This window comes from Sus scrofa, chromosome 5 (genome assembly GCF_054392235.1).
Source record: "Sus scrofa isolate SSC_HxYL_T2T_F1_AM1 chromosome 5, Sscrofa_HxYL_maternal_Yorkshire_Landrace_v2.0, whole genome shotgun sequence".
Classification (NCBI taxonomy): Eukaryota; Metazoa; Chordata; class Mammalia; order Artiodactyla; family Suidae; genus Sus; species Sus scrofa.
Window position 1 is genome coordinate 69373579 of NC_139387.1, and position 288358 is coordinate 69661936.

A 288358-nucleotide genomic window follows, 5' to 3' on the forward strand; every position below is an offset into this window, starting at 1 on the left:
CTCTCCCTCCCTCCCGCGCGTCCCTCGTTTCCTGCCGGCGCCCGTTGCCATGACGACGCCGCTGCCGGGCCTCTGTACTCTAGGCCCCGGGGTTTTTTTTCCCCTTCTCTCGCTCTCTCTTTCTCCTATTTTTTCCCCTCTTTCTCTCCGAGTTCTGCTCGCCGGTGGGAGGGACGAAACGGAAAAAGTGCTGGCCTCTAGTGGGGAACTCACCTCTCACCGAGAAGGAGAGGGAGATGGGAGAAGGGAGGGAAGTGACGTGAAAAAGGGGAAAAAAGAAGGTATTTTCTGGAGCTTCTGGGAATAAGGGATAGAAAGAAAGGATCAAAGGGACCAACAGGCTGAGCAAGAGAAAGGCAAGCGATGACCCTAGAGGGACGGCAGACGACAGACGGGGAAAGGAAATAAAGCCGATAAAAATTTTTTAAAGATTGAGGAAAAGGAGAGAGCGCGTTGATTGTTTAATTCCTCACCTTAACTCGGAGAAGGCGGGAAAGCTGTACCGAAACAGTGAACCCATTAGAGCTGACGTTCCTTTCAAAGCGGCAGCCTAATATAACTTGCTTTGAATAACACATTTAAGTCTGTTTTGTCAGGGGGTTGGTGTGCGTGTGTTCTTAGATTTAAATGTGTATGGAAAAGAGAGAGTCTGAACGGCAAAAACAAGGGAGAAGGCAGGGGGATGGAGTAGAACAATGGGGCTGTGTTTGGGAATGCTGAACATTTGATGAAGCCTTGGTCTTTGTCATTTTTATCAGTTTTTCGTCCTCTTGCTCTTTGAACTTTCAGCAACTATCTCTAAAGCACCTACTACGTGCAGCCCGGCTTTTGGAGGCGTGGATTAACATCAGTGCACCGAACAAAGATTATTGTCCTCATTAACCTTTACAGATGGGGCGAGGGACTGCCCCGTAGTTAAAGAACTAAGGTTGATGTGTTTCTGCTGTTTATCTTAGTTCAGTAACTCTTTTTTACTTCACATCGTCTCCCAGCCTCTGTTCCAGTCAGTTCTTTTCTGTCAACCCAGTCTTCATTCTCTCCTTTAAAAGCTAGTGCATGATTTATTTTTAGAAGGCAGGTAGAAGTATCCTCTTTGTTTATAAATTAGATCCCTTTAGATTTGCATGGAGAGAGGTGTGTTTGGGCTCTGGGCCCTTAATTTGTGGTAGCCAGATTTATGTCAGAAAAATCTCAGCCAGGCTTCTAGGAACCAGTCAGACAAGTTTGTGAGGGAAGAAATAGGAGGGCAGCCAAAGGGCTGGAAAAGCAAAGACATGAGATGTGGGGAGGTGAAAGTGTATGTTGCCAGGATGGATGACAGGCTTTGGCTGAGGATGAATTGAAAAGATTCTGGCCGCGAGAACTTGTGGTAAAAACTAGGTAAAGCGTTAGTCATTTAATTCAGACCTAGATTTTTGGCATGTCAAAGAAGTTTAAAGCTTTCTCGCAGACTTAGAATGGATGTATTGAACCCAAACTGAATTTTCTGGCACCAATGAAAAAGTTCTGTGTATAGACAGTTTTTAGATGATATGCCATTCAGGTCAAGAAACAGTATTCATGTGTCCATGGGAGAATTATCACTGTGAAGTGTTTAAAGAAGATCTATAATATATCCCAAAGATAAGGAATCCAGATGCCAGAGTGTAAGTACTCATTTAGGATATCATACCTACAGGGTACATGGCCATTTCAGCCCCATTAGAAGTGAAACAGAATCACTACAAATGCATATAATTTTATCCCATCTCTAAAGATTTTTTGTATTTCCTGGGTTCATGGACCCTTACATCTACTGAAAGTTATCCATTTAGATGATGGGAGGAGATAAGATAGTGACGATGTGTAACTTTGTGGAATGTCTGATATAAATCTAGACAAATACCCTGTCGCAGAGCATGCCTTATTGATTATGGGCCATTAGTTTAATTTTCGTATTCTAAAAGCTTGTATCACGTATTTCACAGTAATTCTTTTCAAGTTCATTTCTCACCAAGACAGACCAGATTTCCAGGGTCATAAGTCTAACCAATTCTCCAAACGAAAATTCAGTTGAAAAAGGAAATGTTTCAACAGCAAATTATTAGGAAAACCTCCACCCCTAAGAAAATCATTGTCAAAGACTGAATCAGCTTGAGGACAGGTATTGAGAAGCTGAGCCTAAACAGAGCAATTTGTGATCCCTTGAAAATCCTCAACTGACCTTTCCTTCTTTCTTTGAATTTTTGCTAAAACTTTCTCATTTTCATTTAATTATTCTGCTGGAATTAGCCTTTGCTTTTTCAAACCGAATAGTCCTCTGAAGAAAGGCCAAATAATTTCTTTACTCTGCATAACACTGAAAGCCATTAGCCTAAATAGGTGAAAAGGAAATGCATTCTATCTGGAGTGTAGAAATTGAATTCCCCCCCCCCCCCCCGCCCCGCAACTTATCTGAATAAAGAAAGATCAGGATTTAAGGAAAATCAAATGTTGGGCAGCAACTAAAGCAGAGTAGAAAGTAAACCTAATGTAATTTTGAACATTAACTGAAGATTGAATAAGCATTCTTCAAGCTTCGCTTTTAAGCCCAGCAATGTGCAATGAATTGCGAAGGAAGAGAGGAGTTAGTGTCATTGGAATGTATTTACAAATAGCCAAGTGAGTAAACACGTGTGATCCCATTTTTATGCAAATGTGGGTGGAAGTAGGGGGAAAAAATCATAATCTTTAATCAATTGTGGATGAGAAACACCATAAACACCCTGCCCCTATCCCACCACAATTCTAATGCCTCTTCAAGGTCTAGTTGGGGGAAAGTGGAAAGATTAAGAAGGTTTACAGACTCCTGGATTTTTAAAGGAAAAAAGAAACTTTAATATTATGCAAGCCTCTCCATGTTAAGTGAAGAAAATTGAAGGCTAAAAAGATGAATATAGCAGAGGGACCTTTCATAATCCCTGGTGAATAGAGACTATCCAATAAATATTAGTTAACTGAATCAATTTTCTAGATGCTTTTCCTTCTCTCAACTGAAAAAAAAAAAATAAATATATATATATATATGATTAAAAGATATAAGAAAAGCTCTCACTCCTCACCACTCATACCTTTGATGGAGTTCAGGACACACTACCCCCAGAATAGAGAATCTTGGCATATTGGGTATCTTAAGCTGAAGCAATGTGGGAAAATGGCAGAAGCAGGAAAGTCACTCTGACCTCCTCTTTCCCTCTCCCTTCTTCCCAGAAACAGATCCTAAAACCATTCTGTGAAAAGCAGCATCCTTATCTCTGAGGACAAAAGGACACAAAAAAGTATCCTAACAAACAGGCCTTGCTGAGTTTCCCTGTTACTACCTGGCACTCCTTACCCTATGGTAGCCCTCTATGCCTGTCCACGCTTCAGCACACCCAGCCTAAAAATATATATCTAAATGTTTCTTGGAGTCTTCATTTCTTTAGCAAGGCTCCCATGTCACATCAAAATTATACTAAATAAATTTTGTCGAAGTAAATTTCTGGGCCCAAGACAGAGCTGCTCTCCATAATCTTTGCTGGTAGCTGTTAATCCTTCATTTACAGATGAGGGAAGTAGAGCTAGGAAGGTCTGGTAAATTGCTCAAAGTTCATAAGAGTAGAAAATAAGAGAACTTAAATTCAGGTCTGTCTGACTCCAAAACACAAATACATTGCATCTTTCAGTGTTAAAATAGAATAGGGCCAAAGGTCTATTTAAAATGCTGAGCACAGGAGTTCCTGTCGTGGTGCAGTGGAAACAATCTGACTAGGAACCACAAGGTTTCGGGTTCGATCCCTGGCCTCAGTGGGTTAAGGATCTGGTGTTGCCATGAGCTATGGTGTAGCTTGCAGATGCGGCTCAGATCTGGCATTGTTGTGGCTGTGGTGTAGGCTGGCAGCTGTAGCTCCACTTAGACCCCTAGCCTGGGAACCTTCCATATGCCTCGGGTGCAGCCCTAAAAAGTAAAAAATAATAATAATGAAATAAAATGCTGGGCACACGCAAAAACGATTGAACAAAGATGCTTGCCGTTTGCCATTATAAATACCTGCAAGAGAAGGCCCACACTGCCTTTGTTAATAAAGGAAATAAATCTAGTTATCAATCTACACAGATACTGGGGAGAAGTCACAGCAAAAAATAAAGAAGAGGGAGTTCCCGTTGTGGCTCAGTTCCTCACAAGGTGTCAGTGATGATGTGGGTTCAATCCCTGGCCTTGCTCAGTGGGTTAAGGATCCAGTGTGGCCATGGCTGTGGCATAGGCCAGCAGCTGCCACTCCAATTCAATCCGTAGTCTAGGAACTTCCATAGGCACAGGTGTAGCCGTAGAAAGAAAAAAATAAAAATAAAAAAATAAGAGATATAGGGGTACCCTGGTGGCCCAGCAGGTTAAGAATCTGGTGTTGTCACTGCTGTGACGTGGGTTAGATACCTGGCCTAGGAACTTACACATGCCGAGGAAGAAGAAAAGAAGAGAGATGTATATATTATTTACTTAAATTCTCTATTTTCTCCCTTGTCAGCTTATATACTATAAGCACATAATGGTCTCCAAGATGCCCTCATCCATGAAGCCTATGACTGCGTTATGGTGTGGCAAGGGGGAGTTCAAGCTGCAGATGGAATTAAGATCGTGTGAAAGGAAAATCAAAATGGCATTGGTATTGCTAAGAGAACTCTAAAATAGAGGGGGCAAGCATTAAGTATGTGTAGCTTATGCCCATCTCTGCCAGGATGGAATTTGATCCTTTGACCTGATGAAGCCAGCCAATACATCTACCAGAAACTCAAGATATTTGTAAGACCCTCACCCTAAAATAACTCGTGACAATCTGTCTACTTGGACCCCTGCTCTAAAACAATTCTCCATGATTCCTTAAGAATAGTTATTTTCTGGAGTTCCCATCGTGGCACAGTGGTTAATGAATCCGACTAAGAATGATGAGGTTGCGTGTTCGATCCCTGGCCTTGCTCAGTGGGTTAAGGATCTGGCATTGCCGTGAGCTGTAGTGCAGGTTGCAGACACAGCTCGGATCCCATGTTGCTGTGGTTCTGGTGTGGGCCAGCGGCTACAGCTCCGATTGGACCCCTAGCCTGGGAACCTTCATATGCCACAGAAGCGGGCCTAGAAATGGCAAAAAATGACAAAAAAAAGAAAAGAAAAAAAAGAATATTTTCTGACGTATCACAGTCCAACACAGTTCTCACCAGGCAACTGTTAGCAATTTCACGGCTTTTTGTCTTTATAAGCCCCTGACTCTTTCTCTTCCTTGGAACATTCTTTGGAGATTACCTGTATCTCCTGAATTGCAATTCTCAAGACCCTGAATAAACTCTTTTCTTATTTGCAGCCCCCTGCATTATTTTATTGGTTGACAGTTGCTAATCACCTCTCCTGAACATAGGGAGATTATCCTAGATTATCTGGATGAGGCCAGTATAATTACAAGAATCCTTTAAAATGTTAAGCGGGAGGCAGAAAAGACAGGCTGAGAGCTGTGATGTGATGGGAGAAGAATGCTTTCTACGGTTGCTGGCTTTGAAGATGGAAGGGGACCACATGCTGAGTGATGTAGGAAGCCTCTAGAAGCTGGAAAAATAAAGAAATAAATGCTAAAATAAAGAAAGAAAGCAGAGTTCCCATCATAATGCAGTGGAAATGAATCTGACTAGGAACCGTGAAGTTGTGGGTTCGATCCTTGGCCCCACTCAGTGTGGTTAAGGATCCAGCATTGCCATGAGCTGTGGTGTGGGTTGCAGACGTGGCTTGGATCTGCTGTGGCTGTGGCTGTGGTTGTGGCTGTGGCTGTGGCAGAGGCCAGTGGCTACAGCTCTGATTCACCTGGAAACCTCCATGTGCCTCAGGTGCAGCCCTAAAAAGCCAAAAAAAAAAAAAAAAAAAAAAAAAAAAAGAGAGAGAAGGAAGAGATTCTTTGCTAGAGCATCCAAAAAAGCCTCCTGATAACACCTTGGTTTTCACCCAGTGAGATGCATATCAGACTTCTGACCTACATAACTGTTAAGATAATAAATTTTTGTTGTTTTAAACCACTAAGCTTGGGAGTTCCCGTCGTGGCTCAGCGGTAATGAACCCAACTAGCATCCATGAGGACATGGGTTCAATCCTTGGCCTCACTCTGTGGGTTAAGGATCCAAAGTTGCCATAAACTGTGATGTAGGTCACAGACACAGCTTGGGTCCCCCATAGCTGAGGCTGTGGCGTAGGCCAGTAGCTATAGCTCCAATTCAACCCCTAGCCTGGGAACTTCCATATGCCTCAGGTGCGGCCCTAAAAAGACAAAATAAATAAATAAACAAACAAAGCACAAAGCTTGTGGCAAATTATGACAGCAGTAATAGAAAGTGAACACACAAACTAACTGGTATTTTAAGACACAGAAGCTAATCTTAGAGCTTTTCTGCTGCCTAAAGTGCAGCCAGTTGCCAACCTCATTACTCCTTTGTTTGCTAACAACTGGGGAATTTATTGTATCACATACTTTGGCTAGTTGATAAGTAAGTGCATAGGACTCATTCTTTTTTTTTTTTTTTTTTTTTTGCTAGGGATCAAATGGGAGCTACAGCCACAGCAACATGGGATCCAAGCCTCATCTTCGACCTTCACCACAGCTCACAGCAATGCCAGATTCTTAACCCAGTGATTGAGGCCAGGGATCGAACCCGCATCCTCATGGGTATTAGTCAGGTTCGTTGCTACTGAACCACCACGATGGGAACTCCCACAGGACTCATTCTGAGTGGCAGCTTTTCACTTCTGTGAAAATGCTGTTAAAGTATCATTTTCAAAGAGGTCGAATCATAGCTCTTATACGAAAATGAAATGAACATGTGTCAAAGATTTTATATATCTTGCTAATTAATGAAAGAACCAGTAAGAGATTAAAATCAGTTCCAAGTGCCTTTGAGAAGCTGGATGTTTGGCGGTAATGTTAGAGAAGATGGCTGGGTTGGATCAAGTTGAATCACAAAATTGGATAATGTCCTATTGGACCAAGAACCATAACCTTAAGGATGATCTTTTCCACTACTGGACAAGAACTCTTTGCAGATTTGAGTTAACCTCTGCCTCTTCAGGGTTGTGAAGTAACTCAGTCAATAGGAAATCAATCAAAGGTAGAAGCCCAGCACTGCACCAAAAGAACACCTGGTAACCTCTAACTTCTATTTCTAATTTTCAGATCTTTTTTGTTTTTTTGTGCGGTTTTTTTTTTTTTTTTTTTTTTTGTCTTTTGTCCTTTTTAGGGCCGCACCCGAGGCATATGAAGGTTCCCAGACTAGGGGTCGAATCAGAGCTACTGCCGCCAGCCACAGCCACAGCCACAGTAACGCAGGATCCGAGCCGCATCTGCAACCTACACCACAGCTCACGGCAAGGCTGGATCCTTAACCCACTGAGCAAGGCCAGGGATCAAACCTGCAACCTCACGGTTCCCAGTCAGATTTGTTAACCACTGCGCCACGACGGGAACTCCTTCTCATACACTTTCATCATGTTCCATCACAAGTGATTGGACAAAATTCCCTGTGCTCTACAGCAGGACCGCAAGGTCTATCCACTCTAAATGTAGCAGTTTGTATCTCTTAACCCTGAAGAGAGGTGATCTCCCTCTATTGGAGGAAAGGAACGTCCTTACCTCTGAAGACAGGGATGTGTGCCAAACGAACAGGCCTTGCCGAGTTTCCCCTACTCTTCGCCTCAAACTCTTTGACCTGTCAGATTTCTCCTTGGCTGTCCTCACTCCATGAAACCGAGCAGAAAACACTTGGGTTAAACCATTTCCACAGGTCTCCACTTCCTTATTAAGGCACCCTGGTCGCCTAAAAATTATAAATAGTATGTGTGCTTTTCTTCTGTGAATCTGTCCTTGTCAGTTCAACTTTTAGACCCAATCAGAGATTTCAAGAAGGTCAAGGAAAATTTTCCTCCCCTACAGGCACAGCAAACATGGTGTGTCCGGACCGGAGTGAGACAGGAAGAGAGAAGTGGGAGAAGAGGTCAGAGGGGTAAAGAGGTGTGGGGGTGCCGGGGAAGGAGGGGAGGAGGAGGAAGGAAGCAAATAAGGATTCTAAAACCTGACCCTAAAAGCTTGTACCCTGGCTGAGAAATATGGGAAGGATTTGAGTAGAGGAGTAATATGATATGATTTACATTTTTAACAGGCTTGCTGGCGTGTTAAATGATAGGAATGAACATAGAGGAGTTCCCGTTGTGGCTCAGTGGTTAACAAATCTGACTAGGAACCATGAGGTTGCAGGTTCGATCCCTGGCCTTGCTCAGTGGGTTAGGGATCCAGCGTTGCCATGAGCTGTGGTGTAGGTCGCAGATGCTGCTCAGATCCCACGTTGCTGTGGCTGTGGTGTAGGCCGACAGCTACAGCTCCGATTAGACCCCTAGCCTGGGAACTTCCATATGCCGCCGGTGGGGCCCTAGAAAAGGCAGAAAGACAAAAAAAAAAAAAAAAAAAAAAGAATGGACATAGAGACAAGGATGGAGACCAGTCAGGAGGCATTTGCAGCAAACCACTGTGGTCACAGTGGCCATGGGGAGAAGTGGTTAGGGACTGGATACACTTTGAAGCTAGGGCCAGTAGAATTGACTGACATAATGCATGTTGGGTATGAGGAAAAGAAAGTAAACAGGACTTCCCTCGTGGCTCAACAGGTTAAGGACCCTGCATTATCACTGGTACGGCTCACATCACTGCGGTGGCATAGGTTTGATCCCTGGCCCGAGAACTTCCACATGCTGAGGGTGCAAAACAAAGGTACCTCCAAGGTTTGGAGCCTAAGAATAGACCTTAGAGGTTATTCTGTAAGAAACTGTGTAGAGCAACCATGTTCATTTTCGCAATTGAATAGTGTTCCCTTGTATAGCTATGTTGAATGGACATTTTTGTTATTAGATAATATAGATACATTTTGATAAACATTTTTGTTATTTGTAATACTTTATAGCCACTTTTTTTTTTTTTTTTTTTTTTTTTTAGGGCCACACTTGCATATGGAGTTTCCCTGGGCTAGGGGTCGAATCAGAGCTACAACTGCTGGCCTACACCAGAGCCACAGCAACTCTGGATCCAGGCCATGTCTATGACCTACCCCATGGCTCACATCAATGCTGGATCCTTAACCCACTGAGTGAGGCCAGGGACTGAACCCACAACCTCATGGATACTAGTCGGATTCATTTCTGCTGAGCCACAAGGGGAACTCCTAGCCATAATATTCTTAAACATGTGTCAGTACACGTATGCAAGCACAACTGTAAAATGAATTCCTTAAAGTGTAACTTGAGGTCAAAATACGTGTTTGTTTTAGTTTCAGTAACTATTACAAAATTGCTATCCATAAGGTTGTACTCTTATATTTTGTTAAGTGGGTAAATTTATGCTGGAAGCCAGAATTAGCCACAATCTTGGGTCTCCTTATAGAGATGAGTCAGGGTGGGGATGGCGTGTGAAACTGTTTTCTCTTATTCATGTTATAGTAGAAAAATGATTAAAAACCTCCACGGTCAGAATTTCCATCGTTGCTCAGCGGAAACAAAACTGACTGGCGTCCATGAGGACTCAGTTCGATCTCTGGCCTCACTCATTGGGTTAAGGATCCGGTGTTGCTCTGAGCTATGGTGTAGGTTGCAGACACGGTACTCGGATCTGGCATTGCTGTGACTGTGGCGTAGGCCAGTGTAGTTTGATTTCTTTGAATACCTGGGGACCAAAAAAAAACTTTAGTCTACCCTCTTAAGTTCTGTAGCTGGGACCAGCACATTAGGCTAACAAAAGACAGATTAACAAGAAAAAATGTTTATCTCATATGCACATGGCAGGTGGGATTTCCAGAAAAGAACTGAAAATCCCAAAAAACAGTTAAACCTAGGAGTTTATATACCATTTTAACAAAGGGCAATGGATTTATGGAGAAATAAGACAAAGAGGTTTGGGCTTCTAGAGGCAGTAAATTGTAAAAAGGTAACATACTGGAGAAACCAATGGTGATTAAGATCTGTTCTCTTCTTCCTGGTGTGGGAGAAGGAAGTGGGACACCCTCACAGAGGGACATTTATGCCCTGATTTTAGACAGAGAAGGAGAGTGGTAGAGAGTTTATCTTACATCTGCTGTTTCTCAGTTGCCTTTAGCTCAAAATAATCCTTATGGCAAAGTAGCATATTTTGCAGTGACATAGTCTAATAACCTTCAAATGTATCGCTTATAAAACCTGAATTCAAAGAAAAAAAAAACCCTGAATTTATTCACCTGAATCTATAATTATTTGCACAAATATCATACCCTTTAGAGAATTAGTAAATATTTCCTTGGGATTTACTTGTTTACTTTGTTCAGGGTATTGTACTAGGCATTATGGACATACCAAGATGAACAAGAATATTCATTTATTTCAAGCAACCTAATGTAATTAGGAAGCAAAGTCAGATATATATATAGAGAGAGAGAGAGAAAAGAGCACGAGTTTGAGATCTCGGTTTGGATCCTGCTCTGCTACTTACTAGTTCTGCCACTTACATGGTCCTGGGCATGTATTATAACCTCTGTAATTCTCGTTTGCCTCTTCTGTAAAGTGAGGGCTCTACCTACCTTTCAGGGTTGTTGTGAAGATTAAGTGAGTGATACCTGGAATTCGTTTAGCCCATTGATTGTCCTCAGTAAACAGTCAAAAAAGATCGATCATTATTATTTTTATTATTAACTACTATTAGAGTGTAAGCAGATTGTGGTTAGGATTCTATAAGAAGACTACACAGGAGGTTCCTACTGTGGCACAAGGAGATCATCTGCTTCTCTGTAGGGATGCGAGGTCAATCCCTGGCCTGGTGGCACAGTGGGTTAAGGATTCAGCATTGCCGCAATCACAGTGAACGTCATAACTCTGGCTCAGATGCAGTCCTTGGCCTGGAACAGCATATGCCCCAGTGCAGTGGGGAGAAGCAAACAAACAAAAAAACTCCACTATACATACTCAAAGATACCAAGGTCCTACCTCATCTTCGAAAGAGTTGCCTTTCCTACAAAAATGAGAAAAATAATATTTGGAGTAGGTTTGGGTCAGAATATAAAGGTATCAGAAGGAACATCTTTAAGAATCTTATCTCTTGATGAGTTCCCGTTGTGTCGCAGCAGAAATAAATCCAACTAGAAACCGTGAGGTTGCAGCTTTGATCCCTGGCCTCGCTCAGTGGGTTAAGGATCCAGTGTTGCCGTGAGCTGTGGTGTAGTTTGCAGATGCGGCTTGGATCTGATGTTGCTGTGCCTGTGGCATAAGCCGGCAGCTGTAGCTTTGATTCGACCCCGAGCTTGGGAACCTCCATATGCCGTGGGTAGAGCCCTGAAAAGCAAACAAAAACACAAAAAACGAATCTCACTAGTATCAATGAGGATGCATGTTCAATCCCTGGTGTTGCCATGAGCTGTGGTATAGGTCACATACATGGCTTGGATCCCGAGTTGCTGTGGCTGTGGTGTAAGCTGTAGCTGCAATTTGACCTCTAGCCTGGGAACTTCCACATGCCACAGGTACGGCCTTAAAAAGAAAAAAAGGAAAAAAGAAAAAATCTTATCTCTTTGAGTTCCCCCATGCCATAGAGGGTTAAGGATTCAGCCTTGTCACTGCAGGAGCTTGGGTTGCTGCTGTGGCCCAGGTTCAGTTCCTGGCTCAGGAACTTCCACGTGCCCTTTGAAGTGGCCAAAAAAAAAAAAAAAAAAAAGGAAAAGAAAATGCCTAAGAATCTTATCTCTTGATCAAACTGGCCAAATAACAATCTCAACAGTCATTTGTATTACCTAACTATGCTAGATGATTTTTATTTGTTATCCATTTAATCTTCACATGATTCTGAGAGATCATCATTACAGGGTTATAAAAAATTAATAAACAGAAACCTCAAACAGAATTGGGAGGCCAGCAGGGGGAGCTCTCATGCCCTGAGACCACAGCAAAGCCCAGCAGGGAGAAGAAAGACTCCTCGTCTTTCCTGGCAAGGACTCCAACAATGAAAACCCATGGACTTTTGTTGACTGAAACCCTCCCAACTTTGTTTTCCTCTCATATAAAGGTGTTCTCCTTCCCTTGCTATGCAGGGACTTGCACTTGGCTGGCCATGGTTGCAGACCCTGAAATGCAATTCTGGGCTGATCCAGAATAAATCCATCTTTGCTGGGGAAATATCCGACATTCTATTTGTTTCAGGTCAACAGTGTCTTGTCTAGATTTGGGGGTTATTAATGAGCCTGCACACAAACCTGTCTCTGGTCTGGCTTCCTGGAGAAGAGCCAGGCCCAGAGGAACCACTGCAAATAAGCAGCACGTTATCGACTTACCAGCTGTCCTTCTGCTTAGAAACCACAGCCCAAATCATGTCAGTGATTTCCTGGGTTGTAAGCCTCTAGGGTTGCTTATGACAAAGGGTGAACTGTAGGGCAAACTAATGAAATCTCTCCTGATTTCTAGTCTTTCACTGTAAATGAATATCACATGTCCTTTGGGTCACCATGATATTTTCAGTTGGAAAATGCTGTACAACAAAAGCTGCAAGTTCTAGGAGAGGAAATTGAAATCTGTTGAAAGCTTCATATGAGAGTTAACCCATTGAAAAACAGGTAAACAAACATTGATGAAAGAAATTAAAGAAGACACACGTAAATGGAAAGACATCCCACGTTCACAGATTAGAATAAATAGTATTGTTAAAATGTCCAGCCTACACCCCGCCCACCCCCCAAAGAGAGAGAGTTAACCCAGTCCTGTAGAAGTAAGACACTTTTCAGGAGAAAATAATAATAATATATATATATATGTGGTCCAAATTTTCCACACTGTGCTGGTCAGTGTAAGAGATACAGAGCTGTAGAACACTGCCCCCTTCTCAAAAGCTTGTGCTATGGTAGGGTAGAAGAAAATTACTCATGTAAGTTGCAGCGGCCAACCAACACATATATGTTTTTCTTTACTGAATATACTAGAACCATATGCTACTGATAGGAACAGAATAGAATAGTTACACAGGTAGCTGTGGAAGTCCCAACAGGGGACCATAAGACAGGGAGGGAAACCCAGGGAACTTTGGGAGGCCACTGTAAGTTAATCATTGCTCAAGAAAGCCATCAGAATGAGGCAGGCTTACTTGACTAATGGAGGCACAAGATATGCTTCAAGGTCATTGGGTGGGGGATGGGGTGAGGCCTGCATTCTGGTTCAGACCAAAAGGACAAGAGTTTAAGGACAACCCTTCTGCTGATTTGAATAAGCACTATGACCGTCTTAGTTTGACCTTATTGGGTCAAATACTCTTCCAGGAGCTACTACTGGAAGAAAGAGGAAAAGGTAATCTTTTCCCACCCCTACTCCCCTTGGATTATAAAACTGACCCTTGGGGCAGAGCCTTCTTGCCTGCTCACTTGCATCTCATAAGCGTCCTATCTTAACAAATCTATTTCCTGCCTAGCACTTTGTCTCTTGCTGAATTCTTTCTGAATTCTTTCTGTGCTGAGGCACAAAGAACCTGAACCTCAGTAAGTCCAGGCCCCGGGTGAGTGAAAAACTATGGGTTCAAGTCCCAGTCTGGGTTTAGGCTGGGTTCAAGCCTTTAGAGCTGTCAGTTTCAGTACGATATCTCCATACAGTGAATGGAAGAAAAGAAGGAAACTAATAGGCTAAGTGATTTTGCATGTGATGTCTTGAGAGGAGAGTTGAATTAACAATTGTTTTCTCCATTTTTATAGAAGTTACCCAAACTGATATGCTAAATAACTTGCCCATGGGAACAAAAATATCAGAAGAGGGACTAACACTCATATATCACATTCTAAATCTCTTATGTTTTCACCATATTGAAGCAGCCTTGAAGACTTGTCACAAATGTTCCAGATCTTTCTCCTTTTGGATATATGATAGGATTGTACTTCCCTGCCCACGGCAGTTAGGCGTGACCATGAGACTTGCTCTGGCCAGAGAGATGTGAGTGGATGTGATATGCATCACTTCTGGGCAGATGCCTTAAAAACCAGTGCACACAGCTAACTGTATCCTCTCCTTTCTTCTGCTACAACAGAGCAATAATTCAATATAGCAGCTGTTCTGTCACCTTGGGTCCCAGAATAAAGACAACCTGGAGCCGAGGCCCTATCCAACCTTCCATGGATGTATAGAATGGGGAGTAAATGCTTTGACTTGAAGCACTAAGCTTTGAGGTTGTTTCTTTTGACAACTTAACCTCAGCAATCCCAAGTCATCCGTACTGGAAATTAAGTGATGTTCTGATTCCTAAAATGTGTAACTTTGGCTTAAGGACCAGTCAACAGGTGAAGAGAGTTATTGGAGATGGAAAGTCTGGAAAAATATGATATTATTTTGTCTATCACAACATAAAGCCAGACAATGAGTTTGCTGATTTTATAGCTCCAGAAGAAGTTGGAAAACTGCATATCAGTAGTGTATCTTGGTTACCGCATTTGATAGAATTTGACAAGGTACAACAAGAGCTGACCATAGTAAAGTGGCCACTTTTCAATCAGGAATGAAAGAGAAAAGAGTACAGAAATGTGAAGACTTGGATCTCCTGCCATGGCTCAGCACTAAAGAACCTAACTAGTATCCATGAGGACTCGGATTTGATCCCTGGCCTCACTCAGTGGGTTAAGGGTTCAGCATTGTGTGCGCTGTGGTGTAGGTCACTGATGCGGCTCTGATCCGGAGTTGCTGTGGCTGTGGCAAAGGCCAGCAGCTGCAGATCCGATTGGACCTCTAGCCCGGGAACTTCCATATGCCACGGGTGCAGCCCTAAAAAGACAAAAAAGAAAGAAAGAAGGAAGGAAAGGAAGGAAGGAAGGAAGGAAGGAAGGAAGAAAAAAAGGTGAAGACAAGGGTTTGGAAGAGGCAGTTGTTTTGAAAAGCTTTTGAACAATAAAGCTCAGACCTCAGCTTTGGGGCAAAGATCAAATCAAGGTGTGTTTGTCACTTTAGTTTTCAAAACCTCAGAGTGTTATTGATGTACTGCTTGCAGCAAGTGCTTACAGTAGAAACATGACAGGATTAAGCCATTAGATAAAATTCATTAAGACATTAGAACAAAATGGCTCAGGGTATAACTCTCCCAACCAAAGCTTTTTTTTTTTTTTTTTTGTCTTTTGTCTTTTTGTCTGTTGTTGTTGTTGTTGCTGTTGTTGCTATTTCTTGGGCCGCTCCCGCGGCATATGGAGGTTCCCAGGCTAGGGGCTGAATCGGAGCTGTAGCCACCGGCCTACGCCAGAGCCACAGCAACGCGGGATCCGAGCCGCGACTGCGACCTACACCACAGCTCACGGCAACGCCGGATCGTTAACCCACTGAGCAAGGGCAGGGACCGAACCCGCAACCTCATGGTTCCTAGTCGGATTTGTTAACCACTGCGCCAAGACCGGAACTCCGCAACCAAAGCTTAATAGCCCTAAAGTACCCACAATTAAATGAGAAAGAGGTAAGTCTTGAAAGAAAGAAACGGGAGATCCCGTTCTGCCTCAGTAGCTTAAGAACCTGACTAGTATCCATGAGGATGCGGGTTTGATCTCCGACCTCGCTCAGCGAGCATTGCTGCAAGCTGCGGCTTAGGCCTTCGGTGTGGCTCGATCCTGTGTTCCTGTGGCTCTGGCGTAAGCCAGTGGCTGCAGCTCCAATTCGACCCCTAGCCCAGGAACTTCCATATGCTGCAGGTGCGGCCCTAAAAAAAAAAAAAAGAAAAGAAAAAGGAAGAAAAAAGAAATACAGATATGGCTGCTAATACATGAAGCTGGAAAGTATAAAAAGGATAGAGGCCAACTAAATTTTGAAACCATGAACCTAGATTAAGAAATCTGTGACTAGGAGTTTCTGCCGTGGTACAACAGGATTGGCGGCATCTCTGCAGCATCACATCACAGGCCTGATATCAGCCTGGCACAGTGGGTTAAAGGATCTGGCGTTGCCACAGCTCTGGCATAGGTCACAAACTGTGGCTCAGGTCTGATCCTGGGCCCAGGAACTCCATATGTCATGGGGTGGCCAAAAATGAAACAGAAAAAAAAAAAGACATCTGTGACTATTTGAGACTGAAAAATGACTCCTGGACTTAAACTTCTGCAGATGAGGAGCAAGGTGTAAAGCCTGTTCAGAGGTCCAGTGCCCTCTTCACCCAAGGCCAAGGAGGCAGTCAGCAAAGACAGATCTCCCAGAGGATGGAGCCATAGCCACGGAGAATGTGAACTGGTGAGCCCTTCCCAGGGAACAAAATTGAGACCTAACTTAGGAAATTTCTCATCCTTATGGTAAGAGACCCTCTGAACAGGTGTCTAGAATTTCTCCAGAGTAACCATTTTTCTGGTTTAACAGAAAAAGAAGAGGAGCCTAGATATCTTTTTTTTTTAATTTTTAAATTTTTATTTGCTTTTTAGGGCCGCACCCAAAGCATATGGAAGTTCCCAGGCTAGGGGTCTAATCGGAGCTGGAGCTGCCAGCCTGCACCACAGCCGCAGCAACACCAGATCTGAGTCTGTGACCTATCCCACAGCTCATGGCAACTCTGGGTCCTTAACCCACTGAGTGAGGCTAGGGATCAAACCCCCACCCTCATGGATCCTAGTTAGTTTAGTTACCACTGAGCCACGACTGGGACTCCCTTGATATATTTTGTTTTCTTTTTTCTTTTTTCCTTTTGGCCGCCCTGCAGCATATGGCATTCCCAGGCCAGGGATCAGATCTGAGCCATAGTTGTAACCTAAGCGAAGCTAGAGCAACACCAGATCCTTAACCCACTGTGCCAGGCCAGGGATCAAACCTGCGTCCCAGCACGCTCCCAAGACGCCTCGGATCCCGCTACACCACAGTGAGAACTACCCTCTTTTTTTTTTTTTTTGGCTTTTTAGGGCCACGCCTGCAGCATATGAAGTTCCCAGGCTAGGGGCTGGATCAGAGCTACAGCTGCTGGCCTACACCACAGCCATAGAAACACTGGATCCTTAACCCCCTGAGCGAGGCAGTGGATCAAACCTTCGTCCTCATATATACTAGTTGGGTTCGTTACCGCTGAGCCAAAATGGGAACTCTGAGAACCCCTCTTATCCTTTATTTTAAATTGTCTCCACTTCCCACACACTGCAGAAGGCAAGTTGCTGGGGAGACATCAGATTTCCTGAGAGATTACAACCTGTTCAGTTTCCATGGGCTTCGGTTCTCCTGTGCAGCTTGCCTCAGACGTCATAAAGAACTCTGTCCTTTGGGTCTGTTTCCTCATTTTTCAGTTGAAGAAACCATACTAGGTAATTTCTAAAGACACTTTCAATGCTTTAAAAAAAATTATAATTCTATCTTCTGCCAAAGGTGGGCAGTTCTTGAATCCAGAAAAATAATCTTCATTGCATCTCTTAAAAACTAAAAAACAGGAGTTCCCTTAGTAGCTCAGTGGCTAACAAACCTGACTAGGATCCATGAGGATTCGGGTTTGATCCCTGGCCTCGCTCAGTGGGTTAAGGATCCAGTGTTGCCCGGGGCTGTGGTGTAGGTCGAACACGCGGCTCGGATCTGGCGTTGCTGTGGCTGTGGTGTGGGCCAGTGGCTACAGCTCCGATTCGACCCCTAGCCTGGGAACCTCCATATGCCGTGGGAGCAGCCCTAAAATAGCAAAAAAAAAACCTGAAAAATAGTTCAGGGTTGTCTTGCTCAGGATCTCTGACAGGAGAGGCTTGTGCTGATAAGGAATGTTCTCACAGGCTAGATACTTATGTTTTCAGGATGATGACTTTGAATTGGGATATTCCATGTTTCCATTCATATTCAAAACATTTGGAAAGGATACCACAAGATGCATAGAACAAACAACTGGACACGGAAAACAGGAAAATGGAGAAAAATAATCTCAGTTTCCAGAGAAGGCATAAGCTATTTCCTCTCTCTGGAGCATTCCTCCCACGAGTCACCCCTGTACTTATATCATTTCTGCTTAGCCTTCAGCTTGCAGCACAAGCATCACTTCTGGGAATCCTTATGTGGTCCCAAGATTATGTTAGGTCCCCATAACTCCTACCCTTTGTTATATTCAGTTCTTTATAACTATACCCTTAGTGTTTATTTTCTTCAATAGGCTCTAAGCCTTATAAGGGTCAAGAGTATACTTGTCATGTTTTTTGTTTGTTTGTTTGTTTGTTTTGTCTTTGTTTTGCCACACCCTCGGCAGATGGAGGTTCCCAGCCTATAAGGGTGGAATTGGAGCTGCAGCTGCTAGCCTACACCACAACCAACCAACTTGGGATCCAAGCCGCATCTGCAATTTACACTACAGCTCACAGCAACACCGGATCCCTAACCCACTGAGCAAGGCCAGGGATCGAACCTGTGTCCTCATGGATGCTAGTTGGGTTCATTAACCACGGAGCCACAATGGGCACTCCATAGTTGTCATGTTTATCCTGTGCCCAGCACCGTACCTGGCACTCAGTAGGTGAAGGCCTCTCCAATCGCCTTCATTTTCAGTGTTATGGGGAGTTCCCTGGTGGCTTGGCATGTTAAGGATCCACTGAGCCACGACGAGAACTCCACACATTGGTTTTCTATTGCTGCTACAACGAATCATCACAAATTTGGTAGCTTAAATCAATACTCATTTATTTCCTCTAGATTCTGTACATCGGAAGTCTGAGCAGGGCTCACCTAAGTGCTACTGCTCCAGTGAAATAGCAGGCTTGCTTCTAACTCTGTGTCTTTCACAGGTAGCTCACTTTGCCCGGAACTTGCTACCTCTTTTTCTGGGTTGTGGCTTCTCCAGCTCAGGCACCATCGCTCCATCACCTCAGTCTAGGGAGGTGCCTCCCCTATGTACCCCCATAGCTTTGTGAACTTCTTTTTTTTTGGTCTTTTTAGGGCCGCACTTGTGACATATGGAAGTTCCCAGGCTAGGGGTTGAATCCGAGCTGCAGTTGCCAGCCTACATCACAGCCAGGGCAATGGCAACATCAGATCTGAGCTGCCTCTGTGACCTACGCCACAACGCCTGATTCTTTAACCCAATGAGTGAAACCAGGTCTCAAACCCACATCCTCATGGATACTCGTCAGGTTCTTAATCTACTGAGCTACAATAGGAACTCCCTGTGTACTTTTTCAGTCATTATTTCTTGTCCCACTGCATTGTGATTGTTAACTTGTTTGTTTTCTCCCTCCACTAGTCTGTGAACTCCTTGAGGATAGAAACCTCATTTTATTATCTTTGTATTCCCAGGCCTGGTAAAGTACCTGTCATAGAATAAATGTATATATTGAGCACTTAATAAATACTAGAATACTAAGTGTCACTTTAAGCTAAATGCCACTTAATCCTTAAAATCAGCTTGCTTCTCAAATATTCACAAATGTTTATATTTCACCAAGTTGAACAATGGGGATTTTTTTCATTAACATCCCTTTATTCAGAATAGATGATAATTTTAAATCATGAGATACTCTTTCAGCTCAAAAGATACAAGAATAGGTTTTTGTTTTGTTTGTTTGTTTGTTTTGTCTTTTTGTCTTTTTGCCTTCTCTAGGGCCGCTCCCGAGGCATATGGAGGTTCGTTCCCAGGCTAGGGGTCAAATCAGAGCTGTATCCATGGGCCTACGCCAGAGCCACAGCAACGCGGGATCCGAGCCGAGTCTGCGACCTACACCACAGCTCATGGCAACACTGGAACCTTAACCCACTGAGCAAGGCCAGGGGTCAAACCCGAAACCTCATGGTTCCTAGTCGGATTCGTTAACCACTGAGCCACAACGGGAACTCCCAAGAATAGTTTTTGTAAACACTTGAAATTTTTTTTTTTTAATCCTCAGATATAACTTCTTAAGTCTTGAGATTCAGCGTCTCCCACCATTGCAAAAAAGGGGAAGTTTTGGCAGGAGCTACACACTCAAATATACAGGTGGGTGGAGCTTTCACTGAGTGTGAGTGTGTGTGTGCGGGGGGGCATTCTTTTTAGTTATATTTATATATATATATTTATTATTATTATTATTTTGTCTTTTTAGGGCCCCACCGGCAACATATGGAGGTTCCAGGCTAGGGGTCTAATCAGAGCTACAGCTGCCTGCCACAGCCACAGCAATTTGGAATCTGAGCCACATCTGCCACCTACACCACAGCTCATGGCAATGTTGGATCCTTAACCCACTGAGCAAGGCCAAGAATTGAACCTGCATCCTCATGGATGCTAGTCAGATTCGTTTCCACTAAGCCACAATGGGAACTCTGGGAGGAGTGTCACTGACTGCCCTCTTTTCTGTAGCGTTCTCTGTTCTCTTCCCATGATAGAGAAGGGTAAGGCAGGCTTAAGGATGGCCTCCTTTGAGCATGTTCCCCATCTTCTCTCACTTTAGGAACTCTTGGGAAGAGCAAGGCAGGGTCCAGGGTGGAGGAGAAAAGGAACAAATACTTTATGCAAGTGCAGCCTTGGGTTTAGGGAAATATCTCTACATCATGGACTTGCTTTTCCCTGACACTTTTGGTCAGAAATTCTTTTTCTTTTTTTTGGCTGCACTTAAGGCATGTGGAAGTTCCAGGGCCAAGGATTGAACCTGTGCCACAGCAGCAATAACACTGGGTCCTTGACCCACTGAGCCACTAGGGAACTCTAAGAGCTTCTAACCTAGAGGAGCAAAATCAGAATACCCAGGGGTAATTACCCAGAGAATCTTCTCTATTTAAATATCACTTATCTCCCCCCTACCCCCAGCCCATTGCCTCCAAACTTGTTTCCAAAACAAACATTGCCCCAAGGAAAAGTTTACCCAATGATAAATATCCCGAGTGGGAAAAGGCTGAGGGAATCAGGCTGGAGAAAAGCCGAGATAGAGAATCCCGGCCAGCTACTTTCCTTGTTATCACTGTTTGCCCTGCAAAGACAGTCTGGTTGAATTGTCCCTTAATTAGGATTCTCTCTCCGACCCCCTCTGAATACTTAGCATGACTGTTTGCGAAGTCTGGGTCTAGAGGTTTAAGGAAGACGCCAAAATGGCGAGTATTTAATTATTAAAGAATAAGCATCATCTTTAAACAGGACTTTTGGTATCCACAGAAATATGCACAGATTTTTTTTCAAAGAAAAGAAAAAAAATCTTTTTAGTCTAGTCTCAAAGCCCTAAATTATATCTTCCCTTAGATTTTAATCTGCAGGAAGATATCTTTTGTGTGTGTGTGTGTCTTTTTAGGCTCCCACCTGCGGAATATGGAGGTTCCCAGGGCAGGGGTCAAATCGGAGCTATAGCCACTGGCCTACGCCACAGTCACAGCAATGCCAGGTCTGACCCTCATCTGCAACCTACACACAGCTCATGGCAACGCCTGATCCTTAACCCACTGAGCAAGGCCAGGGATTGAACCTGCATCCTCATGGATCTAGTCAGATTCGTTACCACTGAGCCACGACGGGAACTCGGAAGACTTTTTTGTTTTTAGAGCCCCACCTGCAGTATGTGGACCTTACCAGGCAGGGATCCAATCAGAACTGCATCTACCGGCCCAGGCCACAGCCACAGCAATGCCAGATCTAAGCCTCGTCTGTGACCCACACTGCAGCTTAAGGCAATGCCAGGTCCTTAACCCACTGAGCGAGGCCAGGGATTGAACTTGCATCCTCATGAATACTAATCAGATTCATTCCTAGAACTCCCTCCAGGAAGATATCTTTATTGTCCCTGGACCACCTTACTTTCTGCCACCATCTTCTCTCTGGAGAGTCCCTAAATGACTACACAGAAGGACTAAACCCATGCTCCAACCCCAAGGAGCTTTCCCATATAATTCCTCCATTGTGTAATTATTCCTATCCCCTCTGCCCTGGCCCTTTAGTCGGGCACCTATGCATCTGTGAAGCAGTAAAAATTAACTGAAGTTCAGGCCTGCTCATCTGTTACCCACTCAGGAGTCAATCAGTGTTAAAAGAGAAAAACCACAGACCCCAAATGGTGTCACTTGTGCTAAAGCCCATGGTTCCAAACCTAGACTGGATGCCTGACCTAATCGCAGTTTCGACATTCCCCTAGAAATGCAATCTTAATCCAGGAGGCTGGAATTTTCTGATCAGCACCTGTGAGGTCATCTCCCTCCCGCAAGGTGGAAGAGGCACCCTAGGGGATACAACCCTTGCCATTCCCTCCCCCACAATCCCCTCCAAAAACCTGGCCTAAAAATAATTCTTTCTTTTCTAGCTAATAGCTCCCTGCTCTACCCTTCTTCCTATAGAAATCTTCTGTTTTGTACCACCCCTTGGAGTGCCCTCCTAGTCGCTGGACGGGATGGTCCCCAATGCACGAATCATCTAATAGAGCCAACTTGACCTTCAAATTTAATTGGTTGTATTTTGTTTTTCAGCAAGAGAGGTCACATTGTTTGACTGAATGAGTTCTGCTTAAAGAGGCAGAAGAATGTTGTCCAGTAATGTCGTGGAGGATTAATTTAGTCTCTTTCCGTCTTCTATCCTGAGGGAAAAAAACAAAGACAGAAGACATCATGATACTCAGAAAGTCTTCACAGAGTTCCCATCGCGGTGCAGTGGAAACGAATCCGACTAAGAACCATGAGGTGGTGGGTTCGATCCCTGGCCTCGCTCAGTGGGTGAAGGATCCGGTGTTGCCGTGAGCTGTGGTGTAGGTCACAGATGCAGCTCGGATCCTGCGTTGCTGTGGCTGTGGCGTAGGCCGGCAGCTGTAGCTCTGATTAGATGCCTAGCCTGGGAACCTCCATATGCTTTGGGGGCGGCCTAAAAAGCAAAAAAAAAAAAAAGCCTTCACAATGATAGAGGAGATTTTTCCTATCAAAACACAGAATGGGATTCTTATTAAAAGCATTACCTCAGGGAAGTAGAATCAGGTAATTTTCCTTTTTTTTTTATGGCCATACCTCAGCATATGGAAGTTTCCGGGCCAAGGGTCAAATAAGAGCTGTAGCTGCTGGCCTAAACCACGGCCACAGCAGTACAGGATCTAAGCCTCAGCTTGCAGCAATGGCAAATCCTTAACCCACTGAATGAGGCCAGGTATCAAACCCTCATCCTCACAGAGATAATGTCATATCCTTAACCCACGGAGCCACCATGGGAACTCTAGAATCAGGTAATTATTACTTTGTCTTAATATTTTTATATAAAAAGATATATCATGTAATGATTATGAACATTTTCAGCCAGGAAAAAAAAAGTACTATTTTAAAAAATCACCTGGAATCCCTCATACAAATGCTTCTGATGTATTAACTTCTGATGTGAACTATGGAGATTATTATTCTCCATTAAGAGTTTAGGACAGGGAGTTCCTTGGTGGCCTACCAGGTTCCTTGGTGTTGTCACTGCAGTGGCTCAGGTTGCTGCTGTGGCTTGGGTTTGATACCTGGCCTGGGAATTTCCATCAACACAGCCAAAAAGAAAAAAAAAAAAATTTAAAAAAGGAAAAAAGGATGGAGTTCCCATAGTGATGCAGCGGAAACGAATCCGACCAGGAACCATGAGGTTGCGGGTTCGATCCCTGGCCTTGCTCAATGGACTAAGGATCTGGCATTGCCATAAGCTGTGGTGTAGGTCGAAGACGAGGCTTGGATCTGGCACTGCCGTGGCTGTGGTGTAGCCCAGCAGAAACAGCTCCGATTGGACCCCTAGCCTGGTAACCTCCATATGCTGCAGGTGCGGCCCTAAAAGGACAAAAGACAAAAGACAAAAAAAAAAAAAAAAAAAAAACCACACAGGAAAAAAGGAAAGTTGACTTTATCAAAAATAAGCTTCCAAGGAGTTCCCACTGTGGCTCAGTGAGTTAAGGACTTGATGTAGTCTCCATGAGGATATGGATTTGATCCCTTGCTTCACTCAGTGGGTTAAGGATCCAGCAATGCTGTGAGCTGTAGTGTAGGCCAGCAGCTACAGCTCTGATTCAACCCCTAGCAGGGGAACTTCCATATGCCACGGGTGCAGCCCTAAAAAGAAAAAGCAAAAACAAAAGTAAGCTTCCAAAGACTATACCAGTAACTCAGAAGGTCTCCTTAACTTCGGAATAATGCCATCTTATGCCAAAAGCCCACCCATCCCTCTTCTGAGCTTACCTCATTCACAAGGATCAGAATACTGAATTGTTGCCTGTTCATCTGTAAAATGAAATGACATATTATTATACTGCAGGCCTCATACATTCAGAGCGAAAATACTACATAAAAGCTACTGCTATAACACTCTTCATAAGATTTCCACAGGCTATATATTCAGAATTACTACAAATTTCTAATCACTGATATGTGCATGCTTATCATAAATTATTAATTTTTTAAGAATACTATATTATTCTTAAAATATTAATAATAGTCATTAGAAAATATTGGTTTTTTGGTCTATGAACCACATTACGTAAAATATGTCTAGTGCAAAAGACTTTTTTCTTTTCTTTTTTTTTTTTTAGGGCCACATCTGTGGCATATGGAAGTTCCCAGGCTAGGGGTCAAATCAGAGCTATAGCTGGGGGCCTACACTACAGCCTCAACAATGCAGGATCCAAGCTGAATCTGCAACCTGTTTGCAGCAATGCCAGGTCCTTAACCCACTGATTGAGGTCGGGGATTGAACTCCCATCTTCATGGAGACTAGTCAGGTTCTTAACCCACTGAGCCACAGTGGGAACTCCCAGAGGACTTTTTAAAATGGCATATCATTGATGGAATTCCCGTCGTGGCTCAGCAGTTAACAAATCTGACTAGCATCCATGAGGATGCAAGTTTAATCCCTGGCCTTGCTCAGTGGGTTAAGGATCCAGCATTGCTGTGAGCTGTGGTGTAGGTTGCACACACAGCTCAGATTTTGTGTTGCTGTGGCTGTGCTGTAGGCTATCAGCTGCAGTTCTGATTCAGCCCCTAGACTGGGAACCTCCATATGCCACGGGTGTGGTCCTAAAAAGCAAAATGAAATAAAATAAAATAGCCTATCATTGAATTAAAATGTTTTAGGCGATCAAGTAACATAAATATGTGCACTTGGCTTGAAAAGGAGTATTCGTAAATTAAGAGAGAGATCATGAAGAATAAGGCAGAAATATGTTGGGAGATTCGGGTAAACCTCAGCCCTCACCTGGAAGGTAGTAGTCATAGACTCTGATGATTGCTGGTTTGAGGTTGGTGACCAACACACTTTGGCTGATGGTGAAGGTATAGGTCTGAGTCTCCTTACTGAGCTGTGGAGAAGACAGACAAAACACCACATTGGAACGAAAGTCAGAATAACACTGTATGTAATGTGGAGGTTAAAAGACTGTTGCTGTCTTTTTTTTTTTTTTTTAGGGCTGCACCTGCGGCATATGGAAGTTCCCAGACTAGGGGTCGAATATCTGTGGCTAGCCAAGGATACTAGTCAGGTTAACGAACCCAACTAGTACCCATGAGGATGCGAGTTTGATCCCTGGCCTTGCTCAGCTGTGGCTGTGGAGCAGGCCAGCAGCTGTACCTACGATTAGACCCCTAACCTGGGAACCTCCATATGCTGCGGGTGTGGCCCTAAAAAGACAAATAAATAAATAATAAAATACAGTGAGTTTATTATTGTTTTTAAATGACTTGTGTTTCATCTTTTTTTTTTAGGGCTGCACTCACGGCATATGGAAGTTTCCAGGCGAGGGGTCAAATCGGAGCTGCAGCTGCCGGCTATACCACAGCCACAGCAACTCAGGATCCAAGCCACATCTCCAACCTACACCACAGCTCATGGCAACACCAGATCCCTAACCCAGTGAGTGAGGCCAAGGATTGAACCATCATCCTCACGAAGACTAGTAGGGTTCTTAACCCACTGAGCCACAGTGGGAACTCCTAAATGACTTGAGTATTTTAATATTTTTCTCAGTTTTAGTTTCCAATAAGATAAATGTCAATAGATTAACCCATTTCAACATAAGCTCCTTGAGGTCCTTTAAGAGTATATAGGGGTCCTAAAAATATCTTTGGAATGATTGTTCTTGTCAATCATTTAGTTACCATAAAGATTTAAAGTAAATGACTAACATAAACCAAAAGAAAGCTGCGATTGTAGCCTTAATATCTGACCAAATAGAATCTAGGCCAAAAAAAAAAAAAAAGTATATGTGTATAGAAATCTGAGGCAAAGAAATATATATATATATACACATATATATACACACACATATGTAATTAGTGTAAAATAAGGACAGTATAATGCTAGTAAAAGGGAAATTGAATAAGATATGTTCATAGAATACATGCCCTTAATTATGCAATTGAAAAATATCAAGAAAAAACAGAACTGCAGAACTGCATAGATAAATGGTAAAGGACAAATCAACAACTGTAATCAGAAATTTTGGCAAGCTTCTTTCAAAAACTGATAGATTTAGCAGAAAAAATGAGCGGAAATAACAGACATGAACAACAGAAATAATGATCCTGGACTTTTAGACCTAGATCCAATCCATACCCAAGAGAGAGGGAATGGACATTCTTCTGGAGAACACATGAACATTTCCCCCAAAAAAGACCATATAGTAGGTCAGAAAAGAAAGTTCAATGCATTTCCAAGGCTTACTATCATGATCTCATACCATAATGCAATAAAATTTAAAATTAGTAACAGAAGGATGGCTTCAAATATCCCATGAATTTAAGAAAAAAGATATATTGGAGTTCCCGTCATGGTGCAGTGGTTAATGAATCCGACTAGGAACCATGAGGTTGCGGGTTCGGTCCCTGCCCTTGCTCAGTGGGTTAACGATCCAGCCTTGCCATGAGCTGTGGTGTAGGTTGCAGATGCAGCTCTGATCTGGCGTTGCTGTGGCTCTGGCGTAGGCCAGTGCCTACAGCTCCAATTAGATCCCTAGCCTGGGAACCTCCACATGCCATGGGAGCGGCCCTAGAAAAGACAAAAAAAAAAAAAAAAAAAAAGAACAAAATGGTAATAAAAACAACACTTGTCACAATTTGAGGACAAAGCTAGAATATCCTCAGAAGGGAGTTCCCATCATGGCACAGTGGAAACGAATCCAACTAAGGTTAAGGATGCCGCTTGGACCTGGCGTTGCTAAGGCTGTAGCTCTGATTAGACCCCTAGCTGTGGGTGCAGCCCTAAAAAGCACACACACACACAAAGAATATACTTAGAGGGACATTTATGTTTCAAATTCATCAGAAAATAAGACTAAAAGTAAACAAATTCAGCATTCAATTTAAGAAGTTAGAAAAAGAATAACAGAAAATATCCTTTCCTCCTCCCTTCAGCCCAAAATTAAGAAGAAAGGAAATAATAAAGGAAGAAATTAATGAAACAGAGCACCCAAACCAAGCCAGCAAATTACAGAAAAGCAACAGAGAAAAGGAATAATACCAAAAGTTCCTTTTGTTAAATGTGAATAAGATTGTCTTCTAGTGAATCTGATTAAGGGAAAAGAGAAAAGATACACAGGAGAAAAAAAATCACATGTAATCCAATTGGCTTTATCTTTTTTTTTTTTTTTTTTTTTGTCTTTTTGCCATTTCTTGGGCCGCTCCCGCAGTATATGGGAGGTTCCCAGGCCAGGGGTCCAATTGGAGCTGTAGGCACCGGCCTATGCCAGAGCCATAGCAACATGGGATCCGAGCCGCGTCTGCAACCTACACCACAGCTCATGGCAACGCCGGATCGTTAACCCACTGAGCAAGGGCAGGGACCGAACCCGCAACCTCATGGTTCCTACTCGGATTCGTTAACCACTGTGCCACGACGGGAACTCCCTGGCTTTATCTTTTTCTTTTTTTTTTCCTTGGCTGCACCCACTGAATGCCGAAGATCCCAGGCCAGGGATTGAATCTGAGCCTCAGCTGCAGCCTATGCTGCAGCTACGGCAACATTAGATTGTATAAACCACTGGGCCGGGCCAAACCTGCACCTCCGCAGCAACCCGAGCACGCAGTTGGATCTTTAGCCCACTGAGCCATCAGAGAACGCCCACTCCTAGAAATTTTTATTATTTTTATTTATTTATTTATTTATTTTGCTTTTTAGGGCTGCGCTTGCAGCATATGGAGGTTCCCAGGCTAGGGGTCTAATCAGAGCTACAGCTGCTGGCCTATGCCACAGCCACAGCAACACCAGATTCGAGCCACATCTGTTACCTACACCACAGCTCATGGCAACGCCAGATCCTTAACCCACGGAGCCAGGCCAGGGATCGAATCCGAAACCTCATGGTTCCCAGTAGGATTCGTTTCCACCGCGCCACGGAGGAACTCCCTAGAAATTTTTAAATGACATTGATGGCTCCATTTTGCATCTGTTAGACAGTACTGCCCTGGAGATGCACAAGAGTATTTTATGGCACACCAGCATTGGTAAGATTCATCCCATGGTTGTGAACTCATTCTCTCACTTTCTTCATCTTCGTGTATGGGACACTAGTAGATATAGATTAGAAGGGAAGTCGCAAAGATACAGCACAAAGCAATCAACCTCTTTTGTTTAGTCCCCGATACCTACCTCTTCCAGGTAGATGTTGAGTATGTCATTTCCAGATTCAACCTTCCTCACCAGTGGTTGCTGGAGAAGCTGAATAAGAAAGGTGGAAAAAAAGGAGATTAAGAGCCTGAGACTTCACTATTCCCTAGGGTAAACTTCCAAAGCTCTGCCATGATCAAGGAAACAATACATACTCTGGAAAAAGTAAGAAAAAGGAACCAAGACTGTAAGAGGTTCCATGTCATATGTCTGCTGCATCTCTGTAGCCCATTTAGATAAGATAAGCATGAGTTCTAGATATAAACCATGAGGCCAACCAGGTTTTCTTGTTTTTTTTCCTAGGGCCACATGTGGCAGATGGAGGTTCCCAGGCTAAGGGCTGACTCGGAGCAGCAGCTGCTGACCTACACCAGAGTCACAGCAACGCAGGATCTTTAACCCATTGAGCGAGGCCAGGGATCAAACTCGCATCCTGATGGATACTAGTTACCACTGAGCCAAAGCGGGAACTCCCCAACCAGCTTTTTATTTTTTTTTATTTCTTATTTATTTATTTATTTATTTTTTGTCTTTTTTGCTATTTCTTGGGCCGCTCCCGCAGCATATGGAGGTTCCCAGGCTAGGGTTGAATCGGAGCTGTAGCCGCCGGCCTACGCCAGAGCCACAGCAACTCGGGATCCGAGCCGCGTCTGCGACCTACACCACAGCTCACGGCAACGCCGGATCTTTAACCCACTGAACAAGGGCAGGGATCAAACCCGCAACCTCATGGTTCCCAGTGGGATTCGTTAACCACTGAGCCATGACGGGAACTCCCCCAAACAGCTTTTTAAAAGATAATGCTGGCCCCCCCCCTCAGAGCTGGTTAAATGAAGAAGATAAAAACAACTTACTAACAGATTGGTCCCTTCCTTGGGACTGAACCCCGAAAGCATATTTACTTCCACGATGGCCATATTGGAAGAGCTGCGGCTCCCCACATAACTGAGAGCAAAAAAAGCTGTGTGAGCCATTATCTCCCCCCCCAGCACACTCTGGGTCTGCTTCACACACACACACACACACACACACACACACACACACACACACACACACACACAAACAACACAAGCACTCCAGCTCAGCTACTATGACCTAGGCACCCCCGCCCCACCTCCACTGTCCTCACCTGGTGTGGACCGTCAGAGCCAAGGATCGAGGTGACGTTTGCTGCTTGCATTGATCTTTCCCTATTTCCACACTAAGCCTAAAGGCCTCCACACTTTTAGGAGGGAGAATATTATATCTCAGCACCATCTAGCAGGAGGAAGCAGATAATCAGATCAGAGTTGGGAAGCATTTAAAAGATTGTACAGTTCAAATGGCTTTCCTTACATCTAAGACGGAGAGAAGGTTCTAAGGGAGGCAGAGGTGCCCTCAGCCTCTCTTTTCCAACGCACATGAGTCCTCCTGGACCTCTGCTCACCTGCACATAGACACAGCCCAAGCCTGAGGCCTCCACGGTATACACTCCAGGGATCTTGGGCAGAGACTCCTGCTGAAACACCAACCGGTTGGCGGCGTGAACAGTGAAAGTGCGCTGGAAATTCGGAGTGGATTTTACTGCCAGGGTGACCTCCTCAGATGGCTCGTAGGCAGTAGTGGCGTATTTGGCAAGAGCTTGCAGAGCAACTACAGTATCCTGAGGAAAACAATCGGGCACATGCTTACCATTTTGTGAGCCACCAGAACTAACCCCCAGCAACCCTATAATCCACACACCTGGTTGTTGTTCGCTAGCTTGGATGTTACCTCCTCTCAGTATCTAAGAACCACATTCATCAGTGTTGGGGAAGCTGACATAGAAACCATAATATCTTCCTGTCTAGAAAATCACCATCAAATAACTAGGTCCTACTGTATAGCACAGGGAACTATAGTCAATATCCTCTGATAAACCATAATGGAAAAGAATATGAAAAAGAATGTATGTGAGAGTTCCCCAAGAGGTTGTGGGTTCAATCCCTGGCCTCACTCAGTGGGTTAAGGATCTGGCATTGCCGTGAGCTATGGTGCAGGTGGAAGATGCGGCTCGGATCTGGCATTGCTGTGGCTCTGGCGCAGGCTGGTGGCTACAGCTCCGATTCAACCCCTAGCCTGGGAACCTCCATGTGCTGCAGGTGCGGCCCTAAAAAGACAAAAGACAAAAGACAAAAAAAAAAAAAAAAAGAATGTCTGTATACGTATAACTGAATCACTTTGCTGTACCTCAGAAATTAACAAAATTTATATAAACTAAAGCCAAGGGAAAGAAAAAAAAAAGAATGAGGTATTCAAAATGGTCACATGTCACTCTGTGATAAGAATATCTACAGGCTCAAAACTTTGTAGACTATCTACAGCAGAATAAAGGAACCCCACTTCTCCTATCCCAAATGAAAAAGAATAGTTGTATTTATTTTTATTCTCTTATTTTTATTTTTTTGGCCATGCCCACAGCAGACAGAAGTTCCTGGGCGAGGAATCAAACCCAGGCCACAGCAGTGACAATGCTGGATCCTTAATCCACTAGGCCACCAGAGGACTCCATAACAGTCATATTTAGGCATCACACTCATATAAAGTTAGGAAGATAGGTCACCAACCTAGAGGAAGCTGCAAACAAGTTAATCTGTGCAGCTTGACCATCTACAAATATATGTTTGCCTGCTCTCTGTGAAGTGGAGCTAAGGAGAGCTTTATTGCCTGGGAATGTGGAAACAATTCAAGAAATGGGATCTTACCATTGTCTGAAAACCAAAGTGGGTGATATGTGACCTCGGTAATAGCCAAGGATTTTATTAAAAAGCAGCTCTGACATATATCTGTCACTGAGAGTTCTAAACATTTCATCCACTGCTTTCTAAAATTATATATTATAATTATTTAGGGCTCAGCAAGAAGAAGGAAGTCTTTCCTGATCTTTGGCCAAGAATTTCCCTGAAATCAGGATGCATAGTACCATATAATTTTTTAAAAATCCAATTAAGTCATTACCATTTTCAAGGTCGGTGCTCTTAAACATCTTCATCAGATACTCTATCTATTAAAATCTGTTCATTCTTCCAGGTCTAATTTACATGTTATGTCCTCAGTGAAACTGTCCCTAATTTCAACAAGTCAGACTATAGTCACTATGAGAACAAAAAATATGTTTTCTTTTCTTTTTTTTTTCTTTTGTCTTTTTAGGGCCACACCCAACGGCATATGGAGGTTCCCAGGCTAGGGGTCTAATCAGAGCTGTATCTGCTGGCCGACACCAGAGCCACAGCAACGCCAGATCAGAACCGAATCTGCAACCTACACCAGAGCTCACGGCAACACCGGATCCTTAACCCACTGAGTAAGGCCAGGGATCGAACCCACAACCTTATGGTTCCTAGTCGGATTCGTTTCCACTGTGCCATGACGGGAACTCCAAAATTATGTTTTCTTGTTTACTTCTGTATTATCAGTGATGTGGAAAGAGTAGATATTTATGAATTAAAGCCTACTCTCTTTGTGATCTTCTAACATGATTTTTATGATGTTATTTGAATTTGTCACACAATTCCACCCTTCCACTTCCACTCCACTAATCCTATTTCTCCTTACCCCTAACCTAGATAAATGATATACTCTCCTGATCTCCTCAAATCCAGTGTCTCCCTCCTCTAAACCACTCCATACGCCAAGTGACAGGTTAATCTTTCTGAAACAAAGTTTAAAAAATTAAGAGCTCTTCGGAATTATACAGAAACTGAGTCTGATATGCAAGGCCCTTCATACTATGAAGCTACCCTGCCTTTCCAGTTGAGTCCCATAATGTTCTAGATTAACCTGTTTTCCCAATAGCTATTCTAAAGTCTTGCAAATGAGTATCTCTACTCACACCATGCTGTCTTCCTTTCCATAGCTGCCTACTGCAATTTTTTTTTTTTTTGTCTTTTTAGGGCTGCACCCGAGGTATATGGAGGTTCCCAGGCTAAGGGTCTAATCAGAGCTACAGCTCCTGGCCTATGCTACAGCTGCAGCCACAGCCACTCAGAATCCAAGCCACGTCTTTGGCCTACACCACAGCTCACGGCAACACCAGATCCTTAACCCACCGAGCAGGGCCAGGGATTGAACCTGCAACCTCATGGTTTCTAGTCAGATTTGTTTCCACTGAGGGACAACAAGAACTCCTGCCTACCCAAATTTTACATGTCCTTTAAGTGCTTCCTCTAATGCAATTCCCTTCTGGAGACTTTTCTTTTCTTTTCTTTTCTTTTTTCTTTTTTGTCTTTTCTAGGGCCGCTCCCATGGCATATGGAGGTTCCCAGGCTAGGGGTCGAATCAGAGCTGTAGCCACTGGCCTACGCCACAGCCACAGCCATAGCAATGCAGGATCCAAGCCATGTCTTTGACCTACACCACAGCTCACGGCAACACCGGATCCTTAACCCACTGAGCGAGGCCAGGGATCGAACCTGCAAACTCATGGTTCCTAGTCGGATTTGTTAACCACTGAGCCACGACACGAACTCCTGGAGACTTTTCTTATCCCTCAAGCTCATGAGGGCTCTCTCTCCCTCTTCAATTTTTTGAAGGTACAAAAATCCAATATTTCGTACCTTTTGTATCTTAGTTCTATAACCAGATTTTGCTTTGTAAAATATACAAGTTTTCCTAGCTTTCCTTCTAGATGGGAAACTTTTTAAAGTAGAGACTATATCATACCAGCTTTCCAAGACCTGAAATAGAAGGAGGTATGCCCAAAAAATCTTGCTTTCATGAAGCTTACAGACCCCATAATTGGCTCTCTCATTTGTGACTGTGTAAATTTAGCCATATTTATTTATACATGTTCTCTTTACATGTAAAACATGGATCTCATGATGTTTCCTACTCTACAAAGAAAGAGACTTAAATGTATATAGTGCCATTTATGTGCTCATGTGACCCAATTTTATGGATCCCTCTATGTATTTTTCACATGCTTTCTCTCCCTTTCTATAGAATGATTAGTCCCTGGACCAGAGGGCAAGGGCTACAGTTTTTCTTCTCTATCCACATAGGCTCTAATGCTACCTGATAAGTGAAAGTAGGAGCGCAGGGTATTTACCTGGGTGGAAGAGAAGCCTCCATACGCATTTTGCTGCTTAGTCAACCAAGCCACTATGCCCGTGGCCTTGGCTATCTCCTTTTGAGTCAGATCAGCTTTGCTAAGCCAGGCCAACAATGCATATGCTGTGAGTTCCACTTCTACAGCCTCAGGCTCAGACCAAGGGCTGGCATTTGATGACCTGGTAGGTTTCTGGCTCCAGTGAATGGACTCTCCTATGGAGAAAAAAAGCATAACTAGGAAGGTCCTGGAAGGAAATGACTTTCCCGTATTGAACACTGAGAAAATATATTTTTTGTCCTCATAGCAACTATATTCTGACCAGTTTCACTGAGGATGTAACATGTAAATTAGACCTGGAAGAATGAACAGATTTTAATAGATAAAGTATCTGGCGAAGATGTTTAAGAGCACTGAGCCATACCGTAAATCAGAGAAAGTACCAACCAAAACTAATCATGAGTTAGAAAAAAAATATATTTCTCAAGTCTTCTGATTTATTAGCCATAATGCACATGCAACAGGTGTACATATGCATATGTGTGGGTGTGTGTATACCCACACATAATTCCCCAGGGTAAAGCTAGCAATGACATCAAAACCACCCTTGTTAATTTATAAATTCTAATGCTAATGGATATAGGTAAGTAGAAACTTCTTATAAGAATCTTATGTTTGGGGACTTTTTTTTTTTTTTTGCTTACAGAATTTTTTAAATTTTCAGCATCTATTTTACATATTAAGAAGAATATGTTCTACAAAGAGTAAACTAAAGTTTTAAAGAATGTGATATTTACCAGTAAAATAAAATAAAAACAAAAGTACAAGAAAAAAAAAAAAGAATAAAAATGGCAGGACATGCATAAGAACTCTGAGAAACCATAGCAGAAATGCTAATGAGGGCAAGCAAATAGAATAGGGGACCAAATCCAAACTCTATGACAGCCAAGGCAGCAGGTAACTTGAAGACAAAGGACAGCAAGAAGAGAGGAAACCAGAAGTCTAATTAAATATTGGTTTAGAGATAATAAATACATAGCCTGCAGGAAGCAATCTAATTAGAAGAACAAAAGAAAACAAGTGAACCTGCATGCAAAGTAATGGAGAAGAGACAGTGACATCAAATCAATATACAAGGGAGTAAGTATAACTCCACCCAGTGTCGGAGACTCCCATTCCGGGATAGAGTTGCTTATACACAGGCAACAGAACTATCCAGAACCCACGTGAGAGGGCAACTCAGCAATGACATTCCTATAAATGAAAGCCGCGATTACATTTCTGCCTGGAAGTATAATACTTTTTTTCCTTTTTATGGCCACACCTGCAGAAGATGGAAGTTCCCATGCAGGAGTTGAAACAGAGTTGCAGCTGCAGGCCTACCCCACAGCCACAGCAACACTGGACTGGAGCTACCTCAGTGATCTACACCACAGCTTTCGGCAATGCCAGATCCTTAACCCACTGAGGACAGGCATTGAACCTGTATCCTCATAGAGACTACTTTGGGTTCTTAAGCCACTGAGCCTCAAAAGGAACTCTGGAAGGATAATTTTATTTATTTATTTGCTGTTTAGGGCTGCACCTGTGAGACATGGAAGTTCCCAGTCTAGGGGTTGAATGGAGCTACAGCTGCCAGCCCATGCCACAGCCACAGCAACTTGGGGTCCAAGCTGTGTCTGCGACCTATGCCATAGCTCACGGCAACACCAGATCCTTAACCCACTGAGCAGAGCCATGGATCGAACCCGAATCCTCATAGATACTAGTTGGATTTGTTTCCACTGTGCCACAATGGAAATTCCAGGAAGTATAATTTTCAATAAACAGCTAGGTAAATAAAACGCATTAATATCTTATTTACAGGATCTGTTAGAATATAAAATATTATTCTAAATACATCCAAAAGTTTGAAAAGGATCTTGAGAAATCTCTAAGTTTTAAGTCTCAGAGACTTATCCAATCAACCTCGGTGATTTTACACCAAAGAATTGTTATACCCGCAAAAGGGTGATTCTACGATGCCAATGCGTTTTCTGACTAGCTTCTGCCATCTACTTTCTCTTCATGTTAAAAATATAACATGCCTTAGAGGACTTTCCAGGGCTTTCCCATGAAATTCTCCACAGTGATTTTATGACTTAACTTTTACTGAAATGAATCTGAGAGTTGAATGTATGTGAGATTCTGGAAACTGGGAAAATTTTTCACATATTTTCAGCATATTTTCATAATTTAAAAAAAAAAAACACTTTAAAATAGCCAACATACCTGAAATGATAGCCTGTTGGTCTAGCTTTTCAAGAAGCATGTTTCTAAGGTCCATTTCCCCAGCCAGGGAGAAAGTATAAGCTAACAGAGCCTGTGTGTAGAGGCTGGTAGTGGAGGAAGCAGAATTCTTGAGACACTGCAGGCCCTGACTCACCATTGGGTCCTAAAAAGCAAAGATGGAGAACTGAATTTATAAGGCATCCCTTTTAAAATAGAAAGTGATAAGGAGGTCATCCTGTCCTCTTTTGAGTTTAAAAGGCTGCATAGGGACAAGAATAGGCAAATTGCACCAGAAACTCACATCTCTGGTCTTTCCCATTTCCAGCAATGCGGCTGTGATGTAGGCAGTCAAGGAGACCTCGTCATCAACTCCACCCTGGAGGAAAAGGGAGACAGGAAGTCAGAGCAGCAGCAGCATAGGCAAGAACTGTGTGCAAATTGAAAAACAGTGTCCACTCTGAACAGATAAATTTGTTTGTTTGTTTTTGGTAATAGCACGCCTTTCCACAGGCAGACTACAGCCCCAAGCCCTCACGACACACAATAGGGGGAAAACTGGCTGGTCTTCAATAACTGCACAGCCTTCAATCTCACTTTACAGACATGGATGCTGAGGCTCAGACTGGTGAAATCTGTTGTCCAAGGTCACCCAGAGGCAGGCCTAAGGCCTGAGGATCACCGGCTCCAAGCCCAGTGCTCTCCTGATTCTGCCCCATCAGAGGTACAAGTTGCTCCCAGACACAGCAGTGGGCTGCAGACCCTGGGCAGATCCGCACCTTCATAGCTGTGTGAAGGAGCTTTCCCACGTTGGCGTAGCAGCCGCTGGAGAGCTGGTTTCCCGCCATCCACTTAAGAGCATCCTCAATGTTCTTGTCATCAATGAAGATGAATTTCTGAGCCTGGCCAAAGCATTTGGTGACGAAGGCTGTCAGCCTATATGGGTAAAGAGGGACATGTGGCATGCAGAGGGATTTCCAGGCAAGGGGGCAGCAGTTCTATAATTTATTCTGGTATCTGGTTCCAAGGGGGAGTTGAAGGAACATAATGCCATGCGAAGCCTGGAAAAGGGAGGCATTAAGAGGCATTCATGGAGTTCCCGTCATGGCGCAGTGGTTAACGAATCTGACTAGGAACCATGAGGTTGCAGGTTCGATCCCTGGCCTTGCTCAGTGGGTTAAGGATCCAGTGTTGCCGTGAGCTGTGGTGTAGGTGGCAGATGGGGTTCAGATCCCACGTTGCTGTGGCTCTGGCGTAGGCCAGTGGCTGCAGCTCCGATTAGACCCCTAGCCTGGTAACCTCCATATGCTGCAGGAGCGGCCCTAGAAAAGGCAAAAAAAAAATAATAATAATAATAATAATAGTAATAAATAAATAAAATAAGAGGCATTCATAAGGACAAGAATGAGGAGGTACAGGGGCAGGGAGAAGGGGGAGAGGCTTGACCATACCGAGGCTGAAGTAAACAGCCCTGAAGCAGTAGAGGAGAGAAAGCAAGCAGGAATGGGGTTAAGAAGAGAGACAAAGGGATTGTTCCAGAGGGGTCAGGCATCAAGCTCTGGGGGTACAGAACTCACTGGAAATTGGGCAAAATTACCATGTGTTTCCACTTCCATCCCTCTCCCCAAAGGCACTGTAGGAGCCGTCGCTGTGTTTGTACATCAGCTCCCTCTGGTACCCTGGGAAGTCAGATGTGGTTTTAGATGACAATGACAACTTCAAAACACACCCTCCCCCGCCAAAACCCATCGCTTTCAAGGATGAGGGACACTTCAGGGGCTGAACGTCCCTGTGTCTTATTCACCGATCAGAGGCCTTAGAGAAGGTGTCCAAGAAGAAAGAGGGAACCAGCTCACCTAGCTTCAGGTAACCCACGGCCCGAGAGCGGATTTCCTCAGTCAGCAGCCCGGACTTCTCCAGGTACTGCAAGACATAGATGATGGGAGCAAACAAGACCATGTTCTGCTCCCCACAGCCTCTTGGCATCTGCACCAGCTTGTCGAGGTTCTGCAGGGCCGTGCCCATGATGTCTCCTGGGATCCGAAAGGAGAGGGAAAGAAGGTGGTGGGAGGAGAAGGAACCCTTGGGGTTATTATCACTCATTTAACAAACGCAGGTTAGCTATTATTTAATGAGTTCCTACTCTATGGCCTGGGAAACAAGAAATCAAACATAGTCTCCACCGCAAAGAGCTCAGGGTCAGGGCGGCAAACAGTGAAGCCCACCGCCATTCTAATTCATGATAAGGAATTTTTTTTTTTTCTTTTCAGGGCCACACTTGCCGCCTATGGAAGTTCCCTGGCTAGGGGTCAAATTGGAGCTGCAGCTGCTGGCCTATGCCACAGCCACAGCAAGGCGGAATCTGAGCTGTGTTTGTGACCTACACCACAGCTCACAGCAATGCCAGATCCTTAACCCACTGATCGAGGCCAGGGATGGAACCTGCGTCCTCATGGATGCTAGTCAGATTCGTTTCTGCTGAGCCACAACGGGAACTCCATAGTCATTTTTTCTTTTTTAATAAACTCAATGAATTGTTTACGTTTATAGTTGTACAATGATCATCACAACCCAATATTATAGCATTTCCATCCCAAACCCCCCAAAATCCTCATTTTTAAATGGTTACTGAAAACATTTTGCTTCCCCCTCCACCCGATTTTATAGATCACCTAAACCTAAATACATATCAAGCTTCAATGACCTCTAACTTCCTTCTGCCCAGGCTCTTTTCTGTTGTTAACTAGCGTAAACATCTATCTAATCCTATCTGTACCGCACAGGCTGTACTTGCTCACTTTACACAATACGCTCTTCCTCCTTCATCATGTCCAATCTACTGCCCCTTCCTCCAGGTAGGTTCATGGGCCTCAAGCCACACACCCTGGCAGCCTCTGGCCCCATTTTTCCTTTTTGAGCCAAGAATCTCTGGGTGCTTACCCAGAACAGTAATATAAGCCTTAGCTGAATCAGGAACGACATCCACAGGGACCTCCAGGGAGACGGATTCTGAAGCCACGCTTCCTGTGAAAGGCAGAGAAAAGGTGAAACAATAGAAAGTGGAAATAGTGGGGGTTCTCAAGCCCAAACCATAGAAAAACTTGCCATAATCCAGGGTTTTCTGTGCCCAGTGCTTTCTGTGCATTGGAGACAGATTTTTTACCCTAATCACAGCGGTCTTTGCTGAAAATAAATTTGACAGTCCTAATCGGGCTAAACATTCTCTCTCTCTCTTTTTTTTTTTTGTTTTTGTTTGTTTGTTTGTTTGTTTTGCTATTTTAGGGCCACACCCATGGCACATGGAGGTTTCCAGGCTAGGGGTCGAATCGGAGCTACAGCTGCCACAGCCCCAGCAGATCCAAGCTGCATCTGGCAACGCTGGATCCTTAACCCACTGAGCGAGGCCAGGGATCGAACCCACAACCTCATGGTTCCTAGTTGGATTCATTTCTGCTGCACCACGATGGGAACTCCAACATTTTCTCTTCTTCATCCTGCCACTCTGCTAATTGGCCCCATTAGGGAAGGTACCCCTAGATGCTCCTGTCCCTTCTTGTCTTACGTGTTCCTCCTTATGCCTAAGAAAGCCTCCTGTTGCTAAGGGGGTTCTCACACCCACCCCTCTCTGTATTCACCCACCTTTCGGGCACAGCAGTGAGCTGTGTGTCTTCTCCACAAGGACTCCCTCGGGCTGACGTGGAGAGAACAGGGATGGGGGAAAATAACACAGACGAGTATCAGGGCAAGTGGCACTGACAGAACAGGAAGGGGAAGGGAACTGGGGAGAAGGGGCCCTGCTTGGGTCCCTGGGGCTTCACTTAGAACTGGAGAGAACAGAGTTTCTCTCTGACATCCAGAAAGATCCCATTTTAACCCAGGGAGGGGCCTCTCCATAAAATTCTTTCTGGGCTAGAGCTAAGGATAAGTTTAGGAAACCTCGAAGAGGCAGGAGTGGCAATGGGGTGCCTGATAGAATGAAAAAGCCGCTAATAGGAGAAACTAATATTAGTTGAGTGCCTACAAAGTACCAGGTACTGTATTGGGCCATTTCATCGACCATCGGTGCGGGTTAAGCAAATACTTAAGGCAGAAAGGGGTCAGGGACGTAGGGAGGTGAGCCACCAGCTTGGAGCTGAAGTAAGACTTCCGTAGGAGACTAACACACATGGAACATCCCTGCATGGGTGCCGTCTCTACCTCTGAGGCTAGGCCTGCAGAAAACTCACCTTGACCAGAACTGGTTTGATGAGTGTGTCACTCCGGCCCTTCTCTGGAACAAACCCCTTCTGGCCCCCACAGAGCTCACTGCTGTCCAGAATCGTAGTACTGATAGTGAAGTTTATATGACCTGGGAAGAAAGAGGGCGAAAGAAAGACATCCATCCTATTGGCAGAGGTACCAGTGAGGTCTCTTCTCCTCTAGACCAGTGCCTCTCAAATGTAATGGCATCCGAGTCACCTGTAGACCTTATCTGTTTTTTGTTTGTTGTTTTTTCGTTTTTTTTTTTTGTCTTTTTGCCATTTTTTGGGCCGCTCCCACGGCATATGGAGGTTCCCAGGCTAGGGGTCGAATCAGAGCTGTAGCCGCCAGCCTACACCAGAGCCACAGCAATGCAGGATCCGAGCCGCGTCTGCAACCTACACCACAGCTCATGGCAACGCCAGATCCTTAACCCACTGAGCAAGGACAGGGATCGAACCTGCAACCTCATGGTTCCTAGTCGGATTCATTCCCACTGAACCACAACAGGAACTCCCAGACTTTATCTGTTATAAACAAACTCTGACTCAGTAGATCTGGAACAGGGCCCACAGTCTGCAGTTCTAACAAGCTTCCAAGTGTCAATGATGCTGGTCCCTGGTGGTGGGTAGGCAGCATCTAAGGGTCCCCAATGATCCCTGCATCCTGATATTTACACTACTGTGTAATCCCCTCTCCTTGAGAGAGGGCTAAATCCAGCCCACTCACTTCTTTTTTTTTTTTTTTAGGGCTGCACCTATGGCATATGGGAGTTTCCAGACGAGGGGTCAAAATGGAGCTGCAGCTACCAGCCTATACCACAGCCACAGCAATGCCAGAGCTAAGCCGCATCTGCAACCTACACAGTAGCATGCAGCAATGTCAGATCCTTAACCCACTGAGCGGGGCCAGGGATCAAAGCTGCATCCTCATGGACACTGTGTCGGTTCTTAACCTGCTGAGCCACAAGGGGAACTCCCAGTAACTCACTTCTTTTTTCTTTTTTTAGGACCACAACCACAGCATATGGAAGCTCCCAGGCTAGGTGTTGAATCGGAGCTACAGCTGCCGACCTACCCCACAGCCACAGCAATGTGGGACTGAGCCACGTTGTGACCTACAGCATAGCTCATGGCAATGCTGTATCCTTAACTCAAGAAGTGAGGCCAGGGATTGAACCCACATCCTCATGGATACTAGTCAGGTTTGTTAACCACTGAGCCACGAAGGGAACTCCCAGTGACTCAATTCTAATGAAGAAGGTGATACCGAAGCCATAAGATGTCAATTCTGAGGTTAGGTTATAAAAAAAGACTGCTGCTTCTATCTCAGGTACTGTCTTCCTGTTGAGCCACTTACTCTGAAGGAAGCTAGTGTGGTGTCCTGAGGCAGCCCAGTGGGGAAATTCATGGGATGAGAAGCTGAGGGGACCTCTAGTCAACACCTGAGGCCAAGAACTGCATCCTTCAGTCTAACAGTCCATGAGGACCAGAGTCTTTGGAATGAGCTTAGAGGTGGGTCCTCTCCTGGTCAGATTTTGGATGAGAACTTCATGAGAGTCCCTGGGCCTGAGGCACCCAGCTAAGCTGCACCAATGACTGACTCTTAGAAACTGTGTGATAATAAATATTGGCTCTTTTAAGCTGCTAAATTTTAGGTAATTTGTTAAGCAGCAATAGATAACTAATACATCCAAAGACCATACTTTGAGATGCAAGGATTTAATCCAAGAGCAATGACATCTTGTAGGATTATTGTGATGATTAAATGTGTTAATTCATGCAGAACAGTTAGGATAGTGCCTGACCCCTAGCAAGCGTTTGATTAGTTCATGACCATATATCGCTTGTCCTGGCATAAATATTAAAAACTTCCCCTTTCAGAGTTCCTACTCTAGTGCAATGAGATCAGCAGCATCTCTGCAGCGCTGGGACACAGGTTTGATCCCCAGCCTGGCACAGTGGGTTAAGGATCCTGCATTGCTGCAGCAGTGGCTCAGATATGATCCCAGGCCTGAGATCTACATAAGCCATAGGGCAGCCAAAAAAGAAAAAAAAAAAATTCCCTTTTCACACTCAAAATAATCCAGTTTGGAGTTCCCTGACGGCTCAGCAAGTAAAGGACCTGGTGCTGTCACTGCTGTGGCTCAGGTTGCTGCTGTGGTGAGGGTTTGATCCCTGGCCCAGAAACTTCCCCATGCCATGAGTATGGCCAAAAAAAAAAAAAAAAAAAAAATCAATATAGTCCAGCTTGAATAATTTGGGGGTTACATATCAAGGAAAATTTGCTTCTTTCTTTCTTTTTTTTTTTTCTTTTGAGGGCCACATAAATGGTATATGGAGGTTCCCAGGCTAGGGGTCAAATCGGAGCTGTAGCCGCTGGCCTAGGCCACAGCCACAGCAACACAGGATCCAAGCCACATCTGCAACCTGCACCACAGCTCATGGCAACGCCAGATCCTTGACCCACTGAGCAAGGCCAGGGATCAAACCTGCATCCTCATGGAACTCCTGCTTATTTCTTTTATTAAAGTATAGTTGACTTACAATGTTGTGTGCTTATTTATTTATAACACAGCACTTAGAAGGAGGAAATGGAGGCAAATAAAAAGGGGAAAAAGGAGACAAAACCAATACAGCTGGTAAAAGGGTACCATCTACCCCTTCCTTCTCTTACCCAGTTTGACAGCTGTGATATTCCAGTGATAGGATTTTGCTTCATCAGCACAGAGACAGCTGGAGGCCTGCGAGTCTGGCCATGATCCCACCTGGTACTCATCTGATGTAGCCAGGTTGGTCTGAACCTGAAGAGGATGTTTGAGTGGTAGAGCATGAGGAAAGGAGACCACACACAGAAGTCTAGGAACACATGGGGGCAGAGACACCGACCTCTCAGCTATTTCTCAGGGAAAACTGGGACACCTGCAAGTTAGGGACAGACACCACCAGCTTCTTATATGCCAGCCCTTCTTACCCTGATGCACTTCTTTAGGTAATTGAAGATGGTGGCGGTCAAACGAAAGGATTCTCCGCGAACCACTGAATAAGGGAGAGTCAGATCCACAAAGAATGGCTTGAAGGCAGTCAGTCCCACAGTGGGTGAGAGACCAAAGCCACGGGACTGGGAGGTGCAAAAAGTCATGGCCTTCCACGTGGTGATGGTATCAGGGACAGTGACTTGAATAGCCTCCTTCCCCGAGTTGCTGCAAGAGCACAAGAACACAAGTGAGGCGGACGGCGGAAGAAGGAGAGCATCCGTGAATTGAGCTGCAAATTTGTCTGCAGAAGTGAATTTTTTGTTGCTGTTGTGCATGGGGGAAGAGCAAAGAGGCCCATGTGAATCTCAGAGTGTGAGTGTTCAGGTGAGGGGGTACAAATATGGGAGGAGGGGGTGCCTGAGGATGTGAGGGAGGGTGTGTGTGTGGGTGAACACCTGTGTGCAAGCATAATTGATAGAGGCCATGAATCTGTCTTTTTTTTTTTTTTTTCTTCTTTTTTTTTAGGGCCGCACCCATGGCATATGGAGGTTCCCAGGCTAGGGGTCGAATTGGAGCTACAGCTGCCAGCCTACACCACAGCCACAGCAACGCCAGATCTGAACCAGGTCTATGACCTACAGCACAGCTCACAGCAATACTGGATTCTTTTTTTTTTTTTTTTTTCTGTCTTTTTGTCTTTTGAGGGCCACACTCACAGCATATGGAGGTTCCCAGGCTAGGGGGTCTAATCAGAGCTGTAGCTGCCGGCCTACACCACAGCCACAGCAACACCAGATCCAAGCCGGGTCTTCGACCTACACCACAGCTCACAGCAACACTGGATCCTTAACCCACTGAGCGAGGCCAGGGATCGAACCTGAAACCTCATGGTTCCTGGTCGGATTCATTTCTGCTGTGCCACAATGGGAACTCCAAATACTGGATTCTTAACCCACTGAGCAAGGCCAGGAATCGAACCCGAATCCTCACGGATACTAGTCAGGTTCGTTACCACTGAGCCATGATGAGAACTCCCTGAATCTGCCTTCTTTTTTATTGCTTTTTTAACCATGTCCACAGCATGCAGAAGTTCCCCCGCCAGGGATCAAATCCAAGCCAAGGCAGCGACGGGAGCCATTGCGGAGACAATACCAGATCCTTAATTCACTGAGCCATCAGGGAACTCCCAAATTTGCCTTCTTAAGGCTTGCCCAAATGAGCAGGTTAGCAGTGGGCAAGGACTCAAAGAATGTCAACATGTGTCTCCATGTTTGTGAAGCCCTGCAGCGAGTATGCACTGTCTGCCCTGTGTAAATGTGAAGACGTGTGAATTTGTTTTGAGTAGTTGTGTATGATTGTTTAAGAAGCCAAGGAAAGAAACACATTCCCATATTCCCATTAAGCTTTCTTGGCTTGAGACTGAGATTCATGAGACATTATCTGGGTCTGAGTTCCCTGCTGACCTCCGAGGCATCACTTACCCAATAGGAAATAGGTCCCAAATCCAAGTCTCTGGGAAGTACTGTCGAACCTGAGAATCCACCTCCTGAACTGATGAAGTTGTAAAAGCCGTTGGACGAGCAAAACCAGGTCCTAAGGAGACCAAGAAAAAGGGGGTAAAACAGGAGACTGAGGTTGTGCAATAAATGGAGGTGAAGTGACTACCAGCAAGGATTCAGAAGGAAGCAGAGAATATCCAGTCAGGGATGAAGAAGGAGGACCACTGAGAAACTGACTGGTCACAAGCCCATCAAGGGAGCGACAGACAAGGATGTTCGGCCAGGGAATGAATAGATAAGAGCTTCAGGCTTCAAAAGCCCTCCCCAGAAAGAGATCCACGGGAAAGTGCCTGAATTTATAACCCACGGTTCATTTTCATTCTGGCTAGAGGCTCAGAGCAAGAACAGGAGGCAAAGAGGGAGCTTTCAGAGTTTCATGATTCGATCGTTATTTTATTTCATTTATTTTGCTTTGTAGGCATATGGAGGTTCCCAGGTTAGAGGCCAAATTGGAGCTATAGCTGCGGGCCTACACCACAGCCGGATCCTTAACCCACTGAGCGAGGCCAGTGATCAAGGCCACATCCTCATGGATACTAGTTGGATTTGTTCCCACTGGGCAGCCACAACAGGAACTCCCTATATTATTTTTTTATTTTTCTTTTTCAGCCAGGGATCAAACCCATACCACAGCAGTGACCTGAGCCATAGCAGTGACAACGCCAGATCCTTAACCACCAGGCCATCAGGGAACGCCCCCTGAGTTCCATGATTCTCAATCTCTCCACACATCCACAAGCCACAGAGGTAGCTTACCTCCATCCGTAGCATGGCTGTATTTTGCTAAAGGCCGGTGACTGCACTCTACTGGTTTCTTGATTTTGGCATTGGACAGTATTTTCAGGCCCATGTCCTGATAGGCATCAAGAGGACAAGAAATAAAGGGTTAAGGGGTCCCCTCCCTTACTACAAAGTCTACTGCCTAGAAATTTCACCCTCCAAGGGCTGAACCAACATATTCTTTGACTATTAATTGTGAGACCAATACTCAGACACCAAGATTGGTTCAGTTCTGTTCCACCCAGGGTGAAAGCCTTTCAATTAAACTTATATCATTGTGTTTATACATATATATATATATATATATATATTTACTTTTTGTTGCAAACTGATCGCCATAAGTCAACATCTATTAGCATATATACTGCAAAATTTTTTTCTCGTGAGGAGGACATTTAAGAACTACTCTCTTAGCAACTTTCAAACATGTGATACAGTTTATTAACTACAATCATTATGCTGTACTTTACATTTCCATGATTTATTTTATGACTGGAAATCTGTACCTTTCAACCACCTTCACCCATTTTGCCCACCCCCCCTACCTCCCACCTCTGGCAACTACCAATCTGTCAACTTTTGTTGCTGTTTTAGATTCCACAATAAGTGAAATATGGTGTTTGTCTTTCTCTGTCTGACCTATTTCACTTAGCATAATGCCCTTGAAGTCCTTCCAGGTTGTCTGGAATGGCAAGATTTCTTTCTTTCTTTTTTTTTTTTTTTTGCTTTTTAGGGCCACGCTTGTGGCATATGGAAGTTCCCAGGCTAGAGTCAAATCAGAGCTACAGCTGCCAGCCTACACCACAGCCACAGCAATGTGGGATCTGAGCCACCTCTGCAACCAATACTACAGCTCGTGGCAACACCAGATCCTTAACCCACTGAGCGAGGCCAGGGATCGAACCTGCGTCCTCATGGTTACTAGTTGGGTTCTTAACCCACTGAGCCACAATGGGAACTCCAAGTAGTCCACTTATTCCATTGTTTGATACGTTTAATGCTTTTTCCAAATATTAGTCACTGTATTCTTATTATTTGATTTGGACTGAAATTTCTGAGAGCAGAGACCATATTGGCTCATTCAATTCAACAAAAATACATTGAGCATGATGAAGGATCAGGCACTTGAGAGAACAAAAAGGTAAACAAGGCCTGCTTCCTGATCTCAGAGGCCTCCTGGCCAGACTTGGGCCAAAGCACCCCTAACTTCTACTGATAAAATAGGTGCAACATCTTTCATAATCGTGATAAGAGACCTCTGGTCTACCTTCATTTTCTTTCCTGATTGATCGCATCATGGAAATGTCTGGAGACCCAGGGAGAGGACTCAGGGTATGGCTTTGCATAGTGGTTGTCTTCTAACATAACTGTGCTGCTTCTTCAAACTTAAGGACCAAGAAAGGCTACTGTACACATCAGGAGCCTCCTTTAAGATTTTGGCCCCCGTGAATGCCCGCAGGAGACTGTCTGCTCTTTTAGACATGGGCCTTCCTTTCCCCCTTCTCACCACCATTGTTTCTACCTGGAAAAAACTGAAGAGGTCTGTGCCTTCGGAGACCCAAGGCCTCCACAGGACGGAAGGCCTGCTCCAGCGCTCCTCAGGCACTGGAGCCATGAGGGGTCGTGGAAAGTCCCACGGGCCAGACACTGGACACTCATCATATTCAGCCACCTGGTAGGGGTAGTGACCATACCAGAAGGGGAACATCCCATAGACCTGAGATAGGAGAAAAGGAAATAAAATACTGATGTAGTGAAATCAGTTGAGAACCTTCTACTCTTGCATTATTTCTCTTCGTTATTCCAGAATTCTCCCTACCCGTATTCCATTCAAACCCTTTCCTCTACTTCATGTTTTTCCATCATCTGTCACCCTTCTCTCTGATTTCAGCTTTCTGGATCTCTCTGCCTATATCGACCATGCCCTTCTCATGTCATGCCCTTCGTTTCCACACCAGCTTTGCCACCACCTCGTGGTGGAGCACTCTTTTGCTGAGGCTTGCTTTCCCACCCCCTGAAATCCAGCTCTGATTTTAATGCAGTCAGTCTGTCTTCTCAGTAGACCCCCTTCCTGCTACATTAGCAGCCCACTCACGGATCTGTTGCTCAGCTCGCTCTCTGGTCTAAGCAGCAAGACACTCTCATCCACAGCCCGGACCGCACACAGGGACCCGGGAGCTGCCCGCAGCTGCAGGTCCACATCTGCTCCCGGAAGCTGCTGGGAAGGTGAGAAGCCGAGGGAAACCTGGGGATGGGAAAAGAATAACAGGGGGATCGGGTCAGCCTGGAGCTATACACCATGTGCCCTAAATGTGGTCCAGCCACTCCTTCACTTACCTTTTTTTCTTTTCTTTTTGCTCTTTTTTTTAGGGCCACACCCACAGCATATAGAATTTCCCAGGCTAGGGGTTGAATCAGAGCTACAGCTGCCAGGCTACATCACAGCCACAGCAACGCCAGATCCAAGCGGCATCTGTAACCTACACTGTAGCTCATGGCGACGCCAGATCCTTAACCCACTGAGCAAAGCCAGGGATCCAACCCACATCCTCAAGGACACTATGTAGGGTTCTTAACCCACTGAGCCACAACAGGAACTCCCACTTCTACACTTTCATCTTGATTTTTCTACGTAAAGTCTCACCCTTTAGAACCAGTGTCTCATGATACAGTTGGAAAAAGTAAGCAGCATAGAAGAATAATGTAGAAAGCTTAAAAGACAGAAAGTAGAAAGAGATTATATGCAATGACTCTACAGAACATGTGATCTCCCAGTATGACCTTTAAAAAGAAGTAGGAGGAGGAGGAGTTCCCATCGTGGCGCAGTGGTTAATGAATCCGATTAGGAACCATGAGGTTGCGGGTTCGATCCCTGGCCTTGCTCAGTGGGTTAAGGATCCGGCGTTGCCGTGAGCTGTGGTGTAGGTCGCAGAGGCAGCTTGGATCCTGTGTTGCTGTGGCTCTGGCGTAGGCCGGCAGCTACAGCTCCAGTTGGACCCCCAGCCTGGAAACCTCCATATGCCGAGGGGGCAGCCCTAGAAAAGGCAAAAAGAAAAAAAAAAGAAGAAGAAGAAGAAGAAGTAGGAGGAATGATGGTTCAGCACACCATACTATAGATAAGGAACATCATGACCAATGTCAATATCATTCCTCGCTTCCCTGACCCTGCCTTATCTCCAACCCCAGCATACACATGCACTCTCTACGCCCAGACCTTGTCTTCACCCTCCCCAATTGCCATTTTACCTGATTGTCAAAGCACATCTCCATGGAGAACTGAATTTTGTCCGCTATCACACCTCCACTGGGAAAAATGGCATAAACCACCAGGGAAGGGTCAGGGGCTAGTCTGGAATTGAAAGTCAGTGGGAGAGAGAAGGAGCCCTTCAGTCCTGAAAGAGAGAAGCGGATATTCAGAGGTGGGAGGACATGCTCACCCAACGAGGACTTTCAACCCTATGTCTACACTCCGGGCCGGAGCCCACCACAGGCCTCAGGCCCAAGTTACTTCTCACTTTCTGTTCTTCTATGGCTATTGTCCTGTTCTGTTCTCATTGCTCTTACTCTTACTTCTGGAATAAGCACTGCTTCCTGGAAATGTAAAGGTTTTATTTCTTTTTTGGCTGCTCTGCAGCAAACAGAGTTTCCGGGCCGTGGATCAGAACACAGTTGCAGCTACAACCTAAGCACAGCTGTGGCGATGCCAGATCCTTAACCTGCTGTGGGGTGGAACCTGTGTCCCATTGCTCCCAATATGCCACCCATCCCATTTCACCACAGCAGGAACTCCTGGAACTATAAAGTGTATAAGTTTTTCAGGAGTTCCTTGGTGGCCAAGCAGTTACGGATCTGGTGTTGTTACCGCTGTGGCTCAAGTCACTACTATGGTGTGGGTTCAGTCTCTGGCCTGAGAACTTTGACAGGCCACAGACACAGCCAAGAAAAAAAAAAAAAGTTTAAGTCTTCCAAGAGATGCATGAACACTCACCTTTCTTCTTAAAGTTCAGGTTCAGGTGTTTCTGCCCCTCCAGCTCCAAATTTCCTTTCCCTGTTAACTAAGGAAGAGAAGAATAATCATCAATAGATTAGAAACTGGGGAGTTTAGCTTTGGCCCTATCCCTGCATCTCTCCACAAGGAAAGGCTCCTTTCACAGTTCCAGAGCTCAGGTTGGTACTTCACAGAGCATCCTTCAGCTCATCCAGTGTCAGATATTACCCAGAGTCCTGATGACCCTTCCTGCATTTGGACGTCTGCTGAGAACCAGAGGGTGGGAGGGAGGAGACAAAGGCAGACAGAATAGAAGCCCTTCTTCACAATAGACAGCTGACACCATTTCTTGAAGGTTTCCCCACATGGTGTCTCTGGACTCCTGTTCAAAATCTCTCTCTCGCTCTATTTTTTTTAGGGCCACACTCTCAGCATATGGAAGTTCCCAGGCCAGGGGTTGAATTGGAACTGTACCTTCTGGCCTACGCTAGAAGCACAGCAATGCAGGATCTGAGTCACGTCTGCAACCTACACCACAGTTTATGGGCAATACCAGATCCTGACCCACTGAGCCAGGCCAGGGATCAAACCCACATCCTCATGGATACTAGTCGAATTGGTTTCCTCTGCACCACAATGGGAATTCCTCAAAATCTCTTGACTCCCCGTTTCCCCCCATCCTTTATACCTACACACCATGCAACACTGTAGCCACTGGCCACATGGGACTACTGGAGCCCTTGAAATATGACTCTTCCAAACTCGGCTTGGTATAAAATACATACTTGGCATTTCAAAAATTTGAAATGAAGCTGAAACAATGTAAAATATGTATTGATGATTTCTGGTGTTGCTTTCACCGTAGACATGATCCTATGTTGGATATACTCAGTTAAATAAAATATATTTAAAGAATTAGTTTCCCCTGTTCTTTTAATTTTTGTAATGTGGCTTCTTTGGGTATTTTTTTTGGGGGGGGGGCTGCACCCATGGCATATGGATGTTCCCAGGCTAGGGGTCTAATCGGAGCTGTAGCTGCCAGCCTACACCACAGCCACAGCAATGAGGGATCCGAGCCTCATCTGTGACCTATACCACAGCTCATGGCAACACCGGATCCTTAACCCACTGAGCAAGGCCAGGGATCGAACCCGTTTCCTCATGGATGCTAGTCGGATTCATTTCCACTGTGCCATGACGGGAACTCCTAACGTGGCTTCTAAAAATGTAAAAATTACTATGTGGCTTGCATTCTACCTCTATCCGGACTGTCTGTTCATCCCTTCTGGCTCATGATCCTCATTCTCTAACCCTTTTTTTTGGCTGCTCCCACAGCATGTAGAATTTCTGAGGCCAGGGGGTCGAACCCACACCACAGCAGTGACATTGCTGTACCTGTAACCACTGGGCCCCCAGAGAACTCCATCCCCTTTCCTTCCCAACATACTTTCACCAGTCCTCATTTCCCAGTCTCACATAGTAGGAGAAGACGACTTCCTGGTCAGGGTTCACATCCGCTGGGTCTATGTAGTAATCTACCAGCACCTCCTGGGTCCGGCCACATTCCAAGATGCCACGTAGCCGGTGAATGTCCAGGAAGCTGTGGGTTGTGTTGTAGAAGGGCTGCAGGTGCAGGTAGGCGTTGCGATAATAACGAGGGGCTCGTTCTGGATCATATGGCAAATCTTCCAACTGGAACCTTCCCTGAGAAAGAGAGGGGGTGAAAAAAAAGCCCTTTAGCATGTACCCCAAGCATATTAACCCCATGGACTTTCTTTGATTCTCATCTGTACTGCCAACCAGTGGCATGTAGGCATTTCCCTGGAGGTCCGACCAAGGCTGTGCGAGGAGTCCATGGTAGTGGTTAGTTACATGCAGCAGCATTTAGGTATGTAGGGAAGTAAAATAAGGCTGAGTTAGAGTTGTTAGGTAATAGGAAATTGTAGGTGATACACCTTCAAAGATTGACTCAAGGGAGAGAAAAGTATGACTAAGATTATACAGAAATTAAAGATTCAGGAATTCCCGGGTGGTCTAGTGGTTAAGATTCAGTGCTTTCACTGCTGCGGGGTTCAATTCCTGGACTGGGAACTGAGATCCCACATCAAGCTACAGCACGCCTGGGCCACAAATAAAGAATATATCTTAAGAATACAAACTAGGTAAAAAGGATTGTATGGATGAAAAATTTCATTTCTAAATGGAGTGATGGAGTAATACCTGGAGTTCAGAAATGGGTAAACCAGCCACAACACAAATGTACTTATTTGCTTAAGTGGCATAGCTGAATGATTGTATTAAAGGCTCTGATTCTTTATCCCTCCCCGTGGCAACATCCTTGACCATGTAATCTTACAGCCCCCTTTTAGTTTAATTGTAGGTCCACCATGTGGCTTTTTTGGAGGAATGGGCATTAGCATGTGAAAGACAGGTAGAGGCTTAGAAAAGCCGTGTGTGTCCACTTTTCCTCTTCCATCTCACGCTGCCATGAGAATATACCTGGGCCAGCGTGGTGAATCGTGAGATGCACGGTGGGCCAGCCTAGAGTCTGCAGACATAAGGAAGTCCACCAAGATCAGCAGACTTGCTTATCTGGCTACCCCATACACCGGAACAATAAATGCTTCCCATTGTGTAATACTAAAGTTTTGGTGTTGATTGCATGGCAATTGATAACCCATACAAGTAACCATCCTTATAAGTTCTACAAAATCTAGCATTCTCTTCTCTGCCATTTTTATGAGAAATAAGAAGAGGGAACAGGGAAATAGGGGGAAAAAGATGATGCTGAACCATTTTTTCCTCCCTAATCTGACTTCAAATAAAGGATCAGAGAGAGATGGGGATAAGTTATAAAGTGAATTTGTAGAAATAGCAGTTTTTTATCTGAAGGGTCATTTATTTAAAATGAGATCTAAGGAGTTCCCGTCATGGTACAACGGAAACAAATCTGACTAGGAACCATGAGGTTTCGGGTTCGATCCCTGACCTTGCTCAGTGGGTTAAGGATCTGGCGTTGCCGTGAGCTGTGGTGTAGGCTGCAGATGCTGTATTGCTGTGGTTGTGGCGTAGGCCCGTGGCTATAGCTCTGATTCAACTCCTATCCTGGGAACCTCCATTTGCCTTGGGTGTAGCCCCCCAAAAAATAATAAAAAATAAAATAAAAATGGGATATAAGAAAACTTTTTGTCAGTTGGGAAGCTGGACTGGTGAGTAAGGGAGATGGAATTACCCAGGGGTGTGTGGGGGGGGGCGGGGCGGGGGGGGCAGTAAGAGGAAAGAGGAAAATTTTTAAGTTTTCCTTCAGGAAAGGCTTCCATGCTGGAAAGCTGGACCTCCCAGTGCTCACCTCCAGAGAAACGTCTCTCCCATTCCAATGAGCCGTATCCAGCTGGAAGGGAGCACGGCCATCGCTGTCAGTAGTCAGGGTCTGGATGGTGGTTCCATGGATGTCGCGAATCACCAGGAACACTGAATGACGCTTGAGGACGGAGCCATTGTGGCCCCTGACTCTTATCTGAGGGGAGAAGGTCATTAGGGCATCAGACACAGAGAAGGTCTAAGCTCTGAGCATACTTTTCAGGAAAGAGTCCAGAAAAAGGTAAATGTGATTCGAGGTTTGGAAACTAGGATCTGTGAGGACCTGAGAAACAAATAGAAGTAGCTTGTCCTGGAGCCCAAGAAGATTTGCCTCATACCTTATGAAGCACCATACACCTTCATTTGCATACAACCCTTAAAGGGCTCTGTACATGTTTTTGCTTTCATTTTCCTACTGAGACTTTCCTTCTCTCCTAAATTGTATAATCCTTAGAAACTAAGAATGTCTGGCTCAGAGTTCCTGTTGTGGCTCAGTGGGTTAAGAACCCGACTAGTATCCATGAGGATACAGGCTCAATCCCTGGCTTTGCTCAGTGGGTTAAGGATCTGGTATTGCCCGGAGCTGAGGTGTAGGTCGAAGATGCAGCTCAGATCTTGTGTTACTGTGGCTGTGGTATAAGCCAGCCGTTGTAGCTCTGATTTGACCCCTAGCCTAGGAACTTCCAGATGCCGCAGTTGTGGCCCTAAAAAGCAAAAAACAAAAAAGAAGAAGAAGAAGAAGAAAGAAAGTCTGAGTCTATCAACTCTTGGTCTGGAGAAGACGTAACTAAAGAATAAATGGACTTAGGAGTTCCTATTGTGGCTCAGTGGAAATGAATCTGACTAGCATCCATGAGGACGTGGGTTCGGTCCCTTGCCTCACTCAGTGGGTTAAGGATCCAGCATTGCTGTAAGCTGTGGTGTAGGTCACAGATACGGCTCGGATCCCTCATTGCTGTGCCTATGGTATAGGCCAGCAGCTACAGCTTCGATTCAACCCCTAGCCAGGGAAACTTCATATGCCACGGGTTCAGCCCAAAAAAGACCAAAAAAAAAAAAAAAAAGAATAAATAGACTTAAATATGTACAACATTATTGTGTTCACCATTTGTTTGGGAAGTAAAGAAAGAGAAGCTGGAGAGAGGAGTAGCTTGCAAGGTATCAGTAAGAAGACACTACCAATTTTTAAATCTCTAGAGATAATGCTTAAGGAGCTAGCAATGGCTCTCTGTCATGGGACTTTTTTTTTTAGGGCCACACCCATGGCATATGGATGTTCCCAGGCTAAGGGGTGGAACCACAGCTACAGCTGTCAGCCCACGCCACAGCTACTGGCATTGGGGGATCCCTGATCCACTGATCAAAGCTGGGGATCGAACCTGCATCCTCATGGATACTTGTCGGATTCGTGTCTGCTGCACCACAACCGGAAATTCTGTCATGGGATGTTTGGTATCAACCTTGCTTCCATGCAGAAGCTGAGACTAAATAATCACTCCAAATACCTTACAGCTTTATAATTCAAAAATTTAAATGTGGGAATATGAACCCCTTGCATTAGGGAGGGCACTGAAATCACATTAGTATGCAAGTCACATCCCACATGAGATTAAGGGCAGCAGTATGTCCGGAGTTAAGAGCACATACTCTGGAGACAGGCTACCTGGGTTTGATTAAAAAAAAAAAAGAGTTCTCATTGTGGCTCAGCAGTAACAAATTCGACAAGTATTCATAAGGTCTCAGGTTGGTTCCCTGGCCTTACTTAGTGGGTTAAGGATCCAGCATTGCCATGAGCTATGGTGTAGTCACAGGTGCAGCTCAGATCCCACGTTGCTGTGGCTGTGGTGCAGGCTGGCAGCTGAAGCTCTGATTCAACCCCTAGCCTGGGAACTTCCATATGCCACGGGTGTGGCCCTAAAAAGACCAAAAAAAAAAAAAAAAAAAAGGAAATAGTGTCTAACTCAGGATTACTACAAAAATTAAACATATGAATGTATATAAAGGACTTAGAATAATGCTTAGCTAGCTATTATTATATGTGTACAGGAAGGAGGCGACAGTGGATGGTGAAGCAAGTTTCCACATACCTTCCCACTGAAGGGGAAATTGGGATGATAAAAATTATCAGTGTCTTCAAAGGTCATTGATCCCGCTTCTGAAGAAATGTAGATATCCTGAGTAGTATTGGCCTCCACTCCTGCAGAAGAAAACCAGATATATGATGATCTAAATACCTGACAGCCTCATCTTCATGTTTAACGAAAATCCCTGAAAGGACGGGGCCGCTGGAAGCATGAAGCTGAATATATTTGATCCAAACCAACTCCTCCTCCCTAAACTTTTGAGGAAATAGGGAGTGGATGGCAGATGGAATCGGGCCTTTCCCTTTGACGATTAGCTCGGAAAAGAGTCCCTCCCCAACACGGATGAGGGTGGGTCTTCAATCTTCTGAGTAGGTCTGTCCCCAGGACACCTCTATTCCTTTCTCTTTTCTGAATATACCACGGAGCATCCCACTTACCTGTCCCTTCTTCCACCACCGTGGCCACAATATTGATGTCTTGCCTGTAAAGATACCCCGTGAGGTTGAAGGTGGACATGTCCACAGAAGCCGAGAGGCATCCTGCTTTGTCAGCCTAGTGAGGCAATCAGAGAGAGAGAGAGAGAGAGAGGATGAGCAATCTAATCTCCGCTTCCCTTTCAGGATGTTCTGTAGAAGAAAATAAGTTCTGCCTGCTCTACTTGAGTTTCTCCATCGTTAAGATAGAAAAACTGTCTTACAACAGGAAGTATACACCTGCACACACATAATCATGAAATGACTCCGAAGCTCCAGGATATGAGAAGGAGACAAGAACCAGCTTCGGAACAGAAAATCGTATCTTGCAAGAAGTGAGGTTACTTTCTTGATTCCAAGGCAGATTCTAAAAGACTTGATCTTTGGGGGGATGAGAAAGACTGCCTTGTTCTTTGGAACTGGGGTAAGAACCCTGTGGAATGATTTCAACTTTGGGCTTGTGTGTGTGTGTGTGTGTGTGTGTGTGTGTGTGTGTGTGTGTGTGTCTTTTTAGGGCAGAACCCTTGGCATATGGAGGTTTCCAGGCTAGGGGTCTAATCGGATCTGCAGCTGCCAGCCTACGCCAGAGCCACAGCAACGCGGGATCCAAGCTGCGTCTGCGACCTACACCACAGCTCAGGTCAACACTGGATCCTTAACCCACTGAGCAAGGCCAGGGATGGAACCTGCAACCTCATGGTTCCTAGTCGGATTTGTTAACCACTGGGCCACAACGGGAACTCCTGGGCTTTTTAAGTATCACTTCTCCATACTGGTGCTTACTTATGTACTCTTTAGGACATAGGAATAAAGTTCCTTTCCTACATCCCATTTACTCACCCAACCAGAGATGTTCCTGCATCTGTCAGGTAGCTGTTCCAATTCTGGCTCTCGAAACCTGTAAGTATTCGCCTTTTGACACACGGATACGTGCACTATCCCAAGTATGGGCTTCCCGTAGGTGTACCTAACCGAAAAAAGCATGAAGAGTCAGGATTGGGCCATTCTACTTGCAGTCCACCTCTCTTCCCCCCTAAATACTTTTCCTTCTTTCCTGCATTCCCACCTTTGAAAGGGCTCTCACAATCCTGCCCTTCTCTGGCTCTCATTCACATCCCTGCTTTACTCCAAGCCTTAGAATATGGCCACTGCACAAAATAAGTACCATTCAAAGGACTGTAACCATGCCTTTCTTTTGCCTGACTCCTATTTCACCATGGGAGTCAATATCAACACTCATCAATAATGCTGGCTGAGAGGGCAGTGGGAAGTAAGAGCAGAAACACAATTAGAAATGTGTCCTGGGGAGTTCCCGTCGTGGCGCAGTGGTTAACGAATCCGACTAGGAACCATGAGGTCGCGGGTTCGATCCCTGCCCTTGCTCAGTGGGTTAACGATCCGGCGTTGCCGTGAGCTGTGGTGTAGGTTGCAGACGCGGCTCGGATCCTGCGTTGCTGTGGCTCTGGTGTAGGCTGGTGGCTACAGCTCCGATTCAACCCCTAGCCTGGGAACCTCCATATGCCGCGGGAGCGGCCCAAGAAATAGCAACAACAACAACAACAACAACAAAAGACAAAAAAAGACAAAAGACAAAAAAAAAAAAAAAAAAAAAAAAAAAAAAAAAAAAAAAAGAAATGTGTCCTGGGAGAACTCCTGACTCGACCACATAATATCTTCCAGGTTTTAACCCCTCCCTCCATAATCTCTCTGCCTATAACACTCCCTCACAGCATCTCAAAATATGGCTTTCGTTTTCCCTGGATCCAGAGATTTATTCCTTTTTTTTCCCCTCCCCATTTTTAAAAGTTTTATTGAAGTATGGTTGATTTACAAGGCTGTGATCATTTCTGCTGTACAACAAAGTGATTCAATTATACATGTCCACACATCCATTCTCTCTCTCTTTTTTTTTTTTTTTTTTTTGTCCTTTTAGGGCTGCACCCACAGCATATGGAGGTTCCCAGGCTAGGGGTCGAATCAGAGCTGTAGCCGCCAGCCTATGCTAGAGCCACAGCAACGTCAGATCCAAGCCGAGTCTGTGACCTGCATCACAGCTCACGGCAACACTGGATCCTTAACCCACTGAGCAAGGCCAGGGATCGAACACGCAACCTCATGGTTCCTAGTAGGATTCGTTAACCACTGAGCCAAGACCGAAACTCCCTCCATTCTCTTTTATTTATTTTTTTTTCCTCCATTCTCTTTTAGATTCAGAGCTTTATTCTTACCTGCAACAAACTTTCACTAAGAAAGAGTCTTCCACTGTTGATAACTGTTTGGGTTCCACTACTTCTACCTTAAACTTGGGCAGCACTGGAGAGAATGGAGAGAGAAATGGAAAATGAGTAGGAAGATGGCTTGACCATAGAGATAGTGAACACAGGGGTATAAAACAATGATAATTAATTAACTCCTTTAAAATTTTTTTATCAAAGTATAGTTGATTTACAGTGTTGTGTCATTTTCTGCTGTATTTTTTCTTTTCTTTTTTTTTATTGCCATATCTGCAGCATACGGAAGTTCCCAGGCTAGGGGTCGAATCAGAGATACAGCTGCTGGCCTATGCCATAACCACAGCAATGCCAGATCTGAGCCACATCTGTGACCTACACCACAGCTCATGGCAACGTCAGATTCTTAACCCACGGAGGGAGGCCAGGGATGGTATCCACATCCTCACGGAGACAATGTCAGGTCTTTAACTCACAGAGTCACAATGGGAACTCCAAACTCATTTAATTAAGGGGGCATGATTAAGACAAAATGCTCCTGAAGTTACCAACTGGTTTAGCACTAAAATGAATAAATAATCCCTCTCCATAGTAGATTTTACTTTACCTTTACTGACTTTGAGACAAGAACATGTCCAACCCTTTGACCCGCTAATTCTCCCACGTACCATACTCTTCCACACTGAAGGTGCCAAAGCTCTGGCCCTCGCCCCCATTCACAGCCACTCTGTAGGTGCCCAGCGTCGCCTCCGGTGCCAGCTGGAAGGACAGGTCTACAATGCCTTGCTTGGGCACCACATCCAGCCATTGTGCAATCCTGTTGTTATTTGGATCCTGTGTCCATTGAAAAGAAATTTCATGATGTACCTGCCTCTTTGATTACCACTTGCACTTGCAGGTAGCAGGTAAAGGAGCAAAAAGCAGGTAAAAAAATCCCACCCATTTTTCATGACACCCCACCTCAATGGTCAGTGTCCAGGAAGAAAAGGGTCCTTTTGGATTCAAATGATCAGATTAAGTCCTTTAAAATGTTATCCAGTTTCATAAAGTTGGCATTAGGATGCCTTTTACAAAGAGGGTTTATTCTTGGTCCCTTAAGCAGAGCAGTGTTGAGGGTTTTGATTGTAAGATAGCAGGTAATTGTCAGAAAAATGGAGGGGATGCTGTGAGGAATTCTTGCCTTCTGAGCACTTCTCACAGGTATTCTTGTCACATTTCAATGGTGACACCATTTGTGATACCAGCCGTTAATTACCAAATACTAAGGAGTACAGAACAAAGCCTTGTGGGATGGACTTGGCCCAGAGATGTTACAGGAATCAGAACAGGAAGGGTCATCACAATAGAGGTTGGTGTCTTTTTTTGTGTTTTGTTTCGTTTTGTTTTTCTTTTTGTCTTTTTAGGACCACACCCGAGGCATATGGAGGTTCCCAGACTAGGAGTCAAATCAGAGTTGTAGCTGCCAGCCTACACCACAGCCATAGCAACAGAGGATCTGAGCCACATCTGTGACCTACACCACAGGTCACAACAATGCTGGATCCTTAACCCCCTGAGCGAGGCCAGGGATTGAACCAGCAACCTCATGGATACTAGTCGGGTTCATTAACCACTGAGCCACAACAGGAACTCCAGAGGTTGGTATCTTTATCTACAGAGATTTAACCCTGAGAAGTGGGGGCAGAGGCAAGAGAACAGGCATGGTTTAGGTGGAGTTGTAGATACTCGGGCTGCTGCAGAGTCTCTGGCTCTGGACCAAGATCTCAGCATTGCTGCTGGCCTCAAGGTTTAGCAACAACCACCTTCTCCACAACTGATGGGAAAGAAGAAATGTCTACTTACTTGCAGTTCCACCAAGGAGTACTGAAAAAGAAAAGCAGATAATACTGGTTAAAGCAGAGCTAGCAATAAGGATAGGCTAACTGAAAGCAAAAAGCTCACAAAGGCCTCTGTCTTTCTCGTTTGCCCACTCCTTCCTTTCTAAATGGCTCTTTTGTGCCCTGATAAGAGTAACAATGGGGCAAAGGCTTGTCGGCCGGGGGAGGAAAAAGAAGAGATTTCCTACAGCGATTGCTAATCTCCAAAATGTGAGGAAATGGAAATTCAGACCCTCAGCAGCCTTCAGTACTTTGTGACCAAGCTCTTCCACGACACACCCTAAGAGAAAATACCAGTATTTGAAGGCCCCCCCCACCCCGTTTTTGTTTTTGTTTTGCTTTTTAGGGCCACACCCACGGCACATGGAGGTTCCCAGGCTAGGGGTTGAATCGGAGCTGTAGCCACCGGCCTATGCCCGAGCCACAGCAACGCCAGATCTGAGCCATGTCTGTAACCTACACCACAGCTCATGGCAACACCGGATCCTTAATCCACTGAATGAGGCCAGGGATCGAACCACATCGACATGGTTACTAGTCAAATTTGTTTCCACTGCTCCACAGCAGGACCTCCCCCCCATGTTTCAACCTCGTTTTAGGAACCAATTGTCTCCTGGCCTCCTCCACTGTTCTCTGAATGCCAGTGGGCAGGAAACTTACTTTTAAGCATTGCAAAACAATTTCTTTTCTTTTTTTTTTTTTTTTTTTTTTTTTTTGTCTTTTTTTTGCCTTTTCTAAGGCTGCTCCTGCGACATATGGAGGTTCCCAGGTTAGGGGTCGAATCTGAGCTACAGGCGCTGGCCTACGCCAGAGCCAGAGCAACGCAGGATCCGAGCTACGTCTGCAGCCTACACCACAGCTCACGGCAACACCGGATCCTTAACCCACTGAGCAAGGCCAGGGATGGAACCCACAACCTCATGGTTCCTAGTCAGATTCATTAACCACTGCGCCATGACGGGAACTCCTCTTTTCTTTTTTTTATGTCTGTTTAAAAGAGCTACATCACAGAATCATATATTGTTTCCTCAAGCAAATAGAAATAATTAAACAATTAAGTTTAATTGGGGAATGGGTCATTGTGCTAGGCATCAAAGTGCCAACCCAAAATTACTTGTTAATTTCAACAGGGGGAGGACACACCTTATTGTTGGAAAAATTAGTTGTCACCACCTTAACCAAGTCATCATATTTGCCATCACTAATAACAGGAAAACCTGATATTCTGTGCCTTCTAAAGAGATACATTTGAGGCTCACAACATCACCCATTTAAAAAAAAAAACAAACAAATATTGTTACCAAAAATATTTAGTTAAAACCTAATTAGGACTCCAGAGGAGTTTCTTTGTGGTACAGAGGTAAAGATCCAGCTTTGTCACTGTAGTGGCTTAGGTTGCTTCTGCGGTGTAGATTCAATCCCTGGCTCAAGAACTTCTGCACGCCATGGGTACAGCCAGAAAAAAAAGGAAAAAAAAGACTTCAGGAGTTCCTGTTGTGGCTCAGTGGTAATGAACCTGACTAGTCTCCATGAGGACACTGGTCATCATGGACTAGTGGGTTCCATACTTGGCCTCGTTCAGTGAGTTAAAGGATCTGGCTTGCTGTGAGCTGTGGTGTAGATCAAAGACGTGGCTCAGACCCCGAGTTGCTATGGCTGTGGTATAGGCCAGCAACTACAGCTCCAATTCGACCCTAGCCTGGGAACTTCCATAAGCCACACGTGCACCCTAAAAAAGCAAAAAAAGAAAAAGACTTCAGAGCTACTTCTAGAAAATAAAGGAGCTCAGAGCTACTTCTAGAAGATAAAAGAGCAAGTTATACTACACGGTAATGAAATAATCAGACAAATCAAGTATATCAAATATTCTGTAAGAGAACTAGGCTTCCTCAAAATTCAATACCATATTCCAGAATGGAGACAGTCTACATGTCATCTAGCCTGATCTCTCTCTCTCTCAAAAAAAGTCAATCTAATGAAAAAATAAGGGGGATTAGTTTAGATTAAGATAAATGTTTTTAATGTAACAGTTAAATGTAACACATGAACTTGATCAGGTCTAGTTTGGAAAAAAAACACAGTTATTTGGAAAACTTAAAACTGAATATTAAACAATATGAAACAATTATTATTAATTTCCTTAGTTGTTATAATAATATTATCATTTTTTAAGATATTCATTTTGAAAGCTATAGACACCTAAATAAATAAAGGAAATATTAACATCCCTGAACAGAGAAATTGACAGTAACATAATTATAGAAGGGGACTTTAAAACCCCATGTACATCAATGGACTGATCTTCCAGACAGAAACTCAGTAAGGAAACACAGGTCTTAAATGATACATTAGACTAAATGAACCTAATATAAAGCATTCCATCCAAAAGCAGCAAAATACACAATTTTTCAAGTGTATATGGAATATTATAACATGATAGACACAAAATAGGCTACAAAACAAGTCTCAATAAATTTAAGAAAACAAATCATATCAAGTACCTTTTTTGACCACAAATCTATGAAACTAAAAATCAACTACAAGAAAAAAGTGCAAAAAAATACAAATATGTGGAGACTAACTAATATGCTACTAAACAACCAATGGATCACTGAAGAAGTCAAAAAATAAAATACCTGGAGACACAAAAACACAATGGTACAAAATCTATGGGATGCAGCCAAAGCTGTTCTAAGAGGAAAGATTATAGTGATACAAGCCTACTTCAGGAAATAAGAAAAATCTCAAATAGAAAACCTAGCCTTATGTCTAAAGGAACTAGAAAGGAAGGATAAACAACAAAACCCAAAGTTAGTAGATGGAAAGAAATCATAAAGATAAGAGAGGAAATAAATTAAAAAGAGACTCAAAAAAAAAAAAAAAAATAGGAAAGATCAATGAAACTAAGAGCCAGCTCCTCAAAAAAGATTTTAAAAAATTGACAAACCTTTAGCCAGACTTGTTAAGAAAAAAAAGAGGGCCCAAATTAATAAAATCAGAAGTGAAAATGGAGAAGTTATAATACCACAGAGATACAAAGGATTGTACATGATTATATGAATAAGTATCCATCAATAAAATGGACAACCTAGAAGAAATAGACAAATTCCTAGAAATGTCAGTCTCCCATGACCAAACCAGGAAGAAACAGAAAATATGAACAGACCAATTATCACTAATACAACTGAATAGTAATTTAAAAAAACCCAATAAACAAACGTCCAGGACCAGATGACTTCTCAGATGTATCCTACCAAACATTTAGAGAAGGTTCTCAAATTAGTCCAAAAAAATTAGAGACGAAAGAATGCTTCACAACTCATTCTATGAAGCTAGCGTTACCCTGATACCAAAACCAGACCAAGACATCTAATTTCTCATAGGCATTTAAGAACCAGGTAAAATTTCTTCTAGATTCTACTGGATCTTCAATGCCTTCCGCTCAGAACAATCTACATGTCAAAGTGGCATATTGGGGGTAGCATATTCTGCCCTCCTTCCTGAAGGGAAGGATTGGACTCATGCAAACATGACATATACACAATCAGGAGACAGGTGTCACCCAGATTACTGTAGATTACTATAAATTCTAGAAAAACCCAGTTCCTTGGATAACAAAGTACTTTTCTCACACAGGGAGCCAAGAAGCAGGTTTGGACACCAGTCAGGCAGAAGCAGTCTCTGGAAGGGAACAAGTGTTCAACCAGCATTTCCACCGGAAGCTGCCTGAGGTTTCTGAATAAATGGATGTAGCAACCAAGCCAGAGAGAATCGGTTAATATGGATACTTTAGTTGCTTGGGGATTAAATAGTGTGCTTTGTAAAACTCACATTTTTGCCAATCTGTTTCTTCGTTAAAAAAAAGTAGTTAATTTCAGTGTTTCAACTTGGAGTTTCAAATTCAGTGTTTCAAATTTTTGATGTTTCAAGCTATAACTTGGAGTGATGTCTGACTAGAGATATGATGTGGGAAGGAGGGAGTAATTTGACAACAGAAATATAGTATAACCATGGAAATCAGAGCACCTCTCAGTAATCCAGCATAATTTGAGCAAAGGTACTATAACAGGGGTAGCCAATGAGATAAACCTCCAGGGGGCAGTAGAGTCTAAAATAATTCTGGCTGTGGCACACTTCGACCCTAGGTCTCCAGTGAGCATGTTAAGAAATAAGTAGTCAATATTACACCAAACTGATAAAGAATACAGGTGATAGGAAGGAGAAACTAAAAATAATTCCAAATTGGGAAAGAAAATAGTGATGGAGGAGGCTACCAATCAGTAATAAGTTTATCTCTTCCCTGTATATTGGAAAAAGAAACAGCTGCTTTGAGAACATGGAAATAGAAACAATGCTTTCTTTTTTTTTTTTTTTGCTTTTTAGGGCCGCACCCGCGGCATATGCAAGTTCCTAGGCCAGGGGGTCAAATTGGAGCTACAGCTGCAGGCCACAGCCACAGCAGCATGGGATTCCAGCAGCATCTGTGACCTACGCCACAGCTCATGGCCATGCCGGATCCTTAACCCACTGAGCGAGGCCAGGGATGGAACCTGAAACCTCATGGTTACAAGTCGGATTCGCTTCCACTGTGCCACAACAGGAACTCCAGAAACAAGCCTTTCTCCATGATTATCTTTACAATTTTCATTTGATCCATGAGCTGTGACTGAAGGAGAAAGAAGGCAGCCAGGAGTGTCTGAGAGGTATTTCAAAACACATAGAAATGACAAACTCTATATTGAGAGGTTTATGATTCTAACAGTCGGGTTGTTCAAGAAAAATTAAAGTGTTCACCAAATGTTACCACGTTCTTATCTTAGGCATGTTACCTTAAGAGAACTGTCTATAAATTACTTTGCCTCTTAGTTGAAAAAAAAAAAAAAGATGGTGGGGTGGATATTCTTATTTCTTCCTTTTATTAATACACTCTTGAATTATTTCTTAGTATTCGAATTGCAAAGGCCACTAGGTGTCACTCCTGGAGAGGAAGTCTTAAAGTTTGCAACCACTTAAAAAACAGCAGCAAAGGAATTCCCATTGTGGCTCAGCGGTAACGAACCGGACTAGTATCCATGAGGACTTGAGTTCGATCCCTGGCCTTGCTCAGTGGGTTAAGGATCCAGTGTGGCCATGAGCTATGGAGTAGGTGGCAGACTCAGCTTGGATCTGGCACTGCTGTGTCTGTGGTGTAGATCAGCAGCTGCAGCTCCAATTGGACCCCTAGCCTGGAACTTCCATATGCCACGTGTGAGGTCCTTAAAAAACAAAACAAACAAACAGCACCAAACAGAACCACCTCTCAGGAATATTAGCCAAACCGATGTTCTCAACCATCAAAGCTTCGAAGTTGAGGGCAGGCACCTCTGCAGGCTTTCAGGCAGACAGGGGCTTGGGAGGATCTGAACTTGAGCCTTGAGGCTAGAACTGCAATTCGCACCCAAGTTCTGCATCTAGAGGGGCCCCTTCCCAAAGAATCTCTTCTCTTCCCTGTCCCTCTTCCCCACTAAATTCTCACCTTGTCATTCACTGGAATGAAGCTGCTGGTCAAAGTGACAATGCGGAGTTGCACTAGGACAGAACAGGTATCATTAGGAAAAAGGACTTTTTCCCCTCTCAGAATCTTTCTTTCTTTCACCCTTTCTGCTTCCTCACACGTACTTCTGAGTCAGCAAAAACCCATCAGGTTTTACTTTTTTTTTTTTTTGGGTCTTTTTTGTCTTTATAGGGCCACACCCTTGGCATATGGAGTTCCCAGCCTAGGGGTTGAATCAGAGCTGTGGCTGCCAGCCTATGCCAGAGCCACAGCAATGCAGGATCCGAGCCTTGTCTGCAACCTACACCACAGCTCACAGCAACGGCAGATCCTTAACCCACTGAGCAAGGCCAGGGATCGAACCCGAGTCCTCATGGATACGAGTCAGATTTGCTACTGCTGCGCCACAGCAGAAACTCCCAGGTTTTACTTTTTAATAAAATCTAGTCTGGAGTTCCTGTTGTGCCACAGCAGAAACGAATCCGACTCATATCCATGAGGATGTGGGTTCCATCCCTGGCCTCGCTCAGTGGGTTAAGGATCAGGTGGCATTGCCGCCGTGAGCTGTGGCACAGGTTGTAGACTCGGCTCTTACCCAGTGTTGCTGTGGCTGTGGTGTAGGCCGGCAGCTATAGCTCTGATTCAACTCCTAGGCTGGGAATGTTCACATGCTGCAGGCGCAGCCCTAAAAAGCAAGAAATAAAAATAAATTTTAAAAATGAATAAATAAATAAATAAAACCTAGTCTGAGAGAGGGACTTCATGCCCCAGTTTTTCTTCATGGCTTCTAACTTTGAAACCTCTTCAAATCCCTTTCTAAGGATGAAGAAACACATAGAAACTAGCGGGCTTAAATGCCCTTGATGCTTTCTGATTCCTATGCAAGCAGCTTGCTATGAGACCCAGCGATCCAGTTATACCTGTCAGATTCCACTGCAGGAGAAATGTGCCTTTTTAGATACACACCCAGTAGCAACTCCACCCGCTACTCTTTGGCCTATGTAGCCCTGCATGCATTCAACACTCATCACACTTCATCCCTCCAGACCTTCCTCTCTTCCTTGGCCCACAGGCCTCCCGGTAACCCGCAAATCCCCTCTACAAATGTGTGCTGCTGTTTCGCAGGCTTTTTGTCTCATCCCACCTGTGTGTCTCTTACCTTTCTGCCCTGGGTTGTACACAGGTTTGTCAGTTTGTATAAAGAGGCCATTCTGCTGCCTCTGAATTAGAACCTTTTTCTTCTCCTCAAAGCTGATGCCCTTTCCAGTTCCCGACACCCGGACGGTGGCCACTTCTTCTCTCCCATCCGCAGGAAGTGGTACCTGGTCAAGACAGGGAAGCTCTGGGGAGGAGTAAGAGACTGGGGGAAACAGAATCAACTGCTCTGAACCCAAGAGGGAGAGGAAAAGAAAAGAAATGAGTTAGATGGAGGTAGGAAGGGTAGGGCCATTCACAAGTTGACAGAAAGAAGGGAAAGAATGATATCAGGAGGCATGGCCAGGCATGGAGGTTTAGAAGAGACAGGCTTCAAGGCCATGGAAAAAGTAAAACAACAGAAAACATACTCAAGGAGAGATTCTGGTGAGTGCCCAGGGAGGAGAATGGGAAAGCTGGGCACCAGAGTTGGGCTCACACTGCACTCACCAAAAAGGACCTGCAATGTAAGTGTCGTGTCTTCAGTCCAGACTGTCGCAACAACGTGAGGATCCTGTCCTTGGTCTCCAGAGTGACAGTGAACTTTACAGCATCGTACCCAGGACTCAGATCCAAACAAACCTTCTGAGTAGAGGGGAACACAAGCTGGGCAGGTAATGTCACCAGATAGTTTCTGTTAAAGAAGCGAACAGAGTTCAGGTCAGTCAGGATTCATCCATTCAGTGAAAAATTCATCCCTCTCCTAAGCACTCAGCATATAGAGATGAATTAAACAGACCAAACCCCTGACTTTGTGCACCTTCCTTCCTTTTGCTTTTTTTTTTTTTTTTTTTTTTTTTGCCTTTTAGGGCTGTACCTAAGCTAGAGATCAAATCGGAGCTGCAGCTACCGGCCTACACCATAGCCACAGCAACGTGGGACCCAAGCCGCGTCTGTGACCTACAACCACAGGTCACAGCAACGCTGGATCCTTAACCCAGTGGGAGAGGCCAGGGATGGAACCCGCATCCTCATGGATATTAGTCAGATTTGTTTCCGTTGCACCACGACAGGAACTCCTGCACCTTATTTTCTATGAGGGAGAAGCAGACAATTAACAAATAACTCAGTGTACAGCCTTAAACCTCCCACCACGGCAGGCCATCATTGTAGGCCAAGAGTACCAAAGAGGAAATCAGTGCTATTACAGGGAACAGGGCACAGGAAGATTTCTTTATTTTAATATAATCTTTTAAAAATTTTCCCTCTGGATAAAGGAGAAATCACACTAAAGAAGGGAAAAGATGAGAAGGAAATGAAACAAAGCAAAGATTATCTCTTCTCCCTCATAGTTGTGTTTGAGAAAGACAGACCAAGAAGCCAACTGCCCCAAATCAACTCTGACACCAGCACTTACGGGAGGAGTTTCTCTGCCACAGCTGGCCATAGGGCCAATATTCCTAGAAGGAGTTGAGCCCACATCTTTGTGGGTGGGACTGATTCCTCAGGATCAAGAACCAGAGGTCTATTCACCAACAGGAGCATATATATGAACCGCCCCCCCAGGTAGGGTGTGCCGCTACGGCTGATCCCCCAGCCAATCATGTTTTGGGGCCTCAGGTGGAGGTACTAAATCAAGGTGAGGCTTCATTCACTTCCTCAAATTTATTTCTCCCTGAAACATTCATACTGGCTCTGCCAGTCCATAAAACCTGTTTGAGGGAAAAGCCAGAATGCACATTCACAACGGTAAAGCTCTCGGAACATGTTTTAAGACTCTTCCCATTTTTTCTGGTTTCATTCCAAATTCCCATTTGATCATTTTTCCCCTCCTTTTATTATCCAATTAAGATATATTTGATTTTTTTTTTTTTTGGCTGCACCCATTTATTTATTTATTTTGTTTGTTTGTTTGTTTGTTGTCTTTTTGCCTTTTCTATGGCCACTCCTGCAGCATATGGAGATTCCCAGGCTAGGGGTCTCATCGGAGCTGTAGCCACCAGCCTACACCAGAGCCATAGCAACGCAGGATCTGAGCCGCATCTGCGACCTACACCACAGCTCATGGCAACGCCGGATCCTCAACCCACTGAGCAAGGCCAGGGATAGAACCTGCAACCCCATGGTTCCTAGTCAGATTCGTTAACCACTGAGCCACGACAGGAACTCCTGGCTGCACCCGTTTAATTCAGAAGTTCCCAGGCCAGGGATCGAACCCATGGCACAGCAGTGACCTGGGCCACAGCAGTGACAATGCTCGACACTTAACCCGCTGAGCCACAAGAGAATTTCCTTAAGACACATTTGATAGCATAAGAATTGGAGTAGTATCCATAGAAAAGCAGGATAGCTTTATCTAACTGGGAATTTTTATTTATTTATTTATTTATTGTCTTTTGTCTTTTTTTTAGGGCCACACCCACAGTACATGGAGGTTCCCAGGCTAGAGGTCTAATTGGAGCTGTTGCTGTGGCCTATGCCACAGCCACAGCAATGCCAGATCAGAGCCGTGTCTCCGACCTACACCACAGCTCACGGCAACACTAGATCCTTAACTCACTGAGCGAGGCCAGGGATCGAACCTGCAACCTCATGGTTCTTAGATTCATTTCTGCCATGACAGGAACTCCTAACTGGGAATTTTTTAAAAATTAATACTACTCAGTATCGAGGTGGTTTTTTTTTGGGGGGTGGCGTATTTTTTTTAGGGCCGCACCTGCAGCATATGGAGGTTTCCAGGCTAGGGGTCTAACCAGAGCTACAGCTGCCGGCCTACACCACAGTTCACGGCATCCGGATCCTTAACCCACTGAGCAAGGCCAGGGACTGAACAGGAAACCTCATGGTTCCAAGTCAGATTGTTTATACTTCGCCACAATGGGAACTCCTACTCAGTATTGTTATATGGAAATAGGAACATAGACACTCCAGGAGGAAATATGGATTGGACAGCTTTCCTTTCAAAGGGCAATTTCACAACATACATCAAGAGCCTTTCGGATTTGCATATTTGTTGACCCAGCAATTCCTTTTCTGGGAACAAAGGCATGCATGCATGCAAAAAAAATGTATCAGCACTGAGTTTCTTCACAATGTTCTTTGTAATGACGAGACTCGAAAACCGCCTCAAGTATAAATTAGCGAGGATACACTCTGGGACCAATGACCAGCCCAAATCAAGCCAACTTAAAAAAAAAAAAAAAAAAAAAAAGGCTTGATAACTGGAGTGAATCAGACATGAAGAAAGAATGGAAAGAACTGGAGAAACTCTGAGGACTTTATGACCTGGTATGAGACACTTGATGTTGCCACAAGTCATTTTCCACCATACCAGTCTTTCCATCTTATTTGTTCATCTCCTGCTGCACTTGGGATCACCTTCTAGTAATGAAAGGGACAAATGGCAGCTGTGAGTCCTGGATCCATGCTTCTCCAGCTCTAGGAACCCAGCAGACAAGAATTTTCAGCTGAGTTATGGACATTTCTTTTTTCTTTCTTTTTTACTTATCTATTTATTTTTGCTTTTTAGAGCCACACCTTCAGCATATAGAAGTTTCCAGGCTAGGGTCGAATCAGAGCTGCAGCTCCCGACCTATACCACAGCCATAGCAACACCAGATCCAAGCCACATCTGTGACCTACACCACAGCTCACGGCAATGCTGGATCCTTAACCCACTGAGCAAGGGCAGGGATCGAACCTGCATCCTCAAGGATACTAGTGGGGTTTGTTACAGCTGAGCCACAAGGAGAATTCTGTTATAGATATTTCTGAAGAAAGAAATTTTGTTTCTTTTTCTCTCACATGCTCAGCTCTGAATCAATCATCATAGCCGGGATACTGTGATCAGGAGTTCCTGGATGAATCTTACCACCCACAAGCCAGGGTGATAAGCTACTATGATTGGCAACCTCATAAAGCCACATGGAACTGGGGAGACAGCGAGGAGCATTCTCTAAAGAAAGAAGTGGGGAGTTGCCTTTTAGTGCAGCAGGTTACAGATCCTGCATTGTCATTATAGCCACTCAGGTCACTGCTGTGGTGTGGGTTGGATTCTTGGCCTAGGAGCTTCCACATGTCAAGGACTAGCCAAAGAAAGAAAAAAAGAAGTGAGTTGGCGAGTTCCCATTGTGGCTCAATGGTAACGAAGCCGACTAGTATCCTCAAGAACACGGGTTCAATCCCTGGCCTCGCTTGGTGGTTTAAGAGTCCAGCGTTACTGTGGCTGTGGTGTAGGCTGGCAGCTGCAGCTCCGATTTGACCCCTAGCCTGGGAACCTCCAAAGCCTGGGGTGCAGCTCTAAAAAGAAAAAAAAAAAAGTTTTCATGATAAGGGGAACTGTTTACAATACTAATTGAATGGGTGGGGAAAAAAATAAGATACAATACAATTTGTAGGAAGTTCCACTTCCATTTAAGATATAAAGTCCTTTCAATGAGGAAAAGCCAAACAAACAGCAAAATCACCACTTTTTCTTTTGGTCACACTAGTAGCATGCAGAAGTTCCCAGGCCAGGGATCGAACCCAGACCACAGCAGTGACCTGAACCATAGCAGTGAAAATGCCAGGTTCTTCACCCTTTGAGCCACCAGGAAACTCCAAATCACAGCTTTTCTTGAACCCAAACGTTGCATCTGAGGCTACAGATCAGCTAAGTAGCCTGAAATCTGAGGAGGCATGGTTCCTCCAGAGCAGGGGCTGGATGTGTGGACTCTCCTCTGTGCCAGTGCATGGGAAGCCTCTGGGCTGTGACAGAACCAAGAAGAAGGATATAGCCAAAATTTTAGTGAACTATTCAAGTCCTACGTGCACTAGAGTAACTATCAAAAAAATCTCAGGCGTTCGCGTCGTGGCTTAGTGGTTAACGAATCCGACTAGGAACCATGAGGTTTCGGGTTCGAGCCCTGGCCTAGCTCAGTGGGTTAATGATCCAGCATTGCCGTGAGCTGTGGTGTAGGTCGCAGATGCGGCTCGGATCCTGCATTGCTGTGACTGTGGCGTAGGCTGGCAGCTACAGCTCTAATTGGACTCTTAGCCTGGGAACCTCCATATGCCATGAGTACGGCCCTAAAAAGCAAATAAATAAATAAAAATCTGTGTGCCCCAGAAGCAAGGGAAGCGAGAATTGATTAACATGCTCTTTTCCAAGACCTTGACCAGGTGCTCATAAGAAAGACTGACCAAGGGTGAGAGACTAATTTAAGCCTTCCTTGGTATTACAGGCATAGAGGACAGTATTATCTGTCACTGCAGGAAAGGGTCTAGCTGCCTATACTCCTCTCTGAAAAGGCGTAAGCCTCTGGGGAGGAGAAGCAGAGGCTTTAGCCTTTGGAGGGAAGAGTATAGTTCCCCCACTGTTGCACAAGTAAAAACCCATTGTTGCCAAGGGAAGGATAGAGGCGGGAAAAGTTCTACCCTGGGGGAGGGAAAAGAAACAGTCCTTGGCCAAGAGGTCCATGCCAGTGCTTTTAGAGTTCTCCCAAGACGGAAGGAGGGGCAGGAAAATCTTTCCCACACTAGACCTGCCGCAGATACAAAGCAGACTTTGGCAGGGAGCAGAGGCAGGACTCCTGAGACAACCTCATTCTCCAGGGCCCAGGGATATAAAAACTACCTGAGACTGAAGACAAAGAGGACCCCAGAGAGCCACCTACCCCCTCACCACTTCCCTAAGCCAACACCAAGTGACCAGCAGTAGCCGTCTGCCACTGGCCGAGGGGCAAGAACATGGAGAGAGATGACTCTGTATACACCTACAAGGTGTATAAAGAAGGCTGAGGGTTGAGGGTGGAGAACAAATATTGAGAAATCCTGCATTCCAGACCCCACCCTAAGTTAAGGCATTATAAGAAGCATTTGAAGCTTACGCTGCACTGAAAGCAATCTTGGCAATAGAAAAACCTATTTCCACCTCATCTTTGAACTAGATTGACTCTTTCCACCATGCTAAACTGCCTGAAAAGAGGTCTGTCCATTTCTCGGCATAAATACTGGGTTTACCTAAATATCTCCTATTCTCTACTGGAGGTCTGGCATTCAATCAAAAACTATAAGACCTACTAAAAGAAGAAGAATGAAGATAATCCCTTGTCAAAATACAAAGCAACTGACAGAAATAAAATGGATTAAAGATTTAGGGAACTCTCTGGTGATCTAGGTCAGGACTGGGTGCTTTCACCGCTGTGCCCTGTGTTCAGTCTCCGGTCTGGGAACTGAGATCCCACATCAAATCGACGCACACTGTGCCCAAAAATAAAATAAAATTTTAAAAGACTTAAATGTGGAGTTCCCGTCGTGGCTCAGCGGTTAACGAATCTGACTAGCATCCATGAGGCCACAGGTACGATCCCTGGCCTCGCCCAGTGGGTTAAGGATCCAGCATTACTATGAGCTGTGGTGTAGTTTGCAGATGTGGCTTGGATCCTGTGTTGCTGTGGCTGTGGTGTAGGCCAGCAGCTACAGCTCCAATTCGACCCCTAGCTTGGGAACCTCCATATGCCTTGGGTGTGGCCTAAAAAGCAAAAAAAAAAAAAAAAGACTTAAAGAAAAACATAAGGGAAATTTTCCTTGATTTTGATCTGGGCAGCAACTTTTGGTATGACACCCAAGGCACAATTAACAAAAACAAAAATAAACAATATATCAAATTAAATAGTTTCCACAGAAAAGAAATTATCAACAAAATGAAAAGGCAACCTATGGAATGGGAGAAAATATCTGCAAACCACATATCTGATAAGGAGTTAATATCCAAAATATATAAAGAACTTATACAACCCAACAGCAAAAACAACCCAATTTAAAAATAGACAAAAGACCTGAATAGACATTTTTCCAAAGACAGAGAACGGCCAACAGGTCCTTGAACAGGTGTTCAATATCACAAATTAACAGGGAAATGCAACTCAAAACCACGAGTTATCATCTCACACCTGTTAGGATGGCTATTATCAAAGAGATATAACAGGAGTCCCCATTGTGACTCAGAGCTAACAAACCTGACTAGCATCCATGAGGATGCAAGTTCGATCCCTGGCCTCGCTCAGTGGGTTAAGGATCTGGTATTGCCATGATCTGTGATACAGGTCGCAGATGCGGCTTCGATCCCCAGTTGCTGTGGTTATGGCCTAGGCCAGCAGCTGCAGCTCTGATTTGACCCCAGCCTGGGAACCTCCATATGCCACAGGTGTGGCCTTAAAAAGCAAAAAAAAAAAAGAGAGAGAGAGAGAGAGAGAAATAACAAGTGTTGGCAACAATGTGGAGAAAGGGAAACCCGTGTGCATTTTTGTTGGGAGTGTAAATTGGTTAAGTCACTATGGGAAATAATATTATGTAGATTCCACAGAAAATCAAAAGCAGAACTACTACATTCTACATTCTCCGGTAATTCCACTTCTGGGTCTATATCCAAGGAATTAAAATCACTGTCTCAAAGATTTATCTGGACACTTTTGTTCAGGACAGCATCATTCACAGTAACCAAGGCATGGAAACAACTTGAGTGGCCATCAATGGATGAAGGGATAGAGAAAATGTGAAAAACACACATATGCGAGTGCGTGAGTGCTCACACACAATGAAATACTATTTAGCCACAAAAAGAAGGAAATCCGGCCATTTGATTTGTCCTGGGTGCACCTTGAAGGCATTATGCTAAGTGAAAGAAGTTGGAGAGAGACAAGTACTAAAATATTGTTTAATCTCACGTGTGGAATCTAAAACACTCAAATTCACAGAAATACAGTAAAATGGTAGTTGCCAGGGTCTGGGGAGTGGGAGAAATGGGGAGAAGCTTGTTGAAGAGTACAAATTTTCCGTTCTACGATGATTAAGTTCTGGAGTGTTAACGTATAGCATGGTGACTATAGTTAGCAATACTGTGTTGTATATTTGAAATTTGCTAAGGGAGTAAGTCTTAAATATTCTCACCATACACACACAAAATAACTATATGAGGTGATGGATGTGATAACTCACCTTACTGTGGTGAAAAATTAGCAATATATACATGTATCAAATCATCACATTATATACCTTACTTATATACAATGTTATTTGTCAATTATATCTCGATAAGGTTGGGAAAAAAAAGAAACTTCAAATATGCTTCACTAGTTAAGTATTATATTTACACTAATGTAGCCCAAATACTTTCCAATCAATTAACTTTACTGATCTAATGGCAATTTTGAGTTAAGATCAGAAAACCTCTCTAATTCTGCTATCAATTTGAATCAAACTGCAGTTGAATTTCGGCTGTACAGCACAGGGAACTGTATCCAATCACTTGTGAAAGAATATTATAGAAGATAATATGAGAAAAAGAATATATACATATATATGTAACTGGGTCACTTTGCTGTACATTGTAAATCAGCTATAATAAAAAAAAAATGTTTTTAAACCCTGCAGTTGAATTTGAATAAATTCTAGAAAGTCTCCTGGTGGTACAGCAGGGTAAGTACCCAGCGTTGTCATTGCTGTGGCTCAGGTTTGATTCCTGGCCCGGGAACTTCTGCATGCCATGGGCGAGGCAAAAAAAAAAAAAAAAGAAAATCGAATAAACTCCAGAGCATAAACATTCCCTGAGGTCCCTGTGAATGTGGTTTGCTCGTAACATAAGAATGTGATAGAAACATAAAAAAAGGCTTGATTTTGGCAAGTCTTGTCTCTCCTCTCTGTATAAGGGGAATCAACCAATTCCAGTAATAGCAACTCCATTGCAGATGGCTAACTGATCTTTCATCCTGAGTTGTTCACTTCCATTTACCACTCTGTCAGTCAAATTGTCCCAGCAACTATTTGTTTCATTTCTGATCCATTTTAAAATTTCTCTCTCTCTCTCTCTCTCTTTTTTTTTTTTTTTTTTTTTTTTTTTTGCTTTTTAGGGCCGCATTTGTGGCAAACGGAAGTTCCCAGGCTAAGGGTTGAATTGGAGCTGTAGCTGCTGGCCAACACCACAGCCACAGCAACACCAGATCCGAGCCACATCTGCAACCTACACCACAGCTCACGGCAATGCCAGATTCCCAACCCTCATCCTCAAGGATACTAGTTGGTTTTGTTTCCGACGTACCACAATGGGAAGTCCCCTAAAATCTCTTTTAAATGCAGTTATCAGCCTGATAATATGCCTGAAATTTGGTGGGGGAAATGTCCAGGATTTAATAATCTCCAAAACCCTATAGCTGGCATATCAAATGGCACATACACATAAAAGTTATTTTGTAAAAGTGTTAGTTTGCTTGGTTTTGTTTGATGTTAGAATCCTGAGTTGAGGGATTTAGCCGAAATAGATATAGCATATTATTTGAGAGAGTTCTTATCCTGGATCTTTGTTGTAAACAATAAAGGGATTTCTAGGAGTTCCTGTTGTGGCCCAGCGGTAGCAAACCCAGGTAACTGTAAAGACATGGGTTCAATCCCTGGTCTCCCTTAGTGGGTTAAAGATCTGGCGTTGCCGTGAGCTGTGGCTGTAGGTCACAGATGCAGCTCAGATCCCACCTAGCTGGGATGTAGGCTGGCAACTATAGCTCCTATTTGATCCCTAGCCTGGGAATTTTCATATGCTGCAGGTGCCGCCTTAAAACAAGGGGGAGGTGGGGAATATCTGCAGCAAGAATGTAGGCCAGCAGCTACAGCTCTGATTTGACCCCTAGCCTGGGAACCTCCATATGCCGTGGGTGTGGCCCTAAAAAGACAAAAAATAAAAGATGATATATTATATTATCCTAATAGCTTATTATCTTATTCTGTGTAGTATCTTAGACATAACTGCATCTACATAATTGTTATTCAAGGGTACTGATAAAATTTCCTATTCACCCGCCACAAAAAATTACTGGTAGTAAGAACACAGCACAGCTAAGGAAAAAAAATTGCTCTGGGGTATGTTTGGAATTTTATGTTATCCCAGCCTTCCTGATCCTTTTCTATACATTTTATATTTTTTCCCACTCCACACTGCTCCAGGATGTTATTCTCATTCCCAGATTATTTCCACTTTTTCACATAAAGTCTTTGTTCTTACAACTGCAAACATTTTCTGTGAGTACTTTGCTGTCCAAAACACGACTAACTCGTCTTACTCAGTAACCTCCTAGGATACATCCTGATACTAGGGGATGGTATTCACGACAAATCAGCTTTTTGCTCTCCTCATTCCAAAGGAAACCAGAAGAGAAGGGCCTGTTTCTGTCCCACTCCAGGATTGCTGATCTGAGACTCCAGCTCTGGAGAGCAGAGATTAATCAAATCAAATCATGATATTGGGGAAAAGGAAGGGAGGAACCATCTGGAGTGCAGCCACTCCTTGCTTGCTCTGTGTCTCCCCCACCCTTCTCTACTAATTATAGGCTCAACTCTTTCATAGTTCCCAGCGAACTATGCAACATGTGCAAGTTCAAATATGAATGCATCAGGTTCATGAGGTTGCCACACAACCCCACCCAAGCTTCAACAGCACCTGAGCCAACATTTGCACTTGAGCAAACACCAGTTTCCTAAAGAAAGAAATGAAAGAAAACTGAAAGTTCCTATTAAAAGAGGCAAAAGAGAAACATAGAGGTCACATGCTCATATTATATTTGGGAAAAGGACTTTTGTTTTCTTCAAATATTTATTTTGATCTTGGTTATAGGATGAACTGCGTCCCCTCTTTTTTTTTTTTTTTTTTTAATGGCTGAGTCTGTGGCATAGAGAAGTTCCTAGGCTAGGGGTTGAATCAGAGCTCCAGCTGAGGCTTGTGCCACAACCACAGCTACTTTGGATCCAACCTATGCCTCGGCTGTGACAGTGCCAGATCTTTAACCCACCGAGTGAGGCCATGGATTGAATCTGCATCCTCATGGACAGGAGGCAAGGTTCTTAACCCACTGAGCCACAATGAGAACTCCTGTTCCCTCAAAATTTGTATGTTGAAACCCTAACCCCAGTTGGTTCCTCAGAATGTGACTGTGTTTAGAGATAGGATCCATTCTGCCAGCCTACCCTACAGATCTTTGGCTTGTCTCCACAATCACGTGAGCCAATGAGAAATCTATCTTTTTCTCTCTCACTGTATAATACTATATATATATATATATATATATATATATATGCTTGATTTGTGTATATAAAAAACACATTCAGCATGTTAGACATAATAGGGAAAATATTTGAAGGACTTTTCTTGGATTTCAAGGGAAAATTTTCATAACATAAGATACTTGCACATGAAAAGTCTAAGAACAAATAAGAAATATGCTAAATAAATGTCATCAAGGGAGTTCCCTGGTGGCTTGGGGGTTGGGGATTTGTCATTGCCACTGCTGCGGCTTGGGTCACTGCTGTAACTCAGCTTACTGTTACGGCATGAATTTAATCCCTGGCCTGGAAATTTCCACATGCAGCAGGCGTGGTCAAAAAAGAAGACATGCCGTTGAATAGCATATGATTTAGTACCTAAAGCATGCTATTGATGTTACTTTTTTAGAAGATGAATCTGAGGGCTGGGTTGGAATTGTAAGGAAAAGTTCAAAGGAGTAGAACATATAACTGAGAAGTTTCAGGGAAACTCTCACACAGGTTTTCTTTTTTTTTTTTTTTGTCTTTTTGCTATTTCTTTGGGCCGCACCTGCGCATATGGAGGTTCCCAGGCTAGGGGTCTCATCGGAGCTGTAGCCACTGGCCTACGCCAGAGCCACAGCAAACTTGGGATCGGAGCTGCGTCTGCAACCTACACCACAGCTCATGGCAACGCCGGATCCTTAACCCACTGAGCAAGGCCAGGGATCAAACCCGCAACCTCATGGTTCCTAGTCGGATTCGTTAACCACTGCGCCACAACGGGAACTCCTTCATCTTATTTTTAACTTTAAGTCCTTTCCAAAAAAAAAAAAAAGAAGAAGAAGAAGGAGAAAGGAAATCTTTTTTGAAAGACTGAAACTTCCTGCTCAGTCCTAACCATACTGTATCATCCAGGACGCATGGCTTATCCATATTAAGCCACGCTTTCTGAATCTGATGGACTGTTTGGGGGAGAGGGGAGGAGGGGGGTGAGGTAGTGGAAGAGATGTAAGTACTATGACGTACAAATGCCTCCTGGAGAAGTGGACTATGAGGGATTGGTGCAAGAGAGGAACAATGGTTTTCCTAGAAGGTCGGCAATGCTGGGCACGTAGTAAGCATTCAATACGTTTTTGTTGACTGCTTAAGAGAACCAGCAGGGCACAAATTCTTCACAGCAAGAGACGAGATAAAACAACATTATACCACCAACCACTATTTTATTACTGTGATTATATAACATGCGAGCCCCAGGGAAGAACGTGCTGTATCCTCAGCCCACTTAGAACAGTGTCCTGCTGTGCCAGGCATTTAATAAATATGAACGAATGAAGAAAATGAGAGCAGGGAGGCCTAACCAAGGTGATTTTAGCAAAAATCATACAGTAAGGACCTTCAAAAGTTTGTCCCTCCATAAAAGCACACACACACAAAATGTCCTGGCAAAAATCGTCGGAATCAGCTCTAGAATTTAAAATTAACCCAAGGCTTTCAGCAATCCAAGGAACATTTAGTTAAGAAAAGAGCTGAACCCTGGTAACAGCAATGAGCTTTGTGGCATTTTAACTTACCTTAGCCCCATCCCCCATCCCCCAGTTCCAGGGCAGCCTGCGTTTCTAATACTAGAGGGAACAGAAAGGATCTCATTCCCTAAGAAACGTCATTTTTTGACCTCTCTGCTGGTGCTTCTCTGGAAGAGCACTGGAAAGGCTCTTTATTCATCTTCACACAAACTTGCCCCGTACTAACCACCCTGGGGAGGGAGAGAAGAGCTTTTGCTGAATGTTTTAACATCACGGCTGCCTGAGACATTGACATAAAAGCTACACTGACAAAAAAGCTTAAAAAGAAAAGCTGAGGAATGAGCTATCCACAGGGACTCTGAAAAATTATGACACTGAAAAGTTCTTTGGAATTATCCCCAAAGCCACTGAATAAACAACAACTATACAAAGGAGCAAAACAATAAACACTGAGGAGGCAGGAGACTCAGATTTCCAGAGTCGCCACGGTTTATTATTTGAGATTAGTTTTCTTTCTTTTTTTTTTTGCCAAGCCCAAGATGTTTAGTTTTCAATATAAAATGTGAGAAACAAGAAAGTATCACCTATACACAGGGGGGAAACAAAAATCAATAGAAATAGTCCCTGAAGAAGCAAGACCAGATGTTGTACCTATTAAAGAATTTGAGTAAATTATTTTAAATATGACAAAAGAGCTAACAGAAATCATGTCTAAACAACAAAAGTATGGGAGTGATGTCTCATTAAATAGAGTAGAGCAATAAAGATATATAGATATATAGATATATATGTATATGTATATATATATATATATGTATATGTATATATATATATATGGAAGTTCTCAGGCTAGGGGTTGAATTGGAGCTGCAGCTGCTGGCCTATGCTGCAGTTGCTGGGCTACGCTTCAGCAACAGCAACCCTGGATTCAAGCCAAATTGAATTGGAACTGTTGCTGCTGGCCTATGCCCCAGCCACAGCAATGCAGGATCTGAGCCATGTCTGCATCAACCTACACCACAGTTCATGGCAGCACCAGATCCTTAACCCACTGATCGAGGCCAGGGATGGAACCTGCCTCCTCATGGATACTAGTCGGGTTTGTTACTGCTGAGCCACAATGGAAACTCCAAGAGAACATTTCCTAAAGACCCAAATAGAGATTCTGGAGTTGAAAGGCATATGTTCTATCCTAGAAAATGTTTTGTATGTACTAGAGAAGAGTATGTATTTTGCTATTGTTGGGTGTTGAAGTATTCCCTGGAGGTCTGTTAGATGTAGTGTTGTTCTATTTCCTTATGGATTTTCTTTGTGGCTGTTCTATTCATTATTGAAAGTGGGATAATTTATTCTATAGCTATTTCATCCTTCGATTTAGTCCATTTTTTTCTTCTTGTTTTTTTGGACCTGTTATTAAGTGCATATGTATTTACAATGTGACTTCCCCTTCATAGATTGACCTTTTGTCATTATGTCCTCTGCTTGTCCCTAGTAGAAAATTTTGTCTTAAAGTCTTCACTGTCTGATACTAGTATAGTTACTCCAGTGCACTTTTAGTTACTATTTCATAGCTTATTTTTTGTTTTTGCTTTTGGGGCTGCATATGCAGCATATGGAAGTTCTCGGGCTAGGGGTCAAATGGGAGCTACAGCTGCTGGCCTATGACACAGCCACAGCAATGCCAGATCCTTAACCCACTGAGTGAGGCCAGTGATTGAACCTGCATCCTCATGGATCCTAGTCATGTTTGTTAACCACTGAGCCATGAAGGGAACTCCATCATAGCTTATCTTTTTCTGTCCTTTTACTTTGAAACTACTTTCATCTTTGAATCTAAAATGACAACATATTATTGGATCATGTTTCTCCTTTTATATGTCCATACGCCAATCTCACCCTTTTGATAATTTGACCTACTTATATTTAATGTATTAAAGGATAAGTTAGGATTTACATCCGCCATGTCGCTATTTATTTACTATGTCTTTTTTTCCCTCAACTCCTCTATTACTGCCTTCTTTTCTACTAAATTGATGTTTCTAGTATACTATTAAATTTCCTTGTTTCCTTACTACATATTTTACTTTATTTTATTATTTTTATTTTTGCTTTTTTGGGCCACACCCACTATATATGGAGGTTCCCAGGCTAGGGGTCAAATCAGAGCTGTAGCTGCCAGCCTACACCACAGCCACAGCAATGTGGGATCCGAGCCATGTCTGCGACCTACACCACAGCTCACAGCAGCGCCGGATCCTTAACCCATTGAGTGAGGCTAGGGATGGAACCTGCAACCTAGTTCCTAGTCAGATTCATTTCCACTGAACCATGATGGGAACTCCCTTACTATATATTTTAAGATTATGGTCTTAGTGTTTGCTCTGTGGATTATCATTAACACCTTAATTTATAGCAATCTAACTTGAATTAATACAAATTAATTACAATAATTAATAAAAACTTTGCTCTTACAGAACCCACTCCCTTCAAACTTTATGCTGTATAATACCCTCAACTGCCCTGTCTTCAAGTCTGCTGATTCTTATTCCTGTGCAAACTCCTTTAGTGCTTGTTTCATTTCAGATATTTTTCAATTCCAGAGTTGCTGTTTGGTTCCTTTTTATATTTTTTATCTTTTTAATGATACTATCTATTTGATGAGATATTGTTCTCAAACTTTATTTCTTTAGACAAAGTTTTATTTTAGTTCTTTGAACATACACATTTTTTTTGTCTTTTTACAGCCATACCTTTGGCACATACATGGAAGTTCCCAGGCTGGGGATCAAATCGGAGCTGCAGCTGCCAGCCTACACTACAGCCACAGCAACACTGGATCCATGCCTCATCTGCAACCTATACCACAGCTTGTGGCAAAACCGGTTCCTTAACCCACTGAGCAAGCCCAGGGATCAAACCCGCATCCTCTTGGATACTAGTCAGGTTCTTAATCTGTTGAGCCACAAAGGGAACTCTCTTTGAATGTATTTTAAATAGCTGATTTAATACATCCTAATATTTTGTTGGAAACTGGATATTTCAAATAATATAATGTACCAACTCTGGCAATCAGATTCTCTCCTATTTCTGATTTGTTGATGGTTTAGTGACTCTTTTAAAATGATTTTATAGTCTATATTCTTTTTTGTATGCAGCCACTGGACTCCTCACTCAGTTAGCTTAGTGGTCAACTGGTAACTGGAAAGAGATTTCCTTAAATGACTGAAACCAATACATTTCTCAATCTTTCCTAAGAAGTTCTGTGGTTGGAGTTCCCGTCATGGCTCAGTGATTAACGAATCTGACTACAAACCATGAGGTTGCAGGTTCAATCCCTGGCCTTGCTCAGTGGGTTAAAGATCTGGCATTGCCGTGAGCTGTGGCATAGGTCACAGACGCGGCTCGGATCCCACGTTGCTGTGGCTCTGGCGTAAGCCAGCAGCTACAGCTCCAATTAGACCCCTAGCCTGGGGAGTGGCCCTAGAAAAGGCAAAAAGCCGAAAATAAATAAAGAAAGAAGTTCTGTGGTTATATTGGAATACAGCTTAAGATTTATCCAGGAGGTTTGCAACTCTGCCTAATCTTCCCTTCTTGTTTGTGTAGAGTGTCCAGGTCAGAGGTGACAGTTTAGGGCCTTCTCGGGTCTCTCCTGACCATGTGTACAGCCCTACTCATGCACATGGCCTCCTAGATCCCAGGAATATGTTGAAACTTCCAAAGCCCCATGGTCAATTCATTCCACAGCTTTTCCCTTTTAAGATTTTTGGTTAATCTATTGTTTGGCCCAACTGTGATTGAGGCTTGCTTTTAAGTTTTGTTGAGTGTGATTGAAAAGCTTTTAGTCTATAGCAATGTTTTTCCAATTCTGAGGCAACACCCTTCTGAGTTCTCTATGTTTTGTCCAGTGATATATTTAAGTTTTTCACTCTGGTTGGTGGGAACACAAACTATTCCAGTCCTTTTGGAGCCTCAGGAACTGTTCCTGCTAATAATTTCAGGAGGTTCTTTTGCTGCCCTTGGTTAGTTTCTTCACATGCACAGGATGATCAGACTCATCTGAAAACTCAGCGAGACCCTCTGCAAATCTCCATATTCTCCCTCTGTGCAGATCTTTCCTCTCTGGTACTCTGCTCTGAGAATTCCAGCTGGGCTGGCCCTCTAACTCTCAACTCCATTTCTTCAACTCAGTGAGACCACTAGGCTCCTGTTGAATCCCCTTCTACTGCACTGTGACCTGGAAACTCCCCAGACAGTAAGCTGGAACAATCACAGGGCTCACCTTGGTTGTTTTTCCACCTTACAGGATTATTAACCATAACAACGTCCAATACTTGAAAATCATTGCTGAATATATTACATCCTGTTTTTCAGTGGTTTCAGATGGCAGGGTAAATTGAGTCCCTGCTACTCCATCTTGGCCAGTAGCAGAACTCCTCTTGCCCTTATTACTGCTGTTATCTTCCTGTTTCTACCTGTCCAGAGTCTATTACCAACAACGTAGCTAAAATAATCCTTTAAAAATGTAAGTTAGATCATATTACTTCTCTGCTCAAAAACTGTCCAGTGCTTCTCAATTTCTTTCAAAAGTAAACAATGTCTCAGAGTTCCCGTCATGGCGCAGTGGTTAACAAATCCAACTAGGAACCATGAGGTTGCGGGTTTGATCTCTGGCCTTGCTCAGCGGGTTAAGGATCCGGCGTTGCCGTAAGGTGTGGGGTAGGTTGCAGACCTGGCTCGGATCCGAGTTGCTGTGGCTCTGGAGTAGGCCGGTGGCTACAGCTCCGATGAGACCTGGGAACCTCCATATGCCGCGGGTGTGGTCCTAGAAAAGACAAAAAAAAAAAAGTAAACAATGTCTCAGCAGTTATTTATTTATTTATTTATTTTTGTCTTTTTGCCATTTCTTAGGCCGATCCCGAGGCATATGGAGACTCCCAGGCTAGGGGTTGAATCGGAGCTGTAGCCACCGGCCTACGCCAGAGCCACAGCAACACAGGATCCAATCCGCATCTGCAACCTACACCACAGCTCAACACATCGCAGGATCCTTAACCCACTGAGCAAGGCCAGGGATCCAACCCGAGACCTCATGGTTCCTAGTTGGATTCGTTAACCACTGAGCCACAACGGGAACTCCAGTTACCTTTTTTTTTTTTCCGGTTGTTTTTTTTTTTTTTCAGGGCCGCACCCATGGCATATGGAGGTTCCCAGGCTAGTGGTTGAATCTGAGCAGTAGCCGCTGGCCACAGCCACAGCAACTTGGGGTCCAAGCTGCATCTGAGACCTATACCACAACTCACAGCAATGCTGGATCCTTAACCCACTGGGCAAGGCCAGGGATCGAACTCACAACTTCATTGTTACTAGTTGGGTTTGTTAACTACCGAGCCATGATGGGAACTCTTTTTTTTTTTTTTTTTTTTTTTGTCTTTTTAGGGCCAAACTCGCGGCATATGGAGGTTCCCTAGCTAGGGGTCAAATTGAAGCTGTAGCTTCTAGCCTACACCACAACCACAGAAATGCCAGATCCGAGCCGTGTCTGCAACCTACACCAGAGCTCACGGCAATGTCAGATCCTTAACCCACTGAGCAAGGCCAGGGATAGAACCTGAATCCTCTCTGATGCTAGTCAGATTTGTTTCCGCTGAGCCAGGACAGGAACTCCTCTACAGTTATCTTAAGGTCCTGTTTGATCTGGCCCTTCATTCTCTTTCTTCTACTACTGCCTTCTGTGCTCAATCCATATTGGCCACATTTCTGTTCCTCCCACATTCCAGGCACCCTTCTAGCTTAATAACATTTCCTACTTACTATCTGTTTCCCCTACTGTATTATAAAGTAAAGGACAGCAAGGATTTTGGATTTTTTTTTCCAATGATTTAACCCAACAAAAATAGCGTGCAGCACATAGTAGAGCCCTTAAATATTTGTTGAAAGAAAGTCTGAGCCCAATCATAGAAACTTTGGGGTATTAGGAAGGTTAACAAAACAGGCACTCAGCCATAGGGACAAAACAGAAATCCAAAGATCAAAAATGAATGATAAATGTCAGAGTCTTACCAGGAACAAAGATTATTTGATGCCAAGTGTTATTGTTGGATGAGAGATATCTCATGTGTTTTACCAAGGACCAGAATTTAACCTTGAGATTGGGCTGAGATGGGGATAAGTGACGCAAACTGTGGAAAGCAGGACCTGATATTAAGCTCAGCCTGAAATGCCTCAAAAACATGACTACAAAGGGCAAAAATGCCTAATAGCAGAACTTCAGGAAGACTTTGGATGTGTACTTAGAAAATATTACTCATACTAGAATTATTTGAAGACTTGCTATATAATACCATCATTCTTCTTTAAAAGCCGATTTGTCAAGATTTTTTTTTTTTTAAGGGCCACACCCATGGCATTTGGAGGTTCCCAGGCTAGGGGTCTAATCAGAGCTACAGCTGCCGGCCTATGCCACAGCCACAGCAACTCAGAACCTGAGCAGTGTCTGCAACCTACGCCACAGCTCATGGCAACGCCAGATCCTTAACCCACTGAGGGAGGCCAGGGATTGAATCCACAACTTCATGGATCCTAGCAGAGTTCGTTAACTGCTCAGCCACAAAGGGAACTCCCCTTTTCACCATTTTAAAGTCTAGAGTTCAGTGGCACTAAGTACATCACATGGCTTGGCAACCAACATCACCATGCATCTCCAGAACTGTTTCAATACTACCGTTCCCAAATGCAAAACAACGTACAACAATAATTTTTTTTCTAAAAGTATTTATCTACCTATATAACTGTTGACTTAAAAAGAAACTGCTTCTTTCAATATCCTGAAGAGATTAGTAAAAGCAGGAGAAAGCCCCAATGACTACCAGAGACCCTTCCAATTCCTTGTGTGTACAGTCAAGCACCTCTCATGTCCTGCCTTGAACCACACAGATTTATGGCTCCCTTTGTTCAAGAAGAAAAACATGTCCTATAATCAATCCTCTTTTATAACATCAGATCTCATTTTTCTTTCAAATATACCTTTCTAGGAAGATGGCTTGACAGTTCCTCCCCTGCCCCCGCCTTTTACTTTGTGATAGTGGCCAATACCAATTCTCCTGGCCTGAGAAGGGCAGAGTTCTACACAGCAGGCCGCCTCGTTTTGAAGCTGGCAGCAGTCTGTGGGCTGAGGTCACTGACTGCCGAGAATAGTGGTGCATGGAGTACCCATAGAAAATCTCAAACATGCTTTTGCTTTTCAGGGTAGTAATTATCTTGTTTTCATTTAGGCCAGAGAATTATAAAAGGTACAGGATATTTATTGTCAGCCATCCTTTGGCCATAAATTGACAGGTTCAGTTTCTCACAACACACATCCCAGCTGCATGGAGAAAGTCATGTCTTCCTCAAGTCCTTCCAGACTTGATCCCTCTTCCCCATTCCCACCCCCCACTTCCATCTCCCTGTCCTCACCTCTTGTCTTTCCCATAAATTTGTTTCTGCTGCTTTTCTTCTTGGACCTGGTCGTTGTGCACTCGCAATACATTTTAGTTCTTGAATATATTTATGTCACCGCTTTGGAAAGCTTATCATCCCTTCCAGGTTTAACGACATCCTACGACATATAATGATATATTTAATATAGAAGGTTAGAGCTAGAAGGGACATCAGGATTAACCCAGTCCAATTCCTTTTTTTTCCAGGTGAGGAAAGTGAGGTTTCTCAGAGTTAAGGGATTTATCTAGGGTTACTCAATGGCTGAGGCAGCACATTGTACTCTTTCCTGATCTCTCAATCCAGGGTTCTTCCCATTACACAATGTACCGCCCCAAATCATTCAATGCCTAGACCTCCTCTGCCTGTGAAGTTATAAGCTACGCCCAGCATAGTTTATCCTACCATCAGATGAGGCATCACAATTCTGTCATAGAGCCTATCTACTATAAATATTTATATAGTATAAAATGTATGTATACATTATATTAAAATATATCAAATATATGATGTGTAAATATTCATATAAATACATTTAATAGGTTAGAGTGATTTTATATACATATTTTTACTGTACTGGCTTCCTGTTGCTGTATAATTCACTTCCACATGGTAGGGACTCACATGTATTACCTCAACGTTTTCCTGGGTAGGGAGCCTGGGCACAGGTCTTATTTGAGTCTCAGGCTCCTCTTCCAAGTTCCAAGCATCAGTAGAATTCGGTTTCTTGTCAAAGGACTGAAGACTTTGACTCAGAGGTCACTCACTGTTCCCTGCCATATGACTCTGTTCTTCCCTCCATAAGGCAGTTTGTTCCAAGGCCAACAGGGTATCTCCACTGCTGCAAATCCCATTTCTCCTCTTTGTCTTCTAGAGCTTCTTTTAAAACCAGCCCACCTGATTAGGTTGAGCCTACCACAATCTCTTTTTTGAATAACTGAAAGCCAAATGATTAGAGGCCTTAACTGCAAAATCTACCTTTGTCCTGTAACATAACCTAACAGAAAAATCATATCCCATTAAGAGTTCCTTGGTGGCCTAGTGATTAAGGATCCAATGCTGTCACTGCTGTGGCTTGGGTTTGCTCCCTGGCCTGGGAACCTCTGCAGGCTGTGGGAATGGCCAAAAAAATTTTAAATATATCCCATCATACTCAAAGGTCCCATTTAAGGGAGTTCCAAACATCATGGCTCAGAGGAAATGAATCTGACTCGCATCCATGAGGACACAGGTTCAGTCTCTAGCCTTGTTAAGTGGGTTAAGCATCTGGCGTTGCTGTGAGATGTGATGTAGGTTGCATTGCTGTGGCTGTGGCGTAGGCCAGCAGCTACAGCTCTGATTTGACTCCTAGCCTGGGAATCTCCATGTGCCACAAGAGTGGCCCTAAAAAGACAGGGGGAAAAAAAAAAGGTCCCATTTAAGGGGAGCGAGCTAGATAAAGTATGTACACCAGGGAATGGGAATCTTGGGGGCTTCATTAAGGAAGATACATCATTCTTCTTACATTCTGAGTATACAGAGCTATTACAATTGACTTCCTAATTTACCAGATCATCATAAAACAGACCAAAATGCTTGAAATCTCCACTCCGAGAACAGAGACTAAGAGTTAACCAACCACAGGATAGTTGTTTGTTTTTTTAATATTTTAGCTTTGCTATTGTGTGACCTTTGGAAGGTCACTTAAATCCTCTATGTCTTAATTTTTCAACTTTTATCTGTCTCTAGTAAGAAATAATAGTCTATATTAATATTTTCCATCTTCATTCTGTTAATTGTTTCTTCCATCTTTTTAGGGAAGAAAACTGTCCCTTTTCCTTTCATTCCTGTGGGAAAATCATTCTATGTGTATTAGCAGGGGCTGATCCATCTTGCCAAAACTCATTAGCCATCCTAATAGGCTTGAGGTGATATCTCATTGTAGTTTTGTTTTGTACTTCCCTAATCATTAGAGATGTATCTTTCCATGTATTGGCCATTTCTACATATTCATTACAGAAATGTTGTTCAGATCTTTTGCCCATTTTTGAATCAAGTTGTTTTCTGTTGTTGAGTTTTAGAAATTCTCTATTCTGGATATTAATCCATTATCAGATATAGGTTTGCAAATATTTTCTCCAGTCCTGGTGGGTGGCCTTTTTATTCCGTTGATATTGTGCAAATTTACTTCTAATTGTTAACAAGTATTTTTTCTTCTCTCCATCACCTAGCAGAATCATAGGCTAGTGGAGGACACACTGCCACTTACAGTCTTTTATTATTGTTCAGTGCAAAGGGAAGAGTGAAATTCTAGGAGAGCCATTTATTTAATATCAGTTATATTCCAAACTCTATTTGGATTGCTTTTAAATCAAAGAAAAACCTATCACTGATCATTTCTGCAGATAAAAAAACAATGAGCAAAGAGAAGTTAACTTCCTCATATTACAGAACTAGAGTGTGGCAAAGTTGAAATTTAGACTCAGTTCTAACTTGAGTTTTCTCACTCTACATGACAATACTTGTCAAATGATTAGACTAGGGTTATTAGAAGCTATTGGACAACTAATAGGCTTGACTGGTCTTATTAGTTTACTTCAATTGCAAATTCCCTGAACTGGGAAATCTGTAGAGATCTACTCTGAGTAAAATGTATTTATGTTATCCAAAGTCAGGTCTGTCCAACTAGACTAGGTCCAATATATTCAGGCTCTTTGGCAGAGATGCCTTACATAAAGTGGTCTGGAATTATGCTACTTCATCTGCTTACACACAAATTGAATTTATAAAAATGTTTATTACTTGTGCCAACGAATATATAGTAAATGTTCCTGACTAATGTTGGCATGTGTTTTCACTCAAATGAATTCCTGTAGACTTAGAGGTGGAAGGAGCATATACTGAAATAGAGAGATTATAAAAATTGTTTTTAAAAATATTGAATTGGTTGGCAGGCTTTCTTTTTTTTCCTGCTTTCATTATGATCCCATACCCTAATTATGCCAAATACCGATTCTGAATATGTTCCTTGAGTGTGTATTTAAATACTCAATTGATTTTTATTGAATTGGTACAAGTGACTTCACTATTCCTATTGGCACCTTAAAGTCTCTGTGTGTTCATTAGACTTGGCAATTCTCTGATCCTACCATAACCCTATTACATCCTCCATTAGATCTAGTGCCACTCAGGCCAATCCAAAAGTTCACCTGGTTTGTAGAATCAAGCCATTACTTTTTTTTTTTTTTTTTTTTTTTTGTCTTTTTGCCTTTTCTAGGGCCGCTTCCCGCTGCATATGGAGGTTCCCAGGCTAGGGGTCCAATTGGAGCTGTAGCTGCCAGCCTACACCACAGCTCACGGCAATGCTGGATCCTTAACCCACCAAGCAAGGCCAGGGATCGAACCTACAACCTCATGGTTCCTAGTCAGATTCATTAACCACTGCACCATGACGGGAACTCCCAAGCCGTTACTTTTTAAATCAACTCACATCTTTTTTTCACATCTTTTGATAATTAATCACATGACCAAGTTGTGGGATTCACTTTAAACGTAACCGTGGAAAGCATCTCTAGTTTTCCCAGGTACAATTTCTTTTTTACCATTAGTTTACATATCCTGCACCCCCCCCACCCCCGCCAAAAAAAAAAGATTAGCTCTTCAGTAACACTCAGTTTGTGTTCAAATAATTTTCAATTGATTATCCTAAGAAAAATCTCTTAAAGTTTATTTTCTTGTTCTCAGTCTCCTCTATCAGAATTCTTTGCTTGTATGTACCGAAACCACCTAAACAAAGAAGGAAAATCTGGAGTTTGCATTGTGGTCAGTGGATTAAGAACCTAATTAGTATCCATGAGGATGCGGGTTTGATCCCTGGCCTTGCTCAGTGGGTTAAGGATCTGGCGTTGCCCTGAGCTGTTGTGTAGGTCACAGACGTGGCTCAGATCCCAAGTTGCTGTGGCTCTGACATAGGCCAGCAGCTGTAGCTCTGATTAGACCCCTAGCCTGGGAACTTCCACATGCCGCAGGTGTGGCCCTAAAAAGACAAAAGACAAAAAACAAACAAACAAAAAAATGAAGTCAGGAGCTCCCTGGTGGCCTAGCAGTTAAAAGTCCCATGTTGTCACTCCTGTGGTGCAGGTTTGATCCCTGGCCTGGGAACTTTCCGCATGCTGTAGGTATGGCCGGTAAATAAATAAATAATTCAGAAATTCTGGTAGGATTTACGAGAAAATTTTAACAGTGATTCTCTCTAGGGAATAAGGTCAGGAGGAGGGGAAGAGGTGTTGGTGGATTTTACTTTCTCGTTTATTCTCTTCTTGAGAACCATTTATCCACCATGAGCACTGTGGCAGCCATACGAGTCTGTCAATCAGTCTGTGAAAAACATAGTTGGCTTGCTGGCCTCCAGCTGCCATTCTTTGGGTCCACTTCAGTATTTGCACCAAGACCATCCTCTTCCTAGTTTACTCCTAGCCAATGACTGCACACAGCAGGGGCTAGGGCTCAATACGTAATATACATCCAATGATACGGTAAGTGAATTTTTTTCCCCCTACCTTCATCAAGAAAGAAGACTAGAACTAGTGGAAGGAACAATTCATTTATTTTCTTGTTCTCTGTCTCCTCTCTTGTATTAGAATTCTTTGCAGGAATTCCAGGGATATGTTAACCCTTACACTTTTGATGATATAATCTAAGTCACAGGCCATTTGGACATTTCACAGGATAGCCCATAAATGCATACATCAGTGACATCATACTTATTGGATATCTGAGCTAAAGGAAGCTTAGCATCCCATAGGCCTTACTGAGAAATATGTTCCAGAGGGTGGAAAATCAACTGTACAAAAATTCAGGGACCTGCTATTCCTATAAAGTTTTTAGAAGGCCTGTACTGAAGGCCATCTAAAACATCTTCAAAGTAAACCACAGCTTGCTATATTTGCATCACTTGCTACGAGCACAATACCTGATGCATGTCCCTCCAGATTATGGAGGCAACACATTTCTCCCAGAAACACCATCCCAGGAGTTCCCTGATGGCCTAGCAGTTAAGTACTTGACATTGTCACTGCTGCAGCTCAGGTCCAATCCCTGACCAAGGAACTTCCATGTGCTATGGGAGGGGACAAAAACAAAACAATATATATCCTAGCCTATATATGGGATGATATGAAAGGTAACTAAATTGGGTAGGGGTGGGATGCAATTAGCCCTGCAAGTTGGGCCATATAATCTGGCAGACCTTATGGTACTGTAGGTGCCACAGGTTAGAAAAGATGCAATGCAGCTGTTTATGTCAGAGCCTCGTGGAACTGAGGAGCTGCTCCCCAAATTTATGTAGGAAGAGGTCTATGCAAACATATGAGAGATGGAATGTGGTTGCCACAGGTGTGCCACTCAGATCTCAAGACAACCTGATGTGAAGAACAAAGCTGGGACCACACTTACTGATTTCAAACCTGTATCAAAAAGCTGTAGTAAAAATAGTATTGGAATTCCCATCATGGCTCAGCAGTTAATGAACCTAACTAGCATCCACGAGGACATGGGTTCGATCACTGGCCTTGCTCAGGGGATTAAGGATCTGGCATTGCCGTGAGCTGTGGTGTAGGTCGAAGACGCAGCTGGGATCTGACGTTGCTGTGGCTGGGGTGTACGCTGGTGGCTACAGCTCCAATTAGACCCCTAATCTGGGAACCTCCACATGCCGTGGGTGTGGCCCTAGAAAAAACAGAAAGACAGGAAAAAAAAAAAAACCCCTCCTTTTATGGACTCAATGAACATAGACAATATTTTAAGTGATAAGTGCTAAAGAAATATAAATTGGGAAAAGTGAAAATAATGGTGCAATAGAGTTGAAATTTTTTTTTTTTTTTGTCTTTTTGTCTTTTTGCTATTTCTTGGGCCACTCCCGCGGCATATGGAGGTTCCCAGGCTAGGGGTCGAATCGGAGCTGTAGCCACCGGCCTACGCCAGAGCCACAGCAACTCGGGATCCGAGCCTCATCTGCAACCTACACCACAGCTCACGGCAATGCTGGATCGTTAACCCACTGAGCAAAGGCAGGGACCAAACCCGCAACCTCATGGTTCCTAGTCGGAGTCGTTAAACACTGCGCCACGACAGGAACTCCTAGAGTTGAAATTTTTAAATTTAATTTTATTTTTGTCTGCCATGCCACAGGTATGGCCCTAAAAAGACCAAAAAAAAAAAAAAAAAAAAAAGTATGGCATTGGCATAACAACACGATACATAAGCCAATGAAAGAGAATAGATAGCCTAGGAATAAACCTGCATATATGTAGTTAATTTGCAATGGAGGAGCCAAGAATAGACAATGGGGGAAGGACAGTTTCTCTAATAAATGGTGTTGGGAAAACTAGACAGCCACATGAAAAAAGACTGAAATTGAACCCCTAACTTAAGCTATACACAAAAACCAACTCAAAATGGATTAAAGACTAGAGCATGAGAGTCGAAAAAATAAAACGCCTGGAAGGAAACATAGGCCATAAGCTCCATTGGTCTTGGCAATGATTTCTTGGATTTGACACCAAAAGCAACAACCACAAAAGCAGAAATAAGTGGGACTACATCAAATTAAAAAGCTTCTGCACAGTGAGGGAAACTATCAACAAAAGGAAAAGGCAATGTACTGAAAAAGGGTATATTTACAAACCATATAGCTGACGAGGGTTTAATGTTGGAAAAATACATAAAGAACTTCCACAACTCAACAGCAAAAATAATCTTATACATATTTTAAAAAATGATCAGAGGAATTTGTGGCCAACAGTACATGAAAAGATCTTCAGTATCACTTGTCATCAAGAAAATACAAATCAGGAGTTCCTGTCGTGGCGCAGTGGTTAACGAATCCAACTAGGAACCATGAGGTTGTGGGTTCGGTCCCTGCCCTTGCTCAGTGGGTTAACCATCTGGCGTTGCCGTGAGCTGTGGTGTAGGTTGCAGACGCGGCTCGGATCCCGAGTTGCTGTGGCTCTGGCGTAGGCCGGTGGCTACAGCTCCGATTTAACCCCTAGCCTGGGAACCTCTTGGGAGCGGCCCAAGAAATGGCAAAAAGACTAACAAAAAAAAAAAAAAAAAAAGGAAAAGAAAATACAAATCAAAACTACAGTGAGCTATCATCTCACACCTGTTAGAATGGCTAGCCTCAAGAAGAGATATAAATGCTGGCAAGGATGTGGAGAAAGGGAGAGCTCAGTGCATACTGGTGGGAATGTAAATTGGTCCAGCCATTGTGGAAACCAGTATGGAATTTCCTCAAAAAATTAAAAACAGAGCTACCATATGTTCCAGAAATCCCACTTCTGGGTACATATCTAAAGGAAACATTCTTTACAATAGCCAAGACAAGGAAACAACACAAGTGTCCACTGAAGGAGTGACTGGGTAAAGAAAATGTGGTAGAGTAACATTATTCAGCCGTAAGAACAATGAAATCTTGCCATCTGCAGCAACATGGAACTTTGGCGCATTATGCTAAATAAAATGAGTCATAGAAAGAATAATGCTATATGATCTCATATGTGAAAATCTTAAGCCTTCACCTTTAAAGAAGTCTTCCTGTGTAATTAGTAGCTTCGTACAGAACCCAAAAAATTATACCAAGGCCATCTGTAGGATCGAAGTCCTTACCTACTGAGCTTTCAAGTCTAAAGAACTTTGAAGGATTCAGTGCCTTAATACTTTTTCATCATACAAGTTCCATCTGTTAGATATTTCTATTTTAGGCTAACTTAAGAATCATCTATTCCCCCTTCCATAATTACAAAAGCAGCATTCTTGGTTCATTTAAAGAATTTTCAGTACTTCTGTTTCCCTAGCACAGCAAATAACCTCAAACTCTCCTAACAAAGACCCATTTGTTTGTTTATTGTTGGGGTATTTTTTTAGCACCACACTTATGGCACATGAAGTTCCCAGGCCAGAGGTCAAATCTGAGCTGCAGCTGCTGGCCTATGCCACAGCCACAGCAACTAGGAATCTGAGCTGTCTGCAACCTACATCACAGCTCACGGCAACACCATATCCTTAACCCACTGAGCAAGGCCAGGGATTGAACCCAAATCCTCATAGCTCGTAACCCACTGAACCAGGTTATTTGTAAACTTATCAATGATGGCCATTTTGATTATCGTGAGGTGGTACCTCGTTACAATTTTTTTTTTCTCATTACAGTTTTGATTTGCATTTCTCTAGTATTTAGTGATGTTGATTTCTTTTTCCTGTGCTTACTGGCCATTTGCATTTCTTGTGTAAATGTTTGTACGAGCCTTCTGTGCAATTTTCTGATTGGGTTGTCTTGTTGTTGACTTGTATGAACTGTGTATTTTGGAAAGTAAGCCCTCGTTGGATGCTTCATTTTAAAATATCTTCTCCTATTCAATAGGTTGTCTTTTTGTTTTATGGTTTCTCTTGCTGTACAAAAACTTTAAGTTTGATTAGGTCCCCTTCTCTCAAAAAGAGAACATTTTGTCAGGGAATGTTTTGCCTATGATCTCTTCTATGAGTTTTACGATATCATGTCATGTTCAAGTCTTTAAGCCATTTTATTTTTGTGTATGATGAGAGGGTGTGTTCTACCAAAGAACAGTGTCCTTTTTTTTGGCTCTTTAGGGCCGCACCCACATCATGTGGAGGTTCCCAGTCTAGGGGTCTAATCGGGGCTATAGCTGCCAGCCTATACCACAACCACATCAACTCAGGATCTGAGCCACATCTGCAACCTACACCACAGCTCATGGCAGCGCCAGATCCTTAACCCACTGAGCAAAGGTAGGGGGTCAAATCTGCAACCTCATGGTTCCCAGTCAGATTCCTATCTGCTGTGCACTGGTGCTGACAAAATTTAGGGCAGTGGTTCTCAAATATTATGAATAAGTCATATGAGTCTGTCAAAATGCAGATTCCTGGCAACCCCAAAATTCAGGTTTAGGGCCCTAGAATCTAATATGTAACCTATATGATTATGACATTGGTGGTTCTACGTGACTTTGAGAAGATTTTTATCACTGGATCAGCTCAGATCTTCAAAAAGACTTACGCAGTGATGTTGGTAGATTATATTTTATTGTCATGATGTTGATTTGCATTGTGGGTATCTCATGATCAGGAAACACTTCTTTCCTTGCACAGTAAATCTGCTTCTATCTTAAGACTTTCTAATTATTTTATTCACCTCTCTGCCAATTTTGTTCCACCTCTAAGCAAATGAACCTGTTAGCATATATTTGCATTCTTAACCTTTGTTTCACCTTATTTTTGTTCTCTCTTCTGGCTTTATCCCAATCTTCTCTGCTTTAATATAAATGTATTAAGTCTCCTCAAATTATTTTTGGAAAAACAAGTCATATTATCACAGAATTATTCTTTATGGTACATGGTATGCATTGCCCTTATTTAATTCTCTGTTTAGGAGCAAGAAAACAATAAGGACTAATCAGTGTCTATCACTCAAACACACAAAACGATCCAACCACAAGATCATGTAAAAGGAGCTTAAGTAAGAAAACTGAAAATATATCGAGAAAGAACACCTTATAGACTTCAATTCTGAAATGAAAAGATTCAGTAGGTCTTGGTTAAGGTATGGATAACCAAAATTTACTATTTATTAAATACTCAATTATGTCCTAAGCACTATACATGTATTATAGCTGAGCTAAACCTTACACGTTAACCTAGTAAAGTAGGTACAATTACTTATTTTTTTACAGACACTCCTTTATGGCTTACAGGTGACTTGTCCAGTGGCTAAACAGTAAATAATGAGATCCGAATTACTATCAGTATCTGATGACAAAGCCCATTCTTTGTCAAAATTACTAGGGCTGCCTCTGTATACACACATATGTTATCAGATCCCCTATAGTTCAAATAAACTAGATCAGACATGGTCTCCAGTCTCAAAATTAAAATGCAGTGAGCACTGCTAATGACAAATGTGTGCCAAGCCTTGACAGAGTGAAACAAAAAAAAAGGCTGCACTTTTTCAGAGATTAAAAAAACAGCAACAATTATTCAGCAAGGACAGATAAACTGAGATCAAATGGGCCGGAGGAAATCCACATAACACACATCTTTGTGCCAAAAGGGGTAATCATATCAGAATATATTATAGAGAAATCAGTCTATCAAGAACCAAGGAGTTTCATCTTGCAAAAAGTAAAGAAAAAAAAAAAAAAAAAACAGAGAGAGAATGACACATGTAAAGTTAGACAAGTCCAGATGTATGGGCTGAAGTGAATTCATCAAAATGGAGTGGGTAGAAATAGCTGCAAAGAGAACAAATCATACTCCATGATACTTCATTTCCAGTCTGGTGTCTTTATTTTAGAAAACACACTGAATTAAACAGGTTAGAGCTACTGCTTCCTTGTTCTGTGTATTTCTATCCTCCATTTGAAAAAACATATGGTCAAATCTATCTTCATCCATTCTGTGAGATCAAAAGAACCTGGGAGAAAACACATACAGCTCACTTATCACAAATTTCAACCATCTTTTTAATTAGGATGAGAAGAAAAAGAAAATAAAGAAAATTTAAAATGTGACAATTTAAAAAATTACAAATTATCTAGATCACCAAAAAATAAGAATAAAATCACAATCAGTTTTTTGAAATTACATCTCAGCTGACAACTCTGACTTGTAAGATATCTGAGGTTCTTATTATTAAAAATTAAAAAAGCTTGGAGTTCCCATCATGGCTGCAGCATATTGAACTTCCCAAGCTAGGGGTCCAATTGGAACTGTGGCTGCTGGCCTATGCCAGAGGCATAGCAATGCCAGATCCAAGCCACATCTGTGACCTACACCACAGTTCACGGCAACACTGGATCCTTAACCCACTGAGAGAAGCCAGGGATCGAATCAGAGTCCTCATGGTTACAATTGGGTTCATTAACCACTGAGCCACGACAGGAACGCCTTAGCTCAGATCTTTCTCACAATGGGCCTGGTGGATACCCCGATCCATTCTGGTTATTTTCCAAGTTCCAAATGCAAACTTGGATTAATATACTGTATAGCTGGCAGAATATCCACATTGGCTCACCTGTGGAGTGAGTGCTTTTATGGTGGGAAAGGCAGAGTGGGAGCCATCAGAACTGGCTCTACCAGGAGCTTCTGTCGTGGCTCAGTGTTGTTTCCATGAGGATACCGGATCTGGCGTTGCTGTGGCTATGGTGTAGGCCAATAGCAGTAGCTCCTATGTGACCCCTAGCCTAGGAACTTCTATATGCTGTGGCCCTAAAAAAATCAAGGAAAAAAAAAAAAAAAAAGATTTAATCTTTGTTGGAGATCAATTCATTTTCCAAAAGAGAAATGAAAGGTGAGCAAGAGAAAAGGGAGAGGATTATTGGTAAAACTGATTTCATTCCTCTTCCCTCTTGACCATAAAAAAAACCTTCTTTGCACTTTCTGTTAACCAGGGACACTTATTATCAAACCCTATAAAGATTCACCCATTAATTCTATGTACCATCTAGTATGGCTACCCAGAGACTGCCTAAATCTCCTAACCAAATATATAAATGGCACAGTGACTTTTTTCCTTTTCTTTTTACGGATATACTTGTGGCATACGGAAGTTCCCAGGCTAGGGTCAAATCCGAGCTGCAGCTGCTAGGCTATGCCACAGCCACAGCAACACCAGATCTGAACCATGTCTGTGACCTATGTCACAGCTTGTGGCGATGCCGCATCCTTAACTCACTGAACAAGGCCAGGGATCGAATCCACATCCTCACAGGCCCTATGTTGGATTCAACAGGAACGCCAGCAGTGACAATTTCTAACATCACAGTGCTCTCAATGCAGAATACTTCACTTTTTCAGTGACTACAGTAGATTTTGAAGGGTACATAGTATATAATGCACTATGTTGGTAGTTAGGAGACTCGGATTGTAGTCCTGGCTCTGAAGTCTCAGCTAAATTACTAATTTTCTGCAAATCCAAGATTATATATAATCTTGACCTCTAAGCTTTCTATTTTAAAAATTCTAACCCTTCATGACAGGCCTCTGTAGGCCAATATCTCAATCTATTACTACAGATACTGATATATAAATAGCTATGTATAATTTATAAATCTAAAAAATATGAGTCAGAACTTTTTTCTTTTGCTTCTTACAGCCGCACCTGTTTGAGCTACAGCTGCCGGCCTATGCCGCAGCCACAATAAGGCCAGATCCTTAACCCACTGAGCAAGTCCAGGGATCGAAACTGCATTCTCATGGATACTAGTCAGGTTCATTAATCACTTAGCCACAATGGGAACTCCAGGACTTCTTTTCTTTAAATAATTATTTCTCGTCTAGACATCCTGTTTTCACCATCTATAAAACCTGAAAGCAATCATCTATGTGCTACACAATATATTAATACATATGAGTACTAATATACTAACAAATACTTCTAAAATGTTCATATATTTATATCCTAGAAAACTTGCATTTAACTTTAAAAGACTGAAAATTGATTTTCTCCAATTACAAATAAGTCATAGGGATATAAGGTACAGTATGATGACTATGGTTAAAAATAATGTATTGCATGCATTCCTGTCGTGGCGCAGTGGAAACAAATCTGTCTAGGAACCATGAGGTTGCGGGTTCGATCCCTGGCCTGGGTGAGTGGGTTAAGGATCCGGCATTGCTGTGAGCTGTGATGTAGGTTGCAGACGCGGCTTGGATCTGGCATTGCTATGGCTCTGGTATAGGTGGACGGCAATAGCTCTGATTGGACCTCTAGCCTGGGAACCTCCATATGCTGCAGATGTGGCCCTAAAAAGACAAAAGACAAAAATACTCAATCATTATGTTTTACACCTGAAACTAGTATAATTTCATATCGATTAACATTTCATGTTAATTTTCTCTAATAACCATCTATAAAATACCAATTTTGCCCATTTTCTTCTGATTTCATAATAAACTTTAAAAAAAAATCAGTCATTTTGAAGTTAAAAAGACTAAGATATTATAGTAAGAACCACGTGACTTTCCTTCTTTCTGAACTTCCCTATACACCACAATGACTTAGGGAACAGTGGTAGCAGACTGAAAGCACATATATGAAACTAACTTACCATGCAGAGTCAAGATTTAGGAATCTTAGTCCTGTTTCCATTTTTGCCCCTCCTGCTTGACATGGTCTGTCAAATTTTGTCAGCAGCCATCAATCTGAAGAATTCCTCTTCTGCTGCCACCTACCAGTTTATTTCTCTGCTGCAGCAGAAGGGTATATAGAAAAAGTTCTTGCTTACTATTCAAGTTAAAAGAGAAAAATTCATTTCTTTAACATTTCATATTTTCAGATGTACATGAACTTCCTGTTTCCCTGAAACCTCCCCACCACAAGTTAAAACAAAATTCCCAATCACAGAAAATCAAAACATGTATGATCAATGCTCATGCTGGGAGGAAAGGAGACTGAGACCCTCAGCAGTTGCCATCTCAAGTAGTCATTTCTTTTCTGTTATACTTTCCTTCTTCACCTATCTCTACAAATTCTTACAGGGTAGTCTACAAAGCCAGCAAAGACTACCAAACACTTGTGGAAGACATAGCAATAAAGGAGTTTTTTAAAGATAATTCTAGAAACTAAGGGTGCTTTACCTGCTTGAGTTTCAATGTTCTGGACTGCTTATTGCACAATGGCTCTGAATACAATAAAACACGAACACATACGCCACCTACATTTAAAATAGGGTAGCATTTGTATGCCCATATAAGCAGTGGGTATTATTTTTTACAAAAGAGTAATAAATGCATTAAGTCCTTTTAAAAGGACTGACCACAAATGCACATTTCCTCAAACTAGATACATACATAAAAGAGCGAGGGCAGAAAAAGGGAGACAGAGTGACAAATGCAATAGCCATTGTACAACTGGAAATCAACACCACATAAATGTTTTGTTTGTTAATATCCTGAAATTCATTTCTAGTCCCATTCTTATTATTGGGGTCTAGATTTGTCTTCTGTATTAACTACTAAGCAACAATATCCAAGAATGAGCTAGTATTAATAATGAACTAGAAACAATGGTTTGTTTCTGTTCCACCCTCCCACTACCTTTACCCCCAGATTAAAAAAAAAAAAAAAAAAAAAAAAAAAGCCAATTTAAACACTGACATAAGCAACAAATGCTAGTCAACAGTGGCATGGCAGTGACATTGTTTCTGCTTTCTCATTCCTTCCCCCGATCTTAAACCCCACCCCTTTGACCTCTGTATATGGGATGAGCCTGAGCAGGAGAGGTGGTGATGTCAGGACTGCGCCGTTCCCACGGATGCTCCTAGAGGCCTGCTGTGCTTCTGGGAACTGGGGGCACAGGGATGGCTGTCTGACTGAAACCTAAAACAACAACAATTCACCCACCCCTCATGTTCCCAATACCCACAATGGCAGCCAGATATATATGCTACATATGGCCCAGCTAATTTAGTCTGAATATGGTAAAATTTGGAAGCAAGATCATTCTTAACATGTCGTGGTCTTCACAGGGCAGCAGAGTAGAGACTGACAAACACTCCACATCCCATGCAGCCACACAGTGCACACATTCTAACGCTGGCCCTTCTTACCAGCAAGAGAACAAGGTCCTTGCACACAAGCCTATTTAGTATACATCACAAATTACTGCAGGGGTGTGGCTTGGATTTCCTTCTTAGTATATTTCAAGATATAAATATTTTTATCTTAAGATACTTAAGGGGAATGACTTTCTATACCTCATTTGAGTGAACTGAGGCACAAAACAGGTTAATGATTTATCTTATGCCTTCAGCTACAGAAATAGCATTATAAGCCAGGATTTCTTATTCACAAAATAGTGGGTTACTGGACTTATGGCCTCCTTGGATAGGACAGGAGAGTACATATCCTGAAAAGGTCCTAACTATTGTCACTAAAATTCTACTTGTTAGAAAGCAGATTATCTCCCAAAATGATATTAACTCATATTAGAGATAAAATTTTAGACAGAAAGGGAAAAGGAGGAAAAAGGGTAAGTGGACTGGGGTACACAGGAGGTGATAGTATATTAACTAACAGGAAGGCTATTAAAATGGATTATTTGTATTCTTATTCCTGCCACTAAATTTGTTCTTGGTTAATCGGCTTCATGATCTTGTGCTTCACAAACACTCTTCAATCTGCTCAAGCCTGTTAACTTTTGAATGTTTAAACCATTATCCTACTGCTCAAACTGCTGACATCTACCTCTTTGTTAGAACTAGTGTCTCAGAAATGCTAAAGTGATTAATTCTAAAATCACACTGCTCCTAAAATAACCGAACTGTTTTCTTCTATCTTTGGCTCATCATTCCCTTTCATTCTTATAGTGAAATCACAGAAAGAGAACCACTAAAGTAAACTGAAAGCTATGGTGGATTTTTACCATATATATAACCTAGAACCTAATTTTACCTTTTCAAAAGGCTAGTTTTCCATACCTGTCAACTCCTAATTGATGTCTTTATACTGTGAGCTCACTGTGTATTCGGAACACCAACCCCTGAAAAAGCTTAAGCCAGAATAGCACAATGGAAGAAACAAACAAACCCAAAACAAAAACAAACCCAAAAAAGTCACACTCTGAAATACTATAGACATATATGCAAGGAATGGAGAGGTCTAAATGACTAAAGCAAATCCCAAAAGACAGTCCTGAGTTCATCCCAACCAATTCAAAATTTACCCCCAAAGTTCTTCTATAATCAAAATTATTTGTTACATATATTTATATATTGCTTTTTGAAATTAAAATTATTACAAACCCATGAGTGCCTTCAAAGTACATCAAGAAAATAAATTTTTAAAAGAAAGTAAAGTTAGCCTTGTGATTAAAAAAAAGGAGAAAGAATCAAATTACCTGCCAACAGGCGGGGGCTGTGCCTGAATCCAAACCGCTGCATTTACCATTCATTCTACAGCTGCATTATTGGGGGAAGGGGAGTTTAGAAGGGCACTGACCCCGAAAGTTCTCAATACTTCTCACTCATCATCAGGAAGGGGGAAGAAGGAAAGTTTTTTCTCTGGGTATTTTTTTGTTTGTTTGTTTTTGTTTTTTTGGCTCCTGAAAAGGCTGGCAAAGAACAGTAATAGTGCAAGCAGTTAGAATATTTCTTTAAAAACAAATTAAAAAATGCAAAACATTAAGGAATTTAAAACACCACATTTTCGTTAATATAGAAAGAATTTTCACTAGAGTTAGGCAGCCACCCGAAAAACAGCATGGCAAAAGGCCATTGGTATAAAGGAAATAAAATACCACACAAAAATCCAAAACAAAACTAAAAACATTTCAAATTAAACCTGGAAGACTAGAAGATTCCAACAGCAGATTTCTTTCCACTACTGAAACATTCCAAAATCGAAGCTTCAAAGGCGCCTAAATGTATCTTAAATGAAACTTTGTTTTGTTTTTTAAGAAAAAAAAGAAAGAAAGCAGTGAACCTCATTATAAATCCTGCAATATATTACATTTTAAAACATCCTAGTACAACAAAAACAAATTTTAAAAGAAATTAAACAAACAAACAAACAAATAAAAACAGTAGCAGCAGAGGTTACCTGTCTGAGCACCTACATTTTCTTAGGAGGGGATCGTGTCTCACCAGCCATATAGCCCATAAACCTTCTCAAAAAGAGTGAGCCAGAAGAAAAATGTAACACAAGATTTGATTTCACAGTGTCTCTAAGCTCCCCAGACCCCAAACTAGGGATTCACTGAATGAAGAGAATTTCTTTTTCCATTGTTTTCTTCTTGAGAAAAAGAAGAGATGATCTTGACAGCCAAATTACTTCTTTCAATGCCTTCAGTACCTTCTCCAAAGTCTGACAAAGTGCTTCATGAAAGCCAAGTCTCTTGAATGCTGACCCAGGGCATTTTTGTAATTGACAGCATATACAGAAACATTTCAAAGTTCAGTGGAGTTAAAGTCAGCAAAAATGACCAATCAAAAGAAAATAACTATTAAAAAATTTAAATGCAATAGTTCATATTTGTGTGTTTGTGTATACATAGTCCACTTTTCATCATGGGTGACAGAAAAACAGTATCAGAAAGAATTACTTTTAAATACAATTCAGAATTACAATTGTAACAACAGACAATAGTTTTACAATAATTCAGATTTTGGCATGACAACATTTATACATATTTGATAAACACACATTTTTACCTCTCATAATAGCAATAAAGATTATACAAAAGTTATTAAACAATATGAAAATATATTTAACTTTCATTTAAATACCTGGGCTGTTTAATTTGGGTTCTTCCAGTATGATTCGTTCATATTCTTTACCTTACTTTGAGGGAATTCAAGAGGATAGTCATGTTTTTAAAGGCTTAAGATGACCGTTCCTGCCTTTTTGATTCTAACATGAGCGTATGATCCAGAAATAGGTTGCTAACTCTGTTTTCATATAGTAAGAATGCACAAAAGATGGATAGTGAGTAAAACTAAAGATGAAATAATCTCTGATACTTCTTATAATTATTTGGTTAATTCGATAACATTTTTTAAAAGGCTACCTACATTTTTCCTGGTGCCTTATCCCACTCAACACAAACCTTGCTTGAGATTTTCAAATGGAGGTGTGCCGTGTTTTAAAATTCATTAATCTATATATATGTGATATGTAACTATGCAAAGTACATGTATCATAATCTATGTGACAACCAGATGTTCTCTAAACACATACGAATGATGATTTAATTAACCAGTCCTTTCTTCCTTGTTTATTTCTCTATCCCAAATAGTGTGAATCTTCCAAAGCATGGTCATTCAGCAAGTACCAAGTGAGTCAGAGGTACTTATGATATTCCACAATATGTCCCACAATAACCCTGTACAAGTCAAATTCTTTTAGATCAGATTAGAATATCCTAAAATAAATTAGAAATTCTTACGTATATTTTTCTAAGGTGAAATGAGACACTGCACAGATTAGAGGTACTATTCTATTTGTCAACAATCAACCTTTCACTCAATTTTAATATTATTTAATTCTATGGAAAAAACAAATTTTATTACATTCCTTTTTTAAATGGGGGAAAACTGTACAAGTAAGCATGATCAAACCTCTGTTAGAGCTGGTTAATACTGATTTTTAACTACTGCCTCAAAGTCTCTCTAGTAGTGTCCAAGAAATTATGTTTAAGGTCCATCTGAAGGGAAAAAAAGCACTGAAGAGGCAAGAAAGGACTCGGGTAAAAGCTTCAGAGGATTGGAGGGAGATGGAACTTGCTGTTTAGAAAAATTATGATGAACTCTGGAGCATCTCGATTTCTTAACACACCTTCCAAACCATTCACTGTGATAGCTTTACCTATGTTTAAAGGCTCATATATGCAGTCTTGGGGCTTTAATAAATTGAGAAACAAAGAAATAAAGAGTGGAGAGTACTGAAGGCTTGAGAGTAGGGCTATAAGAGACCCAATACCTTCCCAAACAAAAATGTTCAGTCCACCCCACCCCACCCCAAAACCTATGTGTAACAGGAGAAAAGCATGTAGCCTTGAATAAACCAAACAATGAACAGTCTAGAACCAAAGGAAAAACCAAAAGACATACATATACACAAAAGCCTAAGAAGCATCTACTCTCCTTATGCCTTTAGGTATGTATGGGTACCTTTGGATAGTATATCTACCCAGTGGAGTACAGTAAGAAAAAAACTTTCCCATCATAGATTTTCTTTTCATCTATCCTTTTTGATTGGTTGGTGTAAACAAAAAGCAAAACATATACACATGCATGTGTACACACAGGCGAGTGTACACACACACACACACACATACACACACACACACATGCACGCGCATGTGCGCTCCCTCATTAAATGTGAAAAATGCAAATATATAACGCTGGTATTAGAAATCACTTCAGCTTTATACTTATAGGCCCTTGATTTGGCCCCTTAAAAATATTTTTCCTTGTCCTTATTCTTTAAATGCCCAACCACCAAAAGAGAAAAGGAAAAATAAAAGGCTTTAAATGCACATGTTTCAAGTCAGTGTCTTGTTAACAAAAAAGGTAGCATTTTCTTCACTTTGGCCATTGTTAAAGATGCAGGCATAGATCAGGGAATGTTAAGACTAGCATGTATTAAAAAAAAAAGTAACATAACAGCATATATCTTTCAAAAAAGACTAAAACACAAATACAAGTCAATGCACATATTTTAAACTAGTGCAATTTTATCTACAATGGAGTAAATGTTATTTTGTGTGCCAGACATTGCAATACTGTTCATTTCCCTTTTATCATGCAAACATGCCAATTTTGTCATTAAAAATCCTTTATTGGGTCACATTCACATTGCCCTCCCATCCAAATCAAGGGAAAAAAAAAAAAATCAGTAAGCGTCCCTCAAGATTTCATAAACTATGAAATAAATCTGCGAGTTAATAGAGTATAGACAGAATTTCTAGATTTGTATAAAAAACTGTAATTTAGGTAATGTTTTCCTCACCCATTATAACACAATGTGAAGTTATGCTACCAATTGTACAAAAACAAAGCAAGGGACCATGAAAAAAAGTTCTTCATGGCCTGAGAACCTACACATTGAGTAATTTAAAAGGGTAACTATGAAAGCCTGAAATTTTTTTCTATCTCACCTCTTCTGCCTCTCTCTCTGTAGGATTTGTAAATTAAGGTCAGTATCACCTTAATAGCGGTCTTGTCTATCTCCCCCTTCTTTAACTAGTCCTACTCAATTTTTTCTCATCTTCCTGAGCATCTTCCATGAACAGCATTGCAAGTTGGTTAAAAAAAGAAAAAAGAAAAAAGAATAAAAAAAGGAAGAAAAAGAAAGTTTTACAAGGGTTTTTGTTGGTTAATTATTTACTGGTGGAATCACTCCACCAGGAGTTTGATTTCATTGGCTAGCAGTTGGTTCATGTTGAATAGGCCCCCTGGGAGCTTGGTGAGCAGCTCTCGCTCCGTGGTTTCAGGGTCACTGTCGACAGAGCTGGAACTTGCGCTCATGTTGTCGACAGCAGTGCTGGCTGGGGGACCCAGCTCCGGCTCACTAGTCTCACTGGCCGTGGACACCACGGAGAGCAGGGACATACGCCGGGTGAGCCGGCCAGAGGGCAGAAGGGAGGCGGCATAGTCCGCTATGATACCAGCTACATCTAGATTACAAGCCTTATCAAAGGCGATGAAACCTACATTTGCATTGGCCTCGCAGACACAGAAGGAGCCGTCGTCTTTCATCAACAGGTCAATGCCACATACATCCATTCCCAGGATGTTAGACACCTGGATAGCCAGCTGCTTCCCTTGTTCACTCAATGAGCACATCATCCCCACACCACCTGAGAAACAAGATAAGAACAAAATAATAAATTTTGAGTAAACTAAAGCTGGCTAACCCTTTAATTAGTCACAAAAACAAAGGTGTTATTCTAGTGTAAAATTGGGATTTTGAAGTCGAAGTTTCTTTCATTAGGGAATCCCCTTCCAACCCAGTCTCTCAATAAATTGACAACTTTTCAGTGTGCTATTATTTCTGAAGAACTTTCACCAAAGCCTATCTTACTTGCAATAACATGCAACTTTTGCATAAATACTATAGCTGGCTGAGTGTAGGTAGAGTCTTGAGTTTTTCAGGAAGAAAAGCCTACATGGAAGAAAGAAATTTGAAAATAACATATAGATGGCATTTAAAGCCAAGAGCTAGGTAAGATTATTAAGAAAGTGAAATACAGAAGAAAAAACTCTGAGGCGCTTCACCAATAAGAGCTCTCAGAAGATACACATTTAAGCGAGTCAAAATCAGCAAGATTCTTTGGACCAATGGGTTAGGTAAAATGGTTAGAACACAGCTCCCAATTATACACAAAATAATATCTATTACCAAAGAGGGAATCTGATAGACATTTCATACATATGTGAATTGGGTTACAAATTCAGGCATGGTTGAAAGCAAATTTAGGATTCAAAGAAATCCAACTTCACTACTAGAAAAACAACTCTAATATTTATTATATTCATGGTAAGCCTATTAATCGTTAAATAGGCTATTTACATGTTACATGTTAAAGATATTTTTCAAGATCTGAGTTATACACGAATACTCACTGAACAAGCTTAAATAGCGTTACTTTATATCCCAGAAAGACACCTGCATTGCTTTACCTAGTGAGCAGTTGCTTTGCATCCTCCCATCTGTTGAACAACGTAACATGGTGCCAACCACACGGCCTCCCACGACAATGACACGTACATCCCTTCCATGAGACTCTTTAATGTACTTCTGGAATAGGTACGGAGCTTCATGGCGAATAAGATGGCTTAGGTCAGCCAAATGATGCTTATCACGAGCCAAGAACACAGCTTTGCCTGTGATTGAAAAAGAATTAAAAAATGTATGTAACTCATCAAACCATGAGCAGTTGATACATATTACCTGGATCTTTTTGTGTCCCAATGTGCTCTTTCAGAAGCAATTACTTTTTTTTTGGCTGTACCCACAGCAATTGGAAGTTCCCAGGTCAGACTGAACCTGAGCCACAGCACCAGCTTGGGCAGATCCCATTAACCCGCTGTACCGGAGAACTCCAAAAACCAATTACTTTTTAAACAAAGTGATAGAGTTATGGTAATTAGTAAGACAATGTAAAAACATGTATAAAGACAAAGTTAGTAATTAATCTCCTATTACCCCTTCAAACCCCTGAATCTAGACTTTATTTTGATATGTACTATGAGGTGGTATTCTTCCAGGTTAGCCAATAATACCAGCCTCACTTAACAAAACATTTCTCTGAGTTAATGTTATAAATATGTAATATTTTTTATATTTTATACATTATATATTATAAATATATAACAAATATGTAATGTTATAAAAATATTTTATTTGTTATAATAAAATATACTAAGATACAACACAGTAAAACAGCAATATGTTTCTTGTTTTATTTCTGAATTCCCCAGGCTTGTTTCACTGAGCTATTTTTCAACCTTTGTGCCACTAGAAGGGTTTCCTTTTAAAATGTTCCCATTGCAGCTCAGTGGTACCAAACCTGACTAGTATCCATGAGGACATGGGTTTGGTCCCTGGCCTTGATCAGTGGGTTATGGATCTGGCATTGCCATGAGGTGTTGTGTAAGTTGCAGACAAGGATTAGATCCCACGGTGCTATGGCTGTGGATCTAAAGCCTAAGAACTTCCCTATGCCACGGGTTCAGCCCTAAAAAAAAGCCAAAAAATAAAACAAACAAATAAACAAAACAACATGGTTATAAATCCTTTGACATTGTTCCTATCTAGAGGAGGGGGGAATCAATCGCCCATTCCTTGAATCCAGAAGGGACTGTAATTGCTTCAACACAGAATACAGAAGAGGCAACTGTAACTGACTTCTGAGGCTAGGTCATAAAAGTTCACATAGAGTCTTTGTTCACTGGAGCATTCACTGTAGGAACCCTGAGACCTCTTGGATGTCACAGTGGAGAAGCCAATTAGACACTATGCAATCCAAAGTCCCAGCTGAACCACGATCCAGCTATCACTGTCAAGGCACTAAACCTTGTGTAGCACTTGAATTTATGAATCATGTTATGCCTGAACTGATGAAGATATTTTTATACACTGTCTTCAAACTGTATAAACTAAGATGGGATGATAGAGTTAGTGATCTAAAGTTCTTGTATTGTTGAAGAGGAAGACAAGGATATTAAGATTCAGTCCACATTAAGTATGCATCTTAAGGAGTTCCCATCGTGGCTCAGTGGTTAACGAATCCGACTAGGAACCATGAGGTTGTGGGTTCGATCCCTGGCCTTGCTCAGTGGGCTAAGGATCCTGTGTTGCCATGAGCTGTGGTGTAGACTGTAGACTCGGCTCAGATCCCGTGTTGCTATGGCTCTGGCGTAGGCCGGTGTACAGCTCCGATTCAACCCCAGCCTGGGAACCTCCATATGCCACGGGAGTGGCCCTAGAAAAGGAAAAAAGACAAAAAAAAAGAAAAAAAGCATCTTAAAATTTCTAGCAAAACCACTAAATGAACAGAAAGTGATCAGAGTCAAACTGAACAATTCACAGTACCTTCTATAAGTCTGAAGTACTAGGCACCCAGCAATTTCCCTCTAACAATTCTATTGAAGGTGTAAATTTTTTTTTTCTTTTTGCTATTTTAGCACTGCACCCAGGGCAAATGGAGGATCCCAGACTAGGGGTCGAAATCAGAGCTATAAGCTGCCGGCCTACACCACAGCCACAGCCACAGCAACACAGGATCCGAGCCACATCTGCAACCTACACCACAGCTTACGGCAATCCCAGATCCTTGACCATTGAGTGAGGCCAAGGCTTGAACCTGCATCCTCATGGATCCTAGTTGGGTTCGTTAATCACTAAGCCATGAAGGGAACTCCTGAAAAGGTATAAATCTGAATTAACAAGATTGTTTAGTCAATAATCATGAGCAAATATAAGAAAGATCTAATTAAGCTTCTTAAATATCTATTATAATCACTCTCATTAACTCCCAAGAGAAACTGCAACATTATGAATGGTAACAACAGCTCATACACACCTCTATGACCTCGTGTATTCTTCACAACCATTGGGAACTCCAGTACTTCTGCTTCATCAATCATTTTAGCAAAATTTTCATGACCCCCTGGTTTGAACAAAGAAGAAATTTAGAAACAGTAACAGTGGTGTTTTGTAATAAATTCTACCCTACGTTAGCAAGATAAGGGAGATAACCTGATGGCTAAATTTTGTTTTTCTTGGAGAAAGAAAGTTCAGTTAACTATCAGTTTAAAACAACCACATCTTTTAAAGTGTAAGTATTCTAATATCCAAGAAATTAAGTATCTTTCAGTTAAAACAAAGTATCCTTACAGTGGGGAAAAAAAAAATGTTTAAAGATAAACTGATTTTAGCATCACGAGTCATTTAAAAACCCCTAAATACCTGTCACTGAGATGCTGGTGAAAACATTTTGTTAGAGCAGTTTAACTTATTCCATGGAAATAATTAAGCTTCAATTTAAAAAAATATTGAAAGAAAAAAAAAAACCAAAGTATCCTAATTCTATAACATTTTTCATATTTTTATTACTTATTCCTCAACCATGCGAATAACAGAAGCCCCCAAATCTACTTTAGTATATAGAATTCTAGGCTTGGATTAAGAAATAAGAATGAGTCACTGAGAAGACTCATCCAAAGGTGAAAAGATGCTCCATGCATGCATACACACACATTCACTTGCTCTCATCAAATATACAAATTAATTTTTCTTATCTCCACTATATATCAGTTATTTCTACAGTGAGCCATCAGTCCCCAAGGGTTATGTCTTATTCTTTCTGTCCTTATTGCCTAGGAACAAATGATACAAAAGCAAAGCTCATGCAAAAATGGTAGTTGTAAAAAAACAGCAAGACGACACAGAATAAATATACTAGAAAAGTTCATTAAACACCTGTAATATTTGGAGTTCCCGGTGTGGCTCAGCAGGATCAGCAGCATCCTGAGAGTGCTGGGACAAGGTTCAATCCCAAGCCCAGTGGCTTAAGGATCCAGCGTTCCCACAGCTTCAGGTTAGGTTGCCAACTGCGGCTCAGATCTGATCCTTGGCCTGACAACTCTATATGCCATGCGGTGGCCAAAAAAGGGGAGGAAAAGCAATATTATAAATTTGTAGCTTAGAGAAATTAAGATGATCCAGCCTCCAAATTCTAAATCGTCACCATTAGAACCTAGATAATGTTCATTAATTTGGTTAATATATTTTTCCTTTCCATTCTCTTAAAAATAGAACTATAAAAATTATAGATGAAATAAGCTATAATACATCAAAAGCATCAGGAAGAGAGAACTCTCAAACTACTCATATTTCTCTTCTTGTGCAACTGTTAAAAACTGCAATTGTATCCATATATGTCATACAAACGTGGGGAATTCCCTTCTTTAAAATATTAAAAGAAAAGGACAGCAATTTCTTTTTAAATCCTCATTAACTCTCCAAGCATTCCATTGGACGTTTATCTGAAAAAATTGTTATGAAAAACTACAATGATTTATATTGTAAGTCTGACCCTTTCCAAAATAGAATAACTTGAATATCAGGAAATATATTAACAGAGCATTGTTTACAGCAGTGCTAAAGCAGTGTGGTCCAGGAACCCCTCCTGTTCATTTTTTTTTTTTTTTTTTTTTTGTTATTGATGTGTCCAGATAAATACATTATTAAGAGTAAGCATAAAAAAGCAATTTGGCATTGCTCTGGTATTTTTATAGTACTTTATGTGCATTGATCAACAGCAAGTATGTTCTTTAAAAATTAAAAAACGATCCTTTATGACAGATGATTTTAGAAGCACTGGTCTAAAGCATACTAGTGTAGTGGCATTTTCTTCAAAAATAAAAAAACATTTGAAGCATTATCATGAAAATGGTAATGAAGATAATCAGAAATTGTAGAGATATCAGATTCTATTACCTCAGGAGTTGCCAAACTAAGGACAGATTTGACACATACTCTTTTTTGTAATAGTTTTAGTGGGAAACAGCCATATTCATTATTTAAGATTTGTCTACAGCAGCTTTTCAATACAACGCTTTACTGGGGGTCACAAGAGAGAACTTATGGCCTCGAAAGCCCCAAATATTTAATACCTGACTCTTTACAGAAAAAGTTTGCTAAGTCCATTATACCCATACCACATGCAGAATAATTCTCTGGCCCGGTTTGTTAAAACTGAAAGACACTCCTGGTTCTTTCATGATTATAAACTTCTTTACATCACACAATTCTATTAGTTTAGAATGTCTTTCAAAACTACTGGTGCTCTAAAATTTAGGCCATGAATTCTTTTTTCTCTTTTTACGGCCTCACTTTCGGCATATGGAAGTTCCCAGGCTACAGGGTTTCAAATCAGAGCTGCAGCTGCTGGCCTACACCACAGCCACAGCAACACAGACCTACACTGCAGCTTGTGGCAACACCAGATCATTAACTCACTGAGTGAGGCCCGGAATCAAACCCACGCCCTCATGGACACTAGTTGGGTTCCTAACCCACTGAGCCATAATGGGAACTCTAAGGTTATAAATTCTTACCAGTTAACTCACCATAAGAGAAAGTATCTGGCAGAGGAACACCATGACCTGCCAACTCTTGAAATGTCCAGAACTTATTAACACAGTTCAGGATGGCTTGAGGTCGGTTCATCAACCTGCATCCCATTTTCTCTAGATGGCGCAAAACAGTGATGTCACTATCACTTTGCACCCATGGGGTTGGTACTCTAACTACCACCACCTGGGGGTAGGCAGTAATTAATTCCCCATTGATCCGAAGACCTGAAATACACAGAAGTGAAACCAAAACCATTAAAGGTGAATATACAATAAAATAGAGGAATAGCTATATACCAAAGCTTGGGTCTCAAAACTAAATGTACAATTTTGTTAACATTTCACTGGGACAGAGAAACATTCTTACTTAAATTATTTTTTTTTGAAAGAAAAATAAAACTTAATGAGAAGAATTTCTGTACTTGATAAATATGGTACATGACAACACAACAAAATATTTCATATTAATTAAAAATATCATAAATCACCATATTCAAAGATGGGAACTGCTAAGCAAAAGATAAAAATAGATTTTTGTAAAGAACATGCAGGCACTATCTATCCCAGCGATCCAATTTATCATCACTGATGATGGCACAAACTATCATTTCAGGCCTCCCAGTTAGGTGTACCATGAAGTATGTATCATTACCTAAGAGGTAATTGTGTGTACAAAATGCGTAGCCTGTACCTGATCAAGCCAACTCAGAGGAAGCTTTAGGAGACAGATATCACACAAAAAAAACCACCAGACAAAGCCAAGATATAAGACACTAAATTGCTCTAACACTTCAAAAAAAGTCTCACTGAAAAAAATAAAGGTGGAAAGAATGTTCTAGAATTAGACTTGGTATTACACAGCCCAACTGGAAAGGCTATTTTGGTTTTAGGGTTGTTTTTCGTTTTGTTTTGTTGTCTTTTTTGTCTTTTTAGGGCTGCACCTGCAGTATATGGAAGTTTCCAAACTAAAGGTCAAATCGGAGCTGTAGCTGCCAGCCTATGCCACAGCCACAGCAACACAGGATCCAAGCCGCCTGCATCTGTGACCTACACCACTGCTGACAGCAACGCCCTATCCTTAATCCACTGAGTGAAGTCAGGAATCTCATGGATACTACTTCGGTTACCGCTGAGCCACGATGGGAATTCTTGAAAAGCATATTTTGGAACTGACTGTGACAATTTGATTCTACAGTACATATTAGATGACATTAAAGAGTTGAGTTTTCTTAGGTGTGCTGTGTTTAATGATATATAACAATATCCTATTTTTTGGCCACAGGTACAGAAATATTTGGTGCCCGACTAGTATCCATGAGGATGCACATTTGCTCCCTGGCCTTGCTCAGTGGGTTAAGGATCTGGCATTGCCGTGAGCTGTGGTGTAAGTCGCAGATGTGGCTCAGATCTGGTGTTGCTGTGGCTGTGGTGCAGGCCGGTAGCTGTAGCTCTGATTCATCCCCTAGCCTGGGAACTTCCATATGCTACGAGTGAGGCCCTAAGAAGCAAAAAAGAGGGAGTTCCCGTCGTGGCGCAGTGGTTAACGAATCTGACTAGGTGGCAGGTTCGATCCATGGCCTTGCTCAGCTCACTGCGTTGCCGTGAGCTGTGGTGTAGGTCACAGACTCAGCCTGGATCCTGCGTTGGTGTGGCTCTGGTGTAGGCCGGCAGCTACAGCTCCGATTAGACCCCTAGCCTAGGAACCTCCATATTCCATGAGAGCGGCCCAAGAAATGGCAAAAAGACAAAAAAAAAAAAAAAAAAAGGATTTATCTATCTACTTCTCTTCTTTCTCAATGGTTTGTCATTCTTTCTCTCACCAAAAATCCACTCACTGTTCTGCCAATGCCCCATTTCCTTTGTCATTTATGTTTCAAGTGTTACTACTGCAGTCAAATTATCTGTATTAGTTCCAGTTTATCTATTTTAGGACATTAATAGAAGATTTGAGCAAGAGGGCTTAGGTCACACAGAACTGATGTTCAACATAAACATGAACTGATGTTTAGCACAAACAATCTGCTTCACATCAGAAATGTCCTTTTTGTAAAAATCACTGGCTTGTTTCTCAACCAAGCCCCAAAATAATAAGTAATTATCTAAATTTTGATGGTAATAGGACTATTGGTAATGGGTACCAAGAGTTATACAAAACACTACAAAGTCTTTATTAAGGCTGGCTTAGAACTCATACATCTAGTAATTATCAAATATCAAAAAACAAGTATAGTATAAGAATCCATTCTTTTTGAGAAGATACATGTGTTTTCTATCTGCCTGGCTGCTTCCTACAAGATATATTTTATGTTTTCTATGATGCCTCTTTAACATCCTTAGTAATCCTTTGCCTGTCCAATTGGTTTCCAAGCCTTACCTAATAATCCCAGATACCAGCAAGTTTTTTTCTTCAGTGGTATCCTCTTTTGGGAAAGATGAGGAACCAATATTCCTTTCCCAGGCCCCTCATCAGTGGTACAGAAAGAAACAAAAGAGATTCTACTATAATAGTGCACCTCATTATCACTGAGCACTGCCGCCCTGCAGCTGACAGTCATGTGTTTCAAAAAAGAGAGTGGGGCAAAGAAAGGAGAAAGAGATGAGGAAAGCAAACAAGCAATCAGATTATGTATCTTTTATTGAAGGAAATGACTGGCCAACTTCTGCTTTGAGTACCTTAAAAAATAAAACTCTACCCCAAAAATTGGCAAAAGGAGGTCAGAATATCAAATGTAGAGAAATGCGATGTCACTAAGCTAAAATAATTCTTAAATTTTATAAATGCTGACATTCAAGCTTGGCATGTCTAAGCACATTCTCTTCACCTTTTTTGTAGACAGAAAAAAATGGCTTAGGAGAAAATACTTCATAAAAGTCATAAACAGATTATTATACCTTTAAAGGACTCATTCATTTATCCATTCATTCTTTTACTCATTCAAAATGAGGAGTGCAAGGAAATTCCCATTGTGGCTCAGCAATAATGAGCCCGACTGGTATCCATGAGGATGCAGGTTTGAGCCCTGGCCTTGTTCAGTGGGTTAAGGATCTGGCATTGCCATGAGCTATGGTGTAGGTCACAGATGTGGCTCAGATCTGGTGTTGCTGTGGCTGATGCATGGGCCTGCAGATGTAGTTATGACTAGACCCCTAGTCAGGGAATTTCCACATGCCATGGGTGCGGCCCTAAAAAGCAAAAGCAAAACCCCCAAAAAAGAGGAGCACATACTCTTTTTGCCATACTCAAGTAGGGCAAAAAGCTAGCCCTACTTGAAAGGTTTAAGGAGGATGATGAGGAAAAACACATGTCTTGTTTTTTTTGGGGGGGGGGGGTTGGTCTTTTCTAGGGCCGCACCACCGGCATATGGAGATTCCCAGGCGAGGGGTCAAATCAGAGCTGTAGCCGCTGGCCTATGCCAGCGGCTACAGCAGTGTGGGATCCGAGCCGCGCCTGCGACCTACACCACAGCTCACGGCAATGCTAGATCCTTAACCCACTGAGCGAGGCCAGGGATTGAACTCACAACCTCATGGTTCCTAGCTGGATTCTTTAACCACTGAGCCACGACGGGGACTCTGAAAAATGCATGTCAAGTATTTAATTGATGCCGCGGGAGCGGCCCAAGAAATAGCAAAAAGACAAAAAAAAAAAAAAAAAAGTATTTAATTGACACAAAGTAAATGCTTAGTAATTGTTAGTGGCTCATAGTTTACAATGTTGGGTTTGGATAGGCTGATGACACATGTACTAACTGCTACTAGCAATACATTTTGAGAACTTCAGTCTTTTTTTTGTCGCATATGGAATTTCCCAGGCTACGGGTCACAGTCACAGCAATGTCAGATCCAAACCTACACTATAGCTCACAGCAACACCAGATTCTTAACCCACTGATCGAGGCCAGGGAATAAACCCAAGTTCTCATGGATATTACTACTATTAGTTTGAGAGTCTGCTCTCTACCCTCAAACTTTGATGCCTAAGGTCTCCATATCAGAAGCAAAAAGATGTAATTCTATTTTGCTAATTTAGCATGAAAACTTGTTTTTTTTTTTTTTTTTTTTTTATTTTCCCACTGTACAGCAAGGGGGTCAGGTCATCCTTAGATGTATACATTGCAGTTACAGTTTTTTCCCCCACCCTTTCTTCTGTTGCGACATGAGGAAAACTTGTTTTTTTAAGTGTTTTTCTTACTATTCTCCAAATATGAAACACTGTATCTAAACTAATTATTACATTTTATTCCCCCCAAGATGGTACTCTACATGAAAATGGTTATTAAAAAAAAAAAAGAAAGGAAAAAAAACCTGTACAGAAAAAAAATGGGTAAATGTGTGTGTAATTTAAGCCACTATTAATGAAGTTAGTCATAAAAATGTACTGCAGTATTCCAGCAACAGACTAGTGTAGACTGAGGGGGATGAAGCAAAATATCTTTGTGATAGCCTTTAAATGTCAAGTCCCTCTGTCCACTTTTGAAAATGAGTAACTCCAGGTTAATATTTATTCTATCCAACTTTTGGCAACCAAGAGAAGCTGATATTTTCTCAATACAGCTGTAAGTAAATATAAGGATAAATTTACATTTTTATACACCTATATATAAAACATAAGCTTATGATTTTTATAACTATATTTACATAATTTTAAATAAATATTGATATTAATTCAGATCAATGGAATAATAAAGAGGAAAACTCTCTAAATACTGAATTCTGGAAACTATAGGGAAAGTAAATTATGGTTTTTCCATGAAATGTTTTATTTAGACCTCAAATAGCAAGGTGACAATGATGAGGGGATAAGAAGACAAAAACAGATTCAAATCTTGCTACCACCCTCTCTACTGTGTAACTTCAGGCTAGTTACTGTGCCTCAGGTTCCTCATCTGTAAAATGAGAATAGTTGAAGTAATTCCTTAATAAAGTTGTGGTGAAGATTAGCACAGTGAACATTAGTGAAAAAGTGCCTGGCACATAAGCACTCTCTGCCATCCATTTTCCCCTTTTGCAAAAGGAAAACTGAGAGCTAGAGTAAGCAGAAAGTTCCCTGAGAGCAGGAACAGGACTATCTTGTTCATAGCTACATCCCCCAGCACTATCAGGCACACAGACTCAACTGATATTTACTGAAATTTGAAACTGTCTCAGTTTTTAAGAAGCAGAGCAGGTGTTTATAGTCTGAAGCTATGTGTCTAAAGCAAGATTTTCCTTATAAATGCTACAGAAAAACTAACCAACTCAAATTGAAAATACCAGAAAGTAAAAAGGTGGCCCCTAGAAATTTTTAAAATGAAATCACCCATTTTCACAACTGTCAAAAGTACTGTGCACAAGAAGTAAAAGAATATCATGTTTCTTAATTAACTGATTATTTACTATGTGTCAGACACCATACCAGGGCATTTTATATACATCTCAAGCCACCCTGAAAACATAGAGCAGGCCTTTTGATTTTTATTCCTACTTGCCCAAAAGAGAATTTATCAACAGGCTTAATTTAGCAGTAGGTAAATGAAACAAGACGAGCAGTCTAACCAACTGCAGTTTAGTTTTAAAAATTAGATTACCCAGGACAAATAGATCTAACTAGTTCTCAAGCTGAAGTTCTTTTCATTACAGTCACATGAATTCCCACCAAACTCCTGGCAGTATGACTCCTTTCAGTAAAACTATACTCTAATGGTTAGGTTAGTCCTAATTAGTGGAAAACCCCTGAATTCCATTATTTGCCTTGAAGGAAGAATTCGAGCTCATCCTCATCCCAATGCTTTCACAAGGCCATTCTCGTCTATTTCCAAATCCCTTACATTCTTTAAAAAAGTTTTCTGTGACAGCACCTAGCAGATTCCCAAGCTTTACTATCTTCACAATAAGACTAAGGATCCAAATGAATAAAAGTAATGACTTAATTACCAGTTTCACCGCTATGTGAATTATCATTATTATTATTATTATTAGATTCCCATTCTAGAATAATGGGTAGTCTTAATTGATTTCTGCCCCATCTTATGCCAGATAACCAAGTCTCTGAAAATCTACTGTTGGCAATATGCTCTCTGGAATTAATTTCTCTACTGGTTAAGGTTATTTGATTTCTAAATTATTTCTAGTTAACTTGAGCAGGAAAAAAATATTAATTCAAGTGAAACAACTTAGAAACATTTCTAAAGCAGTTATTTCTAAAGCAAAAATAATTGCTGATACAGTAGAAATTACAACACTGTAAATCAACTATATACTTCAATAAACTATAAAAAAATGAAAAATGAAAAATAACTGCTGAAAAGATACTGAGAATGGAACCAAAATGTTTAAGAGAGCAGAGTGATTGTTTACTAAAAGATTCTACTTATTTAAATCCATGATATCATGTTATTAATCAGTCAATAGATGCTGGATATTAAATAGCCCATGAATGAAATTACCCTACAAGAGGAGATTTGTACTTTGCATTATTGTTAATTCTCACAGTACCACCTTTTTCCATTTCCTTGGTGAGGAAACTAAATATATGGCCTCATTATGATTCTGGCCACAAAGCAAGTAAGTGATCTAGAATGTATTAAGTATTTGTCTTATATCCTTACCCAATACTATCACTAAACAACTAAGCATTTTCTAAAACTTAATTTAAAATGCCACTTAACATGTTACCATATAACTCCTAAACAGAAATAACCATTTAGCTGTAACAAATCATAACTCTTTCAAAGCACAGATGCAAAGATTTCTGAAAGTCAGTCCTAAAGAATTTCTATACATTTCCAAAATATTTTCTGCTATTGCCATGAGCTGTGGTGTAGGTCACAGACATGGCTCAGATCCTGTGTTGCTGTGGCTGTGTTGTAGGCCAGCAACTGTAGCTCCAATTTGACCCCTAGCCTGGGAACCTCCAAATGCCGTGAGTACAGCCTAAAAAGCAAAAAAAATAATAACAATAAAAATAAATTAGGACACCACTACTCAAAAAAAAAAGTATCATGCACCATATGCATAAAGCATTTTATAAAGAAAAAAGAAAATAAGAATCACACATGGCTTTTGATTAATTTTCTAGAAGGACCCTGAAAGGGTACAAATTTCTGTAGCACAAGGCATTTAAAACAAGAAGACAACAATAATGGAAGAAAACTAAGTTATCTTTAATTTTTACTTTAATTCTCAACTAATTCCTAAATAATAGAGGTTTATTTAATAAATACTGGCGTTTCCATTTCTTCCATAAAATATACTAGATTTTTAGATTAGATACTTAAGGCTATTAACAAATTATTTGCCCTAGTTATTCCTAGAACATCTAGGTTCATTCAACTATAGACTTACCTAGGTTTCCTTGCTCAATTGTTAGCACCACCTCGTCCATCACCACAGCCCTAAAGTCCAGTTCCTCTTCACAACATTTGGCCTTTAATGCTCGTAAGATCTCTTTCTGGGGATAGTCTTCCCTGATTCGACGATCTGTCAAAAACCATAACTTGGCAGCCACAGAGCTACACATCTTGATCTGCCTGTTTTTCCTTTTCCGGGATTATTTCCTCCTGAATGTAAACTCTAGATGGAAAAGAAGATACACATACAAAATCAATCAAGAAATCTAGTCAATTTTTTGCTTTCATGCAAATAAACACTGTGATTATATGCTAACTATAAAAAATAGGGAAATCCAATATCTCCATCTTTTCCACTACTACAATCTCCAACAAATTGTGCATATTCACATATATGTAGTTACTGTTCAATTTCTTCCCTTATTTCATATATATGTATATGTGTATATTACAAACATATATATGTACGTACATGTATCATAAACATATTTATAGGCTTGTTTAAAAATGAGATGGTAAATTAAAAAATAAAGAAAAGAGAAAATAAAAAAATAAAAGTGAGATGGTAGCACCTTTACTACTTGATGAGCATCAACACTGAAGTCACTGACCTAGCAACTAAGTAAGTACACAGAGAACGTGGGGAAAAAAACTTTAAATAACCAAACTAAATGCCAAAGTTCATTCACAAAAATTTGTTTATTTCAGTCAGGAGACAGCATGCTCTTACTCAGTGTTTTTATTCTATTTTTAATTTTTAAAACAAACACAGCTTGTTTACTAGAATGCCAAAAAAGGGTGCTGCTTCTCAAGAGTTTATATCATGAGCAAGCAACTGCTGAAAATCATTTTCATGATAAGTTTTAATAACAAGCTTAATTGGTGATTTCAACAAAAACAGTATTATTCCAAATGACAATGGGAAACAAGGGTGAGGACTAGAGGAAGCAATGGCCATAGAGATGGATGGCTTCCAGCACTTATAGCAGCTGAAACTGGTCCCTCTTATACCATTCACATGCTTTCCAAGTCTCAGCCAGAAATGCCTGCTCCACAGATGCACAGAGTATAACCAGGTTATGGGGCACTACCACATAACATACACATAGAAACACACACCATACCACCCCTCCCTCAAAACCTTAGCTTGTCCTGACTATCCAAGAACTAAGGTCTCAAAGGTATCAGTCACTAGAAAGCAGGCAAGGGAGTAAAGGAATGTGGAATACGCACTAGAAAGGGGCTTGGAGCTGTAAAAAAGCAAAGGAGAAAGGAGCTCTCAGCTGTGGCAATGCACTAGGGAGAGACCCAAGTAACTAGCAAAGAGGATTGCTGATGCCCAGAGCCTCCTGGCTCTCTGCGCCCTTGTTCCACAACTGTCCTCAAGAACATACCCTAGGCTAGACAAAGTAATAACTCAATTTATACACTAGGAACATGGAGTGTGACCTTATAGGGCCTTCCAGGCCAGTGGAAAGAGTCTCACTCAGAAGGAAAAGCTCACAAGTCACACCAGAGTACCTAATAATGTAGAAATACCCCGTTTCCCTTGAGAAGGAAGCTACAAAAATGCCCTTTAAAATGTTAACAATTGGGCTGGTTTTGAAACACCCTGTCATTGACTTGCAATATTCCAAAGCCACCATCTCTGTGCCTCCACTGACACTTCGTTCTTGACCATCATCTGTTCATATGATCAATTTCACTGCATGAAATTGCACTGCATTATTAGGGCAGTTGTGGCTCCAACAGAAATCAGGATGGGGAGAAAAAGTAATCAGGATGGGAACTGGGAAGCGCTTATGGTATGTGAGCTTTCAGGAAAATGCCGGTGCAGCAAGAGTAACACAACATGGTGTTCTCAGCGATTCTATAACAGAAAATAAAAATACTCCAGAGCAGCAATCTCACTGCTGTACAGCAACTCCTGAGAGATAACGCATGAGCGTATCCATCTTGCCCAGTTCTCAGCCCCAGCTCTGATCTCTCAGTGTAGAAGTACTCATCATTTGTCACAACTAGACCACATTCTTTTGGGGGGCATGTCTGCACCTACAAATCTGAAAATAGATAGAGGAAGGCTCTCACCCTGCAGAGCACTCTATGAAAGAGGTAAAGACTATGTTGAAGGTGTCGTCAATGGTTGTGGTTGCTCAAAGCCCCCCTAAGTGGCAGGCAACATGAGGGCTCTCACCTTGTCATGATCTTCATGTTCGATCATGTAGAAAACATTTTCTTTATCACCTTCAAAAGATGTGTTTTATGCCTTGCTTTTCCTATTAAGATTTGTAGAGGTTGTGTTGCAACTCATTTTTCCTATGCACTAAGCAAATGACATCACCAGTTGATAAAAGGAAAGTGTGCCTAACAATCCTCAGTTTACTGTTCCATTGGTGTCGGTATCTTCAAGTGACACCTGCCTAGATTTTTCAATCCACACTATAATTTTAGTGATCTCTAGAGACCAGTTTATTGTTAGGGAGTGAAAGGGCACAACCTCTTTCTGCCCAATGGTACACGGTTTCCTCAGGAGGATGAATGGCTGACCTACCCCCGTCTCTAAGGATGCTGCTGTATGAAATGGCCATTTGCCTTTTCCAGGCTGTTCCTTTAGGATTCACATCTAACAATACCACAAAGAGAGATTTCAAGTCCCCACCACCTCCACCCCATGGCCCTCCTGACCTGTGAGAGGCCACCAATACATTCCTATAAGCCAGGCAAAGACCAATAGGCTGGTGTCTCCTCCCCTAACTTTTATTTTAAAACATCTACTTTTGGAGTTCCCGTCGTGGCGCAGTGGTTAAAGAATCCGACTAGGAACCATGAGGTTGCAGGTTCAGTCCCTGCCCTTGCTCAGTGGGTTAAGGATCCGGCGTTGCCCTGAGCTGTGGTGTAGGTTACAGACGCGGCTCGGATCTCGCGTTGCTGTGGCTCTGGTGTAGGCCGGTGGCTACAACTCCAATTCAACCCCTGGCCTGGGAACCTCCATATGCCACAGGAGCGGCCCAAGAAATAGCAAAAAGACAAAAAAAAACAAACAAACAAACAAACAAAAAAAACATCTACTTTTGTTTTATTCCAATCTGTTAACATCAAGGAACAGACAAAAAAAGGTGGTAAGAAGTCAGAAGTGTAACAGTAAATCTACACAACCTAGGAGCCCAAAGTATGCCAATAAAATGACAGTCCTGAAGTTCAAATCATATCCACTTTTTGTTTTTCTGCCTAGGGCCACACCCAAAGCATATGGAGATCCCCAGACTAGGGGTTGAATCAGAGATACAGCCACCAGCCACAGATCCGAGCTGCGTCAGCCACCAGCCAACAACCACAGATCTGAGCTCGTCTTCGACCTACACCACAGCTCACAGCAATGCCGGATCTTTAACCCACTGAGCGAGGCCAGGAATCGAACCTACATCCTCATGGATACTCGTCAGATTCGTTTCCCCTGAGCCACGACAGGAACTCCACATTCACTATTTTAAAGACAGGCAAGAGTCCCCTGTAAAATTCCCCCCATTCCTGCAGACAATTAGTAAAGTGGGTTTTGCTACCCAATAATGTAACAATATAAATACAGCACTTGCAAATATTCTCTACACATTTCCCCCTAAAATGTAAAATCAGATCTACTAAATCTCATCTTTATTTCCCTCAAAGTATCAAGGAATATGATGTATAAATATCAGATACTACTCATAAACTGCTAAACTAGCCTATCTCAAATAGAAAAATTGATAAAATTTAATTCTATATTAGAGACAGTTTTCCCATGCAAACTTCACATCCATTTTTCTTGTGAGTCCCTTTCCAATAATGACTCCAGTAGGGAAAAATCAAAATCACAATCTGCCATCTGATATCAAGAGCCTCTCTTACTACTAGAAAGACTCTTTATTTCAGATAAGATATACCATATGAACTCAGAATTGAAAGAATATTAGGAAGAAAAAGATACATATAAAATACACATTTATATATATATATGTATCATAAAAATAGAATTTACTCCATTTGGCAATTACTACATATGTCCTTTCAGCGATATCACTCTGTCTTGGTTGTAAAATATAGGAGCTGGATTGAGTTTGTAGAGAAACATAAAAATGTGTAAAAACGCACTCCTTCAGTTTTATTTTCTGTTAACTCTTTTCTCCCAGCAGCTCTCCTGCTGTACATAATGCCCAGGCTTATTCTTAAACCTGAGTCTTTTTTCTCTGTAAGCCCAGATTCAACTACTATCATTGACTTACTAAATATATTTTTCCAACCAGGAGTTTTCAACTGAATTTCAGATCCTATTTCAATGGGCATCCATAACTAAATGGAACTCACTGTTGCCTCAGTTGAGCAAGTAAAAAAATGAATATTTTTATTCACGTAGTTTCAACACCTGGACCTTCCATTGAGATGGTAACATTTTATGTATTAGCTTGGCTAGGCAATGGTACCCAACTGTTTGGTCAGACACTAGTCTACATGTTACTATGACAGATTAACTGTGAATAAAGGAGATAAAATGAGAAGAAGGACTTGATGTAGAAGACTCATAGCATAGAGATACTCCCTGAGTTTGCAGCCTACTGGACTACCCTACAGATTTCAGAATTGTCAGCCCCACATTAACCACTTCCTTAAAGTTAATTTCTCCCTTTCCCTCCCTCCCTCCTTCCTTCCCCTCTCCCCAACATGTTTGTTAGGCGATCACTGAGTAAAAGTGTCCATCTTGGCCAGGCATGATAATAGCTGCTTGCATGAGTTGTCTTACATCAGGAACAGGGTGCTGTCCTAAAGACTAACCAGGAGGATTTGGGAGAGGCCAATAGGAGGGAGACAACCAGTCTCCCAGGATCCTTGGCACTGGACTTCATCTTGGCTGAAAGGACCCTTGGCCAGACCAAGTACAGATTGAGCAAGACGACTGGACAGAGACAATCCAGAAACTAACCTTATTCTCATAAAACCAGAGACTGCAAGCTACAGGGCAGAGCAGTTCTCCTGGGTTCCCTTACCCTGTTGGTCTCTGACTAGGCACCCCTTCCCAATAAAATCCCTTGCTTTGTCAGCACATGCGTCTCCTCAGACAATTCACTCTAATTCTTGTTTGACAAGAGCCCATTCTCCAGCCCTGGAAGGGACCCCCCTTCCTGCAACATATATACAAACACATACACACACGTAGACATAGATGATCCCTGAACAAGCAGAGGTTAAGGGGGACCAATCCTCTGGGCAGTCTAAAAAATTCCCATATAACTTAAGAGTCAGCCCTCCACATCCTCGGTTCTGCATTTGTGGATTCAATCAACTACAGTCTGAGGTGTACTACAGAATGTAATTAATGAAAAAAATTCTGTGTGAGTTCTCATCATGGCACAGCAGAAACGAATCTGACTAGGAACCATGAGGTTGTGGCTTCGATCCCTGGCCACACTCAGTGGGTTAAGGATCTGGCATTGCCATGAGCTGTGGTGCAGGTCACAGACACAGCTCAGAGCTGGCAAGGCTGTGGCTGTGGCATAGGCCGGCAGCTGCATCTCTGATTCAACCCCTACCCTGGGAACTTCCATATGTCTCAAGCACAGTCTTAAAAAAGAAAAGGGGAAAAAAAAATTCTGTGGATCAGTGGATTTGCACAATTCCAACCCGTGTTATGCAAGGGGCAATTGTTTCTAAGTGTATGTGATATACAACAGAAGCATAATATCTGAAGCCTTTGAACGACATGACTTTGAATGACAAACTCTGAATACTGGCCTAATTTACTGAACATTAGTACAACCACTATGGAAAACAGTATGGAGATACCTCAGAAAACTAAACATAGAACTACCATATGACCCAGCTATCCCACTCTTGTGCATATATCTGGACAAAAATTTCCTTGAAAAAGATACATACACCCATATGTTCACTGCAGCACTATTCACAATAGCCAAGACATGGAAACAACCTATATGTCCATCTACAGATGAATGGATTAAGAAGATGTGGTATATATACAACGCAGCCATAAAAAAGAACACAATAATGCCACGTGCAGCACCATGGATGTAACTAGAGACTCTCATACTAAGTGAAGTAAGTCAGAAAGAGAAAGACAAATACCATATGCTATCACTTATATCTGGAACCTAATATAGGACACAAATGAACCTTTCCACAGAAAAGAAACTCATGGACTTGGAGAACAGACTTGTGGTTGCCAGGAGGAGGGAGTGGGATGGACTGGGAATCTGGGGTTAATAGATGCAAACTATTGCCTTTACAATGGATAAACAATGAGATCCTGCTGTATAGCACTGGGAACTGTATCCAGTCACTTATGATGGAACATGATGGAGGATAATGTGAGATAAAGAATGTATATATGTATGTGTGATCGTGTCACTTTGCTATATAGTAGAAAATTGACAGAACACTGTAAACCAGCTATAATGGAAAAAATAAAAATCATTAAAAAAACTAATTTACTGAACACTTTTATATATGCTATTTCAATTAAGCCTCAGGTATTACATTAAGATTAAGAAATGGAGTTAAGAGTTCCTGGTGTGGCTCAGTGGTAATGAAACCGACTAGTATCCATAAGGATGCAGGTTTGATCCCCGGCCTCACTCAGTGGGTTAAGGATCTGGCATTGCCATGAGCTGTGGTACAGGTCGCAGGCACGGCTCATATCCTGCATTGCTGTGGCTGTGATGTAGGGCAGCACCTGTAGCTCTGATGTAACCCCTAGCCCCTGGGAACATACATATGCCGCGAATGAGGCCCTAAAAAAAAGACAAAAAAAATTTTTTTAACCAAACAATACTAATTTCGGCCTGGATTTCAAGAGATTTTCTGATTCTAAGTCCCCAACAGTCTCCTTTCAAATCACATTATGTGCCTATATTGGCTTAAGAGGTAGAAGGACAAAAGCATTAATGAACAGAGAAAGAGAAGAAACACCTCTATGGGGGGGGGGGGGGATTAAAGATACAGAAAATGAGTGATAAAATGAAAATCTCAGAAGAGTCTCAGAAACAACCAATGAATAGTCCAGTTAACCCATTACCAACTAATAACATTCATCAATAAGTGATCACAAAAGAATGTCCCTTTGAGATTTCCTCTACAATCTCATCCTTTGGCTAAGATGCCACTAAAAACAATATCACTATTTTCTTTGCCACACTAACTTTAAGGTAGACTACAATGCTATGAAAATAGGAGCAGAAGATTAGTGGGGTTTGTTTGTTTTTTGCTTTTTAGGGCAATACCTGCAGCATATGGAGGTTCCCAGGTTAGGGATCAAATCAGAGCTACAGCTGCCAGCCACAACCACAGTCACAGCAACACCAGATCTTAGCGGCCTCTAAGACCTACACCTCAGTTCACGGCAATGCCGGATCCCCAACCCACTGAGCCAGGGATTGAACCTGTGTCCTCACAGATTCTAGTCGGATTCATTTCCACTGAGCCACAAATGGAACTCCGAAGGCTACATATTAATCCAAGTTGACTTTACAGTGACAGATTATTCTTGAAAGAGTATGCCTCGAAAGCAGCAAATATCTAATTTTCAAAAGTTCCCACTATACTTTCACTCATACTCTCTCTCCTTATAGGTCTCTCATCTATGATAACCTTTTATTAAGAAGCAATATACATGAAATTGGGTGAAAAATGAGATAACCTTTTTTTCTTTTTCTTTTTTTTTTTTTTTTTTTGGTCTTTTCTAGGGCCACACCCACAGCATATAGAGGTTCCCAGGCTAGGGGTCTAATCAGAGCTATAGCCGCCGGCCTACACCAGAGCTGCAGCAGTGTGGGATCCGAGCCGCACCTGCGACCTACACCACAGCTCATAGCAACGCCGATGCTTAACCCACTGAGTGAAGCCAGGGATCGAACGTGCAGCCTCATGGTTCCTAGTCAGATTCATTAACCACTGAGCCAGGACGGGAACTCCAAGGAGATAACCATTTTCTAATCCAAAATCAATATGGTCCCTTAATCAAAAGACTGAAGAAAAACAGTAAAACACTAAGTGTTTACACAGACACAGAAAAGACAATAAAAGTAAGGAAAGGCAACACTTTTTAATATATAAACAAGTGCCTATGCACTCCCCTCCTTCATACAAGAAACATACATAAGACAAAGGCAAAAACAATGCATACAGGTGGGGTTAAAAACATTCTCCATTTATAGCTGACACAACACTTGCCACATATATTTTCTCATTTAGTCTGCAGGTAATTATGTGAGGAACAAAGATACATCTTATCCCATTTTAAAGGAATGACCTGCCCAAGATATCACAGTAATAGGTTCAAGATTCAAGTTTTCTGATTTCTGTACTCTTTTCTACTATCCCTAAAAGATATTGAAAGGAATTTAGACAAGAAAATAAATTCACTTTTTTATTTATTTTTCTGTTCTTAGGGCCGCACCCACAGCATATGGAAGTTCCCAGCCTAGGGGTCTAATCTGACGGCCTACACCAGAGCCACTGCAAGGTCAGATCCGAGCCTCCTCTGCTGCCTACACCACAGGTCATGGCCACGCCAGATCCTAAGCCCACTGAGCAAGGCTAGGGATCTAACCCACATCCTCATGGATACTAGCTGAGTTCATAACTACTGAGCCACTAAGGCCAACTCCCATAAATTCACTGAGTGATTTTATATATATATACATTATATACATATATATATAATATATATGAAATACAGTTTATTTGTATCTTCTCATTTAATCCTCATCATCATCCCTATGACATTATTGTGTTCATTTGGCTATACTAGCAGACTGGTTGCATGTCTAAATTAGAAAGTGACAGAACCCAGAATCACTTCAAATTCCACACACTCTATGGCAGAGACTGCCACTTGCCTCACAATATCCATTTTCTACATACTCCTTAGTAATAATATCTGACATTTAGCTGAGCACAATGTCATATGACTAAGATACTGTATTCCCTAGAGCTGAATGAAAGTACTGCACTCCAACCTTTAGGTAGCATACTAAAGAAATATACTCTTCCTTGGCCCTTCCTCCATCCTGCTATGAAATGTAGATGTCATGGTACACCTCTAACAACCATCTGGACTGAGGCAGGAGTCAACCATAGGAAAAGCATAGCTACAGTGTTAGAACTTCAATCCCTGACAATTGTGTAGTGGTGTGGCCTTGGATTGCTTCTACTATTTCTTGCATGAAATAAACTTCTATCTCATGTCAATGATATTTGGGGATTCTTTATTAGAGGCCACTGAAACAGCCTGACAAACATACTCGATCATATCATGCTCCATCAAGGTTTGCATGTCAGCAAGTAGTGGTACTGCCCTGTATCTGAGTGGGACTTACCTTTGTACACTACAAAAATCATCATTTTACATTTGATCATTTTACTTTTATATATATTTTTACAACATCCCAGGAGAAATCTCTCTATAACCTGCCTACTGAAAAAGCAAACTATTCCAAGGCAAAAAATGATCTGAATCTAAGAGAAATACTAAATACACAAAACTCAGCATTCAATTAAGAATTACATTTAACTACTACCTGAGTGCCTACTACATACTCTTCATAAAGATACCATGGTAAGTAAACACAGTCCCAGCCCTCATAGAGCTAAAAGTGACCTGATGTTAAAATGTCAGAGAGTTCCTGCTCTGGTGCAAAGGGACTGGTAGTATCTCCACAGCACCAGGACGCGGATCTGATCCCCAGCCCAGTACAGGAGGGTTAAAGGATCCAGTGTTGCTGCAATTGTGGCCCAGCTCTGATCCCTGGCCCAGGAACTCCATGTGCCATGGGGAAGCCAAAAAAAAAAGGGTTATGAGTAAGAAAAAAGGTTCAACATCACTAAGCACTAGCAAAATGCAAACAAACAAACAAAAAGCCATAAACCTACCCCCATACAGGATGGTTACTATCAAAAAGGAAAACAACAACAGGAAATAAGTGTTGCAGAGGACAGAGCCTTGCAAACTGTTAGTGGGAATGTTCAGCGGTACAGCTGCTGTGGAACAGTATGGAGATTCCTCAAAAAATTAAAAATAGAATCACCACATGATCCAGCATGTCCACTTTTACCTATATACCCAAAACTGAAAGCTGAGTTTCAAAGAGCTACTCGTAGACTGTTCACAGCAGCTTTATTCACAATAGCCAAAAGGTGGACACAACCCACCTGTAGCTTCAGAGATGAATAAACAAGCAAAATGCAGTATATACATACAATGCCCTATAAGGTCCTTCTGATACATGCTTACAACATGAATGAAGCTTGAGGATATTACACTCCAGGATATCTGACTACTCTGAGGTAGTCAAATTCATAGAGAAAAATACAGTGGTGGTTAAGGGCTATGGTGTTGGGAGACTGGGGAGTTACTGTTTTATGGGTATAAGATTTTGGTTTTTAGTTCTGGAGATAGATATGGTGATGGTTGTACAATATGAACGTACTACCACTAACATATGTACTGAAAACTGGTTGTGATGGTAAATTTTATGTTGTATGTATTTTACAATTAAAAAACAAAACTGGAAAAGGAAAAAAAAGGTCATGAGCAAATTCTAACATGTTTGTAAGTACAGTGGGTTAAGGATCTGGCATTGTCACTGCGGTGGCTAGGGTCCCTGCTGTGGTGCAGGTTCCATCCCTGGCTGGGAACTTTCACATGTCCCAGGCAAAAAAAACAAAAACATGAAAATGTTTACACATACCCAACTAAATGGTCAGAAAAAAATTTCCTCTACTTAAATAACCTGTAGCTTAGTTACTAAAATTCCTAAAATAGTCTGTGGTACAAAAAAACCTAAGTTTTCTCTGGAATCCAAGTAACATTTCTCATGATTTCACTTAACAGAGAAATGTTACATCAGCATATCTCTGGGACATGGCACAAAATTTCAAAAATGTTCCTGAGATGCAATACACAGTATAGCTCAAAGTTCATTACATTTAACATGTTAAATGTTGGGACTTCCTTCCAAATTTTCTTTCTGCACATTATGTTGAAAAAGAGTTGGAAAGCTGTCAATATATTCAAGAAGGCTTTATAGACATGGCTAACTACATCACATGTAAAAGGAAGAAGCTAACAACTAACTCCAAAGCATCAGGGAAGAATTCCAAGGTTGCTATATTTGTGCAAACCTGCATGAATTTAAAATGTAGTTCTCTGAAGCATTTCTGAAATGCTGCCAAATATGGGATAGCAGAGCAGTTAAGACAGAATTGGTCTGATCTTATATAGCAAATCCATTCTAAGAACATGAAGCTAAGAGCTAGTATCAGAAGGGGTTCAAAAAAAAAAAAAAAAAGGAGAGCAGGAAATAATAAAGGGAATATAAAAAGCTGAACAGAACAAAAACTTTAAGGAGTAGGTTAGGATTATTTTGGGGGGTTGTACCTTGGTGATGTGCTGCCACTTTTGAAAGAAAGGTAGTAAAAATCTGACATATCAATATTTACACAAACTTGTTTTGCTAATTCAGCAATTGGTACACATTTTATTAGAGTCCAGTAGACTCCTCCAGACACGTTCTGGGAGAAGTGACTGACAGAGGAAAAGTAATATCAATGATATTAGACTGTAAACTCTATGAGGACAGAATTCCTATCTGTTTTATTTCTATTATCGTCAATGCACAGCATAGAACCTCAGAAAAGGACAGAGTTAAAGGTTAGGAATTACTTTAAAGAAGTCTGTTACAATAAACTATAAAAGAGTATGAAAATATTTAATATTATCAACATTAGACAGGCTAAAGAACATCATAATTTCTAAACATAATTACCTTTGTTAATGGTGTGGGGAGGGGAGGGGGAGGCGTGCACAGGCACATAATTTCAGTTAAGGAGGGGAAAAGATAGCAGCCTACACTCTAAGGGAGTAGAGCTGGCTAGCTCTGTGGCTTTTGTCCTCCAGGCCAATAGTGAAGGGGAAAAAACACTGGAAAAGAAAACACTGAAAATAACATCATGGTGTTACCACGAAGCCAGAAAAGCAGTCCTTTCTGCAAAACTAACATTTACACAGATTCATACAGCACATGAATCTAAAATACATTATGTACAGATATTTTGGGAGGTATTAAAAGATAATACACAAACCCTTAATAGGACAAGCAGGAAAATTCCCAAGTAATGAAAAACAATTTCTCCAACATCTGTACTTAATCTCCCCATTCAACCTCTCTTCAGATAACTGCATATGCCAATACAGTTATCATTTTAAAATAATACTTTCTTCACTGTCCTTATCACAATCTACCCCCTCATTAAAGTAGCATAACTATTATACTTTCTAAAGGGTCTTTTCTCATATGCTCATGACTTAATCCCACTGACAAAGAATATTCTTTGTAAATCAACCAGCCATAAAGTCTCTCTACAAATCCACATGATTTAATTAAATACCCCCCAAAACAAGTGTGTCAATAAGCAACATATGGTGAAACTCACCCTCCTTACTTTATGTTTGGTTTCTCTCACTCTTCATGGGCTGTTCCTGGGTATAGAAGTTCTTCCTCCACCCATTTTCATTCAGTTTAGGTCTCTACTATGCCTGCTCCCCAGAGGAAGATGATAAAAGCTACAACCCAAAGTGTGGAACAACTCACTCCGCTGTGTTCCCCCAATCTGTTTCACTGTTCACAACGTTCAGTCCTTTAGCTTATAAGGAGGGGAAAAGTTTTGAGAAACTTCACCTAGTGACCCCAACAGCAAGTCCAAGGTGAATATAAATTGAGAAAGAACTGGGAGATATTTTAAAAGGTATGTCTCATCCTGTGCCAACAAACTAATGCCTGAGGACTGACTGATGTTCGACAGCCAGAGATTTTTTAAAAAGCATATTCACTTTAATGTGTTTCTTTACAATATTGCAAAGGAAGGATAGAAAAATTATGTCACCGGTAATTTCCCTCTGGTGAGGAAAAGGGGACCAAAAGAGAAGGGAAAAGAATAAAAGGGATAACTTCTTGTTGTCACTTTCTCCTCCACTCCCAGATAATATCATATTCAATAGGAAACATGAGAAAAATTTTAAAAGCTTTCCAACCAGAAAGTAAGATAACTGCAATTTTAGCTACTAGCCAAAAGTCTAAAGGTTAGATATACAACTCCTTACCCCCCCCAGGGGGAAAATGGGGGAAGAGGAGAGTGGCTCTTGACTTAGTAGAGGACTGCATGTGACTGAATTTGCTGTTCCCCTTCTTGGCTATTTTCAGAATCACAGACTGCCCCCCTCCCCGACAAGGAGACTCCAGCACCTGGTGGGGGTAAGAGAAAATAAGAGAAAAAGGGAGACAGAGAAAGAGAAAAACATCAACAGCCATGTTGACAAACTAACAACTAAATCTATGACATGAAAGAAGGAAATTAATAGCTGACCAAGATAGAGTGAAATAAACAAAAGATTACCTCAAAACAAAATAAGCCTCCTCCCCTTTGACACACTAACCAAAAAATATCCAATAACCATTAGAAAAGAAATTTAACTATGACTATCATGACTATATTAGAGGTTTTCATTCCAAAAGTTAGAAAATGGTGAATCTCCGACTGGAATTTCAGAAGGTGTTTTGTTCCAAACGATTACCTTAAAGTATCTGGACCACTAATTGTTTAAGAAATTTTTTTAAAATGACCTTGAAACTATCCAATGTTAGGAAATAAAATGAGACATTTACATTTTAATGGTTACTGTTAGAAATTCAATCTCCATGAATATAATCAATATATCAAGCCCACAAAAGGAAAATCTTCCATGTTAGGCTGCCCATAGTTTCCATATAGATTTAATTCAACCCCACGAAAATATGGGAATAATTTACGTAATTAATGACAAAATAGCACAATGAAAGAATTTACATCGAAGTTACACTCAGCACGGTCAGTATAATAATCCCATTCACAGAAGAGAATTAAGGCCCCATCTCCATTCATAAACACAGACGGGAGAAAATACGGGAGACTGCAAATCTGTTATCAGAGATAATACATTAGTAAAGTAAATCTGAAGTTATTACCCCCTATTTTGGATTTATTGGGGAGGGATAAAGATATATGCATCATAGTCAAATGCTTTCAAAAAAAAAATCAAACAAGACAAGCAATTACTGTCACCCCATTCTTAATCAGAGGGCTGTCACAAGGAATGGCTGTCACTCTCTCTGAAATATTCACGCAGGGAGGAAAACGTGGAATTAAAACAGAATAACTGCAGGACCAACACCACCCGCTCCGGCCTCGGTCACGCACCACAGGCATCTGTCTGATGGCAGCAGAGGCGGCAGAGATCACCACGCTCCCAAGGACAGGTTACCGCCACGCGTGTGGCCCCGCGGCGCATTCCCAGGCTTACCACACCCCCTCAAGGACGGGGCCGAGACGGCTCCCCCGCCGAGGCCGCCGCCTCCCTCCCGCCTCCCGCACCAGCATCCTCAACCCCTCCCGGCGCGCACGCCCAGCCCAGTGTCGGCATCGCGCCCCGCCGCCCCCGGCTCTGAGGCGACCCCCCCGCCCGCCTCCACAAGCCCCGGGCCCCGGCCGCGCTGGCCCCCACACCCTCCCGGCCCGGCCCCGCTCATCCGGAGCCCGTTCGACCCAACTCGGCCGCGGCGGGGAGGGCGGAGGGCGGCGGCACCTCCGCCTCTCGCCGCGACCCCCAGGGAGGGACGCGAGAGTCCCGCTCACCTGGCTTGGGCGGCTCCTCCCTCACTCTCTGCCGGCGGCGCCGGGCTGGGGCCTCCGAGGGCAGCGCGGGCGGCCAAGGGGCTGGAAGTCCAAGAAGGAGAGGCGGGGGAGGGGGTCGGGATGCCGGGAGCCGCCTCCTTTCTCCGCCGCCGCCGCCGCCGCAGCGGCTCCCGCAGCCAGGCCGGGCGTCCTCGCCCACTCGCCCCCTTTCTCACAGCCGCGTGGTTGGCCTGGCTCTCCTCACACCCACCCACACACATTCACCTCACCACACACACTCACGCACATACACAGACACACACACACTCGGCCGCTCCTCGCTCCCACACTCCCTCACACTCCCTCACTCGCCAGAAGTGCGCGCGCGCGCGCGACCCTGCTCTCACACACACACACACACACACACACACAGCGCGCGCGCCGCCGCCGCCGCCGCCGCTGGAGGCCGCCCCGAGCTCCCCCAGACCGAGGCGCTGCGCGCCGCCAGCCCGCGTGCAGAGGACCCGCGCGCGCCCCGGCCCCGCCCACTAGGCGCGGCAGGCGGGGGGCGGGGGGCGGCGGCCGGCCGAGGAGCGAGGGCCGGGCCAGTGGGCCGAACCCGGCCGAGCGGGTATGACACCTGCGTCGGGGCCCGCCCCCATCGCCCCACCCCCCCCTGGCGCCGGGTCTCCCACTCGCAGCCATCGCCGGCCTCTCGGGTGAAGAATCGCTGGAGCACGAGCGCTGGGGGCGGGGGGCGAAATGAGAGCGCGAGAGCGCTTCGAGGACGCGCTTCTCCCACCCGCCCCTAAACCGTCCTCACTGAGAAAGGGAAACGGGGGGCGGGGGGCGAGGTTTGTTCCCGACTCACAACCGCGTGATGAAGCCCTTCGGTTGTACACCCTCTCCGCCCTCACAGCCCCTCCTCGGGCCCCAGTCATCCACGCTCTGAACCCTGACGCGAGCCCCCCGGAGCCTCGCGGGCGCAGAGGGGCGGTGTCGCGTCTGCGCCTCCCGCCCGGCGCGGTCCGCTTCCCGCCGCCCAGCGGACGGCCTCCCCGTCGAGTCCTCCCCCGTCCGTGGTATCCCCTCTGGGGACAATGATCGTAAATACCTACGAGATTCCTCTCGGTGTACGGAGTAAAGACAATTCCACTGTATATCGTGAGGCCACTTTTTAAACTACATCATATATTCTCAGATCCAGGCGGGGTCGCGTGCTACCGCCGGCTCTGCCAGAAACTAGTGTAAACCTTAGTTACTGAACTTCCTCTGAGCCTTTGTTATGAAAAGAGAATATTCCAAGGTTGCCGTGAGAAAGAAATGTGATGATATCCCCGAAAGCGTTTTGTAAATTCTCAAACTATGTAAAAAGGAATGTTCACGTTAGTGTGTTTCTTCATAACACCTCTGAGAAGGGGGTAGCAGATTTTTAAGATGTTACTGATAATTTCTCTCTGGTACAGAAGGTCCCACAACTCCTCCACGAAGGAAGGTAAGAATATAAATAGGTTTAACTGTATTATTACGAAAGGCAACAGATGACCATGCTAATTACATGGAAGATTCATTTCCAAATAACCTGCCATTTAGTACCACCAGGTAGCCCACGTGTGAGAGACAGTGCCCGAACAAGTTTGCCTTCTTGCAGATGACATCCCCTTCTCAGCCAAATTCTTTTCAGCATTCCTTTCCCAATCTTCAAGGTCTGCCTTTTTTTTTTTTTTTTTTTTTTTTTTTTTTTTTTTTTAACTGATTTACCTTAGGGAGACCTCAGAAATGTAGCATAACCTAGGGTGTTAACTTCTGGGCTGCACTGGATTTCTTTTTTTTTGCTTAACTATGTGATACTTCTCTGAATCTTAATCAGCTCAACTATAAAATTTTACCTTTTTTAAAACTATAAAAATAGTTACCCACCTTCTTCAGTTAGGTGTAAATAAGTCAAGTATTAAGGTTTAATGCCTGGTACAAAGCAAGTGCTATTATAAGTGTTTACTGCTGTTACTACATATTATGACATTGAGAGTAACCCAGGATAGTGAGCTATTTTCACCAAAGATATGTTTCGAGGAACAAATGTGCTATTATCTTAAGAAGAAAGGGGGAAAGATCTACAGAATTAAAATGTTGCTATTTATTCAGCTCTAATATTCATCTCCCAGAACATGAAGTACCTCCCTTATGATCTAAAGACCAAGACAATTATTTTGTGATCAAAAAAGCTTGATCACAAAGATATGAACACAATTGAAAATCTGGCACAAGATACTTAGGGAAATTGGCACAAAGTTTGCAAAACCCCCCCCCCAGAAGTTCAATAATACCTACCTCTCTGTCCCACAGTTAAGGATCCCATGCACCACACTGCCTAGAAAAGGCAGATTGTATTGCTGATGAGGGTATTAAGACTGTTAACTCTCTGGCTGCTTACTTATTATTTTTTTTATTTTATTTATTTATTTATGTTTTTTTGGTCTTTTTGCCTTTTCTAGGGCCTCTCCCACGGCATATGGAGATTCCCAGGCTAGGGGTCGAATCAGAGCTGTAGCCACTAGCCTACGCCAGAGCCACAGCAACATGGAATCCAAGCCACATCTGTGACCTACACCACAGCTCACAGCAATGCCGGATCGTTAACACACTGAGCAAGGCCAGGGATCAAACCCACAACCTCGTGGTTCCTAGTCGGATTCGTTAACCACTGCTCCATAACGTTAACTCCCGCTTGCTTATTTATTATGGAAAAAAAAAAAAATTCCTCTCACTATAGGCCAGATACATCCTAAGAAATTCATAACGCATACAACTTTGCTTTTCATTTTAATCTATTCAGGGAAACCAAAAAAAAAAAAAAGAAAGGCAAACCCAGAAGTACATTTTTTTCCCCCTAGGGCCCCACCTGCAGCATATGGAGGTTCTCAGGCTAGGAGTGGAATTGGAGCTATAGCCACTGGTCTGCACCACAGCCACAGCAATGCCAGATCCGAGCCACACCTTCAACCTACACCACAGCTCATGGGAACGCTGGATCTTTAACCCACTTAGTAAGGCCAGATATCAAACCTGCATTCTCATGGATGCTAGTCAGATTTCCCTGAGCCCCAACGGGAACTCCCAGAAGTACATTTTTAAAAACAAAGCCAGTGATACGGCTTAAACAGATTGTCACTGTATAAGATAATATTTTTATATGAAGTAATGAGGGAGCAGAAATTATTTTTAGCATTTCCATAATGGGGAAGCAAGGTCCAGAAAGATTCAATCATAATTTGTCTCCATTCACGGTATGTATGTCTGGACAGCTATGGGCTTCCATTTCCTTTGGGTAGCCAAGTATGCTAAGTATTTTAAGTAGCTTATCTTGGTTTAATCATGCACCACTCACTTTTAACCCATAAATTAATATTCTTCAAGATGCTCTGGGGTCAGTTGGATCCCTAGAGAAGACATATTATAAGTAACCTAACATCTCTGGAGTCAGATAAACCTGATTTATCTGATTTGAAATCCCAAGTTTATTTACTAGCAACATAGGGCTGTTATTTAACCTCTGTTTTCTTATCAACGAAATAAATAAAGGTTAACTATTTCATTGAGTTGTAAGGATTAATGAGGTAAATGTAATGCACTACATAGTATAAGTGCTCAATAAATATTAGCTATTATTGTAGGATACCAATGTGGCCAAAGAGAAGCTATACAATGTATGTATGGTAATAATATAAATAGATTTCTCTGAGTATGAGACCAACCCCACCCTGACTAATATATTTGAAACAAATTGAAACATCCTTTGCCCAAAGCAAAACATTTCCAGATTTTTGTTCCTATACACAACAGAATCAATGGGAAGCAACACAATTCTGTTGTGTTCTGTTGTGTTCCTATACACAACAGAATCAATCAATCAGAATATCTGGGATTGGGGTCCAGGGACCAACATTTTCTAAAGCTCTCTAAGGAAATTCTAGTGTGCAGCCAAGATGAAGACCAAAGTTTGGACAACAGAGATGCTGGAATTATCCATATATGACATAATGAAATGCATGCATTATCTAGACATTTGAATCACATGAGATTGCTGCAAGAAGCATTTTTTAAAGTTCTTGGGGGACAATATGAAGACACTGGGGGAAAGGATTTGATGAAAATAAAAGGTGCCCAGGTTCTCTTGCGTTGCATTGGTGTATAGCTAGCTACATCAGCCAGAAAAGCATAACTCACCTAGTATCTAGATTGTGGGTCAGCAAAGCATCCCACAGACACCATCTGGTGCATATCTGGGAGTGGGGGGTGGGGACAGGGGGAGGTGTTCGAGACAAACTGGAATTTGATGAAAACTAAAGACTTAAAGTGGTAAAGAGAAAAACTGTAAACAGAAGGGGATCTCAGTACCTAAAATAGTTTTCTTCATAGGGTACCTAATGTGATTCCTGTGGGTGGAAGAAAGGTAGCAGGAGTCTTGAATCCGAACCTACACTAGCCAATACGGAACAGTAGCGGCAGCTGCCAATTGCTCTCTCTCCCCAGCTTCCTCTCCCAGAACCAGCCGGCTAGAACCAGCCCGGCAACAACAGTCTTCACAGCTAGAATAGCTAAACACTGATCTAGCCTTTCTCCACCCACACCCCTCCTCCTCTGTCTCCACTTCGTTTCTGCACTTTCAGCTGAGCGCCTCTCAGAACTTAAGAAAATGCCGCTGCCAGACACAAAGGAGGATGAGGGGAAAGGGAGGAAAGACTGCACGTTGGCTGAATCAGAGAAAGAAAAATTGTGGAGAAAAATAAAAGACTTAGAAAGAGGGGTGGTATAGGTACCTCCCCTTCCTTTAATTGTACCTGGTTACTATTTTTTTCTAACTACTGAATAGGAATAAGCCAGCACGTTTAAAATGCAGAGTCCTTGGCCTTCACCCCAGACCTTCTGAATTAGCCCGGGTATCTGCATGTTTTAAGCCAAACTCAGAGCTTATGGAATCAGCCAATAATCCACACTTTTAACCAGTTTATCAAAGTGATTCTGAAAGTTGCATGAAAGAAACATGCAAGTTTGAGAATAGTATCTTAATAGACAACCATTTGTAAAATGATCTTTATTTAAAGCACTTGGCATTTATAAACCCATATTAGTCAAGCAAACTTGTAAATATTGAGCAAATATTGTGAGTCTCCTTGGACAGAAGAGAACACTAAGGCAATGAGATAAAATCATTGGTGGCAATTTCCTAGTCTCCTAATTCGGTGTTCCTAGTCTCTTGATTTCCTGTCTTAAAAGTGTATCAACCTGGGAAGAATGGAAGAGAGAAAGGAATAAGGTAGCATGCTCTCTTCAAGGAATAGAGGAAGCCTCAAGTAATAAGGGCAAAAACAAGTGCAGGGAAACATGATTGAATTGGTTGCCATTTCAATCGTAGAAATGATGACATTCAAAGCACACATGGGCTGTATGGGTCTATGTCAACAGCAGCGCCCTGAATGATGAACAAATATTTACAGATTGAATGCCTGTAAATATTTACAGGCATCCTAATGACCTGGCACCATCTTGCTTGTCCTGGTCCACTTTGCTGTCTTTTGCACATTGAAAAAGTCGACCATAGGGAGTCTCAGTTTGTGTAATCATCTTTGATGCAAAGAAACAGAACATATCTTTTCTATTCAAATCCCCATCTGCCCTATTCCTTCATTTTTTTTTTACATCATTTGTTTTCTGTTTAACCCTCCATGCTTTTTCTATTTAACCTTCCTTTCATCAACTCCACCCAAATCCCCCAACTCTTTCCTTGATTTTTTTGTCTCTCTCCCAGTGCCTTTCAATTTGAGATTCATCCTAGCAGCATGGTAAAAGAGGAGACAATAAAGACAAAAGAAAAAAATGGAAAGAAACCTATGTTGAATGACGCAGTAGAATTACTAGGCAAATCTGTAATATATGAGTTCCAATCCTTCTTGCTAATTTCCCAAAACTTATCTGGACAACAAGGGCAGACAACCAAGATAGAAGATCTATAATACCGGCTTGCTTGCTTAGTAAATAAATGGTACATGAAATTTAGGAAACTTGCCACAGAAATATTTGAAACATATGTGGTTACATATCTGTAACCAGTTTCATAATAAACCTAACGTATCTTAGGACATGAAATGTTCTCAGAGCTAACAGTTTGATCCTCCAAATAACCCTAGGGGGTTTGAGTATCTTGCGGCTGCAAATGGGCAAACTGAGGAACAGAGATGTTGAGTGACTTTTCCAAATGCACACAGCTAGCAAGTGGCAAAACCATGATTTGAATTCAAGCATCAAGTACATACTTTTTTTTATCCCCCTTATTTTGGACCACCTAATAGCAAATGGAGCTCCCAGGCCAGGGATCAGATCTGAGCTACAGACCTAAGCCACAGCTGTGGCAACACGGATCCCCAACCCACTGTGCCATGCCAGGGATCGAACCCGAGTCTCAGAACTCCCAAGACACCACTGATCCTATTGCACCACAGCAGGAGGTCCCTCAAATACATACTCTTAACCAACTTCTTATAATCCCTCCAAGGCTATGTAATTGAATTTGTCTGCAGTTTCTCCCCACTACTTAATATGTAAAATTTTATTTACATATCATGGCCTGTTGTTTTGGCTTATGTCCCTATCATCGTACACAAATATTTCATACATAATAGGACATTAGAATTTGCCACAAAGGATCTAAGAGTCCATTACTCAAGCATACCTATAAAGATTCAACAACAAAAATTAATGTTATTCTCTAAATATAGATTCTATTGTGATTATCAAAGTACAAATCCACTTAAATTCATCATAAGTGAATTCACTAAATTCTTAGAAGCTTTTCATCATTACGCTTTTTCTCAAAATTTAGTTACTAAAAATAAATCTATTATTTTGTGGGAAACCAAAATGTTTTGAGGTTTAAAAAGGGACCCGCTGACATGTTTGGGAAAAGGGGTTTAGCAGACAAACCAGGGTTTAGTGCCCAATAGAGAGGGCAAAAGTAGGTCAGTGTCCCTGGCAGACACAGAGTGATGTCACCGGAGATATGGGGTGGGAGGTAGGGGAGGAGGAATTTAAGGTGGGGAAGTGGAGAGACACTTTAAAGGGGGGGGGGGGACTGTAGGTCAGGAGGGGAAGAATTTATAGCGGTGGCGGACTTAAGTCAGGCTTTTATAGGCTGATGGCAGAAACAGCTGAAGCCCCCACTCCCTCCTCCCTCCTCGCAGCCTGCTTTCTCCCAGGCCTGATTCCCTCCCTCGTGTCACCAGCAGACCCCCTCTGCTGGAGACAAAAGACACCAGAGAAAAGAATCAAGAAAAAGACAAGCCTGAGAAGGAATAATTTCAATAAAGGGGAGAGTGGTACAGAGAGTGAAGAGAATTTTAATCAAATCCAGGGAAACATGATGGAAAAGAAAAACAAGAGAGGGGCAGATGACAAAAAATCATGGAAAGAAAGAGAGGAAAAGATGGCTGAATGAAACAAAAGACATATTGATGCATGGAGCAAAAGTAGTCCTGGAGATACAATTGTCATAATTTTAATTGCTCATGTGTAAAAAATGAAGTGAGCAAGACATGGTAAGGTTGCAATTTGAATCCATCAAAAATAGGAGTTAGTGTTCTTGCAACAAAGCAAAACTGGGATCGTCCCAGCTAGGACTTGCCTCCCCAGCCCACATCCAAGTTCAAAGTTACTCGACCTGCTTATCTGTTGAGATCTAGACATTCTCATGACTAAGTTAAATATCTCATTCCAGGTGTAGGTAGCCGAGAGTAGGTAGTTAAGAATAACCATATTCAGAATGTGGAGATAGGATGTATTTCAACATTCCTGCTTTTGAAATGTACTATTTTAATTACTAAAAAAATTGTCTAAACCTATTCAATTAATCTCTGATCAAAACTGAATGCCTTTCCATTATGTCCAAATGCTCTCCTGTCTAACAACAACAACCCTCTTTCTAATTTAAGAACTGGTAATATTCCCTCCTGGATAATTGTTTGTACATATCCTCTGGTGTAATCAAAATATATGTGTAATATATATGTCGAGGAGTTCCCATCGTGGCGCAGTGGTTAACGAATCTGACTAGGAACCATGAGGTTGCGGGTTCGGTCCCTGCCCTTGCTCATTGGGTTAACGATCCGGCGTTGCCGTGGCTCTGGCATGGGCCGGGGGCTACAGCTCCAATTCGACCCCTAGCCTGGGAACCTCCATATGCCACAGAAGTGGCCCAAAGAAATAGCAAAAAAAGACAAAAAAAAAAAAAAAATATATATATATATATATATATATATATGTCGAGATAAACCGTGTCTAGAAAGAAACAAGAGAGAAAAACTGGGAAATAACTCAGCTAGGTACCAAAAGAACTAGGGATACTTATGTAGTGCCTACATCTGGAAGAATGTTGCTTTTCTTTCCCTCTTCTTTCAAATTCCTTCCTTTTCTGAGGGAGGAATTTTTATTGTTGATCTTCTGTTTTCTCACTCATCTCCCCTTTCTCCAAATCTCCTTTTCTTCCCCCTCTGATTGCAACAGCTTCTGTCTTCTATCTATTCTCAGGTTGCCCCCATATTTCCCTTCTGACTTTGTTGTGTCTTGGCTTAGTCAGCCAGACTCCCACTAAACTTTCAGAGCTGGAATCAGAAGAGCACATTTGGCAAAAAGTCAGTCACACATACCACACAACCACAAACAAGCACTCTGACTGCAAAATCCTTTCAACAATACATTCCGGTTTCTGGCAGTCAGCAGTTCGCACAGACCCATGATCTGAAATAAGCAACATACACATTTACATACATCCCGCATGCACATGGCCTCTGCAGCCAGCTCACAAAGACACAGTATCTGCAGAAAGGTCTTGCAGGCAGCAAATCCAGGCAGGGCATTCTCCGCCCCTTTGCTAGCTCTTTCTGACTGGTTCTTTCTCCCAGCCACCTCCTCCCCTCACACCGCCTGGCAAGGACTCCCCTCCTTTTCCGGCAGTTCTGCAGTGCCATCCATCACCCTCCCAACAGATACTCAGGCAAAGCAATTGTGTCTTGAAACTCTTTTCCCCTAACTGGGAACCAGTTCCAGCCAAAGAACAGAATCTCCTTCTGGAACACAATACTGTGGGCTGGTCCCTAGTGCCCTAACTTGTTTTTACAAATCTTAATTTTGACAGGGAAGGTTTGGGGAGAAGGAAAATGAGAAAAAAGAAAACAGAAGGGAAGGATGGGGAAGAGAGAAAGCCCCGGTAGATATGTCAGTGAGAGATAACTTGAACAAAAGCAGAGACACAGGCTTCAGAGGAAGGGGGAGAACAGGAGAGATGCAATGGAGGAGTTGTGAAAGTAAAAAGAGAAACGGAAAAAAGATCATAGAATGAAAGATTGGGAGCTCCCATCATGGGGCAGCGGAAACAAATCCAACTAGGAACCATGAGGTTGTGGGTCCGGTTTGATCCCTGGCCTTGCTCAGTAGGTTAAGGATCTGGTGTTGCCATGAGCTGTGGTGTAGGTCCCAGAAGCGACTTGGATCCAGCGTTACTGTGGCTCTGGTGTAGGCTGGTAGCTACAGCTCTGATTAGACCCCTAGCCTGGGAGCCTCCATATGCCTCAGGAGTGGCCCTAGAAAAGGCAAAAAGACAAAAAAAAAAAAAAAAAAAAAGATCACTAGGAGATTCAGAGGTCATTCTCTTTAATAATCTCCTGATGAGACTGTATATTTTGAAGTTTCCAAAAAAGATAAAACAGACAGGAAATCATAAATATCTGCCCCCCCGAGAAAGACTTAAATGGCTAGTTTGAAAATGATGCTTAGAAAGAAAGTACATTTGAGTTTCAGTTAAAAGAACAGAGATGATTTGTTCCAAATATTGCCATTTTGAGATATGCTAAAAATGTATCTGTTGCATATGTGAGATTCAGATTTACCTGACTATCCTATATTTCATCTGTCGGTCATATCCTCAGGGGATTCTGTTACATGGTCCTTTGAGAAACAGTCTATATTTAGTAAGGCCTACATTTAGTAAGAAAACCTGGAGGTATTTACAAAGCACAGATTCTTACTCCCACCACAGTCATACAGGTTAAAATCCCCAAGAAGCTCAAGAACATTTATTTTGGAGTTTTCTTGTGGCCAGAGGGCTAGGGATCCATCATTGTCACTGCAGCGGCTCTGGTCGCTGCTATGACTTGGGTTCGATCTCTGTTCCAGGAATTTCACATGCCCTGGGCCAAAACCAAAAAGAACAAAACCTTCATTTTGATATTCATTGGATATTAATTTTGATGCACTACAGTTTGATAAACACTAATTTCTCCACAGTACTATCACGGAGCCCTCCCTGAAGCTGAATAAAATGTTAAATTTTATTATTACTTTATGAAAAGGGGGGCCAGTGGACTGAATCAGCTCTGTGGCTGAGGCAGCCTACAAAAGCAGACCAAAACCAGCCTGTATGGAGTTCCTGTCGTGGTGCAGTGGTTAACGAATCCGACTAGGAACCATGAGGTTGCGGGTTCGATCCCTGCCCTTGCTTAGTGTGTTAAGGACCCGGCGTTGCTGTGTAGGTTGCAGACGCGGCTCGGATCCCGCATTGCTGTGGCTCTGGCTTAGGCTGGCGGCTACAGCTCTGATTGGACCCCTAGCCTGGGAACCTCCATATGCCGAGGGAGCGGCCCTAGAAAAGGCAAAAAGACAAAAACAAAACAAACAAACAAAAAAAACCAGCCTGTAGATGGCTCAAGGTTATAAATGACAACCTAAGAACAACCAGTCACAAACTTCCAATTAAGCTTTTGGTTCCAGCCCATCAGTAAAATTTCCTTGCATCCACCTTGCCCCATGAAAGTTCCTCCCCAGTTCGCATGAATGAGTGCTCCAAACCACTTTTCAGTTTGGTGTTGCCCAACTAGAATTGGTTTTTGTTCACTTAAATTCTTTTCCTTCCTTCCTACCTTCTCTCTCTCTTTCTTTTTGCTTTTTAGAGCCGTACCCACGGCATATGGAGGTTCCCAGACTAGTGGTTGAATTGGAGCTACAGCTGCCAGCCTACACCACAGCCACAACAACTCCAGATCTGAGCAGCGTCTGTCACCTACACCACGGCTCTCGGCAACGCCAGATCCTTAACCAAGTGAGGCCAGGGATCAAACCTGCATCCTCATGGATCCTAGTCAGGTTTGTTACCACTGAGCCACAACAGGAACTCCTTTTCACATAAATTCTTTTAAAAGAAATTGTAATATGCAGTTCCTGCTGTGGCACAGCAGGATCAGAGGCATCTCCGCAGTGCCAAGGATGCAGGTTCCACGCCCAGCCAGGCACAGTGGGTTACAGATCCCACATTGCCGCAGTTGTAGTGTAGGTCACAACTGATCAGATCACAGAGCTGATCCCTGGTCTGGGAACTCCAAACATCGAGGGACGGCCGGGGGAAAAAAAAAAAAAATATATATATATATATATATATATACACATATCTCCTTTAACTGGTCTGTTTTCAGAAGAGGGAATCAGAGGCGGCCCCAGGAGCAATGAGGAACCGGAGGAAGGTACCCACTTAACCCACTGAGTTCACTGCTCTTCTCTTGGTCTTAGGTGAGTCCCTCTTGGATCCTAGCTCTCAGCCTTTACCTGAGCAGACTGGGTCCAGAAACTAGCCAGAGTCAAACTGAGTCCAAACTGAACTGGGTCAGGAGTCAGACTGGGACTGATTTAAACTGGACTGGCGCCAGGGTGCGGCCTCTGGTGAATACAATTTTTGCTTTAAGGCTGAACAAGAATGTTAACCTCATCAAAGATAATCTTGAATTACAGAGGTCCCAGTGGGAAACCTTTAACCTAGATCCATTGAAGAGGTACCCTAGAGAAAAAGGGTTCTCAGCCAAGCACTCACTACCAAGAATAGAGGGGAAATTCATTTTCCTCCCTGAAGTTTCTAGTGACCGGACCTGCTGGAATACCCCATTTTCTCCTGAGTCTTCAGACAGGACCCTGGGGAAACTGGCAGAAGCCGCCAAAGGGTGAGAATTCTTACCCAGGTCAGCTCTCCCCTATCTGTGATGCCTGGTCAAGAGAGGAAGGTAAAATTTCACCTGGTCTCTTCTTTTCCAAGTTCATGATCTTATGAATTTGGTTTTGGGATACCCACTCGTTATCCATCCTTGCTCTTACTGGAACAGCTACCTCATTGTCTTATTTTGTGTCTCAGAACCAGGCTTGGCTCTCTGCCTGCCTGGGGCATTCAGGGTATTTGTTCTTGTGTAGGCAGCTCAGGCCTCAGACTGGGGGCCCCAAAATACAGCCAGACATAATTGTGGCTAGGCTTCTTCTGACTGATTCTCTCTTTTGGCTATTTTTGGATGTGACTCTGAATCTTGGAAAGGCAGTATCTTTTGCACCCTCTTAGTGGCCAGCCACCTCTTGCATCCAAGAAGATCTACTAGTCACAGCTGAACCCTAACAAAAAAAAAATTTTTTTTTTAGGTAGCTCTTTGGTCAGAAGTTGACCTAATTGGAAGCTGATATTCAAAGCCTTATGTTTAGCCACTTTTTAAAGGCATTCTCTCCTAAACTAAAATGAAACTATGTACCCAGAGGGAAAGAAAAACATTCTCAGGCCATTGAGGAAGCATTTACAAAAACATTCCAAAAACACACAGCTCTAAATCTGGAACATGGGAATCTGGATTTCCATCATAGTTAGAAATCTCCCTGATATAAAGAAATAAATTGAAGATAATGTGGTTAAGTGGGTGGGTCAGCCTCTTGATCTCATTTAGGGAGAGATCTCACCCAATTCTTTGAGGAGTTAAAAACAAGTATACTCAGAAGAAGAGAACAGCAGGTCTCAAAGAAATTTAAAGCCCAGAGGAAAATGAAGGTTGACTTTGTGGAACCAATAAAGCCTCTTGGGAAAAACTGGCCTGTTATCCTGTTTGCAGGATTCCTGGCAGCCTTGCCAGGTGAATAAAAAATGTCACTTCCTGTCAGGGCCTTAAGTTTGGCAATCATCCCTGAATCTATAAGGCCACAGTTGCACAAGAATCCCTAGACTTTCTTGCTAGGGTGGTTTTAGATAACAGAATTGCTTATCAGCTAAATAAGGAGGAAGGTGTCATAGCAAATGACACAACCTAGATCAACACTGCTGGTATTAGACCTAATACAAGAGATTAATAAAAAGCCACTTGGCTAAAGCAGATTGATGACACTTTAGGTACATTCTGATTTATTTGATAACAACTGGGTTTGGTTCCTGGGAGGTCCCGATTAAGAAATATACTTTAACCTTGGTATTATCCTCCTAATAGCCATCATCACTATTTTCTTGGTTCACTGTGTTCTCCTAAAGGTCTGAAATGTGTATTCACAGCTATCAGCAGTACATCAGATGATCTCACTGTGCTTAGAAAATAGAAGCTGACATCCTAATCAGTTTCAAAATGAGGCAAGAGCAACTTAACTCTGATGGTGACTGAGTACCAAACTTTTCAATCTTTAGTGTCAAAAGGGAGAAATTAATTTTTTTTTTTTTTTTTTTTTTTTTTTTTTTTTTTTTTTTTGCTTTTCAGGGCCACACCCACGGCATATGGAAGTTCCCAGGCTAGGGGTCCAATCAGAGCTGTAGCTGCTGGCCTACGCCACAGCCACAGCAATGAGGGATCCAAGCTGTGTCTGCGACCGACCTACACCACAGCTCACAGCAACACCAGATCCTTAACCCATTGAGCAAGACCAGGGATCAAACCCAAACCTCATGGTTCCTAGTCAGATTCGTTTCCCCTGTGCCACAACAGGAACTCTGGGAGAAATTCATTTTAGTTAATTATATTAAGTGACATTAATTAAACAAGAAGCCATTAGATTGAGGTCTCTCTCATTCCAAGCAAACCAAAATATAAACCTGTAAATGCCTCAGGATTACAAAATTGAAACCTAAGGATAGCCAATCACAAACAGCTTTAAACTTTGCTTCTACCTTTTTTCTACAAAAGTCTCTTCCCAAGATCCAGTTGGTGGAGTGCACCTAGCCACTTCCAGTTTGGCACTACTTTGTAGGCAACAGAAAAAACAGTGTGGAGTGGGAAATTTGTCACTGAATGCACATATGAAACAAGAAATTTCTAAGCTCAAGAATTTTTCACCATAGGAAAAAAAAGTGGTTAAAAAAATCCAATTATAGCAAAGGGAATAAGAATTAGAGCCAAAATCAATGAAACCAACTCTCTATAAGCTCTTTCAGTGGATAGAAGCAGAGGGACAACTCCCTCTCTCATTCAACATTACTCCCTCACGAAACATTACACCAGATACTGACATTACAAAAAATAAAAGACCAGTTATCTTTCATGAATGTGTATGCCAAAAAAAAATCCTCAACAAAGTATTCACAAATCAAATCCAACAACGTCTAAGAATTCTATCTCATTTCTTAGTTCAACATTCAAATATAATCCGTAGCATTAAAAGGAGTTCCTGCTGTGGCTCAACAGAAACAAATCTGACTAGTATCCATGAGGATGTGGGTTCGATCCCTGGCCTTGCTCAGTGGGTTAAGGACCCGGCATTGCTGTGGCTGTGGTGTAAGCCAGCAGCTGCAGCTCCGATTCAACCCCTAACCTGGTAACTTCCATATGCCATAAGTGCAGCCCCCCCCCCCAAAAAGAAAAGAAAAATTGCATGATTTTTCCGATAGATGCAGAAAGGGCTTTGGCAAAAATTCAACATTCATTTCTGATGAAAACTCTCAGGAGTAGAAATAGAGAACATTTATCAAAACCGATAGCTAAAAAAAAAAAGTAACATTTTTAAAAACCCCATAGCTAGCATCATACTTTCCTACTATGATCTTGAACAAGGCAAGTATGTCCTATTTCACCATTTTCAACATTATACTAGAAGTCTAGCTGTTGCAGTAAGATAAGAAAAGTTGTATTGATTGAGAAAGAAGAAATAAGTCTTTGTTTGCAGATGACATGACCATTTACATAGAAAATCTGAAAGAACTGACAAAAACAAAACCTTCTGAGAGTTCCCGTTGTGGCTTATTGGGTTAATAACCCGACACAGTGGCCCTGAGGATTCGGGTTTGATCACTGCCCTTGCTCAGTGGTTTAAGGATCTGGCATTGCCACAAACTGCAGGGTAGATTGCAAATGCAGCTTAGATTCACTCCTTAGCCTGTGAACTTCCATATGCCATAGGTGTGGCCTTAAAAAGAAAAAAGAAAAAGAAAAAGACCTCCTGGAACTAATAATCGATCATAATGATGCAGAACACAAGGTTATTATGCAAAATTCAATCACTTTAGTATATACTAGCAATGCACAAGTGGAATTTGAAATTAAAAACACAATACCGGAGTTCCCGTCATGGCTCAGTGGTTAACGAATTCAACTAGGAACCATGAGGTTGCGGGTTCGATCCCTGGCCTGCTCAGTGGGTTAAGGATCCGGCGTTGCCACGAACTGTGGTGTAGGTCGCAGACGCAGCTCGGATCCTGAGTTGCTGTGGCTCTCGTGTAGGCCTGCGGCTACAGCTCCGATTGGACCCCTAGCCTGGGAACCTCCATATGCCGTGGGGGCAGCCCTAGAAAAGACAAAAAGCAGTTCTGTTCTGATACATTCTACCTGGAGTTATTGTCAGATCTCTCAAGTTCAGGCCTTAGAATTTGATTCCAACAGAGATGCCAGTTACAAGTTCTGCCTCCTGTATTTATGACCAACTGGCTATAAATCAAGGGTTCTTGTAATGCCCTCCTCAAGTTCAATAACTTGTTAGATCGGTTCACAAAACGCAGTAAAGTGCTTAACTTATTAATTATGACCTATTTATTATAAAAGCTGTAAATTCAGGACCAGTGAAATGGAAGGGATGCATAGGGCAAAGCATGAGGAAGAAGATCAGAGTCTCACTTCACCCTTTTAGCACACTTCACCCTTTTAGCACTTGGAGGTGTTCACCAAACCAAAAATCTCTCCAAACCCCTTCCTTACATGACTTTTATGGAGACTTGTACAGCATAGAGATGATTGATTAACTCACTGTCCATTAACAATTTCGCATCCCTGAAAGTGGGGATAGGGTTGAAAGTTCCCAGTCCTCTGGTCACATGGTTAGTTGCCCTGGCAACCAGCATTCATCCACAGACTGTCCCGGAGTCCCTAGCCACCAGTCATCTCATTAGCATACAAAAAACAAATCACTTATGCATGCTCTACTTCCAGGAGTCCCAACAAAATGAACTACCTAGGTGTAAAACTAACCAACTATATACAAAAACTTAGAAAACTCTGAAAAAAACAAAAATGCGAAAAATGCAATGAGGAATTCCTGTTGTGGCTCAGCGTTTAACAAACCCAATCAGTAAACTTGAGGGTGAGGATCTGGCATTTCTGTGGCTGTGGCCCAGGCAGGCAGCTGCAGCTCTGATTTGACCCCTAGCCCGGGAACTTCCATAGGCTGCAAAATCCTCCATGAGTGAATATTCCATGTTTTTGGATAGGAAGCCTCAGTATTGTCGAGATGTCTGTTCTTTCTAATTGATTCAATACCATCCCAATCAAAATCACAGCTAGTTACTTTGTGGATATCAACAAAATTACCCAGACCCAGAAGGGAAAACACAATTTGGAGAAGAACCAATTTGGACTATGACTTCAAGATTTCCTATAGTAACAGCCATGGGTTAGATCCCTTAAATTGTAACTTGCTTAATAACTAATAACCTGTAACCTACCTTCACTGATCAAGCTCACTTTAATTGTTCCTGGGAATTGCATACCTGCCAAGCTTCATGTAGATGAAACAAAACATCTGTAAGATTTATTCAACAGCCCCCATAGATAACACCTCTGACGTACATGGTAACAATTGCTTGAATTGTTTTTCAGAAACAGGGAGTTAGTCTTGTTCAGTTCAAACCACTAGACTATTCAACTGGGCCTGTTTGATGACCTTATGACACCAGAGGGCCAAAAGTTCCATCCTCAGATCATGCTGATGCCACAATTTTCTGAACCTGAAGAAGCATGTAATTCAGATGCGTCTGTGCCAAACACCTCACCTTTATCTTGCCTCCAATCTCTTTCCCCACACCTCAGGCCACCCTGCCTCTTTACCTCTTAAATATGCGGAGCCATTCATCTCTGGGGTGGTGGATTTCAGCTTTGTTCTCCTCGCTTGGCTGCCTCATGAATAAACCCTCTCTGCTGCAAACCTCTGTGTCTCAGCATTTGGCTTGCTATGCATCAAACACTAGAAAGCCACAGTAATTAAGACAGTGTGGTAGTGGTGAAAGAGTAAACAAATAGATCAGAGGTAGGTACAACAAAGGGCCCCCCCAAAGACAACAGACCCACATAAAAACAGTTACCTAAACTCGAACAAAGGAAAAAAGGCAATACGATGGAGCAAAGACAGTCTTTTCAACAAAAGGCGCAGGAAGAACTGGACATCCACATTAAAAAAAAAAAAAAAAGAATCTAAGTGTTCCCTTCATGGCTCAGAGGTTAACGAACCCGACTAGGGTCCATGAGGATATGGGTTCGATCCCTGGTCTCAATCAGTGTGTTGGGGATCTGGCGTTGCTGTGGTGTAGGTCTCAGACGAAGCTCGGATCCTGAGTTGCTGTAGCTGTGGCGTATGCCAGCGGCTATAGCTCTGATTCAAACCCTAGCCTGGGAACTTCCATAGGCTGCAGGTTCAACCCTGAGAAGACAAAAAAAAAAAAAGAATCTAGATACAGACTTGATGCCCTTCTCAAAAAATTTAACTCAAAATATGTCATAGACCTAATGCAAAAACTCCTGTAAAAACTCTTGCGGGAGTTCCCGTTGTGGCTCAGTGGTTAATGAACCCAACTGGTATTTATGAGGATGCAGGTTTAATCCCTGACCTCACTCAGTGGCTTAAGGATCTGGCGTTCCTGTGACCTGTAGTGCAGGTCAGATACAGCTCGGATCCCAAGCGGCTGAGGTGTAAGCCAGCACCTACAGTTCCAATTCAACCCCTAGCCTGGGAATTTCCATATGCCGTGGGTGTGGCCATAAAAAATAGAAAAGAAAGAAAAGAAAAACACTTGGAAGTTCGCAACACTGATCTAAAGAGGTGGTTTGTTGCCCTCTTGTGTCCAGGGATTGAACCTGTGCCATAGGAGTGACGACCCAGATCCTTAATCTACTGACCCACCAGGGAACTCCTGGTGGTTTCTTACAAAACTAAGCATTTACTCAAAGGAAAAAATTATGTTCATTGCATGTGGATGCTTATCACAGTTTCATAATTGCCCAAACTTGGAAACAATCAAAATGTTCTTTGGTAGGTGAATACATGATTTAACCGTTTTACACCCAGAAAATGGAATAACATTAGTTCAGCACTAAAAAGAAATGAATTGCGACACCATGAAAATCAGAGGAAACATAAATGCCTATAACTAAGTGAAAGAAGCCAATCTTGGGAAAACAAAACAAAACCCTACATACTTTATGATTCCAACCATATAGTCTAGAAAAAGACAAAACCATGAGGCAGTAAAAAGATCAGTTGTGGCTAGGGCTTAGAGGGAAAGGAAGGGTTAGTAGGCAGAGCACAGAGTACTTTTAGGGCAGGGAATTTGTATTCGTATGTACAAAATGCAGTGTACAACAGGAGTTCCCTAGTGGCCTAGCAGTTAAGGATCTGCTGTGGCCCAGGTTCGATCCCTGGCCTGGGAATGAGGGGCAGGCAAAAAAATAAAATAAAAAGAACAAGGTACAACAGTGAGAGTGAGCCCTAATGCACTCGTTATAACAATGGACCTCTGTGGTACCGGATGTTGATAGAGGGGAAGGATGTGGGTAAGTGTGGTAGGGAGTATATGGGAATTCTCTGTACTTTCCACTCAACTTGGCTTTGAACTGCTCTAAAAAGAAGAACCAGAGGGGAAAACTGGGCTTAAGATGGGGCATACTTCTCCAGCTACCCTAGAATTACTTCAGATAGAATTATCGGGGTTGGTTATTTGCACCCAAGTTGACATTTCTACCCTCTTAAGCAGCTAGTGCTACTGATGAACATTCGTTTCTTCTATGTCAGGGAATAAAGAAAGTTCAGAATCGCTTCTCTTTCCCACCAGATTCTTGATTCCTTGAATGTAGGAATTGTGCCTGATTCATCTTTCTAAATTACCAGTACATAGTAAAGTGCCAGCACTGAGAAGTTGGCCAGAATATAAATGAAGTGCAGTTCTGAGTCATTAGAGGGGTTGTGCTACATCAACAGTCAATTAGAATAGTAAATGGGGGTGTAGGAAAAGGCAACAAACCGCAACACTGATCTAAAGACGTGGTTTGTTGCCCTCTTGTGTCCAACTTTAGGAAATACATCCTCTCCGCCCACAGCGCATCTTTCTGATGTGTCCCTGTGCTTGGCTTTGGAAATCAGCAGTAAATAAGACATCTGCCCACAAAAAGCCCATGTGGTAGTGAAAAGACACTCAGGGAAATAATTCAAAGGAGATATTGCCCAAGCTGAGTTGGAAAGGATGAGTAGAAATTAGCCAGATATGAGAATTATGTCTAGATATTCATATTGCAACAGAACAAAGAGTGGGGAAAAAAATGTATACATGTAAGAATAACTTGATCCCCATGCTGTACAGTGGGAAATAAGTAAATAAATAAATAAGCCAGATGAACAGAGGCATTGTGCCGAATTAAGGACTATGGTGGAGTTATTGCAAATAGAACGCAGTACGGAGTTCCCATCGTGGCTTAGTGGTTAACGAATCTGACTAGGAATGATGAGGTTGCAGGTTTGATCCCTGGCCTTGCTCAGCGGGTTAAGGATCCGGCGTTGCCGTGAGCTGTTGTGTAGGTTGCAGACGCGGTTCGGATCCCCCGCGTTGCTGTGGCTCTGGCGTAGGCCGGTGACTACAGCTCCGATTCAACCCCTAGCCTGGGAACCTCCATATGCCGTGAGAAGCGGCCCTCGAAAAGGTGAAAAGGCAAAAAGCCAAAAAAAAACCAAAAAAAGAATGCAGTATGGACAGTGGCTTAGAAGCAAGAGCCCCTGAAGCTTTTGCAAAACTGACTTCAGTATTGCTCGAAAGCAAAGTGCAAATGTATTGGAGGGGGCGTTGCAGCACTGCTGAGAGATGAACTAAGAATTTCCATCCATATCCTAAGGATAGTAAAGAGTTTTTAATGTTTCTGAGCCATAGTGACCTAAGTGGAGTAATGCTAGAAATATTACCCTCAGCGTTCGCTGTTAGAAATTAATTTCTTAGCTACTAGAAATTAAGGTGGGGGAACTTCCATATGACCCTAAAAAAACCAAATGAAAGGTGGGGAAACACTGGAGCTGGGAGACCAGTTAAGATTCTGTTAGAACAATGACTGGGCTGAACCGAATTGAAATGATGATGGAAACTGAGAAAACAGAAGGATATGAAAGATTATTAAGGAAGTAAGATCAAAAGAATTTTGGCAGGGTCGCATCCACGGCATATGGAAGTTCCCACTACAGCTGCTAGCCTACGCCACAGCCAGAGTAACATGGGATCCGAGCCACGTCTGTGACCTACACGACAGTTCATGGCCACACCCGATCCTTAACCCACTGAGTGAGGCCAGGGATTGAACCCGCATCCTCATGGATCCTAGTTGGGTTCGTTAACCGCTGAGCCATGAAGGGAACTCCAATAAGAAGTTATCATTGATGAATGCATCCCCCTCCCCTCCCATGGTTATTTGGAGGCTGACTTTAGCAGCTCCTTAAAGCCTAGCATTTCAGTGTGAGGGTTAAGGGTGTGAACTCTGGAGTAAGGTGGTGTGGGGTAAATCTTAGCTCCAGGATGTATTAGCTCTGTGACCTTGTGGCTGGAAATAGGGCTTCTGTAAATGGGGGCAATAACAGCACTCATTTCATAGATTAGTTGTAAAGACTCCGTAGATTAATACTCATAGCATCGTTAGCACAGCTCCTGGTACATAGCAACTGCTCAATAGTGCTTAAGAGCTAGTGGCCAAAGTGAGAGTGGCTGTAGTTCAAATGCTTCTATAACTCAGACAAGTTACCTAAACTTTCTAAGCATCAGTTTCTTCATCTGTAAAGTGGGGATAACGCTGCTCACTTCAGAGAGTTGGCGTAGGGATAGGAAGCTAGCAGCCCACCTTAGCCGTGATTACCAGTACATTTTAGGTGTTGAGTAAATAGCTTGTGGGTAGGTTGGCCAGGACATTGGGAATTGGTCATGACACTGACATTCACGATACTGCCAATCCCCTACCTTTTCTTAAACGCCTAACTTGTGTACCTATTTCTTATTTCACTTGGTTCATAAAATCCCTGAAACTAACACAACATTGTAAATCAACTATACTTCAATAAAAATTTGAAAATAAAAAAAAAAAACAAAAAGAATTTTGGCAATGGAAGGGTGTGTGTGTGTGTGTGTGTGTTTTGTTGAGACCCAAGGTTGTCAGTCACAGTGTGATAGCCTAGGACCTGGATGCATGGCAAGGAAGATGACTCAGTTTCACAGACCCATAGATAAGGCAATTAACTAACATTTATTCAGACCTCCTTGTTGGGAGTTCCCATTGTGGCTCAGCAGAATCTTGAACCTGACTAGTATCCACAAGGGGATAGGTTCCATCGCTGACCTTGCTCGGTGGGTTAAGGATCCGGCGTTGCCATGCGCTGTGGTGTAGGTCACAGACACGGCTCGGATCTAGTTTTGCCGTGGCTGTGGTATAGACCAGCTGCAACAGCTCCCATTAGACTCCTAGTCTGGGAACAAAGCAAAAACCACAAAACTTCCTTCTTGTGCATTTTCCTGTATTCCAGAGGATGGAAAACTAAAAGGGGCAGACCCTAGGTGCTCCCATACTAGGGTTTGAATGTTTGGTTCCAGGAACCAAATGCACTTATTATTTTTGTCTTTTCTAGGCCCACACCCGCGGCATATGGAGGTTCCCAGGCTAGGGGTCTAATCGGAGCTGTAGCTACCAGCCTATGCCAGAGCCACAGCAATGCAGGAGCCGAGCTGAGTCTGCAACCTACACCACAGCTCAAGGCAACGCCGGGTCCTGAACCCACTGAGCAAGGGCAGGGATCAAACCCACAACCTCATGGTTCCTAGTCGGATTCGTTAACCACTGCGCCACAACGGGAACTCCTGAGACTTGAATTTAAAACCAAGTAAAAGAGAGGCAGGATGTGAGGATCCATTTTGCTGCTCTGGATTCAGGCAGAGCTGGTGTGGTTCTAGAGCCTAAGGGGTGACAGAAGTTGAGAGGAGCACAGGAGTCTCTTAGTGATCATTCCCGGGTGTCTGTACTTTAGCTTCCCCTCTCTCTGCTTAAACGCCTAAGCTAAATGATTTACAATGGAGGGACCGGGGGGGGGGGGGATGAGTCCACTTGAGGATTTGCGACTGGCACCTGCACACTGAGGTCTATGGAATGATTGGCCAACAGGGGCCTGCTGTACAACATAGGGAACTCCACCCAATCTTCTGTGATCATCTATGTGGAAAAAGAATCACCAAGCTCAGAAAAACTGAATCACTTTTATGTACAGCAGAAATTATCAAAACCTTGCTAATCCACTGTATCTCAATCAAGCTTTTAAAAAAGGGGGAAGGGAGTTCCTGTCGTGGCGCAGTGGTTAACGTATCCGACTAGGAACCATGAGGTTGCGGGTTCGGTCCCTGCCCTTGCTCAGTGGGTTAACCATCCGGCGTTGCCGTGAGCTGTGGTGTAGCTCGCAGACGCGGCTCGGATCCCGCGTTGCTGTGGCTCTGGCATAGGCCGGTGGCTACAGCTCCGATTAGACCCCTAGCCTGGGAACCTCCATATGCCGCGGAAGCGGCCCAAAGAAATAGCAAAAAGACAATAAATAAATAAATAAATAAATAAGGGGGGAAAAGGAGGGGGGAAGATGCCAATAGGACATTCCATTAGAGATGTGCTAAGGCACCTTCAGGATGTAGATTAGACTGGGGTATTGAGCTGGGAACATAAAGCAAACAGATGGTAAACAGATGGTAAACAAAGACACAGGATTGGGGTATAGTAAAGAGAGGTGGCTAGGTTAAGAACCTTGAAAACGACCTGCATTTAAGGGTAAGCAGGAGAAGAAAAATTTAAAAAGATGCCGAGAAATGCTAAGAGGAAAATGTGGGAACTGATGTCAGAGATGCTAAGGAAAGGGAACATTTCAAAAAAGGCAGGACTGGCCAACAGTGCCTGAGGTTGCAGAAGACTGAACTTTGCATATGCAGGTTCCCAGGCCAGGGGTTGAGTTGGAGCTACAGCTGCCAGCCTATGCCACAGTCACAGCAACGCGGGATCGGAGCCAAATCTGTGACCCACACCACAGCTCACGGCAACGCAGATCCCCGACCCACTAAGTGAAGCCAGGATCAAACCCGCATTCTCATGGATGCTAGTCAGGTTTGTCAACCGCTGAGCCACAAAGGGAACTCCGTCATAGCTTATCTTTTTCACATGTGCTGATTTTATAGCCCTTACGCCTTTGTTTCTTGAATAACTGCTCATTTCCTCCTCCTGTTTCCTTTAGTTCTTTTCACCTCATATATTGGATCAAAATACTTGTTTCACTGGCCATGCTCCCATTGCCTCTCTAACTACTTTCTTCTCTAGGACTTTAGCCTCTACCTGTTTGCATTTAATCAGTTTTTGCGTGTTTCGATTCCAAGTTCCCAGTCTTCATCCCAATCCAAAAGACCCATTGTTCTGTACTAACCAGAAATGGGTAAGACTTAGCTTCTGTGATGATCAAGACCCTCTCAGTCTAATGGAGAACACAAATAAAAGAATATAGGAGTTCCCTGGTGGCTCAGCAGGTTAAGGACTCTTGTGTTGTCACTGCTCTGGCACCGGTTCCTGGTGAGCGTAGCCAGAAAATTTAAAAAGAAAAAAGTGAGAAAGAATATAATAAAGCTGATGCCATAATTATTTTTTAAAAAACAGAGATAAACAGTTGTGGCGCAGCAGAAATGAATCCGACTAGGAACCATGGGGTTTCAGGTTCGATCCCAGGGCTCGCTTAGTGGGTTGAGGGTCTAATGTTGCTGTGGCTGTGGCGTAGGCCTGCAGCTGTAGCTCCGATTCGACTCCTAGCCTGGGTATTTCCATATCCCTCGGGTGCGGCCCTAAAAAGCAAAACAAACAAACAAACAAAAAAAACAGATAGTTCAGTAGAGAGAATGAATGGTTAACTCTTCAGAAACAAAAAGAACCACGAAGAGCAGCATATAGTCTGTTTTGTTTTTTTTTTTTTCTTTTTCTTTTTATGACTGCACTTATAGCATATGCAAGTTCCCAGGCGAGGGGATCTGAGCTGCAGTCACAGTTGTGGCCACACCAGATCTGAGCTGCATCCCGTTGAGCTCAAGACCTGGGATCGAACCCACATTCTCACAAAGACTCGCTGAACCACAGTGGGAACTCCTGGGCTGGGTTTTGATGGACTTAAGCATTTATTTACTGAAGTTGCGAAAAGGATATTTCAGAAAGGACGGAACAGAAACAAGTGCAGGGAGGCTTGAGGAACAGAGTATTGGAGAGGTGTGGGTTACTAAGAAGCAGGAAGTTTTCCCTAGTCCAAGTTCGCTGAGGACATATGTTTGTTGGCTCCTCAGTCCTCCACGGGGTCCATCTCTCAAGTTTGGCTGTTACTACTTTATTGCTTCATTCCTCTACACACACCACTCCCCACCCCCACCCGCCCCACCTCATATAACCCTCCTCCCTCCTTTCTTCTCTTCCTTTTACAGGATTGTGTGTGTATGTGTGTCCGTGTGTGTTTAGGCCCTGGATCTAATTTAGTTGGACTGTAGTAATAACGTTTCTGTATGTTTGCCCAGAGGCCTTCAACTAATGGCTGTACTCTTTACAGGCCGGTAAACAGAGAATAAAGCAGCAAGCCGTGTCGCCTTTCGGCCTCCCTTCTCTTTCTTTGCACTTTACGCCTCTTTCACTGATGGGAGACCTCTTTTTTTTTTCTTTTTTCTTTTGTCTTTTCAGGGCCACACCCGAGGCATATGGACATTCCCAGACTCGGGGTCCAATCGGACCTACACCACAGCCACAGCAACACCGGATCCTTAACCCACTGAGAAGGCCAGGGATCGAACCCGCAACCTCATGGTTCCTAGTCGGATTCGTTAACCACTGCGCCACAACAGGAACTTCTGGGAGACCTCTTTTGAAAACTACAAGTTTCCCTGGGTATCTCAGACCTGAGTCCTTCCGCACCCACCTGTCAGTTTCATGGAGGACTTTGCTGTGTCCTCGACCCCATGGGAGATGCAGCCTGTGTGGGATGTGTGTGGACTGAGTTCTTCCTCAGGGTCAGCGAGAAAAGGGTGCAGGCTCGCATCTCTGGATGGTGGTTGCTCATTCCTGACCATCCGTGCCGATGTGGGCTTGATGTAATTGAATGACAAACGAGAAAGGAAATCGGAGGATCCCTAAAGCTGGGGCCGAGACTGAAAAAAAGTGGGGACCTGAACGGGAAGAAAGAGACTACCTCTCTTCCTTTTCAACAAGGAATCAACCAAAGTACTTTGAAAGAGACTACCTGCTTCCACGCCCAACAAGAATATATGGTGGTTTCTGCTCTTGCTCCCTGCCTGCCTCCTCCCTTGGTCTTGTCTCTGAACATTCTGTTCCCATTTTCACCGCCCTCACTTCAGACGCCCCCCACCCCAGACCCCAGGAGAGTGCCCCCTCCTACCGCCTAGGGAGGCTTTCTTCAGCTATAGTCTCGGGCCAGGCCAGCACGTTGAGGTCATTGCTGCCCCTGCCAAACGATTGGCGTGGGTTCAGTTTCTCCATCTGTCTGTACTCCATGGAAAACATGACTGCAGCTCGAGGCTCCCTATTCTAAGTCCTGCCTTAGCTCTGCCTTGCGTCTGCCTTTGTTTCTTCCCCACCCCCACCTCCCGCGCCTTTTCTCCCCCCCCCCTTCTCCCCAGACTAGAGTCACATCTGTTTTCCAGCCTCTGCGCTCTCAGTGTGGAGCAGATGGGAAAAGAGCATATTCTGGGCCTGGCCGCTCGGGAAGAGCTGGGCTTTGTACCCAGATTTGTTCTCAGGTCAGACCAGAACCCAGGTATCACACTCAGAGATGGAACACATAACCCCCCCATCAAGAGAAACCAGAGATGCCTACATGCTTATTTCGGACTATGTCCACAGCGACTGTTTGTCCTTCCTTCCTTCCATCCACCATTTACTCTCTTCTTTCTTCTAGTCTGTAATCCATTAAAACTGTCTGTTCTGTCTACCTGTACTCTTCTCTAATGTAGCTCAGCAGGGAAGTGCAAAGAAGAAGCTGACAGCTAACTTGAAATTTACACACTTCTAGTGCACATAATGTCAACCATTCTTGAGATTTGAGTTTCTATAATTCAAGTTTCTTCCCCCCAAAGGGGAGATGTTTTGATGGTCGATGCACTAGGGTTTCTAGGAATAAGAGCAAAGATGAATTTTTCTAACTCCTGGGTCAGAGAAAGTGTTATGTACATATTACAAAAGAAGGAGAGTACTGATAGAAAATAAGGCAAGCAGGAAAATTTGGCTTCCAATTTTCTCTGGGCTTCTGATAGCATTTTGTCCTTAAGATTCCAGACACCAAGATTTCTTTTTGGTCTTCTTAAGGCCACATCTGTGGCATATGGAAGTTCCCAGGCTAGGAGACAATCAGAGCTATAGCTGCTGGCCTACACCACAGCCACAGCAACGCAGGATCTGAGCTTTGTTTGCCACCTACACCACAGCTTATGGCAATGCCGGATCCTTAATCCACGGAGTGAGGCCAGGGACCCAACCTGCATCCTCATGGATACTAGTCGGGTTGTTACTACTGAGCCACAACAGGAAATCCCCAAGATTCTTAACCAAAGTATAAACAAAGGCAAAAGACAAAATAAGGTTGACATCTCCTCTCATGGGGCTCCTCCAGATTTCAAATATCTGAAGGTTCTGGACTCAACTTTTCCTAGTCCTAAAACAGCCAGCTCTCCTCTTGGATAGAATTCACATAATGTTTGCTTGATTGTGGCAATAATAAATAGCAGTGGGGGAGGGGGTGGGCAGGTGTGGGTCAAGAAAGAGGCAAAGAGGAATTCTGTGGTGCAGCGGAAACAAATCTGACTAGTAACCATGAGGCTGCAGGTTCAATCCCTGGCCCCACTCAGTGGGTTAGGGATCTGGTGTTGCTCAGTGGTTAGGGATCTGGTGTTGCCGTGGACTGTGGTGTAGGTCTCAGACAAGGCTCAGATCCTGCATTGCTGTGGCTGTGGCATAGGCCGGCAGCTACAGCTCAAATTCAACCCCTGGCCTGGGAACCTCCATATGCCACAGGCATGGCCCTAAAAAGCATTTAAAAAAAAAAGAGAGAGAGAGAGAGATGATACAGAAATGTTTGGTAGAGAATTCTAAAAAGGACAAAATTGAGAAAGGGAACTGGAGGAATAAGTCAAATATGGAAGCTAGCCAGGGAGATTGAAACAGATTCTGCGGGGTGTTGGACTGCTCTTTAGGTAAGAAGGAGCCCAAGGGAAAAAAGTGAGGCTGGGGCCGGATTGGGAGAAGAAAAATAGGTTCATGGAAGAAAGGCACATATGCGCTCGACCCAGCCCTTCGAGGGAGCAGCAGCATCTCTCAATGTGGTCATAACCTTTGGAATGAGGGTGTGAGCAACTGCAAAGTCCCGTCCCCCTTCCCCTCCCAGCCTCGCTGCAACCCTGCATCTGACTCTTCTCGCCTGGCCGTCTTCCCCCACCCCTCTCTCTCTTTCTCGCTCTCCCTCATCTCATTGTTTCAGGAGGCCAAATTGGAAGTCCTTTCCAGGGAGGGGCCCTGTTCAACTTGCTCTCCAGCCAAAGTGGAACAGAGTGAGAAGGAGAGCGACACAACCAGAGGGCTCGGTGGGAAAGCGCAGAGAACCATAAAGAGTAAGTTGTTTTGTCTGTATAAAACCCTAACTAGACGAAGGGAAGGGAGAGCGAGAAAAAGAGAGAGGAGTGTGGGTATGTGTGTGTGTGTGTTTGTGTGTTGAAGGGCTGGAGGGGGGCAATGGGAAATGTCACTGACTTGGAATGAACAGACATCCCAGTCATCCATGGAATTCAGTTGAGGAGCCCCCAAGACGAGCAAACAATATAAAAAAAAAGCCACAGGTATCAAAACAAAACAGACACTAGGGGGTGAAAGAGACCACAGGGTTGGGGCCACCAAGAACCTTTTCATGGTTGGTCGGAAGAAGTAATGGGTGTGAGAATAATGGTAAATGATCAAAGAATAGAATCGGATGAAGAACTAAACATTGGGTCAAAGAGAGGAAGGGCTGGACTCTGATGAGGGGCCGGGAGAGCTCCCGGGAAGAGGCAGAGTTAGAGCATCTCTCTCTCCATTCTCCCCATTCACCTGTTAGATATGCTGCTGTTGGGACCCAAAGTGCTGCTGGTGCTCACTGCCCTCATCATCCCCTCTGGTGAGTCCCTACCTTTTCTCTTTTCTCCCTAAAATGTCATCTCCTCAGATGTGGGTGGGGGTGTCTGTTAGAGGGTGACTAGAGGGAGGCTGAAGGGGAAACGGGAGGAGAGATGTTGGCTACTGAGTCCTAGAATTGCCATTAAAGAGAACCCAGATTTGGAGTTCCCACCGTGGCACCGTGCAAAGAAATCTGACTAGGAACCATGAGGTTTTGGGTTCGATCCCTGGCCTCACTCAGTGGGGTAAGGACCTGGCGTTGCCGTGAGCTGTGCTGTAGGTCGCAGACGCGGCTCAGATCCTGCATTGCTGTGTCTGTGGTGCAGGCCGGCGGCTACAGCTCCCATTGGACCCCTAGCCTGGGAATCTCCATATGCCAGCAAGCATGGCCCTAAAAAAGCAAAAAAAAAAAAAAAAAAGAGAGGGAGAGAGAGAGAGAACTCAGATTCTTGGTCCAAGAAGAAAAGGGCAGCAGGTTTGGGATTAGAGATGACCTCAGATTTGAGGAAAGGTATCCTGAGAGTTTTGAAATTAAGGTAAAAATAAGATACACACAAATGCATACATAATCACCAAAAGAGGGCCACACACATATACAAGGAAACAAATACCGAAGGAAAAAGAAGCAGATATATACAAATGGGTACACAAACATAAGGACCACCTCCTAAGAAACTCAAGTCGAAACCGAGGAGGAAAACAGTGGGAATATACACACAAACACTAGCACAGCACACACACAAGCATATTCATGTGCACGCAAAAAAGATGTTGCCACATCTATGCACAAAAGAAAAATGATCTTCATGTATTTCACGGAGGCTAGCTAGGAGACTGGCCACAGAAAGTGAAACTTGAACTTTGAAGAAATCCTACTCTTTTTTTCTCATTCTGCCAAATATAGTCTATGGATTTGTTCAGTAGTGTAGCTAGAGGGGTTGGCTGTGGGGAAAAAACGACAGGATACATCACAAAAGCCACTCACTGGCCCTGTGTGTGGGTTGGAACCCAATTTAGGTCAGGACTGAGGGCAAAAGAGCTTTTTTTTTTTTTTTTTTTTTTGTCTTTTTGCCATTTCTTGGGCCGCTCCCACGGCACAGGGAGGTTCCCAGGCTAGGGGTTGAATCAGAGCTGTAGCTGCCGGCCTACACCACAGCCACAGCAACGTCAGATCCAAGCTGCGTCTGTGACCTGCACTACATCTCACAGCAACGCTGGATCCTTAACCCACCGAGCAAGACCAGGGATCGAACCCGCAACCTCATGGTTCCTAGTTGGATTCGTTAACCACTGAGCCACAGACGAGAACTCCTGCTTTTTTGCTTTTTAGGGCTGCACATGCAGCACATAAAAGTTCACAGGCCTACACCACAGGCACAGCAATGTGAGATCCGAGCTGCCTCTGCAACATATGCTGCAACTTGCGGCAATGCCAGATCCTTAACCGAAAGGATCCTGAGGCCAGGGATTGAACCCACATCCTCTGTGTTGGGTTCTCGACTGCTGAGCCACAGCAGGAACTCCAAGAGAGCATTCTGAATCAGGGCATAACAGAGCACTCCTTTGTCCTCAGGAATCTGCTGTCTTTGAGTGTTTCCATGTTTGTATGTAGTACCAATGGTCTGAGTACTTTTTTTTTTTTTTTGTCTGTTTGTCATTTCTTGGGCCACTTCTGCGGCATATGGAGGTTACCAGGCTAGGGATCCAATTGGAGCTATAGCTGCCAGCCTAGGCCAGAGCCACAGCAACGCAGGATCCGAGCCGCATCTGCAACCTACACCACAGCTCACGGCAACGCCGGATTGTTAACCCACTGAGCAAGGGCAGGGACCGAACCCGCAACCTCATGGTTTCTAGTCGGATTCATTAACCACTGCACCACAACGGGAACTCCAAGGTCTGAGTACTTTTATATTGAGCTGTAATAGAAACACAACACAGAGGAATTCCCTTGTGGCTCAGGAGGTTAGTGTTGTCACTGCTATGGCTCTGATTTGATCATTGGCCCAGGAGCTTGGGATGCAATGTCCAACTAAAAAAAACAAAAAAACCCCACGGAATAGTACAACAATTTTCCTGTCATTTTCTGGTTCATCTCAAACAAGCTTTATAGGGTAGAGAGCTGGAGTCATTCACACCCATTTTCTCCTTCCTTTGATACAGGTTGGACACCCCTAGGGGTCAGTGGTCAACGAGGAGGTAGGTAAAACCTTGGATCTGGGCTCTTAGGACAATGGAGCTGAATGGTCAGAGTTCAAGAATTTGTAATACAGAGATAGACATGACCAAGGATCTAACTCACCAGCTCAACAATCATCCCATTCATTAACACCTTCTTGATCCTCTTTTTTTTAATGCTTTTAATACTCAGAAAATGTGCACTAATCCTAACAAAAAGCCTTTTCCTACCCCTGTAACAGTGGATACTAAAATGCAAAGACAGGATAAGAAGACGTCCCTGTACTCCAGAGAAACTGTGGCACACCCAGCTAGAACCCAAAAGTTTTGGCTCTGAAAGGACCGCTTCAGCTTGGCGGATAGTCCGATCAACATCTGCATCTGCCTCCAGACATCCACCATAATTCTCATTTCTCCTCCTTTTCCCAGCCCTTGAGAGCATGGCAGTAGGGAGCCCATTAATGAGTCCCAACTGATGCTTTTAGAGTTAGGATCCGCATTGTCTTGGGAGCACTGAGACACAGGTTCAATCCCTGGCCCAGCACAATGGGTTAATGATCTGGCATTGCTGCAGCTATGGCCTAGGTGGCAACTATGGCTGGGATCTGATCCCTGGCCCAGGTACTTCATATGCCACAGGGCGGCCAAAAAAGAAAAAAAATAGGGTACATGGCAAGGACATTATGAGTCAATTATTATCTTATTAAACTTGTTTCTATTTTATATGTGTTTACTGGGGCACAATGCAATTTCCTGCTCTGCCTCCTGGTAGGGGAGATACAAATTATAGAACCCCCCCCGCCTTTTTTTTTCCTCGTAAGGAGATCTGAATCCCTAGCTTCTTGAATCTAGATCACATTTCAGCATTAGCAAAAGTAAAAATCCAAATTCCTTTCTTTGGGCAGGTTAAGGTCCCGTCCTAGTTTATGACCCTATGATGCTTTTCAAGCAGAAATATTCTACAAGAACATTCATAAATCTTAGATAAAGCATTCATATGGTGGTAGCTCATGGAAAAGGTGGCTAAACACCGAATACTAGGACCCTGCCTGAAATCGAGGGCATGGCTAGGATTCTCTCAAACCCTTTGCTCACCCACAGCTTCCTCTCTTTCTGTGAGTGGCTGGACTGGAATGTAGCTGGAGGGAAAGAAGAAACAGGGCAGGATTGGACTACACCCTGGAGAGGATCCACTCCCTTCTTACAGCCTCTGGAATGATTGGTGTCAGTGGTTTTTCAAATATTCTGTGGGAGTGGAACAGACTTGAATTCCTTTTATCAAAATTTGAAGAAAGCTCATAGTGTTAAAAATTTTTTAAACTCAGATGATTTTCTATCTGGGATTTTTTTGTTTAAATGATGATTTAAGCAATAAGCAGGGGAAATTCTTTCAAAATGTCTTGTGTTTTGTCTCTAGTACAATGATCATCAAAATACTATTCTCAATGATTTTAAATGACATGGATACACTGAAGTCAAACTATGCGAATCTACTGACCCCTAGTGGGTAAAATAGATTATGATTCTAAACGATATATAATGAAGGTCAATTACAGGGATGGGGATATTTGTTGAACTTTTAGTTCTTAGCACTGCTTTGTTACTTTGCTTTTTAAAGTAGTGATGGGTGTGGGAATTAGCAGTTTGGGATTTTTTTTTTTTTTTTTGTCTTTTCTAGGGCTGCACCCGCCGCATATGCGGGTTCCCAGGCTAGGGTTCCAATCATAGCTGTAGCTGCCGGCCTATGCCACAGCCACAGCAACATGGGATCCGAGCCACATCTTCGACCTACACCACAGCTCACGGCAACGCCGGATCCTTAACCCACTGAGCAAGGCTAGGGATCAACCACGCAACCTCATGGTTCCTAGTTTGATTCGTTAACCACTGCGCCATGACGGGAATTCCAGTTTGGGATTAACAGGTCCTACTGTATCAATTTTCTGTAATAACTTACAAGTGAAAAGAATACATATAACTGAATCAATTGAAATAAAATGGAAATATAAAATACATCAATATATAAATATGTATATATACATAACTGAATCACTTCGCTGTACATCAGAAGCTAACATAACATTGTAAATTAACTATACCTTAGTAAAAAAAATTTTTTGTTTCAGATACAATTTTTTAGTTTGTATAAATAGATTCCACCTTAAGACCTAAACTATTTTATTTACTTAATTTATTACCTATTTAAAGTATAGATGATTTAAATGTTGTGTTATACAGCTGGGCCTTTTGTTTTTTTTTTTTTTTTTGGTTTTTTGTCTTTTTAGGGCCACACCTACAGCACATGGAGGTTCCCAGGCTAGGGTCCAATCGGTGCTGTATTGGCTGGCCTATGCCACAGCCACAGCAACGCAGGGTCCGAGACGCGTCTGTGACCTACACCACAGCTCACGGTAATGCCAGATCCTTAACCTCAGAGAGGCCAGGGATGGAACCTGCAACCTCATGGTCTCTAGCTGAATTTCCTCTGCGCCAAGACAGGAACTCAAATCTTTTTTTTTTTTTTAAGAGCTGGGCCATTTTTACTTCTTTTCCTTTTGCTTTTACTTTCCACGGATCAACAACAAGGCATTCTCTACTGACACCGGCAGTTCCTCTCCCCTCTCTTTACCTCACTTCTCACTGAGCCTCAGAAGATTATCAATGTTACCTTTTGTGGACACTCTTTGGTAAAGCATTATCAAATTGATATCCAATTATATCAACATCACAGTGAAAGAGAGACATTTGGTGGGAATTCCCATTGTGGCACAGCAGAAAGGAATCTGACTAGGAACCATGAGGTTGCAGGTTCGATCCCTGGCTTCGCTCAGTGGGTTAAGGATCCAGCGTTGCACGTGAGCTGCGGTGTTGATTGAAGAGGCAGCTCGGATCTGGCGTCGCTGTGGCTCTGGTGTAAGCAGGCAGCTGTAGCTCCGATTAGACCTCTAGCTTAGGAACCTCCATATCCTGAGGGTGAGGCCCTAAAAAGACAAAGACTGAGAAAAAAATAAAAAGAAAGACAGACAATTGGCATGTTAAATAAGTATTGCAAAGAAAGAAGTCATCAAGCTGCACGACCTTGGGTGAGTTATTTACTCTCCTGGTGCTCTGTAAAAGCAAGCACATGGTAATCCCAAATGAGCTGTATCTGTTATTCTATTATTTCTAACACTTAACCAAAGTCTCATTGAGAAAGGGGATGATGGTGGCAAACTATTTGATGAGCATGCGATTCATTCAGTTCTCTAAATAAGGAAGAACACTCTGGCTAGGACTGTGGGGTTATATGCATGGAATTAGGAAGCAAACAAAAAGAAACAAAAAACAGTTGTGGGATCTTGCTACACAGCAGCTGCGATACTAGACAATTTCACCTGAAGGGAGTGCAAGGGTGGGGGTGGGGTGGGGCGAGGACCGAGAAGGCTCAGAAAATTTTCCAATTGTTTCTGTGCAGATGATGTGACTCCAGTAATTCTAGAAACATTCACGGAAGACCCTAGTAAGCTCTTTTTTGTTTATTTCTTTGCTTTTATACTGGAGAATAGAAAGATTGATGACAATGTCTATACAAAGTAAAAAGACTAGAAGTTCAGAGCCCTGTTATCTTAGTATCTTAGTTTCACTGATGTTATCAACATGCCGGTTTTCATTCCCTGTGTTGTATCTTTGCAGATCTGGTCGATGAACCTGCTACAGATGAAACAGGTAAGTTTCACTCCAGTTCTTTTTTTTTTGTCTTTTTGCCTTTTCTAGGGCCGCACCCGCGGCATATGGAGATTCCCAGGCTAGTGGTCTAATCGGAGCTGTAGCCACCAGCCTACACCACAGCCACAGCAACTTGGGATCTGAGCCACGTCTGCGACCTACACCACAGCTCATGGCAACGCCGGATCCTTAACCCACTGAGCAAGGCCAGGGATCAAACCTGCAACCTCATGGTTCCTAGTCAGATTCGTTAGCCACCACGCCACTCCCCACTCCAGTTCTATAAAATGACATTATTAACATTCACAATATTTATTCCAGATCCTGATTGACTCATATTTATCTCTGGGAAAAGGATATAAGGATAGTGGGTGTGTTGTTCAGTGACAACGGGAAAGAGGCCTCTTCGTCCTCTAAAAAGAGGTGGCAAATGGGACTAATGGCCTAAAAAAGCATGGATCATAGAGGCTTCCAAAAATTAGTGTAATGTCAACAGGTCAAAAAATATTCACAATTATTTCAATGAACTCTATTCCCTTGGGCATAATACGCAAACCCAGTCGTAGCCCTAACCCTGCTCTTTTATCTCCATTTACCCCATTTATGCTCTGCCTTCTGCTTGCTGAGTCAAAGCCCTCCTCACACCTCTGTTTTGTGCCTTTTCAGTTCTGGCCGATATGGAACCTTCCACAGATGACCTGGGTGAGTTCGGGGTCCCAGGGCCAGCGGGGCTGTTCTGGGCTTTCCCCAGAGCCCGTGATGGAAGCAAGTACAGTTGATGAAGGATCCTAAATAGGGCTACCATCTTGTGTAGCGCATTCTTCCAACAGTTCAAATTAATGCCCTTTTTGATCCCCTAACAAGCAAGAACTGTGCTAGGTGTTTGGTATACAAACTACCAAGATTTGACTTTTCTCTCAAAGTTTCCAAGACTGGGTGGGTTAAGGCAAGACAAAAATGTAGAACTTCCCATTGTGATGCAGCAGAAACGAATCTGACTAGGAACCATGAGGTTTTGGGTTCGATCCCTGGCCTCACTCCGTGGCTTAAGGATCTGGTGTTGCTGTGAGCTGTGGTGAAATTCGCAGACATGGTTTGGATCCTGCGTTGCTGTGGCTGTGGCGTAGGCTAGCAGCTGTAGCTCCGATTGGACCGCTAGCCTGGGAACCTCCATGTGCCATGGGTGAGGCCCTAAACCAAAAAAAAAAAAAAAGGCAAAAATGTAAACAAGTGTTTGGGAAGATAAAGGGAAACTTTCTAGAAGAAGTAGTGGTTCTTGAAAGAAGAATTGGAGCATGCCATACAATCAAGGAGGGAAAGGGTGCTCCAGCCAGAGGGAATAGCGTCTTGAACAGTTGTGAAAGCAAACAGAACTTGGTACACACTTGGGGAAACTGAGCTTTTCTGAGTGATCAAGGAGTTCCTGTTGTGGCGCAAATGGGATTCAGCTTGTCTCTGTGGAGGCTGGGGTTGGATCCCCGGCCCAGTGCAGTGGGATCCGGTGTTGCTGCTTCGGCTCTGATTCTATCCCTGGCACAGCAGAAAAAGGTAAAAATTTTTAAAAAAGAATGAGGAATATATAAGACATGAGAAAAGGAGGTAGAAACTAGAGAGAAACAAAACGATTACTAAAAGCCTGATACTAGGAGTTCCCGTCGTGGCGCAGTGGTTGACGAATCCAACTAGGAACCATGAGGTTGCGGGTTCGGTCCCTGCCCTTGCTCAGTGGGTTAAGGACCCGGCGTTACCGTGAGCTGTGGTGTAGGTTGCAGACGCGGCTCGGATCCCGCATTGCTGTGGCTCTGGCGTAGGCCAGTGGCTACAGCTCCAATTCGACCCCTAGCCTGGGAACCTCCATATGCCTCGGGAGCGGCCCAAGAAATAGCAACAACAACAAAAAAGACAAAAGACAAAAAAAAAAAAAAAAAAGCCTGATACTAGGTGTCAGAGAGATAAAGGTGAACAAAACTGATTCCTAGATATCTTTTGTCTAATAGACAAAGCACACAAATGAATGGATAACTTTATTCAGTTTCACAAAATACTATAATCAGGATAAAGCAAAAGAATTGATAACTACATTCAGAGTTAGGAAGGAACCCTGACTATGTTGATTCTTGGAAGATAATAGTAGGCAGAAGAGCTTTTCTTTTTTCCCTTTTTTTTTTTTTTTTGTCTTTTTAGGGCCGCACCCATGGCATATGGAGGTTCGCAGGCTAGGGGTCAAATTGGAGCTGCAGCTGCCAGCCTACACCACAACCACAGCAACACCAGGTCCGAGCCATGTCTGTGATCAAACCCACAACCTCATGGTTCCTAGTCAGATTTGCTTCTGCTGTGTGCGCCATGATGAGAACTCCCAGAAGAGCTTTTAGATAAAGAAAAAATATGGGCAAATGCTAGGCATGGGAATAAAAGACAGTTGCTATCAGATCTAATTCTCTAGCAATATCTTTAGCTCAGTGGGGAACAGCAATGAGTAACTCATGCTGGCAATTTGCGTATGTTTATATAGCAGCAGCATGAATGTAAATAGTAGACAATAAAGTTTTGTGTAATGAAACCTGGTTGCGTTGGGGGAAAAAAGAAAACCAGAAAAATAGTTGATGCAGAATTTTGAATTGGAAAACCAGCAAGAATGCTGTTTCTGTAGTCCCAGTAAAAGCTGATGGCCTGAACTGTGATAGAGGTAAGGTAGAGGGGACTGTTGAGATGATGTCCAGTCTTCTATTAGGTAGATGGTAGCCAATGGGCAGATGGTGGCACCATTCACTGAAGTACCATTTGAACTGGTGAAGGGAAAGCTAAGGCAGTTTGAGCTATGGAAGGATCTTTGAAAAATCCGTGACCACTTCCACAAAGTGGCAGTTGGATTTGTAGGCCTAGAGCTTATTAAAAGATCTAGGCTAGACATATGTATAAGTCTTAGCATATAAACCTGCCATTGAAACCATGGTATAGATGAAATTACCTAGCACTCTTCCTAGTAACCCTTCCTGTGACATTTTTACAGAGTATCCTAGTAACCCTTCCTGTGACATTTTTACAGAGAACTTCTATGGTTAGTCTATTTCCTCAAGACTCATCTTACTCCTTGACGTAGTCTCCATTCTACAAACTAGTTGGTATTTAACTTGCCCCTAGGTCAGGGTTGGCTATGACCAAGACCCTTGCTGTTCTTTACCAAATAACTTTTGTCAAAGAACCCATGATAGGAGTTCCCAGCGTGGCTCAGTGGTTAACGAATCTGACTAGGAACCATGAGGTTGCGGGTTCAATCCCTGGCTTCGCTCAGTGGGTTAAGGATGCGGCGTTGCCGTGAACTGTGGTATAGGTCACAGATGTGGCTTGGATCCTGTGTTGCTGTGGCTCTGGCGCAGGCCGGCGGCTACAGCTCCGATTAGACCCCTAGCCTGGGAATCTCCACATGCCGAGGGAGCAGCCCTAGAAAAGGCAAAAAGACAAAAAACAAACAAACAAAACCAAAAAAAACCCCATGATATTTCCCATGCTGACTTCTCTAAGTCTCTTCACTTTTGTGACTCAGAACACCCCATCTGATAGACACAAATGAATCTATCTACAAAACAGAGACAGATTCAGACATGGAGAGCAGACCTGTGGTTGCAAAGGTCGGGGGCGGGACGGACTGGGAGTCTGGGGTTAGCAGATGCAAACTATTACACTTAGAATGGGTAAACAACAAGGTCCTACTGTACAGCATAAGGACCTATATCCAATCTCCTGGGATAGACCAGGATGGAAAAGAATATTAAAAAAAAAAAAAAAGCACAACTTAGAATAGATTTACAAGGAGATCCTGCTGAATAGCATTGAGAACTTTGTCTAGATACTTATGTTGCAACAGAAGAAAGGGTGGGGGAAAAAATATAATTGTAATGTATACATGTAAGGATAACCTGACCCCCTTGCTGTACAGTGGGAAAATAAAAAAAAAAAAAGAAGAATACATATAACTGAGTCACTCTGTTGTACAGCAGAAATTGGCACATTTTGTAAATCAATTCTACTTTAAAATTTAAAAACCACCCCCTTTGTTTTTCTTTTTTTTTTTTTCTTTTTTTTTTTTTTTTTTTTTGTCTTTTTGCTATTTCTTTGGGCCGCTCCTGTGGCATATGGAGGTTCCCAGGCTAGGGGTTGAATTGGAGCTGTAGCCACTGGCCTACGCCAGAGCCACAGCAACTCGGGATCCGAGCTGCCTCTGCAACCTACACCACAGCTCACGGCAACGCCGGATCCTTAACCCACTGGGCGAGGCCAGGGATCAAACCCGCAACCTCATGGTTCCTAGTCAGATTAGTTAAGCACTGAGCCATGATGGGAACTCCCCCCTTTGTTTTTCTTTTCTAAGTTCCTACAGAGTTATTAACTCATCTGTTTCCTATTCATGGGTGCTCCATGTAGGCATCAAGTAAGGCAACCTGACAGTTACAGGGCAGTGACTTCTAGAGCTAGTAATAACTGAATAAAATTTTGCCTTCTAGCCTCGCTCAGTGATAAAAATACCACAGGTACGATTACCTTTTGCATGTTTTTTCCTTCCTTAACTTTTTTTTTTCTTCCTGAGGAATCTTTACCTCCTTGTTCTTCTGATTCCTTCTCAAAGAATATTTGCAGTACTCTTCAAACCCCCCCATACTACCCCACTTTTTTTAATGAGCTCCTGTTGTAAATAAAAGTAAAGGGGGGAAAGATAGGACCAGAATAGCCCTCTCCCTAAACTACCTTTGGATATTATGTGTTGGTTTGTGGGTTGGAAAGTGCTTGCAAGGTTTCAAATATTACAGTAAATGTCTTACTTTCTCTAACATACTTTTAATTCTCATGTGCAGCTAAGGTTGAAAACTAACAGAACAGAGAACTAGTGACCCAACTTCATCGTTTAAAATGGAATTATTAGCATTTCAATTTGCTATTTCATGTTGCCACCGGTTTAACCCTAGAAGGACTTCTTCCTGGAAGTCTATTTTATCTACTTTGCTTTCAAGTAGGGAAGCACCTAAATTTCATTTTAGCCAATTTCCTATTGCTTTGCTTTGGTGAGCAGGAAGAACATGCCCCAATTTACAATGATCCTCTGTAGAGACTACTTTGTCTCTTTTTCCCTCTCCATCACCCCTCCTCCATCTCTTTACACTCTGTTTATGCCTGCTGGTTATGCCTCTCCTTGTCTGCTCTGGGGTCTCCAGAGTGCCGAGATGAGAAATTCGCTTGCACAAGACTCTACTCCGTGCATCGGCCAGTCAAGCAATGCATCCATCAGTCATGCTTCACCAGGTAAAGGGTCCCAGAATACCAAAGAGCATTGTGAGAATGTCTTGATATCAACTATTCAATGAGCACCCCCCTAGGAATTTTAGTCTTTGGAGAGGCAGAAGTTATTAGCATTATCCTCTTAGTATTCTTGAAGGTGTCCATTAGAATGTGGAATGTAGGCTGAAGTACATGGAGAACAGTTAGGCTAACAAATATGGATGCTAGAAGGCAAATGAAGGTGAGGCCCGGAGGCAAATGGTCAGAAGGAAGACACTGGCGTATCAAATTTACTACCTCATAAAAAAAAAGCTGGCACAAAAGCTCAAAGATAGAAAATAGGGAGGCATAGGGGAGTTCCCGTCATAGCTCAGGGGTTAACGAATCTGACTAGGAACCATGAGGCGGCAGGTTCGATCCCTGGCCTTGCTCAGTGGGTTAAGGATCTGGCGTTGCCGTGAGCTGTGGTGTAGGTTGCAGATGTGGCTCGGATCCCGAGTTGCTGTGGCTGTGGTGTAGGCTGGCGGCTACAGCTCTGATTGGACCCCTAGCCTGGGAACCTCCATATGCGGCGGGTGAGGTCCTAAAAGACAGAAGGAAAAAAAAAAAAATAGGGAGGAATAGTGGGGGGTATAAAGCTTGGGAGTGTAAAGGTGGAGTATGCAAAGTGTTACTAAGAAGAGAAATTGATACCATTCCATCTCCTGTGCTATTTGGGGTAGGGGGGCCGGGGGGGAGGAAAGAAGTCTGAAATATTTAAGGAAATACAGATAAGGGGAGAATAGATGGGGAAGAGTGGGAAATACAAGCATTGAAGAGGCATCTCAGGCTAGGCTAATTCTCCCTCTCAATGCTTTTTCTTTCTTTCTTTTCAATTTATTTCTCAATGCCTTTTCTATCTCCTTCCTGCACCATGACTTTGGGACTCTGGCAGTTTACGGCGCATGTACATCATCAACAATGAGATCTGCTCCCGTCTTGTCTGTAAAGAACATGAAGCTATGAAAGGTGAGATGCTGTCTGGCTTTTCAGTGGTCAGGGCAGTAAAGAGAGAGGTAAGTAGGGACAGGATGCTAACCAACCCAAGGTCTCACTTTGGAGGAGAGCTCGAGGCTACTCCCTAACTTCCATCAGCACCTGCTCCACCCAAGTTACCCCAAATAAAGTCTAAGGAAATCAGTGTGCTTTATACATGACCCTAAGAAAAGCAACCCTAGATCTCTTTCTAACCAAACTAAACTCTCGCCTCTCACATATAGATAGAGCTTTCTGATGCACTGCCTGCTTGCAAGATCATTCAACAAGGTTCTAGGAGAAAAGACCAAGCCAGCCATTATAAATAACAGACTCTACTGGTCTGCTGTCCTGTTCTTAACTCTAGAATTTAATCTTTTAAAAAGCCACTAATTCATTAGAGGGATGGGATGAATATATACACACTACTACATATAAAATAGATAAGTAACAAGGACCTACTGCCATAGCACAGAGAGGTCTACTCAATATTCTACAATAACCTATATGGGGAGAAACAATGGATATATAACAGATCACTTTGCTGTATACCTGAAACGAATACAACATTGTATGTTTATACACCCAGAAAATTTAAACTAAAAAGACACTCATTTGGAGACAGTAACGTCTGACAAAAATCAGCAAGATGTCTATACCCAGTCCACCAATTCTAAGAACCAGTTACATTGCTTACTGTGAAATTTCAGAGGTAGAGGAAAGGAGAAAGAGTCTTACAAAAACAATTACAAGGGTCCAAAGGCATGTGGTTACTACACACCATGCATGGTGGGAAAAAGATATTTCTCACCTTCCCCCTGGCCAGCCCCAAACTCTGGCTGCGGTTGGCAAAGGCACCACAGAAACAGCTACTTTTGGCTCAGCAGCCCACCTTGCACTGAGCCCCTGAGTAAGAGCTGTAGTTGACTTCACAGAAGGAAACTTGCTGCTTGCTCCCCTTGACTCTGTGCAAGCCACCTGCAAGGGAAGCACCTTGACATTGAGGATGAGTATTAGGGACTCTAGGCACTTTCAAGTGTCCCAGGGGGCTTGCTAAAGTTAGCCATTGGCACAAAGTAAACACTTAAAAATGCATTGAATGATTGGACCTCTTTTTTTTTTTTTTTTTTTTTTTTTTTGCTATTTAATACATCCCCAATTAGAACAATTGGGAGCAAGCTATATAGAGGAACCTAAAATTTTACCGACCACCTGGGCTAGGACCTTCCTCTACCTCTGAAATTTCACAGTAAACAATGTGAATGGTTCTTAGAATTGGTGGACTGTATTTAGATGTCCAGTCAATTTCTGTCAGACATTGCTGTCTCCAAATGAGTCTTTTTTGTTTGTTTAAACTTTATTGGAGTATAGTTGACTTCTAAGTTTCAGGGGTACAGGTGCGCCCATTCTTTCGTTTTAATACCCACAACTGCATCGTCGAGACAGGTCTTTTAATGCTTGTTTTACAGAAAGGGATTCTGAGGTTCAGAGAAGTGAAGCAACGATCTGGTAGATGGTAAATAACCAGTAAGCGGTGGAGCTGGAGTTCTCACCCAGATCTACTTCTCTTCGTCCCTTCCACTCCACCACCTCCTTCCTTAAAACGTGAGCCCTGGCCACCTTCCTGCATTCTCATCCCCCCTCATGCTGCTTCTCTTCTAGATGAGCTTTGCCGACAGATGGCTGGTCTACCGCCAAGGCGACTCCGCCGCTCCAACTACTTCCGCCTTCCTCCCTGTGAAAATGGGAATTTGCAGAGCCCCCGTGGCCTGTGATCATCAAGGAAGAGGAAACGAAGAAAGTGTGGGTGGGAGGGAGAGGATGCTCCAGGAAGAGGGAAGCATGGTCAGCCAACCCACAGACATTCGCACTTCTTAAACCGATCCCTTGGCAATGTCTAGCTTTGGCCCCTACTTGATTTTTCACCAATTTATCTCATTTTTCAGTACTTAAAATACAGTCTATATTATTGCATGGTTTTGCTGCTTCCCAATATCATAGACCTAGTAAGATAAATGACGACCGAGTGGCTTACGTACAAACATTCTACATACAATTTTGAGAAAATAAATAAAAATATTATTAAAAATAACATTAATTGATGAATCTGATAGACCTCAGAGGATGGAAGAAGTTATCACTATCTTAACTAGACATAGAACTTCCTTTATTTTGTTTTTTCTTTTTCTCTTTCTTTTTCTTTTTTTTTTTTTTTTTTTTTGGCTGCAGCCTCAGCATAACAAAATTACTGGGGCTAGGGATTGAACACAAGCCAATGCCAGACACTTCGCCTGTGGTGCCACCAGGAACTCCAAACATCATTTATTTTCCATTCACCAACATAGTCCTCTTTACTCTTTTACTATTTTGCTGGATTATCTCAACATTTTTCCCTTTTTCTGAGAAGGATTATTGTAATTTTTAGTCCTAGAAAATTCTTCATAGCCAAGAGTTTTACAGCCTTGCTAACAATATTGCATAAACACCAAAAATGTTGTTGCCTTCTGTCAAACTCAGAGGCTGAGGTGAGAGAGAGAGAGAGAGGGAGGGAGGGAGAGGAAGTGGGAGAGGGAGAGAGAGAGAGAGAGAGAGAGAGAGAGAGAGAGAGTTCCCGTCGTAGCGCAGTGGTTAACGAATCTGACTAGGAACCATGAGGTTGCAGATTCAATCCCTTGCCTTGCTCAGTGGGTTAAGGATCCTGCGTTGCCGTGAGCTGTGGTGTAGGTCGCAGACGTGGTTCGGATCCCGAGTTGCCGTGGCTGTGGTGTAGGCTGGCAGCTGCAGCTCCAATTTGACCCCTAGCCTGGGAACGTCCATTTGCCATGGGAGTGGCCCAAGAAAAGACCAAAAACAAATAAATATATATATAGAGAGAGAGAACACCAGGTATAAAATGCGATTTCTCATGCAGTTGTTCAATCTGCAAATAGGGTTAGAAAGTCTCATTTATCATTTACTTACTCATTTATGGTAGTAGTGGGGTTAGCCCTTCTCCACAAGTTATGTAGACAACCTAATGTGAAACCATATATTGCTCTGAATTTCCTTGAGTTGTTGTCTTTCATCCTCACAACTTACCAAAATCTGTAGAGATCATTGTACATATGGATTCTGAAATAGCCTGATATAGGGCCTAAGAAGCCTGAACTTTAATAGCCAGGTATAAAGTTTACCTAACAGTTTACAAGAAAAGGTAAAAGGAACACCATTCAGACAACCTGCATTCTTATCCTGGCTCTAGCAGCAGCTGAGTAGCCTCAGGTAAGTCATGTTCCCTCATTAGGCCCTGGTTTGAATTTCCCCACCTCTAACACGAAAGAAAGTTAAGGTTTCTTTCAATCCAATGATCTGAGACTTAAATGCATCATTCCTATTTATTGAAGCCTCAATGCAGTCTAATTCACAGCCACCACTTTATAAGGAGAGAAGTACTCTATTAGGACAGCAGTCCGCAATGACAGAGCCAAATCTCATTGCAAGGGACAAATGATCTATTTTGGACTCGCTTTCATCTAACTCAATAACTTTCTTAAAAAGCCGACGGAATTTAAATAGAAACTAGGGAACTTTGAGAGGAGTTATACATAAAAGAATTCCACTTGGTCCAAGTGTGGGATTCCTTTGCTATTGCGGAAAAACTATCTAAATGAGGCCTAGATTCTTGCCGTTAAGAAGCAATTCCGTTTAATAGGATTCGCACAAATGATTAAAGAGAAATGCTAGCAAAAGCCCCAAAGCATGTAATACCTGCCCCAATCTCTCAAAGCCAATGCACTAGTATATAGACAGACACTGTCAATGCATATTGTAACCACTGTAGCTACAGGCACAGGGTTTCTTCATGAACTTGACCCTCCCACTGCAGGCAGAGGTGTCATTCCACCAGCAAGGCCCCCAATCCTGGTGGTGTGTATATTGCAAATTAAATACTTTATTTTTCCCCATTTCCTTCTCAGAAGAGTGTGGTCTTTGATCTGGTTATTTCTTGACCTGTATTTTAGAAAGAAGACCTGAATTTATGCTTTTATCCCACTTTGAAAGCTGAGGACCAACATCGCTCAGACCTCTGTTCCTCTCCTCTCCATCCTTCCCTCCACAACTTGACCTCTGGTTCAACATCCCAAATTGTGTTTATGCTCTGCCAGATGTGGCTCCCTCCTCAGCTCCCGTGGAAAATATCTTCCCTTTCCTGCCCCCTTCAGGCCCAATTGGTTCATGCTTCACCCTCCGCTTCTGTTTTGCCTTATCAGATGCCTGTGCTGTTTCTCATTGTTCTAATGTCCTCTGTCTTTTTCACTGTCCTCAGTATGCATACCAACATTTCTGGAATTCCCATTATAGCTCAGAACCAGAGTGTCCCTGAGGATTCGGGTTCGATCCCTGGCCCCACTCAGTGGGTTAAGGATCTGGCATTGCCACAAGCTGTGGCTGTGGTGTATAGAAGTCCTAGCTGCAGTTCCAACTGAGCCAAGCAAACCAATGTTCCTAACTCATTTTCCATACTTTCTTTCTTCTTTCCAAAGTCTTGTTTTCCCTCACAACTTTGCTCTAAGAACTGGTCTGGGTTTTTGTTGTTGTTGTTGTTAGTCTTTTTGCCTTTTCTTGAGCCGGTCCCGCAACATGTGGAGGGTCCCAGGCTAGGGGTCAAATCGGAGCTGTAGCCACCAGCCTATGCCAGAGCCACAGCAGCACGGGATCCAAGCCACATCTGCAACCCACACCACAGCTCACGGCAACGCCAGATCCTTAACCCACTGTGTAAGGCCAGGGATCGAACCCGCAACCTCATGGTTCCTGGTCAGATTCGTTAACCACTGCACCATGACAGGAACTCCAGAACTGGTCCATTTTGAAGGGTTGGGTTTTGTCCTACTTCTTTCCCCTCTATCCCCCCTTCCCAGTCTGCAGAATTCCATTCACTGCCTTTTTGCTGCCTTTTTACACTTGGCCTGCTCCTGATGTTTTAGTTTTCTTTCCTTCTTCCCTCTATGAAAGGATTTGAAAACCTTTGCTAATTTTCGAATATTAGTACTAATATTCTTTTTCTGATGAACACAAATGACAACCTTCTTAAGCAAGGTGCTTACATTTTGATGAACTAAAACAATGGATCTTTTTTCATTGTTGGCCACCCCACAGCATATGGAGTTCCCGGGCCAGGAATGAGATCCCAGCTGCAGTCTTAGCCATTGCTGAGGCTGTGGCAAGGCTGGGATCCTTAACCCACCATGCTGGGCCGGGGATCCTCCAAGCACTGCAGAGAGGCCACCAATCTTGTTGTGCCACAACAGAAACTCCTAAAACAATACATCTTTCATGTAGGAATTAAAAGATTTGGTAAAAGTACCATGGGGCAATTTGAGATTGAACACCTTCCTGGTTCCTTGAAGAGAGAGCGGAGTCACCTGCCTACCTGCCTCACTTGAAAATAAGTTTTACTCATGTTCTCTTCTAAAATTGAATGGATCCTGCTCTAAGCCTAACATTTTTCCTATATTTCAGTCTTTGTGAGTGAAGAAAATTCTTCCTCCTCCTTGAATGCACGAGTTCTGGAACATTCAAGTGTGCACCATACTTTGAGAAGAGCTTCACTCACACTTTCTCTAAGTATTCATTTGACTCAGGCGATGTAAACCCCAAGCTGTCTCCCCACTTCTGGGCCCTACTTCTGATGACATCCAGCAGTTTGTGTTGCCAGCCACAAACCCCTCCCTCCTCCGCCTCAAAATGCTGGTGGTGAAAGTTGATGTCTAACCAAACACTTTACACCTGGTCAGAGGGCGCAAGCAACTTGCAGTCTCTAAGCTTCCCCTTCCTTTTGCACCAAAACAGCTGAAACAAAGTGAAAAATGAAATCTAAGAGGTTAGAAGAGCCCCAGACCAGGGGGCTAAGGAGATGGCAGAGGGATGACAGGTTGATAGCAAGGCAGCAGTACAACCCAGAGGCTAGAAGATGGGAATTCACACATCGGTGAGAAGGGAATTTGCACACTATGGTGCGAGGGACTGAAAAGCTGGCATTGAGGGACACCAGGAGAAGGAACAGAGGAAGAGGGGCTGGACAGTCCTTACCGTTTAGTCAACTCAGGCAGGCAAGACTAGGTTAAAAATACAACACTCCACTAAAAATCGAGACCCGTGTATGTTTTAGCATTTTTCACTAACCAAACACCAGCGAAAGTGACTTGAGTTTTTCTGTGGTGGAGAGAGGGGAACAGGTGGTCACAGGTTTTCTTTTCTTTCTTTTTTTTTTTTCTAACTAAAAACCCATCAACCAGAACCAGAAGCAGCGGTCAGACAACTTCTGGGCAGAAACTAAGATGGAAAAGCAAATGTTGTTTATATAAATAGAGGTGCAGAGCCCAAAGCTTCCTGTTGACAAAATGAGCTTCGCTTCACCTCAAACCCTCAATGGTTTTAAAAATAGCTGATAATGAGGGGTTTTTTTTTTTCTCTTTCAATTTGTCCAATCAGTTTCAGTAAGATTCTAGTTTTTTCCTAAGCCAGGGATCCTGAACTTCTTTTCTCTGCCTCTAATGTTTGTCTCTTTCCTCTCCCTTTTCCTTTCTTCTGTGTGTTTGCCCAGCCATAAATCTGTATGGTGTAGCTTTTTGGAGTACATGATTGAAATTCTAGAACAATCCTTCAGGATGATCTCATAAATTTGTGAGATGCACCTTTTATTTATTTATTTTTTTTTTGTCTTTTCTAGGGCCGCATCTGCGGCATATGGAGGTTCCCAGGCTAGGGGTCTGATGGGAGCTGTAGCTGCCAGCTTACACCAGAGCCACAGCAACTCGGGATCCGAGCCACATCTGCAACCTACACCACAGCCCACGGCAACGCCGGATCCTTAACCCGCTGAGCAATGCCAGGGATTGAAGCCGAAACCTCATGGTTCCTAGTTAGATTCGTTAACCACTGCGCCACGACGGGAACTCCGAGATGCACCTTTTTAAAAAAGTAACGAATGAGCTTTGTGCTAGTAAAAGAAAATAACTCCAATATACTTAAGGGATTGATGCGCATTGAGGTATCGACTGCACCACCCTGTTTCCCAAATACGTTGTTCTGTCCCAAATGGTCAACCGCAAGGAGTTACAATGATGGGTAATGAAAAACAAACATTGCTTCCATTTGAATAAAATTACACACACATATCCATCCATTCCTGAAAATGGGTGAGATTGGGGTTGGGGAAGAAAAATAAATATTAATACAAATAAGCCTATGAAAGTGTGCAACATCAACATCAAAATCAATGCGATGAAAACAAAAATTACTTCAAAAATGGTCACTTGAGCTCCCGTTGTGGCTCACCAGGTTATGAATCCGACTAGTATCCATGAGGATGTGGGTTGGATCCCCGACCCTCACTCAGTGGGTCAAGAATCCGGTGTTGCTGTGGTATAGGTCACAGACACGGGTTGGATCTGGAGTGGCTATGGCTGTGGTGTAGGCCGGCAGTTGCAGCTCCGAATGGACCCTTAGCCTGGGAACTTCCATATGCGGCCCTGAAAAAAAAAAAGATCATTTCGTCATGCATGACAGCTCCTTAATTGGCTATTAAGAGAAACCTATTTGTTTGTTGGAAGGTGAGCTATAACGTGCATAAACGAGCATAATTAAACAACTCTGCTCTTTCATGTTGCTATTATTTCAGAATACCTGGGACAGAAAGACCTGACATCATGTAATAATCAATATTTAAAGCACAATATTTCATAAATTAAACCATAGTTTAATTATTCACAATTAAATTATAATTCATAAGAATCAAAGTGTATTCTAGCTAATAACACATGGCAAGAATAATTTCTCTTGCCATGTAAAAAAATGAAAAAGTCTATTTATAAATGAGACATCTATCTAGACACTAAATCAAGGTAATTCCAGGTACGATAAAGTGTGCATTCGTTTTAACATAAAAGAATTGGCATTTGTGTCAAGGCCAGTCCTAATGTAGCATTCACGTTGTGTGATCCTAAGGGAATAAATAAAAATTGGTGGCTCTGAGAATTAACAAAATCATGCATTCAAAGGATTTTGTGCCATTAAGACTACTACACAGCTAATAAAACCTTGGGACTTTTTTCCTAGTGAAGCGCATTGGTTTCTCCCTGTGTCCTCTCCCCCCAACACACACACTGTTCTTAAGTAGGTTGGTTGACTCTTCTTTCCCTTGTCACAAAGTGAGAGAAAGCCTGCCAGTTGGTTAACCAGTGGAGAGGTATGGAAATCCGCCAAGGCTCTGATGCCAATGACGCTAGTGATGTGCTGCCTAATATTTTTTTGGTCTTTTTTTTTAGGGCTGCACCAGGGGCATATGGCATACGGAGTTTCCCAGGCTAGGGGTCAAACCTGGAGCTGTAGCTGCTGGCCTGCAGCACAGCTCGCAGCAACGCCGGATCCTTAACCCACTGAGTGAAACCAGGGATCAAACCTGCATCCTCATGGATACTAGTCAGATATGTTTGTGCTGAGCTGCAAAGGGAACTCCCTGTGCTGCCTCATTTAGATTTAATTTTTTTCAGCATCCAAAATCTTTACAGCAGGGCAGGTTCACTTTTGTAGCAGTGGCTGAGCCTCTAGCACTGGAACCTGGGGCGCTAGGAGCACAGGTAGGTTTGGCAGGGCTGTGGGGTGGGGGGTACCCCTGGTTTTGCTTGGACATCTGGCCACCTTTGTGAGGACAGGAGGGCCAGATGGGACCACAGCCCTTGGGGGAGTGCGGAGGCAGCTGGTTGGAATCTGGCTGCTGGCCCCGGGGGTGCAGCTCCAGGAGGAGCGGCTTCTTGCTGCAGTGCACAGCTGCAGTTTGGAACAGGCACGTCACCCGGTATAACCCCCACAGCTGTTTTTATCATCCCAGCCAGGAGGCTTCATCTTCCCCAACATCCAGGAAAGGGACAGAGCAGCTGCTTAGGGGAGCCTCTTTAGCACAATTTGGCGGAAGGAGAGATAAGTTTCCGGCCAGAAATATGTAGAGCTTGACAACAGCCCTGGAGAGATGTCCTGGCCTTGGGTTCCCTGCACTGAACATCTTGGTCCTTACTGTGGCTGACTCCTGCAGTGGAGCCTACTGCTCAGCTAAGGTGACTAAAATTTTAACATTGTTGGTTTGGGTTTTTTGTTTTTTGTTTTCTTTTAGGGTCACACCTATAAAAGTTCGGAAGTGGCATATGGAAGTTCCCAGGCTAGGGGTTGAAAAGGAACTGCAGCTCCCAGCCTAAGCCACAGCCACAGCAACACAGCATCCCAACTGTATCTGGGACCTACACCACAGCTTGTGGTTAACGCCAGATCCTTAACCCACTGAGCAAGGGCAGGGATCCAAACCCGCATTGTTATGGATAGATACTAGTTGGGTTCTTAACCCACTGAGCCACAATAGTAACTCCTCTCTCTCTCTCTCTCTCCCTTCCTCCCCCCTCCCTTCCTTCCTTAATAAACATTTCATTCCAAGAGTGACCCTGTGAGGTGGGCAGCACAGAGACCATTGTCATGTTTGGGGTGGGGTTTGTCTCTCTCTCTCTCTCTTTTTTTTTAGGGCTGCATCCACGGCATATGAAGTTCCCAGGCTAGGGGTCGAATCGGAGCTGCAGCTCCCAGCCTACACCGCAGCCACACAGCAATGCCAGATCCAAGCTGCATCTGCAACCCACACCACAGCTCACGGCAACGCTGGATCCTTAACCTAAGGAGCGAGGCCAGGGATCAAACCCGTGTCCTCCTGGCTGCTAGTCGGGTTTGTTACTGCTGAGCCACAATGTGAACTCCAAACTAGTCAAATGTAATCACGGCTTCTCTGATTTCTTCAGGATATCAAGTGTACAGACTTGATCTCAGGAAGCTAGATTACAGGGGTGACTTGACTTCACCATTGTGAGTTTGATCATTCTGTGCCTCCGTTTCCTCACCTGTCAAAGAAGAGCACTATGGTACCGAACCCCTGGATTATGTGAAGATTAAGTAAGATGTTTAGAATAGCACCTGACACCCAGGCCCCCGTGTCAGTGTGAGCCATTCATTATCCTTCAGTCAGCAACTTTCGAGCCTGGCACAGTGCTGGGGATAAAGTTGCATAAGACACGGGGTGGGGGGGTGAAGGGGGAGTCTTCCCTCAGTGAGATTAGAGTCACTTCTTTATCACTCAACTTGGGTCTTCTTTGATTAACACCTTCCCCTTCTCATACCGCATGTTTTCATGTTTTCTTTTCAGGTTCTTTTCTCAATTAAGGATAGAGTAATCCTTTATTTTATACTACAAATTGGGTTTCCTCCTGTTCAGGGACAGACGGATCTTAAGTTTGAACAGCTCTGCCCATAGGCTTCAGTTCCCCCATAAGCTCCTGATCTGGTCAAGTGAATTTCCCATTAATATCTGGGTTCTTCCATCCCATTCCCGTTTCTATTCTTTCCTCTGCGCCAGGGCACATACCACCTTTTCGTCTCTTAATTGTGGACTTGACCCTCTGCTTACACATACCAAGAGAACACCCATCATCATTCTCATCCTTTTTCTGGCTGTTGAGTCCCTTGAAGCCCCTGAATCAATCAGGTTTTTGTTTTGTATTGTATTTGGGGTTTTTGGTTTGTTTGTTTGCTTTTTTTAGGGCCATACTCAAGTCATATGGAGGTTCCCAGATCAGGGGTCGAAAAGCAGCTGTAGCTGCTGATCACTGGCCTATGCTATAGCCACAGCAATGCCAGATCCAAACCACGTCTGCAACATGGCAATGCTGGATCCTTAACCCACTGAGTGAGGCCAGGGATCAAATCTGTGTACTCATGGATACTAGTCAGGTTTGTTTCTGCTGAGTCACCATAGGAACTCCTGTTGTTTTTTTAATGGCAGCACCCGTGGCCTATGGAAGTTCCTGGGCCAGGGATTGAATCTGAGCTGCAGCTGCAGCAATACTGGATCACACTGTGGGAATCAGACCCATGCCTCTGCAGCAACTGTGTTGTCAAAGTCAGATTCTTAACCCACTACACCACAGTGGGAACTCCTAATCAGGATTTAAAAAAAATTTTTGGCCACGCCTATGGCATGCAAGTTCCTAAGATAAGGGGTCAAACCATGTCACAGCAGTGACAATGCTTGATCCTTAACCCACTAAGCGACCAGGGAACTCCTTACATTGTATTTAGGTCTTTTTAGGGCTGCACCTGTGGCATATGGAGGTTCCCAGGCTAAGGGTCAAATCGGAGCTACAGCTGCCGGCCTACACCACAGCCACAGCAACGTGGGATCCGAGCCTCGTCTGCGACCTACACCATAGCTCACGGCGACGCTGGATCCTTAACACACTGAGTCAGGCCAGGGATCAAACCCACAACCTCATGGTTCCCAGTCGGATTTGTTAACCACTGTGCCACAATGGGAACTCCAATAACTGACTATTTAGACTGCAAGAGTGGAGGATGGAGATTCTACAGGTAACATCAATTTTAATCTGCTAACCTTACTTCAGGAACTGTCCCTTATCCATTTTTAGAGCTATGTGTATCAGGATTATCTCTGCCAGTCAATGGAATCACATCATTCTTTATATCACTGAGAAAACAAATATGGAATTCGGAGTATACATACCAACAAAAGGGAAGAAAACCCCAAAATCCTGAACATTATTTAGAGCATTTCAATTGCTTAAGAAGCAAGCAAACCATACACACATTTTCCAAAAGTATATAAATCATTTTCGAGCTAGGGAAGACTTAGATCCAGGTGTCCTCTAGGGTAATATTAACTGCCCACCTGCTTGAAATTAATGGCTGTTTGTCCAAAAGGCAGAGTCCTGTGTTGCACTCCAGAATTACTGAATCAAAATCTGTAGGGATTTAAAAAGAACGAAATACCAGCATTTTTTGCAACATGGATGGACCTAGAAACTATCATGCTAAGTGAAGTCAGCCATACAATGAGACACCAACATCAAATGCTTTCACTGACATGTAGAATCTGAAAAAAGGACAGACTGAACTTTGCAGAACAGATGCTGACTCACAGACACTGAAAAATTTATGGTCTCCAGAGGAGACATTTTGGGGGGGTGGGGGGATGTGCCTGGGCTGTGGGATGGAAATCCTGTGAAATCAGATTGTTATGATCATTATATAACTACAGATGTGATAAATTCAAGTAATAAAAAAAATAGAAAAAAAATCTGTAGGGATTAAACACTGGAATATGCAATTTTATATACTTACACCATATGAGAATCTCAAAATTACTCACATTTTATTCCTCATCAGAAAGTTTTGAATCATGGGAGCAGGTGACTTGATGATCATAACCTTTTTCAAGTATCTGGTCTTCTTGTATAAGTTGTTTTATAACATTTTATAAAAAACAATTGTTCTTTGGAGGTCCCGTCGTGGCGCAGTGGTTAACGAATCCGACTAGGAACATGAGGTTGTGGATTCAATGCCTGGCCTTGCTTAGTGGGTTAAGGATCCGGCGTTGCCATGAGCTGTGGTGTAGGCTGCAGACGCGGCTCAGATCCTGGGTTGCTGTGGCTGTGGCGTAGGCCAGTGGCTACAGTTCTGATTAGACTCCCTGGGCTGGGAACTTGCATGTGCCACGAGAACGGGCCCAAGAAATGGCAAACACACACACACACACACACACACACACACACACACACACAAACACAGTTGTTCTTTATAGAATACTTCCCACACAGAGCCACTTATTTCAATTATTTTTACCTATCTTTTGTTGTTGTTGTTGTTTTGTTTTTTAGGTCCGCACCAGTGGCATATGGAAGTTTCCAGGCTAGAGGTCACATCAGAGTTGCAGCTGCCGGCCTACACCACAGCCACAGCGACGCCAGATCTGAGCCACGTCTGCGACCTACACCACAGCTCATGGCAATGCTGGATCCTTAACCCACTGAGCAAGGTCAGGGATCGAACCCATGCCCTTGTGGATACTAGTCAGGTTCAAGATGCTGCTGAGCCATGCAGGAACTATTTTTACCAATCTTAAGATAATCATTTCAACTCTTTGAGCTTCAATGTTCACATCCTGAAAATTGGGATAATAGTTCCTACCTCGTAGATTTAAATAATATATGTAACGTGCTTAGGACAGAACCTGGCATAAAGTACACAATTAAGTTTAGCTATATTAGCACTATCTATCCACGTTTTATAGATGGGGAAAGAGAAACGTATGGCATGTGAACACTCAAAGACAGTTCACTAGGAAATGATGGAGACAGAATTCAAGTCTTCCTGTATCTGATTATAAAAACCCAACTTTTGGAGTTCGCGTCGCAACGCAGTGGTTAACGAATCCAACTAGGAACCATGAGGTCGCGGGTTCGATCCCTGCCCTTGCTCAGTGGGTTAAGGATCCGGTGTTGCCGTGAGCTCTGGTGTAGGTCGCAGACGCAGCTCAGATCCCGTGTTGCTGTGGCTCTGGCGTAGGCCGGTAGCTACAGCTCCGATTGGACCCCTAGCCTGGGAACCTCCATATGGGGCAAGAGAGCAGCCCTCGAAAAGGCAAAAAAAAAAAAATTAAAAATTAAAAAACCCAACTTTTTCCACTACCTTATACTATTGCTTATAAGTACATGATCGACGAGGGTTTGGTTAATTTTCCCATCAAAAATAACTCCTTCTTTAGCCCTGTAACCAGCCCCAGACTTTTAATGAACACTTATTTGTGCTCTCAACCTCAGCAAGTCCTGGGCAGCTGCACAGCAGAAGTTGAGTGAGTAATTCCTGTATGTGTTTCAAGATCTGTTCTCCCCCAGAGAAATTCAGTAACATAGCTGGCAGTAAAGTGAGAAAAACAAAAATCGGGAAATGCAGAAGTTGAAGCACTCCAAAGACCACACTTGAACCCACGCGGAAACCTTTTTGGGCTCTTTCAAAAACAAGCAAGTATCATATTGAACAATCTACCTGGTGCCCCAAAATAGTGGCCTGGGGAGTCATTGCCTGAACACCTCGGCTCTCAGACACAGGAATGTAAAGCCTGGAAAATTCCCAGGGGGCCTTTTGGCCTCACACACTGGCCATAACGAAACCCCACTTTGTGCTTCTCATGAAGGTTAACAATGGTGAAGTCCAGATGTCCAAGACTTCACTCAGCCACCAGACACGCTGCAATTTCCAAGTCATGTTTTTTCTGTTAAAAATAACCCAACCAGGTTGTCCGGTGGTTTTCAACTTCAAGAGAAGTAGGTGAGGGGAGAAGGGAGTTAGAAAAATAACTTTTAAAAATAGCTGAAGGAAAGCCCAGAAAATTGTTTTTTATAATCTCCCTAACTCCACATCACCAGGAATGAAAAACGCTCTTGTCCTAAGAGATGTACTTTCCTTTAAAAGAAGAAAGGTGAGCAGGGACTTTTGGAGAAATAAAGTTATTATCTTACGCTGGATGAATCATGCCTCTTAAATAATATTTTACCACCATTATGCAGTTATATAACTCTCAGTTTTGTTAGAAAGCTTTTTTTTTCTTAAGAAGCTTCTATGAAATACGAGTAACATCTCATTGTTGCTTGTCATCCTTGTTTTGTTCTGAGCCATCACTCAAATCAGAATAAGCGAATCCTTGTGGCTAAAACCTAAGAAGCACATCGCTATGGTTCTGCTTTTGCTCACATTGTTCTTGACACTTGGAAGAGAGGATGAGAAATTCGTATTCCAGATGCTGTGCTTTCATACTCACACGATAAAGCTAAGTAGATTCTTGGCATCACTTGGTGAGGAAAGAACTTTTTCCCAGAGTCAGGTGTTTCTTAAGTGAAAGGCGCAAATCTAGGGCCCAAGTCTATCTTCCAAGACTGTCCTCCAGAAAATCTCTGCTTCCTATTGTCTCTATTAAAATTGTATCCACTCACCAGAGTAGGGTTTGATCCCTGGCCTCACTCAATGGGTTAAGGATCCAGCATTGCCGTGAGCTGTCTTGTACGTCGCAGATGTGGCTTGGATCCTGCATTGCTGTGCCTGTGGCATAGGCCAGCAGCTGTAACTCTGATTAGACTCCTAGCCCAAGAACTTCCATAGGCCTCAGGTGCGGCCATAAAAAGGAGAAAAAAAAAAAAAGCAAAAAAAGAAACTAGGTCAATTGTGAGATCTTAGGATCTCTTCTTCCTCTGAACCCACCGCACCGAGTGGGTGGATGTGTGTCCTGATACTGGGATTCAACAGGAGGGCAGGAGGCCATTGTTTGGGATGCTGTCATTATAATTCTCTATAGAGAACTATGGAATCATTGCTTCTCAATTCATTTCCCCATTAAACTGTCCTATAAAGAGTAAAATGAGAAATGCTGAGCATCCGAGACTATAATCCCAAATCACCCACACTGAGCTGAAATTCCCCTGGAATCTATGTTTTGCCTTTAACATTTTCCTGTTGCTCTATTTACCTGCCAGTGTTGGAGAATAAAAATCATGACATGGAAGATTTCAAAGTTTTTTTGCCTTCTTTAAGGCCGCACCCATGCCTATGAAAGTTCCCAGACTAGAGATTGAATCTAAGTCAGCAACGCTGGACACTTTAACCAAGTGTGCCTGGGAGGGGATCGAACCCAAGGCTCCAAAACAACCTGAGCCACTGCAATCGGATTCTACTGTACCACAGTGGGAACTCCAAGGACTTTTACTTTTTATATGGGGTTGAGAGAGGATAATGAGGAAAAAATGTTTTTTTGTTTATTGTTTTTTTTGTTTTTTTTTGTTTTTTTGGTCTTTTTGCTTTTTCAAGGGCTGCTCCTGCGGCATGTGGAGGTTCCCAGGCCAGGGGTCTAATCAGAGCTGTAGCTGCCGGCCTACGCCACAGCCACAGCAACGCCAGATCCGAGCAGCATCTGTGAGCAGCGTCTGTGACCTATACCACAGCTCACGGCAATGCCGGATCCTTAACCCACCGAGCCAAGCCAGGGATCGAACCTGCAACTTTATGGTTCCTAGTCGGATTCGTTAACCACTGAGCCACAAAAGGAACTCCAAAAATGGTTTCAAAAAAGTTTCAAAAAAACACTAATGTGCATATTATATATATTCGACTCTAAATAATTTTAAATGAAAATACCGTTTTCCCCTAATTTTTGAAATTTTTATGTTCTAGGATAGCATAACTTTTCTATCCTATAGTTTTGAACTCCCTGATCTACTGCTATGTACTCAAATTTAGGCAGAGCTCCAGATACGCATACCCAAGAGAAGCACAGGGCTAGATAAATGCTAAGATATGCATATCCCAGAGAAGCACGGGGCTAGATAAATGCTAAGGTTCCTTCAAATCTGAGATACTAGGACTCGGAAATTTTTTAGTCTTTTGACATTTAATACCTTAATTTTGTCATTTAAGTATTGTTTATTTTTAAAGCTTTAAGCAAAATTTAAATATAATGTGTATCACTGTTCCCCTACAAAGCTCAGCCTTACGCTTTCTCACAACAGGTCTTCAATAAATATTAATAAATGAATTTCAGTTTTCAAAGATGGTGTTCATTATCAAGTATTTTAGTTTTTTGTTTGTTTGTTTGTTTTCTTTTCGACTGCACCCATGGCATATGAAGTTTCCAGGCCAGGGGTCAAATTTGAGCCACAGCTGTGACCTACCCTACAGCTGTAACAACAGGGAACTTTAACCCACTGCGCCAAGTACTTATAAAAGCACTTTTTAAATTGCTTGCAAAGGGGTAGAACATCAAAACACAACAGATTCTTTTTTTCTCTCCAGCACCTTCACTTTCAAGTCCTGAATATCTAAAACATATGTGTATGTTGGAGAGAATCTTCTTTATGTAGTCTATACACTGAAAGGAAAAATTTTCACATCAGAAGATAGTATAGACTGTACCTTGAGGAGTTCACTTGTGTCTCAGTGGGTTAAGGACCCAAAGTTGTCATTGAAGCAGCTTGTGTCACTGTGGTGGCATGGGTTCTACCCTGGCCCAGGAGCTTCCATATCCTGTGAGCATGATCAAAAAACAAAAGAACGTACATTGACTATTTTGTGTTGTTTTTATTAGATTTTGCAAACTCAATCCAATCTAATTTATAAAATAGAATAAATATCCATGGATAATTCTGTTTTGGAAACCGGTTTGAAGGAATTGACTGATTGCTGCCCTTCTCTATTCTTTCCCACACTTCCTGGTCCTGTACGTTTCTCAACATGCAGCTTTTGTATATCTTTTTGGTGCTTGGCTCAAACTCATGTCCCATCATTGAAATGAGAGATGGGAAAACATTCTCATTCTGACTAAGAATGGCCAACAGAGACTCTTTTGACGAAACAAAGAACTCCAAAAGTCCCAGCTTCAATCAGATTTAGACTTCATTACTTAGACCAAAATTGTCCACATTTTTTTTTAATGTGGGAGAGAAATGTTATCTTGCATAAGCAACTTATTGAGTTTGCCTGATATATGCAGCCAAATCAATTCTAAGACACAGCGATAGGGGGAAAAACGCTTCTCTGCAGCTCTGATGAAGATTTCTAAGCTGATATGGTCAGATTAAGATCTGCAGGGTAGATTTTACTGGAATGATAGTATCACATAAGCTTTGGAGTAAGGCTGACCATAAAAATGAATGAAGTTCTGATGTCTGCTATAACATGTTTTCACCTATATGAGGTGTCTAGAATAGGAAAATTCACATAGATTACCAGGGGTTAGATGGAAGGGAGAATGGTGAATTATCGCTTAATGATCATGGGAAGTTTCTTTTTGGGGTCATGAAAAGGTTTTGGAGACAGTAGTGATGTTTGCACAACATCGTGAATGCAATTTATACCACTGGACTATGCGCTTAAAATGATCAGAATAGGGTGTTCACTGGTGGTTCAGTGGGTCAAGGATGTGACGTTATCACTGCTGTGGCTCTATCACTGCTGTGGCTCAGGCAGCTGCTATGGCGAGGGTTCAATCCCTGGCCTGGGGAAATTTCACCATGCTGTGGGCATGGCATGTGAGAGATTTGGAGAAATGAAATGTTTATAAAGGAAGCAGGTGAGAATAACCCATGACAATACAAGATAGAAAAGAGGATTTCTAGTAGAGGGGGTAGACCTGAGGACAGAGGAGCAAAGCTAGGACTGGGGTGTGGTCACGAGCAAGGCTCCTGTGAAGGACTCCTTGCCAACCATATGAGAGCCATAATTAATCTGTTAATGCATAAAGGCTTTGGTAAAACCCACCGAACCTTTATAATTTGGTGTGATTGTCCTGGAGGAAAGTGAGAGATGGCATGGTTAAAGGGAAGTGAGGCTTGCCCCACATCAAATCCACCCCCTCCTAGATAGTCTTAGAAGGTGAATTAGCATCTTTCCATCCCTGACTGGGGACCTACACGGAAGCAAAGAATTTGTAATTCATAGAATCGGTGACCTTGATCACAACTCAGAAGCTTAGGAGACACTGTTCCCACAACCAGCTTTCCTAGGCTTACCTGGATTGAAAGTGCTTAGCACAAGATAAGCATTCCTAACCGCATCCTAATCATTATAAGCATGCAAAATAATTCTAAGACTGAGATGGGAGCTATTTCAACCTCCTGGCCAGGAAAGCTGAGTTGCCAGCCCATCACTTTCAATTATATATTTACATGTTCAGTTACTTGATTCATGTTCATGTCCCTTCTCCCTTTTGAATTTAAGTTCAATAAGATTCTTATTGATTTTATTCAACATTGCTTCAGTGTCTACTACATGCCAACATAGTGCTAGTACTTTTCCTCCATAAAATTAAAAAAAAAAAAAAAAAAAAAGTCAGGCTGGAGTTCCCATCATGGCTCAGTGGTTAACAAATCCAACTAGGAACCATGAGGTTTCGGGTTCGATCCCTGGCCTCGCTCAGTGGTTTAAGGATCCGGCATTGCCGTAAGCTGTGGTGTAGGTCGAAGACATGTCTTGGATCCTGTGTTGCTGTGGCTGGGTGTGGGCCTGAGGTTACAGCTCTGATTAGACCCCTAGCCTGGGAACCTCCACATGCCGTGGGTGCAGCCCTAGAAAAAAACAGAAAGACAGAAGATAAAAAAAAAAGACCAAAAAACCTCTCCTCTCATGCACTCAATGAACATAGACAATAGTAGTGTATTTTAAGTGATAAGTGCTAAAGAAATGTAAATTGGGAAAAGCGAAAATAATGGTGCAATAGAGTTGAAACTTTTTTTATTTTATTTTTGTCTTTTTGTCTTTTCTAGGGCCTCACCCACGGTACATGGAGGTTCCCAGGCTAGGGGTCTAATCGGAGCTGTAGCCAGCTACGCCAGAGCCACAGCAACACCAGATCTGAGCTGCATCTGCCACCTACACCACAGCTCACGAGGCCAGGGATCGAACCTGCAACCGCATGGTTCCTGGTTGGTTGGATTTGTTTCCACTGTGCCACAATGGGAACTCCAGTTGAAACTTTTAGATAGAAGCCAACTACAACGAGTTTATGAGTAAAGATGTAAAATAAGGGATCAACTGTAACAATATCCAAGGGAAGAGCATTTCAGGCAGAGGGAACAGCATGTGCAAAGGCTGAGGCATGTTCTTTGCACGAGCAAAAAGACAGGTTAAGGCGGGGCAGATGGTGGAGGGTCTCGTGAGCCATTTTAAGGATATTGGCAATTACTGAGAATGAGTCATGGAGAATTTTGACAGAAGAGTGACGCAATCTGAAACGTTTCAGAAGGACTACTTGGATAGCTGTGCAGAGAATAGACTAGACTAATTGAAGAAAGGTGGAAGGCAGCAGGAAGACCAGTTGAGAGGCTGAATACAATCATCCAGGTTGCATCGACCTGGAGGTTGTGAAAAATCCGTGTTCTGGATTTATTCTGAAAGTAGAGTTAACGGGAGCTGGGCATGGGATTTAAAAAGGAAGAGAGCAATCAAGAAGATGGCCGGGTTGGCCTGAGTAATGAATGACATTGTCATTGAGACAGGGAAAGTGACAAAGGAGGTGGTTATGGGTTGGGAGTGAGAACTGGTACTAGACTTAGCCATGTTTAAAATGCCCATCAGACATCCTGAGGGAGATGCTGAAGTCGAAGATGGATACTTGCCTTGAGTTCAAGGGAAAGGTCCAAGCTAGAACCACAGACTTGGGCATCAAAGGTACAGATGGTATTCAAAGCCTTGAGACAGGAAGAGAGCAGGGGACCGCTGTGGCTTTGTGCACTATTGTATCCCCAGCACCTGGCACAGTTTCTACCATCTAGTGGGTATGAATTTTTTATTGAATGAATTAATAGAATGCGTATGGACTCAAATAGGAGGGAGAAACCTTTTTCTTTCTTTCTTTTTTTTTTTTCATTTTAGGACTGCTTGTGAAAGTTCCCAGGCTAGGGGTTGAATTGGAGCTGCAGGTGCCAGCCTACGCCACCGCCATAGTTAACACCAGATCCGAGCTGAATCTGTGACCTACACCACAGCTCACAGCAACAACGCCAGATCCTTTAACCCACTGAGCAAGTCTAGGGATCAAACCCATGTCGTCATGGTTACTAGTTGCATTCTTAACCCACTGAGCCACAACAGGAACTCTGAGAAGCAAAATCTTAATAGACCAGTTTGTATCAGGAAAGGAATAGCTATTTGAAAAGCTCAATCTGTTTTCCAAGTTCCATGCTATTACTTAGATGCCAATTCCATCTGATGAACTAATTATTATTATTATTTGTTTTTAAGGCCGGCACCCAAAGCATATGAAGTTCCCAGGCTAGGGATTGAATCAGAACTGCAGCTGCTGGCCTATACCACAGCCACGGGAACACCAGATCCAAGCCGGATCTTGACCTACACCACAGCTCGCGGCAACACTAGATCCTTAACCCACTGGTCAGGGCCAGGGATCGAACCTATATCTTATGGGTACTATTTGGGCTGGCTTCCGCTGAGCCACAACAGGAACTCCTGAAATATTTTTCAAGTGTTTCAGATGCCGTTGCCTCTAACTTCAAATTAATATATGGCTTTTGTGGAGATGACTTATCCGAAAGTTAATTTTTGGTGTCATCTAGTCTTCTGGCTGTTCTTGTAAAGCAATCAAAGGGGGGGAAAAATCAATAGTTTGGAGGCGAAATCTCTGTCCTAAGTCCTATATAACTGAGTTTACTTGCTGAGCCACACAGCTAAAGATGTTAGTGCTGGTCTCTATTGAGACTCAGAGATACTGTGTAATTAAATGAGGGAATACATGCATTGGCTGATGGAACAAGATGCTCAGGAACTGAGCCAAGTTCCTGTCATGGCTCAGTGGTTAACGAATCCCACTAGGAACCATGAGGTTGCGGGTTCGATCCCTGGCCTTGCTCAGTGGGTTAAGGATCCACCATTGCCGTGAGCTGTGGTGTAGGTTGCAGACGCGGCTCAGATCCCACATTGCCGTGGCTCTGGCGTAGGCCAGTGGCTACAGCTCCGATTAGACCTCTAGCCTGAGAACCTCCACATGCCATGGGTGTGGCCCTAGAAAGGACATAAAGACAAAAAAAAAAATAAAATTAAAAAAAGATGCTATTTAAATACTATTCATATTATTATGATGATGCCTTTAAAATTAATCATTTTCACCATGATTACAAATTTCCAAACTCTCTGCTCCTCCTGTCTCCTGATCTTTATTACCTGTGGAGCATGAACTGAATTTTTAGAAAGGCAGCCCTAAAAGAACCCATACATGAAGCAGAGTGGCCCTCAACCGTTTTGCCTATGCAACTCATGACAACCCCCGCCCATCTTCATTGGACCCAGACAGGAGGAGGAAGGCTGCTGGGGTCCCTGGTGGTGGTGATGCTATTGGGGGAGGAGCCCAAGGGGGCAAGTTCAAATTTGAATGTGTGGAGCCAATGCACTGTCAGAAGTCAGTGCAGCAGCAGTGGTGCTGGAGGCAAGTTTTCCTTGGCCTAAGAGTCTCAGGGAGCCACTCTGGAATCTACCATGGACAGGTAAAGCAGTCTACTTGTGGGTGGGTGGCCTTTCTCTCAGAGCAAATCTGAGTAATGAGACGGCTAAACTCTCCCTTTCTTCCCTATCACTGTCTGACTCACAAGATTCGCTTGGTCAAGATGCACATTTATTTCTCTGGATCTGTCTCATCTTCTGTTCAGATCTTACATGCTTTCTGCCAAATTCTCTCTTTCTTAACTTTTATGCACCATATATGGACTTGTCACTCATTGATGGTAGTAATATTAAGTAAGTAAATGGTAAGAGACTCAAATCATGAAAAGGTAAGAGCAATGCTATACTAAAAGCAGTAGTGGTAACTAATAATTCTGTAAACAGGAGTCCCTTGGTGGCTTAGGGGTTTACGGATCCGTTGTTGTCACTGCAGCGGCTCAGGTCACTGCTGTGGCATAGGTTCAATCCCTGGCTTGGGAACTTCCACAAGCTGCAGGCATGGCCAAAATAAATTCTGTAAACATTCAACAATAAAACCCATTGAAGAATAGCTTTCCAAGGGAGATTTTACTGAATAATTACACTCAGGAAATTATTTTTTTAAATGCCTATATTCAAAATTAATTGCTTGAAAGTCACTAGGACTGTGTCTGTTATGAGGAGATTAATTCACTCAAGCAACTTATTTAATATTATAGGCCCAATTGTTAGGCAGTTAATGGCATTTTTACTATTTCCATTGTCTTTCAATTCCTTCAGACATAATGTCTTCACATGAAGTTTATGACATGTTATCATAGAACTTTTTTTCATAGAGCTTATTCCTGTTTTTATGATTACTGCGAATGCATGAAAATTTATATCTAATCCAAATACTTTATCTCAATTTTATTCTTTTACAAAGGATCTAAACCACGTGGCCAAGAATCTTAATGGTAGACTAAATGTTCTTTGGGAAAATTTTGAGGGCAAAAATGTCAAATGTCAGCTCTGTTCACAGTGAGATTTTGAAAACGAATCTCAGGTACAAGAGAGGAACAGGACTCAGTGGAGATACTTGTAAATACTGAAATGCAAAGCAATGGTAAAAAGAGTCAAAATTCAGAGAAAGTCAGAGAAGGAGAAAAGATGAAATTCAATAGGAGAGAATTATTTTCATTAAGGAAAAGCCTCTCTGCAGAGCCCAGTAGTGACGGCACACGGCAGGAGAGGCTGATTATTTTTAAAGCATCTGTCTCTGGTTTGCATTGCTGGGGATGCAGCCAGTGTTCTGCGTCAGGGAACACAGCTGTCCTAGCAGCTGTCAACCTGCGGACGTGAAAGACTCTCTCTGCTGAGTCCTTCGTACCCTGAAGAGAAACCACGAAGAGGACAGGGTGTAGAAACAGGTTCCTAGCCCGTTAGGGGCAAGTGATGAATCAGGAAAGTCATTTAACAGCTCTGCCGCCCCAACCCCGCCAAACGTTAATTGACAGGTGACCATGATGCAATGCACTCTGACTGGTAGCTTCTGATGGAAACAGAACTATTGTATTTTCATGTGAGGTAGGAGGTAGAAGGCCATCTGATTCCTTAACCTATGTCCTGTCCTTTCCTGTACTCCTGGACGTTTCCTCCTCCTCAAGGTAACACCCCCCCCACCTGCGGTGCATGATCTAGTCCCCCCTCCCCACACCCACTTCCCATCCACACAGCCCAGGAAGACAGGTTAAAAGTAGAAGGAAATTTTTGGCAAGAGATTTTGAACCTATTTAAAACTGGGCCCCAAAGAGGATGTTTCTTCTTTTCTAAGCATTTATTATGTATTTGGTTTGTATGTAATATGCTGAGGGTGATTATATGTTAATTAATAATTAACAATTGTAATAGTAACAGTGGCAGTGCTATGGTGGTTACCATAGTAAATTACTATCACTTTAAAATAAAGTCAATTTGGAGTTCCTGCTGTGGCACAGTGGGATTGCTTGCATCTCTGCAGCACCAGGACACAAGTTCAATCCCTGGCCCCGTACGGCGGGTTAAAGGAGCCAGCCCAGGTTGCAGCTGCGTCTTGGATCTGATCCCTTGCCTGGGAACTCCATATGCCACAGGGCAGCCAAAAAAAGTAGTGTAAAAAATAAAGCCCCCCCCTTTTTTTCACAGTTTTCAATTTTTTTTTTTTTTTTTTTTTTTTTTTTTTTTTGGCATGTGGAAGTTCCCAGGCCAGGCCAGGTATAGAATCGGTGCCACAGCAGCGGCCCAAGCGACTACAGTGACAATGTCAGATCCTTTACCCACTGGGCCACAAGAGAACTCCAAGCCAATTTTTATTAGATTCTTGTTAGCATCCAATTCAGATTCTTGCCAAATATGCATTTTTTATTTTAAAATAATGATTGACTAATTTTTTATAGTTTTATATACATAATGGATATGGGGCAATATGTCTAATTCTCTGCCTCAGGATTTAAAATGGATTCCAATAAGCTTCAAATTGCATTCAAGATATTCAAAGTGCAATAACTTTAAAAATGTCTAACCCTGGAGTTCCTGTTGTGGCTCAGTGGTTAACGAAACCAACTAGGAACCATGAGGTTGCGGGTTCGATCCCTGGCCTCACTCAGTGGGTTAAGGATCCAGCATTGCCATGAGCTGTGGTATAGGTCGCAAGCTGTGGTGTAGGTTGCAGATGCGGGCTCGGATCCCACGTTGCTGTGGCTGTGGTATAGGCTGGCGATTCCAGCTCTGATTAGACCCCTAGGCTGGAAACTCCATGTGCCATGGGAGTGGCCCAAAAAAGACAAAAAAAAAAAAAAAAAAAAAAACTCTAGCCCTTGCTTATTTAACAAAATATTAGAGCACTTGACTTTTAAATTCAGGGTTCTATCTCATGCACTCCATTATTAAAATATCAATAATCAGCATATTGTCCATTATGTCTTTGGACTGGTACATGAATGTAGAAGCTTTATTCATTCACAAGAGTCCCAAAGTGGAAACAATCCAACTGTCCATCAACAGCTGAATGAATGTGCAGCACCCAGCCAATGGAATATTGCTTTGCAGTTACAAAAAAAAAAAAAAAAAACTCTCTTGATACACATACCACCATGAGTGAATGTCAAAGTCATAACATGCTTAGTGAAAGAAGTCAGACACACACAAAGGAGGTCATAATGTCTGCTTTATATGAAATTCTAGGAAAGAAGCAGTAATTATAGCTACAGAAAGCAGATCAGCGGTGGGCCTGAGAGGGAGGGAAAGAACTGACTGAAGAGGTGCATGAAGAAACTGGTGGGGAGGGGTGCGCTGAAAATGTTCTGTATCCTGATTGGGGTTTTGGATGTTTACATCTGCCAATATTCATAGAATTGTACATTTAAGTGGGTGAAGTATGTAAATTATACCTCAATGTTTAAAAAAAAATTTTTTTTTAAAGTTTCAATTCTCATGCCAGCAAACCGTATTCAAATTACTAAGTCATTGCTTTTACAAGTTCTCTGCACTTCTGCTCATTGCCACTAGATGGCAGAATTCTCTCCACCAGTTAGATAAGTGCACAGCGGGACAAAAACCAGGGACACTACCGGGCTTTGCTATTAACCACACTATAGCTTGGGTTATGCTCACAACCACAGAGAAACTTGTGTTAGCAGAGAGTATATCCACAAATTCATCTCAAAGAAGCTGCTAGGAAACAGAGCAATCTGTCCCTGTGTGTGAACACAGCAAAATAATTATGTTAGTTTGCAAAACTACACAAGAAATCAGCATAATCAAATCCTGTAAATTTATACCTATTAAAAGACCAGAAGGGAAAACTTAGGCATGTTAACAGTAGTTATCACTAGATAGTATGTCTAATTATCATTAGTATTGGTATTCTAAGCTTTTAAATTCTTTCATATTTAAAAACTTGTCTACTTTTTTGGAGTAATTCAAGTTGACAGCCAAGTATTAATTTTGTACTTTTTTTAATTTGGCCTTGCCCAAGGCATGTGGAAGTTCACTGGCCAGGGATGGAAACTGCACCACAGCAGCAACCTGAGCCCCTGCAGTGACAACGCCAGATCCTTAACCTGAGGCCCCACAGGAGAACTCCCATGACTTTACATTTGACTCAAAAAATGACACTTCCTGACTCAAAATAGGAAGTCTAATTGAGGAGACAGATGTCAGCAATCAATTGATTACAAAGGCTGACTGCTTTGATGGGGTAAGCAGAGAACAACAGGAAATCACTGAAGGGTTTTTGGTTGCTGTTAATATTCGATTTTTGCCTAGAAATTTTGGGGTAGTGACTGTGAGATACATCTTACTGGAAGAGCTGAAATTGTGGTTAGGCTTTGAAGGATGTAAAGGTTTTGCCCAGAGGGAAAAGGCAGGAAGAATTCGGTCAGGGGACGTGCATCAGCAAAGTCACTGGAAAGAAAAAAGGAGCGCAGCAGGGGACAGAGGGGGGAGGAGGACTGCAGTGGTGGGGAAAAGAAGAGAAAAAGTCCTAGGAAACTAGAAATGCAGCTTGATACTGAAAAAGCTGGCCTAAATACCACGTTACAGAGTTTGGAGTTTATTCTGTGGGCAGAACCTAGGGGCTCTTGGGGAGTTCCCTGATGGTGCAGTGGGTTAAGGATCTGGGGTCATCACTGCTGTAGCATGGGTTCCATCCCTGTCTCCAGGGGCAAAAAAGAAAAAAAGAAAAAAAAATCTTTATTTAAAAATAAAAATCTAAAACTGTAATTGTAATGTATACATGTAAGGATAACCTGACCCCCTTGCTGTACAGTGGGAAAATAAAAAAAAAAATAAAAAATTAAAAAAAATAAAAATCTAAAAAAAAGTTAGAAAAGAAATTAAAAAAAAAAAAAGTTGGGGGTTTTTGGCATGGGAATGATAGTCTAGTCTCACACCTGGGTTTCTTGTGCGGTCCCTCCGGTACAGCATGGCCAATGTTATTTTGAAGGGACTGGAGAGATAAGAGGTTAGGCCAGTGGTAAAGATTAGGGCTTGGACTGAAACCGAAAACAGAGGGAATAGAACAGGGACCAATCAGTAAATGCAGAGGACTAATTGAATATGAGGAGTGAAGAAGAAGCAGATGATTCCCAAGCTTTGAACCTGGTTACCGAGGGTGGAAAGTCAGTGAGAGAAGAGAGGCAGGTCAGGATGGAGGGCAATTTGGGGATAAATACTGTTATGAGCATGTTTGAGGTACACATTGGACATTTAGCTAGAGATTGGAGGGGGAACCCAAGAAGATCAGTATGGGACGAGAGAACATGTTTGTAATTCCAAGTTATCAGCATCTAGAAGGCCTATGGCTTTGAAGTTCTTGCTGTCTCTCGACTGTTCTTAAATATAAGCATGAAAGGGGGTTTATATTGGATTCAGTAAGTCTCAGGCATCATCCAGCAAAGAAGGCAAGAGCATCTTCTCTGATTTGGCCCAAGTATCAGATTTGTTAAAAAGCTGAAGAAAGCCTAAAAAATTAATTAATTAATTAATTTAAAAAAAGAAAAGAGTTCCCGTCATGGCGGTGGTTAACGAATCCGACTGGGAACCACGAGGTTGCGGGTTCGATCCCTGGCCTCGCTCAGTGGGTTAAGGATCCAGCCTTGCCGTAAGCTGTGGTGTGGGCCGCAGATGTGGCTCGGATCCCACGTTGCTGTGGCTCTGGCGTAGGCCAGTGGCTACGGCTCCGATTGGACCCCTAGCCTGGGAATCTCCATATGCTGCGGAAGCAGCCCTAGAAAAGGCAAAAAGACAAAAAAATAAAATAAAAAGAAAGCAAGCCTGGTGTGATGGGTGGATCAGCTGAGCTCCTGCACACACTTCCTCCTTCCTCTCACCCACAGCCTCCTGATGAAGCAGAGGCAGTTCCTCTACCAATTCAAAAACGTGCGCTGGGCCAAGGGCCGCCACGAGACCTACTTGTGCTATGTGGTGAAGCGGCGGGATAGTGCCACCTCCTTCTCACTGGACTTCGGGCACCTTCGAAACAAGGTATCAATTAAAATTTCCTTCCCAGGCCGTTCAAAGCTAAACTCAGGGCACTTTTAGAGCCTCCTGCTGATGGTCCTACGTTCAGCCTGTTCATTGGTCTCCACTAGACTCCTGAAACCTTTTTCACATGTCCATGCAAGCACAACAGCTTTGCCTCAAAGGGTGTCATCAATGCCAGATCCTTAATGCACTGGACCACAGCAGGAACTCCTCAGGTTGAATTTTAAATGTGAAAAACAAATTGAGTATTTAGCAATTTTACAAACTGGGGAAAAGGAGGTCTCTTGTGGCACAATGGGTTAAGGAGCCGGTGTTGTCACGGCAGTGGCTTGGTTTCCCAGGGGATACAAGTTGTGTTTACACCATACGGTAGTCCTTGAAGTGTACAAGAGCATTATATCTAAACCCCCCCAAAAGTACAAATCTTAATTTTAAAAGTTTATTGCTCAGAATTGCTATCTGAGCCTTCAGGAGTAACATCAAAGATCACTGACCACAAAAAAAAAAAAAAATCACCAACCACAAAGATCACCCTAAACAAATATAAAAGTTTGAAATTTGCAAGAGACACAATGTGAGCAAACGCTGTTGGAAAACATGACACTGAGAGACTTGCTCCAGGCAGGCTTGCCACACACCTTCAAAACCTGCAAAATCCAATACAGCCAAGCACAGTAAAATAAGACCTGCCTGTATTTCATTGCTCTTAGACCATAGCAGCCAGCGCCTCTTGTAGGCCTCATCGAAATCTATACCCTAACCCCAAATTTCCTGACCTCCAGCTAGTGAGGTCAACAGGCACTTCCAATCAATTTTCCTTCCCTTCCAAGGAAGGAAAAGTAACTTCACAAACGCAAATGAAAGCCCTGTGATAGCATGATGCTGTTTCTTTCATCCACTCAACTCATTCCATCCTCCCCATTCCACAGCAAATCCATAGGCTTTCCCCTTCCTAAGGCAAAGAGTTTGAGGTCACCACTTAGCATTGTACCCTTTCCAGCAGATGCTTAACCTTTCTGACACCTGCAGGACAAAACCGCAGACACTCCAAAATAAAATGTTGCAGAGGGAGGGTCCCACATTAATGATCGTAAAAGCAACCAGCACGCCAGTCAACATGAAGGCTCTGAGCCTTCCACTCTCTGAGCCTTCCACTCTGTTTGCAGTCCGGGTGCCACGTGGAATTGCTCTTCCTTCGTTACATCTCCGACTGGGACCTGGACCCGGGCCGGTGCTACCGTGTCACCTGGTTCACGTCTTGGAGCCCCTGCTACGACTGTGCACGTCACGTGGCAAACTTCCTCAGAGGGAACCCCAACCTGAGTCTGAGGATCTTCACCGCGCGCCTCTACTTCTGCGACGGCTACAAGGCGGAGCCTGAGGGGCTGCGGCGGCTGCACCGCGCGGGGGTCCAAATCGCCATCATGACCTTCAAAGGTGTGCGGGGCTCCCCTCCACCCAGCTCAGCCAGGCGGGGCTTACCATTGAGAGTGGGAAGAGCCAGAGGGGAAATTCACGGGGGCAGAATCCTGTGGGTGTTACTAGTTTGCCTTTGGAGTCAAAAATGATCAGCTAAGAGTTCCTGTCGTGGCGCAGTGGTTAACAAATCCGACTAGGAACCTAGAGGTTGTGGGTTCGATTCCTGGCCTTGCTTAGTGGGTTAGGGATCCGGCGTTGCCGTGAGCTGTGGTGTAGGTGGCAGACGCGGCTCGGATCCTGCGTTGCTGTGGCTCTGGCATAGGCCGGTGGCTACAGCTCCGATTAGACCCCTAGTCTGGGAACCTCCATATGCCACGGGAAGCAGCCCTAGAAAAGGCAAAAAGACCAAAAAAAAAAAATCAGCTAGAATTGGAGGAAAAGAATCAATGACTTGGACCCGAGGCTTTGGGGGAAATGAGAATTGAGGGGGCCGGGTTTTTCTCTCTTTCCTCTTGACTTGAGTGAGATCTGAGCCACCTTCTTTCTACCCCCTTCCCCGGCCCTTTTTTTTTTTTTGAAGATTACTTTTATTGCTGGAATACTTTTGTGGAAAATCGCGAAAGAAGTTTCAAAGCCTGGGAGGGGCTGCATGAAAATTCTGTTCGTCTGACCAGACAGCTTCGTCGCATCCTTTTGGTAAGGGACTTCCCTGCTTCTCACTGTCTTTCTCTCCCAAAGTCATCTTTTCCTGCAGCGACTTCTATTGTTTCCTATATTCCCTACATTTTCCTCTGTGCATATGTGTCTATTTATCACTTTTTCCTATGATGAAAACTTTCTCTTTTTTGTTGTCATTTCTCCTGTAATTGAGTTTGCTCTTCTGTTATTTCACAGTTCAGAGCCCTCTGCTAAGATTCCCTTTCCGTCCTTCCCCTTTTTCCTCACCCACATCTTCTTAGACTTCTCAGGATCCGTTTCTCCTGGTAAAATTCCTTCTTCCTACTTCCTCTCCCTCTCAACTTACTTTCTTCAAAAATGTTACCAACGTCACCCACTCTTTCTCCACAGCCCCTGTATGAGGTTGATGACTTACGAGATGCGTTTCGTACGTTGGGACTTTGATACCAGCCTCCACATACAAAGAAATATCTCTGAAGATAGTGGGTAAAAAGCTATCCTTCAAGAACAGTCCTTCAAGAATTCTGTTTTTCTTCAACTCTCTTTCTTTTGAGTTTAGGAAAAAAAGTATTCATATATGACTTTAAGAAATGTCTTGAAAATAGACAACGAACACAGGCCCACCAGGGTAATGCCAGTGTTGGTGCAGTTTTTAGTGCAACATCGCACCCTACTGGGAGATGACAGAACTGCAGGTCCTTGGAGCACCTAAGTGTCAACATTAAGCAGAGAGAAAGCAGAAGGTAAATGCTTCAAGAGCAGGGTGAAAGGATCAAATTTTTATAACCAATATCCTTCATTATTAGATTCTGAGTTTTCCATGGTGTTAATGATAGATTTTTTCTACTCTTTTCCTTTGGCGTTCATTTGCAAGTGAACAAGCTTCTGTCAGGCTGTGCTCTATAGAACTTTCTAAGGAGAGAACCTGGGTGATGATAAACCCTGAGCCATCTCTTCAGAGCATTAATATTCAAGCATGTGCTGTATGTCTTAATTGTCTGAAGCATGTTTTTCAGGTTTGTACATAAGAGAATTTGTTTTCTTGGTATGAAATGCACATGGTCACCTTCAGGCTCTTTATAATAAAGGATCTTAAAATGAATGAAGACCTTCTAAAAGTGAATTGATGCCTCAAGTAACAAATGTGCAAACAGATCTTTTGACAGTAACTTTTGAAAGCACACATTTCCCATAAAACTAGTGAACTCGGAAGGGAGTTGCTTGAAAGCTAAGAAAAATCTATTCTCTTTGGTGGGTTTTTGAACTTCAGTAAGGCCAGCCAGGTTAAGGTTTTCCCTTTTGTATGTATGCATTGCTTCTCTCAAAGAAATGACAGTGTAAGAAGCTGTGATTAAAAAAAAAAAAAAAAAAAAAAAAAAAAAAGAATATTTGGAAAGGATGAGCATTGTAAGGAAAGTGTTTTATCCAGCAAAATAGCAGAGTGAGCCAAACGGCAGAGAGCAGTTGTCTGTCCCTAACAACTCCCCTGGACTGTGAGAAAAATATCAGAATAACCATATATCACTGTGCAGTTATCACCTAGCAACCCTTGCAAGGCAGATAAACAAATCCACAGGAAAATTTGAACTCCTAATTGTATTATTCTACTCTTACTGTATGTATATAGTTTCTGAAAGTTAATTATTAAAAATCCTTGTTCATGTATTACTCATTCATATTGTATATTGTGCTACGTAGTATCTAATCTTTTTTTTTTATCATTCTTTCCCTTTCTGATGTATTGAAATGGATTCCTAATGTCTTACCTTTGAAAAATTCCGAATGTTTATACCTTTAGAAATGCTTCTAATAGCAAGCATGTGATTCTGTCGTGGTCTAGTATTGTAATAAAATTGCTATAAAACCATTCTCCTGATTTTTAGTAAATTTTTCCCACAGCAGATTTGATTCTGGCTCATTTCAATCAACTGAATAAATGATAAATAATTTTGGAGATAAAATGCCAAATTAAAATATCCCCAATGATTTTTAAAGTTAAATTACAGGAGTGCCTTTTGTGGTACAGTAGGTTAAGGCTGTGGTGTTGTCACTGCAGCTACTCAGGTTGGGCCTATGGTGCAGGTTCGCGCCCTATCCCAGGAACTTTCACATGCTGCTGGTGCAGCCAAAAAAAAAAGTTTAAATTACAAAGTCAGTATGGGAGTTCCCGCTGTGGAACAATAGGTTAAGAATCTGACTGCAGCGGCTTGGGTTGATCCCTGGCCCCAGAATTTCTTCTATATGCTGTGGGTGCAACCATAAAAATAATAATAATTTTTTTAAAAATCTTGAGTTCCCATCGTGGCCCAGCAGTTAACGAATCTGACTAGTATCCTTGAGGACGCAGGTTTGATCCTTGGCCTCGCTCAGGATCTGGCATTGCCGTAAGCTGTGATGTAGGTCGCAGATGTGGCTCAGATCTGGCGTTGCTGTGGCTGTGGCGTAGGCCAGCAGCTACAGCTCCAATTCTACCCCTAGTCTGGGAACCTCCCTATGCCACAGATGCAGCCCTAAAAAGAAAATGAAAAATCCAACAACAAAGTCAGTATGATAGAACAGACTTCAGAGTCCAGAAATAAGCCCATGTGTCTATGTTCAACTGATTTCTGACAAGGATGCCAGGACCATTCAAAGGGACAAAGAACAGAGCTTTCAGCAGATGATGCTAGGTCAACTTGCACTTATATGCAAAATAATGACTGTGAACCTCTACCACAGAACAGTTAATTCAAAATGTATCAAATACCTAAATCTAAGAACCCAGCCCTAAGTAGTACCTGCTTAAGTCTGGTCTTTCAAACTCAGGGAAGGCCTAAGATACGAAAGCATTTTTCAAGAAACAAGAAATGGGGGACACAGAGGGGCTTTTGTACCCAAAAGAGTCCTTTTCATTCTCCCCTTTTCTTTAATAAGACTCAATCCTAAGGGGAATGGGGGTGGAACAAGAAAGGGAATAAAATTTTTGACAGAGAGATTAATCATAAATTCAGCAGGGGAATTCTTTTGGGGGGATTCAGATTTCAAATTCACAGAATGGGGGAAAAATACTTATAACTATTTTATCTGATGAGCTGAGTATCCAGAATATACAAAAGATTCTAAAGACCACCTAACTTAACAATGGCCAAGAGATTCAAATACATTTCTCCAAAGAAGATTTACAAATGGCTAGTAAGTACATAGATTCTCAACATTCTTAGTGATTAGGGAAATGCAAATCAAAATCACAATGAGACACTAAACGATTATTGGTGAGAATGTGGAGAAGTTAAAACAGTCATGTGTTAGCTAGTGGAAATGCAAAACTGTATTATGAAAAACAATTTGGTGATTCCTCAAAAGCCAATTCATTTTGGCTCAGTGGTAAAGAACCAGACTAGTATCTGAGGACATAGTTTTGATCCCTGGCCCCACTCGATGGGTTAAAGATCCAGCTTTGCTGTGAGCTGCAATGTAAGTTGCAGATGAAGCTCGGATCTGGCTGAGCTCTGGCATAGGCTGGCAGCTGCAGCTTCAGATTTGACCCCTAGTCTAGGAACTTTCATATGCCAAGGATGCAGCCTTGAAAAGAACACACACGCACGCGTGCGCGCGTGTCCTCTAAGACACAGCACTTTCACTCCTTGGCATAATATCCAAGAAGATTAACATATGTTCAAACAAAACTTTGTACATGACTACTCTAGCAGTTTTTATAGTAGCCAAAAAGTGGAAACACCCAAATGTCCATCAACTGATCCATAGATTAATGAAGGGGTATATCCATAGAATGATATTTTACTTGGTTATAAAAAGGGAGTACTGATACATCCTACAACATAGATAAACCTTAGAAACAATGTGAAAGAAGCCAGATGCAAAAGACCAACTATCCTACATTTCCATTGATATGAAAATGCCCAAAATTGTTAAATCTAGAGTTCTGGTTTCATGCAACAGTGGGCAAGGTATTGGAACTTTGTAAAGCTTTAATTTCCTATCTGTGAAATGGGCATATGAAGGTCAATTCTTCATATATTTTTGGTATTTAATTGGAAGATTATACAAACCTGGTCCTAGAGCACTGCCGTCCTATTTATAAGGTGGAAACCTAGAAACCACACTTGACTTCACTGTCTGCCCCCGTATCCGGTCCTATAGACTTTGTGTGCTAAATTATCTCTTGAATTTACTTTTCTCTATGCTCCACTAGCACTTTAGTTGGAGGGCAAGGAGCAGCTCCTGACAGTTGAGAACTGGCCTGGGACACATAACTGGGCCATATCATTTTCTTGTTGGACATAAACAGTCTCATAGAAAACAAAAAAAAACCTAAAAGAACACCAACCTCAGACAAGATTACTCTAAGACCACGATGCATTATTTGTCGGAGACACCCACAAAAATACCAAACACCCCATCTCTTGGCTTGAATGGCTGCTACTTTGTTACCAGTTACAGCTCTTCCCCAAAGGCTTAGTGTCAACAATCAGAGGATTGACTTATTCCCTCACAATGTCAGTCTAAAGCAAACCTCCATTTTCTTAGATCCTTCTCCAATAAATTCCCAAACCAAAGTCTATAATTGAACTAGTAGCTGTGGAGCGTCTCGGTAAGAGAAACAGTCTCTTACACAGAAACTTCGCTGGTTCCCCATGACAGGTGTTTCCCCATCGGGGCAAGAGTCATCAGTCTTACTTGTCCAACTGCAGGTGTGTTCTTCCTGGCCTCTGGCTGGAGGCCATTGACATACCTTAGTTGGAGCTATTCACATCTCTTGTATAGTCTATTGCAAGCATTATAGTATTTACCAATTCTTATTACATTATATTGAGTTTCTGAGGATGATGAGTTTTTTTTTATGAGAAATAAATGCTGAACCTGTTCAAGAAAATTGGGGGATTTAGTCACAGAGGATGTCATATACAGTGTGTTACAATTTATATAAAGGTTCAATTCACTGAAGACACAAATTTAAATAACTATTTTTTTTTTCTTTAAGTTTGTGTTCCCGCTATATAGCACAGGGAACTATATCTAGTCACCTGTGATTGAACATAATGGAGGATAATGTGAGAAAAGGAATATATATATATATATATATATATATATATATATATGACTGGGTCACTTTACCATACGGTAGAAATTGACAATGAAAAAATTAAAAATCTTTTTTTAATCTTTTTGCCATTTCTAGGGCTTCTCCCACAGCATATGGAGGTTCCCAGGCTAGGGGTCCAATCGGAGCTGTAGCCACCAACCTACGCCACAGCCACAGCAACGTGGGATCTGAGCTGCGACTGTGACCTACATCACAGCTCACAGCAACGCTGGATCCTTAACCCACTGAGCAAGGCCAGGGATCGAACCCGGAACCTCATGTTTCCTAGTTGGATTCATTAACCACTAAGCCACGACGGGAACTTCAAAAAAATAAAGTTTGTGTTATGTGATTTGTGTTAAATGACACAAATTATTTTGTATTAAATAAGAGTGATCCCTTTCACGTGTTCTTTAACATTAGAGCAACTTGAAACAGAGATTAAATTTAAAACAAATTTGGGAGTTCCTGTCATGGCTTTGTCAGTGGTTAACGAATCCAACTAGCAACCATGAGGTTGCAGGTTCAATCCCTGGCCTTGCTCGGTGGGTTAAGGATCTGGCGTTGCCGTGAGCTGTGGTGTAGGTAGCAGAGGTGGCTCGGATCCCGAGTTGCTGTGGCTCTGCCACAAGCCGGTGGCTACAGCTCTGATTAGACCCCTAGCCTGGGAACCTCCATATGCCACGGGGGCAGCCCTGGAAAAGGCAAAAAGCCAAAAAAATAAAAAAATAAAAAGCAAATTTGATTACGCTAATTTCAACATTTTAAGTTATACCACCCAAACTGCTTTATAGGGAAGATTTGCAAACAAACATAATAAATTAAACCTATAACAGGGCAAAATAAATGTTATATTTCCACCTCAATACTGTTAACAGGCTTAATCTAATTCCTTTAAACCTTTCGGCTTAAAATGCCAATATCTACTGCAGGATTCTTTACATTACATTTGAATGCATATTATCTTGAACTATAGCTAAAGGTATTAATGTAACTGGTTTGATCAACTTCATCATTTATGATTCAAATCCAGACTTCCAAGTTTAGTATTTAATCTATTTAAAGATTTTAAAATTTAGTATCTAAGATGAGCTGAAAATTAAGGGCCATAATGTAGATGCTTGCCCAGAGATTTAGAGATCCAGATCAGACATGGAATCTGAACTACATGAAATCCAGGCTTTTTCTAGGTCATTCTAAGTTATTTGTTATCAGATTCCCCAAGGACTCTTAGCAACTAAATTTTAGTCACCTGATATGGGTAGATGGAATCTGGCAACCCAGGTTGCAGCTAACTTCCTTCTCTACCGATTGGATTAGTTTTGACCACAATTCCAAGGTGGAACTGTAATTGGAACCATGGGCTACAAGGGAACTCCCCAAGGTCATTCTTATGTGACTATGTGGGAAGTTAAATAACAATACAAATACTATGCAGCTTGAAAAGTTGCAAGGCACTATTATGACGTGTTAATAGTAATGTATTAGATTTCTAGAACTAGAATGATGTCTCTGTGATGAAAAAATCCTCTGGGGGTTCCTGTTGTGCCTCAGTGGGTTACAACCTGACTAGCATCCGTGAGGATGCAACCAGGGATCAAACTCACATCCTCATGGATACTAGCCCTATTCCTTTCTGCTGCACCACAACAGGAACTCCCCAGACTATTTCATATATACAGTACCTTTAATCCAGCATTCCATTTCTAGGAATCTCATCTAAAGAAATCTCTCATACGTATACCCAAGATTACATATATAAGCATAGTCATTCCAACACTGCAATAAGGAAAGTCCACAGTAGAATGATAAATATATTACAAAACCGCCATTCTTAGTAAAAGTACGCGACAATTTTAAAAGATTGATTTAAAGCTGCGTATGTAGAGACATAATACAAAAATATGCAAATCATATTGCTAAGAGAGAAAGTTCTATAAAACACTTACATACAGCTTAATTTCATACGTACTTTAATGCCTATATATAGGTTACAGACCTTTCTTAAAATCTGCATGTACATAAAGGTATATATGTATACACATATGCTTAACCAAAGGCTGAAAAGATAAAATCCAAACTATCAGCTGTGGTTATTTCCAGGAAGAAAAACTGAATGGGAAGAAAAAAGTGGGGGTGAAAGGAACCTTAAAAATTTTTTTTGGTTTTTGGTTTTTGTTTTTTTTTCACTCTACAAAAAAATAAAAGTGTCACTTGTAACTTTTAAAGAATATTGAAGAAGAAAAAAATAACATTTAAAAGTTAGGACTCAATAGGAATTCACTATTTTTCTATTCTCCAGTGTTTACTGACATATAGAATATGCCACTGTTTTTAAGTTGAGAAGGTTCTAGTAAAACAAGTCTTGCACATAGATCACACGTGGCTAAAAGTTTTCCTTCAATTACCAGTGATTTCTGAAACACTTGGAGTGTTGGACAATGTGCAGGAAAGGGAATCTAGTCAGGGTTTAGCTAGAGAAAGAGAACCATCAAGAGACATACATAATACATTAAGGAATTGAGGAATTAACTCACGCGGCTGAAGCTCTGGGCAGAGTCCAGAATCTGCCTGCAGGCTGGGAGGACTGGGAGGAAGAATTCTGGGCAGACGCTTCAGTCCTCTGGTGAAATATCTTCAGAGAAGCCTCTCAGTTCTCTCCTTAAATCCTTAAAACAACTTAATGAGGCCCGCCCAGATTATGTAAAATACTTAGAATAAATGGATTACTGACTATAAATACAATCTACAAGATACTCCAGTTTGAGTAACTGGAGCCTCGCAAAACTGATACATAAAACCCATGTTGCAGCGTGTATACATGAAAAGCAAAACAAAACAAAAAACCCAAAGTAAAAAAGAACACATTACAGAGAGCTGATATTTTTTTGAGCTCAGACTGGATGCTTGTCACAGTACTAGCCGTATTACACGTTTTAGTCTGCCCAGCTAACCTAGAGATGGATTTAAACTTAGGTATTTGAGATTCTATACTTGCCTTAGTGTAGCTTATTTAGTTACAGATAATGGAAACCAACTCAATTTACTCATAAAAAGGGGATTTATTTTACAGTCACACTCAGACAACAAAGAGAAAAGTGCCATGGTTTTTCACTAGTGACTATGAGGGTTCCAGTGAGTGGATACTTCTGTCTCTTTTTCAGGGACCACATGGCCTCTGTCTTGCTCAGCATCTCCTTCTTCTCCCTTATTATCTGTCTTCCTCTTTTTTTTTATTGTTGGCGCTTGCAGTATCTGGAAGTGGCTGGATCAGGGATGGAACCTGTACCACGGCAGCTACAATATGGGATCCTTAAGCCACTGAGCCACCAGGGAACTCCGGCTGTCTTCCTCTTTTCAAATTTCCTTCTCCATGATAACTTAACACATCATAGATACTCCTACTCCTATCTTCTCCACTTTTTATTCTTTTTTTTTTTTTTTTGCTTTTGCTTTCAGGGCCACACTCTGGGCATATGGAAGTTTCCAGGCTAGGGATCGAATCAGAGCTAGGACCACAAGCCTACGCTACAGTCTACGCTACAGCCCAATACCAGATCTGAGGCGAGTCTGTGACTTATACCACAGCTCACAGCAACACCAGATCCCTGACCCACTGAGCAAAGCCAGGGATCGAACTGCATCCTCATAGATTCTAGGTGGGTTCATTTCCACTCTACCACAATGGGAACTCCTCTACTTTTTATTCTTAATCATTATGGCTCATTGGCTTTTTTTTAATATATATTTTTGTGGCCACACCCACAGCATATGGAGGTTCCCAGACTGGGGGTCCAATGGGAGGTGTAGCAGTGTCTTCGACCTATATGGCAACACTGGATCCTTAACCCACTAGGCAAGGCCAGGGATCAAACCTTCATCTTCATGGATACTAGTCAGATTCATTTCCTCTGAGCCACGACGGGAACTTCTCATTGGCTTTTTTTTTTTTAATTTCCCAAAGAGGAACAATTTAATTGCCCCAAATAATCTTTTGGGCCATTCAAAGTATGTACAGCAGAAATTATCACAGCCTTGTAAATTAACTATAGTTCAATAAAACTTAAATAGTAATAAGTGCAAACAGCAAACAAAACAAAAAAGTATGTTACTACTCAAGTATTGTCAGTAGGGATTAGAAATGAAAGGTGTTGAGTAGTTTATAAAAACTTAATTTGAAAAAGTCGGAGTTCCCATCATGGCGCAGCGGTTAACAAATCCGACTAGGAACCATGAGGTTGCAGGTTCAATCCCTGGCCTTGCTCAGTGGGTTAAGGATCCGGTGTTGCCGTGAGCTATGGTGTAGGTTGCAGACGCTGCTTGGATCCTGCATTGCCGTGGGCTCTGGCATAGACCAGCGACTATGGCTCCAATTAGACCCCCTAGCCTGGGAACCTCCATATGCCTCGGTCACAGCCCAAGAAAAGGCAATAAGACAAAAAAAAAAAAAAAAAAAAAAAAAAGGAAGGAAGGAAGAAAGAAAAGGTCCAGACCAGGAGTTCCTATTGTGGCTCAGCAAAAACAAACCCACTAGTATCCATGAGGATGCAGTTCTATCCCTAGCCCCATTCAGTGGGTTAAGGATCCAGTGTTGCTGTGGCTGTGGTGTAAGCTGGAGGCTACAGCTCCGATTCGACCCCTAGCCTGGGAATTTCCATATGCCGCAGGTATGGCCCTTAAATTAAAACACACACACACAAACTTCACGGAATCTAATTACATGTCCTGGTAACTGCAACTGGTTTGGCTGACCACAGCCCCCTCAAGCAGAGGGAAGGAGTCATTTCTTTCTGTATCACGTGTCTTTTGATCCCTGTTCACATTTCATCCAACACTCGTTTTGGTGTTGGTGCTACAAAGTCAATGAGAAACAGTCTTTCACCTTATGCTCCCGTGGCATATATAGGTTCGCAGGCTAGGGGACTAATCGGAGCTGTAGTCACCGGCCTTCACCAGAGCCACAGCAATATGGGATCCGAGCCTCGTCTGCAACCCACACCACAGCTCACAGCAACGCCAGAGCCCTAACCCACTGAGCAAGGCCAGGGATAGAACCTGCAACCTCATGGTTCCTAGTCAGATTCGTTAACCACTGCGCCATGACGGGAATGCCTGATTGAGCATCTGAAATTGGGCTATAGGTCAAGCTCCACGATGGACCTTTGATTCTACTGACATTGCTCCCAACCAGGCTCTAACTCCTCTTGCCTCGGAGGCTACAAAGAGTAAATATTTGCTGGAGCAGGGAGGGAAAGCTGTGCCTTCTGGCTCTAAGATCTGTGAGCACAAAAAACATTTCCCGAGCTTCTGTCTCCTGGGGTGGCTATATTTGACTGATCATCTCATAAAAGAATAGAAAAGAGAAAAACAGAAAAACAGAATATGAAGTTCTCCTGTGGCTCAACCAGTTAAGGATCCAGCCTTGTCACCGCTGTGGTTCTGGTTATAGCTGTGTCGAGGGGGCTGATCCTTGGGCTGGGAACTTCCGCATGCCAAGCGTGCGGCCAAAAAAGAAACAGAACAAAACACCCCACACCTGCCCCAGAAAAGACTGCTTCAGACCTATAGGTCTTAGGATGGTCCCTAGATATTTCCTTGATTTTATCTTATGCCTGCTCCTTCCCCAAGGCCATGCCTGTAGTTGGTGAATTTGAGAAAGCTTTTACCCCTCACCCAAGTCATATACTAATTAAGACACTGGGTGTTGTCTTTAAACCTTGAGAAGGTCCTTCACTTTATGAAAGATAACTGGTAAAATCAGTACTGGCAGGACAGGCCGACCCGCATTTGCCTCCCAGAAAGCAAGAGATAAGTTTCCCAAGTGAAAAGAGCCCTCCCTGTGCCGGGGTAGAAGGCTTCCTTGTCACCAGAGACAGGGAATTTAGGGCCAAGAAGGCGTATAAACAGACCTCATTCCTTCTTCACCTATTTACTCTGCCAAGCCGAACCCCTTTAATCTTGTCAATTCTTTAAAAAAGTATTGTTTGTCTAACCGGTATAGAAGAGTTCCTGCTGTGCCCAACAGGATCAGCAGTGTCTCTGCAGCCCCAGATTTGATGCCCTACACCCCACACCCCCCCACACACACATACACATCCAGCACCATGGGTTAAGGCTACAGAGTTGCCACAGTTGCAGCTCCGACCCGATCCCTGGCCCGGGAACTCCCTATGCAAAGGGGCAGCCAAAAAAGGAAAAAAATAGGAGTTCCCGTCGTGGCGCAGTGGTTAACGAATCCGACTAGGAACCATGAGGTTTCGTGTTCGATCCCTGGCCTCGCTCAGTGGGTTAAGGATCCGGTGTTGCTGTGAGTTGTGGTGGAGGTTGCAGATGCGGCTGGGATCCCACGTTGCTGTGGCTCTGGTGTAGGCCGGTGGCTACAGCTCCGATTCGACCCCTAACCTGGGACCCTCCATATGCCACGGGAAGCAGCCCTAGAAAAGGCAAAAAAAAAAAAAAAAAGGGAAAAAGTAAATAAATTTTAAAAATTAAAAAATAAAAAAGGTATAAAAGTGTCCTGCTTTGGTCACTTTTCTGAGTCTCACGTTTCTATGGGGCTCCTGTGTCTACACAATTAAAATGGTTTTTCTCCTGTTACTTTGTCTTGTGTCAATATAATTTCTACACCAGCCACAGAACCCAGAAGGAAAGAAGGAAAAATGTTTCCAGCCTTATATAGTTTTATTATTTCCCTAGAAGACTAAATTGCCATGATATGCATGATGTTGAAGGCTGGTGCAAAGGAAGCTGACAAACCAGAATCTCTGTATTTCAACACTCCTTTATTATTCCTTTTTTTTTTTTTTTTTTTTTTTTTTTGGTCTTGCCTTTTCTAGGGCCGCTTCCTTGGCACATGGAGATTCCCAGGCCAGGGGTCTAATCGGAGCTGTAGCAACGGGCCTACACCAGAGCCACAGCAATGCAGGATCCGAACCGAGTCTGCAACCTACACCACAGCTCATGGCAACACTGGATCCTTAACCCACTGAGCAAGGCCAGGGATCGAACCTGCAACCTCATGGTTCCTAGTGGGATTCGTTAACCACTGCACCACGACAGGAACTCCACCTTTATTATTCTTTATGCATTTGGTTTTTTGGGAGGGGGGAGGATGCCTTGGGGCAATATATAAAACTTTAATGAGTTCCCATTGTGGCTCAGCAGTTAATGAACCCGACGAGTATCCATGAAGATTTGGGTCCAATCCCTGACCTTGCTCAGTGGGTTGAGGATCTGGTGGTGCCCTGAGCTGTGGTGTAGGTCTCAGACACTGCTCGTATCCAGTGTTGCTATGGCTGTGGCATAGGCCAGGGGCTACAGCTCCCATCAGACCCCTAGCCGGGAAACCTCCATATGCCACCAGTATGGCCCTAAAAAAAAAAACCTTTAACAAAGGTTGAAGAACTTATTACCCTGTAGTAAGAGGACATTCATAGAAGGATCTGACTCTCCATGGAAATTTGATTTGGGATACATCTGTGAAATTGAACAAACATTTCCATATTCAGAGATTTGAGGAATTCAGGAAGGTATAGCCTATTTTTTTTTTGGCCACACTCTTGGCATATGGAAGTTCTGGGTCAGGAATCAACCCTTGTCACAGAAGCTAACCAAGCCACTGCAATGACAATGCCAGATCCTAGGCCATAAGACAACTCCATTTCTTATTATTTTAAAATTAATAAAATAATTTGAGTTCCACTGTGGCAAACAGGTTAGGGATCCAGCACTGCAGCAGCTGTGGCGAAGATTAAACTGTGGTTCAGATTGGATTCCTGGCCAGGGAACTTCCATATGTCACAGGTGTGGCTGAAAAAAAAACCAAAACAAATTTAAAAACTGGATATTTTTACAGGTCCTGCTTACTTGGCTATATTTTCTCTCATATAGCACTCTTTTTATATCATCAGCCTAGAAACATTGTTTGAGTCTTCTAGTTGACCAGTCGGAATCTCGGAGAATCTCTGCTATTTACCTGTCAGAAAATATGACTGGCCCACCAACCAAGCCTTCACAGAAATTGCATAGAATAATTCCCTCCTCTATCAAGAACATATACACCAGACTACAGCTCCTGGGGTTTATCCTAGCAGCATGCTCATACTCAGCCCAGGAAGAGCTGCAGACCACCCACCAGCTTTTCTGAGATATATGGTAAGTTGTAGCATAAAGTGAAAGCATCAATTACCAAGAGAAAATGCAAGCTAGATATATTGCCTGCTTTGCTGCTGCTTTTTTTTTTTTTTTTTTCCTTTTTATGGCTGCACCTGAGGCATATAGAATTTCCTAGGTTAAACAAATGAGCTAACAAAAAATTATATATATGTATATATATGTATATATGATGAGGTTAATTTACTGTACAGTAGAAATTGACAAATACTGTAAATTAACTACAATGGAAAAAATTAAAATCACTTAAACAAAGAATTTCCCAGGCTAGGGTTAAATCAGAGCTGCTGCTGAGGACTATGCCACAGCTGCGGCCACACTGGATCCAAGCCGCGTCTGAGACCTACACCACGGTGTGTGGCAATATCAGATCCTTAAACCGCTGGGTGAGGCCAGTGATCGAATCCGCATCATTACATACACTATGTCAGGTTTTTAAGGTGCTGAGCCATAAAGGGAACTTCCCTTTTATTTGTCTTTTTTTTAGGGCTGTACCCGCTTCATATGGAAGTTCCCAGGCTAGGGGTGGAATAGGAGCTACAGCTGCCAGCCTACACCACAGCCACAGCAGCACAGGATCCTTAACCCACTGAGTGAGGTCAGGGATCAAACCCTTGTCCTCATGGATACTAGTCTGGTTTGTTACTGCTTCGCCACAAAGGAAACACCCATGATTTGCATCTTGAATATGTCTCTCTCACCTCCAGTCCAAACTGCAAGTCTGCCCTCCCCCTCCTTTTAAAAAGCAATTGAAGGTGATAATTAATAATTAAGTTAATAAGTTCTTCAGATAAATTGGGAGGTTGGGGTTAATATATACACAATTCTATATATAAAATAGATAACCGAAGTTCCCACTGTGGCTCAGTGGGTTAAGAACTCAACTAGTATCCATGAGGATGGGGGTTTGATCCCCGGCCTCATTCAGTGGGTTAAGGATCCGCCGATGCCTCTAGTCGTGGTATAGGTTGAAGACGAGGCTTGGATCTGATGTTGCTGTGGCTGTGGTTGATGCATAACAAGCTGTTCTAATCTTTGGACCAGGCTGGCAGCTATAGCTCCGATTCGATCCCTAGCCTGGGAACTTCCTTATGCCGCAGAGGCATTCCTAAAAAGCAAAAAAAACAACAACAACAAGGAATACTGTATAGCACAAGTACCTCTACTCAATATTTTGCAATAACCTATAAGGAAAAAGAATCTGAAAAAGTATATATATATATATACACACACACACCCATACATATATAAGCACATATATATAAGCTGAATCACTGTGCCATACACCTGAAACATGACATTGTAAATTAAATATACTTCAATTGAAAGAAAAAAAAGGATTCTCATCTTCAACAAATCTTCTTCATTCAGATATGCCCCTCTTGGATCTTTTAGCTCAGAAACTAATAAAAATGAACCAGAATAAAAGAGATGTTTGGAGGAAGTTCTTCCTCTGAATCACTGGCCATCTCTAAGGCTTGGTACAGTGGGAAGGGCATGTAATGTGACCTAAAGCCAGGTTCTGGGTACTTGCCCTCCAGAGCTAGGTACACGAGTGCTATCCCTGGCTTCCATTCCATACCAGTGTCCAAGGTGAGAAGTGGTGTCTGCTTTATTCCTGGCTCTGGAAACCACAACAACTCACCAATACTTCCATTCACCTTGGCTGAGAAGACAGAAAAAGTGTGATTTCCAGGATCTGGAAGAGTGAGGTGTAGGGAGAGGCCAGCCCCTGACAGAACATATCTGAAGTCACAGGCCGTGAGGGAGAGAGGTGCAAAGCCTGGCTAGCTTGATGCATAACAAGCTGTTCTAATCTTTGGACCATGAAACCTACACGGTACAAATAACCACCTCGGAGTGTTAATCAAATAAATTCTGCCCCTGGGGTTTTAAAGCTGTCATGGTCCAGGCAATTCGGTTTCTTTTTCCTTTTAATTTAAACTCCCGTAGGGGTTTCAGTTACCTTTATCATAGATGTGATCTGAATCCAAAATTAAGCCAAGAGGGATAAAGTATTTTAAAATCAGTGAGCTACAGAAGTTTGCAAAGGCCTTCATAAAGATTGATGAAGTTAAACTAGAGCCTTAAAAACACAAAGATCACGGGAATTCCCGTCGTGGCTCAGTGGTTAGCGAATCCGACTAGGAACCATAAGGTTGCGGGTTTAATCCCTGGCCTTGCTCAGTGGGTTAAAGGATTCGGCGTTGCAGTGAGCTGTGGTGTAGGTCGCAGATGCGGCTCGGATCCCGTATTGCTGTGGCTGTGGTGTAGGCTGGCGGCTACGGCTCCAATTCAACCCCTAGCCTGGGAACCTCCATATGCCGAGGGAGAGGCTCAAGAAAAGACAAAAAAACAAAAAAGCAAACAAACAAAAAAAACCCCACAAAGATCAGTCAATGACAGCATAAGAATAGAAGGAATTTGGGGTGATCACCTACTTGTAGTCCCAACTTTCTTTTTTTTTCCTAACAGGGGATGTTTCTCTTTTTTAAGGCTGTACCAGCAGCATATGGAAGTTCCCAGGCTAGGTGTTGAATCGGAGCTATGGTTGCCGACCTACACTGAAGCTTGGGACAACAGTGAGTGAGACCAGATATCGAACCTACATCCTCATAGATACTCATCACTGAGTTCTTAACCTGCTGAGCCACAATGGGAACTCAACTGGGAATGTTTCAATGACTACTCAGATTTTTTACACTAGTTCACATAAAGGTGGGATTTCATAAATATTTGCTACAAAATAACTATAGCCAATAACAGAGCAATGGAAAGTAGTTCAGAATTCCAGCCTGTTTCCCAGGATGGCTCAGCTTTCCCCTTAGTTTAATTTATTCAAGTTACTGGGAATCTTTCTCTGGCACACCTAGTGATCTCATTCAGGCTGCCCTTGACATTGACAAGTCTCAGTTATACAATAGTTATCCCAGATGATCTAGTTTCTTATGTGAAAGATTGTAAGTTATCTTCCATTATTCAAGAACCTCAGCTTGAGAGGGAAGTGCCCTGGCCAGTTTCAGAGGATGCCTGTTCTCAGCAAGTATAGGAAGGGTCTCAGTGAAGCTACGTGGCTGTCATTAACACTATAATCAGAGTTCTTGTAGTCCCTGTTGTGGCTCAGGTAAGAACCGGACTAGTATGCATGAGGACATGGGTTTGATCCCTGGTCTTGCTCAGTGAGTTATAGGATCCAGCATTGCTCTGGCTGTGGTGTAGGCTGGCAGCTACAGCTCCGATTGGACCCCTAGCCTGGGAACTTCCATATGCCATGGGTGCGGCCCTAAAAAAAAAAAAAGTCAGAGTTCTTATTATATTGTGTAAAAAAAGTCTATACTTTTTTGTGGGTAGGACAAAATTCATCATCCAGGTCCGTACACAGATACGCATACCTGTGCTAGCTCCATTTGAATTCTAAGACAAGGAGAAACTGTATGGGTAATGGCTCAAGTTTGTGGATTCCTTTGTCTCTGGTTTTTATGGGCTTTGTTTCCTCTTTAGTAATTAGGCAATAAGCAGAGCTGGCCAAGCACATGGCAACTCTTGTCTCAGAAAATTCATTTTATCCTTTAAAATGAGAAATAGTTTTTTTTTTTTTTTTTTTTTTTTTTTTCAGGGCCATATCTGCAGCCTGTGTTAGTTCCTGGGCTAGGGGTAGAATCAGAGCTGCAGCTGCCGGCCTACACCACAGCCACAGCAATGCCAGATACAAACTGTATCCAATTCCTATACTGCAGTTTGCAGCAACGTCAGATCCTTAACCCACGGATCCAGGCCAAGGATTGAACCTGAATCTTCATGGATACTAGTCAGGTTCTTAACCCGATGAACTGCAATGGGAACTCCCCATTTTTTTTAAATGTTTTATTTAAAAAAAAATTTTTTTTGGCTGTGCCTGCAGCATGTGGAAATTCCTAGGACAGGGGTTGAACCCGAGCCACAGCAACAGCCTGATCTGCTGCAATGACAACACCAGATCCTTAACCTGCTGCACCACGAGGGAACTCCTTTATTTTTTTCATTTTTTTGTCTTTTGTCCTTTTAGGGCCACACCCATGGCGTATGGAGATTCCGAGGCTAGGGGTCCAATTGGAGCTACAACTGCCGGTCTACACCAGAGCCACAGCAACACCAGATCTGAGCTGCATCTGAGACCTACACCACAGCTCACGGCAACGCTGGATCCTCAACCCACCAAGGGAGGCTAGAGATGGAACCTGCAGCCTCATGGTTCTTAGTCAGATTCGTTTCTGCTGCACCACAACAGGAACTCTGAGAACTCTTAGAATAGATCTTTCATGATGAATAGATGTTTAAAAATATCAGATCAGGAGTTCCCATCATGGCTCAGCAGAAACGAATCTGACTAGTATCCATGAGGACACAGGTTCAATCCCTGGCCTCACTCAGTGGATTAAGGATCCGGCATCACCGTGAACTCTGGTGTAGGTCCCAGATGCGGCTGGGATGGATCTGGCGTTGCTGTGGCTGTGGCGTAGGCTGGCAGCTCCAGTACTGATTCGACCCCTAGCCTGGGAATCTCCTTATGCCACGGGGGCAACCCTAAAAAAATAAAATAAAATAAAATAAATAAAAATAAAAATAAGATCAGAAAACAAGTCACCATGAGGGTGCTGCTTCCAAGTATAGAAAGAGGACACGCTGTATTAAAGAGCAGAACAAGGACCCGCAGCTTGTTTCCCCCAGGGATTTTTTTTTTTTTTTTTTTTTGGCTTTTTTGCTTTTTAGTTGCCACAGCAACGCCAGATCCAAGCCACGTCTACGACCTACACCACAGCTCACAACAACGCTGGATCCTTAACCCACTGAGCGAGACCAGGAATCAAACTCGCCACCTCAAGATTCTTAGACGGATTCGTTTTCATTGCGCCACCATAGGAACTCCTTGGATGCGTTCTTTACTCTCTCTTCCCAAACTTGGTAACTACTTGCTATTACCCTGACATCTCCCTTCACTATCGTCCTGGGAATTTTTTTTCTCTTCTCTCTCTCTCTTTTTTTTTTTTTTTTTTTTTTGGTCTTTTTTTGCTATTTCTTTGGGCCGCTCCTGCGGCATATGGAGGTTCCCAGGCTAGGGGTCGAATCGGAGCTGTAGCTGCCAGCCTACGCTGGAGCCACAGCAACGCGGGATCCGAGCCGCGTCTGCAACCTACACCACAGCTCATGACAACGCCGGATCGTTAACCCACTGAGCAAGGGCAGGGATCGAACCCTCAACCTCATGGTTCCTAGTCGGATTCGCCAACTACTGAGCCACGACGGGAACTCCTCTCTTCTCTTCTGTGTTGAATTACTTGTGTCCTGAATGCCAAGCAGTCTCCTTTTATGTTTTTTTTTTTTTTTTTTTTTTTTTTTTTTGCTTTTTAGGGCTGCATTTGCAGTATATGAAAATTCCCAGGCTAGGGATGAGATCAAACCTGCAGCCGCTGGCCTATGCCATAGCCACAGCAACTCAGAATTCAAACCACATCTGCTACCTACACCTCAGCGTGTGATAACACCAGATCCTTAACCCACTGAGTGAGGCCAGGGATTGAACCCACATCCTCATAGATACTAGTTGGGTTCTTAACCCAGTGGGCCGCAACGGGAACTTCTTAGTCCCTCATTTTGAGGTAGCAAACCCTCTAGTGGCGTCCTGAGAAAACATGGGAAATAAGTTTGGATATTTTGCATTTTGAAAGTGTATTTATTCCCACTTATACTAGATAGTGTGACTTACTATAGAAGTCAGCTGAGAAATGTCTTCCCTTCAGAATTTTTAAATTATTTACGTATTTATTTTCTTGGCCTCACCCATGGCATGTGGAAGGCCCTGAGCCAGGGCCAGATCCTTAACCCAGTGCATCACAAAGGCAACACCAGATCCTTAACCCACTGCATCACAAAGGAACTCCATCCCATTAGAAATTTCAAAAGCAAAGGTCAAGCTTTTTTGAGTGCTGATCTTGAGAGGTCTGACAGTGATCTTTTTATCTTTTGCATGTAACACCCCTACCTACCCACCCCCAAAGCTATTAGGAGTCTATTTTTTAAACTATGTTTGAAATTCCATGTGGATTGATATGCAGTCCTGTGGGTCTTTTTTTTTTTTTTTTTTTTTTTTTTGCTGCCCACTGCATGTGGAGGTTTTCAGGCCTGGGATCCAACCTGCCAAACTCAAGCCACTGCAGTGAGTGACAACTTCAGATCCTTAATCCTATGAGCCTCAAGAGAGCTCTCCATGTGGGTCTGTTTTCATCTAGATAGCTGGGCACTGAGTGTCTGCTCACATCAGTCTGCAAAATCACATTGTGTGGTTCTAGATTTTATGGAATTCAATCCAAGCAAATAAAGCAGAAAATCTACATGACACTGAACAAAACTGAAAGGAGTAGGTAGGGCTATTTTGAAGTTAGATTATGAGAATGGAGTTAGGTTCTTGATGGTGGTGGGTAACAAATTATATATATTTTTTTTCTTTTTAGGGCTGCACCTGCAGCAAATATAAGTTCCCAGGCTAGGGGTTGAATCAGAACTGCAGCTGCCAGCCTACACCACAGCCACAGCAACACCAGATCTGAGCTGTGTCTGCAACCTATACCACAGTTCATGGCAATGCCGGATCCTTTAACCCACTGAACAAGGCCAGGGATCGAACCTGAGCCCTCACGGATACTAATCTGGTTCGTTACCACTGAGCCACAATGGGAACTCCAAATTGCATTTTTTAAGGTAGGACAGTCGTATTCCCAGTTTCCCCACTATCTCAACTGGCTATGCATCCCATTGAGTTCAGTGGGAATTTCCTTACTCTTCTGGGTTTTGGAGTTACCTTAAAGTTTCCCTAGTCTGGATAATTGCCATTACTAGAAGGAGCATAACTAGAATGAGAGTGATTAGAGTTCCCTTTATGGCTTGGTGGGTTAAGACTAGTATCCATGAAGACTTGGGTTCGATCCTTGGCCTCGCCAAGTAGGTTAAGGATCTGCTCTTGCTGTGAGCTGTAGTGTAGGTTGCAGATGCGGCTTGGCTCTGGCTTTGCTGTGACTGCGGCGTAGGCCAGGAGCTGCAGCTCTGATTCAACCCCTAGTGTGGGGACTTCCACATGCCTCAATGGTGGCCCTAAAAAAGTGGGAAAAAAAAAAAAAAAAAGAATGAGAGTGTTTATTAAAGAAAGAAATTTTATTCCAGCCACTCAAATGGATGGCTAATATCCCGATTTCCACAAAACATGGACAATAAGTCAAGATTTCTTGGGGCAGCTTCCTGCAGCATCACCTGATGTTTGAAAGTTTGCTCGGGCAGGACTTGAGCACCGCTAATAGACCTACCATCTGTCCAGCATTTGTGGCTTCTGTTAATATTTCAAATCGGCATCGTTTCTGCAGAAAGTAGGTTTCCTTCCCAGGTTTTTCAGTTTCCTCACAGGTGTACTCCATTGCTCAAAGTGTGTTTCATGGAACTCTATTTTTACGTGAGTTTCAAATACGTGTCTTTTAAAAGTATCTTTAGTTCCTAAGAAGTTGGGAAATTCTGCACAGAATCTCTGAAAGGTACCTACTGTGTATTTAAACAAAAAAACAACGAATTCCCATAATGAATCTTTAAGAGAGTCTGGTCACCACAGAACACACTTTAGCAATTGCAGGCTTAGAAAGTACTCTTTTTCTTTTTGGTCTTTTTAGGGCCACACACGTGGCATACGGAAGTTCCCGGGCTAAGGGCCCAGTTGGAGCCATAGTTGCCAGCCTATGCCTCAGCCACAGCAACACCGGATCCTTAAATCACTGAGCAAGGCCAGGGATCGGACCCGAAACCTCAAGGTTCCTAGTTGTATTTGTTAACCACTGAGCCATGACGGGAACTCCATGAATATTTATTTTTTTAAAACTTAAGTTTGCGTGTTCCTCTCATGGCTCAGCAGTAATGAACCTGACTAGGATCTATGAGGATGCTGCTCTGGTCCCTGGCCCCTCTCAGTGGGATAAAGGATCCAGCATTGCCGTGAGCTGTGGTGTAGGTCACAGGCAAGGCTCACATGACAAATGTGTCTTGAATAAGCCACTAGGTTTGGGAGTGATTTTTCATACAACAACAGATAACAAATGCAATAGAGAGAAATAGATGCTTCTGGCTTCAGTTTTCCTTCTCCTTAAGCCATAATCATCCAGGTGCAGCTGTGGTGTAGGCCAGCAGCTGCAGCTCTGATTCGACCACTAGCCTGGAATCTTCCATATGCCCTGGGTGTGACCCTAAAAAAAAACAATCAATCAATCAATATCAACTTTGAGTTGCTAACGCCTTTTTTTTTTTTTTTTTGTCTTTTTGCCTTTTCTGGGGCCGATCCCGCAGCATATAGAGGTTCCCAGGCTAGGGGTCTGATCGGAGCTGTAGCTGCCAGCCTACGCCAGAGCCACAGCAACATGGGATCTGAGCCATGTCTGCAACCTACACCACAACTCACGGCAACGCTGGATCCTTAACCCACTGAGCAAGGGCAGGGATCGAGCCCGCAACCTCATGATTCCTAGTCGGATTTGTTAACCACTGCGCCACAACGGGAACTCTGAGTTGCTTATGCCTTTATTTATTTATTTATTTTATTATGCACCCACGGCATATGGAGGTTCCCAGGCTAGGATTCAAATAGGAACTGTAGCTGCTGGCCTATACCACAGCCACAGCAACGTGGGATCTGAGGCATGTCTGCCACCTACACCACAGCACACGGCAATGCCGGATCCTTATCCCACTGAGTGAGGCCAGGGATCGAACCCAAGACCTCATGAGTTTGTTATCCATGAGCCAAGACGGGAACTTGGGAACTCCATGCTTATGCCTATATGAATGCAGATATTGGCAGGGAATTGTCTCAGGAGAAAGGCTTAACTAAAAATGTAGATTTAGAAGATGCCAACATAAAAACAGTAGTGGAATATAGAGGTGTATATTAAATTCCTTTAAAATATATATATTTATACACACGGGAGTTCCTGTCGTGGCTCAGGGAAATGAATCTGACTAGTATCCATGAGGACACAGGTTCAATTCCTGGCCTCACTCAGTGGGTTAAGGATCTGGCATTGCCGTGAGCTGTGGTGTAGGCCAGCAGCTGCAGCTCCTATTTGACCCCTAGCCTGGGAACTTCCACATGCCACAGGTGTGGCCCTAAACAAACAAAAAAGAAACCAAAAAGAATAGAGTATTAAGTCTGCAATATCTCTAACCACCCAGTTTCTCCTCCAATAGGAAATTAATATTACGTATTATTATTGTATAAAAACATAATACATTCTTTTAGAGAAGTATCATGAACTTTTAAGCAAATACCTGATATCTGTGCTGCAATTAGCTACCATGTTATAATGATATCTAGGAAACCTATGAAGAGGCCTATCATGTGACCGAAACCCCCAGAGCAAGACCCACCCTGCTCAGCCCCTCCCAAATACCTGACTCAGAAACTGTGAGATAACAAATATGTCTTGAATAAGCCGATAGGTTTGGGAGTGATTTTTTTATCCAACAGGAGATAACTAATGCAATAGAGAGAAATAGATGCTTCTGGCTTCAGTTTTCCTTTTCCTTAAGCCACAATCATCCAGATTTTATAGATGTGTAAATGTAAGGCTCAGACAAATCAATATACTCATTTGAGTTTACCGTGTTTGTTTATTTGTTTTTCTTTCTCCTTTTGGCTGCCCCAAGGCACATGGAAATTCCCAAGCCAGGGATCAGATCTGAACCACAGTTGTGACCTAAACTGCAGCCCCGGCAACACCGTAATCTTTAATCTGCTGTGCTGGACTAGGGATTGAACCTGTGTCCCAGCATTTCAGAAATGATACCCATCCTGTTTTCAGTGACAGAGCTATGAATATTTGGGGGTTTGCTCACATATGAACAGTGTACTTTGTACTCTCTCATGTTAACTTTAATGCTTACAAAATGTTTATTTTTTTACTTTTTATTTTTAATTTTTTTTTTGTCTTTTTGCCATTTCTCGGGCTGCTCCCGCAGCATATGGAGGTTCCCAGGCTAGGGGTTGAATCAGAGCTGTAGCTACCGGCCTACACCAGAGCCACAGCAACGTGGGATCCCAGACGCATCTGCAACCTCCACTACAACTCACAGCAACGCCGGATCCTTAACCCACTGAGCAAGGCCAGGGATCGAACCCACAACCTCATGGTTCCTAGTCGGATTCATTAACCACTGCGCCACAACGGGAACTCCGAGATTCAGGTTTTTGTGTGGTCCCCCTACCATTGAACTGTGGATGGCCAGTGTGACCCAAAGACTCTTCAGGAGAAATTCTGTATGATCCCACGACATGGCAGTTTTGGCCTTGATCTGTCTTTAGGCTGCCTGCTCTGTAGGAAGCCAGCTACCACGTCATGAGGACATTTAAGCAGCACTGTGGAGACACCTACATGGTGAGAAACTGAGAACCCTGACCAGCGCCCACTTGTAACCACATGTGTGTGCCACCTGGGAAGTACGTTCTGTAGCCTCAGTCAAGCCTGGAGATGACCGGATTCCTGGCTGACAGTTGACTGGAACCTCATGAGACATCCTGAGCCACCAACCCACTGATAAGCGACTCCTGAATTCCTGACCCAGAGTAGTTGTGACAAAGTAAACATTTATTGTTGTTTTAAGCTTGCAAAGTGGACTTCCCTGGTGGCTCAGAGGGTTAAGGATCTTGTGTTTTCACTGCTGTGGCTAGGGACACTGCTGTGGCTAGGGACACTGCTGTGGTGCTGGTTCGATCCCTGGCCCAGGAATGGTATGCCATGGGTATGGCAAAAACAAAAACGAAACTTGCAAAGTAGTGGAGTAATTTGTGATGGAGCAGTATATAACACTATCCTTCTGTCCTTGATACTACTGTTGGTGAAAATTTCTATATTCTTTTTAATTTTCCTTTTGGGCCACGCCCTCCGCATGTAGAAAAGCTGCTGCAGTAAAAAGCTGGATCCTTCACCAGCCAAGGCGCAAGAGAACTCCTTTTTTCTTTTTGGCGGTGACTCAAGCCACAGCAGTGACAATGTCAGGTCTCTAACCCACTGAGCCACAAAGGAACTTCTGCATTCTTTTTAAAAAATTTCTCCCCCACCCCAGTATTATTGAATATTAACTGACATATGTATATAAATTTATACATAAACATTGTATAAGTTTAGTGTGTACAGCTTAATGATTTGCTATGCCTATGCAGTGTTAAATGATTACCACAGTGAGGTGACTTAACCCATTCATCACCTCACAGAGTTACATTTTTTGTGTGTGGTAAGAACATTTAAGATCTACTCTTAGAAAATTTCAAATTTCAAGTATACAATACAGTATCAACTATAATTACCATGCTGTGCATCACATCCCCAAAACTTACTCATCTTAAAACAGAAATTTGTACTCTTTGACTAATTTCACCCCTGTCCTTGGCAACCACTAATCATTTCTGTTACTATGAGTTCAACTTTTTTATCTCTCTCTCTTTTTTTTTTTAGGGCCACACTATGGCATAAGGAAATTCCCAGGCTTGGCGTTGAATCGGAGCTGTAGCCACCTGCCTTCACCAGAGCCATAGCAATGCAGGATCCGAGCCTCGTCTGTGACCTACACACCACAGCTCAGAGCAAAGCTGGACTCTTAACCCACTGAGTGAGGCTAGGAATCAAACCCACATCCTCATGGACACTATGTCAGGTTCTTAACTCACTTAACCATATGAGGAACTCTCAGGAGTTGTCTTTCTCTGACTTATTTCAAAGGGCAAAATGCCCTCAAGATTCATCTATGTTCTTTTTTTTTTTTTTTCTTACATCTTTTTGTCTTTTTAGAGCTGCACCCTACGGAGATTCCCAGGCTAGGGGTCTAATCAGAGCTGTAGCCTCCGGCCTATGCCAGAGCCACAACAACTCGAGCTCCAAGCCACATCTGTGACCTACACCACAGCTCACAGCAACACCGGATCCTTGACCCACTAAGTGAGGCCAGGGATTGAACCCGAAACCTCATGGTTCCTAGTTGGATTTGTTAATCACTGAGCCACGATGGGAACTCCTCATCTGTGTTCTTACAATGGAAATTTTTCTTTTTCTGACTATGTAATATTCTACTGTGTTTGTAAATATACACCACATCTTTTTTATCCATTCATCTCTTTCTGGACACAGTTTATTTTCATGTATTGGCTCTTTAAATAGTGTTTAAATGAACATGGGAGTGCAGATATCTCTTGGAAATGATTTCAATTCCTTCACATATGTAAGGATTGCTTTGGCTATTCAGGGTCTTTTGTGGTTTCATATGAAATTTAGGGGTTTTTTTGGCCACACATGTGGCACGTGGAAGTTCTCAAGCCAGGGATTGAACCCACGCCACAGCAGTGAGCCAAGCTACAGCAGTGACAACACAGAATCCTTAACCTGTTGATCCACACAGGAACTCCTATGGTTTTTTGTTGTTGTTGTTGTTTTAGTGATTTTTATTTTTTCCATTATAGTTGGTTTACAGTGTTCTGTCAATTTTCTACTATACAGCAAGGTGACCCAGTCACACATGCACACACATTTATATACATACTTTTTCTTACATTATCCTCCATCATAAGTGACTAGATATAGTTCCCTGTGCTATACAGCAGGATCTTGTTGCTTATCCATTCCACTTGCAATAGTTTACATCTATTAACCACAGACTCCCAGTCCATTCCACTCCCTCCCCTCCCCCTTGGCAACCACAAGTCTGTTCTCCAAGTCCATGCATTTCTTTTCTGTGAAAAGGTTCATTTTGCTGTATATTAGACTCCAGCTATAAGTGATGTCATATGGTATTTGTCTTTCTCTTTTTGACTTATTTCACTTAGTATGAGAGTCTCTAGTTCCATCCATAGTGCTGCAAATGGCATTATTTTGTTCTTTTTCATGGCTGGGTAATATTACATTGTGTATATATACCACAACTTCTTAATCTATTCATCTGTCGATGGACATTTAGGTTGTTTCCTTGTCTTGGCTATTGTGAATAGTGCTGCAATGAACACATGGGTTTATGTATATTTTTCAAGGAAAGTTTTGTCCAGATATATGACCAAGAGTAGGATTTCCGGGTCATATGGTAGTTCTATATTTAGTTTTTTGAGGTACCTCCATACTGTTTTCCATAGTGGTTGTATTTTTTTTAATTTCTGTTAAAAAAAATGCCATTGGAATCTTGATAGGGATTACATTGAATTGATAGATGACTTTGGGTAGTAGGGACATTTTAACAGTATTAATTCTTCCATTCCATGACCATGGGATAGCTTTCCATTTTCTTGTGTCTTCTTCAATCTGTTTAATCAATGCTTTATAGATTTCAACGAGATCTTTCATCTCCTTGATTAAATTAATTCCTAAGTATTTTTTGTTTTCGATGCTATTGTAAGTGGGGATTATTTTCTTTATTTCCTTTTCAGATAATTCGTTGTTAGTGCGCAGAAATGCAAACTGAAAATTTCTCCATTCTAATGAGGCTCACTTTTTAGTAGGTCATCAGTGCCTGTTCATGAAACAGTATATACACAAGGAATCATTCTATTCATCTGTAAATCACAGGTAGTTGTATCAGTCCTGTAGCTAAAAGGATATGGGGTGGAATCGTTTGGTAATGGCAATTTTGAAGAATAAGTCTGAAAAATGTCAGCTGATTCTGACATCTTCTTGAAATCTTTAAACAGGGAGGGAGACTCTGGAATAAAAAAGAAGCCAGGGTAATATTTTTTTGAATACCTCAAACATTTTAAAACATCAGTTGGAAGACCATTGAACTACTTTCAAAAGAATACAAAAGGACACCTACATTCCTTCCAGAGGCTGACACACACCAATAAGGGAAAGAATAGCTGTGATTCTGTGTAGCCAGTGAGGGTTGTAACAACAATAATGATGAAGATGGAATCTAATTACCATGGAGTCCACATATATCTCAGACCAATTTGTCTATTCTTCTACTTATTTCCCACAAAGAGATGATCTTGCTCTCACTCTTTTTTTTTTTTTTTTTCATTTTTTGGCCACCCTGAAGCATATGGAGTTCCCAGGCCAGGGATCAGATCCAAGCCACATCTGTGACCTACGCCACAAGTGTGGCAGTTATCTGATCCTTTGACCTACTGTGCTGGGCCAGGAATCAAATGTGCATCCTGTCCCTGCAGAGATGTCATTGATACCGCTGTGCCCCACAGTGGGAACTCCACCTTGCTCTCACATTTTGTAAGTGAAGTCAGGTAAATAACCAAACCTCAATGTACACAGCGAAGTGATGGTGAGATGAGTATGTGTCAAAGTTATCAGGAAAGAAGTTTGAAGAAGGATCCTTCTTTTTGCATCAGAATCTTTGTCCCTTACAGTAACTTACTAGAATTATGCAGTGGAGTTCCAGGGCATACAGCGTCATCCATACTGGGGGGAATCTTGGCCAGTGAGCTTCTTTCCCAGGTGGGTAGTTGACAAAATTCCTCCAGCAGTAATCATACTCTAAGGAAACACAAATGTTAGTTCATTCAACACATTTGGCCAAAAGTTAAAGTGAGCCTGGCTTAATAATATCCATATATAAAGCCTTCTGGCCTATCTGCTTTTTTTTTTTTTTTTTTGGTCTTTTTGCCTTTTCTAGGGCCGATCCCACGGAACATGGAGGTTCCCAGGCTAGGGGTTGAATCAGAGCTGTAGCCGCCAGCCTATGCCAGAGCCACAGCAACGCTGGATCCAAGCCACGTCTGCGACCTACACCACAGTTTACAGCAACGCCGGATCCTTAACCCACTGAGCAAAGCCAGGGATCGAACCCGCAACCTCATGGTTCCTAGTCGGATTCGTTAACCACAGCACCATGACGGGAACTCCTGGCCTGCTATTGAAGAGGGGTTGTACTCTTCCAGAATCCCTAAAAGGCGCACAGCAATTCGTTTGAAGATGGTAGAGACCATAGTGACAAGACTGGGGAAAAGCGTCATATCTTTGATCGTTTCCATGCTATGAATTTCAGACCTGGTCCTTCCTCCTGTTATTTTGGACTTTCATTTGTGAGATTTCCAGTCTGGCGTAATCAGTCAACTGGCCTAGAAACACAGCACCACTACCACCAGTCTCTCATACACACTTAAGATTCCTGGGTTATTTTTGTCACCTGGGGCTCCCATGATCTGGATGGTCACACCATGGTTCACCAGGTCTCTGAGTCCTTGCCGGTTCTGTGGATCCATGTGCTGGAAAAGCCGAGCTACATAAATAACCAGGGTCACACTAGGGTGCTGATCCAGAAATTCCCTTATTGCCTCAGAGCATTCCCAGCAGGGACTCCAGGACAGGAACCAGACGATGGAGCAGTGGACAGATGGGTGAAAATGCCTTTCCGAAGTGATTTTAGCTAGAAAATTGCGTTCAACATGGTTGGTGGTGTTTTTGCCTGTATGTCGCCAGATGTCTCGGCTCCTGCCCCATTGGAGCTCATAGAGCAAACAAGTCTCTTTGCGGAGTTCTCTGGGGTCAAAGAAGACTTCAAATTCCCAGGGTTCAATTCTCCTTCTGAAATATAAAAAGCACTCCCGTGTTGTCATGGCATCAATAGAGGGACCTTAGAAATAACTTCATTTTCTCCTCTTCCTTTTAAATTGTTTTTTTCTCTTTAGGGCCACACCTGCAGCATCTGAGTCGAATTGGAACTACAGCTGCCAGCCTACACCACGGCCACAGCAATTCAGGATTCCAGCCGCATCTGCCATAGTTTGCAGCAATGCTGGATCCTTAACCCACTGAGCGAGGCCAGGGATCAAACTCGAATCTTCATGGATACTAGTCGGGTTCTTAACCTGCTGAGCCACAATGCAACTCCCATCTTCTCCTCTATCAGACAGATCTCAAACATGACCTCTTAGGAAACTTTTTCCTGTTTATTGTCTTTTTAGGGCTGCACCCGTGGCATATGGAGATTCCCAGGCTAGGGGGTGAAATGGAACTGTAGCTGCTGGCCTACATCACAGCCATAACAACGCCAGATCCCAGCTGTGTCTGCCACCTACTACACAGCTTATGGCAATGCTGGATCCTTAACCCACTGAGCGAGGACAGGGATTGAATCTCATGGATACTAGTCAGATTTGTTTCCACTCAGCCATGATGGGAACTCCAGGAAACTTTCTTTTTTTTTTTTTTTTCCCATGGCCAGATTCGTGGCATATGGAAGTTCCAGGCCAGGGATTGAATCCAAGCCAGAGCTGCTACCTGCAATGGATACTGAACCTGCTGGACCACAGTGGGAACTCCCTAGCTAGATTTTTTTTTTCAGGTGTGGAAGCCTCAAATTGCCAACAGGATTCTACTACAGCTCTGAGAAGAGAGTTATTTATTTATTTGTTTGTTTATTTTTTATTTTTTTGTCTTTTTGCTTTTTCTAGGGCCACTCCCGAGTCATATGGAGGTTCCCAGGCAAGGGGTCTAATCAGAGCTGTAGCCGCTGGCCTACACCACAGCCACAGCAACGTGGGATCTGAGCCGTGTCTGCAACCTACACCATAGCTCACGCAATGCCAGATCCTTAACCCACTGAGCAAGGCCAGGGATCGAACCCGCAACCTCATGGTTCCTAGTTGGATTCGTTAACCACTGAGCCACGACGGGAACTCCTCAATGGCATCTTTAGATTTAACACGCTCTGTGTATCAAAGCTGTGACTCAGGGAAAACTCAGAATTACACCGAAGAATCTTCTTTGCAATATGGTTGGGTTATAAGTTTATTAAATCCTCATATTTTCTACTCATTCCTAAAGGATCACTTCATTTATTATGTCAATCACTCATTTCACTCTCCATGAGATAATATATTCCCTGACAAAATTCTCCCTGTTATTACGATATGTCTAGAGCATGGGCATATAGTATAAAGTAGGAAGAAATGGCTCAGTGGAAATGAACCCAGCTAGTATCCATGAGGATATGGGTTTGATCTCTGGCCTTGCTCAGTGGGCAGGATCTGGCGTTGCCATAAGCTATAGTATAAGTTGCAGGTGCAGCTCAGATCTGGCATTGTTGTGGCTGTGGTGTAAGCCAGCATCTGCAGTTCCAATTGGACCCCTAGCCTGGGAACTTCCATACGCTACACACGTGGCCCTAAAAAGACAAAAAAAAAAAAAAAATTAAATTAAAATAAAATAAATAAAATAAAATAAAATAAAATAGGAAGATGAAATCAAAGTAACAACTGAGTTCCCTAGACTTTTCACTAGTGCCCGTGAAAACATGTGATTGATTTAAAGAGATTAGAATCATGGTAATACAGTCACAGAACAAAGCTGGAAGATGATTTTCTTTTTTTTTTTTCAACAGAAACCAAAGCCATAGGAGCAAAGATATAGAAAGCAATAATCATAGAGAGTGGATTTGGAAAAGGCAGAAAGAATGGAGCCTGGTAAAAGAGGAAAGGAACATTAAGAAAAGCTATAGTCCTCCAGCCCTTAAATACCCATTCTATTCTTGGCTGAATTAACTGTGCACCATGATAGTATAATTCTGACCTTGATGTGGCATCTCCAGCTGAAGGACCTGTTAACCAAGAGATGATCAAGTCAAATAACAATTGAACTCGTAAGAAAAAAATGCTCTGTTCTTCTAAATCTGCAGCACATATCAGAAAATGCAGTTAAAATATTCTCTCCTGGAGAAGGAAACCCTCCTATACTGTTGGCTGGAATGTATAGTGCAACCACTACAGAAAAAAGTATGGAAGTTCCTAAGAAAATTAAAAATAGAATTACCGCATGGTCTGGCAATCCCACTCCTCAACATATTCCTGGACAGAACAATGGTTCAGAGAGATACATGCACCCCAATGGGCATTGCAGCATTATTCACAATAGGCAAGACTTGGAAACAAACTAAATGTCCATCAACAGATGAACGGATTAAGAAGATGTGGTGTGTATATATATATTTTTTTTTTTTCTTTTTTGAGATGTGGTACATATTTGCAATGGAATATTACTCAGCCCCCAAAAGAACAAAATAATTCCATTTGCAGCAGCATGGATGCAACTAGAGATTGTCATACTCAGTGAAGAAACAAAGAAAAAGTCACACACCGTATGATATCACTTGCACATGGAATCTAAAATATGGTACAAATGAACCTATCTACAAAACAGAAACAGACTCATGACAAAGAACAGACTTGTGGTTGCCAAGGGGGAGGGGAATGGAATGCGCTGGGCTGGGAGTTTGGATGTAGTAAATGAAAACTATTACATTGAGAATGGATAGACAGCAAGTTCCTACTGTATAGCACAGGGAACGAAACCCAGTCTCCTGGGATAAACCATAATGGAAAGGAATATATTTTTTAAAAGATGTATATATTTGTATAAATAAGTCACTTTGCTGTACAGAAAAAATTAACACAACGTTGTAAATCAACTATACTTTAAAAAAAAAAACTTTCTTTCTTGGATTAATTGGATTGGACTAGCTCATTGCATCAGGAAAAGCAAGATTTTTAAAGGCTCTGCAGCAATTTATTTGCCCAATCCCAAACCAGGTAATCCTCTTTAAGTTTCCAACAAGAATGTTTAAGTACAATGGGAAAGTCACCCCTCCAAGGATCTTAGGTGTAAACTGTGTGACCCTGTAACATTCTGTACTTCCTGATGAGCATCTAATGATCATGCTATATTATAGATCCCTAATTCCATGCCTAGAATAACACCAATTTGTAAATTAGGTGAGATATGGATTATATATATCTTGTTCCAGACCCTATCACAATGCTGAAACATGTTGGTTAGCAATAGATACTTGCTGAACAAATGAAATTCACCATCATCCATTACAGATTATATACACATTAGCAATACTATGCTGAGAGACTGGATATCTCATATGTTGCTGGTGGGAGTGTAAATGGACACAACCACCCCGGGAAACGGGGTATTGATGATGGGGAACACGTCCTCTGAAGGAGGTGAAGCAGCAGTGGGAACTTCAGAAAGAAAAAGTGAGGTGTAGTCTCAGTATCTACCCCTGCGGAGCACAGTAAGAACACCTGCTACGTAAACTGGGATGGTTTGAGGGATAAAACAAACTCCCTTCAGGGGAAAGTCCAGGGAATCTGCCCAGATACTTCAATTAAATAAAGTCTTTAGTCTTTTCTCCCAAATACCAGTCACAAGATTATTTTAATAGAGGGAAAGTACAGTGGAAAAAACACTGTTTCTTGAAACCCAGCTCTGATACCTGTATTGTGTCCTGTCACATCACGCCCACACTCTTGCAATAGCATTTTCGATGGCCTCCTTTCTGCCACCCTTTTCGGCTTCCAGTCAAAACGGCATCAAGTGCCAGGTAAACATGTCTACAGCATCAGTCATCTCCATGCTATTCACAAATTCTTCAAATATTTTCTTTTATCAAAAAAGTCAGGGAGTTCCCGTCGTGGCGCAGTGGAAACGAATCCAACTAGGAACCATGAGGTTGAGGGTTTGATCCCTGGCTTTTGCTCAGGGGTTAAGGATCCGGCATTGCCGTGAACTGTAGTGTAAGTCGCAGACACGACTCAGATGTGGCATTGCTGTGGCTGTGATATAGGCCAACAGCTGTAGCTCCGATTAGACCCCTAGCCTGGGAACCTCCACATGCTGCAGGTATGGCCCTAAAAGGACAAAAGACAAAAAGAAAAGCCAGGAGTTCCCATTGTGGCTTAGCAGTAATGAACCCGACTAGTATCCATGAGGATGCAGGTTCAATCCCTGGCCCTGCTCAGTGGGTTAAGGATCCAGTGTTGCCATGAGCTCTGGAGTAGGTGACAGATGTGGCCCAGATCTGGTGTCGCTGGGGCTGTAGAGTAGGCCATCAATTGTAGCCCCAATTCAACCCCTAGCATGTGAACTTCCATTTGCTGCAGGTTTGGCTCTAAAAAGAAAAAAAAAAAAAAAAAACCCACATCAGGGGAAGTTCCCCCCATGGTGCAGCGGGTTGAGAATTTGACTGCAGTGGCTCAGGTTACTGAAGAAACCTCAAGTTCAATCCCTGGCAGGCGAAGTGGGTTAAGGATCTGGGGTTGCCACGGGTGGGACTCAGATTCAATCCCTGCCCTGGGAACTTCCATATGCCATGAGTGCATCCATAAAATTTAAAAAAAAAAAAAAAAAAAAAAAAAGAATCACACAGGGAACTGTATTCAATATCCTATAATAAATCATGTTGGAAAAGAAAAAAAATCCAAAAAATCAACCTCAGTTTCTCTAGCCCAGCATTCAGGGCCCTCAATACCATCACTTCAGGAGCTCCCTGGTGCCTCAGTGGGTTAAGAATCTGGTATTGTCAATGCTGTGGCTCTGGTTTGATCCCTGACATGGGACCTTCTGTGGCAAAAAAAAAAAAAAAGAAAAAAAAGAAAGAAAAATTCCCAAAAAACCTTATTACCTCAAATTTGCTTTCTAATCTCACTACAAATTATTTCCAAAACCTCTTCTCTAGCCTAACTAATTTATTCATTGTATTCCAAACACAATCTTTGTAAATCCTCTTTTTCTCTGTGTATTTCTGTTTTTTTAATTTATAATTATTTTTATTTTTTCCATTATAACTGGTTTACAGTGTTCTGCCAATTTTCTACTGCACAGCAAGTGACCCCATCACACATATGTATACATTCTTTTTTCTCACATTATCATGCTCCATCATAAGTGTAGACATAGTTCCCAGTGCTATACAGTGGGATCTCGTTGCTTTGTAAATTCTCTTAAATTTTTCTATCAATCAACCTGGAATCTCCTCCTTTTTGTCAGTTCAAATTCGACCCTTTTAGGAGTCATGTCAAATGCCACATCATCTGAAAATCTTTCCCTTTCACAACCTGAAGTGTTTTCCTCTTTTTTTTTTTTTTTTGCCGCACCCACGGCATATGGAATTTGTCAGGCCAGGGATCGATCTGAGCTCCGACCTACACCACATCTGTGGTAAAGCTGGATCCTTAATTAATGGCACCACAGAGGGAAGTCCCACGAATTTTTCTCACATCAAGGAACCGACCCTTACATTTTCAATGAACACACCCTTGTGCTATCACTTCTTTTGCTGACTTAAATTTGTATTTAACAGCTGCATTTTGTAATACTTAATTTTTTCTTCTGGTGACATAAGCATTGATGTAGTGGCATTTGATCAAAAGCATTAATGGCTATAACAGTTAGGGTTAATAATAATAGCAATAATAATAAATCCTGTTTAAGACTCACATTAATATATTAATAAATAGGAACGTTGGAACATGTTCAAGGATACAAACATAAGTCGAACACACATACATACCCCCCCACACACACACAGAGGTTTTGCATTTTTTAAGAGTAAGTAGCTTTCAGGCCCCCCCGTCTGTTTTACCTCTGTCAGAAGCCATGCTGCTCTGTCACTGGACTTTTTCCTCTGGGGCTCTATATAGTGCTAACTGCTGCTGCCAGAACACACCCGAACATTGTTTCTCAGGTGTGACCACTTCCACCTGCTTGGGCAGAGGATGACTCATGCCTGAGACTCATGCCCAGTCTCAATCCTGGGTATCTAGACTGTACAGCCAGGTGGTAGCAGACAGAGAGGGAAGTTGGCCACAGGGGTGGTAAGAAAGCAGATGACGCAGTTAATTAATCCTGTAGCATAATCCCCAAGAATACCCAAATTTCGAATTTTTTCCCCAATAACATCAGAATGTAGGCGCTTTTCCCTTTCCCTTCAAGGGAGGGCAAGACTGACCCATCATTCTTTATTGGGCAGAAGAGAAGAGAAGGAAAGGCAAGAGAAATTTGGCCAGCTTCCTGTGATCTGAAAGTTTGCATTGTTACCTGGTGACGACACCAGCCTTGCCCTGTAGCTAGGAGTCATTTATTTCTAACTTCCTCTTATTTTGCTCTTCGCCCCGCATTATGTTGGAAAGAGGAGGCACTGTTAGAGGCACAATCAGAAGGACTTCAGTCTCTGAGTCAGTAATTAGTGTTTAAGTCTCAGGGGATTTCTCTTTCTTCTTGAAGCTACGTTTAGGGGTATGCCCCAATCCACTTCTGCTTTTTTTTTTCCTCCTTGAGAAAATGAATACTGGGGTTCCCTCGTGGGCAGCGGGGTTAGGAATCCAGCATTGTTACTGCTGTGGCTTGCGTTCGATCCCTGGGGTGGGGGAATTCTATGTGCTGCAGGCATGGCCAAAAAAAAAAAAGAAAGAAAAAAATGAATCCTCTCCTCCCCACTTCCATTGCCTCCTGTTGCCTGAACCCTGAGTCAAGCACCTCTGGGTTTCAGCACACACTCCCAGGACTGAGCTCACACTCATGACCTAAGTCTCACACTAGAGTCTCAAAGGTCTCAAATCTAGACACTCCTGAAATTGGAATTGAGTCTCAAATTCCACGAGCCCCACACCTTAGCCCTAAATATAAGAACTTCCAGGGGAGTTCCCGTCATGGCGCAGTGGTTAACGAATCCGACTGGGAACCATGAGGTTGCGGGTTCGATCCCTGGCCTTGCTCAGTGGGTTAAAGATCCAGTGTTGCCGTGAGCTGTGGTGCAGGTCACAGACTCAGCTTGGATCCCATGTTGCTGTGGCTCTGGTGTAGGCCGGTGGCTACAGCTCCGATTCGACTCCTGGCCTGGGAACCTCCATATGCTGTGGCAGCAGCCCTAGAAAAGGCAAAAAAAAAAAAAAAAAAAAATCTGGCATGCCATGAGCTGTGGTGTAGGTCGAAGATGTGGCTTGGATCCCGCTTTGCTCTGGCTGTGGCATAGGCTGGCAGCTGCATATCTGATTCGACCCCTTGCCTGGGAACCTCCATATGCCATGGGTGCGGCACTAAAAAAGGACAAAAAAAAAAAAAAAAGAGAGAGAGAGAAAGAATTTCCTTAATGACTGCTGCACAAGATGAAGCAGTTATTTGGAGTGGAAGGTGATAGCTTTGAAGAAGGGGCAGAAGGACCACATCCTAAATAAAGGTCTTTCAGAAGCCAAGTGTTTCTGTCAGGCCTGTGTTGTACGTAGAATAATGGCCCCTGAACCTGTCCCTGTTCTAATCTCTGGAGTCTATAAATATGTTACCTAACAGTAGCATAATGGACTTCGAGATGCGATTGAGTGAAGAATCTTGAGGTAAGAAGATTATCCTGGATCATCTGGCTGATCTCAATCTAATCTTTTTTTTATTATTCTTTTTCTTTTTTAGGGCTACAATTTGGCATATGGAAGTTTCCAGGCTAGGGGTGAAATTGGAGCTGCAGCTGCAAGCCTATGCCACAGCCATAGCGACACAAGATCTGAGCCACATCTGCAACCTACACCACAGCTTGTGGCAATGCTGGATCCTTAACCCACTGAGCAGGATCAGGGATCGAACCCACATCCTCCTGGATACTAGTCGGGTTCTTAACCAGCTGAGCCACAACAGGAACTCCTCAATCTAATCTTAAAGACCCTTATAAAAGGGAGGCAGAGTTAGTCAGAAGGCACATGAAGAAATTTATGGGATGTGATTACTGGCTGAAGAGGGCTTCATTCAAGGAATGAGGACCACCTCTAAAAGGCGGAAAAGGCAAGGAAATGGATTCTTCCCTAAAGTCTCCTGGAAGAATGCTGCCCTGTTGACACCTTGATTTTAGCCCAGTGAGAACCTCTTTTGTGCTTCTGACTTCCAGAGCTGTGAGACTGATGTCATGTTGTTTTATATTGTGAAGTTTGTGGTCGTTTTTTTTTTTTTTTCTTCTTTGGCCCTTTAGGGCTGCTCCCACGGCATATGAAGGTCCCCAGACTAAGGGTCCAATCAGAGCTATAGCCACCAGCCTACACCAGAGCCAAAGCAACCAGGGGTCCGAGTCACATCTGCAAACTACACCACTGCTCACAGCAACGCAGGATCCTTAACCCACTGAGCAACGCCAGGGGTCAAACCTGCAACCTCATGGTTCCTAGTCGGATTCGTTAACCACTGAGCTATGACGGGAACTCCTCCAGTGGAATTTCTACCTAATGCTTAATGCCTCCTGTTTTGTTTTAGGAAACCCAGAACTACCATATACAATAGACTGTCATGACATTCATCATGTGTAGAAGACACCATCAGAGGTAAAAAATAATTAACAATAAAACATGATGATTCAGTTTAGATCAGTGTCCTGTTCCTGATATTCCGTTTGAAAAATGCATACACATCCTTTGTAACCACTCCACAATCAGGATATTTAAGGTTCTCCTCTGCTCTGGAGTTCCCTGGTGGCTCAGGTAATTGTCACTACTGTTGCTCTGATCATTGCTGTGACATGGGTTCGATCCCTGGCCCGGGGAACTTCTGCATGCCACGGGTGCAACCAACAAAAAAAACAAAAAAAAAGATTTTCGGAGTTCCTGTTGTGGGGCAGCATGAACAAATCCGTCTAGGAACAGGAGGTTGCAGGTTCGATCCCTGGCCTCGTTCAGTGGGTTAAGGATCTGGCATTGTGGTGAGCTGTGATATAGGTCACAGATGCAGCTCAGATCCTGCATTGCTGTGGCTGTGGTGGAGGCCAGCATCTGTAGCTCTGATTGGACCCCTAGCTTGGGAACCTCCATATGCTGCAGGTGCAGCCCTAAGAAGCAGAATGGATAAATAAAGAAATAAAGAAAGAAATAAAGATTCTCATCACCCCAGAATTTTCCTGTGTCTGTTTGCAGTCAATCCTCCCACTCATAGGGGTTCCCGTCGTGGCTCAGTGGAAAGGAATCTGACTAGCGTCCCTGATGATGTAGGTTCGATCCTGTGGTGTAGGTCACAGACGAGGCTCGGATCCAGCGTTGCTGTGGCTCTGGCGTAGGCCGGCATCTACAGCTCCAATTCAACTCTAGTCTGGGAACCTCCATGTACCGTGGGTGCAGCACTAAAAAGACAAAAAAAAAAAAAAAAAAATCCCCCTACTCCTAGTCCTAGGCATCCACTGATATTTCTGTCACTAAACATTAGTTTGAACTGTTGTGTAATTTCATACAAATGGAATTATATTAATGTGTAAACTTTTTTATTTCTTTTTTTTTCCTTTTTTTTAGGGCTGCACCTGCGGCATATGGAAGTTCCCAGACTAGGGGTCCAGTTGGAACTACAGCTGCCGGCCTACACCACAGCCATAGCAACGTGGGATCTGAGCCCCATCTATGACCTATACCACAGCTCACAGTAATGCCAGATCCTTAACCCACTGAGCGAGGCCAGGGATCGAACCGGAATCCTCACGGATATTAGTCAGGTTCGTTACCACCAAAACACAAAGGGAACTCTCTGAATCCATTTTTCTGAATTAAAATCACACACCTGGTGTCTGGACTTAATGAAGTTCAGGTTCTTTATGTCTTAGTGCAGAAGGAATAGGTAAGAATTAGACTTATTGAGAAAGAGTGTGAGCCATCTCAGAAGGTGAGAGGTCCCAAAATATGGGGGACCATAAGTTTTTATGGGCTGGGTGAATTTCACAGCTAATGAGCAGGAGGATTATTCCAACAAGTTGAGGGAAGAGGAGGGGATTTCCAGGAACTTTTTTTCCACCACCCACTTTTTGACCTTTTATGGTTGGCCTCAGAACTGTCAAGGGGACTGTAGGTATGTCTTCTAGATGCTAATTATCACAATGAGTGTATAATGAGGCTCAGGGTCCACTGGAAGTGGAATCTCCTTGGTTGCACCACTTTTTGCTGTATCTTCAACCGCTATGTTATTTATTTTTGTTGTTATTGTTGTTTTTTGCCATTTCTTGGGCCACTCTCATGGCATATGGAGGTTCCCAGGCTAGGGGTCTAATCGGAGCTGTAGCCATCGGCCTACACCACAGCCACAGCAGCACGGGATCCGAGCCAAGTCTGCAACCTACACCACAGCTCATGGCAACACCGGATCCTTAACCAACTGAGCAAGGCCAGGGATCGAACCTGTAATCTCATGATTCCTAGTCGGATTTGTTAACCACTGAGCCACGACGGAAACTCCAAGGGCTATGTTATTTTTTTTTAAAGGTCATGCCCTCCCCTCTTCCCTGGGTGTGATGTATGAGTCAGGGTTGATTTTTGTCCCTAATCAAAGCCTACAAACTGGGGGGCTTAAACAATCAAAATTTATTTTCTCAGAGTTCTAGTGGCTAGAAGTCCAAGATCAAGGCTCCAATCAATTCGATTCCAGTGAGAATTTCCTGGCTTGTAGATACTGCCCTTCTGCTGTGTCCTCACATGACCTTTCCTTGTATGTGCACCCTGAAGGGGTGGGGAGCTCCCCTTACCAGGAGGCTAATCCTATTAGATCGGGGCTCCACCCTTATGAGCTCATTTAACCGTAATGACTTCCTCAGAGACTCCCATTAACAAATATAGCTACACTGGGGGTTAGGGCTTCAACTTCATAATTTATGGGGGAAGTTCCTATTGTGGCTCAGTGGTAATGAACCTGCTAGTATCCATAAGGATGCGGGGTTGATCCCTGGCCTTGATCAGCAGTTTAAGGATCCATTGTTGCCACAAGCTGTGGTGTGGGTTGCAGACGTGGCTCTGATTGGACCCCGGGCCTGGGAACTTCCATATGCTAAAAAGATAAATAAATAAATAAAAATGTATGTGGGACACAAACATTCAGTCCACAACAGTGTGAACTGGACACTGGCCCTTGCCATCTGCCTCTACAAGGATTGAATCATGAGCCATTGCAGCTGCTATGAAAGGGGCTCAAGATAGAGATCAGGACTGAGGCTCTCTGTGCTCCAAAAAATTGGCAGAACAGGTCTTCACATAGTAGGATATTTTCAAGAGAATATTTTATAAGCCCAATTCTTGCATCTCCTCATATCTAGAAAAGCACCAAAATCCTTCATGGTGACATCTGCTCCTCGTGACTAACAGTAACCTGCAAAAATGTGTGCTGGTTACATGCACCTTCCCCCGTCACCAAAACCACATAAATCACATATATACTCACCTCCCCTTACCTCTTTGGAGCGGTATTTCAGACCTATCTGAAATGCTGTCTCCCTGGCCGTAGTCTTCATTTTGCCCCAAGTACAACTTAACTCTCAGCTTCTGGGTTGCGCATGTTTTTTAAGTCATCGACGTATCAATTTCATTTCCTTCCATATGGATAACTGGTTTTTGTAGCATTATTTGTTAAAAAGACTGTTCTTTTCCCATTGAAATACCTTGGCACTTTTTGGAAATCTTTGGATCACATATGTATGAATTCATTTCTCTTTTTTTTTGTTTTATGATTTTTTTTCCATTATAGTTGGTTGACAGTGTTCTGTCAATTTCTACTGTACAACAAAGCGACACAGTCAATATATATATTCTTTTTCTCACATTATCCTTCATCATGTTCCATTGCAGTGACTGGATATAGTTTCCTGTGCTATACAGCAGGATCTCATTGCTTAGCCACTCCAAATGCAACAGTTTGCCTCTATTAACTGAGACTCCCAGTCCTTCCCACTCTCTCCTCCTCCCCCTTGGCAACCGCAGGTCTGTTCTCCAAGTCCATGGCTTTCTTTTCTGCGGATAGTTTCATTTGTGCCATATTTTAGATTCTAGCTATAAGTGATAGCATATGATATTTGTCTTTCTCTTTCTGGCTTACTTTACTTAGTAGGAGAGTCTAGTTTCATCCATGTTGCTGCAAATGACATTATTTTGTTATTTTTTATGGCTGAGTAGTATTCCATTGTATACATATACCAAATCTTCTTAATCCATTCATCTGTCAATGGACATTTAAGTTGTTTCCATATCTTGGCTATTGTGAATAGTGCTGCAATGAACATATGAGTACATGTATTTTTTTCTTTCTTTTTTTTTTATGGTCATTTTAGGGCCACACCTGTGGCATATGGAAGTTCCCAGGCCAGGGGTTGAATTGGAGCTGTAGCCGCTGGCCTAAACCACAGCCATGGCAACACCAGATCCTTAATCCCCTAAACAAGATTAGGGGTAGAACCTGCGTCTTCGAGGATGCTAGTCAGATTTGTTTCCGCTGAGCCACGTGAGAACTCCGATATTTTAAATCTTAAACATGTTATATTCTTTCAATTTTTTAGGAATATATTTCACTTAGCAATGCTTTATAATATTCAGTGTGTCTTATATAGTTTATTCATTTTGTTTTGTTTTGTTTTGCTTTTTTAGGGCTATACCTACTGCTTATCCAAGTTCTCGGGCTAGGGGTTCAATCGGAGCTGCAGCTGCTGGCCTATGCCACAGCTGCGGCAACACCAGATCTGAGGCATATCTGTGACATACACCACAGCTCACAGCAATACCAGATCCTTTAACCCACTGAATAAGGCCAGGGATTGAACACGAATCCTCATGGATACTAGTTGGATACTTAACCACTGAGCCACAACAAACACTCTCCAGTTTATTAAATTTATTCCCTAATATTTCATGTTTTTAATTTGATTTTAAGTGGTGTTGATTTTTTAAATTTTATTGTCTAGCTCTTCATTAATAGCATATAGGAATATTATCGATATATAATATATTGATATGGATATGTGTGACATAGGATATATATATATATATAGGATATAATCTATTGTATATTGATATAGGATATGTATTGATCTTGTAACTTTGGGGGAGGAAAATTTTTTCCTTTGCTTTTTTTAGGTCCTTTAGACTGGTCTAAGGAGCAAGTTGACAGGAGACAGATAATAGAAGAAAATCAAACAAAAGTTTAATAATGTGCATACATGGCAGAGACCCAGGAAAATTGAGTAACTCGCCCAAATGGCTGAAGCCCTCACCTTAAATACCATCTTTAGCTAAAGACAAAAGAGGTTGCTGGCGGTAGAGTTTTGGGAATTCAAAGGGGAGGAAGGCAATTCACATGGAAATGGAAAAGCAAACGGTAAACAGAGGTTTGCTGGGAGGTGCAAGACAATGGGATGCGTGGACTCTGATCCCTAGGCTCTGCCCAGTTTCCCCACCACACTCGGCCCAAATTCTTTGCTGGTATCTCTTGTGACAACCCTATTCTAGGAACAGGCCATTTATCTACATTCTTTCGTCAGCTAGGGGGGAAAGGTCAAAGTTTCTTCTTGAGTGTATCTGCCCTTGATTGACTTCAGCCCCAAATAAACCACATCCCAAAGAGGCATTTTAGAGTAACAAATTTTGCTCCCCTATATGACCAACCTGGGAACTTGCAAACTTCACTTATTTCTAATTTTTTTTTTTTCTGTAGATTCCTCAGGCTTTTCCAGATACAGGAGTATGTTGTCTACAAATAAAGACAGTTTTATTTCTCCATCATGTGTGCCTTCTTTTTTTTTTTTTTTTTGTCTTTTGTCTTTTGTCTTTTAGGGCCGCACTAGCGGCACATGGAGGTTCCCAGGCTAGGGGTCACATTGGAGCTGCGGCTGCCGGCCTACACTACAGCCACAGGAATGCTGGATCTGAGCTGCGTCTGCAACCTACACCACAGCTCATGGCAACACCAGAACCTTAACCCATTGAGCAAAGCCAGGGATCAAACCTGCGTCCTCATGTATACTAGTCAGGTTCGCCAACCGCTGAACAATGACGGAAACTCCCCATGTGTGCCTTTTTATTTCTTCTTTTTACCTTATTGGAATGACGAAGGCCACCAATAAAATATTCGATCAAGAAAATAAGAGTTTGAGTTCCCGTCGTGGCTCAGTGGTTAATGAACCTGACTAGTATCCATGAGGAAGCAGATTCATGATCCCTGGCCTTCCTTAGTGGGTTGAGGATCCAGCACTGCTGTGAGCTGTGGTGTAGGTCACAGACACAGCTCATATCCTGCGTTGCTGTGGCTGTGGTATAGGCTGGCAGCTGTAGCTCCGATTGGACCTCTAGCCTGGGAACCTCCATGTGCTGCAGGTGTGGCCCTAAAAAGACAAAAAAGAAAGAAAGGAAGGAAGGAAGGAAGAAAGAAAGAAGAAAAGAAAAGAAAAAGAAAAAGGAAGTGGAGGAGTTCCCTTTGTGGCTCAGCAGTAATGAACCCAACTAGCATCCATAAGAGTGTGGGTTCAAACCCTGCCCTCGCTCAATAGGTTAAGGATCCAGCATTGCCAGAAGCTGTGGTGTAGGTGGCAGATACATTTAGATCCCACATTGCTGTGGCTGGGGCTGGGGTGTAGGCCTGCAGCTTCAGCTCTGGCTCCTCCCTTAGCCTGGGAGCTTGGATATGTTGCAAGGATGGCCTTAAAAAAAAAAAAAAGAAACCATGTGGAGTTCCCTGGTGGTGCAGTGGTTTAGGGATCTAGTGTTGTCACTGCTGCGGCTTGGGTGGCTGATGTGGAGAATTTTCTATCCCTGGCCTTGGATCTTCCAAGTGATGTGGGTGTGGCCAAAAAAAAAAAAAAAAAAGATTTTTAAAAGCAGAGAGAGAGTGGGACAAGGAAGTCATAAACAAACAAACAAAAAATATTCTTCCTGGCCGAGTTACATTGCTTTGGGGGACAAAAGGGCCTGTCTATTAGGCAGATTACCTCACTGCCAGGAAATTCCAAGCTGGCCAGGTAAGATTTCATTCTTGGGCACAGTTGAAACTGCATTTAAGTTATGTAGCTATTAAGTCACTTGGGCTTAACTCAAGTGACTACATACTGGGCTTGTTTCTTTTTTTCAGAAACAGAAACATTTGATTCTTCTTTTTTTTTTTTTTTTTTTTTGTCTTTTTAGGACACTTCCCTCTGCATATGGAAGTTCCCAGACAAGGCGGTCTAATTGGAGCTGCAGGAACTGGCCCATACCACAGCCACGACAGGTCCAAACCGCATCTTCGACCTATACCACAGCTCACCGCAATGCCAGATCCTTAACCTACTGAGCGAGGCCAGGGATCAAACCTGCATCTTCGTTGGATAATTGTCAAGTTCATTACCACTGAGCCACGATGGGAACTCCTCAATTATACTTCGTTTTTTTTGCTTTTTAGGGCTGCCTCCATGGCATATGGAGGTTCCCAGGATAGGAAGTTTCCCAATTGGAGCTACAGCTGCCAGCCTATGCCACAGCCACAGCAACATCAGATCCAAGCCACTACTGCGAGCTACACAACAGCTCACAGCAATGCCGGATCCTCAATCCATCGAGGGAGGCCAGGGATTGAACCTGCAAACTCACGATTCCTAGTCAGATTCATTTCCACTGCGCCACGACGGGAACTGCCTGCTATATTGTTCTTCTGCATCTAGTGGGGTGATTATATAATACTCCCCCTTATTCTGTTAATGTTGAATTTCTGCACAATATTGTCTTTTTTTTTTTTTTCCTGGTCTTTTTGCCATTTCTACGGCCGCTCCCTTGTATTCATAGCTGTGGTTTTATTGTTTTTCTCTTTTTTATTTTATTTTTTTATTTTTATAATTTATTTATTTATTTTTCGGCTGCACCCTCAGCTTGTGGAAATTCTCAGGCCAGGAATTGAACAGGTACAACAGCAGTGACCTGATCCATAGCAGTGACAATGCCAGGTCCTTAACTGCTAGACCACCAAGAACTCCTGCCTTTCTCTCTTATCTCTCTATTTTTTGGGGGGGTATACACATGGCATATGGAATTTCCAGGCCCAGGGATTGAATCCAAGCAGCAGCTGCAACCTACACCACATCTGCAGCAACACCAGATCCTAACCCATTGTGCCAGGCTGGGGATCTAACTCAAGCCTCAGCAGCAACCCGAGTTGCTACAGAATCAACACTGGATCCTTAACCTACTGTGCCATAGCAGGAACGCCATCCTGCCTTTCTCTCTCTTTTTCTTTTCCTTTTTTTTTTTTTTGTCTTTTCTGGGCTGTACCCATGGCATATAGAGGTTCCCAGGCTAGGGGTCGAATCGGAGCTGTAACTGCCGACCTAAGCCAGAGCCACATCAATTCGGGATCCGAGCTGCGTCTGCAACCCGCCACAGCTCATGGCAACGCCAGATCCTTAACCCACTGAGCGAGGCCAGGGATCAAACCCACATCCTCATGGTTTCTAGTCATATTCGTTAACCACTGGGCCAGGATGGGAACTTCCCTTCCTTTCTCTTAATTTTGATTTTTCCCTCTCCTTTTATACTTTGAAGCATATGCAAGACCCCTACACAGAAATAAACCTGATCTTAAAGAGACAGTAGTGAGTGATGACTTGAAGTGAGATTCTTAATTCTCTGCTCAGGATTTTTTTTTTTTTTTTTTTTTTTTGGTCTTTTTTTAGGGCTGCACTATCGGCCTATGGAGATTCCCAGACTAGGGGTCTAATCAGAGCTACAGCTGCTGGCCTACACCACAGCCACGTCGGATCCAAGGTTCATCTGCAGCCTACACCACAGCTCACGGCAATGCCAGATTCTCGACCCACTGAACAAGGCTAGGGATCGAACCGGAAACCTCATGGTTCCTAATTGGATTCATTTCCACTGCACCACAGTGGGAACTCCTAATTGTATTTTTTTTTTTAATTTTTAATTTTTTTGCTGTGCTCACAGCTTGCAGTATTTCCTGGGCCTTGGAATCCCCACAGCGAGATTGCTGCTACAAAACTTGGCCTCTACCCACTGGTGCTGAATAAAAACGTGGAGACAGAACTTTGGGCGAAGGAGAAAAAAATAGCTTTATTTCTTTGCCAGGCAAAGGAGACCACAGTAGATAATGCCCTAAAGCCCGTGCTCCCCTTGGGAAAGATTAGAAGTTGGTTTTATGGTTTGGGGAGTGGAACAAAGGTAAGGATCAGGGTAGACGTAAGCTTTAATTCTACCTCAAAGCGGGTGTTTAGGAGTTCCCGCTGTGGCACAACAGGATCAGCGGCTTCTCTGAAGTGCTGGGATCTCTCATGGCTGCAAGCTGCAGCATAGGTCACAGATGCAGCTCTGATCTCGAGTTACTGTGGCCGTGGCATAGGCCAGCCCCGGCAGCTCCTATTCAACCGCTAGCCTGGGAACTTCCATATGCCTCAGGTGCAACCTTAAAAAGAAAAGAAAAGGAGTTCCCGTCGTGGCGCAGTGGTTAACGAATCCGACTAGGAACCATGAGGTTGCGGGTTCGGTCCCTGCCCTTGCTCAGTGGGTTAACGATCCGGCGTTGCCGTGAGCTGTGGTGTAGGTTGCATACGTGGCTCGGATCCCACGTTGCTGTGGCTCTGGTATAGGCCAGTGGCTGCAGCTCCGATTGGACCCCTAGCCTGGGAACCTCCATATGCCCCAGGAGCGGCCCAAGAAATAGCAAAAAAAAAAAGAATCTCAGAGACAGTTTTGGGTGAAGAAGAAAATAATAGCTTATTATTATTATTTTTTAAATTGCTTTGCCAGGCAGAGGGGGCCACAGTGGGCTAATGCCCTCAGGGCTGTGTGTCCTGCCGTGGAGTGGGTAATGAGGAGTCTTGGCATAGCGATGGTTCAAGGAGCAGGGTTGCTGATGGGGATATACATGCAGGATCCAAATTTCTCTCCATTAAGAATTCTCTATATTAAGAATCATCTGGAGGAGTTCCCGTCATGGCTCAGTGGTTAACGAATCCGACTAGGAACCATGAGGTTGCGGGTTTGACCCCTGGCCTTGCTCAGTGGGTTAACGATCCGGGGTTGCCATGAGCTGTAGTGTAGGTCGCAGATGTGGCTTGGATCCCGTGCTGCTGTGGCTCTGGTGTAGGCCAGCAGCTACAGCTCCGATTAGACCCCTGGCCTGGGAACCTCCATATGCCGTGAACAGCCCAAGAAAAGGCAAAAAGACCAAAAAAAAAAAAAAAAAAAATCGTCTGGAGATCGTCCAGGCTGGTGTCGGGTGGTCTCATGATGGGCTTCTGTGGTTCTCCAGGTTATTGAACTGTGACCTTCATTCTGGAACAAAGAATGCTTGCAAGGGGAGTTCCAGTCGTGGCGCAGTGGTTAACGAATCCGACTAGGAACCATGAGGTTGCGGGCTCGGTCCCTGCCCTTGCTCAGTGGGTTAATGATCCGGCGTTGCCGTGAGCTGTGGTGTAGGTTGCAGACGTGGCTCGGATCCCACGTTGCTGTGGCTCTGGCGTAGGCCAGTAGTTATAGCTCCGATTAGACCCCTAGCCTGGGAACCTCCATATGCTGTGGGAGCGGCCCAAAGAAATAGCAAAAAGACAAAAAAAAAAAAAAGAATGCTTGCAAGGAAGGGAGTGTTCTTTAAAAAAAAATGGTAACAGTTGTAGATATGTAACTAAGCAGAAAAATAGGTCATCTGTAAAAAGCAAGTCAGAATGAGTTTAAGCAGATCAGAGCATGAAGGAGGTCATTTTAACTACATTTTGTAAATTTAGCTGGAACCGAAGCAGCACTGCTCCTAATAGCCAAAAGGTGGAAATAACACAAATGTCCATCAACGGATAAATAGGTAAGTAAATTGTTGGTTATCGACACAATGGAATATTATTCCGTGAGTAAAAAAAAATCAAATATTGATACATGCTAAAACACAGATGAAACTTCAAAATATCCTCAATGAGAGAACTTAATCACAAAAGGCCTCATACTGTATAATTCCACTGATATGGAATTTCCAGCATAGGCAAATCTATAGAGATAGAAAGCAAATTAGTATCACCAGAGAACAGGAAGTGGGGTGGGGGAGAATGCTTGGGAAGTGTCTGCTAATGGGCATGGGATTTATTTTGAGATTAATAAATATGTTCTGGAATTAGATCGTGGTGTCAGGTGTACACCTTGTGAGTATAATTTTAAAAACCACTGAATGTTATGCTTTGAAATGATGAATTATATGGTATGTAAATTATAACTCCATTTAAAAGAAAGACATTAGGAGTTCCTTGGTGGCTCAGTGGGTTAAGGATCTGGCTTTGTCACTGCTGTGGCTCAGGGTTCAATCCCTGACCCTGTGGCTGCTGTGGTGAGGGTTCAATCCCTGACCCTGGAACTTGCTAAGGGCAAGGCTAAAAAAAAAAGGTTAAGGGAGTTTCTGTTGTTGCCCAGTGGTGAAGGAGCCTCTAGTATCCATAATGATGCAGGTTCGATCCCTGGGCTCGGTCGGTTAAAGATCTAGCATTGCTGTGAGCTGTGGTGTAGGTCGCAGGTGCAGCTCCAATTCAACCCTTATCCTGAGAATTTCCATATGCAAGTAAATAAATGAATAAATAAAACAACTGGAATAAGGCAAACTAAACAAAATTGTTCAAGAAAAGTCAGGGGATTGTCTTGCCTGAGACAAGAGAGAATTCATTACCACGAGGAAGTGTCATGAAGAGAATTGGGTCTTACAAGCACCACTATGGGGAGTTCCCTGGTCATCTAATGGTTAAGACTTGGCGCTTTCACCCGTGTGGCAGGGGTTCAGTCCCTGGTCTGGGAACTGAAATCCCACATCAAGGCATTACACATTGAGGCCGGGGAGATGAGGGGGAAGGAAGCACCACTTTAGCTACGACTCAGAGAATAGGTTGAAGGGGCAGTTGTAATAAACCCACCATAGAGATATGTCAAAACTGAGACCAAAAAAAAAAAAAAATACCTGGCTCAAGAGAAATGTGTTCTTCACAAGCCTGTAGGTTAGACAGGATTCCGTGAAGAAACTGAAGTCACGTGGAAAATACTGTGTGTTCATTCAAGCATATTGTTTTCTGGGGGAGAGTCTACGTGTTTTATCAGGTCTGCAATAAAACACCTGATCCTCTAGATATAAGGAACCATAGACATGTATGGTTTAATAGAAACATGGTTTAATAAAACACCTGATCCTCTAGATATAAGGAACCATAGACATATATGGTTTAATAGAAACATGGTTTAATAAGCTTGCTCTTCCCTATTTTAATCAGCAGAGGGCAGAAGCAATACAATTAACAGAGCCAATTGCCAGTAATTTTCTGATTCCTCAGGTCATTCTCAATCTATGCCATCTACTTCCTGGTTTTGTGCTACCTTTTTTTTTTTTTTTTTTTTTTTGGCTGCACCCAGTGGCATGTGGGCATGTGGAACTTCCTGGGTCAGAGATCAAACCTGAGCCACGGCAGTGACCTGAGCCACTACAGTGACAATGCCAGATCCTTAACCTGCTGTGCCACAAGGTAACTCCCACATTTTATTTTTAAACTTTTATTTTTTGTCTTTTTAGGGCCACACTCGCAGCATATGGAAGTTCCCAGGCTAGAGATCAAATCAGAGGTATAGCTGCTGGCCTACACCACAGCCACAGCAATGCCAGATCCAAGCTATGTCTTTGACCTACACAGCAGCTCATAGCAATACCAGATCCTTAACAGACTGAACAAGGCCAGGGATCTAACCTGCGTCCTCATGGATACTACTCTGTTTCATTTCCACTGAGCCAAGTACAATTTTATATTTTGGAATGTGTGTTTTGTGCTATTCTGCCCAAATCACAGTATATAACTTGACTTACAGGGTATATGCCTATTTATATTCTGATCTAACTGGATATTTAAGATTCTAAAAGAGAGTAGGATGGGAGTTCCTGTCATAGCCCAATGGTTAACAAACCCGACGAGTATCCATGAGGACTCGGGTTCGTTCCCTGGCCTTGCTCAGGGGGTTAAGGATCCGGCGTTGCCGTGAGCTGTAGTGTAGGTAGCAGATGTGATTCAGATCCAGTGTTACTGTGGGTGTGGTGAAGGCTGGGAGCTGCAGCTCCAATCTGACCCCTAGCCTGGGAACTTCCATATGCTGCTAGTGCAGCCCTAAAAAAACAAACAAAAATAACCCCTCAGCTTCTTCATCTATGAAGTATAAATAACAATACCCACCTCAAAAAGCAGTAAAACATGTTTATAAGTGGAGTTCCTGCTATGGCGCAGCTGGTTAGGAATCCAGCATTTCTGCAGCTGTGGCATAGGTCAAAGTTGCGGCTTGGATTTCATCCCTGGCCCAGGATGTGCCACAGGTGTGGCAAAAAAAAAAGTTTACAAGTAACGCAAAGTATAATGCCTGCTAATAATTGCCTATCAATAAACGCCAATTTTCTTCCATCTAGAATCTAATACACTGCCATGTGTGTAAAGCTGAAATTAACTACGATCATTAAGGCTGTGTGTGTGTGTGTGTGTGTGTGTGTGTGTGTGTGTGTTGTGTATATAACTAGGGACGTCGTCAGTCATGATGGATTTTCCAGGAAGACAAGTTGTAAACATAAATATACTGACAATTCAGATCCAACAGTTTTATTAGAACATTGACGCCAAGGAGACTCCTTCTATTCTCTTTCTAACAGCCTACCCACAGCCACACTCGTCAACTACCATGTCCTCATAATGCCGGAGAATGACATTGTCATTGTTGTCCTGATAGAGCATGGAAATGGGGGACAGCCTGGTGGGAATGCAGACAGCCTGGGGAACATGTGGGTCAACGGCGTGCATCAGCGCCTGCATGAAAGCGTAATTGGAGCTGTTGAGGGAGGTGGTCAATGAGAACGGACAGTCCCCATGGCAGTAATTTGCCATGAAACCCTTGGGGGCAATGATCCACTTGTGCCAACCCAGATCCCGGAAGTTGATGAACAGCTGGTGACGATGGCAGAGGTTCTTGCAAGGAACCTTGGAGGCAGGAAAGGCTGCCCTCCTTTTGCGGGAAGCAGGGTGGCACTGCTCAGGGTTGAGGGTTGCCACCAGCAGGGACGCATGAAGAGAACGTCTCAGTCTGGCACAGGTGTCCTCAAGCTGAAAATTCTCCCCAAGGGGTCTGTCTCCTTTGACCAGTATCTCTAGGAAGAAAGCTAAGTTCTTCCAGGATGAATTATTCCTCTTAGCCACCTCCAGCAGGTTGAATCGAAGGATACCTTGAGGCCATGGTACTGACTGTAATACAAACATTGTACCTGTCTTAGGGGTGGCCTGGCCCCACACATGTGGCTCCTGAACTAGAGACAAGGTCAGTTCCAGTTCTGGTCCCGGGTTATAGTAAGTGTTGGGTCCCAAGTCCAGGGCCAGCTGGGCCATCGTTAACTGCTCATCTTTAATGACAGACAGGTTAAAGTAGAGGAGCTTCTGCAGGCAGGAGGCAGCTTGGGGACGGTTCTTAGAATAAAGAAAGAAGCCTAGATGGAAACAGAGAGAAGTAGAGTCACCAAAAAATATTTTATTTCCTATCTACCTGTATGATATAAATGTCAGATGTTACATGTACATCCACATATATGACATAAGGCAGAAGGGAGTTCCCACTGTGGCACAGTGGGTTAGGGATCCAACATTGCCTCGGCTGTGCTGTAGGTCACAGCTGCAGCTCAGAGCAGATCCCTGGCCTAAGAACTACCACATGCTTCGAGCGCAGCCATTAAAAAAAAATAACAATAAGGTGGAGTTCCCATCGTGGCTCAGTGGTTAGCAAACCTGACGAGTATCCATGAGGACTCAGATTTGATCCCTGACCTCGTTCAGTGGGTTAAGGATCCAGCGTTGCTGTGAGCTGTGGCATAGGTCACAGACCTGGCTTGGATCCAGCATTGCTCTGGCTGTGGCATAGGCTGGCAGCTGCATATCTGATTCGACCCCTGGCCTGGGAACCTCCATATGCCATGGGTGCTGCCCTAAAAAGACAAAAAGACCAAAAATATATAATAATAATAATAATAATGATAATGCAGGAAATTATCAGTTATATCAAAGCCTACCATTTGGGAAGACTCATTTCTTTCCTCATTTATGTCCACAGGTTTTTATTGTCTTATCTGCAGGTCCCCAAAGGGATTCTGTTTTTTGGCTTGTTTGTTTGTTTTTTTCTGGTGGAAAGGTAGTTTGTTTTTTTCCTCCCTGAGGGATTCTGAATAGTATTTAGAAGGTCTATAATCTTGGATGGGAAAAATAACTACACCTTTGTTTTCACTAAACTCTAAGGGAAATTCAGCATTTTAATTGTGACTAAAGGCAACAAATCCCAAGAATATTATAAGGGCTTATGACACTGTTACCAATAAAAATCATAGGTATGTTCATATATTAATTTATTGCAAATACTCTTCTTCTTATTATTATTTTGCTTTTTAGGGCTATACTTGCAGCACATGGAGGTTCCCAGGCTAGGGGTCGAATCAGAGCTACGGCCGCTGGCCTACACCATAGCCACAGCAATGTGGGATCTGAGCCGCATCTTCGAGCTACACCACAGCTCACAGCAACGTCGGTTCCTTAATTCACTGAGCAAGGCCAGGGATCAAACCCAAAACCTCCTAGTCAAATTCGTTTCCACTGCACCCTGACAGGAACTCCTGCAAAATACTTTAAAATGACATTTATGGGTTTCTTTGGCCCACACGAAAGGCATGCAGAAGTTCCTGGGCCAGGGATTGAACCCATGCCCCGGAAGTGACCCAAGCCACAGCAGTGACAACCTCTAGATCACTAGGGAACTCCTTCTCACACTATTTTGAATTCGTAATAGTTACAGTCCTTTCCCTAGATCTTGTTATTTGTTATATTAATAAAGCATCATAGATGTTACTATACACACATTCGTTTTTAAAATATTTTTATAGGCAGTTCCCGTTGTGGCTCAGTGGTAACGAACATGACCAGGATCTATGAGGACTTGGGTTCGATCCCTGGCCTTGCTCAGTGGGTTAAAGGATCTGGCCATGCCCATGAGCTGTGGTGTAGGCTGGTGGCTATAGCTCTGATTCGACAGAACCTAAGAGTTCTTATCCCAAGGGAAAAAAAAATTTTTTTTCTATTTCTTTTTCCTTTTTTTTTTTAATAAATTTTATTGGAGTATAAGTGACTTACAATGTTGTGTTAGTTTCAGGTGTAGAGCAAAGTGAATTAGCCACACATACACATATTTCTCTATTCTTTTTCAGATTCTTTCCCCATAGGCCAATCCCAACCTCCTAATCCATCCCTTGCCCCAACATTTCCCCTTTGGTAACCATAAATTTGTTTTGAAATTTCTTTGAGTCTGTTTGTTTTGTGAACAAGTCCTTTTGTACCATTTTTAAAAATTAGATTCCACCTATTAGCGCTCTCATATGATATTTATCTTTCTCTGACTTCACTTATTACAATAATCTCTAGGCCCATCCATGTTGTTGCGAATTACTTTATTTCTCTTTCTTTCCTTTTTTCCTTTTTTTGGCCGTACCTGTGGCATATGGAAGTTCCCAGACTAGGGGCCAAATCGGAGCTGCAGCTGACAGCCTACACTACAGCTACAGCAATTCTGGATCCTTAACCCACTGAGTGAGGCCAGGGATTGAACTCGCATCCTCATGGATGCTAGTAGGGTTCTTAACCCACTGAGCTGCACCGGGAACTTCCCATTCTCTTTCTTTAACTTTATATCTGTACAAGATGATGGATGTTCACTAAACTTATTATGATAATAATTTCAGGATGTACATAAGTCAAATCATTATACCATCTGAAAATGTATCATTCCACCTTATTAAAGAAATAAAAATTAGGAGTTCCCTGGCAACCTAGTGGTTAAGGATTTGGTATTGTCACTGATGAGGTTTGGATATATTCGTGGCTGGGGAACTTCTGTATAACATGGATGTGGCCAAAAAAAAAAAAAATTAAAAGCTAAAAGAGTGTTGTTACCTAGTGGCCATGCAGTGTAGCATACACCAACAAAATAAAATCCTATACAGTAATGAGAATAAACTACAAATAAACACAACATGGGTAAATCTCACAAACATAATGCTGAGTGAGTTAACGCTGGATCCTTAACCCACTGAGCGAGGCCAGGGATTGAACCCGCAACCTCATCATTCCTAATCAGATTCGTTTCTGCTCTGCTCCCTTACCTCTTAATCTTCCTCCAAGAATTGTCCCTGAACTCCCACCCCCAGGCCCTGAGCCTGTAACATGATACTTAGCTCAATGTATAAGTCATCAGGTGGTCTCTCTTCTATAAACTTTATTTTTATTTATTCATTTGTTTTTGTCTTCTTGCCATTTCTTGGGCCACTCCCGCAGCATATGGAGGTTCCCAGGCTAGGGGTCTAATCGAAGCTGTAGCCACTGGCCTACACCACAGCCACAGTAATGCAGGATCCAAGCCGTGACTTCGACCTACACCGCAGCTCGAGGCAACACTGGATCCTTAACCCACTAAGCAAGGCCAGGGATCGAACCCGCAACCTCATGGTTCCTAGTCAGATTCATTAACCACTAAGCCACAACAGGAACTCCCTATTTTTATTTAATTTTTAATTGAAGTATAGTTGATTTACAATGTCATGTTAGTTTCTGCTGTACAGCAAAGTGATTCAGTTATATATATATATATTATATATATATATATATAATATATATATATCCTTTTTCAGATTCTTTTCCATTATGGTTTATTACAGGTGTTGAAGATAGTCTTCCAAAAACTTTTTAAAAAGTTTTTTATTATAGTTGATTTATAATGCTATATCAATTTCTGCTGTATAGCAAAGGGTCCCAGTCATATATATACATATATAAGCATTATTTTTCTCACATCATCCTCCATCATGTTCCATCATAAGTGACTAGATATAATTCCCTGGCTATACAGCAGGAAGTCTTCTATAAACTCTTAAAGAACTGACGCCGTCTTTAATCTCTGTACTGTCATGGTCTTATACATTTCCCAGCACTTGGTAGGTATCCAGTAAGTGCTTCTTGGACTCCAATTTTATTTTCAGTTGCTTTAAACTAACCCACCAGGGCTCTCAATTCCGCATCCGAACCACCTAAGAAGCTATATAGACATGCAGATTTCAACACCCATCGCTGACTTTGAATAAGAATCAGGTGGGAGAGTCAGGGGCAGGAACTAGGCCGGAGAAACAACTTTTAACAGTTGACCAGGGTAATTTTTGGTGGGTGGTCAGTTTGGCAAATTATTGAATGGCTCACACTCAGATTCTTATCTAAAGGGTATGACAAAGGGCATATATTATTGCTCTGTATTTACAAATCAAGAATAGCCTTTCCTGCTGCAGCACAGTGGGTTAATGCTTCTGCTTGTCTCTATGGCGTTGCCAGTTTGCCAGTTCGATCCCCAGCCCGGTACAGTGGGTTAAGGATCCAGCTGTGCAGATGCAGCTCGGATTCGATCCCTGGCCAGGAACTCATTTGCCTTGGGTGGCGCCAAAACAGAAAAAAAAAAAGAAATTAGCCTTTTCCACCCAAGTAATGGGGAGAAATAGGGAGGCGGGAAGGGGAAGCAGCTCAAATTTCTCATCCCTGGTTTGCCATACCAAAGGTACCAGGATGTGGAAATTCTGAGCTGAAGAGTGGGAGACAGAGACCTAATTCCACCCTCACCCCTCCCACCTAAACTGTAGCACAAAGCTACCAATTCAGAAAAACACATTTTGAATCCTGACCTTGTTCTCGCACGAGCTGTATGATCTTGAATAGGTTATGGGTTATCTATGGTCTGAGCTTCAATTTCCTTATTGTTAAAAACTTGATAAGAATACCTGCCTTCGTCTCAGGACTGTGGTTGAGATTAAATAACAAAATATGTAAAATAGCAGCACAGGGCCTTTCAGGAACCCCTCGGTAATGGTTAACTTTTCCTTCTTAACTTTCTTCACACCACCCACCCCCAGATTCCTCCCCAGCATCCTTACCTTGATCTGGGAGAAGTCGCAGCACGTCCCCACGGACACCCAGCTCCTTCACGTAGCATAAGTCTTGAGAGAGGCCACTGGTGGCTGCTGCCTCGTGATCCTGGAAAATTCTCTTCAAGATGTAAGGCACGGGTTGGAACTTCTTGGGTGAAGGTACCTTGTCTAAGCCCAGAAACTGGAGAAAGACATGCTCTTGGAATGGGAATGTCTGCCCTACGGTGAGAGTTAACAGGAAGGCAAGAGCCAGGCCTGGCAGGGAAGGAAGCATGGCCTCTGAGCCCAGGAAAAGCTGTCTCATCAGGCTGGAGAGAGCTCTAGTGCCTGACTGCCCAGCACTTAAGGTGCTGCTACTTTATGTGATGTAAGATAATCAGGTGTGAATTGCTCTCTTCCCAGCGCCTCAAAGGCAATTGGATATAAAAGGACAGAACTTTTTTCTCTCCCCTAGCTCTGCTCTTCCAGGAAAAAAAAAAAAAAAAAAAAAAAAAAGAAACACTACCTATGCTCGGACCTACGCTACAAGAAGCTGAGATTTGGCATTCCTGTCGTGGCGGCTCCAACCCAACTAAGATTCATGAGGATGCAGGTTTGATCCCTGGCCTCGCTCAGTGGGTTAAAGATCCAGCATTGCCGCAAGCTGCAAGCTGAGCATAGTTCACAGAGGCAGCTCTGATCCTGCATTGCTAAGGCTGTGGTATAAGCCAGCAGCTGTAGCTCTGATTCGACCCTAGCCTGGGAGCTTCTATATGCCATGGGTGCAGCCCTAAAAAAAAAAAAAAGGAAGAAGAATCTGAGATTTTTTCCGCAGTAGACAAAGCAGAACGGAGATATGCATTTCTTGGTTTAACAAGCATTTATTAAGCATCAGTTATGTGCAGGGCACTGAGATGGGTGCTGAGAATGTATTATTAGTAACGGAAGTTCCTGTCATTCATAGTCTAATTAGACAAATAGACTTCCATTAGACTACATCAACAGCTAGGGGGAAAATCAAATCAAAGAGAGAATCCTGCCAGGGAGGTTGATCTGCACCTCCCCAGCTGTTTTCAGCTCTGAGAGGCACTGAAATTTGTTCTAACTTTGACTTTCCTGATTAAACATCACAAGTCACCAACCATTAAAAAAAATGTCAGCAGCCAGAGTGACTAGGTTCATTCTGGTTCCAGTACTTATTAGCTGTATGACATTGGGCATGTCACCTAACCTTCCTAAATTTTTGTTTTCTCAAATAGAAAAAATGACCTAATTTGTCATGGAACTCTAAGATGATGTGTTTAAAGTGGTTGGCACAGGGCCTGCCAAATGGTAAACACATACAGAGTGTTCACAGAGAAGAGAACTCCAAAGCTTAGTGGACATTTTTCAGTAAGACTGTCAGAGCTGGGAGTTCCTGTCATGGCGCAGAGGAAACAATCCAACTAGGAACCATGAGCTGGCAGGTTCGATCCCTGGCCTCGCTCAGTGGGTTAAGGTTCCGGCATTGCTGTGAGCTGTGGTGTAGGTCGCAGATGTGGCAAGGATCCCAAGTTGCTGTGACTGTGGTGTAGGCTGGCAGCTACAGCTTGCATTCATCCCCTAGCCTGGGAACATCCATATGCTGCTTGTGCAGCCCTAAAAAGACCAAAAAAGAAAGAAAGAAAGAAAGAGAAAGAAAGAGAAAGAAAGGAAAGAAAGGAAAGAAAGAAAGAAAGAAAGAAAGAGAAAGAAAGAGAAAGAAAGGAAAGAAAGGAAAGAAAGAAAGAAAGAAAGAAAGAAAGAAAGAAAGAAAGAGAAAGAGAAGGCATGGAGGTTACTGAGCAGTTTAAGCAAGGGAAGCATTTATCAGTTCTGCTTTTTTTTTTTTTTATTTTTTTGTCTTTGTTGTTGTTGTTGCTATTTCTTGGGCCGCTCCCGCGGCATATGGAGGTTCCCAGGCTAGGGGTTGAATCGGAGCTATAGCCACCGGCCTACTCCAAAGACATAGCAACGCGGGATCCGAGCCGCGTCTGCAACCTACACCACAGCTCACAGCAACGCCAGATCCTTAACCCACTGAGCAAGACCAGGGATTGAACCCGCAACCTCATGGTTCTTAGTCGGATTCGTTAACCACTGTGCCACGACGGGAACTCCCAATTCCCAAGCTTTTTGAGCAGAGACTGTGTCATTTACATTATGTTATACTACCTATTATAAGAACTTGTTTTAAAAAAAAATAGAAAAAGGAAAAGAACTTGTTTTCCCCAAAGAAAAACAAAATGTTGTTTCTAATATTTTCCCATCTGCAGGATAAAATCTCAACTCCTTAAGGATTTTCTTGGTTTGGCACCTATACTCCCAGCCAGCTTCATTTCCTAATACCCACCATTGTTTCGGTTTTATTTTTGTTTGGTTTGTTTTGCTCTCTAGGGCCCACCCTTGGCATATGGATGTTCCCAGGCTTGGCATAGACTCAGAGCTACAGCTGGCAGCCTGCACCACAGCTCACAGCGCCGCCAGATCCTTGATCCACTGAGCAAGGCCAGGGATCGAACCTGTGTCCTCATGTATACTAGTCAGGTTCATTTCCGCTGAGCTACAACACAAACTCCGACCCACCATCCTCAGTGTTAATGCTCTATTATAATGACATATTTTTGTTCTCCTATGAACTCGCTTCATCTTAAGAGTCTTTGCGCAGCCTTCTGCTGCGAAGACTTCCTTGACTCACTGAAACAGGTTCAGACACTTTTCCCCACCGAGCCTTGAGTGGGCATCTATGAGAGTACTTACCATGGTGCATTCCCTGGTATTTTGGTACCTCCTTCCCAGACAATTCACTTATTGGGGATTGGCATCATGTCTTTTCGTTTAAGTATCTTTCACATATATCTTTCATTTTAAATATTAAGAATAGGAAATGGGGAATTATTGCTTAATGGATACAGAGTCTCTGTTTTGCAAGACCAAAACAGTCCTGGAGATGGATGGTGGTGATAGTAGTGCAAGGTGAATGTATTTAATGAATCACTTAATGTCACTGAACTTATGCACTTACGAATGATTAAAATTATAAAATTTATATTATATGCGTTTTACCACACTTAAAAAAAAAACTTAGGAGTTCCCATAGTGGCGCAGTGGAAATGAATCCGACTAGGAACCATGAGGTTTCGGGTTCCATCCCTGGCCTTGCTCAGTGGTTCAAGGATCTGGCTAGTGCATGAGCTGTGGTGTAGGTTGTAGACGTGGCTCCGATCCTGTGTTGCTGTGGCTGTGCCATAGGCCAGCAGCTACAGCTCCGATTAGACCCCTAGCCTGGGAACCTCCATATACCGTGGGTGTGGCCCTAAATAAATAAATAAATAAGTAGGTGCTGTTTTCAAAGTCTTCACTCTTCTGGATAACCGTGTTTTTTCTCCCTTATTTCTTCCATCTCCTCTTACTTGCATCCTAGTTCATACTTTTCATCTACAATCCCCACCTGTTTTCAACAATAAGCACGGGTTGAATTTTGATTTTTTTCTTTCTTTTTTTTTGTCTTTTTTTTGCTATTTCTTGGGCCGCCCCCGTGGCATATGGAGGTTCCCAGGCTAGGGGTCCAATCGGAGCCACAGCCACCGGCCTACGCCAGAGCCACAGCAACGGAGGATCCGAGCCGCGTCTGCAACCTACACCACAGCTCACGGCAACGCCAGATCGTTAACCCACTGAGCAAGGGCAGGGACCGAACCCGCAACCTCATGGCTCCTAGTCGGATTCATTAACCACTGCGCCACGACGGGAACTCCCTCTTTTCTTTTTTTTTGCTTTTTAGAGTCGAACCCACGGCACATGGAGGTTCCTGGGCTAGGGGTCCAATCAGAGCTACAGCTGCCGACCTACATCACAGCCACGGCAAAACCGGATCCCCAACACACTGAGCGAGGCCAGGGATCGAACCCACATCCTCATGGATACTAGTTGGATTCATTTCTGTTGCACCACAATGGGAACCCCTTCTTTTTTCTTTTCTTTTTTTTTTTTTTCCTTTTTGGCATATGGAAATTCCTGGGCTAGGGGTCAAATCAGAGCTGCCACTGCCGGCCTACACCACAGCCACAGCAACACCAGATCTGAGCCACATCTGGGACCTACACAGCAGCTTGTGGCAGCTCCAGATCCTTAACCCACTGAGCGAGGTCAGGGATCGAACCAGAATTCTCATGGGTACTAGTCAGATTCTTAACCTGCAGAGCTACGACAGGAACGCCACATTTCGCTTTTCTTTCTTTTTTTTTTTTTGTCTTTTTTGCGATTTCTAGGGCCACTCCCAGGGCATATGGAGGTTCCCAGGCTAGGGGTCTAATTGGAACTGTAGCCACTGGCTTACACCAGAGCCACAGCAACACAGGATCCGAGCCATGTCTGCAAACTACACCACAGCTCACAGCAACGCCGGATCCTTAACCCACTGAGCAAGGCCAGGGATTGAACCTGCAACCTCATGGTTCCTAGTCGCATTCGTTAACCACTGAGCCACGACGGGAACTCCACATTTTGTTTTTCTTTATTTAACTTTCCTGACTTAAAGTCAAAGAAATGAGATTACTGGTCTAACTAATTTCTGGTCCCACCACTTACTAGTTGTACAACTCCCTCAACTGTGACGTGAGAATAAAATCTTCTTTGCTAAAGTGCTGAGGGGGTCCGAAAAGATAATGCATATGCAATGCTCAGGACAATTTCTGCCAAATGGTGAGCACGCCATAAAAGTTAGATGATATTGTAGTCATTATTATTTATTAAAGTGGAGTTTGATCAAGAGAAAGAAAGCAATAACTGAGTGTGCAGTCACTGCATATAGCTGAAAACAGCAAATAAGGAGTGGAGGACCTGACTTAATTAAGGTGCAATCTTGGAAAATTCACTCAGTCTTTTACGATACATAGCTAGGCATGAAAAAAAATTTTTTTTTTTTTCCTTTTTGCAGCAGCTTGATGTGGGATCTCAGTTCCCAGACCAGGATTGAACCTGGGCCACAGCAGTGAACGTTCTGAATCCTAACCACTAGACCACCAGGGAACTCCCAGGAATTTTTTTTTTTCCTCTTTTTAGGGGCCAACCAAAGCATATGGAAGTTCCCAGACTAGAGGTCAAATTGGAGCTGCAACTCCTGGCCTAGGCCATAGCCAGAGCAACACCAGATCTGAGCCATGTCTGCGAACTATACCTATGCTGTACCTCATGGCAATGCCAGATCCTTAACTTACTGAGCAAGGCCAGGGATCTAACCCATATCCTCATGGATTTATTCTCATCCTCATAGATACTAGTCGGGTGTGTTACCACTGAGTCACAATAGGAACTCCAATACTTGGTGATATTGATGTTTGTTTTTTATAACTAAACTGGATTTGAGAGAGTTCCCTGGTGGTGCAGTTGTTAGGATTCAGTGCTTTCACTGCTGCAGCCTGGGTTCAATCCCTGGTCTGGGAGCTGACCAGGCACTGTGGCACCAAAAATTATAAAATTTTTAAAAATAAAAATGGGCGGAAGACCTAGACATTTCCCCAGAGAAGACCTATGGATGGCCAGCAGACACATGAAAAAATGCTCACCTTCAGTAATTATTAGAGAAATGCAAATCAAAACTACAATGAAGGGAGTTCCCATCGTGGCTCAGAGTTGATGAACCCGACTAGTATCCATGCGGATGCAGGTTTGATCCCTGGCCTCGCTCAGTGGGTTAAGTATCATGTGTTGCCGTGAGCGGTGGTGTAGGCCGAAAACATGGCTCAGATCCCGCATTGCTGTGGCTGTGGCATAGGCAGGCAGCTGTAGCTCTGACTCGACCCCTAGCCTGGGAACCTCCATATGCTTTGGTTACGGCCCCAAAAAGACAAAAAAAAAACTATAATGAGGTACCACCTCACACTGATGAGGACAACTGTCATGAGTAAGTCTATAAATAACAAATGAGAAAAGGGAACCCTCCTATATTGTTGGTGGGAATGTAATTTTTTTTTTTTTTGGTCTTTTTAGGGCCACACCTGCGGCATATGGAGGTTCCCAGGCTAGGGTCAAATTGGAGCTGTAGCCACTGGCCTACACCACAGCAATGCCAGACCTGAGCCGAGTCTTCGACCTATACCATAGATCACAGCAACACCTGGATCCTTAACCCACTGAGCAAGGCCAGGGATCGAACCCGCATCCTTTTGGATACTAGTCAGATTCCTTTCTGCTGAGCCATGACGGGAACTCTGGGAGTATAAACTGGTACAGCCACTATGGAAAACAGTATGAAAGTTCCTCATAAAACTAAATATAGGAGATCCCGCTATGGGGCAACAGAATTGTCAGTGTCTTGGGAGTGCTGGGTCTCGGGTGTGATCCCTAGCCCAGCACAGTGGGTAAAGGATCCAGCATTGCTGCAGCTTCATTTTGGGTAGAGACTTTGGCTCGGATCTGATCCCTGGCCCGTGAGGACCATATGCTGGGGAGTGGCCAAAAACGAAAAAAAAAAAAAAAAAAAAGAAGAAGAAAAAAAAAGAAAACTAAATATAGAACAACTGTATGATCCAACAATCCCATTCCTGGGCATATATCCAGACAAAATATTACATGCACCCCTATATTTATAGCAACACTATTCCCAATAGCCAAGTCATGGAAACAACCTAAATGTCCATGACAGGAGTTCCCATCGGGGCACAGCGGGAACTAGGAACCATGAGGTTGCAGATTCAATCCCTGGCCTCGCTCAGTGGGTTGAGGATCCGGTGTTGCCATGAGCTGTGGTATAGGTCAAAGACCCGGCTTAGATCTGGCATTGCTGTGGCTGTGGCATAGCCGGCAGCTATACCTCCAATTAGACCCCTAGCCTAGGACACTCCATATGCCACAGATGTGGCACTAAAAAGCAAAAAAGCAAAAAAAAAAAAAAAAAAAAAAAAAAAATCCATGAAGGTGTGGTATACACATATACAATGGAATACTAGTTGGTCATAAAAAAAGAACAAAGCCATTTGGACTAGCATGGAAGCAACTGGATATTATCATAGTAAGTGAAGAAAGAAAGAGAAAGACAAATACCATATGATAGCACTGATAGGTGGAATCTAACATGTGGCACAAAGGAACCTATCCACAAAACAGAAACAGATTCACAGACATGGAGATCAGACTTGTGGTTGCAAAGGGGGAGTGGGAAAGAGTGGGATGGACTGGGAGTTTTGGGTTAGTAGATGCAAACTATTACATTTAGAATGGATAAGCAATGAGGTTCTACTGTACAGCATAGGGAACTATATCCAATCACTTGTGATAGAACATGATGGAAGATAATATATATAGAGAGAGCTGGGTCACTTTGTTGTACAGCAGAAATAGAACATGGTAAATCAACTATAAAAAAAAAAATTTTTAGTAGTTCTGTCGTGGCACAGTGAAAATGAATCCGACTGAGAACCATGAGGTTGCGGGTTCCATCCCTGGCCTTACTCAGTGGGTTAAGGATCTGGTGTTGCCATGAGCTGTGGTGTAGGTTGCAGATGCGGCTCGGACCCTGCGTTGCTGTGGCTCTGATTCGACCCCTAGCCTGGGAACCTCCATATGCCACAGGAAGCGGCCCTAGAAAAGGCAAAAAGACAAAAAGACAAAATAATAATAATAATAATAATTTTAATAAAGTAGAAAGAAATACATGCTTTAAAGTACTTAATATAGAGTTGAATAAATTTGTAAAGCAGTTGAAAATAATATTACATTATAAAACCTTATAGTTAGTGTTTTATAAATTATGATTAAGAAACACATTTTTTTATGGGGGTTGGGGGCATGCCTACCTCATATGGAAGTTTCCAGGCTAAGGGTGGAACTGAAGCTGCAGCTGCCTGCACACAACACAGCCACAGAAATGCCAGATCCGACCTGCATCTCCAACCTACACCATAGCTTGGAGCGAATGAAGAATCCTTTAATCCACTGGGGAAGGCCAGGGATTAAACCCAAATCCTCCTGGATACCAGTCAGGCTCTTAACTTGATGAGCCATATCGGGAACTCACAAGAAACACAGTTTAAAATTTAAATTCTTGTTTGTAAACAATTTCTCTTCTGGATAACAGGTTTGTGAATTGTTTTGGTTTCTCCAAAGACAAAGAAAATAAGATACTAATGCTGAAATGTTTACATTGCCTATCTTATCTAAAAGACTGCCCTTAATGTCTGGGCCTAGAGCAAAGAAAACAAAAAGCTCTCCATAAATTTGCAATTAATAAGGATAGGTGGGGTATTTTTAGTCTTTGGGTAACAATGCTGCATAAGTCTTGTAAGTCTTGCAAGCTTAGATAACAAATCTTAAAAGTGTTCTTGCCTCCCAAAAAGGTCAGAAGACAATAGAAAAGATGTGGCTCATGACCTTTACTCTTAGGATTAACTTCTTTAACCTCTTTTCAAACTTCCCTCAAGTTTATCTTTGCTGTTACAAAACTACTGGCAGAATTCACAAGTTTTGAGAGGGGAGAGGGAAAACGGAGAAAAGTCAAAACAACCTTGAAAACTAATGTACTCATTTTTCTGAATATTTTGACTTATTATATATGAGTGTGAAATATACATGCCCATGTGATTTAAAAATGAATGAATGATTAAATTATTTATGATGCACCAGCTTTGCTCCAGGCAATGCACTAAGTTGGTGCTTTTCAAACTTGGCTTTGACTCACTAATGAATAGTGAAATAAACTGTGTATCTCTACCAGCATTTAAAAAAAAAGGAACTGTAGAAAATATCAGAGTGCATTGTGCAATAGCTAATCATTCTTTCCTGAAAATTTTTAGCTATTAATATTTATCTGGACATGTACTGGGTATATTCTTTTTTTAATTTTAATTTTTATTTAATTTTTTAACATTTCCCCAATACATTTTTCCTACTGTGCAGCATGGTGACCCAGTTACACAAACATGTATACATTCTTTTTTCTCACATTATCATGCTCCATCATAAGTGACTAGACATAATTCCCAGTGCTGGGTGTATTTCTTACTGTGGGTCACAGGCAAGACAGGGTCAATGCCACCACACGAGTGACACCCTTGAAGAACAGAGGTTCCCCTTTCTTTTGCGGAGTTTGCATTCTGCTCAGGTGACTGATAAGAAAGCAGACAATGACAACGTGATCGGGTGAGTCCAGGATCCTGAGGCCGTAGTGTGAGACATTTCACCCCAAACTGAAAGATCAGGGCTGCTCCCTGGAAAAATGACATTCCAAGTGAGGACCAGAGGAGTGAGTAAAAACGTGGACTCTGGGAGTTCCCGTCATGGCTCAGTGGTTAACGAATCCAACTAGGAACCATGAGGTTGCGGGTTCGGTCCCTGGCCTTGCTCAGTGGGTTAAGGATCCGGCGTTGTTGTGAGCTGTGGCGTAGGTTGCAGATGCGGCTAAGATCCTGCGTTGCTGTGGCTCTGGTTAGGCCGGTGGCTACAGCTCCGATTGGACCCCTAGCCTGGGAACCTCCATATGCCGAGGGAGTGGCCCTAGAAAAGGGAAAAAGACAAAAACAAAAAAAAACAAAACGTGGACTCTGAAGACAGACAAACTTCCTTCCCAACAGGACAGTCTTACCAGAAATGAGAATGTCAGATATTTATATCCTGGGAATGTGATGGGGTAAGTATTGTTTATTTACATAGCTAGCAATAATAAGTTTAAAATAAGAACAAGAATTTTATTTAAAGGTACTCAAATGTCTCAAGTTTTAATCAGATCATCCTCTGTGCACATTTATTTGCTACAGAAAATTAAAACAGCACATCAAAAATTTTTCTAACAATTCAATAGCTGCTCTAGTGATATTCTAGCCAAACCACCAACATTTTCTTTAGATTCTTCCCACACAAGTTGATTTGCTTCACATTCTTTTTTTTTTTTTTTTTTTTTTTTTGGTCTTTTTAGGGCCGGCACTTGGAAGTTTCCAGGCAGAGGGTTGAATTGGAGCTGCAGCTGCTGGCCTATGCCCCAGACACAGCAACACCAGATCTGAGCCTCATCTGCAGCCTACACAGAAGCTCACGGCAATGCCAAAAACTTTAACCCACTGAGCAAGGCCAGAGATCGAACCCTGGACCTCATGGATACTAATCGGGTACATCATCACTGAGCCATGATGAGAATTCCTGTTTCAAATTCTTGATGCTAGGTTTCAGGTCTGGACTTGAGGCTTCCAAAACAGGCAAAACCTGAGACCAGTTAGTGCTTCTTTGTGTCAAATCAAAGTGGAACTAAAGTACAGTCAAGTCCCTCAAATGCAAACTATATAGATTCCTCATAAGTTACCTGTATTTAGTAGGTAGAAAAAGAGATATAGGAAAAGAGGTATCAGAGAACTTATAGGTTATCAAAGTATTGGTTCACAATCTTTTCCAAGCCACTACATAATCATCCTACAATTACTAGTGAGAAAAAAAACAGTAAAGAATAAGGTGATGCCTCAACCTACTCGGCGTCAGAATTACTGTCATCAACATCGTCATAAGTACTATTATAATTATTCTCATAATTACCCTCAGCAGGATCTCTATTATACAGGCAGTAAGTACAGGTGTTATTTAAGTCTTTCCATTCTTGATTTTGTCTGGGGGGGAAAAAAAGAAAAAAGAAATGGATTAATGGGTTAATAATTTAAAATAATAAACTGGGAGTTCCCTTCATGGCTCAGTGGTTAAGGAAACTGACTAGGAACTATGGGGATTCAGGTTTGATCCCTGGCCTCACTCTGTAGGTTAAGGATCCAGCGTTGCCGTGAGCTGTGGTGTAGGTTGAAGACTTGGCTTGGATCCTACATTGCTGTGGCTGTGGTGTAGGCTGGCAGCTGTAGCTCCGATTCGACCCCTAGCCTGGGAAATTCCATATGCCAGGGTACAGCCCTAAAAAGCAATAATAATAACAATAATAATAATAAACTAATTGTATACCAAAGAGATGTTCCCAACCCTCAAGCCTAAAATTGGTTGCTAGAATAGCCTTTGGAGTATGGAATGCTCAAAAAAGGTCAAAACCAAAAAATGGGGTTGGTGGAAGGTGACAGGGTTGATATATAGGGCTGCCAAAGAATGCCCGATTGTCACTTGTAGATGTTGACTGTGGAGGAGGCTGGGAATGCGTGGGATCAGGAAGTATATGGGAACTCTGTGCTTTCTGCTCAGTGCTGCTGGAGACCTACAACTGCTCTAAAAATATAAAACTACACGTTGTTCCCGCTGTGGTGCAGCAGGTTAAGGACCTGGTGTTGCCTCAGCTGTGGCATAAGTCCCAGCTGTGGCTCATTCACTCTCTGGCCCAGGAATTTCCCCATGCCAAGGGTGCTGCTGGAGAGAAAGAGAGAAAGAGAGAAAGAAAGAAAGAAAAGAAAGTACTATTGTTCAAACATCAGATTTGAAAGGATTTAAGAATGATCATACCCAGTGTGACTTATAACAAGAAATATATAGGAGTTCCCATTGTGGCTCAGTGGTAACGAACCTGACTAGTATCCATGAGGATTCCGGTTCAATCCCTGGCCTCTATCAGTGAGTTAAGAATCTGGTGTTGCTATAATCTGCAGGGTTGTCATGGACTCAGCTTGGATCTGGCATTGGTGTAGCTGTGGCATAGGCCCATGGCTATAGCCCCAATTAGACCCTAATTGGGAACCTCCCTATGCTGTGTGTGCGGCCCTAAAAAAGAAAAAGAAAAAAAGAAAAAGTATATGGGTTTTTTTTTTTTTTTTTTTTGCCTTTTCTAGGGCCGCACCCCCAGCATATAGAGGGTCCCAGGCCAGGAATCTAATTGGGGCTATAGCCACGGGCCTATGCCAGAGCCATAGCAACATGGGATCCGAGCCGCATCTGCGACCTATACCACAGCTCACAGCAACGATGGATCCTTAACCCACTGAACGAGGCCAGGGATCAAACCCGAAACCTCATGGATCCTAGTCAGATTCTTTAACTACTGAGCCACAATGGGAACTCCAAAAATGTATATTTGTTCTTCATCTTGGCACAAAGCTCCTAAAAGAAGGAATTTCCTATATGTTGAGCACATCAGAAGTGTCTTGTGACTTTTGAAATACATATAAAATTAAATTTAAAAAGGCACAGATAGGAACCATTTTTCTTCTGCTGTGGTTCTCTTTGAGACTGAGAAATAATGCAAAGAAAAAAACTGCACATATTATGAACTATCAAGAAAAATTTGAATTACCAATGCTTGACATCTAACATAAGAGAAGCTGGAGTTTCTTAAAACTCTGTTACATTGTGCACCCCTGAAAACAGTAGAGGAGTGACAGCTGCCTGTGGTGATTTACATCTTAATTTATGTGAGTGCCCCCACCCCCTAGATTGTGACAGTGCTGCCTTCCCCAGAGCACAGGAACTCACCAGAGGTTCGCCGAACCGTGTATCGAATCAGCCATTCCACTCTCGGTCTGCGAGCACTCAGCATCATCCTCACCCCTTTCTTCCTGTAGATGACATCTTCCCCAAGTCGCCCCCTAGTTGCTTGCGATGGATATTCTGGTTGAATGGATGGCAATTTTGTATTCAGGTCGAGAGTCAAATGACTGAAGTTCTTTATGAATACATCGGAGACAGATTGAAAGGCTGCGGAAAGAAAAAACAAAGTCAAGATCTCTCAGGGCGAATTGCTACATCCAGAAGTCACTTGAGGTCCACAGGAGGTCTGCTCTCCCCTCTCCCCCTAGGGAGGAAGGATGACTTTACCGGGTCTCTGTTCAGTTGGTTGAGGTGGATATTCTGGGTGAATGGATGTCACCCGTGTACTAGGGTTGAGCGTCAAGTTACTGAGGTTCTGTATGAACACATCGGAGACGGGTTGAGAGGCAGCTGAAAGAAAAAGGTCAAGATCCATTAGGGCAAATGGTAGCATCCAGAGGCATTTATCGCATGCCCAAGCTTGGTCGGCTCCGAAGCAGCTGAACAATGGACAATGGGAGGTCCCGCAGGGTGAGAATCACAGAGATGGGCTTTAACTAGCAAGCTGTACACCTTGAGAACACACTTAAGAATCTACCATCCTGGGAAATACTTTGTTCTCGAATTAAAAGTTATTTTATTTTCTTCCCGTTATTGGTAGTTTTGAATGTTAGGTGCTTTCCCATGAGGTCAAAATCTACCTAAGTATGATTCAGAGAAACATGGGACAGAAATCAGGTATTGGCAATTTTTCCATTTTCTTTTATGGTTTTCTTGTTGTTGTTGTTGTTGTTGTTGTCTTTTTGCTATTTCTTGGGCCGCTCCTGAGGCATATGGAGGTTCCCAGGCTAGGGGTCTAATTGGAGCTGTAGCCTCCGGCCACAGCCACAGCTACAACCACGCGGGATTCGAGCCGCGTCTGCAACCTACACCACAGCTCATGGCAACACCAGATCTTTAACCCAGTGAGCAAGGCCAGGGATTGAACCCGCAACCTCATGGTTCTTAGTCGGATTTGTTAACCACTGAGCCACGACGGGAACTCTTTTTGTGTGAATTTCTAACATAAATGTAAGGACATAAAGCATTCATGCAGGAAGTTCCCTGGTGGCCTTTGGATTATGGATCCATTGTGGTCATTTCTGTGGCCTGTGTTTGACCCCTGGCCGGGGAACTTCCATATCCCGAAAAAGTAAATTAAATAAAGTATTATGGCAAGTCAAAATGTTTCAGTACACCAAGTTCCATAGTTCACATTTATTAGTAATTAGAAACAAACCTGTTAAGCTTTTTCTGGGGGAAAAAAAAACTGCACCTATGAAATAGACAAAGAAACACCAAATATAAGTCTCTTCCCTAACCCCCATTCTTTTTTTTTAGGGCCACACCTGAGGCATAGGGAAGTTCCCAGGCTAGGGGTCAAATCAGAGCTGCAGCTGGCAGCCATAGCCACAGCCAGACCAGATCTGAGCCACATCTGTGACCTACACCACAGCTCATGGCAACACCAGATCCTTAACCTACTGAGCAAGGCCAGGGATTGAACCCACAACCTCATGGATGCTAGTTGGGTTCATAACCCCCTAAGCCACAATGGGAACTCCCTCCTTCCATTCTTAAATTAGCAGAACAAGTAAGTCAAAGTGGCTGTTACCCTCTCCAGTTATACTCAGTCTTTTCATGCTGTTAAGATCTTTCCACTCAAGCCCAGTATTTTTGGAAATCAACCACTTGCTCTTACCTCTTTCCATGCAAACCATCATGCAGACTTTATACACACTCATCTCATACAAGTAGACAGCTAACATTCATTTCTCCTGTGTGTGAACAGTATTAAATATTAAGAGTCAGTCAGGAGTTCCCGTTGTGGCTCAGTGGTTAATGAATCCGACTAAGAACCATGAGGTTGAGGGTTCCGTCCCTGGACTCGCTCAGCGGGTTCAGGATCCGGCGTTGCCATGAGCTGTGGTGTAGGTTACAGATGCAGCTCAGATCCTGTGCTGCTGTGGCTGTGGCATCTGTAGGCCAGCGGCTACAGCTCTGATTCAAACCCTAGCCTGGGAACCTTCATGTGCCATGGGTGTGGCCCAAAGAAGACCCAAAAAAAAAAAAAAAAAAAAAAAAAAAAAAACAACGAGTTAATTGTCAGGTCTGAACTCAGATTCCAGGGAAGGGTGAGACTGGCCATATTGTATAAATATTCTCTTCATTACGTCCCCCCCTTGACCAGGGTTCTATACTTAAGTGCAAGGGGAGCAGAGGGCGGGTGGAATAGATGCTAGCTTCCTGATAGCTGGGGGTGTTTGCTGGCCTCAGGTCATCTGCTGCTGTCACCAGCCTACCCCACCCCACCCTGCCCTACCCAAGTCCAAGGCATGAGGTTTCACATCCAGTGAGTGGGTCTGCAAGGCTAAACCTGGATCCTGTTGGCCTGCAACGACAGGACTCCAGCGGAGGAAGAATCCAGAAAGGCCTGGAACCTAATTAAAAGTATTCCTGGAGGAGTTCCCGTCGTGGCGCAGTGGTTAACAAATCCGACTAGGAACCATGAGGTTGCGGGTTCGGTCCCTGCCCTTGCTCAGTGGGTTAACGATCCGGCGTTGCCGTGAGCTGTGGTGTAGCTCGCAGACGCGGCTCGGATCCCGAGTTGCTGTGGCTCTGGCGTAGGCCGGTGGCTCCAGCTCCGATTCAACCCCTAGCCTGGGAACCTCCATATGCCGAGGGAGCGGCCCAAGAAATAGCAACAATAACAACAACAAAAAGACAAAAAAGTCAAAAAAAAAAAAAAAAAGTATTCCTGGAGCAGTTTCTAAGCCCGCCACCTACATCCTATGGATTTACACTACAGAGCACACTCTCTGGCTTTTATAAACCTTCCCCTTCCTTCAATTATCTCAGAAAAAATATTTCCCGGTTTGTTACTATTCCTAAAGAGTAAATTTAACTGGAAAGCCAATCCCAGAAATGTTGGTGAGATAAGAAAACTCCTCAGTAAATGGAAATTTAGGATTCTTGTATTCTGTTCCTTTTATAATTCCTGACATATATCACTGATGGAAATACTGATTGCACCAGAGCCATGGTCGAGGAGAACTCTGATTGCTCTTCCCCAGAAAACGGACTTAAAAAGCAATGGAGGGAGTTCCCGTCGTGGCGCAGTGGTTAACGAATCCGACTAGGAACCATGAGGTTGCGGGTTCGGTCCCTGCCTTTGCTCAGTGGGTTAATGATCCGGCATTGCCGTGAGCTGTGGTGTAGGTCGCAGACGCGGCTCGGATCCCACGTTGCTGTGGCTCTGGCATAGGCTAGTAGCTACAGCTCCGATTCAACCCCTAGCCTGGGAACCTCCATATGCCGTGGGAGCAGCCCAAGAAATAGCAAAAAGACAAAAGAAAAAAGCAATGGAGGAGTTTCCCTTATGGCACAAAGGAAACAAGTCTGATTAGTATCCTTGAGGATGCAGATTCAATCCCTGGCCTGCCTCAGTGGGTTGGGGATCTGCTGTTGCCATAAGCTGTGGTGTAGGTCAAAGATGCGGCTTGGATCCCGAGTTGCTATGGCCATGGAGGAGGCGAGGAGCTGTAGTTCTGATTTGACCCCTAGCCTGGAAACTTCCACATGTTGAGGTTGCAGCCCTAAAAAGTGGGTGTGTGAGTGTGTGAAGAGTGATGGAAATTTCTTGGTGGCTCAGCACGTTAAGGATCTGGAGTTGTCACTGCAGTAGCAAAGAAGAAAGAAGAAGGGGGGGAGGCTGGGGGAGGGAGAGGGGAAGAAGATTGACCTATTCCTGAGCCTAGAAGGCAGACAATGCAGCTCAACACCCTTCCCCACTTTTCTCCTCTCTTCCTGCTTTGTTTTACAGGCAGGCCCTACACCCCCTAGCCCTCCCCTGCTCCGAAGAGGTTTGCTTCACTGCATTTCTCTTCAGAAGACTGGATGAAGTCAGCTTAAGAAAATGGAAGGCAGCCTTTCACTTTCCTGAACCCCCTGTAGCCACGTCAGGCTTACCTGGCATTTCCTGGGAATTTTCCTCAACGAACATTTGAGGACAAGCCTGAGTCCGGGTTGGATTAATGTCTGATGGATCCATTGGGAGTCTAGTCACAGTCAGAAGCTCTTCCTTATCTTTGGGTTCCACTGGAAGCTGATCCTTTAGACTCTCAAATTGCTACAACGCAGCCTTGAAGAAACTTGGCAACAAGAAAGAGGGAGAAAAATCCAATCTGCCCCCGCTGTGGTGAGAGAAAAATCCAACCTAGGAATCAAGGTCCCATGGCCTCCCACAAACTACAGATAAGCCAATCAGCCAGCCCATTTTAATGTAAATGACTAATGGGATTAAGGTGAGTGGATGTTGTCCTATTAGTAGACTAATAGGATAATTCTTCATCTGCTCTGCATGCCCTTTGTCACACCGCCTGGACATTTTATAGACTCTGTGATTGCGTCTCCCAGAGGTTACCTTAAAAATCGGTTGTTTTTTTTTTCAAACTACTTCTGAATCGGCTACTGGTTTGTGAAGTGGGCTTTAAGTGATCCAATGCAGAGAGCAAAGGGCAGTTTCCCTCTAATTGCAAGTTAACTCCCAATTAAGTGAACCGAGCAAATTAATTTAGTTTCGTCTGACTCATCTTAAACCTTTGCATTGCTAGTAAGGTAAAGTCAGCTAGGAAGGATAAGGAAAAGAGAAATAATGGGTCTGTTGTAAACCATTTAATAGCTCTCTCTATATTTTTCCCTTTTTAGGGCCACAGCTGTGGCATATGGATGTTTCTAGGTTAGGGGTCAAATCAGAGCTGCAGCTGCCACAGCCACAGCCACAACAACGCCGGATCCTGGTGAAACAAGATTGGCCAGAGGAAGTCGGGAAGGACTACGCCCCACACAAGTGATTTAAAGTGATTTAAAGACCTCCAAAGCACGCGTTGCATCCTTCCCTCTCTCCTGCCCTCCCACCCCCTCCAACCTGCCCATGATTTCTCCACGCCTATCTTTTCCTTCTTCTCTCTTAATAAACACTTTATTTGCCTCCTTTAAAACAAAAGTGTTAAAGAGATTTGGAGCTCCAAGGAGCTGTGGGGTGTAGATGGTAGACTTTCAGTTTGCTTAAAACTTGATATAGGCCTGAGTTCCCATTGTGGCGCAGTGGTTAACGAATCCAACTAGGAACTATGAGGTTGCGGGTTTGATCCCTGGCCTTGCTCAGTGGGTTAGGGATCCGGTGTTGCTGTGAGCTGTGGTGTAGGTTGCAGCTCCAATTCAACCCCAGCCTGGGAACCTCCACGTGCCGCAGGAGTGGCCTTAGAAAAGGCAAAAAGACCAAAAAAAAAAAATGCTGACAAGGCCAAGCCCAATAGAACAGAAGGTAAAAATATGGAGAGCCAAGAGTGCAGAAAACACAATCTCATATATACGCCTTTTTTCTTTTTTTTTTCTTGCTTTTTGGGGCTGTATCTGCAGCATATGAAAGTTCCCAGGCTAGGAGTTGAATTGGAGCCTATGCCACAGCCACAGCAACACCAGATTGGAGCCGAGTCTGCAAACTACACTGCAGCTCACAGCAATGCGGGATCCTTAACCGACTGAGCGAGGCCAGGGATGAAACCCACATCCTCATGGATCCTAGTTGGGTTCATAATCCTCTAAACCACAGTGGGAACTCCCCCTAAATATGTTTAAAAGAGTGGATAAAGATCGTTAAAAATCTTCACACTTTTTAGTTAGCTATCTTTATAATATGAACCAACAGATTCAAAAATTTGTTCTTGGAGTTCCCATCCTGGCTCAGTGGAAACGTATCTGCCTATCATATGTGAGGATGCAGGTTGGATCCCCGGCCTGGTGAGCTATGGTGTAGGTCACGGACGAGGCTCGGTCCCAAGTTGCTGTAGCTGTGGTGTAGGCCGGCAGCTGCAGCTCTAATTAGACCCCTAGCCTGGGAACCTCCATATGCCTCGGGTACGGCCCTAGAAAAGACAAAATAAAAAAGGCGTAGTTGGTTTTCATAGTTTGAGTGCTAGGCAGTTTTCTTAAGTATTTTATGTTATATATTAACCCTAACCAGCAAACTTATGATGCTTTTTTTTTCCCCGTCTTTTTGCCATTTCTACACAGCTCACAGCAACACTGGATCCTTAACCCACTGAGCAAGGCCAGGGATGAACCCGTGTCCTCATGGATGCTACTACGATGATGTTTCCATTGAACCACGACGGCATCTCTGAAAACTACATCTAAAGGGCACTCAAGGACAAGTAAAATGTACTTTGTTCACACAAGTTCTTGGATTACAAGCTAGATCTCATATGCTTGTAAATTTAACATGTTTGCAACAGAAACTTGCAAGTTTAACCAAACTTCAAGACCACCCTCCATGCATCCCTGCTGCAGATCACGACTGACAGATAGTTTTTTTAAGGGCCACACCCACGACAAATGGAAGTTGCTAGGCTAGGTCAGATCTGAGCTACAGCTGCCTGCCTATACCCCAGACACAGCAATTTGGGATCTGAGCCTCGTCTACAACCTAGCCACAGTTCAGGGCAATGCCAGATCCTTAACCCACTGAGCAGGGTCAGAGATGGAATCTCTATCCTAAGGGACACTAGTTCATTACCGCTGAGCCACAACAGGAACTCGAGGATAGAGTTCTAAGTAGAATAACTCGTGAAGAACTGCTTTGGGGGATATTACTTTATAACCCAACTTTTGGACTTATCTGCAATTTGTTTGCCCAGTCCTCTAGGTATGGACTGCTTCTGCTTCCACGGCATTCTGAACACCACAGGTTCTTTGTTCCTTACTACCTTTTTTTTTTTTTGTCTTTTGTCTTTTTGTTGTTGTTGTTGTTGCTATTTCTTGGGCCGCTCCCGCGGCATATGGAGGTTCCCAGGCTAGGGGTCTAATCGGAGCTGTAGCCACCGGCCTACGCCAGAGCCACAGCAACGTGGGATCCGAGCCGCGTCTGCAACCTACACCACAGCTCACGGCAACGCCGGATCACTAACCCACTGAGCAAGGCCAGGGATCGAACCTGCAACCTCATGGTTCCTAGTCAGATTCGTTAACCACTGCGCCATGACGGGAACTCCATGAATGCCTCTTAATGCCCCCCCTTACTACCTTTTAAGAATGGCTTTATTTCTTCACCCCAGGTCTCCAGCTGCTTTGCTTAGTAACCCAAGTCATTAATATCTTTTTATTATATTTAATTTGTTGGCCCCACCCAGCACATGTAGAAGATCTCCCCCCCATTGAACCCGCACTAAGGCAGTGACAACATCAAATCCTTAACCAGCTGAGCCACCAGGGGACTCCCGTAACTAAACATAATTGGAATGCTAATCTCTTGTCCCCCACAAAGAAATCCAGGTCTGGGTACATGAAAGAAAAAACTGAAATAAAACACCAAAGGACTGTGTCTTCCATTAGTATTATATTATATATCATTATCATTCTTTCAGTTCCCTCCAATCAATAACCTCTTCAGTTCCCTTCTGCCTCCCTCCATTTTTGACATCTCTTCCAGGAGGTTAATATGTGCCAAGATCTGTGCCCTTGTTTTCTAACCTTACCCAAATGGTTCAACTTCCTTCCCAACAGGACAGCCTTACCAGAAATGAGCATGACAGAAATTTACATGCTGGAAATGTAATAGGGTTACGTATTGTTTATTTAATACACAGCTAGCAAAAATAAGTAAAATAAGAACAATAATTTTATTTAAAGATACTCAAATCTCTCAGGTTTTAATAAGATCATCCTCTATATACAATATATTTGCTACTGAAAATTAGAACAGTATATCAACATTTTTTCTAACAATGCAATAGCTGCTCTAATAATGTTCTAGCCAAACTACCCAACATTTTCTTTAGATTCCTTCCACACAAATTAATTTGCTTCACATTCTTGATACTGGGTTTCATCTTCTAGACTTGGGGCTGCCAAAAGAGGCAAAACCTGAGACGAAATAGTGCTTCTTTGTGTCAAATCAAAGTGGGACTAAAGTACAGTCAAGTCATTCAAATGCATCCTACATAGATTCCTCATAGTAACCTGTATTAAGGAGGTAGAAAAAGAGATGCAGGAAAAAAGGTATCACAGAACTTACTAGGTTATCTAAATATTGGTACACAATCTTTCCTAAGTTGCTTCATGATCATTCTACAATTACAAGTGAGAAAAAAATAGTACAAGAACGAGGTTGTGGGCTCAACCTACTCAGCCTTGGAATTACTGTCATCACCGTCATCCTAATTACTGTCGTAATTATTTTCATAATTATCCTCAGCAGGATCTCTATTATACAGGCAATAAGTACAGGTGCACCGAAATCGCTGCTCTCCTGATTTTGTCTGCAAAAAAGAATGAAACGAATTAGTTAATAATTGAAAGTAAAAAGCTAATTGTACACCAAAGAGATATTCATGACCCTTGAGTCTAATATTGGTTGCTAGCATAGCCTTTGGAATATGGAATACTAAAAAGTCAAAGAGTTCCCTTGTGGTGCAACAGATTAAGGAGCCATGTCATCACTGCAGTGGCTCAGGTCGCTGCGGGGGTGAGGGTTCAGTCTCTGGCCTGGCAACTTTCACATGCCATGGGCATGGCCAAAAAAATAAAAACCAAAAAAAAAAAGGGTTTTTTCCTTATGCTTTCCAAATGAGACAGGTTGGGGGGGGTGGGGGGATGAACTGGGGGGATGGGATGGAAATCCTATAAAATTGGATGTGATGGTCATTTTATAAGTATAAACGTAATAAATTCATTGAGTAATAAAAAAATGAAAAAAAAATGGGGATTTTTTGGTGGATGCCATGTGACAGGACTGAAATGCATGGCTGCCAAGCAATGCCAGATTGTCATTTTGTAATGGTAACAGCTGCTAATTTTCAGTCAATAAATAATATATTCCTGGCCAACACAGGGAATATAGCCGATATTGTATAAGAACTATAAGTATAAACTTTCAAAAATTGTGAATTATATTACCCTGTCATACATATCACTTATAACATTGTACATCTGCTATACTTTAACTGAAAAGAGGGGAAAGGGAGTTCCCATCGTGGCGCAGTGGTTAACGAATCGGACTAGGAACCATGAGGTTGCAGGTTCAATCCCTGGCCTCGCTCAGTGGGTTAGGGATCCGTCGTTGCCATGAGCTGTGGTCTAGATTGCAGATGTGGCTGAACCCCGCATTGCTGTGGCTCTGTCATAGGCCGGCGGCTACAGCTCAGATTGGATCCCTAGCCTGGGAACCTCCATATGCCGTGGGTGCGACCCTAGAAAAGACAAAAAAATTAAAAAAAAAAAAAGAGAGAGAAGAGGAGAAGGGAGTTCCCATTGTGGCATGGGGAAACAAATCCAAATAGAATCCATGAGGATGCAGGTTCCATCTCTGGCCTCACTCCGTGGGTTGAGGATCCAACATTGCTGTGAGTTGTGGTACAGGTCACAGACGCAGCTTGGATCCTGCATTGCTGTGGGATGGGCTGGCAGCTACAGCTCTGATTCGACCCCTAGCCTAGGAACTTCCATATGCTATGGGTGAGGAAGGAAGGAAGGAAGGAAGAAAAGAGAAAGAAAGAAAGAAAGAAAGAAAAGAAAGAAAGAAAGAAAGAAAGAAAGAAAGAAAGAAAGAAAGAAAGAGAAAGAAGGGAAAGGAAAGAAGGAAGGAAGGAAGGAAGCAGGCAGGCAGCCAAGAGAGAGGAAAGCAAAAGAAAGAACGGAAGAAAAAAAAAGAGGGCAAATGTATGTATCCCTTGTGTCAGTCTTCTGGGTGCCTTGATGTGAGACACTCAACCAGCTGCTGAGCACTCTGTGCTCTGGTGTTTGGCCTCTTACTGTACAGTATTGAGCATCATGTTTCTGGCAGCACAACACCAAGAGTGAAGCTTAAGGGAAACTGAAGACTTCGGTGAGAGTCACATGTCAATGTAGGTTCATCCCTGTAACCCAGCAGAAACTGGGAGATGTTGACAGCGGAGGAGGCTGGGAATGTGTGGGATCAGGAAGTATATGTAAACTCTGTCCTTTCTGTTCAATTCTTTTACTTTTTGGGCCACACCCGAGATCTGTGGAAGTTCCTGGGCCAGAAACCCAACTGGCACCACAGCAGAGACCCGAGCCACTGCAGGGACAACACCGGATCCTTCACCTGCTGTGCCAAAAGAGAATTCCCTCTCTGTCAATTTTGCTGGAGACCTAAAACTGCTTAAGAATATATTAAAAAGCACAAATATGAACTGATGGCTCCTAATTTCCTGGACATTCAGAAAACCCAAGCCTATTGGCCTTTCCGCCTGCCCCCCAAAACCAGATACCCACCCACTTTGCCCATGGCGAATTGCATCTCAGGTTATATGAGGGCCCCCTACCCCTCAGAGTGGGGCAGTGCTGCCTACCCAGAGCACAAGAACTCACCTGAGTTTTGCCATAGCGGTTTTTGAAATACCGAATCATCCATTCCATCCTTTCTCTCCGAACACTTAACAACGTCCTCACCCCTTTCCTCCTAGGAATGATGCCTTCACCAAGTCTCCGGCCAGTTGGTTGAGGTGGGATGCCTTCACCAAGCCTCCGGATAGTCGGTTGAGGTCGATTTTCTGATTTTATGGATAGAAATTTTGTCCTTGGGTTGAGAGTCAAGTTACTGAGGTTCTGTATTAACACATCATAGACAGGTTGAGAAGCAGCTGAAAGAAAAAGGTCAAGATGCATTAGGGCAGAGTTCATGTGGTGGCTCCCAGGTTAAGAACACAATGCTGTCTCCCTGTAGGTAAGGGTTCAATCCCTGGTCTTGCCCAGAGGGTTAAGGATCTGGCGATGCTGCAAACTGGGGTGGAGGTCACAGATGGAACTCAGATCCTGTGTTGCCCTGGCTGTGGTGTAGGCTGACAGCTGCATCTCTGATTCAATCCCTGGCCCGGTAATTTCCATATGCCTCGGGTGCAGCCATAGAAAAGGAAACAAAAGGAGTTCCCATTGTGGCTCAGTGGCAATGAACCCAACTAGTATCAGTGAGGATGAGGGTTCCATCCCTGGCCCTGCTCTGTGGGTTAAGGATCCAGCGTTGCTGTGAGCTGTGATGTAGATCGCAGACAAGGCTCAGATCCTGCATTGCTGTGGCTGTGGAGTAGGCCAGCAGCTGCAGCTCTGATCTGACTCCTAGTCTGGGAACTTCCATATGTTGCAGGTGTGGCCTTAAAAAAGAAAAAAAAAAAAAAAAAAAAAAAGCGACGGAAGACACATTAGGGTGAATCTCAACATCCAGAAATCACTTATCTCATGCTCAGGCTAGGTCTACTCCCAAGCAGCTGAATAATGGACAATGGGAAATCTCTCAGGGTAAAGATCACAGATACCATGGGCATTAACGAGCATGCTGCAAGGCTCAAGAATCCAGGGAGTTCCCTGGTGGCTCAGGTAGTTAAGGATCTGGTGCTGTCACTGCTGTGGCATGGGTTCCAAGACTGGTACAGCCAAAAAATAAGTAAATAAAATAAAATAAAGCATTATCATAAATCAAGATGTTTCAGTGGACCTAGGTCCACAGTTCACCTTTATAACAATTAGAAACAAAACTGTCAAAAAAAAAAAAAAAAAAAAAAGACTAGGTCAATGAAACGGACAAAGAAATATCAAATATAACAGTCTCTTTGCAAATCCCTATCCTTAATTGAAGCAGAACTAGTAAATCAAAGTGGCTGTTACTCTCACCAGTTTTACCCAGCCTTTTCATGCTGTTAGATCTTTGCACTCAGGTCTAGTATTTTGGGAAATCAACCATTCGTTCTTGCCTCTTCCCACCCATCTGAACCCAGGCTTCTATACTCAAGATGCAGAGGAGGCAAAGCACAGAATATATGCCAGCTTCCTAGCTGCCTAGAGGGTAGTTGGTTGATCATCTGCTGCTGATACCACCCTACCCCACTCATCCCTGCCCAAGTCCAAGGAATAAGGTTTCACACCCAGTGGGTATATCTGCAAGGCCAAACTTGGCGGCTACAAGGACTTTAGCCATAGGAAGAACCCAGCAAGGCGAGTTCCTGTTGTGGCTCAGCAGTAGCAAAACTTCTAGTATCCATGAGGACGTGGGTTTGATTCTTCACATCATTCTGTGGGTTAAGGATCTGGCATTGCTGTGAGCTGTGGTGTAGGCCGGCAGCTGTAGCTCCGATTCGACCCCTAAGCCTGGGAACTTTCATATGCTGCAAGTGCAGCCCTAAAGACAAAAACAAACAAACAAAAAACACACTGCAAGGCTAGCTTCTAGGCCTCCAGTGCACATCCTACTGATTTACATTACAAAGCATATCCACTGGCTTTTATAAACCAGTCCCTTCTATTAGTTTTCTCTGAAAACCACTTGCTGTTAATAAACATTTCTACAGAGTCAATTTAGCTGGAAAGCCGATCCCAGAAATGTTGGTGAGATTAAGAAAAAAAAATCTTTTAGGGCTACACCCTAAAAATGGGTGGTTCCCATTCTTTATATAGAGGTTCCGCGGCTTCGGGGTCCAATTGGAGCTACAGCTGTCAGCCTACACCACAGCGATATCAATCAGATCCAGACTGTGCCTGTGACCTATACCACAGCTCACGGCAACTCCAGGGCCTTAACCCCCTGATCAAGGCCAGGGATCCAACCTGAAACCTCATGGTTCCTAGCTGGACTCCTTCCTGCTGTGCCATGACAGGAACTCCAAGAAAATTTTGTTAAACCATGAGGTTGCATGTTCCATCCTTGGCCTCACTCAGTGGGCTAAGGATCTGGCGTTGCCATGAGCTGTGGTGTATGTTGCAGACGCAGCTCAGATCTGGTGTTGCTGTGGTTGTGGTGTAGACCAGCAGCTACAGCTCTGATTAGACCCCGAGCCTGGAAACTTTCATATGCCTCTGGTGCAGCCCTCAAAAAGACAAAAGACCAAAAAAAAAAAAAAAAAAAAAAAGGAAGAAAGAAAGAAAGAAAGAAAAAGAATTTAGGGTTTTTTTTTGGTTACACCCACACCATGCAGATGTTCCTGGGCTGTGGATCAAATCTGTGCCACAGAAGTGGTCCAAACCACAGCAGTCACAGAGCTGAAACTTTAAAACAGCTGGGCCACCAGGGATCTCCTATTCAGTTCCTTTTACAATAACTGACATATACTGCTGATGGAAATACTGACTTCAAGGAGTTCCTGTTTTGGCTACTGTTAAAGCTCAGGGGAAACAAACCCGACTAGTATCCATGAAGATGTGGGTTCGATTTCTGGCCTGGCATTGCTGTAGCGTAGGCCAGCAGCTGCAGCTTGGTTTCAACCCCTAGCTTGGGAACTTCCATACGCCACGGTTGAGGCCCTAAAAAGCCAAAAAAAATAAATAAATAAATAAAGGAAGACGACTCTGACTGCAACAGCTTGGGTCAGTACAGAAGTGCAGGCTTCATCCCCAGTGGGTTAAAGGATCTGACGTCGCCACAGCTGTGGTGTAGGTCCCAGCTGTGCTCAGTTTCAGAACCTGGTCTGGGAACTTCCATGTGCCATGGTGGAAAAATAAAGGAAAAAGAAAAAAGAAGGGAAGGAAAAGAAAAGGAAAGGGAAAGCAAAGAGAAAGAAAAAAATGGTTTCTTGGTTCGCATAATGCAAGTAATATAAATGTACTCCTGAGCCTAGAAGGCAGACACCCTTCCCCACTTTTCTCCTCTCTTCCTGTTTTGTTTTTCAGGAGGGCCCTACTACACTCCCTGGCCCTCCCCTGCTCTGAAGAGGTTTGCTTCACTGCATTTCTCTTCAGAAGACTGGATGAAGTCAGCAGAAGAAAATGGAAGGCAGGAGTTCCCGTGGTGGCGCAGTGGTTAACGAATCCGACTAGGAACCATGAGGTTTCGGGTTCGATCCCTGCCCTTGCTCAGTGGGTTAAGGATCTGGTGTAGGTTGCAGACGCGGCTCGGATCCCGCGTTGCTGTGGCCGTGGTGTAGGCTGGTGGCTACAGCTCCGATTGGACCCCTAGCCTGGAAACCTCCATATGCTGTGGGAGCGGCCCAAGATATAGCAAAAAGACAAAAAAAAAAAGAAAATGGAAGGCAACCTTTCACTTTCCTGAACCCCCTGTAGCCACATCAGGCTTACCCGGCGTTTCCTGGGAATTTTCCTCAACGAACATTTGAGAATCCTGAGTCCGGGTTGGATTAACATCCGATGAATCCATTGGGAGTCTAGCCACAGCCAGGAGCTCCTTCCTCTTTGGGTTCCACTGGAAGCTGATCCTTTAGATTCTCAAATTGCTACAAAAGTAGCCTTGAAGAACTGTATCGACCAGAAAGGGGAAGACAAACCCAACCTAAGAGTCAAGGTCCCATTGCCTCCCACAAACAAACAGTCCTCAGCCAGCCTATTTTAATGTAAATGACCACTGGGTAAAGAGATTAAGGTGAGTGGGTGTAGTCCTATTAGTGGACTAATAGGATAATTCCCATCTGCTCTGCATTAAAATAATCATGCCCTCTGTCAAATAGCCTGGACATTTTATAAAGTCTCTGTGGTTCTGTCTTCCTGAAGTTGCCTTAAAAATCTGTTCTTCCCAAAGTCTGCTTCCGAATCAGCCTCTGGTTTGTGAAGTGGGCTTTAAGTGTTCGAGTGCAGAGAGCAGAGAGCGGTTTTCCTCTGCAAATTAACTGCAAATTAACTGCAAATTAACTCCCAATTAATTGAGCGATTTTCCTTAGTTTTCTTTGCCTGACTCATTTTTAACCTTTGGATGCTAGTTAAGGCAAAGTCTGCTGGTAAGAGAAAGGAGAGGAGGAATAATGGGGTCTGTTGTAAACAGTTTAATAGTGTGATATTTTATGAGTGTGTATTTTATTTTATTTTATTATTATTATTATTATTTTTGCCATTTCTAGGGCCGCTCCCTCGGCATATGGAGGTTCCCAGACTAGGGGTCGACTTAGAGCTGTAGCCGCCAGCCTATGCCAGAGCCACAACAACTCGGGATCCGAGCCGCATCTGCAACCTACACCACAGCTCACGGCAACGCCAGATCCTGAACCCACTGAGAGAGGCCAGGGATCGAACCCGCAACCTCATGGTTCCTAGTCAGACTCTTTAACCTCTGCGCCACGACGGGAACTCCAATGCCTTTTGTCAGGTGACCTCTCCTGTAGCAGCCTCTGAGACACCCTCAAAGAAGTGA

At 42.9% G+C, this 288358-nt stretch overlaps 8 protein-coding genes across 25 annotated transcripts; 2 read left to right on the plus strand and 6 right to left on the minus strand.

Annotated features, from left to right (window-relative positions):
* Positions 1-22342: 22342 nt before the first annotated feature.
* On the minus strand, positions 22343-102781 carry A2ML1 (alpha-2-macroglobulin like 1). 6 transcript variants are annotated; one of them, XM_084956789.1, is made up of 38 exons: positions 102017-102781; positions 99757-99833; positions 99228-99366; positions 66593-66776; positions 66108-66270; positions 64931-64983; positions 59381-59401; positions 58207-58372; positions 57536-57620; positions 56148-56274; positions 55272-55386; positions 54838-54947; positions 52740-52907; positions 50867-51094; positions 49391-49457; positions 48649-48794; positions 47498-47647; positions 46925-47119; positions 45379-45475; positions 44545-44656; positions 43060-43288; positions 42763-42889; positions 40074-40195; positions 39487-39538; positions 38788-38871; positions 37704-37880; positions 37445-37526; positions 36627-36783; positions 36152-36226; positions 35851-36013; positions 33580-33794; positions 29941-30156; positions 29644-29771; positions 29369-29459; positions 28497-28565; positions 25110-25212; positions 24098-24139; positions 22343-22488 (listed from the first exon to the last, which is right to left on the minus strand). In XM_084956789.1, the coding sequence occupies exons 11-37, from the start codon at positions 55348-55350 to the stop codon at positions 24099-24101; spliced, it is 3483 nt and encodes a 1160-aa protein (XP_084812915.1). In that variant the 5' UTR covers positions 55351-55386; positions 56148-56274; positions 57536-57620; positions 58207-58372; positions 59381-59401; positions 64931-64983; positions 66108-66270; positions 66593-66776; positions 99228-99366; positions 99757-99833; positions 102017-102781; the 3' UTR covers positions 22343-22488; position 24098. The 6 variants fall into 6 exon arrangements, with proteins under 6 accessions (XP_084812915.1, XP_084812914.1, XP_084812916.1 ...); XM_084956788.1 differs by lacking the exon at positions 99757-99833; XM_084956790.1 differs by lacking the exon at positions 102017-102781 and having other exon boundaries at positions 99757-100257.
* RIMKLB (ribosomal modification protein rimK like family member B) lies at positions 102003-212655 on the minus strand. 8 transcript variants are annotated; one of them, XM_084956817.1, is made up of 8 exons: positions 133871-134054; positions 132071-132879; positions 131404-131558; positions 119586-119813; positions 112257-112487; positions 109706-109792; positions 107301-107504; positions 104140-106477 (listed from the first exon to the last, which is right to left on the minus strand). In XM_084956817.1, the coding sequence occupies exons 4-8, from the start codon at positions 119758-119760 to the stop codon at positions 106014-106016; spliced, it is 1161 nt and encodes a 386-aa protein (XP_084812943.1). In that variant the 5' UTR covers positions 119761-119813; positions 131404-131558; positions 132071-132879; positions 133871-134054; the 3' UTR covers positions 104140-106013. The 8 variants fall into 8 exon arrangements, with proteins under 8 accessions (XP_084812947.1, XP_084812943.1, XP_084812944.1 ...); XM_084956818.1 differs by having other exon boundaries at positions 131404-131573; XM_084956821.1 differs by lacking the exons at positions 131404-131558; positions 132071-132879; positions 133871-134054 and adding exons at positions 102003-102229; positions 134306-134665 and having other exon boundaries at positions 106332-106477.
* Positions 162207-177073, plus strand: MFAP5 (microfibril associated protein 5). Of its 4 annotated transcripts, NM_001244679.1 has the most exons (10): positions 162207-162272; positions 162752-162811; positions 164974-165009; positions 168443-168487; positions 168661-168693; positions 169360-169395; positions 173199-173225; positions 173904-173991; positions 174902-174975; positions 176644-177070. In NM_001244679.1, exons 2-10 carry the CDS (start codon positions 162754-162756, stop codon positions 176754-176756), a joined length of 510 nt encoding a protein of 169 aa, NP_001231608.1. In that variant the 5' UTR covers positions 162207-162272; positions 162752-162753; the 3' UTR covers positions 176757-177070. The 4 variants fall into 4 exon arrangements, with proteins under 4 accessions (NP_001231608.1, XP_020946645.1, XP_020946646.1 ...); XM_021090986.2 differs by lacking the exon at positions 169360-169395 and having other exon boundaries at positions 162210-162272; positions 176644-177073; XM_021090987.2 differs by lacking the exon at positions 168443-168487 and having other exon boundaries at positions 162210-162272; positions 176644-177073.
* Positions 196793-206830, plus strand: AICDA (activation induced cytidine deaminase). Its single transcript, XM_003126511.5, has 5 exons — positions 196793-196892; positions 202683-202830; positions 203997-204267; positions 204830-204945; positions 205318-206830. The coding sequence occupies exons 1-5, from the start codon at positions 196885-196887 to the stop codon at positions 205369-205371; spliced, it is 597 nt and encodes a 198-aa protein (XP_003126559.1). The 5' UTR covers positions 196793-196884; the 3' UTR covers positions 205372-206830.
* A 17992-nt stretch (positions 212656-230647) lies between the features above and the next one.
* APOBEC1 (apolipoprotein B mRNA editing enzyme catalytic subunit 1) lies at positions 230648-240003 on the minus strand. 2 transcript variants are annotated; one of them, XM_003126519.5, is made up of 5 exons: positions 239606-240003; positions 235747-235774; positions 233363-233760; positions 232592-232710; positions 230648-231922 (listed from the first exon to the last, which is right to left on the minus strand). In XM_003126519.5, the coding sequence occupies exons 1-5, from the start codon at positions 239619-239621 to the stop codon at positions 231773-231775; spliced, it is 711 nt and encodes a 236-aa protein (XP_003126567.4). In that variant the 5' UTR covers positions 239622-240003; the 3' UTR covers positions 230648-231772. The 2 variants fall into 2 exon arrangements, with proteins under 2 accessions (XP_003126567.4, XP_013843857.2); XM_013988403.3 differs by having other exon boundaries at positions 231586-231733; positions 239606-239764.
* Positions 240004-255360: 15357 nt separating this feature from the next.
* GDF3 (growth differentiation factor 3) lies at positions 255361-261293 on the minus strand. Its single transcript, XM_003126512.5, has 2 exons — positions 260755-261293; positions 255361-256236 (listed from the first exon to the last, which is right to left on the minus strand). Exons 1-2 carry the CDS (start codon positions 261050-261052, stop codon positions 255413-255415), a joined length of 1122 nt encoding a protein of 373 aa, XP_003126560.3. The 5' UTR covers positions 261053-261293; the 3' UTR covers positions 255361-255412.
* A 9133-nt stretch (positions 261294-270426) lies between these two features.
* Positions 270427-277466, minus strand: LOC100511133 (uncharacterized). Of its 2 annotated transcripts, XM_021092388.2 has the most exons (5): positions 277186-277466; positions 273466-273588; positions 273124-273345; positions 271264-271334; positions 270427-271036 (listed from the first exon to the last, which is right to left on the minus strand). In XM_021092388.2, exons 1-4 carry the CDS (start codon positions 277265-277267, stop codon positions 271309-271311), a joined length of 453 nt encoding a protein of 150 aa, XP_020948047.1. In that variant the 5' UTR covers positions 277268-277466; the 3' UTR covers positions 270427-271036; positions 271264-271308. The 2 variants fall into 2 exon arrangements, with proteins under 2 accessions (XP_020948047.1, XP_005655744.2); XM_005655687.4 differs by having other exon boundaries at positions 270427-271334.
* Positions 277467-280876: 3410 nt separating this feature from the next.
* LOC100511328 (developmental pluripotency-associated protein 3) lies at positions 280877-287568 on the minus strand. Its single transcript, XM_021093127.2, has 3 exons — positions 287296-287568; positions 283606-283877; positions 280877-281534 (listed from the first exon to the last, which is right to left on the minus strand). The coding sequence occupies exons 1-3, from the start codon at positions 287372-287374 to the stop codon at positions 281433-281435; spliced, it is 453 nt and encodes a 150-aa protein (XP_020948786.1). The 5' UTR covers positions 287375-287568; the 3' UTR covers positions 280877-281432.
* Positions 287569-288358: the final 790 nt, after the last annotated feature.

Coding starts and splice junctions, on each gene's coding strand:
- A2ML1 (XM_084956787.1), bottom strand. CDS start 67,564: ATGTGGGCTCAACTCCTTCTAGGAATATTGGCCCTATGGCCAGCTGTG. Junction 47,120..47,497: donor GCGAGCTGAGCAACAGATCC/GTGAGTGGGCTG, acceptor CTCCTATCTCAG/GTCTATGGGATGTTCCCCTT. Junction 42,890..43,059: donor ACCTAAAGAAGTGCATCAGG/GTAAGAAGGGCT, acceptor CATCCTCTTCAG/GTTCAGACCAACCTGGCTAC.
- RIMKLB (XM_084956816.1), bottom strand. CDS start 119,760: ATGTGTAGCTCTGTGGCTGCCAAGTTATGGTTTTTGACAGATCGTCGA. Junction 109,793..112,256: donor GCCAGATACTTTCTCTTATG/GTGAGTTAACTG, acceptor TGTTCAAACCAG/GGGGTCATGAAAATTTTGCT. Junction 106,478..107,300: donor GCAAAGCAACTGCTCACTAG/GTAAAGCAATGC, acceptor CTTGTTTCTCAG/GTGGTGTGGGGATGATGTGC.
- MFAP5 (NM_001244679.1), top strand. CDS start 162,754: ATGCTGCTGTTGGGACCCAAAGTGCTGCTGGTGCTCACTGCCCTCATC. Junction 165,010..168,442: donor GGTCAGTGGTCAACGAGGAG/GTAGGTAAAACC, acceptor GTTTCTGTGCAG/ATGATGTGACTCCAGTAATT. Junction 169,396..173,198: donor ACCTTCCACAGATGACCTGG/GTGAGTTCGGGG, acceptor TTTGCCTTCTAG/CCTCGCTCAGTGATAAAAAT.
- AICDA (XM_003126511.5), top strand. Junction 204,268..204,829: donor CGCCATCATGACCTTCAAAG/GTGTGCGGGGCT, acceptor TTTTTTTTGAAG/ATTACTTTTATTGCTGGAAT. Junction 204,946..205,317: donor AGCTTCGTCGCATCCTTTTG/GTAAGGGACTTC, acceptor CTTTCTCCACAG/CCCCTGTATGAGGTTGATGA.
- APOBEC1 (XM_003126519.5), bottom strand. Junction 233,761..235,746: donor GCTGGAGATGCCACATCAAG/GTCAGAATTATA, acceptor TTTATATTTCAG/AAGGAGAATTGAACCCTGGG. Junction 232,711..233,362: donor CCAGATCATGGGAGCCCCAG/GTGACAAAAATA, acceptor GTGTTTCCTTAG/AGTATGATTACTGCTGGAGG.
- GDF3 (XM_003126512.5), bottom strand. CDS start 261,052: ATGAGACAGCTTTTCCTGGGCTCAGAGGCCATGCTTCCTTCCCTGCCA. Junction 256,237..260,754: donor GCGACTTCTCCCAGATCAAG/GTAAGGATGCTG, acceptor GTTTCCATCTAG/GCTTCTTTCTTTATTCTAAG.
- LOC100511133 (XM_021092388.2), bottom strand. CDS start 277,267: ATGGATCCATCAGACATTAATCCAACCCGGACTCAGGCTTGTCCTCAA. Junction 273,346..273,465: donor ACCAACTGAACAGAGACCCG/GTAAAGTCATCC, acceptor TTCTTTCCGCAG/CCTTTCAATCTGTCTCCGAT. Junction 271,335..273,123: donor CACGGTTCGGCGAACCTCTG/GTGAGTTCCTGT, acceptor TTTCCCCCCCAG/ACAAAATCAAGAATGGAAAG.
- LOC100511328 (XM_021093127.2), bottom strand. CDS start 287,374: ATGGATTCATCGGATGTTAATCCAACCCGGACTCAGGATTCTCAAATG. Junction 283,878..287,295: donor AAATTCCCAGGAAACGCCGG/GTAAGCCTGATG, acceptor TTTTTCTTTCAG/CTGCTTCTCAACCTGTCTAT. Junction 281,535..283,605: donor ACCGCTATGGCAAAACTCAG/GTGAGTTCTTGT, acceptor TCTTTTTTGCAG/ACAAAATCAGGAGAGCAGCG.